At 49.0% G+C, this 288,358-nt stretch overlaps 1 pseudogene; it reads right to left on the bottom strand.

The window, feature by feature from the left end:
- Positions 1-57,216: 57,216 nt before the first annotated feature.
- On the bottom strand, positions 57,217-251,997 carry LOC130883553 (arf-GAP with GTPase, ANK repeat and PH domain-containing protein 2-like; annotated as a pseudogene).
- Positions 251,998-288,358: the final 36,361 nt, after the last annotated feature.

The following is a 288,358-nucleotide window of genomic DNA, read 5'->3' as shown; positions in this document are numbered from 1 at the left end:
GTAAAAAGCCCTTTCTTTAATAGCACCATGGAGGCTTAAATACCTAGCAGTCAAGTGGGTCAACAGGTAAGAACCCCATCCTCTGATCCTCAAGGCGCAGCTTTTAGTAACTCCAATCAGAAGGCTCTAGCAGGGAAGAGCAGCTGAAGGCAGGACTCCTATTGGTCCCAACAAGAAGGCAGCATTTTAAACACAACCTCTCACTGCCTCGCTCTGCCAGGTCGATTATTTCTGGGAAGCATTGTCAGGCACTAACCAATCTCTGGTTGTGAGGTTTACTTCCTGTTGACCAGTAGAAAAGTCTTTATCTCTTGCCAGGAAATGCTCAGGATGCATCTCTGAGGGTGTGGCTGGGGACCCAGCTGAGGACTGGAAGAGGGGATGAGGACAGATTGATGACAGGCAAGGATGGGGTGAGGACTGGAAGGGGGAGGGGTGAGGACTGGAAGGAGGAGGGGTGAGGACTGGAAGGGGGAGGGGTGAGGACTGGAAGGGGGTGAGGACCGGGCTGAAAACGGGGGGGGGGGGGTAAAGATGGGAGTGAGGACAGGGGTGAGGATGGAGTGAGGATGAGGGTGAAGATGGGGTGAGGACAGGGGGGATGGGGGTGAGGACAGGGGTGAGGACTGGAATGGGAGGCAGTGAGGATGGGGTAAGGATGGGGGTGAGGACAGGGGGAAGATGGAACTGAGGATAGGGTGGGGACCGGAATGGGTAGGAGAGATCAGGATGAAGATGAGGGTGAGGACGGTCTCTCCACTCAGTCACGTAATTCTTGTTTCCACTCAGGGAAAGGGAAGGGATGGTGGATTTTGAGTGTTGCTGTGCCAGACGGGCTGCATTTTCTGATTCAATTTTCCTAACAACTTGACAAGAAGCAGCTTATGTGTCTAGTTCATCTCGGAACTCGATTTAGTGTAGTTAAGTAACTTTCCCTAAACTGTACAACTGGTGGTATTTGACACCATTCTGTCTGATTCTAAAACCTACACTTGGTATTTTTTTCCCTCCCAGCTTCACTTCTGCGGGCTTTAGAGGGAAGGAGCCTTCATGTCTGGGCCTGGCCTGAGGCCACTGTGATGGTCAGGGGGGATCTAAAGGGAAATCCATGGAGTCTGAGACAACCCTCGCTGGCCGCGCACATCCCTGCTCTCCTGAGGGTCTGATGTGCTCCAGCATCTGAGTTACGTTTCTGTTGCTATGACAAACAACAGGACCAGAGCAGCTTGGGGAGAGATTGTTTATTTCTTTCTACAGCTCACAGTCATCACAAAGGAAGGCAAGGTAAGAACTCAAGACAGGAATTGGGAAGCAGGAACTGAAGCAGAGGCCATGGAGGAGGGCTGCTTACTGGTTTATTCTTCATGGCTTGCTCAGCCTGCTTTCTTAAACGACCCAAGGTCGACTGACCAGGGGTTACAAGACCTCCGATGGGCCAGGCCGTTCGAAACCAATCATCAATCAAGAAAACACTCGACAGACTTCCCTACAGGCCAGTCTTACAGAGGCAACTCCTCAGTTGACATCCCCCTTCCCGGGTGACTCTCGTTTATGACAGGTTGACAGACACTAACAAGCACATCCAGGAACGTCGAACATAAATGGCCTAACTCGCAGAAGCCGTCCCCAGAGCAGTCCTTTGCATTTTGCTTTTCTAGCGAGAAAAAATGGAGCATGCTTAATTTTGTTCCAGTTTTAAGGAGCAGAGCTGCAAAGGCTTTAAGCGGGGGTAGGCTGGGAATATTGGGTTCTGGTCCTCCCTACTCCATGGAGAACAGGCCTATGACGTCTGTAGCCTTATAATCCTTACACACCCTGACTGGTCTACTGTAGCAAGGGAAGTGAGTATAGGGTATCTGAGTGCTGGAAAGGGGTCATTGAGGCTCTCCCTGATAACATCTGGTAAAGTCAAGACCACCAGGGAACTGACCGCAGGACAATGTCACCTGTCTTCCCTGACCCCCCTGGGATGAACTGAGGAGGCAGTGAGGGACATAAGGATATTTTCCACATATAGTGGCAGGTGACAGACAACAGTGCACCCCCTCTGGGGATGGGACAAAGGACCTGAGCTGGGTTTGTGTCAGGACAGCACCTGCTGGTTTCTTTCCAGATATACCTACTTGCTGGGCCTTTATCCTTGATCCTGCACAGAGCTACCAGATGCCTTCCCTTCCAACCCAGAGTCTTATCCTTCCATATTGAGAATATTCACACAGAAAGCAGAAAAGCCACCTCAAATGTCATGCTGCTCGTGCGGACAGTTCTGACCAGCCTGTCAGAGAGGCGGGACTCTTCCCAAGGCCGCGTTGTAAACAGGGCTTGTTTAAGAGCCTTGCATCACAGAGTGCTTCAAAAATAGATCATGTGTGTAGTGGACCCCTGAGCATCTGAACGGCACCTTCTCCATCACAAGATGGGGCTGAGATAAGGATCTGGACAAGATGGCATCTGTAGCTGGCTGGGGTGTCTCGAGAGGCTTGTGTCTGAAGATTCAGTGCCAACTTGTGGTACTTTTGGGAGAGAGGGTCTAGAATCTTCTGTTCTTGTGAGAAGAAATTAGGTCATCCTTGAAAGAGGTACTAGATTCTCCCTTCCCTCCTCCCTCCCTCCTCCCTCCCTCCTCTCTCCCTCCTCCCTCTCTCCCTCTGCTTCCTGGCCACCATGTAGTAGATGACTTTCCTCCTCTGTCCACTCCACACCAGGAACACATCTCACCACAGCTCCAACATCCAGCCACACAAGGAACCTCTGAACTCTGAAATCTTGAGCTAAAACAAAATTTTCCTCATACACTGATCTGTCTCAAAGATTTTTTTTTTTTGTAGTGACACAAGGACCTAACCTTGGGCTGCCACCCCAATGCCACCGGGTGTGTCTTGAGAAGAACGGTACCGTGGTTGGAGGTGTTGGTGCACACCCACGCAGAGGAGATGAAGATGTGGAGCCAGAAGCAGAGGCTGCTGGAGGATTCAGGATGTTGATCTGTGAGCCGAGCAAGCAGAGGGCAGTGAGAGAAGCTGAGTGATGGCCTGGATGAGGGGGAAGGAAGGGAGAGTGACTGACTTGGGAGTCTGAGGTCAGAGTCCCTGAGCTGCAGAAGGCTGGCACGCACAGCTACAGGGCTGGGAAGAGCACTGGGCCTCGTTTCGGTGGTCACGTTTGGTTTTCATGTAGAGTCAAGTGAGGACATATGTCTATGAGATCAGAGCCCTAAGATGGGGAGCGGACATCGTGAGTGGGCATTGTGAGCCAGTGGTTCCTGGGAATTGGTAACCCAGTTGGAGAAAGATTCAAGAGGAGGTCAGAATGGAGGCTGGGAGAGCTCCACCCTCTGCAGGCTGGTCAGCAAGGAGTAGGAGCCAGCAGAAGGCCTGGAAAGCAGTGGAAGAGAGGCAAGAAGTAGCTCAGAAGGAGGTGGAGAGAGGTCAGAGTCTCGGGAGCATGGAGAAATCCCCTGAGATAAATACGCTGAAAGAATGGGAGGAAGTCAGGTGTGTCCCTCAGCTCCTGCGACACAGATGTCCTTAGCAACCTGGAGAAGGTCAGTGCTCAGTGGCAGGGATGGGTTTGACTATGTGCCAGGCAGGTTGCAGCTGCTGAGAATCCAAAACAATTCCTGGAATCTACTTAACCCGCGGCTTGGCGTGGCATCACTCATCCCCGCTGCCTTCCTTTTGTGAAGCGTTATTAGGTCATGCTTGAGATTCTGCTAGCCTTGAGGTCTGCTCTGAACGCCGGGGCACACAGTGTGCAAAGGAACATTTTCCACCAAGAACATTCATGTCCAGGCCTCCCGGCTCAGTAAATTCTCTGGCTGACAAGAGAGCTACATAATTAGCACATTATTTCTTCCTTTCCAGTGGCCTGGTCAGCCTCGGGGTCCTGGGCACAGGCCCTTCACAGACTCCCAGCCTGAGCAGGTCATTGTTTTCTCATCATGGAGAAGACGAGTTATGGCTGTGGAGGTAGCCTAAGTGTGTAAGAATGGATGGGCTTGCTCCCGTCCTGCATCTGTGCTGCATACTGAAGGCTGTGTCTGCAAGATGCAGTCCGGAAGTGCCCTCCCAGGTGCTCCTCAGATTTGGGTTTGAAGGTAGACCAGCTGTCTCAAAGTCTCCTCTACGGCTTCCATTGATTCAGCCCTTTAATACCTCGTATTCTAAATCACTGTAACTGAACATTGCTAAATCTGAGGCCCCCAATGATATCTATGTGGGGGAACAAACTTCAGGCCACAAATTCAGACCCAACGCTGCCTCATGTTCGCCTCTGACTGTCTCTGAACTTGAAAGCCTGCTCACCACCAGTCAGTCACCCAAGGGGATTCAGTGTCAAATTCTGACATTTTCCCCATTCACTGCAGGAGGTTAAGCTTTCAAAAGCAGAAATTCAGACTCTCTCATGGTTCTGGTTTAAGCTGGATTGTTCCGGATCCCTCAGGAGAAAGAGTCACTGTGGCTGGACAGCACGGCTGTTGCAAAGCAAGTGTGTCTCCCTGTTTCTTCCTTGGAGTATCTGCAGCTGGTCCTGAGTGAGGGTACCTTCCCCGTGGCTTACAGGGACTATGTGCGCTCACTCATTGGGTTGGGCCACGGCTGGTCAGGGGCAGGACAGAACTGAGAGCTCCTAGCTAAGGCCTCTGGTGGTAATGCCATTGCTGGGTAGTCCTGAGCCCTGACAGCTACTCTGAAGCCTGCAGGAAGCCACCTGCTATCTTCCAGTGTCTTTCCCAGCAGACACTGGAACCAGCAGGCTGTCAGAGAGCTGTGGCTCAGCTGAAGTCATCTCAGCTCACTATCCTGTCCATCTCTACACTCACAGGGAAAGGAGTCCGGGATCTAAGACACCATTCGTACAGCATATTCTTTATTGTATAGTTTATCTTTTTTTTTTTTTTTTTTTTTTTTTTTGGTTTTTCGAGACAGGGTTTCTCTGTGGTTTTGGAGCCTGTCCTGGAACTAGCTCTTGTAGACCAGGCTGGTCTCGAACTCACAGAGATCTGTCTGTCTCTGCCTCCCGAGTGCTGGGATTAAAGGTGTGTGCCACCACCGCCCAGCTAGTTTATCTTAATTTACTCTACTGGTTTACATAGGGCCATTTTCATGCATACTATCCTTTGAGCAAACCCTTTCAGAATCCCTTCCTCTCCCCCCTCTCACCCTTCCCATTAGTTCGTTTTGTTCCTCTTGGCAAAGGACAAATTATTTTTATTTAATAGATCTTGTTTTTAATTGTGCATACGTGTGGGGTATGTGCAAGCAACTGTAGTTGACCTCAGAGGCCAGAAGAGGGCGTCAGATCTCCCTAGGACAGCGGTCTCTGTGGCTGTGAGCCACATGACTGGGTTCTGGGGACTGAGCTCCAATACTTTACAAGATCAGCAAACATTCTCGACTGCAGAGCCATCTTTCCAGGCCCTTGCTTCTCATCTGTATACATAACTTAACATACTTATGTAAAATCCACAAATGTGTATTGTGTTTTGTGGTGTGTGTGGCTGAGGCAGGGACCAAATGCCTTGTGCATACTAGGCAAGCTCCCAGGCACTGAGTTGGATGCCCAGGCTGCTTTTCATTTTGTCACAGATTCATTAAGCCCAGGCAGACATTGGACTCACCATAGGGACAAGGCAGACCTTAAACGTGGATGCCTCCTGCCTTGGCTTCTAAGGTAGCTATATTTACAGACCTGTGCCACTGGCCTAGTTCAAGTCCTCTTGCATCTTGACTCCCCATGTGCAGAGTTCCCTGACTCTGCCTCCTTTCTCCCAGCATGCCATTTAGTTTTCCCCGCCTACCAAAGTTCTGCCCTATCAACAGGCCAAGGCAGCAGCACATAGACAGAAGGACCTCCCACACCAGGGGCACAGGCTGTGACCTTGCTGTGTCTCCCCAGGATTCCCATGGTACATGTGAAGAGACTGAAGCTCTGAAAGGTCAAGTGTTGATCCAGGGTCCGAAGCACTGGGTGTTACCTGCAGCTCCTGCCTGCCCATCCCAAGTCTCCCTGTTACCCCATGCCCCTGTACTTTAAGTCAAAGTTGGAATTAGGCAACTCTTTGTTTGAGACCCCAGTGATGGGCCTAGCATTTCCCTGGTTTCCAAGTCCACCATGTAGCTCGAAACACATCACTCTCCCAATTCTCTCCCCTATGGCCAGGCCATCCAGCATCTCCCTGTCAGGATGTTCCCTGTACTCTTTGAAACATTAGTCTGTTTGCAACCCAGCACTCTTTCACCCCAGAAAGTCCCGACACCAGGACTATCTACAGCATCCCCACGCCTGGCACAATAGACCACAGCAGACACACACAAGCAATTCCAACAGTGACTGACAATTTGCTGGGGCTTGGATGGAAGCTTCAGGGGAAAAAGCTGAAGGGATGGGCATGAAGCTCTTCCCTTCTCTTGGGGCTGTTGTGATGTCAACTCGATGCAGGCTAGAGTCTTCTCAGAGGAAAGAGCCCCAGTTGAGAAAATGCCTCCCTGAGGCTGGACTATAGGCAAGCCTGTAGAGCATTTAATTTTCTTCCTTCCTTCCTTCCTTCCTTCCTTCCTTCCTTCCTTCCTTCCTTCCTTCCTTCCTTCCTTCCTCCCTTCCTTCCTTTTTTTCATTCCTCCTTTCTTTCTATATTTTTGTTCATTTTCTTACTGATTGATGTGAGAGGGCCCAGCCCATGTGGTGATCCCATCCCTAGGCTGGTGGTCCTGCATTCTATAAGAAAGCAGGCCAACAAACCATGGGGTACAAGCCAGAAGCACCCCTCCATGCCATTTGCATCAGCTCCTGCCTCCAGGTTCCTGCCCTGTTTGAGTTTCTTCCCTGGCTCCCTTCAGTGATGGACTGTAGATATGGAAGCATAAGCCAAATAAACCCCTTCCTTCCCAGGTCACTTTTGATCCTGGTGTCTCATGATAGCAATAGAAGCCCCAGTTACAACAGGTGCATGTGATCACTGGGTAGTGTGAGATCTCTAGGGAACGGGCAGACACTGCTGAAGACCAGGGGTCTAGATCCATCGCTTTATGTTTAAATAGTATGCCTCAGATTCTTTATTTAATTTGCAAGTTTAAATTAAATACCTTTTATGCAATATACAAGTTTAAATTATCTCATAATTAATAAGTACATTTTAATTAAATATTTGGTAATTAATACATACTTTTAAATGAAAGGCCCAGTATGTAATAAGTTTAAGTATTTAATGAGACTCTAAGTAAGATGCACAGACCACATTGAAATTGTGGGTATGATATACCCAACTCCTGATGAACAGGTAAATGTCTAGCAGTTAACCAGGGGTCACCTGGGTAGGAGTAAACAGATTCAAAACCCAGCCTCTTTGGAAAAACAGATTCGTGAAGCCAGCTGCTGAGCTACGTGGTAGCTGTTTACAGTTCCTAGCCTTGATGATATGAATAGTGTGAAGTGGGCCCCCTCCTGCCCAAGTGTGAAAGCCTTGAGGTGGGACGCTTGGTGATCTGTGCCCTTGTGCTTTGTCCAGAATGGGGACACGTAAGTCCCTGGAACGTCCCTGACAAGTTCCTTCCAGTAACAAATGCTGGTGTCACAAGTCAGTCCCTTTGGGCTTTGCTGTGTATCCCCCTGAGTCTGAGTTGGGCTAGGCTGCGAGCACCTTGCACACCAATCAACACCGCCCTCTGGGTTTGACTGCCCTCACCCATGCCCTCAGAATGCAGTGATTCCACCTACGTGTGTGTACATGTACACACACAAAAGCACTGATACATACCACCATGCACCTTGGGGTTCTTCAAGGAGTAGGGGATGAGGAGGCCTCTGGACCTTCTGTGGAAGGCCTGCGGGGCACAGGAGTGGGAGGGCTCCTGGGAACTGCCTAGGGATGCACAGGCTCCAGCAAAGCAGGCCTCACCAACTGGGCTCTGGAGCTGTCACTTGCACTCTGATCTGAGAAGGAGGCCCTCAGGGCCAGTGACCCCACACTGAGACAGCGCCAGGGCACTGTTGGAGGCTTGTTTGTCACCAGGCAAGTCCAGCAATGGGGGAGCTTTATGACAGATTGGTCGGTGCCAGAACAGTGGTTCACCGTGAGCTTGTTGACACTGTTAACCTGGCACCAAGCACAGTCAGATGAGTTGAGTGTTTTCTTTGCCGTATCAACTTGGGATGATTCAAGGTTTCTTCATGATGGCATCTCAGAGATTGTGCCCCACCTGTGTCCTCTACAGTTGCCATGCTGGCTCTGCGGTCAGCTGGGCCTGGCCTTACAGCGGTGAATGACGACAGCACCCGTAATCGAGGGCGGCACACTGACAGTGCTTATTTGTCAGACGTGTTGAGGGGTCGGACGCTTGAGACCCCAAGTGTATTGATGACAGCCGCAGGCCCTGGTGCTGTCAGTCTGAGCAAAGCCCTCCTACCTGCCTGAAATGTGAGGTCCATCATAACCATAGAAGAACAACCAGCCTTTCCACTCTCTCCCAAACATGTTCATCCGTTGTCCCTGTCTCCCGACCAAAGTCAGTGTTGCTGATGATGGGTAACTCTGTCCAGTGGCCAGAATACAGTGCTATACCTAACCTGGTCAATGCTACATACTGGAGCTCTGGTTGGTAGTGTCGTCAGGGAGCTCCTATGTAAGGAGGAAGCCTGACCAAAAATAAGAACTAACACCCATGTCAACAACATATGGTGATGGCTGGAACAGAAGCCATGGAGAAGGGAATAAGAGGTCTGAGAGGCAGTGTTAGCAGGGAAAAGCTTGGGAGCTGCTGAGAGTGACGTCACAGGGCTCTCAGGGTGAGAGTGAGGGTGAGCAGCTGGACTCTCATCTGAGTATCCAGCCACCCCTCTGGGCACAGCAAAGAACCAGTTTAAAGGTCCTGTGTAGACACTGCGTGTTGAACACAGAGGAGGCCAGTGCAAAGGTCCCGTGCAGACGCTGTGTGTTGAATGCAGAGGAGGCCAGTGCAAAGGTCCTGTACAGACACCGTGTATTGAATATAGAGGAGGCCAGGGCAAAGGTCCCACGCAGACACCGCATGTTGAATGCAGAGGAGGCCAGTGCAATGGTCCCATGCAGACACCGCGTGTTGAATACAGGGGAGGCCAGTGCAATGGTCCCATGCAGACACTGCATGTTGAATGCAGAGGAGGCCAGTGCAATGGTCCCATGCAGACACTGCATGTTGAACACAGAGGAGGCCAGTGTGAAGGTCCCGTGCAGACACCGTGTGTTGAACACAGAGGAGGCCAGTGCAAATGTCCCGTGCAGACACCGTGTGTTGAACGCAGAGGACGCCAGTGCAATGGTCCCATGCAGACACTGCATGTTGAACACAGAGGAGACCAGTGCAAAGGTCCCGTGCAGATAACGCGTATTGAAAACAGAGGAAGTGAGGCAGCATGGACAAAGGCAAACACACACAGCTGGATAAGAATGAGGCTATTGCTTTCCTGAGAAGGAGGCACCCCCACACACACACTCAGCCTCTGCAGCCAAGGAGACTGAGAGCAGGGTGAAGAGCTTCCAGGGAGCAGGTTCTAGGGTTGCCTCATTCTCAGAACCTGAGAGATCCTGAGGACCCAGAAGCCACCAATGCTGTTGATGGTAACCTAAGCAGACTCTCACAGCGAATTGCTCTCCAGGGTGAGCCCCACGTTCACCTGCCACTGAGGCTGGTCCCTCTGAGGAGGCTTCATTCTGAGTGGCTCGGTACCATGGGAGACAGAGCCACCAGCTTCAACCGCCCAAGACAGACAAAGAGTGAGAGCTTCTAGTGCCACCACCATCCGCTGCAGTCCAGGAACAGACCATCCTCCAAGGCAGGTAGACGCCAGCTTCAGCAGTTCCACTGTGCCGTGCACCTGCAAAAGGTCCTCCCAGCTGAGCTAGTAGAGTCTTGACATTCCCTCAGAGAAGAGATTGCTGTGGGGGGGGGGGATATATCCTGTTATGGGTGGTACCATTCCTAGGTTGGTGCTCTTGGGTTTGATAAGAAAGCAACCTGAGCAATCCATGGACAACAAGCCAGTAAGCAGCATTCCTCCATGGCCTCTGTATCAGCTCCTGCCTCCAGGTTCCTGTCCTGGCTCGAGTTCCTGTCCTGACTTTCTCCAATGATGAACAGTGATGTGGAAGTGATGAGAAAAATGAACCTGGGGCTGGAGAGATGGCTCAGTGGTTAAGAGCACTGGCTGCTCTTACAGAGGTCCTGAGTTCGAGTCCCAGAAACCACATGATGGCTCACAACCATCTCTGATGAGATCTGGCGCCCTCCTCTGGCGTGCGGGCATACACGGAGGCAGGATGTTGTATACATAATAAATAAATAAATCTTAAAAAAAACAAGAAAAGTGAACCCCTCCTCCCAAGTTGCCTTGGATCATGGTGTTTCATCACAGCTATAACTGATAAATACATCATCCTAGCCATGATTGGTGAAGGGCTTTATTCAAAAGACTCAGGCACCCTGATGAGCTCCTCTGTGCACCAGGGCCATTGCTCTGCCATCCTCACTGGGCTCAAGGTCACCCTGTTTCCACCCTGGTGTTGAATTATCTCAGTGTGGCCTTCAACGGTTCCAGCTGTGCCTCTGAGTTGTTTGTATACCCAGCTGCACCCTTTTCTCCGCCATACATTGCACAGTGCCACCCTCTGCCCTCTGGACCTGACCAGGAAACTCTCCCACTCCATCCTCCCCCAGCCCTCATATACTCAACTCGGTTTCACCTTCCGTGAAGCCTTTGTAGTAACACACTCCACAGTTCCAGAAGTGTCCATCCACAAGGGGCTGTTTCCTGGTCTGAGATGAGGCAGATCATGGGGGAGTGATGTGGTTGAGCAAAGTTGCCTAGCTCACAGAAACCCTAGGACAGAGAGCAAAAGAGGAAGGGGCCAGGCAGGAAACAGCCTCCAAGGCACACCCCTGGTGATGCCTGTCCTTCAGGCAGGTCCCCCACTTTCTACAGTTCCCAACAGCCCTCAAAAGAGTCCCACCAGCTGGGAGCCAAGTCTTTAACACATGAGCCAGTGAGGGACATTTCACTTCAAACCGTGATAGCCTTCCTTGGCACCCTCCAACCAGATGACCCTCCACTCTGTCCCCCCGAACACAGTTCACCCCTCTTTGACTCTTCCAAGCAGAGCACACCTTGATTTTACTCTTTTAAGGCTTTTATTTGTATTGTAATCATCTGCATGCCTGTGTGTCCGTGTAGGGCATGTGCACTTGAATGGAGTTGCTCCAGGAAGCCAGAAGTCCCCCTGAAAATGGCACCACAGTGTTTGTAAGCGGCCTGATGTGGGTGCTGGGCACTAAACTCGGGTCCTCTGCAAGAGCAGCAAGCAGTCTTAGCCACAAATTAATTTTCCAGTCCTTAGCTTGCACCAGTAGCCACCCTCTTCATTAGCTGGCCCGCCACTCTTCTCCCTCCCAGCAGGAAGTCCCACCTTTACTGATTCAACACCCCTCGAGAGCCCACCTTCAATCTTTTATTAAAATTTTTATTCATTTATTAATTGTTGGGGGGAGTGAGGGAGACCCACGGCCGTGTCTCCTGTCTCCTTTTCTCCTGGTAGAACCCAGCATGCTATTAGATGGAAGCCATGTCTTTCCCCCAAGAGCTCAGGAAAGTTGAGCCTGGCAGGTGAGCTGAGGGAGGAGGATCATGAGTTTGGGTCTAGCTCAGGGTACAGAGCAAGACCATCTCAAAAAAGAGAAAAAGGAAAAAGACAAAGGAGAAAAGAAGGAGGAACAGGGGAAATCCAAGAGCACGGCCTCTCCTCCCTAAATGAAGAGCCGTGCCGCCGACTCCCATTTCTTCAAAACTGACAAATGACATTTTAAACCCATCTCCACTCTCCGATCTTCTCCTCTCCAAAGCTGTGTTGGGAAGGGGAGGGGGTGGGATCCAGCGGGGACATTTGTTTCAGCCCAGACTGAAGAATTGGTGAAAGTAAAATATTTATGTTCTCTGCACCCAGCTTGTTTTCTTCTGGAACCAGAGGTCATAGCCCTGATGAGGGAACAGATTGTTGACTTCTGTGTCTGAAAACACCCAAAATATCTCTGAAGGCCCCTGCTCCATCCCTTTGTTCTGCCTGGGCGAGTGAAGCTGTCTGTGTTCCAGACAGAATTCCAAATTAGATTATTTTAATGGCATTAGCAGCTGCTGGATGGGAAGACATGGAAGTTGGTGTTGTCAGAGCCGTGAGCAAGAAGAGCCCTCCAGAGAACATCTGGTCAGGACTCAGTGCAAGCTGGGGGGTGCCGGGCCAGACACACTGGGACAGATGGCTGTCCTCTAGCTCAGAGTCCCTGGTGACAAGACACCGCCATTTCCCAGTCTCCCATTTGCTGGTGGCCATATGCAGCAGTTTGTCTAAGACGGGCACCTGCTTGCAGGAAGTGATAGTGCTGAAGGAAGGTTGCTTGTGGTTGAAGAAAGGGGAAGGAGAAAGAGAGAGAGAATGAAGACACACAGAGAGAGGAGAGAGATGAGTGAGATGAGAGAGGGGATAGAAAGGGAGGAAAGAGAGGAAGAGGAAAGAGGACAGACTGAGGTGAGGATTCTTCCTCAGCTTCTAAGCCACAGCTGGAGTCCATCAGGGCAGAGCCTGGAGTCAGGGCAGCTGCAGCCCCCTCACCAAGGTATTTTCAGCTGGGACCCCCAAGGTAGTCTTGTGTTAACAGCACATGTGACTTCCATGGCCACGGTGCCAGATGTGCTATCAAACATCCTTCGGAATGTTTCCTCAACTGCATTTTGAGAACCAGCATTTGGGTGGCCAATCGTGGTGTCTCCCCTGTGATCTCAGCACTGAGGAGGCAGAGGCAGGAGGGTCTGCCTAAGTTCCAGGACAGCCGGGGCTGCATAGGAAGATGATGCCTCAAAAACAGTAACAGGAGCGTTTAAATGGATGGACTGTGTAAGAAAATGACCTTCTCTAGTGTGGTGGATCCATAGGGCAAAAAGCTATGACCTCAGAAACAGCAGATGGCCTTTGACCATCAAAGCTCTTCCTAGTTTACAAAGTCCTGGACACTCAGAACCACCTCTTCCCTGATGCCAGCCACTATTTCCTCAGATCTCAGGTCTCAGAACCCTGGCCTTTTGTCTCTCAGCCCTTGATCTCTTGAAGGTAGATTTTTGCCCAGCTTCAAGAGTAGACCTTGAAGTAACTATATGAGACCGGTTTGTGAACTCCTGTGGGACTTGTTCTGAACTGTTGGAAAACAAATTATTGAACCAAGATAGGGTTTCAATAACAGGACAAGGATACATCCAGGCGGAAGTCCAGCTTAGTAAGCCAGTGAAGGTAAGTTCACGTGAAGGGTTGCTCACAAGCAGGTAAGTTCACGTGAAGGGTTGCTCACAAGCAGGTAAGTTCATGTGAAGGGTTGCTCACAAGCGCAAGGATGACTCAAAGCCAGCGGCAGCATCTCAGTGTGAGGTCAGATCAAGCACCCTGCAACCCCAAAGCTCCCCCCTGCATTACTTGTGGGCAGGAGGTGGTCAGACTCTCAACCCTGCAGCAGCTGCCAGCCCAAGTAAGGGGCCTTGCGAACCTAGTCAGGGGTCCAGAAATGTTAAACTTTGTTTACTGTCTGAACCTTGTATGTTCATTGAAGGGGGGTGCTCATAAGGAGTCTCTCTCTAGGAAGTGTTTTGATTATGAGGTAATAGCTACAGGACTCTTGTTTGCAGAGAAAATTAGCTGCCTTTTCTAAGTCTTCTGTGCATTCGAAAAGGGAAGCACTTGGCGCTTTGGGCACTGTGGGAAATGGGCCATGTGCAGGGGTTCTGGGTTATTATGAGGAAGACCGAGGGGACTTGGTGATACCTAGGCTTCACATCACTCCCATCATCCTCTGCCTAGAGGGACCTTCAATCCTGTTTCCAAGCGCCCCTCTAACTGTGAGGACATCAACTGGGGAGTCCTATGTCATCACAGCACCCCATGCAGTGACAGCTGCCTTTACTGGAGGAGCTACAGCATGACAGGAAGAGCTCCAATGACAGATGCTTGCCCTCAAAGGGAAAAGGCCACGATGAGCTAGCAGGTGGGGGCGTGCTCCAGGGTTCCCTTGGGTGCATCTAGCACTGACAAGCTCAATGACACAAGTTAAAGAAGCCAGGCCCTGAGGAAGGAGACTGATCCTCCAAAGTGCAGAACCACACCTCCTTCCTGCCGCCAGAGCAAGCACCATCCTCCCTGCTGCCTTCAAGCCTGCTCCCGTTAAAGGCTCCCATGGCCTCCGTGGCTAATGGCAAGGCTGAATAAGGCTGAGCCAGAGATTTGGCCTTGTTTGAACTTTCTGTAGCTGTTGACTGGTTTGACACCATGCCCTGTTTGAAAGATGTCTACATCCATTCATGGTGTCGCCTGTGCCAGTGGAGATCTGAGTGAGTCTCCCCCATCAAGGGCTCAGATCAGTGTTGAGCTGGAACAGCAGAGTTCCAGAAAAGAGCATTACGGGCCTCCTCCTGGGCAGTGCCTTTGGACAGAACAGTTCCTCTGGGGCCACGCTCTGGGCTTTTTATCCCACATCAGGGATAAGATCAGGATATGTTCTTCTTCATCTCCTTCAAGGCTCTCTTTGTCGCCCACATTCTAACACTGGACAGCAAAAGGTCTGGCATTGGGGGAGCCTCTGCTCACCACATCCAATCTCTAGACAGTCAGACACAGCTTTAGGAAACACCTGCACACCTACAACTCCACAATCAGGTGCCCAGATGAACCTTCCCAGAGAGCCAGAGTGGCCACATTCAGTTTCCTGCCTAGAACCACACACCCTCTCCTTCAGCCAGACTCTAGGTCCACACACCCACTCAGTCACCACCTCTGTGTGAAACCCTAACGTCCCCAACCCATTGTGCTCCAAACTTTCTCCCTAACTTCTCTCACTTCTTTAAGGGATGGTGCCCCAAGTTCTAGTGTCCTTGGAGTCACCCTTGTCTCAATCTGTCTCATGCCTTTGAGAAGTCTTGGCCCATCTGGTAGGCATTCTGTTTATAAAGGACCCTCTTTCTGCATCTGGTAGTGACAGTCAAGCTTGATACAGAAAACATCCTTTTGTACAGCCTGGCTTGTGGATGGAAACTTTCCTATAGAAAATGTCACTGGTCTGGAAAATTCAGGAAAAATTCTTTAAGCCAAATCATTTTGAGGACATCTGAGGGCAGCTACGCTCGTAAGAGCATAAGGAGCCAAGGTCCAAGAATAAAGGGCCAGCTTGGGAAGGAGAGCCAAGGGCTTGGCATGACTTTTTTTTTTATTGGAAGAAATTGCTGATTTGCAAAATAGGCATTGACGTTTAAGCTGGGCAGAGTGCTGTATGGGCCTGGGTAGGGTGGCAGAGGTGGCCTCAGGCTGCAGAGGAGAATGGGTCACAGCCTGCATGTTGGACGTCATGCAGGGTCCAGGAAGAGCTGTGACCCAATGCTCTATGACCTCCTGGAGAGGCATGAGCAAATAACTATTCATTTCAGATCAGTCACTGGTGACAGAGCCAAGTAACAATACTGTTGTGGAAATTCATTCAACCAATAGTTTTTGGTGCACCAGTCCATTAGGGTATGGTCTGAGGTATTATAGGCACAGACAGGAAGTGTGCTGGCTCTTTTGGGTAGTGGTGGGAGTTCGGTTTGCAGCTTCCAGTGCCAATAGAGCTGAGAACCACAGCAGCTCTCTACCTTTATTGTGTGAGTGTTCCCCAAATAAATATTTGTTATTCTTTATTCTGGGCTCTCTTGGACTTCCTTAATTATGCTTATACAATAACATCAAAATGCATCTTGAAAAAATAATATGTTTTATCAGAGAAACTAATACTAGTATGGGTGAGGGGTTACTTCTGGGAGCTAACTCAAAGGTGGTGGCACCAACAAAATGTCTACCCCAGCATGGTTAATAACTCATGGAAGCTGTAATTCTGGGGCTCTCTGCATGACTTGCAGGAAGTCCCATACCCAGAGGGTGTCTTCCTTCCCCATCTGTTCTTATTGCTTCTATAACCTTGGGAAGAAAGATCCTGTGAATCAAATGAGTTTCAGGGACTTCCTGAGACTTGTGAGTTGTTTAATTCCTAAGTCTTATGAACTTCCCTCCAGAATGGAAATGTTTTAGTTTGAAGGATATCACTACACAGCACCCAGGAAAAGAACATTCTAGAAATGGGCTAGCACCATACCTTTCCCCCAACAAAGAGAAATCATAGAAAGAAAGCAGCCAAACAAAAGAATATGGTGACCAAGGGTCAACTTCAAGCAGTGCAACTCCAGGCTATCTTGGGTCACTTCCCTTGCCTTCTAGAAGAACAACAGAGGGAAGGGATCAATTCTGAACTGTGTTCTGGAACTGATTGGTGAGTACAAATCCAGGCACATTAAACCCAAGAAGGAAAGCCTGAAGTTGAGCCTGGTCAACTTTAGTCCTTTCCAACCACATGTGGTTCTGTTAAGAACCTGGGTATTCTGTGTTCTTTTGAGTTGTTCAAAAATGAAGGTTGAAAGTGGGAACCAAGAGAGAAAGACACAACACAAACAAATCCACAGTGACTCAGATGGCCAGTGTTCAGGCTTGAAGGTAGCTATGATGAATACATTCAGGAAATTTAAGAATAAGATATGGATTCTTGGCCCAGAACTGGAAACTATAAACATAAATCAAAAAAGAAATTCTCAGACATAAAAATAAACACCACAAATTAAGCACTTACACAGACCGACAAGCTCAACGAAAGATGTACAAAAGGTTTCTGCATCTGCTTCACAAATGGAGGTGCCCAAACCAGGACATTAGATATGAGAAGATACTCAACCTCATTAATCATCGAGGGAATAAAATTAAAACTGCAAGAGGACACCACTCCAGGTTGACTGGAATAGGTTAAACTCAAAAGCCTCCTCAACATAGCTGGGAGTATACACACAAAGCAGTCCCCTTTGGAAAGCATTAGGCAGTCAGTCCCTGCTGATGGCAGGAAAGTCCACATGATGGGACCATGATATCCCCACCCCAGGTATATTCGGAAGGGAGTAATATGTGTTCTCTATAGAGGACAATGAGCAAAGAAAGTGGCACACAGGAACAAGCCCAGACAGGACACAGCCCCCGGGACAAGCCCCTCGTATCTCCTCCAATGACCCTGGCTCGCCATTCTACCTCCTTCTAATAATACTATTATATCACAAATCTATCAAAAGGCCAATCCATCAGTATGTCAGAGCACTTATGATCTAATGGTCTATGAAAATGTCCTCAGAGACACACCCAGGGGAATCTCCATCTAAGCAAACTGACACTCCAGAGTAATTGTTCTAGATTACTTTTCAAATACTGTGATAAAGACAGTGTCTTAGCCACTGTTCTGCTGCTGTGAAGAGACACCTTGACCATGGCCGCTATTACAAAGGAATGCACTTAATTGAGGGCTTGCCTAGAATCTCTGAGGCTTAGTCCATTATCATCATGACAGAGAACATGGTGGCACCCAGGACAGGCAGGGCAGGCAGGGCAGGCATGGTACTGGAGAAGTAGCTGGGAGCTGTATCCTGATCCACTGGCCAAGAGAAAGGGAGAGAGAGGGAGAGAGACAGACAGACAGACAGACACACACACACACACACACAGGGAGAATTGGATCTGGCAAGGCCACACCTACTCCAGTAAGGCCACATCTCCTAATCCTATCAAAGGGTTCCACTTCCTGGTGACCAAGCATTTGGATATGTGAGCCTATGGGGACCATTCTCATTCAAACCACCACAGGGAGGAAAGGATTTACTTTTCTCTTACAGTTTACAGCCCAACACTGAGAGACTACAGGGCTGGAGTCCCACAGAACCTAGAGTCAGGAACTGAAGCAGCGGCCGTGGAAGAATATTGTTTACTGACTGTCTTTCTCTGGCTTCTTCTTACACAACTCAGGAATATGACACCACCCATGGCAGTAAGAAAATGCACCACACACTTGACCATAGGCCAATTCAGTGGAGGCAATTTCTCTGTTGGGGCTTCCTTTTCTCAAGTGGCTCCAGTTTGTACAGAGTTAACAGACTCGTCAGGGCGGTCACCACCACAGCCATCAGGGCAGTCACCACCACAGCCATAGCCATTGAGGTAGCAACTGCCATAGTCATTGGAGCAGTTACCGCCACTCCCACTCAGGCAGTAACCACCCTAACCACCACAGCCTTCAGCTTTAAACAATGTGTTGTGCTGTGCTTGAACAATGTGAGTACCTGTAGCCACAGCAACGAGTGACTTCCTGTCACAGTCAACTGCTGGTGAACCCTTTGAGACGGTGAGCAGAAGGAGCTGCAGAAAGAAAATGTTGAAATTGTCCATTGCACGGATTCTAAATCCAACAAGCCCATCCCATGGCTTTAGGATTCAAAGTAGTGTTTATCCTAGAGCAGAGTTTTTGGGAATTAATATTGGGGTGGCAGCAACAAGGGGGTAGAATGGACACACTTGTTTTGTGATAATTCATCAACCTGTGACCTTGCTGGTGGGGTAGTATCCTATGCAAGCATCATTTAGCAAAAACTATTCACTCCAAACAGCAGCCCTTGGCTGGGAAGATGGCTTAGCCTGCTAAGTGCTCCCACCTGGAGCACGAGGAGCTGAGTATGTTCCCTAGAATTCACTCAAGGGCCCGGTGTCACAACATACATTCCTGCAGTCCCTGTACTGGGTACTGGAGACAGGGGAATCCCTGGATCTCCTGGCTGCCCCGTCTGGAGACCAGGGAGATCCATGTTGAATGAGAGACCCTGCATCAAAAAATAAGGTGCATTGCAATGGAGGAAAGCAAACATCAACTCCTGGCCTTCATAAGCACATGCCCACACACCAGCACACGTGCACACTTACACACACACAGGTAGGTATGTACACACACCAGCACATGTGCATACTAACACACACAGGCATGTATGCACACATACCGGCACATGTGTACACTTACACACACTGAGGCATGTAGGCACACACTTCAGTACATGTGCACACTTACATACACCAAGGCATGCATGCACACATACCAGCACATGTGCACGCTTACACCAGGGCATGTATGCACACACTCCAGCACATGTGCACACTTACACACACGCAACCTGGCGAACCAGTGTGTTTACAGAGGTTAGTTCAGGAGTGTAGATGTGCTTGCTGATTTTGTCCACTAACTTGACCCAAACCTACACATAGTCAAAAAGAGGGACCCTTAATTGGATGGCTCGTGAAAGCTGCATCCCTGGAGCTCTCTGCATGACTTGCTGGAAGCCCAACGGGTCCGAGGGTCTTCAGGCAGCTCTGATGTTCAGCATCTCCTCTCTCTGTAGTCAAATGCTGCACTCATCACCTGGGGAATGGATGGCAGCGAATCCTGTCTGTTTTCCCAGAAATGGGAAGCTTGTTCACTTTCTGAGTCTCACAAGCCACTATTCCTTCCTGGATGGAATGTTCCAAATGAAAGTTATTGTAGAAACGTGCATGCATGCACACACACCCCCACACATGCATGCATGCACACGTGCACATGCACGTACACAAGCACACATGCATGCACGCACACACAGTAGTAATGGAATGTACCCAGCACATACTCATTTCTTGTCTCCTTTGCTTCTGACCTGTCACTTCCCACCTGCACCTCTGCAGTGGCCACCTGGCTCCCACCCTTGCCCCTTGCACCTCTGCAATGACCACCTGGCTCCCACCCCTCCCACCTGGACTTCTGCAGTAACCACCTGGCTCCCATCCCTCCCACCTGCACCTCTGCAGTAGCCACCTGGCTCCCACCCCTCCCACTTTTCACTTACAGCCTATAAGCCACTGCACAGCTGCTGGGTGGGCGATCTGATATGGCAGGGCTGAGCCCCGGGACTCTTTGACCATCTCACGTCATGCATCTATCCATATTCCTGGTGTTTAAATTCTCTGTCCAGTTGTGTCTTATCCTGGACACAGGGAATTTTACTGTCCCCACTGCCTGAAAGGCTCCTTGGTTATGACTTGATACTGTTCCGAGAGCTCAGCTCATCTTCTTAGGGCCTTGCCTTGATGTCTCAGCTGAGGAAGCCACCTCTGGCTGCTCCAGAGTTTCATTCTCTGTAGACTGGCTCTACCCGGCCGCTGTTCCTCCTTCCTCTCCCCCCTCCCTGCTCAGTAGACAGGAACCTGCGGAAGAGCAGACCTTGTATGCCTTCTGATGCACTTCCACAACACATCAGACAGTGTTTTGCATATATATGAACATAATAATTACATGTGAAATGAATAAAGCAAGCTTGGAAAATGCCCACCACTTATCTCTCCTAGAAAGTCTAATTTACATTAGCATTTTAATGATCCTCAGAAGGCTTAGGTACAAAAGAAAGCTACTTAGCTCCCACTAGGCATTGCGTGGCCTCTGCTGAACACAACACAGAATTTGAGTCATACCTGCCAACTCTGCCTGCCTGGGGATGCCCAGGCCTGGCATCCCCGGGTGTACTCAGCTTCCCTATGATGGTCACATCATGGTCATGTCCATCTCTGCAACACCCGCAGAAGCAGAGGCCTTAGCAGATACAGGTGCTAAGCCAGCGGTGGTGTTTCCAGGTTCTCTGCCTTCTATGTAAAACCTGAAATAAAGGTTCAGCAATTCACAGAAGTGTCAAGGAAACTTTCTTCAAAGAAGAAAAAAGAAAGGAGGAGGAGGAAGGGAGAGATGGAGAGAAGGAAGAAAAGAGGAAGGGAAGGAAGAAGAAAGAAAGGTTGGACTACTTTCCAGACAGCAGTAAACCAGAGAGTGAAGACAGTCACGGTTCCCATCAACTATGGCTTGGGTCTTGGATTTTTGGGTTCTGAAGCAGGAGGAGTTTGGTTACTAAGGGGTGTAATTTGGGTGGGTATGACTGACAGACAGATCGGGTCATGTCATTAGTTTTCAACTGCACATACCCCTTCCCATAATGCATCTCTTTTTAACCTCATGCAAACCCACTTACCCATAAGGGACAAGAGGATAAATAGGAGATTCTTATTCAAATTTCACATGAGGGCAGGTTTGACTGTGCACACACAACAGCCAAAGCCAGTTGAGGCTGGATTGACCTTCCTACCCTCAGACTAGCACGTACTGCAAATGCATTTAAACAGAAACTGTCTGAGTCAATTAAGAAGGAAGAAATGTGTTCCTTTGGAAGCAGGGTGTGCATGCAGCTGGAAGCAGCTGGGAGTCTTAGGTTGCCAGCAGGTGCTGGATGTGTTGCTCAGAGTTGAATCTGTGGGACACAGGTTCATGTCTCAGGCTACTAAATAATTTTCTCTAAGAGGGCTATGTGTATAGTCTAAACTCAGGGTGGCCCGGATTACCAAACAGTTCTCTGCCTGTCTCAGTGACAACCTCAGGGCATCCTCTTCCCGTTTTGGGATATGAAGAAACCAAGTCATGCCGATAAAAGCAGCAGTGCATGGTGTAGTTGGTAGGTTTCAGCTTCTACCTCTTCCACCTCCCTGCAAACCAATGTTCTCCCCTTTTCAGTTAAGGCCATGGACCAATGGCCTGTCACCATGCGCTTCTCCACTCCTCACTGAGCTCACCCCTGGCTAGCATGGGCTGTGGAGACGCACTGGGTTTTCCAGCTTCCTGGGGAACATGTTCCACTTCACAGTCATGAAACATTCTCAGGCTCAGGTCATTCATTAGCCACATACAACTCTCTCTCAGGCAGACATGTCTCTGTGGGTTCCAGACTAGCTTGGGCTACATAGTGAGCTGCAGGCCACTCAGGGCTATGTGGTGAGTTCCTGTCAAAAGCTATCAATCTCATTAAACTCTCATGCAAGCAGACCGGAAAGATGGCAAGCCATAACCAGTTCCAAACTGCAGGAGGAAGGGCAACAATTTAAGCCACTACATGGGCCACAGGTGTTTCCTTGTCACTTGTCAGGAGCCCTGGGAGCATGTCTTGTTAGGGATATAGTTAGCATCACATAGGCCCTTCCTACTGTGCTCTGCCCGGTATGTGTCTCTGCTCTCAGGTCCCATCTCCCAAAGAAATCATCTGGAGGCAGAAACAGAATTCACCTGTCACAGGCAGCTCAACCCAAGGCCCTGCCAACGAGCCCTAAAAGCAGGCACCCGTCCAGGTCAGGTGGTCTCCCTGAGCCAGGGTTTTCTGACTTGGGGCTCTGCTGTGTGTGTTTGGGCGGCAAGGGGGGGCGGGGGGCGGTGTTCCAGCACGGGGTGGAATGCCCAGCAATGTAGAACATTCTGCAGTGTCTCCTACCACCACTCTGATCCCTATCCATGAGAAACCAGTTATGCTGTCCATCACCCCATCAGAGCAAGGAACACTTTTCAAAGCAGAGCCCTCTGAAACAGCGCACTTAAGGAATCTGATGTCAGGCAGTGGTGTGCAGAATCACTGACATCAAGTGTCTGCTTCTGCTGTTTATTTGGGTAGAAATATTAATTTCTTTAACCAATAAACAGCTTTAAGCACTGCGCACTTCAAGAGTCCCAGCCTGAGGGCCCCTGTTGTACAGTCTAGTGGGAAATAGACAAGTTGGGTTGATAATTCATAAATCAATTATGGATCATGTAAGTGGTGGCACCAGTAGCTGCTGGAAGCAGGCTGCTACCTGGAGGAGGTATCCCCTTCCCAGTCTGCTTGCATCATGAGTGATCGGGAAACCGTCTCTTCACAGATCCCTCCCTGCCAAGTTAGTGTGACTTCCAGAGTCATGTGAACCAGGAATGAGTTTCTCCCAGTTTCCCAGCACAAGGTAAGACTCCTGGAGGCCTCTAGGGTCCCAGGAGCTCACTCAGCGCACACACATCTACTCAGCCTCCTGACTGGCATTTCCAGTCAGTGCTGGCGGCTCTGCGGTCTCCGTGGTTTATTAGAAAAGGCAGATGTTCTGCTTTCAAACAAGTCCAATAGAAACCCAAATAGCTTCCATGCTAGAGAGAGACACAGGAGGAGTGTTTTCACAAGGAAGTCTATTCCAGAGAGAAGAAGAGAGATTCAATTGTGTGCTGAAAACGAACGGAGGGAGGGAGGGAGGGAGGGAGGGAGGGAGGGAGGGAGGGAGGAGAACAGGAGATAGGAAGGGGGAAGAGAGGAAGAGAGGGAGGGAGAGAAAGAGGGAAGGGAGGGGAGAGAGGGAGGGAGAGAAGGGGAGAGGAAGAGAGGGAGGGAGGGGAACAGGAGATAGGAAGGGGGAAGAGAGGAAGAGAGGGAGGGAGAGAAAGAGGGGAGGGAGGGGAGAGAGGGAGGGAGACAAGGGGAGAGGAAGAGAGGGAGGGAGGGAGGGAGGGAGGGAGGAGAGCAGAGGAGAGGAAGAGGGAAGAGAGGAAGAGAGGGAGGGAGAGAAAGGGGAGGGAGGGAAGAGAGAATGGCAGAGGGAGGGGAGACAGAGAGAGACAGAGACAGCGAGAATATTTAAAGTCTCTGTGATTCATCGGTTAGGCTATGCTGGTTGGGCACTGAGCTCCTGGGAGCCTCCTATCTCTATCTCCCTAGTGCCGAGGTTACAGGCATGGCCACTGTATCTGGTCCTCAGGATCTACAGGTCCTCAGGATCAAGACTCTTGTGTCAGCAAACACTTTGCCCACCAAGCCATATCCCCAGCTCCCACTGTGTCTTCTTTTCAGACCTTGACAGTCCTCATGGGATGTCCTTGAGATGACTTTCACTGGCAGGACTTGGTATCCACACAGGGAAAATTAGCAAAAGCGGACAAAGAGAAAACTCTGGCTTTCTTGCTCACCTGCCTTTCCCAGCAGGTTCCTGTGGTGGCTTCAGTGCTTGCTAGCTTGAAGGCCTGATTCTGGGGTGCAAGTCCGTATCAAGATGCCTCGAGAATCAGAGTGGGGGAAGAAAACACCATCATTTCTGTGGGTTTTGAAGTGTGCCAAAATCCCCAAGGGCTGGTGAAAGACAAGCTGATGTTTGTTTTTAAGTTCGTTCCTATCTTCATTGCCCACCCAAGAATCAGCTGCAAGGACAGCCCTGCTCTGCTCTGGGTGTGGGCAGCTGGCCACAGGGTAAAGTCGCACCTGCTGCCAAGTTCTTGATCTCTTAAATTGCCCTGCAGGTGTATGTGTGTGCCTCTCTCTCTCTCTCTCTCTCTCTCTCTCTCTCTCTCTCTCTCTCTCTCTGTGTGTGTGTGTGTCTGTCTGTCTGTCTGTATGTCTCTCTCTATGTCTGTCTCTGTGCATGTGTGTGTACTCGTGTGTGTGTGCACACAGGCATTATATGTGGTGGTGGAGCATATGGAGGCCAGGAGACTCTGTGGAGTTGTCTCTCTTCTTTCTTCTTCAGTGGGTTCCAGGAATTGAACTCAGGTCTCTAGGATTACACAGCAAGTGCCTTTATTGCTGAGCCATCTTGCCAGTCCCAGGGGTGATTTTATTCTCTCCCGTGGGGTGACTTCTTCTTTCCAGTTGTTCATCGCATGCTCTTTCTCCATACTAGTCAGATGCAGAGAGCATAAAGCACATGGCGTCATGTACCAGCCTTACTTGCGTAGGGGAGCCTGAGTCACCGTTGCCTGTGAGCTCAGAGCACCCCGTGAGCCTTGGAGAGGTTCTAAAGGAAGCTTACTCCCCTATGTCCCTCAGACTACTGTGAAGGAACCCATGAACCAAGCAAAGCTGAATTCTCACTTGATACAGTGAAGAGAGCCGCTTCGCAGAGCTCCAGATGCCAGGGGGGACTGGTATTCTTGGGAGGCAGGTCTGGGTTGGAGTGGCTTTCCCACTCATAGATCTGACTGATATACATTCTGTGATGGTTTAGGTGACCACAACCAGGCAATGCATTTACAGTGTCTAGATAAACCCACGGCTTTGCCCAGTAGAGCTAATGACTCTCCTGGGAATGGGGTGGCTGCTTATTCAGACAGCTGCTGCTCCACCAGGTTGACACGGAGTGGGGATTCTACTGAGGTTGGCAGCTGTGGTGTCTATGCATGTGCAGGTCTGGGGGGAGTTTTGTCAGGCAGGTACACGCTTCCATGTTAACACTGCTGATGAAGTCCTGGCGGTGTGAATACCTCAACCCTCAACACTTCAGGAACCTTCCAAAGCGGACTCTATGTTGAGCTGCATATCCCTGCAGAAGAAAGTGTGGAAGAAAGAGGTTGGCACCCATGCGGCACTTGGCCCTGACCCTGCAGAAATCAGGCAGGCAGGAGGGAGCACCAGCAGGGAGGAGTCATCAAGTGGGACAGGGTGTCCCAGAACAAGGGGGGTTTCAGTGATGGGGCTGTGTAGAGGGGCACACATGATGAAGATGTTCACCAGGCTGAGCTGGCTGCAGGCCCAAGAAAGGCAGGAGCCCCACCGCTACGAACCCGGAAAGCTACATGGAGGTCTTATCCCGACATTTCGAGGAGGAGAAGGTGCCAAGTACCTGGCTGTTCAGAGAAGGAAATTTCTATTGTTAGGAGCGGGGCTAGAATCCACAGAGAGCTTGGCTTTTGGACTTGATCTAAGAGGCAATAGGGATTCACTAAAGATTCTACAAGAGAGCTGATTGTTGAGGCAGAAGGAGACCAGCAACATCCGAAGAGCTCTGAAGAAAATGAGTTCTGGAGCCGCTGATGCATCTGATTTATAAGCCATCCAAACCTTTCCCTGAGAGCCAGCACCCCGGCATATCCTTCGTAATTGATTAGGCAAATAAAATTTTAGCTCCGACCCGCTGAGGTAGTAGCATGGCATTACGCCCACTCTGCGATCCTCTCCACAAGGTGCAGCTTTGCCTCGACCACCCTGAAAGGAGGAATCTGCTGAGCAAGGAGCCTGGTTATCAAGCACTACCTCCTGCCGGTGTGGCCGAAGGGTGCTGCCTCTCCTATAGAGAAATCGATTCTCTCTGTATGCAGGCGTCTTTAAACGTGCCTGGAGTGATCTGTCTTCATTTACAGCTGTGGGAGGTCGGGGGAGAGATGACACCCTGAAATAACCTGATGGCGAGGCTGTGAAGGTCATTATCACTGGACACATGGCCCTCGGAGGCTGTCGGCAGCTGCGGCCAGGTGAGCCAAGGAGCTACCCCTCTAGCTGTGTAATGACCGCCCCCTCCCCCACTTCCCCAGACTTTGTATGTTGAGGTTCTAACCCTTCAGGATCTCAGAATGCAACTGTTTTTATTTAGAGACATGGCTGTTCCACGAGTAATTCAGTTAAAATGAGGTCAGTGGACTTGGCCCTGCTTTAGTATAAATGTGTTCTAATAGGGAAATTAAGATACAGAGACACATAGAAGAGTGACCCCTGAGGGCACAGAGAAGAAATGGTGTCTATGTCCCATGGGAGACCTCAGGAAAGACCAAGTTCTGAAGCCCCTCTTTCCAACTCCCTGCCTCCAGGACCTTCTGCTGCTCGGGTCTCTGCTGTCACAGTCTGAGCAGGTGGCACAGATGACCCCTGACTTTGTATTCTCTACACAGCTTCAGCCACTATGTGGCCACCTAATGTCTACAAGTTAGCCATTGGCCGCAGAGATTAGATGAACAGAAGTGATGTTTTCAAACTAACTGAAGAACAAGAAGATACTTGACCAGGTCGCCAGCAAACCGGATCCTTCCTGAGGCTATCCATTGGCCTTGAAGATGCCTTAGCGCCCACGGGTTCACACGAGCAGGCCAGTGGACGGAGTGCCGTCAGTCCCGGAACGATGAGAGGAAAACCTGGAGGAGGAGCAGCCGCGGCTCTGCAGCCCATGCTGTCTGCTCTGCCAGCCTCAGTCACAAGAGACCTTGTGATCCACGCCTCGTGGAAAACTGATTAACTCAGGAAGGAAATGGCCTTTCTGAGACCCTTCTCCCCATGAGACTAGGTGTTGGGTGGCCAAAATGTCTTCCCTGAGACACGAGCAATGACATGTCCAGACTGCAGATCAGAGAATCCCATCAGAAATGAACCTGGCTTTCTGCTCGGCTCGCTGAGCCTGCCTGCTCCTATGGTTCCTATTTCATATGACTTGACCCATCCGTCTTTACCTGTGCCTTCGCCCCAGGTCCTTGCCCTCTTGGATGGCTGCAGGGGCGGGCAAGAGTAGACACTGTGAGTGAGGAAGCTGGGGGCAGAGATTGAAGGGGACGCTGCCGTAGGCAGGCAGAGAGAGGGTTAACTGTCTGCTGGATGGCTGGACTTCCCAGGCAGGTCCCCATTCCTCCTGGAGGCCCCGGGCTGCAGAAATGACCTGCCATCCCAGCGGAGAGAGCAACTGCCCGTAACCCCAATTACCGGGACGGCGCCGCGGCAGTACGTCAAGGTGGCTGATGCTAGCTAGTATCTGATCAGCATTTTCTTCTAAAAGCTGGCTATTTATAACTGTCCCCACACCGAGGGCCTGGTGGGAGCTGACCGCGGTGGTGTTCTCGTTAATCGGGGTTCCTGAGCCGTTCTGTTTTTATGAGTCGGCATATTAAACCTCCAGAGAAGAAAAATTTGTTCTGTGTTTGCTGGAGTTAGCGGGAGATAGGGACATCCGCCAATTGCCTTTGAGAGCTGGTGAGACCTGTAGCCAGTCAAGACAGACCACTGGTCTGTGGGTAACTAATCCTCTTTGGGACTCCACTGCTGTCCCCTACTAGGTCCAAGTCCAGTGGCATATTCTCACATCATTACGAGGGCTCTGACTCAATTCCTGTTAATGGGACAAGTACTTGGACAAGAGCAACTTACGGAGGAAACAGTTTATCGGGCTTACGATGTTGAGGCCCTGTCCACCAAAACCTGGAAGTCAAGGCGGGCACTCCAGTGGCTGTTCACATCACACCACCAGTCAAGAACAGTCAATAAACACATCTTTGCTCGCTCTCTGCCCAGACAGCCCTTCTTCCTCTAACACAGTTCAGGGCCCAGGCCATGAAGCGGTACCAACGACATTCAGGGTGAGTCTTTCAATCTCAATAAATATTCAAGACTACCTCTACCCCCCACTCCTATCACCACCACCCCCCCACAAAGAAATACCCACAGGCCAACCTCAACTAAATAATTCTTTATTGAAGTTCTTCTCGGGAATTCTAAGATGTGGCCAGTTGATTTTTACAGCCACTGGCAACCAAGTTCTTACCTAGTCAAAGGTTGAGTGAGGCAGCCCATGACAGAAAGATAAGTTAGAACCATGTGAGGCCAGGCGGCAGCGGGGTTATGTCTCCTGCTCTGCAGTGAGGAGCTGGGGTAGCAATCAGACACCTTAACCAAGGTTCACATGATCAGGTCCCCACCAGTCAGCTGGAGGGAACAGGGGGCACCTTGGCCCTCGGAGATGTGACATCTTTTTCCAGAAACAGAAGGAAAGGGAAGCCGCTCCCTGTGCGCCTGGCATAAGGTTTGATCTAACTTCCCTTGTTGAACCTTTAGTGGGGGAGGTGTGGTCCTTGAAGGTGAGCATTGTTTTCTTGAGGAACACAGAGAGTGGCCAGAGTTCTTTGGTTCTCCTGCTGTGGGAGGTGAAGTCCCAGCCCCTGGGCTGTCATCCTTACCTTCTCACCAGTCAATCCAATGGCTGTAGCAAAGAGGACTCCTGGCCTCTGTTGGGCATGTGCCTCCGGACTCCTGCAGCCTCCCTTGGGGAAGACCCTTGCCACCTAAGAATCGGTTACTGCGATGCTGTATCAGGAGAAGCCCCAGCTGTTTTCCAGAAAAGGCCATGGGAGGGAGGGAGAGAGAGATACCACACTGACCCTGGCCTCCCAGCATGGGTGCCCAAGGTCTAGGGGAGTCTGTCGTGGTAGCTCACCAGTCCAGGCTTCCATGGCCCAGGAAGAACCACACTCAAAACACAGGCAGAAGAGAAGCAAGGTGAGCACCCTCCACAGAGTGCATTTCTCTGAAGTGCAGCAGAAGGCTGGGAAATCTCTAGGAAACCATTGTCAGGGAGCAGCTGAGCCAGCATGCTAAGGAGAATGCATCTTTGTCCTGCCTGAAGAGACTGTGAGATTCACGAGGCCCCTTCTCTCATGCCCCACAGTTAACTGAGAGTGTGAGATAGTTGCCCGACCTCAAAGACAGCTTTGACCCCCAATCTATCATCCCATGGAATGCTGAAGCCACTTTGGAGCCCACGTCTAGCGTGTCACCCATGTGTGAGAGAGCTGTAAGCACCCACCACCAGTGCTTTGGTCACATCCTAGGGCCAGTCAGGCTGCCAAGCACCCCTGTCCTTCTGTCTGTGCTAGGGCAGCTGAGCCTGAACCTGCCTGGCTGGTCCTCCCCAGGGCAGGGACTGGTTCCAGTCACCAAGGCTTGTCCTCGGTCAGCCAACCTATGATCAAGACTATGCACGAAGTGGCTGCTCCTTCTGGGCAGTCTCTGCAGCCACGGTGTGAGCTCTGCTCTGTCATACCAGATGCCTTTATCCTCTGATGAACGCTCAGCGGTGTCCACTCTGCAGTCTGCCCAGCTGCTGCCAGCCCTTTAAGGCTTCCCTGCAAAGGCAAAACTTCCCAGGTACTTCCTGAAAGTAACCTGACACCTGGCTTCCCTAACACCAGCTGAGGAGATGCTGAAGCACACTGGAACAGAACAGAGCGTCAAGGGTGTCCATGTGGTCTGATCCCTCTTCCTTCTGACCTTCAAATAAGGGGGGGGCTGCTGACCATAGTCAGGGCTCTCAGGACCCAAAAATGTACATGGCTCTGGCTGTGGGACTAACCAGGCTCTCTAACAAAGGCCCTGGCTGCATTCTCTGTTTACAGCAGCTACAGGTCCCAGGGTACAAGAAAGGTTACTGAGTTGGTGGGCTGCGTAGGAGATGGGAGGCTTGAGGAAGAGGCAGCTGCTCTCATTGAAGCCACCAGATGCCTGGTGGCTCACCAGGGTCCAGTCAATAGGTTCAGCAGGCCAAGCATTCTCTGGACATGGACGCATCCTTCCTGCCCTAATGACGATGACGCCAAAGATGACGACCATAGTCATCATAATCCACAGGAGTAGCATGGTGACAGGTGGTGCTCACTGCCCAGACACTTCATAGGAGCTGTTCCAGTTCTGCTGGCCTACCTGACCCCAGTGAGCGACCTCCAGAGAGCCACCAGCCAAGAGTGCCGGCTCCAGGGACACAGCAGCCTCCTCCTCCCTCATGGAGGTCCTGAGTCTCTCTCGTGTTCTTCCAAGCTTTCTTCAAGTTCATCTTTTGGGACACGTTGGAGTGGAGAGGGGCCTTGATCAGGCTCCAGCTTGGAAATGTGACCTCTTCAAAGCAAAGGACTTGGTTAGGGAGATGGCTCAATGGGTAAAGGGGTAAAGTGCCTACTAATTGGGCATGAGGTCCTGAATTTGAATCTCTGCAGGGTAATGTCTTATTCTTTCCGGTGTGTGAGGGGGCCATCACCCAGCTCCCAGATAAATCACACATAGTCTTATTCTTAGCTATGAATGCCTGGCCTTAGCTTGACTTGTTTCTTGCCAACTTTTCTTAACTTAAATTATCCCATCTATCTTTGGCCTTGGGGCTTTTATCTTTTTCTATTCCTGTATACCTTTTCTTTCCTTCTTACTCCAAGTCTGGCTGTGTAGCTGGGTGGCTGGGTGGCCGGATGACTGCGTAGCTGGGTGGCTGGGTAGCTGGGTGGTTGGGTGCTTGGGTGGCTAGGTGGCTTGGTGGCTGGATGGCTGGGTGCTTGGGTCGCTGGGTGGCTGGATAGCAGGCCCCTGATGTCCTCCTTTTCTCTCATTGTTCCTCCTTCCCATCTCCGTTTCTCCTATTTATATTCTCTATGCCTTCCAGCCCCGCCTATCCTTGCTCCTGCCTCACTATTGGTGGGTCAGCTCTTTATTAGACCATCAGGTGTTTTAGACAGGCAAAGAACCACAGCTTCACAGAGTTAAAAAAAAAAGCAGCATAAACAAAAGTCACACATCTGAAAATAGTATTCCCCAACAGCTTTCCAGTGACCAAGTTCAAACTGGACCCAACACAGCACATGTCTGGAAATTTAGAGCTGTGGAGGCAGAGACAAGTGGATCCCTAGTGCTTGCTGGCCAGCTTGTCTAGAGGAAATGGCAGGCATAACGATGATGATGTGGAAAACAACAGAGATACCAGACATTGACAGCTGGCCTACACACACACACACACGCACACACACATACATACATAAGCGTAAACACACATGCACACACTCTCTCTCTCACACACACACACACTGAAAGCTCAAGTCTCATTGCTGTCGTCTTTTTCCAGGCTAAAGCAACTGTGGTCACAGCAGGAGCATGCTATATGTCTTTTAAAATGTCCCCTACATCAGCCACAACTTTTCCTTGTTCCCGCTGCGGCTGAGGACCTGGGACAAAGTGACATGCCTGGACGCCCATCTATTAATTTTGCAAAGCACCTATTATGTGAACAAGACCATCAGGCTGTCTTTAGGTGTGGAAATGCAGGGTGCCCAAAGTCACCTACACATACAACTTTTAAAACCTTTCCCCACAGACGTGGCATAAAGCATAATTCACAGACTCTTAAACACACTTTGGGGACGACTGAGAAATGATTTCTGCCCACATGCGGAATTCTTTTATTATTATGGGCATGCATTAGAAGATTGAGTATTCAAATAAGCAAACATGGCAATAATAACTTGCGATGCTTTTCCCACATAATTTTGCTTATGATGTGTTGATTAAGCTCAAGTTCGTTACTCCAGACAAGATTGACCTACTTAGTCCATTTAATGACATCCAGGCATCTCATCTCTCCATATATTCTCATAACCATCAAATCCACGCCAGCCTTGATAGGTAAGTCCCTCCCTCGCATGAAGACTCAACTTTCATACCAGACAGACTGCAGGCAGAGTTCCCACCCCATCCATGTCCCACAGCTTCAGGGCTCACCAGGCTCATTTGGAGAAGGAAGAACGTATTTTGAAATGAGGATGTTGATTGAAAAAACCCATGGAGGTGGGAAGGTTTCTGGACACCCCTCCATCTTGCTCCTGCCCCCTCACACCATCTCAGGAGTTCAGACGGCTGCCACTGCAGTCACTGAGTGACCACCAGGCAAGGGTGGCAGGTGAACTATGTCCTTGAACTTGACCAAACATCATTTGTTTCTTGGCCTCACACAGCAAACCGTAGGCTCCCTCCCTCTCATGGCATGGCTTTCCTCCTAGGCAAAGACCCATTTGCTGTAGGAGATTCAGCCTGGGCCGTGTTGGCTCCTGTGTGGAGCTGCCGTCCCTCACAGTGCACTGTGACAGCACCGTCCCTGTCTGAACAGGGACACCTGCCCCACAAGTCACTGAAACTGGAGTTTGGGGGCCTCCTCTGGTCATTGCACCTGTGTCTAACACTGGATCTGATACCCTGGAAATGTTCAAAAATACCACTTAACAAAATGGGTTAAAGACGCCGTAACCTGCCACCGATTTCTTGCAAGGGCTTGCCATAGTCCCCCATGCTTCAACCAGTGAGAATATAAACCCCACAGGACAAGCTACTGTGCTCTATCAATTCCCTAAAAGCTGACGACATTGTGGGGCACAGCACCCATGGAGGGGAAGTATCCCTCCTGTCCATTAAGAGCCATTGTTGTTCATGAAGGAGGTCAAATAGGATGCGTGTTCAAGAGTGTGAAGGTACATTTAAACGGATGGGTAGATATGCAGGCGGACATGCAGAGGCCAGAGGTCAGCCTCAGACCTCATCCCTCAGGTGCCATGCACATGGTTTCTTTTGGAGATGGGACTTTTCCTGGCTTAGAGGCCATACTTAAGCTAGACTGATCATAGACCCAGTGACCCTTTCTTTGCCCCCTCCCCCACAGCTTGGACTGTAAGCCTGAAACACCACATCTGGCTTTTCAGGACCTGGGAGTTCTCCCATTCTGTGGTTTAGGGTTGTTCTCTGTGGCAAGAAGCAATGCAGGTTTTGAACCCTGTCTCTGAAGTGTGGCTTCCTTATTAGTCTCTCTTCAGAACAGGGAAGCAGCAGGTTGGGCCCCTACCTCAGTTGTCTCTCTGATTCAGGGCTCACTATGGTTCACATAACAGACAGCTCAGGAAGCGCTTACACAGGGATGTGAACAGAGGCCTGGGGACAGGGTTATTCTCATGAAAAGGGTGTTTAGATGAAACAAGAGTACCTACAGTTCTGATCTATGGTGGCCAAGGATGTGTACCATGACAGGAACAGAGCTGACGGGGTTAGAGGGAGGAAGATGACAGAAACCTTGGGGAATGTGGCTTCTATACATGGAGGCTGTTGAGAGACTAGTCTGGGGCAGACAGGGAAAGATAGAGGAGGCACAAAGCCACCAAAGCTACTGTGGTACTCCAGCGGGGAAAATAGAGAACAGAAACCAGGACTAAAGTGATTGATGGATAGAGACTGATAGGTTGGTCTCTGGTTCTGGAGGCCAGGCAGGTGGTGGCCGTGTGCCCCTGAAGAGGCTAAGTGAAATATGGGGGATTAGTCTGAGAAGCACGGGGAGATGTCTGCTCAGATGTCTCTGAGAACCACTGGGTGAGAGACACAGGCACAGGTGCCACAGACAGAGTTGATTCCTTAGGAAGTGATGGATCTCAGAGGCGACGAAGCTTGCCTGCCCAGGGAGAGAGTGGGGGGTTCTGACTGTTGGTGCTGGAGAGATGGTTCATCGGTTAAGAGCACTTGCTGTTCCTCCAGAGGACCAGGGTTCAGTTCCCAGGGCCCATTCCTGCCAGCTTCATAACCTCTTACAACTCAAGACCAAGGGGATGACACCCAATTCTTGCCTCTCTGAGCACTTATACATACATGGAAGGCACACACACACATACACACACATGCACACACTCATACACATACATAGAATACACCTGCACTCAGATGGCATACACACATGCACACACACACGCCTACACACGACATATACACACACACCTGCAAACAAACACATGAACACACACACCCGCACACGCACACACCTGCATACACACACCTGCACACACACACACACATGCACACACACACACAACTGAACATACACAAACAAATCTTTAAAATGACTGGGGCACTGGAAGCCTTACAGAGCAGTGCACTCCTGGAAGACCAACTTGCTGAGGAAAGCAGGTGTGTGCTGGATTATTAACATCTGTGTCCCAGGCCAGTCTCTCCTCCCATGCAGGGGAGCATGACCTAAGTGCTTGGGGATGGGGTGGGGCCAGGAAGACATCGGAAGGCAAGGGTTTGTACTATGTTGAGGCTTTTCTTCTCACTAGTGGGAAAGCTTCCCTTGCTATGACATCTACATTATTATAACATCAGCAGTGGGATTTTGACGCTGGAAGCTGAGCTCTGCCTCCAGGAAGGAAAATCCCTAAGCTCTCAGCCTTCCTTTCTCAATAGCTGTGCGGGTTGTCAACTCGGCACAGCTGGGGTCATCTGAGAACAGGAATCTCTGCTGAGAAATGCCTCCATCAACTTTCTTGTGGACAAATCTCTGGGATATTTTCTTGATTAATGACTTGCAGGAAGGGCAACTCCATGGTGAATGGTGCCCAGGAAGGTAGTCGTGGGTGTATAAGAAAACAGGCTGCGGGCTGAGCAAGCCACGGAGGACAGCTGGTGCACTTTGCTTCTGCAGTTCCTGCCTCGGGGCTCCAGTTTGAGCTCCTGCCTGGACTTTTATCATGGGCTGTGACCCAGGATGTGTGATTCAGACATCCTTTCTTCTCCAAGATGCTTTTGGTCATGTGTTTATCACAGCTATAGAAAGCAAATGCGGACACCGCTCACTTTTGGGCACAGCTCTGCTGCCCTGGGCATCCTCAATGAGGGATCTCAGTGCTGCGTGAACAGTAGCTTCGGAATAGAGTCTCAATTGCTGCCCTCCTGGTCCTCAGCAAGTGTGGGTGCCCACCACACACAGAACACACCTGGCACTCCACAGTATCCTCAGGGGTCCCCAGAACTCTTCACTGCTCATGATAGACCTACCGTTCCCCTGGCATGCAGTGACTGCTCTCTGGTATATTCCAGGATAACATTCCCTATTAAAACTGCAATTTCCCACAGGAAAGATTTGCTTCCTTTTAACCTATTACCAGTTGCTTACACTGAAATGTGAGGTGAGGCTGTGAGAACCACCTACAATCAGAGGGAGACCCAGGTGGAGAAGGGAAAGGATTGGTAATGGAGAAGACACAGGAGTGAGAGCATGGAGCCTCAAACCCTCACTGGCAAGATTTACCTCAGGAGTTCGGTAGAAAAAGCTAAATGTTTTTGGCAGCTAGATGCACAGAATCTCAATTGCTTGACGTCTTACCTTCAAATCTGGACTCCAAGGTCCTCATGCTAAATGCCACCGAAGAGGCCGCCTGACATAGTTTAGGATCCTGTTTGAGTTTATCTAAGCCCTAAACAATAATTGAATCCCCAGATACTTAACAGAGTCTGACCACACACAGTGAAATTATTTCTTAGTCATAAACTGAAAAGTTAATTGGCTTCATTTCTTTAAATAGATTCAATTATTTAAGCAACAATGACTCTTCCAGAGGTATTTACAAGTCAGGGACGCCTCTAGGAGATGAAGGCTGAAAGCCGGCTACCCAAAGGCCTTTGCAAACTGCCACTGAGGGGCTTGCCGATTGGGAAGGGATTTATTTGTGCTTATAAAATATAAAAATTGCCCTCAGTGGCATGATTAGATCAGATGCAAGCAGCTTATTAAAAATTAACACAGCCAAGAAATGGAGCCGTCTTGAAGAAGAACCTTAGTGTTATTGAGAACAGCGGGGGTTTCGAGTGGAGAGATTTGTGCATTTATGAGCAATCCACCACCCCCTCAGCTGCCCAGAGAGACAGCAGCACCATTGCTGGGTTCTCCTAGGACATCCCTGTTTCCACATACTAGTCTGTAACCTGCTCACTTAAGCTGGGCTCAACCTTGGGCCCTGAGGAAAAAGCCATGAGGAGCTAGTCCCCGAGTGTAAGGCGCCATCCTATACAGGGAATGTCGGAGAGTCTAGCTCACCTTCATCTTCTCTCCTCCACAGTTCTGGCCCTACTTGAATGTCCATTAATCCCCGAGTAGTGTCTGAATTAGCAGAGGATCCTATCTAACCTTTAGCCCTCTTCCTGTTGCCGTAATAAAAGTTGCTTCGAAGTGTCCCAATCCTGTCTCGGGGTGTGTGATGCCTCTTCCCCATCCTCTCCTCCTTGGGCAATACCTTCTGAAAGAACATGCTGGGAAGCATGGGCAGATCATTAACCTTTACCCCAGATTCCACCAAAGCCAAACTATTCACAGCTGCAAGGTTAGCTGGGTTAATTAGCAGCCAACGTCTATCTTTTTTAAAAACAAACGAAGACAAGACATGAGATCGAGGAGCGGATGGGTGTCGTGGACCGCACGAGACTGGAGCAGGATGGCCCAGTGATTCTTTACATGAGTCAGGGAAGAAGGACAGGAGACCATCCCTGACAAATTCCTAGGGCAGTTTTCCAAGGAGGGAAGTGTCTGCTCCTGGAGACCCTGAGCTCTGGAGCTATCCACAGACGCAGTGCTGAAAGTGGATTGTGAATAACACCCAGGCTATTGTAAAGTAACAAGTCAAGTCCTGCTAGTTTTTGGTCTGGGGTCCAAAGATCTCACTGAAGAATGGATGATTATGTTCAGTCAGTAAATTACCTTCTGTGCATGCATAAGACCTGAGTTCAGTCCCCAAAACTCATGGGAGTGAACACCAGTGTGGAAGGGAAGGACCCACAAACCCCACGGCTAGATGAGGAGCTAGTCTCAGGGTGTGTCTCCTGGTCGGTCAGCCATGTCTCGGTGGATGACCCCACACCAACAAGTATGTGATGGGCACAAACTAGACACGGTGGGCTATGAAAAAGGAGGACAAAATTAGAGGGGAATGGGGAGGCAGGGTGGTTCTGGTAGGAGCATAAATATGATTAAAACATGGTGTATGCATGCATAAAATTCTCATAGTTAATAAAAATATTACATTAAAAAACCTGGATATGACACCTGTTATCACAGCGCTGGGGGAGTAAAAGCATGGATCCCTGGGGCATGCTGGCCAGTCAGGCTGCTCTACCTGGTGATCCTCAAGCCAATAAGAGATGCGTTTTAAAAAAAAATCATGATGGATGGCACCTAATAAATGATACCTGCAATTTACCTCTGGCCTCTACATATATTTACACATGTGTGCACAAGTACACACATATGCACACATGCACACACACCTGGGTGGATGGTTAGCACACATGTTATACACTGTTCTGAGACACATGCACCTAAATGTTTTAGTTTGGGTCTTGTGGCTTACTGGGGCATAGTACTGTTTGATATGGACAGTGTGAAGGACTGGGGCATGTGGAACATGCATCCAAAGATGCCCCGTGTGTCTACTAACCGTGTGTGTGTGTGTGTGTGAACCTGGGAGTACATATGCCATGACGGTGTATATGGAGATCAGAGCACAACCTCAAGTGTCAGCCCATGACTTTGAGGTGGTATCTTTTCTGTGGCCAAGCTTCTGGGAGCTCTCCTGTCTTTGGCTCCTATCTATCCATGGGAGTTCTGGGATTATAAATGGGTATGGCCATATGTTTCTTTCCATTGTTTCTGAGGATCTGAACGCAGGTCTTCAAGTTTGCAGGGGCAGCACTTTACTCACCGAGCCGTCCTCCAGCGGCACACCTACCGATCTTTAAATGACTAGAGGTGGTAGGAGCAACGCTGACCTCCCAACCAGAGCCCCACTATGCCGGCATGAGACTGCATCACCAGGCTGTACGTAAACCACCATCTGTCCCCGGCGTCTCTCCTGCCACAGAGCTCTGTCTCAGAACAATGCCAGAAAGATAGGACCTTTTCACTGTGTGCAGAACACGTCTGTACACTGCTTGCCTTTCCGAATGTGCAAAAGCCAGTGTAAATATGGAATTAATTAAACCTGTCTGTGCTTGGGTCTTTTCAGAATTAACTTATGAAATGTTTGCCAGTTAAATTATTAACATGTAACACTAACATAATGAGTCAGTTTAAGGTAATTTAGTCATTGGAAGCATTACACTGTGTACACAGAAATCTCTCCACGCAGTCCTGTTCTCAGGCATGAGAAGCTGCCGGAGGCTTTTTCTAGTCTAGCCCCTGCAAATGGCTTGTTTCAATGACTATTTCACCCTAAGTGGTAACATGTGCTTAACAAGTGGAGTTTCTGGCTCTCACCTGCATGGATGTGTTCTGAGCTCAGCTCTAAGTTAATGGAAAAGTCACTAACAAAAAAATGGTCACTGACATGGTCTGCTGTGTACCTGGGAAGGGGTGAGGCGCATTTGGAAAACTAAGCCCCTGGCTCCCTTCCTTCTCAGGGAGAGATTTGCTAATCCAGTTATAGTTCTTCCTAGAAGAAGGGCATGCTGGGAGAGTGAACTCTTCACAGAGGGGTGCCTGACTGCCCTTAGTATTTGCAGGGTGTGTGGGAGTATCTTTCTTCCTGTCCTTCATGGAAGGTTCATCCATTTGCTTGCCATTAGTAAGGACTGAGAGAGATCCCAGGCTGCTGAGTGGGGATAGCTGTCCATTTTGTTTGTCAGTGTTAAGCAGTAAATTCTCAAATTTTGTTCCAAACAGTTCTCATTTTCTGTAGGAATCCAGCCAGGGGCTGGAGTTGCATACGAGGACATAGCCTTAGCCATAGACATAACCATAGCTATAGCCATGGACTAGACATATCCATAGCCATAACCATAGACATAGACATAACCATAGACATAGACATAACCACAGACATAGTCATAGCCATAGCCATAGAAATAGATATAGACATAGACATGGACTAGCCATAGCCATAGTCATAACCATAGACATAGACATAACCATAGACATAGACATAACCATAGACATAGTCATAGCCATAGCCATAGAAATAGATATAGACATAGACATGGACTAGCCATAGCCATAGTCATAACCATAGACATAGACATAACCATAGACATAGACATAACCATAGACATAGTCATAGCCATAGCCATAGAAATAGATATAGACATAGACATGGACTAGACACAGCCATATCCATAGTCATAGACATAGACTACACATACACTAGATATAGACATAAACATAGACATAGCAATAGTTGTATATCATACATCATCATAGACTAGACATAGGCATAGACATAGACATAGACGTCATAGGCAATGTAGATATAGATGTAGACATAGTCATAGACATAGAGAACTGATTGTATATTTGAGTCTTGGTGATTGTCCCTGAGTACAACAGTGTGTCAGCTAGAGAATCCTAAATGACATTTTATGAATGCAAGCAATACGGAGCAAGCTTGGGGCTCAGACGAAGCCTCTGGCGCCCTGCCTTCCTTCGTGGAGGCATGAAAACAACCTTTGGGAAAGGAGGGAAGATACCTGGCATGCTGGGAAGAAGATGCCATCAGAAAACACATGGTTTTCCAGGGTCTGCTTTATCGTTTAGGGCACAGGCGTCTATAGCAAATAGTCACGGCCCTTCCCCAAGCAGGAAGATCTGTCTGCCCCTGGTGTCTTCTCTCTCCACCTCCACCAGGCTCTGTATGCTCTAAGACCTGGAGGACAAGGTGAAAAAATCTGAAGAACTGAAAATTCTACTTTCATAAAGTAAAAGCCAAAGACAACTATAACTTCATCTCTGCCCCAAGAGAAAGAAGCTGGAGCTGCATCCCTGCCCCAAGAGACAGGTTCTGGAGCTGTGGATTCAAATGCAAGGTGCTGTAGGAAGTCTTACAGCTTGTGGTTACCCACCTACTGGTGCGTGGCCTCTTAGACCATATATGTGGATGCAGAGCCTGCATTTGCCCCTTCCTCCTTTTCGCCGTCTGCTCTTTCAGATTGCTGGATTGTTGGATTAGATCTCTGTCCTCCATTCAAACAGAGAATTCTGATTTTTGAGTTTACCCCTAAATAAATAGCCATCTATTTCTCAATTCTGAGCTAGTGTGGGATTTCTTTTAAAGTGTCTGTGCCACAGCAAGGCACTGAAATCTGAAATGTTGCTGGCTCTCCTCAGGTAGTTACCTTCAAATGCCAGTTTCATGCTTGTGAGAGTTAGTGGCCCATCCATGGGATCAGCAAAGACTCCTTTCAGGGGTGGCCCAATCACTTTGTGGTTGATGGACAAACAGAACATGCAAAGTTGGAGTCTGCTGGACATGGCCAGTCTGCTGTCACTGAGGTGTGGACTAAGGACGGCGGGAAAAGACATGAAAGAAACCAACTCAGAGGGAGGGGAGCAGAGGCTTCAATGCACCACCCTCCCCCTCATTTTTAATACCGATGTTTCTGTTGCAATATTAGTCCCATAATTCTCGCCGCACCCTTTCTTCCTTTGTCTTCACGTGCCTGCGCTGTAATTTTCAATTTAATTAGTGCAGTTCTGTGAGGTGGCACCGGGCCTCGCCTTATCTTTGCACCTAATACTGCTAATTGTTCATACAGCCTTCGGTAATATCTCATTAACTTTATAGGCTATCGTTTCCACATCATCTGCGGAATTAATTTTCTGAAAACCTAGAGATGTGGGTGCCTGCAAACATTTTCCTTCGGAAACAAAACAAAGCAGTTTAAGGAGAAACAAGGCACCTGGTGAAGTGGGAGAGGTGATGAGCTTGCTGCTGTGTTGTCCCTCAAGGAACGCGCATCTAAAACGGTCTTTCCTTCAATTCTTTTATAAAAAAACCCACCTAAGCAATTCATCATTTTTATAACAGCCATTATCCATGAGGCATCTATGAATGCACAGATAAAAGACGGGACTTGCATGCGGAATGTTTGGAGGCAACACAACACGGGCCCCTCAATTATTGGCTTTAATATAATGAAGTGTCACCCAGATGACTTTTATGGCATCCGTCTGATTTCTCAGAATGTTTAATAATAACCACCCCCTCCTCCTGCAAAGATGGGGGGCTTAGCCAATAACAGAACAAGGCCCAGCTATGAGCCTCCATCACCCCAACCTAACCCTTCGCACCCCAGTTTTGCTTTGTGCTCTTCCCCTGTAGTGCTGGCCTTTAGACAAGAAGCCCTGTACATGTCCTCTACTGCTTTGGCCTGGTACCCTATATTTAAGACACAAAAGGGCACTTTAGGTTCTCTCCCCACTCTCTGTCACACCCAGGGGACTGAGGATCCCCTTTGTGTGTGACAGATGACAGGAGACCCAACTCCTTCCAGTGTCACACAGACAAGCTGGATTCGCTTATGGGATGTGCCCACAGCGGGAGGGTACTCAGCACAGCTGAACCTGGAATTCCTGGCACGGCCTAGGGTGTAAGCTGGCTGAGAACTCTGCTGGAGCATCTCCAGTGGACCAGGTGGTCATTCTCTTTCTCTTGGAGAATGAGTGGCTTCCTCCACAGCTTGAAAGGTGTCTTTGGAGGGCTGTGTTGACAGCTGCTGCAGACAGGGAGCTGTGATTGGATGCCTCAGACTGCCCTGGGCAGGAGGAGTGTGATCATTAGTCAGAAGGGGCAGCTGGGCTGAGGACATCCAGCTCTGGCTGCCGGAGTTATTGACAAAGAAGTGGTCACGAAGAAAGAGGCTCCACGAATCAGTTCATGGTGACCTCACTTGGTGTTAGGAGAACCTGGTAGCAAGAGTGTCCTGACAGGACAGAGTCACAATGGATGAAGAGAAGACTCCAGCTAGAGGGCTTCGAACTTGTGTAGATTGTCCATGCCTATTCAGTTTGGGGAAGGGTGGTGTCTAGACCCCAGCAGGTATCCAGGAAGGACTTGGGTGACTGGGCACACCAGTGTGTCCTGATTCATCTCCCATGGTCCCTGGTCTCTCCCTTTGTTCTCCTCTCTCAGATCTCACACCCCAGGTGCCCTCTTCCCTATACCTTTCTGAACCCCCCCCCCAGCATCCTCTGACCAGCAATTAAATAACCTTAAACTGAGTCAATATCTTCAGTTACATATTAAGAATTTAACTAACAAACATTTTATAAGCTAATTCTGAGGAAACCCAAGCAGAGAAAGGTTTAATTAATGCCATCTTGCTGCAGGAGGAAGGCTCAGGGTGGAAGCGTCTCTCTCCCCCCAGAACATCCAGATCATGGGGGTTTCAGAGTTTCTGGATCCAGTAGCCACCTAGCATCCACGTCGGAAAATTGGTAAGTCTAAACTATGGAGGAGTCTCGGAGGACGAATGACACTTACGGTGTAGCATTCGGTGACCCAGGGTGCCCAGAAAATTGCTGGAAAAATAAGCTCTCGGCCTCGGTTTTCACTCTCCCCAGGAACAGACAGGGCAATTCAGTTCCACAAATGTTTCCGGGCTGTGATGGTGGCTAGAAAAAGCTACAGACTGAGTGCCTTTACATAACACTGGTAGAAACCAACTCAAAATAGTACACGCTGAAAATGAGATTTATGGGCTCCTGTGGCTGAGACACCCACGGAGGGGGAAGCTGGCCTCCAGGACCCTTACACTGCTGTGGCATAAGCAGGGGGGCCCCCTCCATGTGTGCCAGCACCTCCATGAGATCTATCTGTCTTCAAGACCATAGCTGCCTTGGGTCTGGGAAGAGGACTGAGAGCAGTAATCCTCAGCCTTCCTAATGCTGCGAACTTTTAAAACAATTCCCCGCGTTGTGGTGACAATCAACCATAAATTATCTTGCTGCTTCTTCATAACTAATTTTCTACTGTTGTGGATCATCCTATAAATGTCTGATATGCAGGAGAGCTGATGTGCTACCCCCAAAGGGGTTGTGATCCACAGGTTGAGAACCATTGGCTTAGCGGTTTAAGTGCTTGCTGGGGAAGGTGAGAAGATTAGAACTCAGATCCCCAGAAACTGAGCCAAACACCCAGAGGGCATACCAATTGCCTGTAGTTCCAGCCTTGGAAGGCTGGCACAAGGGAGCTCCTCCTAAGCAAGTTAGCTAGCAGGATTCCAGAAAGGTTTCCCTATCCTGTGATTAAGCTCTACACCCTTTAGCAACCACTATTCATCTCCCTTTCCCAGACTGCAGAAACCGCAGTCACTCTGGTTCCTGTCTCTGGGACTCTCCAACTCCAGGCATGTCATGTAAATGGCCTCCCACACTGCAGTCTCTCCGACCTGCTGTCTTTAAGACCCATCTTCTCCATATTTTGCATCAATATTCCATTCTTTTCATGATCATGATGCATTCCACAGTATAGGCCTATCACACTCTGATCACTCGTGTGTGAGTATATGGATATTTGAGTTGAGTCTACTTCTTAGCTAATGGGAGTCATGATGTGTGTTCACATGTGTTCCCGTGTGTTTACGTGTGCATGTTCCAGTGAGCAGGCTGGGTCACAGGAACAGAAATGGTGGGTGTATTTGTTTCTTCTGACTATTATAAAAAAAAAAAAAACTGCCTCAAATAGAGGGGTCCAGACAGCAAAGATGGTCCCATGAGTCTGTGGAATCAGAGACCAGCCCAGTTGTTCTGGGTTAAAACATGGGTGTGTGCAGGGCTGTGTCCCCTCCAGAGGCAGAACCAGGGCATGGCCTTGTCCAGCACCTTGGCACATGGAGCTGTTAGCCAACTGTGGGCATTTCTCCTCTTTGGTCACTTCTTCCTCCCTGCTGTTACAGAGACACTGATTTGACTGGACATACCAGGTAATCCAAAGCAATTGCCCATCATGGAACTTCAGGCGAACCCACCATGCCCCCCCTGTGTAGATTCCTCTGTGGTATGGGAGGTGACACACTCACATTTGGATCTGGGGTTGGGATGGGTGCCACGCACTGTGCCCCTGTGTCTGTGCTCTGTGCACTGGCACCCAGTTCGTGAGCTTCGGGCAAGGGGGCTGGAGGTTAAAATACACAGACACACACAGACAGAGAGACGGCAACACAGTCATCCTTGAATTCCCGAAGAATGCCCCCTTTATTGTGTTCAGGGGCAGATTACATAGAGATAGCCATGCCCCAGCCAAACCCACCAGAAACCACTCTCCTACCATCAGGAACTCCTGAAGGTCTCGTGCTCAGAGCAGCTGTAGGCACTCAGATCAGGGGATTACAAGAAATTCAGGATCTGGGGTCTCATTGCTCCCAACAGATGGGGACATCTTTGAGGATGTCACTGTGTTAGATATGACATATGGGGTCATGTGATCAGTACATTTTTAAGTTCCAAACTGCTTCTCAAAGATGCAGAGCCACATCTCACCATGAACCACAGGGTCTGGGCCAATGATCTGCACCCTCATGGCCTTGCCAGTGTCTGTGTTTGAATTTGATGCGATCGGTAGCCATACTAGTTGATGGGAAGTAGATTCTTGTTTCCCTAGAGACCAGTATCAAGCATCGTTCCACAGGCCTGTGGACCATCAGTAGACCTCCTGTGATGAAAGACAATGTAAGTTCTTTGCCCGTAGTCATTGGGTCATTTTTCCTTTTTTGCTTGTGTTTATGCTGCCAAGGATTAAACCCATAGTCCAGCCTGCTAGACAAGTGTACCACAGCTCAACTGTACTCCCAAACCTTCATGTGTTTGTCTGCATGTGTGGTGTGTTTGCACACAAAGTGTGTGCACCATGGATGCCAGAAGAGGGCGTCAGATCCCCTGGAACTGCAGTTACAGATGGTTGTGAACCACCATGTGGGTGCTGAGAATCAAACTCATGTTCTCTACAAGAGTAGCTGGTGCTCTCAACCACTGAGCCAATTCTCCAGCCCCATCATGTGTCTTTTTATTTTTTAACTACATAGCTTTGAATATATACATATATAAGCCATACTGGAACTTTTTTTAGATATATGGATTGAAAGGGGATTCCCCCTCTGGGTATGGTGGCTCATGTCTTCAATCCTAGAACTCAGGAGGTAGAGACAGGATTACTGTGACTTTCCAGTCAGCCTGATCTGTAAAGTACATAGTAACACTTTCTCACCTTTGAAGCCCAAATAGCTTACATTTTGAGGAAGTCCAGCTTGTTCATGTTGACTTCTGCTGCTTAGATTTAAACCGACAAGGCCACTGTCTGGAGAAGATTCACACGTGGGTGTTGTACTGGGGGTGCCACAGTCTTAGCTCTTACACTTAGATGTTTAAGTGACCTGGGGTCCTGTTCACTACATGGTGTGAAGTAGGTACCCAACTTTAATCTTTTATATATGTTTGTTTATATCAAAACCACTAGACGGCTCCGTGGTTAAGAGAGCTGGCTGCTCTTACAGAGGACCAGGTTGTTTCCACCACCCACGTGGAATCTCACAACAGCCTGTAACTTTAGCTCCAGGAGACCTGAACCCGCTTCAAGCCTCCACTGGCACCTATATGTACATGCGCGCGCGCACGCGCACACACACACACACACACACACACAGAGAGAGAGAGAGAGAGAGAGAGAGAGAGAGCTGAATGGCTGAATGTATTGTACGGGGACTCTTGTAAACTTCTGCTTATAAGCATATGGCCTTCTCTGGATTCCCTGCTGCTCTACTGTTCCATGTGACCATCCTTATGCCACAACCACGTTGTCTTAACCGAGGCTGTAACTTTACAGTTTGGAACTTGCCTACCCTGTTGTCATGCCCTTTTGCAATTTCATATGAACTTTAATATCACTTGATCTATCAGAATAAAACTGTTAGGTATTTTGCCAGGGGCTTTTCTGAAACTGCAGGTTCGTTACAGGAAGCTTCCACCTCAGTTGTAGCCACTCTTCCAGTCCACGGGCGTGGGACGGCTTTTCATGTGCATCTTTCTTTCAGCGATGTATGCAGTTTCCAATATACAAGAAACATGCTCTTCTTAAAAATGTCATTTCTCTGTCTTGTTTTTCTTTCCTTGTGCTGGTGTGAGTGGGGTTGTGCGTGGACTCCCGTCTAAGCTGCTCACTGGTGATGGTGTCAGGGCGGCTGATTCTTGTGTGTTGATCTGTTATGCGGCACGGCCGAGACGGTTTACGAGCTCTGATATTTGTTGTGCATTGTTTACAGCATCTGTCGGCCAGGTCACGCCATCTGCAAGGGGAAACGGTTGTTTTGCTTTTACAGCGTAGAAGCCTTTTATATCTCTCTCTCAACTAGTGTGGCTATCTTTGCATTTCTGAAAGAGGGTGTCCTAATTTGGGAAGGTTTTGTCTTAACTCAGCACAGTAAAATTTATCTATTGTTTTTCCTGTGGCTTTTGCTTCTTTTCTTTAAGAAACATGTATTTAAGCATCTTAAGTTTCACCTGGTATTCCAACTATTTGCCCCAGTCCCAATAGCAAGTGGCCTCATTCGAAGGGCACCGTGAGCTCCCGTGGGATGGTCGACAATGAGGAGGTGGGACTTTGTGGTCATGTATGAGTTTGGAGGTCTCCCACACTTCCATAAGTAACCCCTCACCCATACTCTGTAAGAAAGCACAGTAAACTCAATAGTCTCAACAAAATTAAATAAAAAAAGAAACACATTTCTGTTCTGAAATCTTGGAAATGGCTCCATCATTTCCCAAGCTTAGAGCATTTTGCTTTTCTCATTTAGATTTTCACATAGCTGAAGTTGGAAGTGACAGGAGGCGGGACCTGCAATTTTCACATCTGTGCATGGGGCCAATCATCCTTGCTCCTTTCATGGGTTCCCTGTGGTGTTTCTTGTGCACAGCACACATCTCCCCGCTGTAACTCCCCACACCTATGCGGACCGGATGCCAGTCAGCACACATGACATTCTGGTTCTTAATAGACTAGTCCCCACTGCTCCGCACACCTGCTCACTGTCTCAGGATGCTCTTGCCCACTTTTCCTCCTAAAGAGCCCATTGTCCGCCAGTGCTTTCCTTATAAACAGCTGGGATCTGTTTGCAGTTGTGTGATATTTCATATTACAGAGGAATTTGAGGACAGTGCTTTTGCATGATACTTTGATGACATTGCCTACAGCATTTTTAAGGTAAATGTTTAATTTTCTCCATAAAATGTTTATACATCTTCACATACATGTATTTCTGACCTTACAAAACCTTCAGGGTCCATTTGCAAAAATATACATCCCACTTTACTTTCTTTCCTGATACATGATGTTGACATTTTTTCCTCCTTTCTTTTGACTGTCCATGTGCCTGAGAAATATGTATTGTGAGTTCCCAAGTGCCATACATTGTTCCAGAGACAAAGATGGCATAGCATACTAAGCGGCCCTAGGTCTGGACCCTGGAACTGACATTCTCCTCGTGACATACATGTGTGCACACTCTCCCTCATCCTTCATACCTGTGTGTGCACACTCTCACTTATCCTCCATACAAGTGGGCACACTATCCTCATTCTCCATACATGTGTGTGCATACCTTTGTCCTCCTTACTATAAGCCAGCCCCCTCCCCAACAACAGCAGGTGTTTGCCCAGTACCTGAACCACTACTGATCACCCTGGGCTTATTAACCACACTCAAGAATGAATCTCCCAATCCAGAATAAAATCTTCCAGCCCAACACAAGCCCCCCTCATACTCCGCCAAGCCTACCATACCCCTGTGCTCCTTTGCCACCATGAAGGGCCGCCTCCTTCTCCTTGTGAGCCACTGCCTTGTCCTTCTCAGGTCCAGGACCTTAGGCATAGGACTTGGGTACATATCTCTCCATCACTGGTACCCACGCAGGGTCAGCGCACTGAGTGCCTGAGAATATTAAGGAGTGCTCACCGAGCTTCAGCATCATTGAGAGGCACCATGTGTTTATCTTAGGTTCAGAGACTGCAGGATAAGCCTCTTGCTTCAAATGGGGCTCGGGAGAATCCAATCAGCACGAGATTGGTAGATAAGTGACTTAAGCCCTCAAATCCCTTGACTATAGGAGACTTAGGTCCGTATGCAAAGCCAGAATAAAGAGAGAAATGAGCCTGTGTTCTCATCAGCCAGCAGCTCGGCTCCCCACCTCCATGGGCCACCAAGAAGCCAGAGCCAGCCACTGTGCGGGCAGAACTGGAGACCTCTGACTTCCACCTCCAGGACAAGGTCACTCTCGTTCACACAGCTCACCACGATGTTGCCACAAAGAAGTTACCGCTGACTACATGGTACTTTCAACGCTCTCTCTCTCTCTCTCTCTCTCTCTCTCTCTCTCTGCAAAGTACCATGATTGCTTCTACTCTTTCTTAGTTTTTTTTGTTTTGTTTTTTGGTTGTTTGCTTGCATCAAAATTCAAGAACGATCTGAATGCTTCGGGTGGTCAGTGTATTCCCTGCAGCTGTTTCCAATCTCCCTCCCTCCCCTTCTCTCTTTTGTACTCTCTCACTCTCTCTGTCTCTCTTCCATGTGTCTCTCTATCCCCGCTCTCCTCTTTCCTCTCTCTTCTATTTTTTTGTCTCTCCTTCTCCCTCCTCCTCTTTCTCTACCCCCCCCCCCATCCCCTACACACCCCTGAGCCATTCCATTCTGCCTGCTACCCCAAGCTAACTAAACCTAGGAGACCGACCTGACTGGCCGATTTGGGTTTGACTCTTTGGGTGTCACTGCTGGGTACCCCATTACCCGGATTCTTTTGTGTACAGTACAGAATCCTGCATACTCAGGAGAGCTCAGGTTTTCTGTCACACTGCTGTGCTGTGTGCTTCCTTCAGAGCGACACCTGCCTCCCTCCCGCCTTGAGATGTTAGAGGTCAGTGATCGTGACCTGCACTGTCACCCTCCAGAGCCTGAGAAATGTTGCTGTCCCGTTGTCCCCTTTCTCTGTCCCTTGGCTGGAATAATTCCATAGAAAAAAACTTCCGGTCTTCAAAGCAATAGCAGGAAACAGAGCCTGGTTCCACTACGCTGGTGAGAGGCTGACCTGGTAAAGGTGATGAATCTCCACGCTGGTGACAAGCTCAGCTGATAAATGTGATTGCTGCCCCAGCTGGGATGATCTGAGCCGGATCCCTGGAACCCATGTTCAGGTGGGAGGAAAGAAAATAGCTCCTGTTTGCTGTGCTGGGGCACACTCTCAATAGTAACTAAAATCATACTTATAAAAAAAATGAAATTAATTTGGGGGGTTTCTATAAAGACAACAAAGAACTTCCAAGTAACCGTGAGGAGGCTGAGGTAGAGCAGTCTACTGTTCCAGGACACAGGGCTGCATAGCATAGACCCTTCCCAGCAAAGTTTAAGAAAAACGGTCAATTTTCTTCTTAAATATAGCTTGGCTCTCTAGCTTTCCCTAGGGCGTCTGAGTTCCGCTGTGCTTGCCTCCCAGCCTGCTTTCATTTTCTTTTGTCCTTCGGGTCACTGTGCACTCATGACTGTGAACGCCTCTCATATCTTCAGTGGACTGTTGCTGCTGGTGTGGATGGCAGTGCCCAGGCCTGGTCCATGTGAGCTCTCCTGGCTGGTTCTGGGGCTTTGTCCACAGTCACAGCTACAAGTGTGACCATTACTCTCTGACCCTGGTAGCTGGGGGAGTCCTTTCCTCTGCTCCTGTCTGACAAGGACTGGGGCCCAGGATGTTTGGCCCTACCTCAAGTCTGCAGCTGGCAGCAGCTGAGGACCTGGACTCCTCCTGTGATAGGCAGAGACCACAGGCTGTGGGCTGGGAGTGTGCACTGCTTCCACAGGACGGATCATTTCCTCTTCTCTAGTAGATAGTGGGTATTCAAGGATAGTATTATTTACACTATGTGTGTGTGCGAGGGTGCACACATGTGTGTTCAGGCTTCTGCACTGGTCTGACCTTGGGTTCTAGTCCTCAGCCATAGCCACTAAGAGCACCTCCTGTGCACATTCACTATGTTCCCTTTTAAAGGGCCCTGCCCACCTCCCATCTCTCTATCTCTGTCTGTCTGTCTGTCCTTACCTCCCTTCTCTTTTCTTCTGCTGCTTCTGTCTCCAGAGACCAGTTCCCCCTCCCCTTCCTTCCTTTTACGTTCTGTTTCCCCTAATAAAACTCTTCCATGTGAGTTCTGTCTCATGGTGGCATCTTTCTCTCGCAAGTCACCTTTTCTAAATCACAGCAGGTCCCAGGGATTGAACTTAGGCCATCGGGCTTGGCAGCAGTAGACTTAACCTGACGAACCTTCTCATTGGCCCTGCTTAAGGAATTTTTAGTGAGACACATCGTAGTTTATATGGATAATTTTTATTTGTGCTAAGAGACATGCAATATTTATCAAGCTCTGTAGATACTTAGTCGCCCTACAGTGAAAGCGCTGTTGGCACCATGTGACATCAACATGCTGCCTGGGATGCACGCAGAAATCCCTTATAAAGATGGTGTCACCGCTAAAGGCACCGTGCAGGAAAATATGAACAGTCAGCTTTCCTGGGAGTTTGAGTCTGTCTGTCTATCCATCTACTTACAGACATAAATACGCACATCATTTTAGTCCTATACCACGTCCCACCATGTCTGTCTCCACACGCAGCCTTGCGGTTCACACTGACACCCTGGATGCTGCTTCAGAGATGTGGAAAGGTCCGCTTCCCCCTTTTCCAGCCAAAGAACCCCTGCTGTAGGAGGCACCAACTTGTTCATCTGCCTCCAGTGATGGATGCTGGGCTGGATGTGTCTGGGCTTTATCTGGTCCCCAGGTATGGATGTTTGATGTGGGATTCCATTCTGTATGCTGTGAGTATGTTTTGTTACCATTGGTTAATAAAGAAGTTGCTTTGACCTATGGCAGGGCAGAATAAAGCTAGGCAGGGAAAACCAAACTGAATGCAGGGAGAAAGAAGGCAGAGTCAAGGAGACGCCATGTAACCGCCAAAGGAGAAAAACTCTGGAACTTTACTGACAGGCCACAGCCTCGTGATGATACATAGATAAATAGAAATGGGTTAATTTAGGATATAAGTGCTTAGGTAGGAATACACCTAAGCCATTGGCCAAGCAGTGTTATAATTAATATAGTTTCTGTGTGATTATTTAGGTCTGGGCGGCCGGGAAACCAAAGCAGAGTCTCTGTTTACAGATGCTAATAGATTCTGCTTCTCCTTTTTACACAATACAGTGTACCTTGGGGTGCATCCATCCCCCAAGCCCACCTGTCAGGAACTTAACCCTGGAGAGCACAGAGCCGGGAGGTGGGGGCTATGGCAGACAATCAGGTGACAAGCTCATGGATGGGTTCGCTGCTGCAGTAAGAGGCCTCATGGCACAGGCTTGCTCACCCCTCCCCTCTGTCGCAGGAAGGTAGTCTCTGCTTTATCCTTTGGGCTATAAAGTGAAGAACAGAGAGAATAAAGATCTCACCAGAGTTCTGGACCTGCTGGTACCCGACCTATTCTTGCTCCTCAAGGACAAACAACACGATGTTTGGTCAAAGGTGTGGGTGGCTATTGGATATCTTGCTCCTCAAAGGCCAGACAACAGGGTGTTTGACATAGGTGTGGTTACCAGGTGTTTTGAGAATTAAAGGGGTGATCACTCTTGTTTGTTCCTTGTATCATGGGAGGGAAGGCTTTTGCCCTCCCCTTTTGATTGGGCTATATGAAGACTATGAGTGATAGACTTAAGGAAGTTACAGTCTTCACTGGAAGCCCTCCTGACTCTATTTCCTGTCTCTGGTCCCCTTTTTCTTAATCCTCACTCTCCTTTTCAGGAGAATATAGCAAAATGACAGCCTGTTGCCAATGGGGCCAGTATCAGCTCATCTGCAGGGAGCAAGCCTTCCGGTGCAATCTAAACCTTACCTGGCAGACAAAATATGAAAACTCAAGGTCTCTGGGGATTCCCACTCTCCCCTCCCCCCAATGTGGGAATGAACCTTGGGACATCCCAGAGCATGGCTCATACCACCGAACTCCTATCTGGGTCATCCACGTGTTTGGAATGAAGATGTTGGCTCTTCTAGAGAAGTCCCCACCCAAGCCTTACTAGCCACCTTGCAAGATCAGTAGCCCTAGGCATCTTTCCCCAGAGAGGCTCTCATATGCCCCACACCTCAGTGAATGTCTAGACACACAGAAGTTGATCTGAAGATTTTTCAGCTTCGGGAATGTTATTCTTGTGCTAGCAGAGGAAGCCCACGTCAAGAGAGTAGCCTCACAAGTCATGAATCTGCTCGAATGCCCTTTGAGCGGCGTGATCTGTCTCTAGATGCACTGGTTGCTGGTGTTTGCAAGGCTTTTTGGTGTTGCTTGGAGAAGCTCCTACAAGCCCATACCCTGCAGTTCCACCTGCCTCTGCTGCTGTCCGTCTTGCTTGTTCAGTCAAGTTAAAGAGAGCGGGAAGCCACCCGCCTGCCCAGTCCTGCTCCCCCACTGCTGAGGAGTTTCTGTCCACAGGTGACACTGCTCTGGCTGGTGACAGAATGAAATTTGCAGCGACATGAAGCGCTTCATGCCCCCTCTCACAAACGATTGTGACAATGGGCGGCTTGGAGCTGAGAGCTGCAGGTTAGAGTTTGGACACCTGCTGGTTTCCTTGGAGCTTTTTAAATCCTTCACACGTCACTTTTGTTTCCCCACTTGGATGCCTCTTGCATGCCAGTCAGGTCTGTCACAGACTGAACGGCAGACGAAGAAGAGGTGTGCAGTGCGCTTGCAGGGTGACCCACCTGACTGGAATCTGTTTCCAAAGTGTGCCTAGGACCCCATCCCCCGGCACACTGGCAAGCTGGCAGCCTCTTGCAGGACTGCTTCTCAGTGTTCATCTTCTGCCACACTGGGTAGAGCCCTTACCCTGGGAGGGTTCCAGAGGGCCTGTCACCCTCCTCAGGGGAGGCTTGGCATTTACCAGGTCTCTGCTAGTTTCTCTAAAAGTCACCTGGTTATCCAGGCTCCATGTCCCGTGTATGGACCCACAGTGAGAACGAGTGGAGACTGCTCGTTCGTTTTCCAGCCGCTTAAACATGAATAACCACACAGAAACTATATTAATTACAACACTGTTTGACCTATTAGCTTAGGCTTCTTATGAACTAACTCTTACATCTTAAATTAACCCATTTCTATTAATCTGTGTATCACCATGAGGCTGTGGCCTACCAGTAAAGGTTCCAGGGCATCTGTCTCCTTCGACAGCTACGTGATGTCTCCCTGAATTTCTCTAAAAGTCACTTGGCTATCCAATCTCCATTTCCCGTGAACAGATCTACAATGAGTTGTATGGGACCTGCACTCAGTGTGTGCAGTGATCCATCATGACTTCGTTGGTCAAAACGAGGATGTCCACTCTGGAGAATCTGAACAACTTCCCACTGGGTCCTGGGTTTTCACAACCTTTGCACGGAAGATCAGCTCTACTAGCCAGGAAATGTATGAGCTTGCAGGTGAATTTTAAATATAGCTTGCAGATATGTATGCTAACAAAAGCTAGCAAATGCATGCTTTGCATTGCTTGGATTTGATTTAGCGCAAGGACTCCACCTGGGAAACTCCCCATAGGCAGCTGTGTGCAACTGCCTGAACTGCCCTTAGTCTTTGGCTTGGGGCTCAGGTCCCTACCTTCTCACTTACCTATGTGGCTCTCCTTGAGCATATGAAGCTAGCAGGGTTGGCCCTTTCTGGAGAGAAAGAACAGGTACGCCTGGTTGGCTACCACATCTCCAGAGCACAGACACTGTGGGGCTCGGCACCCCTCATCTTTGTGTGGCTATCAGACCTCTTTTCAATCAATATTTGCCCAGAACGGAGGAGCTTTTAGTGTCTTCCAAACCTAACAAGATTGAAAGATAGCTAGATGTTCTATAGCTATTCTTTTTGGTCCGTTCTCAGAACTCTTGAATGCACCCTTGAGGACAACAGCCTGGGAAACCAGACTCAGTCTAAAACCTTGGGCAGAGAGGTCCTGGAAGGGGTAGAAGAGGGCCCTGAGCCTGTCTGCTGTCAATGCCTACACCACAGAGAAGGGCTTTTGTGGGTCCTGTGAGCAGTGATCCTGACTCACCCAGGGTGACTGTGTGTGACATCGCTGCCTTTAAAGAGTGTGCCAAGCATTTACTGAACCTGCTTTGCAGGAATGACAGAAGGGCCTTCAGGCCTCCTGGTCCTCCCGGGTTGTCTCTGGTACTCTAGGCTGCAATGTGCCATCCCTACCTGTGTTTCCCAGAATTCCCTTCCCTGTGTCTTCTCCCTTTGCACTTCCCAGAAGAACTGTGGTTCACCTGCCCCCAAGAATCCTTTCTGAGACTCAGATTTACCCTAAAGTTAGCAAATGGGGCCACCCATGAGTATGAACCTTGGAAGGTGACAAGAACAGGCTTAAGGTGACTGCCAGTTCTTGTCAGAAACATCCAGGATGGGGAAAACAGCATCTACTGAGACCCCACACACGCTGGGTTCTGAGTCCACCTCCACAGAGAAGCTTACTAGGACTTCAGGTCCAAGAGTTCCCAGATTGCTCCTCTGCCTCCTTGAGAAAAGTGACTCCCACCCTGTCCCTCCAGCGGTGTCCCTTGTCCCTGAACACTGTCATCCATCACCTTCACTGCTGCAGATCCCTGAACTGGGCCCTGTGCAGACATTGGCTTTATTGCTTGCCTGAAGGCTGGCCTTCGTGAGGCCTGACAAGCCAAGGTGACTTTGGTTGGCAACAATTTAATCATATCACACAGCCTCCCTCTGCCCTTGCTTCATCTGAATGAAGAAAGAGGGAGGTTACTGTTCTCAGATCTCCCATCCCCCTCTGTACCCCATTGCTAAGCCTGCTACCTTCCTGAGGTTTTAGGAAACATTTCTTTCAATCTGAGAAGCATTAAGGAGGGAAAGAAAACAAGGCTGTTGGGCTGGGACCTCAGTTAACAGAGATCCGGTCACAGCTTCCAGAATTTGGAAAGCAGAGCCTTAGAGAAGCCAGGTATAGGCTTGGAATAAAGAGTAAGAGGTGTGGCCTAGGAAGTGGGGATGGTGTGTGGGCCTCCCATAGCCAGGCTGCTACAGAGCTGGCCCCAGCCTGTTCACGGTTGTTCATGCTCATGGTGTACACAGCCCGAGCCTTGGAGCCTGAGTGTGTTACTCACGGTCGGAGCCTCTGACTGCAATTGCCGTGCTGACATGTGGGGAGGGAGGTGCCAGCACTGCTTTGGAGCAGCAGCGAACAGTCCACTTGCAGCCGAGCAGGGTGAGCACTTCCTCTCTCAGAGACCACAGGCTGGGGATGCCAAGGTCTTCTCTCCCTTTGGAGATACTCAGTCTTTGCCATCAGCAAGATCCAGACGTCCTCGACCTTGGACATCTCCACAAATCTGTCCCTAGGTAGAAGTCAGTTCAGCACCCTTAACCTAACTGTCATCCATGTTCGGCCATTCGGTACACAGCAGAATCGTGAATTCCCCGTGAGCCCATGGCTGACTGGGAGCCACAGCCTGAAGCCTGGAATTTAACAAATGCTGTATCCATTTTTAAGCTGTTATATCTTTAATTATATGAACTATAAAGTATAAACCTCTGAATAGGAAAAATATCCTACATAATATATATTTTATATACATAGCAAAGTGACTAATACTTAAAATTATATTTCAATATAAGTACTATTCTCCTATTAGCAGGTAAATTGTGTGAGATGCTATACAAAAAAGAAGATGTCACCATTTTACATATGAGGGGTAATATATGTTCTATATGCTAACATCATAAAACAGCAAGAAAGCAAAGCCTAGCCAGTCACCAATAAGACATAGGAGTTATATATGCATGTCTGTGTATATTGAACACTTGTATGCAAGAAATATCCATGACTATAAATACATATGTAGGAATAACAATAAGGGATCTAAGTAAAGAAAATACAGAGTATGTATGTGAGCGGTAAGCAGAAGCCTTCCATAGCCTTTGCACCAGCTCCCGACTCCAGGTCCAGCCCTGCCTGAGTGTCCATCTGGTCTACAGTCTGGTAGTGATGCCTTTGTCATGATTTGCCAGTTGGCTTAGGAAAGATTTAAGCACGAAATGATTAGAGCTAACATTTCTCAAAGGAAGTTATTGTCTCATAAGGAAAACAGAGACAAGGGATATGAATGAAGAGGCACTCCAACCGGAAAGGTCTCAACCACCCACTGAAAGATGCAGGTCTTGATAAAATGCCTGAGCTGTCTCCAGACTAGCTCCAGAAAAGACCAGAAGCAAACGAAGTCAGAGAAAATGGTTATGAGTGACAAACAGAAAGCCCTCCTCCAGAAATACAAGGAAGACAAAAGCTGCTTCAAGAACTGAAAGAATGAAGAGAGAAACCAAAGCAAGGCGTGTTTAAGGTGGGCTCTACAGAGCTGTTCCACCTGTCTTTCTCTTCTCAGAACTGAGCACTGTAAAACATGAGACTGAAAAGATTGATAACAGGAACGTTCTTCAGGCAACACAATCAGCTCCAAAACTAACTTCTAAAAAAAAATATTGGACAAAGAGAAAAAAAAATCTGCGCAGCTACTCACAGGACGGAGCAGATGCCCAAACAGTCTCCCCTGCACCGAGAGAGCCATTCCCAAGAGCTGCACCGAGAGAGCCATTCCCAAGAGCTGCACCGAGAGAGCCATTCCCAAGAGCTGCTGATGAGAGCGGATCCAAAAGAGTGGTGCCAAGTAGAGAAGATCTGCCAAAACACGGGGGCCGGTCCTGACAAGGATGCAGCGGCCCATGACGATGTGCATGTCAACTTCACTCGGGAACAGTGGGCTTTGCTGCATTCTTCCCAACAGAATCTCTACAGAGACCTGTGAGAACCTCACTGCTGTAAGCTACAAATGGGAAGATCATGATATTGAGAACATTGCCGAAGTTCCAGAAGCCGTGGAAGAAGGATGATCCTGATTTCTTCTTACCTCAGCCCTGATCACCCAAAAGAAATACAAGACTGACAGCTTCCAAAACTAACTTAGACATGTTTCTTAAAGAAGTCTCCAAACCCAAATAACTGCAAAATGAGAGAAGAGTGCAAAAAATGATCAGGAGAGAAACTGACAATACATTTCTTTAAAGATTGTTTGATCGCTTGACCAAAGCCATAAGATTGAGTTTATCTCCAATGTCATAAAGGAGTTGGAATACAGGCCCCCAAGGACACTTGTCATGTGTGTTTCTGCTTGAATTTATACCTACTGTAAGGAGAGAAGAACCCAGCATGGAAGACAAAAGCAAGATAGAGGAGGCGTTAGGAATGTTTTAGAGCCGTTAACTCCTGCCTAAGGAGGCTGAAATGCCCTCATCTGTGAGCATCTGACATGGACCAGTAGCAGTACCTGTAAACGGTGCTGGTTAGCACCTACCAACAGGCAAGGAGGGTTTAGGCTTTTGGGCTCTCAGAAGTAGCCTGAGAAGGAGTCAAGCCACAAGGCAATCAGGATGGTCCCTGGGCCAGATGCTCTTCCTAATGCAAAATCAGGAGGGTAGAGTAGAAGTCATGACTAGAAAGAGTAATGGGGATGGCTCGCCCACTCCCCGTTGTCTCTTCCCGACCGTCGAAGCTCCGTTTTTCGGAGTCATGGCCCCATGGTTTTCAAAAAGGCTGGTCCTTCGCTAGGCTGCTCGGAGTAGGGATCCTGGGGTGCTTAACCCAGCCACAGTGGCCGCCTCAGCTTGGAGCTCCCGGTGTCCAACATTGGGTGAGGATGGAAGTGAAGAGGAGTAGTCGCTAGTGTGGCCCCCGTTACTAGCCTGCCCGGCTACAGGAGTAGAAGGGACTGAATGGCTAGGTGAGCTTGGCAGAGACCTGCTGGCAGCCAGGAGTTGCTGCCACCTGAGCAAAGTTACCACTCTCTGGACCACCTCCCAGAAGACCAGCCCACATCAAGCCCACAGGCAGCATAGGTCTCCCAGTAGCTGCAGCCTCCCATGTCTGTGCAGAGAGCCCAAGCTCAAGCATCACCCACCATTGGAAGAGAGGAGACACTGATCCTGTCCTGGGTCCCAACCAGAGTCAGGACTAGACCTCCTCATCCTTCCCCATGAGGGGAGCTCAGCTACACATGGAGATGACTCACAGCCTGGAAGCTGCTCTCATCCTCCAAGCTGAAGACGAAGATCATAGCATCCGCCCAGTCCGAGAGCTTGGTGTCAGGCGTTCCCGCTTCCTCTCGGATGAGCACCAGGTGAGTTTGTCCGATCTCCAGCATCCTCCTCTCGCACTGCTCACCCTCAGTCCTCTCCAGCACCTGGTACAAACCCACGAGGAATCCGCGGATGAGGGATGGCCTCTCACCTCTGACATCATCCAGCACACTCAAGCGCAATTTGGGAAATGAGAGGCTCAAAGTCCATTCCTGGCCATTGACCACAGGCCTAGGGAAGGCGCGTAGCTCTGAACCCAACATCTCTCTGGACCCGCTGGAAGACAAGCCTGGGGATCCAGGAAGGAGACCGGGACCAGGAGGCTCCCCTGTGCTCCTTATGAAGATACTGCCGATAAACTTGAGTATCTTGTGTGGTCATGTGTGATGCTCAGCTGAGGACCGCCCTAGGGGTGCAGGCCCCAGGGATTGTGTGGAGGCGGTGGCAGTGTCTGGAACTGGTGTTGCTGGCATGGTGAACAGAGGAGAACCGGCAGTGGGTCCTGGGTGCAAGTAACTATTGTCCAAGGTCTTGCCTTTCTGAGGGGGATAGTTTCCCACTCGCTCCAGCCTTGACCCCAGTTCCAGAGCTGCTCTTTGATCCCTTGACCCTGGTAGAAGGGGCTAGTCACCCAGCCAGCCACAGACTTAAGAAGAAAAGTAAAAATAAAGCATACAAAATTAGAAATAGATAAAAGCCTAGAGACAAAAGATAGTTGGGATAATTAAATTTAAGAAAAACTGGCAAAAAAGCAAAACAAAACAAACAAAAAAAAAAACCTAAGGCCAGGCCAGGCATTCATAACTAAGAATAAGCCTCCATGTGTGATTTATTTGGAGGTTGGGCGATGGGTCCCCCAAAAATCCAAAAAATAAAGCATCACACAACAAGTATATCTGATATTTCTAATTGCAAACAGCCCTGTAAGAAGTGCCCATGTGTATTTATTTCTAAGACATCTTCAGGAAGAATTTCTGAAGGGGGTTCTGGCTCTCAGGCACCTGGCTGTTACCTTGTCATGAATCACCGAATCCCCACACGGAAGACTAGCGCTCAGGAACCACTTCGTGTTAGCTGGCTCCAGGGGAAGGCGTGGGGCATGGATCTGTGCAGAACATAACGGCTGAGTTACATGACAGTCGGAGTAGGAGCCAGCACCCCACATCTCGGAGCGCAGGGCTCTGGCGGGCTTCCAGGCTCTCCGAGGGACAGCAGCCTAGACCTCGCAGTGGCTGTTCACCTTCTCATTGTTCCTAATGATTCTGCCAGTGGTAGGTAAGTCAGAGAGATCAGCGGTGCTGTGTCTGCCCAATTATAGCATGAGACAGGCTTATGGTTGAAACCTCTATGCTGCCTCTGAAGTCTCAGGGCAGACTTAGGAAACCTCAACACCGGCTTACTTTTTGGTTTCTTTCTTTCCTTAGATTTCTATTTTGAGGGTGGAGCATGTCGGGGGGGGGGGGTACCTGTAGAAGCCAAAAGAGGGCGTTAGATCCCCTGGAGCTGTAGTTACAGGTGGTTGTGAGCCTCCTGACGTGGGTGCTGGGAACTGACCTCAAGTCTCTGAAAGCAGTGTTTGGGATTTCCTTTCTGTTGCTGCGATAGAATACTAGCCAAAAACAACCTGGGCAAGAAAAGGTTTGACTTACGCTACCAGGTGGCAGGCTATCATTGAAAGAAGTCAGGGCAGGAACCGGGGCCAAACACAGCTTACGGGCTTTCTCCCCAGCTCAGGTTCAGCTATCTTTCTTATACAGACCAGGGTCTGTGTAGGAAAGGTGCCACCCACAGTGGGCTTGACTCTACCACATCAGTCATCAATCAAAATAATCTCCGACAGACATGTCCGGAGGATAATCTGATCTAGGCAAGTCTTCTTTTGAGGTTCCCTCTTTCCAGGCCACTCTGGATTCTGCCAAATTGAAAGTAAATTCTAACGTATAAGCAGCAAGCATCTCAGTTACTGAACCCCACTCCAGCCCCTCTGATCCAGTTGCCTTTTGTTGATGATAATCATTGCACATATTTGTTGAAGCAGTTTAATAAAAACCCAGAGACAGATATTGGGGTTCAACCTGGAGGTCAGAAAAGCAAAACATCAGCCACTGGCTCGTACCTCCACCTCAGTCTGAAATGGCGATCCTGCCTCCAGGAATCTCAGAATGAGACTGTGTCTGAGAGCTGTCTCTTCATGTCTTACATTCCTCTCTAGGACTGGGATTAAAGGCATGCGCCACTACTGCCTGGTTTCTATGGCAAACTAGTGTGGCTACTGGGATTAAAGGTGTGTGTCACCACTGCCTGGTCTGCAAGACTGACCAGTATTGCTCTTTTACTCTCTGATCTTTAGGCAAGCTTTATTTATTTACTAAAATACAAATGAAATATAACTACAGGCTGTTGATTCGGCCTGAGAATGTTTGAATGCCCTGTTGTTTTGATGTATGCCATATGACATCTTAACCCTTCTGTGTCACAGAACACCAGGACTTACTCTCCGAGACAGCTGGGTCTTAGGACCCACTAACGAATCCCTCTCTACAAGATACCTCCCCTACTCTGCCAACCTCTGTAAACCATTCTCTCCTCTCTGCCTCTATACCTGGCAGATGTAGACTTCGTGTCTACCAGAGATGGTGCCGCGTCTGTCTTTCTGCTGTGATTCATGTGACTGTCCTTATCACACCCTCCACTCACGTTGTCCTGAATTGTGATTGACAGTGGGTGGCTTTGGCACCCTGCATTCCCATGCACTGTAAAGAGTCTCTGCCCCCCTTTTGGAGTCCCAAGACTCACCAGGAACCCTGTTCCCTTTGTTTGAGGGATGAGAGCTTTCTAGAAAGGTGGCCTTGGGAGAATGGCAGAGAACAGACTGGTGCGGAAGAATAAATACCTATCAATTTCTGTGCCCTTCATCTCCATCTCTACCTTCTGTCCAGGGCAGAAGGACTCACTGGTCAGTTTCAGAAAGCACACCAGCCCATGGAGGAGCTCTGCCATGACTGTCACCTGAGATGGGGACATATACAGAAGAGCTGACACGGGAAGTGTCAGACAAGCTGACCACCTGCACTAATTACAGCTCTCCAGGCACTGAATTTGAACAACAGGGGTCTTCAGGATGGAGTCTCAGGCCAGCAGTTTGTGTGAAGTGTGGGTTTCTGTGGGTCTCCTTCTCCCCTAGGGTTGTTGGCCACTGGCCCGCAAGGGCAAACAGAGCGGAAAAGCTAGCATGGCCATGAGTGTGACAGAAAGAACTTCCGGGAGTCTGCTTTAGAGAGACACAGCTCATTTTAGTGTTCCAGGGGTACGGTACATGAGGGTTCTTGGGGTTATGAGTGGGAAGGGCTGATTGGCCATCGCACGGCACCTAATTATCATATGGGATGAAGGAAAGAGCGAGACTTAAGTGCTGAGTCACACAGCATTTGCAGGGAGCGCTGTGCAGGGATGTCCTCCAAGTGAGGCCAGGCTTCTGAGCTTAGAGACACTCCCCAAATAAGGTTAGACAGAGAAGAGGTGACCAGACTGAGAAAGGGAGTCCTCCATTTTGCCCCAGGCTGAAGAGTTATCCAGACTGCGACCTTAATAACTACGTTCTCCATCAGGCCTCCAATGCCTCCTAGTCTGTATGCGACATGGACGCGACATGCACCGGGGGAGACAGGGGCACTACTGCCAGGGAGACTCTGCTCCCACACAAGCTTTCAAGGGAGGCCAAGGGAGAAATCCTCCCGTTCTGTGCCATGCCTTCACCCAGTTGAGCAGCCCACAGTGGGATGCCCTGGTCATCACATGCAGTAAATGCTGGCTCACCTGAATCTCTCTTCAAGGAACAAAGAGCTTGGAAGGGAAATGACTTCTGTGAACAAAATTGAGGAAGCTATTCAAAGGGGAAATTTGATTTTTTGGTACCGTATTATATTGTCTCTATGCAGATTATTTCCTCTAATTATAAACAAGTGTGCTGTTAGAGACGTGGAGGCAACAGTGAGCAGCCTCTCCTTGCTCCACTTGAATGGGATCTAAGAAGAGCGCTCTCTGGTCTGGACCTCGCAGAACTTCACAGAAAGCTGGCACCCGGGGAAAGAACTCCCCATTTTATAGACAGACAGCTGTGAGGTCCCCACACCCTCCACCCAGGCATTTGAAAACTAACTCGTGAGAAGAGCTTGAAATAAAGTAGCTCACGGCTGCTTTTCCCAACACAGCGGCAGAGTCTCTGAAAAGAGGAGACACACGCGCGAGGAGATGTTTCCCTGCCCCAAACCAACACAGGCTTCTTAAGTCCATTGTCCTTATTAGAAAATGAATCTCCACAAAAGGCCAGCTGTGTGGAAGCCAGATAAATTATTTAAGTCTTAAGTTGTTTCCCTTCTAAGTAACAGTAGAAGATTTAATAGGACTGAGCGCAGCCTAAAGACTTGGAACAAGGTCACCCTCTAGAGCAAAAATGAGACTCCAAGGAACCTGCAGCATTGAGCTGAGAAGTGGATAGGGTATCCCCAAGTCACAGATCCAGAGACAGGGACAAGGACACCGTTCCTGGCTGAGCATAAGGGCAGTTGGACCATCTACACTCTGTATGATCTTATTTGGAACCTGAAACCAAGTATTTAGGTCTGGGAATGACCTGTCCAGTTAAAGGCAGAATTAGCGAGAAGGTGGAATTCTTCTTATTCTTCTTAATCTGTGTCCCTTGTAGAAGCATATATGGCAGAGAGAGAGAGAGAGAGAGAGAGAGAGAGAGAGAGAGAGAGAGAGAGAGAGAGAGAGAGAGAGAGACTAAGAAAATGCTGGGGTTTGAGCTGGCCACCTAGCAGGAAGGCACTGATGACAGTTCACCAGCTCACGCTTGCTGGATGCTGGGAGAAGGACCTTTGAGGGAGCCCTACCTAGGCTTCTCTTACAACCTCTAAGTGGATGAGGCCCAGGCACGTGATAAAAGGTTATCTGTAGTATTCCAATGACCTGACTTCGATATTAATCTCAGTATCACCCTGAGTGTGACCTCCTGTCTGTTGTCAGATAGTCGAGCAAGAGCTTGGCCAACTTGAACAGGATTCGAAGAGATTTAACATTGAGAGTGCTATGGCAAGGGCAAGCCCGCTGGCTTTGTCTACTAGCACTCATCCCTGCCTCCCAGACTCCATCCTTGGAGCTATGTACTTAGGGCTACAGAAAAGCCTGGGTTGCAGAAACAACCACCTAATGTGGATCTGACTAGTCAGCCAGACTGTTCCCTTTATACTCCAACCTCACTCACTCCAACAAGCCATAGAGATAGGTTTCCAGGTGCCCAACTAGTGTTTTGACTTTATTGTCGGTCACTCTTGGCCACTATGGTGGACCTGAGGTTGCCTTCCTTAGGGTTGCTCCTGGAATGCTTCTGAGAGACACTGGATGGGGTACACTTTTGAAGCAGGTGTAGGAAGAAGCTAATTTCAGCATCCTTCTGGTCCACTTGAGCCCTGGCCCATTGATCTGGGTGTCAGCAGCACCAGAGCTCTGGTCTATGGGTCTGCATTCTTGTACTATGAGTTCTAGGAGGATGGAATTTGGTTCACAGGGCCATGCCTGCAGGAGACTGAGGATTAATGCTGGAAAGATGGGCTCACAGCCCAGGGCACTCCTTTCTGGGGTTAGCCAGTTGGATGACCATCACTGCAGACAAGACCAAGACTGCATGTCCCAAGCACCTTGGATCAGGGGCCTTGCTGTCCCTGACAAAGAGTCTGTATACAAGGCAGTCATGCCTTGGCCTGTAATATGTAATGAGCTCCAAGTTCAGGGTGAGATTCTGCCTCAAAAGAAAAGATGGAGAATGACCAAAAGATACCTGACATTGGCCTCTGACCTCTACATACAGGTGCACTCATACTTACACACACACATTCCCTCTAATATACACCATACCACACACACACACACACACACACACACACACACACACCCTTGGAGCTCGTCCTTCTAAATCCCTGCCTGTCCTCACACACATCGGTTGCTAGCTTCGTGGGCACCTAAACTCCCACTCTTTGTGGGATTTTCATCGATTCAGAGCCACTGATGTTTGCATTTCATGAAAAGATTCACAAATGAGTTTAAAGTTCTTGTTACAAACAGGTTTCGGGATTCTTTTGCGTAGCATTTGCACAAAGAGTTAGTTCTCTCCTTTCAGAGGAAACATGGAAATCATCAGCCGAAACTGGCAGGAGAAGCTGCAGAGTTGACTCACCAAATCTGAAGGAGGAAGGAACGAGGGCCATGCAGGCAGGGGCAGGGCTGTGTGGGATGGGGCAGGGCTGTGTGGGGCAGGTGCAGGGCTATGTGGGCAGGTACAGGGCTGTGTGGGGCAGGTGCAGGGCTGTGTGGGGCGGGGGCAGGGCTGTGTGGGGCAGGGCTGTGTGGGGCGGGGGCAGGGCTGTGTGGGGCGGGGGCAGGGCTGTGTGGGGCAGGGGCAGGGCTGTGTGGGGCGGGGGCGGGGCTGTGTGGGGCAGGGGCAGGGCTGTGTGGGGCAGGGGCAGGGCTGTGTGGTGGAAATGGGGCCTACATGGCAGAGATTGGGTGTATGTGGTGGAGATGGGGGCATGACTGGTAGAGGTGAGGTCTGTGTGTGATAGAGATGAGGTGCCATGCATGACGGAGATCAGGAGCAATAAGAATAGAGGAACAACAACAACAACAAAAAGAATAAAGGTGAGGTATCTTTAGTGGGAGTTGGGACTGTGTAGTAGAGCTAGGGGCTGTGAGCTAGAGAAATGGGGACCGTGACAGAGATGGGATCTGTGTGGCAGGAATAGGGTCTGTGTGGTGAAGTTGGGATCATGTTTGATAAAGATGTGGGTATGCAGAGGAGATGGGGCATGCATGGCAAAGAGGGCGATTGGTGGAGAAGACATGCAGTGTAGATGGGGGCCATTGTGGAGATGCAGTTGTGCATGGAGAGTTAGAGGGACCCTCCTGTGGTCAGGCCTGAGGTCTCAGGACTGAGTATGAGACAGCTCTAGGCTAGCCTAGGTGCTTAGCCAAGGGGAGCTCACACCTCCTCCATCTGCCAGGTCATTGCTCCCCATGGTTTCCGGAGTGGAGCACCAGGATGTCCTTGTTCAGATCAGCTGAGGAAAAATGTATTCATAGGGATGGACACCTTTCTAAAGATGGCTTGCCATGATCATCTGACTCAGGTCACCTCACAAGTTCACAAGGAACGGAGTCGGGGGCAGGGTGGAGCTGATATGCCTGATTTAAATTTAAGACTTGTCAATGATTTCACTTTTTAACATGACTCATTGACAAACCTGACTGGGGGCTGCTCACACCCTCCGGGAGGGGTTGTTCCAATTCCTTCTAAGGTTGACGACTCGGTCGTGTTCAAGGCTCAAGGCAGACAGAAAGTCAGGGCTCAGAATGTGTGGCTTCCCAGATTTCCTTGTCTCTCCTGTGCAGACTCACACATACCCCTGGTGCCCAGAAAGCCCTCAGCATTCATGTTACTCTCACCAGCTCCCTGAGAGCAGCAGAGACCAGCCTGGGCCAGCTGGGCAGGGACCCTGCCCTACGGCTTCATTTTAGTCTTGATCTCCCAAGAGCCCTTTTCTTCTGGTTGTCCTTAGAGATGGTGTTTCACTATGGCACTGCCCTCTTTGGAGTTGCCTGCATCTTTTCCCTGGTTTTACCATGTTCCAAGACACATCTATCTGGGGAGAGACTGACCAGCCCACCAGCCGGGTCAGTAGAAGGACCCTGGATGTTGTGACAGGACCCCAGCACCTGGGCAGCAAAAAAATGAGCTATTCCCAATGCTTGGGGACACAGTGTTCACAGGGGACCTCTGCTTTGCACTCCTGGGAGTATCCACACTTGTCACCTTTGGAATCTTTGGCTAGTGGTTGAGACCAGTTACCACAGCTGAAGGGTCACATTTTCCTGAGTCCCGTCTCCATGTTATCTGGCATCTGACTGTGTCCAAATTCTCCAGTTTATTAGATTAGCACCACCTTAGGGGCCCTATGGCTCAATTTTCACCCCCTCAAGACCTTGTTTACAAATAGTCATATTTGTTATTGGAGTGGGAGCTTCCACACATTTGGGGGTCTTGCGCATTTGCTATTGGAGTGTTTTCCACACATTTGGGGGTCTTGCACCACTCATACTTTCTTCTCCCCTCAATGCTGTAGTCTTCTCAGCAACATTCTAGTAGGAAGAAGCATCCAGAAGATCCACCAGCTGGGTGGATCCACCTTCCCACACAGAACCATCCCAAGATTGTGGAGACCCTGTCAATGTCTGTGCATATGCCCATGTGGCCCATGCCTGACCGCTTCCTCCCTAGGAAAACTTGGCTGCAAATTCTGTCTGTTTACCTAGGAAATACTTGTCCCCCAACCTAGCTTCAATCCTGAAACAATGACTTCAGTGTGGGGCCTTGAAGCAGAGGAGTGTGGCATCTGGGTCACTGGCCAGAGCAAACAGGATGAGGATGAGAAAACCGGGCCAGCAGAACCCACCAGTGTACGGGCTGGTTTTAACTGTCAACTTGACACCACCTAGAATCAGCTTGGGAAGAGAGTCCTAATGAGAAATTACCTAGATCGGGTTGGCCTGTGAACTGGTCCATGATGTACTGCCTTCATTATTAAAGCATATGAAAAGACCCAGCCCACTGTGGGCAGCACCGTTCCCTAGGCAGGGGGATCTTGAACTGTCTGAGAGAGGAGAAATCTGAACTACAAACAAGAAAGCAAGCAACATGGCCCTCTCCCATCTCTCTGATCTCGGAATGGGATGTGACTGGCTGTCAAAAGCTCCTGCCTTCTGAGACTCTAGGAATGACTGCATTAGATGCCGGTCACATGACGCTTGTGGAAGGCTGGCATGGATCCCAGAGGAATCGCTCATTGACAACCATCCTGCCAGGGACAGTAAAGTCTTGGGCAGAACTGAGCAAGGGGACATGTAGATGGAGGTTGCTTGTGCGGTAGGGTCCTCCAAAACTAGAGTGGAAGAGACGGAAGTCATAAGACAAGCCTGGGAGCCTTCTAGAGGATTCTGGCCCGAGCAGGGAGCAGTATGGCAGAGGCAGTCCAGGGCTGTGGAGGCTACAGCGGCTCTCTGACGCTGATTCTTGGGGAATTTCCTTGACTAGTTCTCCTTCCCTTGCCTCCACTGTTCCTAGAAGGAATCTCTACGTACATAACTTTCAGCCCAAAGTTCTCAGTGATGGCCGCTTCAGAAGCCAGTGTAACCCATTGGGACAGTGGTTCTCAACCTGTGGGTCGCGACCCCTGGGGTTGCATGTCAGATACTTACATTACGATTTGGAACAGTAGCAAAATTACAGTTATGGGGTAGAAACAAAATAATCTTATGGTTGTAAGTCTCCACAATATGAGGAACTGTATTAAAGGGTCACAACATTAGGAAGGTTGAGGACCACTGTGTTAAAACAACCTGGGGTGAGGGAGCTACCAGCTGGTCTCTGAAGGATGATACATCCTAGAAGTCCCCTGTGTCAAGAAGCCTTTGCAAACCCTGCTGGGAGTCATGGTAAGCCTGGCTCCTCCTAGTTGTCAGATCCTTCTGGCAAGACATTCCTGCTGTGAGCCTTAGCCATCCAGCATGAGCCCCCGCAATGGGTGCAGCCAGGGTCAGGTTGGGTTAAGTACCACACACTGGACGGTGACCCCTAGGAACCACAAGTGAGCAGCTGCATGCATCCACCATGAACACTGCACCCTGCATCCGTAAACCTTTTCTTTTCTGTGTAAGAATTGATGAAAATGTACAGAGCTGGCCACAACAGGGCTGCCCTGCCTGGGAGGCCTTGGTGAGGCTGGACTCTGATTCACAAACACATCAATGTAGACCCCTGGCTATTGATTGAAACGTGTGCTTCTCTCAGGATGAGAGGCGGTGCTTCATGGGATCAAGTGTTTTGAATGCTCCCTGCCTTTCTCACCTCTAAGATCCGGTTTATCCAGTTAGACTATCTTTTAATAAAGTATTCATTCCTTGACAGTTTTATGCTTTATCCAATGGGTATTGTCCTCATCATATCTATCCAGGTCTCCCTAGTTCACCCAGCCCATCTCCCTCCCAATCCATGTCCTCTTCTTAGTTTTACTTTTTGTTGTTGTTATTTATAACCTCTTGAAGTCGATGTGATTGCCTACATGCCCATGGTTGTGTGGTTATCACTGGTACACACACATCTTTAGATTTTATGCCTCGTGCTATGAGCCTGTTCAGAACACTAACTGGGCGATCAGGGGCCCTCGGGGCAAACCAACAGTTGTTTTGTTAAATATCCGTGCTGTCAAACTCCCTTCTAAATACGTTTATACCCTACTACTATATACTATATATATATAAATACGTTTATACCCACAGATCTACTGCTCTCTTGGTCTGAGAAGCCTCCCTTTGCAGTGGGCTGTGGTTCACGCGGAGCTGGTCAAAGTGCCGAGCAGAAATGACAGTGAGATGGGTCAGCTATCAGCCTCCCGTCATCCAAGGCTCAGAGGAGATCACAGAAGAGGGGGTGGAGAGAATGTGAGAGCCAGCGGACAGGAAAAGAGCTGAAAAGTGCCGACTGCTTGCTATGATATGGCTGTGGCACACCCAACTTTTAGACGGTCACTGCGGACACTGGCATAGAACTGAGTTCCTCGTCCACTCGACCAGAGTCTTAGGCCAGGACCGGAACCAGGATAAGATTGCAGGCTGCAAAGAGCCTGGGTGCCTCACACGGCACATTGCAGCTAATTTACTTCTGGAAGGAATTTTCTGCAGAGAAGCTGTGGCAATGGCCGGTCTTGCTGCAGAAGCAGCACCATGTGCTGAGGACTAGCCTGTTCATCTGCCCTCGACAACCGTCCTAGCCCTGGGCTCCTCCTGACACTCCACCAGCACCCATGCCTCCATGAGCAATTCATACCATGGCTTTCTATCCTGTGCCCCCACACTCCTGATAAACCCCTGTCCTCGCTGTCCCCTCAGCTGTGTGTCCTTGTGACCAACCGGTGCCCTGGCAGATGATTCCTTAGGACACCATAGAGCGGAAGTTTGTACCCAAGTCCCAGAATCAGGAGTGAGCTGAGAGGCACCTTCCACTCCAGATGGAAATATTTCACATTGTTTCCCCCTTGTACAGACATTTTAAATATTTATTTATCTTATTTTGTGTGTCTATGTATGTGTCTACATGTATATATGTGCACTATGCGTGTTTAGGAGCCCATGGAAGCCATAACAGGGCATCCATCCGATTCCCCAGAACTGGACTCACAAATGTTTTTGCACCACAATGTGGGTGCTTGAGGGCCTGAACTCAGGTCCTCTACAAGAGCAGTATGTGCTCAGAACCATTGATCCATTTCTTGGGTTCTGTACAAACATTTTTAATGTAAAACAAGCTATTAAGGATTTCAGGATACACAGAGTTCCTGTTTGTCCTTCAGTTACGGTTCCCTCGGTTGATATCTCACATAGCCATGCACGTTCAGTGCTGACAAAACATCTAACAAACCCGCACTGCTAAATATGTGCTTTATTTAGGTTTCCCAATTTTTGAGCAATTTTTTTCTGTTCCAGATTCCATCTTTAATTTTTTTTTTCAGCATTCGAATTGCCAGCCCTTTTCTAGGTAGTGTAGACTCGGTACCCACCCTCTTTCCCAGCATGGTAGTGTGTCTTATACAGAGAGCATGATTTGTTAAACCCCTCTTGACAGCATTTTATTTTTAATTTTGACATTAAGTCTACAGCTACAATGCTTCCCATTCCAAAGCAGCCAGGTTCTTGACTGCGTGGACAGAGGAAAGAGGTGGATCCCAGGAGGTAGCAATTAGCACGCCACATCTGCCCACCAGGAGCTATTTCAGCTCTGTCTCAAGCTGCTTCTTGTAATGGTAAAAACAATTCCATATTAAAGTCCAGGTATGTGGGGGCCCAGAGCAGGGGCTGGGTGATGCTCATCCAGTGGGAACAGCCGGGGACCCTTTCTGGAGGGGCACTGGGCTTCAGCCCTGGGAGTGTGGTCTCACCCAGTTGAGGTTGGGTGACATCTGAGCTGAGAGCTGGCTCCTTGTTGAGCAGGTGCTGGGACCCTGCTGTCTGCCTCCTTCACACTTCTCCTCTGGTGATGCTTCTTGCTCAGAGGTCACAAACCACAGCTGCAGCGAAGAGCAGGTCACCAATTGTGCCCCGGAGAGTCTGACAGCCAGGGACAGCTTTGACATTTTCAAATGGCCAAAAGAGGTATCCAAAGAGGAGCAGTGTTTAGTGATATAAAATATGAGAATCATATTTTAACATCCACAGACTCATGACCTTGGAATGCAGTGGTGTTCACATGCAAGCATATAGCCTGTAGTTGGCTGTCTCTATCAGAGTCAGACAGATGTGTGACAAGCCACACATCTCAGAAACACACACACACAAAGATGAACACTTATACACACAAAGATGAACACACACACACTAGTCACACACACACAAAGATGAACACACACACACACCAATCACAAACACAAAGAGGAATACACACACACCAAACACACACACATGCATACACACCAATCACATAAAGATGAACATACACACACACACACCAATCACACAAAGATGAACACACACACACACACACACACATGACTGCCCACTACAGAGAAGTCAGCTGATCGCTGCTTTTCAGAAAGTATCACCTGTGGAAGAAAAGGGCAATGATCAGAGAGTAGTCAGGGTTTCGTCAAAATAGGGGATCTGGAGATAAATGTACCCCCTCATGGCTCTGAAGCCGAGACACCTGAAATGAAGGTGTTGCAAGCTCTGGGAAGAGCCCTCTGAGATCCTTCTTGCCACTTCAGCTTCTAGAAGGGGTTCTGTAGCTCCCATGCCACTACAGGTCAGCTTGCAAGCCAGGAACTAAGCTGGAGACTTAAAAACACATGCATACAGATAGATAGAGATGTGGGGACACAATTCATCATTGATACAAGAATGCCAAAAATTCCCACTTTATTGTGCTCAGGGGCAGCTTATATAGGGCTCTGGCCACGCCCCAGCTCTCAGGATCTTTCAGCTGCAGACCCATCAGAACCCACTCCCCTGCCATCAGGGTCTCGTGCTCAGAGCAGGGGAAAGCAAGTTGTTTTACAGGAAATTCAGGGTCTGGTGGTCCGCAGTCCCCAACAGGGTTCTAGGCTCTCCTTGGCACCTATCTGCAAAAGACTAGAATTGATCTCTGTACTTAATAGACATCTTCACTGCATCCCAGAGTTTCCCTATCTTTCCCTAGTATCCTCCCAGCTCTATCACCCTACAGATACTCAGTCTGAAGAAGTTCAAGTCCCCGGCACACTGGTGCTGTTTGCATGTAGCAACGCCCATCCTCTTGTATTCTCTTCAATCAGCTAGAGACAGAGCTCTTTCGCGCTACCTGGGTAGAAGCCATATAAGCAAGCTCTTCAAAGTCTGTTCTCTGTCAGCTTTTGTCTCCCCCAGTTTTAGACAGCAGCAAATGGCAGCAACAGGCACTCAGTGACGCCAGCTAGTGGGCTCCATGCAGGCTTTGGGTATTGAGGCCATTGGTCTTGGCAGTTGCCAGCAATACAGGCCTGGAGTCTGAACCCCTTGGTCCTGAAGCTTCTCAGCTCTCAGAGATTCTAGTGACCACCATCTGCAGGTTCTCATTCCGACTTCTGGCGGCCTTCTGGCGGCCACCCCTCCCCATCTCTCGTCACTTCACTGTCTCCCTGCTTCCCTCCCTCTTCCTGCCCACTCTTGAACTAGTCAACCACATCTAAGCCTGCAGCCAGGTCATTTCAGGACACCACCTCTGTTGAGCAAGCATTCAGGTGCCAGGGTATAAGCTTGGGGGCAGAGGTCTTGTCCGGAATTTGTGTTCAAATTCACTCAGTCCTATTGTATTGTGGGCACCCTAAGCACTCCAGGGCTCAGTGTTCAACCTACAAGAATTTGTTTACAAATAGTCACATCCTGAAAAGTTGTGGGTGGGGACTGCCACGTGTTCTAGCCAGGGCAGAGCTCACACTTCCTTCTGTGGTCTGCTCAGCAGCTCTAAGAGGGAGAAGCTTCCAGAAGATCCATCAGCCAGGTGGTCCCACATTCCTGCACAGTCGTCCCGATAGTGTGACACTGTCGATGTGTGTGCATGCCCACATCTTCCATGCCTGATCCCTTCCTTCCTGTGGGGCCCTAAGAGGAGTCTGTGCCAAGATGCTATTCATCCCAAGAAGGCTATTCAGGAACTATGCACCTATGTACCTGGGGAGGACCACTTAGACTCTGGTGTCTTCTCCCACCAGCAAGGGCAGGAACTGGGCAGATGGATGAGATGGCCTTCTGGATCTTTGTCAGGCCATGCCAGCCATGCTAGCCACACCATGGTGCCTTGCCAGTCACTCCAGACCGATCTTCATGGCCCTACTGTTCAAAAGCATGGATCTACTTCTTCAACTGTCAAGCAATCTTGCCAAGATCTCTGCCTGGCATTTCTTAGACATCCACGTGGCGGTTGCCAGTGCTTTGTACTGGTAGTGAGGCCAGAGGCTCAGGACAGTAGCCTGGTTCTGAAGATCGGAAACTGGGAACTGGATGGGTGGTACCGAGTCAGTCCATGCATAGAGGTTGTGGGGGGGCATGGATAATCCGTTTTGTATAGTGACTGTGGGATCAGCAGTTGGAGCAGCGTTCCCAGTACCTGTAATGGCTTGGCCATGGGATCAAGCTGCCACTCAAGGCTGGAACTCCTTCAACTCTCCTACCACCTGTCTCTTTGCTGCCACCGTCTTTTAGGTCACTCTACATGGCAGAAAGTGAGCAAAGGGCACTGTGCTGGTTAGTTTCATGTCGACTTGACACAAGCTAGAGTCTTTTGGAAAGAGAGAACCTCAATCGAGAGAAAGCCTCCATATGATTGGCCTATAGGCAAGCCTGTAGGGTGTGTTCCTCAGAGATGGTTGACAGAGGAGGTGCTGCCCTGGGGGTATAAGGAATTAGGCTGATGAGTCTGCTAACCACCAGTCTTCTGCGGCTTCTGCTTCATTTCCTGCTCCTGGAGTCTTGCCTTGATTTCGTCCCCTGACCCTTTCCTTCATAAAGGACCATGATCAGGACATGAAACATGAAATCAATCATTTCCTACCCAAGTTGCTTTGGGTCACGGTGTTTTATCAGAGCAATAGAAACCCTAAGACGACTACTCAAGAGAAGATTCAGTTAAATCTGAGGCTTCGATCCCAGGGGAGGTCCATCTGAGTGGCCTCCTTAGATAGCCAGAGTAGGGATGTTTGGACCAATCGTACCTGTTCACTTTGGATCAATTACAGTCTCTTGCTTTGCCTCTTAGCACCCATCAGTCACAATGTCCTCCTGTAGGAGAAGTGCCAAGGTAGAAATGGTCCAAGCAGGCTTGTGTCTACAAATACATATATTTTACTGCTTCAAACAGCCCTGGTTATGGCCATGTCTTCAGGAGCCAGGACATCAGCTGCAGTATTTCACATATCTGTCTCAAGACATCCGTGGAGTGTTTGCTGAAGGCAGCTTTACTGGCACAAGGATGGCTGGCTGGCTGTTAGACTGATGGTCAGTTTGCTCAAGGCTTGAACAGCCAAAGAGAGTTCAGTATCTGTTAATTAGGAGTCAAATTGCCCCAGTGTCTTGCTTAGTTGCAGGAGTATTTACATTATAAATTTTCAGAACTTACCGTTATCACGGAAAGTGATATCAAAAGCTCAGCCCCTGCTGGGTGCCCAGTGAAACCCCTGGTCTGCCTTGCTGTCAATCATCTTGAGATTTTATGATACCTAGCTGAGTGTAAATTGATGGTAGATAATGTTGTGTGGGGACATTTGTTTGTGTCCCATGCGACTGTGACCTGCTGCAGGTGGAACTCAGAGGGCCAGCTGTTCCATCGCTGCACCTAGAACCCACTCTCTAGCCAAGATGATCTCATTTTAAGATTCTTTACTGAACTTCAAAAATTTGTTTCTAACTAACATTACCCTCACAGTCTGGGCATGGAACACAGGTATCTCTTGTGGATGCCACGTGACTGGTGGTTGGCAGCCTTGTCTCAGGTGGTCCTTGGGGCACTCTGCCCTTTAGATCTACAATCACACTCTCTCCACGGTCCTGTAGCTGGGGCAGTCAGTGACTCCTCCCTCCACTCTGCCCCTGATGGCTATTCCCTATCTTGGGCATCAGCTTCCTCTAGGCCAGGAGCCTTGGACTAAATTGAGTTGGCAGCACAACTCCCTAAGTTACTGAGCAGCGAAGAGCGTCAGCAGTCAGGTGCAGAGAGCTGTGTTCTTCAGGCAGCCGATTCGCGGTATGTCATTCAGTACTGAGATTCCTTCACCATCACCCTCTCCCACACTGTGGCCATGCAATGGGGACACATGAGCAAGAAGAAATGGCCACTTCAAAGCCAACACCTCACATCTCACTCGAGTTCTGTGTGGACCGCAGAAAGGTGCACACGGACCTGGTCACTGCCGTGGAGAAGGTTGGACGCACCTTCAAGCCATTGGCAGCTGGAGCGTGCATGTACATGCACCCATGCATACTTCCACCCTGACCACTGACTTTAGGAACGCTCTCAACCTCATCTGGAAAACTGACATACAACCTCTAACCATTCCCTGAAGCGACGGCAACCCAGGACAGACATCCATTCCTGTCTCCTCGAGATGCCAAAGAGGAGAGAGGAGAACCAAAACAGAGACCAGGCCTGCTCCAGTGAACAGAGACAGGGGGAGGTTGCCTGTCTTATCTCCTCTCCCAGGAGCTGCACTGTCTGCTGAGAGGACACTCCCGAGCCAGGCAGGGCACTGCACCAGCTGCAGAGCCCTTCTTCCTGGAGCCTCGCTGGAGCCCAGCCTGCCTTCCCTCCCCACATGGGCCGTTCATTCCCTCCAGAAAGCCATTTTGCCGGGAAAGGAGCCTGTTATTGGCTGGGTAATAGAAAATCTGTCTGCTTCGCCTCATAGCTTTATATGCAAATTGCATTTAGATCGTTAAACCTGCTTTCCCTCTCATCCTCCAGCAGGAATAGAAATCAGTTCAATTAACACACCAAACAAAGCCGGGCGCAGGAGGAGATGGGCCAGCTTTTGGTTTCTTGGGTTCTTGTTCCTGGATGTTGGGGGAGGGATTGTTTATGCTTCCCAGCAAACTGAAAGGCTGGGGGAGAACTGTTTGGAAGGAGGGTGTCCTGGGCAGATGCTAGGAAGACTCTTTCCCAGAGCACACCTGGGCTTGTCCCAACCTGGGCTGTCCATCCATGGTGACTTTTCCCCAGGCTCTCCAGGAATGTGTGTGTGCGTTCGTTCATACTCTCATGACCTGGGCCATCAGGCTCCCCTGTGAAGCAATTAGCCGAGGCCAGGACAGGTGATCTCAGGGCGGTGCCTTAGAGGGGGTCTTCTCTTTTCCCTCCCCAACTACTGCCATGACTCTGTCCCTATGTGGGAAGTCAGGAGGACTGTGCAACTTTTTTTCATCTCCATCATCAGTTTCTGGATCTTTCTCAAGGGGTTTAGCCCAGCATGGAGGACTAGGTTAAAGGATGGCAGAGACCAGAAATGGAGCTTCCAGGAGGGGATAAGACCAGGACAGGTACTCCTCAGAACTTGCTTTTCCAACTGCCAATAACGATGACTACCCAAAGGATTAGGGGAGTCCCTGGACAAAGCAGGGAGTCTCACCAACCTGAAGGACAGCATTAAGCAGCCTGACGTTCTTGCCTGAAGCCCCAGCCCTCCTAGATAGGAAGCCTCCTTTTTGTTTTTAATGTAGCCCAGGAAGCAGCTTGGACTAGCAGGGAACCGAGGGAGAGTACATCAGCAGGGTCAGGGGTGATAGGTCAGCTTGGCTTCTGGGCCTGGACAAGAGACTCGGAGAGAACTCAGTCTGTGGAGTACCAGGAGAAGAGGCTCAGTCTTTGCTTGCTCGGCCTCCGCGAGGATTCTTCCTACTTTACCTCTGTGTGCGCCGCCCCCTTCCTTCTGAGCTGCTTATGTGAGCAGAACAGCTGGCCAGTGCTAGAGGGCATGAACTCTCATCTACTCTGGCTCTCAGGCTGTCTCCAAAGCCAGCACAGTTAGATGTCAAGTCCCGGGGCACCCTCTCGATAGCCGGGTTGAAGCAGAACACCAGAGAGGGCCGCCCCCGCCCTGGCTTCCTCCACCATGATCTCAACCCTTGCCCATCTATGCAAGCTTCCCAGCTCTGTTCCCTCCACAGTTCTGTCAATGTATCAAACACTGGTGATCGCCAGTGCTGAGCAACCTCTCAACCTGGCCCCATGGAGCTTTCATGCTTCCTCCTGGCATCTGTCCTTGCTGATCATCCCAGACTAGATGTTTTCTCTGAACCTCACCTGGAAGCTAAATGCCTTCTGCAGAGAGCCAAGCAGCCAACACTTGGACTTGAGGCACACCACAGTGTTGCACTTGCTCGGCTCCGTCCCTTGGCCCAAGCACTGCCATCAACAGTGTGGGAATGGTGAGTACCATGCCTTAGTACAGCCAAAATCTGTCACAGACACCCAGGCTGAAGGTTCTCAGAAGCAACACTCTCAGCTTTTTGTGTCTGAGAGGGAGAGATTTCTTTGAGCTTGTAGGTTCTGTGACAAAAAGGTGCCCTGGCTAGGGCTTGGTGGCCCTGACTTTAAACAGCTCTCTGTGGAGGTCCATACCCCACCACCCACACCCAGATTTTACCACCTTCCTTCTGTTGCCTGCCATGTTCCTGACCCACATCTATGGATCTATGGGACATGCACCTGTGACTCAGGGCTCTGAGTTCACCTGGCTTCACTAATCCCCTCACTGCAGGGGGTTAGAACAAAGACACTAACTTCAACAATGCCTGCTGTGTTTCTCTTGCCTTTGACTGTAGACCTCTGTGTAACCCCTGGGGTTCAGGCCCCTTGAATATATGGTGCTTGGAGCTGTGTATGGAGAAAAGCTGGTGAGATGTCTGGGAGGCTGTCCTTCTCACTGCTAAAGCAAGTGTCTGAAGCCTTGATTCCTGAGAACAGCCTGGGCCGTCTAAAATACAGGTTTCTTTTCCCTAACTGGAGGTCAACCTAAAAGGTGACCTAAGTCAAGATGTCTCAGTTACCTCTAAAACACTGCAAGCCTCTTTAGGTTGGTTGAAGACACAATTTCACACATATAAATGTCTCAATGGCTGCTTGGAGACCAAGGTTTTGGGATTCAAGCCTGTTCACCCTGAGGTCCCAAAGTCACATGACACCTAGGAATGTGGACAAACAGAAAATCACAAATGTATTTAAACATGGCTTTTCTCCGTGAAACACAATCTCTAGCCTTAAACCCACGATGGAGTGAAGGATTACTTTAAACGTCTGAACTGCATGCTGATTACAGGCATGTACACTATGTCCTGTTCATGGCATGATAGGGGTCTGTGTATCCTAGGCGAGCAGTCTACCCACTGAGCTACATTCCCAGTGCACTGTGAAAATGTTTTATGATCTTGTAACACTAATTGCATAGCGAGAACTTTGTAAACGGACAGTATCCTGTTGTGATGTCCAAAGACAGAACTTGCATCTCTGGAGTAAGCTGCCCATTATGACGAAACAAAAAGTTGTCTGTGGCCCCTAGCATGTGCCTTGGGGGAGATTTGGAAGAGTCTTGATGAAGAATGGCTCTGTTCCCAGCCACCTTGGTCAGCGGCAGATGGTTTTGGTCATCCTGAGAGGACATCACACAGGGGTGATGCTGAGCATCTGACAGGCATAGGATGACCCCGCAACAAGAAGCTGCTGCAGCCAGAGAGCCTTGGCTACGCTTTCTCCAGACTTGGGAATACCTTGGAGTAGATGTCCCTCCAGGCTGGGCACTCAGAGGCCTTGTCAGGACCCTGTCCTTGGTCAAAGTCCCGCCTCGTGTACTTTAGTCTCTATCTAGGAAGAGTGAGTGTGTGGGATGCTGGAGCCGTCACCGGCTCTCTGTGGGTTCTGGGTGAAGTCCCCACAGCCTGCTGTCCCTGCTCAGGGCAGGCTGCTCCTGCACGGCCAGCCCGGAGTGTGAAAGGTCTGGCTGTTTGCTGGATAGGTTTCTCTCACACTTCTCTCAACTCAGGGTCGCTAGAGAATCAGGATGATGACATCAACGCCACACCCCCGAGCGCCCTGCCGAAGGAAGGGCAGGCTCTTAGGAGACAACCCCCGCCAACCCTGGCTGCCTTGGCATTCTTCTGGAAGCTCCATGTCCCTGTGAGGTAGTCTAGCTTCAGGTTGGATATGCTGAGCCCCAGCTCTCTGGGATGAAGAAACAGTGGCAGGCAGCTGGGGTTGGTCTGCAATCACCTTTCCTGAATTGTGGTTTCATCAGTGTGAGAATTGGTGAAGAGAGATGGGGAGGCCCTCCTCCCACTCAGAGGCTGTACTCATCTTCTAGAACCTTCTCTACTAAAATTTCGCCCAACTCTGAGTATTCAGTAGAGGTGGCCACACAATCCCACAGGCCTGCCTTGCCCCCTCTAAGCTCAAGAGCCGAAGGAAGTCACCAGGCCTTGCGCTGTCTGTCCCCCCTCTGGCTGGCAGCCGAAAGGATTGCTTTACCCAGTGGAGTGGAGCAGCAGCTGCTTAGCCATATGAAACCAGAATACGATATTGTTTGACTTCCTTTCTCATGAGCTACAGGTTAGGTGTGCAAGAAGAGTCTGGAGAGGCGGCCCAGAGGAGACAGAGTTCTGGAGTCAGGTAGACCTCAGGCAAGCAGATGGGGTGCTGCTTGGTTTTTCTTCCTTGGTAGATAAATAGGTTCTGGATCAGGGACGCAGCCTGCGTGGCTGGAAAGGCTAGAGCTGGGCCAGCCCTGCCTGCCAGGAGCCGTGAACAACGAGGTAGTTTCTTGACCTCTCAGAGAAGCCTATGAAATGCCCTCTCCAGAACTTCGTGATGGGTGCGAATGAGCTGAGATGCTGAGCAGAGTGTCTGCCACTCTTAACGCCTCTGCCCCCAGCGAGACCGCAGCAGGAAATGATTCACACATTCCCCGGGAGTGGGCCAAAAAGATGAGGTTCCCTGAGAGAGAATGGATTCAGGCTGGAGTCTGACCTGTGCAGCAGGGGCAGCCCTTTCACATCCCAAAGTGGGCCCTGTAGGAACAGCCTGCCTGGAACAGAAGAGAGCGTGAGAGGATTGGGGAGGTCGGAGTGTGCAATGTCAAAGTCCTGACCTTGACCTCACCGAGGTGGCTCACACAGCTGCTTTGAGAATGAGAAGAGCCAGGCCGTGGACCCATAAGGAAGCTCAGGCAGGGAACTTAGGAATCCATGTGGCTGTCCTGGGCAGTAAGGGAGTGGTCCCTATTCTCACTCCAGGTGAGATCAGGAGGTTCCACAGGGAAACATCTCAGCTGACAAGCACTTCTGAAAGACAAGGGGGTTGCCCCTGCTGCGAGGCCTGTTTGTGCCACCATTGAAAATTCTCTAATTCATTCGTCTCCCCCGCTGGCTGTGTCAGCATCTCTGTGGGAGCAGGAAGCAAGGAGTTTGCTGAGGGCTGGCTTTCCTCCTTGTTTGTTAGTTTGGGGGGGGGGTGTTAAAGTCCCCAAATCGCCATTTACAGTGCCTCTCCACGTCAGAGGAGAGGCCCAACGTGCGGACATCTCCTCTGGGACACTGCTGGCCACGTGGCATGTGGATTCTTTGTTGTAGAATGTGGCCTTCTGAACAACACAGCAGCCATCTTCATCAGATCAGCCTTACTGCTTCCGAGTGTGGGTCACAGCTGGGCCTGTGGATTCTTGACATCCTCTCACAGAAGAAGGCTTGGGGAAGCTCACTAACCTGTGACTAAGACTCCAGCCATTTACATGAAATTCTGCCCTAACTGCATCTGGCCTTGGGTCTTGGGAGGTGGTAGACTGCGTGGCTGGAAGGTTAATTGAGAGGGGCTCCATCTAAGTAGTTGTCTCTGTATGCTATCTATGTAGTCACAGGAAAATATCATCCCTGCTGGGTGAAGACTAATACTGTGGCTGCTTCCTGACTGTAAGCCGTCACCCCATCTCTGTAGAGAAGACTCAAGAATCTCCTTGGTTCCCGGGTTGGACTCTGGAACAATGGTGCTTTAGTTTCTCACTAGGACAGTATCAGGAGTGAGTAGACACTGTTAATCACTTCTCCACGTCCAGTTATACATTCATTTCTAAGGGACCTTGAAAGGCACAGCCCCACAAACATCCCCTCTTCGATCTCATACATGTATTCAGATCATACTAAACCCTTCCTCCAGCTCCTTCCATATCCGCCCCCTTCCCTACCCAATTTTGTGTCATTTTTTTAAAGTACCCATCAAGTTCAGCTTATGTTGCCCATATGTTCTTTAATGTGCGGCCCTTCCACTAGAGTGTGGTTGGCCTACCAGGGCTCATACTCTTAAACAGCTGAGTCCTCTCCCAGCATCTACCAATCGCCAATAGCTCCTTAGCTAGGCGTGGGACTCTGTGATCACCTCCCTTCTCCATGCTGGGATTCGGTCTGGCTTAAGTTTACATGGGTCCTCTGTATGCTGGCATATATATCTGCCGGGAGGTCATATGGAGAGCTACCTCACAACGCCAGGAAGATGCTGTCCCCTGCAGCCATTCACCACCTCTGACTCTCCCGTCTTTCCATGCCCACTGCTGCAGTAATCCCTGAGCCTTGAGAGGGAGGGGCCCTGTAGATGTCCCAGTTAGGGCTGAGCACACTGTCGTCTTATCCACTTTGGCCAGTGACGGGTCCCTGTGTTGATCACCATTTACTGTAAATAAAAGCCTCTCTGATGAGGGCTGAGAGACACATTGATCCTCTGTCAGATATATAGTATCCCCTCTGTAAACCCATGTCTGAATTGCTTCGCCTGGTTCAACACACTGTCTGAGACATAAGCTTCCAGCTGGAGCAAATCTATTAAAGAGGTAAAAAGCTCCCCTGAGTGTCCATAGCCACTTTCTCCAGATTGGAGCGTAGTGTAGAGAGACTGAAGAGGATGTGGAGAGGTGAATGGACCTGAATCCAAGGCTCTCACATCTTGGCTCTGCTAAGGCGACACCCCCAGCTCCTCTGGCCGGTACGCTGCAGTCCAGGGCAGAGTTCCAAAGGTTCATCACCGAGTGTTAGAGACATGGGTCCTGGGATCTAGGGCAGTGCTCAGGCTGGAAGGAGGATCTTCTAAATGCTCATGGTATGAGAAGGAGGGACGGTAGCCTGACACCGTGCTCCCTCCCACGGCTCCTTCTGTGCACCGGGATCCTCTAATGGCTATGTCTTTGCCGGTGGACGGCATTTGAGGCTGTCACTCTGGACCAGGCAAGGCCACTGGAGGCTGTCTGCGGATTCCCCTGACACCCTCTGGGAAGGGAGGCAAAGGTTCACTGTAGTTCCTTGTGATGCCCTAAGGGTCCCTGGAGCAGCCTTCCTTAGGGGGCAGGCAGCTCTTTTTCTCTCCTGCCATTTGCCACGGATTTTTCTCGATCACAAATTAAGATTTTAAAGTTGTAGATGCAGGGAACTCGAGCTGCGAGACCCCCTCCTTGTCACTCCACTGTGGTGTCTTACAGGGTGAGCTCAAGTGGGTCAAGAAACTGCAGGGAGCTTGGGGGCAACGGCTCAATGTGCCTGTGACTTTTGTAGTCCTTGCCTGCACTGTGCCTCCACGCTGGAAGCTCCAGCCTTGCTCCTGCCACTACCTACTTGAAAGGCTTACAATAGCAGCGCTGACTGGAACAGGCCCTTCCCGGGAGCGTGCACGCAACCCATGATGGGGGAGGTCTGGCAGCGGTCCTGCCTGCTCCTTTTGCAGCCTTTCCCTGTGTGTGCTGGGAAGTTTTGTTGACTGACACAAATCAGAGTCACCTGTAAGAGAGAGCCCAACTGAAGAATTTTCTCCATCAGACTGGCTTGTTGGCGTGTCTGAGGCTTTTAACTAATTTCTAATTGATGTAGAAGGGCTCAGGCCACTGTGGGCAGTGTCATCCCTACGCAGTTTGGCCTGGAATGTATAAGAAAGTTAGCAGAGCAAACTAGAGGAGGCAAACCAGACAGCAGCAGCGTTCCTCCATGGCTCTGCTTCAGTTCCTGCCTTCACGAGTCGTGTAGTTCATGAGCTGAAATGAACCCTTTCCTAACGAGGTTAGGTTTTGGTGAGTGGGTTTGTCACAGCAACAGAGAAGCATGCTAGGGCAAGCATGCTAGGGCAAGATGCTGTGACAAATGTCACAAACAGAACTGCTTAAACACAGGGAGCATGTCACCCCCATCCTTGAGGCTGCAAGACCAAGGGGCTGCTGCCCTGCCATCTGCTGAATAGAAGTCATCACCACTAGCTCCTAACTGCGTCTGTGCACTGTGGATGGAAGAACAAGCCCTTGGGCCTCTTTGATAGGGAAATCAATTTGTGTGTGTGTGTGGTATATGTGTGGTGTGGTGTGATGTGTATGGTGTGTGATGTGTGTGCATGTGTGTGATGTGTACATGTGCTGTGTGTTATGACATGTGTGTCTATGTGTGTGGTATGTGATGTGTGTGCATGCATGTGTGCATGTGTGTATACATGTGTATGAGGTTTTGTGATATGTGTGCATGTTTACATGTGTGTATATGTGTGTCTCTGTGTGTGTGCACATTCATATGCAGTACATGTGGAGTTCAGAAGTCAGTGTTGAATATTTTTCTCTCTCGCTTTCCACCTTAGTCACCACCTGAGAGACAGCATCTCTCTCTGAACCTGAATTTCACTGACTTGTGACCAAGCCTCAGGGGTCCCCAGTGTAGGATTGCAGGTGAGTCATGCCGCATCCTACCTCTCTTCCCACATGGTGCTAGATAGCTGAACTCAGGTCCCATCATGGACCCTGCCCGCATGACCCAGTCATTTGCCCAAGGCTGGTCTCCAAGCACCCCACACTAGGGGTGACTCACTCAGCACATTGATTTGGGAGAGGCAGCCCTATGACATCCCTGCAAGTTGAGGCGCTGGTTTCAAAGGAAGAGGCCTGGATTGTACCCACTCAGTTTTAGGAGACATATTCCTATGTTTCAGAAAGAAGCAGAGGGCTCACTCCTGCAGGCCAGGGATGAGCCAAGGCACTTCGATGGGATGCCTTCTGGGGTGGAGGGAGGGGCACTGGGTGGGAGAGAAGATGCTGTCTCAGAGGCTGTCATTCTGGCAGGGGCATCTGATGCCTACTGTATCCACAAGCCTGAACCTGCAGAAAATCAGTAGCATTTCGCACCCCTGCAGGAATGGGTTGTAGAAGCCTAAATTAAACAGTGAAGTCATTCACACATATGCAAATGCTGCCTGCCTGCAGAGAAGAGGGTGGCTCTGAGGGAGAGGACCCAGTTCACCTAGGACGGTGCTGCTTCCTCAGGGCTCTGTCCTTTCACACTGACGTCATGGTGCTGAGCTGGAAGTCTGACTTTACATTTCCAGTCTGCCCCCCCTCCGCGCACCCCCACCGTGTCCTTTGGAGCTGACCTTTGAAGCCCATCTGATCAAAGATGCTGCCCCTGCCCAGCAGAGTGGTCCTTCCAGCTTGCTCGCTTCAGATTGCTGCTCCCGATTGGCGCTTTGACACATCCTGCCCAGTTGCCTGTGGAACTGAGTCTCTGCTCACACTGACACACAGAGGCAGGGTCCGTATCCAGTCGCTGAATCCTTGGTATGCATGGTGTGAGCATGGCGTGTGCATGGAGTGCGTATGGCATGCACATGGCGTGACTCTGCCTCCTGGCTGTCATGATGCTCCACCTCGCTGTGAGGAGGCTGTCAGGGTCCTAGGTCGGGATTGCCCTGTGAGCAGGCCGGTTCCTCATGGGCCCTTCTGGGGCTCACAGTTCTTCTTGCACTGCTTTCCTGGGTCTCCATCCTAACCTCCTCTTTTGTCACTTTGTCCTTGGGATTGAAAGTGGCCCTCTGCTCCTGAGCCACACCCCTCAGCCTCTAATCTCTCTTTTTAAGGGCACCAGGTAGCTTCGTTTTAACACTGTGGGTGCCCCATTTACGGTGTATATGTTACTTAGTTTTAATACTGTGTGTGCTCCTTTTACCATGTGTGTTACTTGTTTCATTGTTATCATAGTACACCTAGCAAAAGCAGTTTACAGAAGGAAGAGTTTATGTCAATCGCCCTCCAAGACTGTAGCCCATCGTGGTGGGGAAGTCAGGGCAACAGAAGCGTGATGGGAAGCTGCTCACTTTGTGCCCGCAGTGGGGAAGCAGAGAAAGACAGAGGCTGTGTTCAGCTGGCTTTCCGCTTCTTATCAGTCTGGGATCCCAGCTGATAGCACAATGCCATCTATGTTCTAGGTGGATATCCCCTCCTTAATTAACCCAATCAAATTTTGTTGGTTTCCATGGTGACTTTAAACCCCATCGGTTGACAACTGAGATTTCCCATCATGCCAAGTTGCATCTCCAAAGACTCTTCCTCCAAATGTAACCCCGTTGTGAGGTGTGGAAACTTAGACTCCACATATGCGGCTGTGAGACACAACTCGGCTGATGGCAGCCTGCAAGTTTTCCTTGAAGGGTCAGCATCCGTTGATAGGTGAGTCACACCACAGTGGTAAGAACAGCTAAGTTGTGTTCTGAGCACATACCCGGAATCAGCGTGTGGAGAAGAAGACCCTCCGCACCATGGGCAGACCCCAGTGTTCCCACCATCCTCGTAACAGTGAGGATCCTTCTAGACTGGTCTCTGTCCTTCCAGCCTGTCCATATTGCCCCAATCCCAAGGGGAGCAGGACACCCCTCTGCTGTGATTGTCCCCCACCTGGACTCAACCTCTTCTCCTCAGAGCTGTGTCTGCTAGAGAGATCCTGCTTGGAAACCAACACCTGTCTCTTGTTTTTCCTTTTTTCTTCCTTCCAGGGCTTCTCAGGATCATACACATTCGAAAGAATCAATGAAGAGAATTTAGATTCTCTGAGTTCTTTCAACAAGGTTTTATTACAAGGCTGTTACAAAGGGATTAAAATGTCCTTGAGGCAACATTTGTCGCATAGACTCACATTAAAGGCAACAGTAGCATAGTATCTGTATGGAGAGTGGCAGTGACCTCTTCCCGCCGGGCTCCCTCCAGCCTGGGGGAAGTCACTGCAGAGACTAAACACACCTGAACATCCGAAAGTCCTGAACTGACCTCCTCGTGTTTGGGAATCACACACCACTCGAAATGCCAGTATGGGTATGAGAGTGTCAAGTAGGTGAGCCTGGAAACAATTCAGACATAACAGAAAGACGGGCGTGTGAGTTTTTGAAGTGACAAGCGCATAGAAACACATTTAAGGAGAAACAACCCACCCCGATCTTGCGAATGAGCTTTTATCATTGCTATCAAATTTTTTTCAATAAAGGTAATTTAAGGAAGGAGAATTTAATGTGGTTCACAGTTCAAAGATGCAGCCCGTCAAGGCAGGAAGACAGGGAGGCAGGAGCGTGAGGCAGCTGGTCACATTGCATCTACAGCCAGGAGCCGCAGAGAGAGGGATGCTGGTACTCAGCTCACTTTCTCCTCTTTATCCGGTCCAGCCCCCCAACCCATGGGATGATGCCACCTGTATTTGGAGAGGGTCTTAGTACCTCAGCTAACCCAATATGGATACTCCCTCACAGACCCACCCACGTGTCTGTCTATGTCCTGTCAAGTTGACTGACAGCCTATATTAGCTGTCATGAGTCTTCATGAAGAGATAGAATATGAATTCCTGATGATGGCCCCCAGCAAGAAGTCACCATCAGTAAGATGGCAGGCAAGTCATCCTCTAAGATTCTCCATCCTGTCTTCAAAGTGGAGCTCACCCCACCTTTCTCTATACCCCATCCCTAAAACACAAAGAATTGCACCAGTAGCAGTGTGCACATCAGAGTGCCCACAGGGCTAGGAGTCTCTGAGGCCTGCCTAGGCACTGAGCTTCACTCTGTGGCAGGCCTCGGGTGCAATGAAGTCATTGTGGGGCAAACCAGGAGGACTCAGTACGGTCCTGTCTCCAGAGTCGGGAGCCCGGTGGAAGAGGTGGATGGCAGACAGTGCCCAATACAAGCTACAGAGAGTCTACAGGTAAGGCACAAAAACAAAGAAAAGGCAGGTGAGGAGGGAAAGGGCAGAGCACAGCCCAGGCAGTGTGACTGGCATGGGTCAAGTCCTCAAGTCAAGGGCTAAGTGGGGCATAAGGAACAAAAGCTGCTCGGGGAACAGACTGTGAACAGAGGCACTGTGGATGGAAGTGGGGTACTGGGGTAGGAAGACCCCTACTCCCTTCTTCTCATACCTACTTTTGAAACACCCTGGCCTCCTGCTATGAAATAGAATGCCCCCATAAATATGTATGTTGAAGGTGGAGATAGATTCTAAGGGGGTGGTAGATGTGGTTATATACGAGAGACTCATGGTTGTGTTGGGCACCAGTCTCTCTCTGCCCTGTGAGGGACCCTGAGTTAGAGTGGCATGTACAAACAATCTCTCAGCAAACCTGGATCTGCCCAGACCTTGAGTTTGGACTCCCAATCTCCAGAGACAGCTCTTGGAGCTCCCAGGCCTTAGTGTTCTGTTATAAATTCTGAGTGCGTGAAATACCTGCTGGCCCTCAGCACACACAGTTCTGGAATCTGCTTCTGCTGACCGTGTGTCTGGACAGGAAAGACTGACCGCCTGTGGCAGGATAAAGACACTAATCTACTAGGGTGCACCTGTTGGATCTCACTGTTTCCCATGTGTGTGAGACAATCTGATGTGTTGTCTACCTGCCTGACCCTTGTTGGTCTCAGAGTGTTCCATGAGTTTGCTTGGGAATTAGTGTGACCTATGATCCCTCTGGTGTTCAAAAGGGGCCTAAGCCTAGGTTAGTCTGTCTCGTGGGACACGGAGGGGAGCAGAGGGGGTTCCAGACAGAGCCAGGAACCTCAGACTGAGGGTGGGTGCAGCAGCCTGTGGATGACCAGAAGCATGGCAGGAGACTGGCGGGGTAGATTTTGACGGGATAGGTTTTCCAGTTCCCCACTTTACGTGCTATTCATCAACCCAATGGCCAGCATAGCCTAGAGCTAGAGTGACAAGCCCAAATGTTGACATTCTCCTGGGGCAGGCAGACAATAAGCAAAGCTCAGACTGACCACTGTTTGCTAGAATAGTGAAAGCCTGAAGCATGGGCTGTGCTTGCCTGTGGGATGCCTGAAGGAGAGGCTGGGAGGCAGCATTTCCTGTTTAGTGGTTGCTAAGTTTACCTGTGTCTGTTGAGTGCCACAGAGGGAGGGAGGCTACTGTTTGCTCAGAAGGTGAACAAAGGCTCCCTTCAAATCTTCCTGCATGAGGGGAAACAGCTAGAGCAGTCTAGACTCAAGTGACAGGTGAGAAAGACAAAGGGGGCACTTTGTTATCTTCCAGGGGTACCTCTGCCATGGCTGCTGAGCTGTGTCTCCTCCATTGTTCATCCCTGGTGATGGTCCCCAAACCTGATGCTTTTATCTTAGGGGTAGAAGTGTTGTACGTGTGGATAAGAGTCCAGAGGGCACTCACTGGGGTTTCCAGGCTCTTGAGTCTGGAACAAAGTCTAAGAACAAAGAATTGGATCAGGGATATATGAATAGTAATTGAGATAATTTATTAATAAAAATAGGAGGCCCTCCTGAGAATGGGTATGGGCCAGAGAGCTGGTTCAAGTAACCCAAGGAGAGGAGGTTTTCAGTCTTTCTCTTTCCTTAGTGTTTTTCACATGTCGATCTTTCTATCTGGAACTTTTTTCCCTTCTATCCTCCTACCTCAGAGACTACCATGAATGGAGTCTCGCTGTCATCCAACCAATGTGGCAGGGCTCAAAATTGAGTCCCAGAGGTTTGTTTTTACTTTTCATTAATTCCTTTGTATTGTATGTGTGCATGTGTGTGTATGCATGCAGGCAGGCCACAGTGTGTGTGTGTGTGTGTACGTGTGTGCATGCACACACACGCTTGTGCACAGGCATGTGTGCGTATCACATGTATGTATAAGTAGAACTGGTTTCTGTGATCACTTCTTTGCTTCCGTCCTGGCTCCAGAGATTGAACTCAGGTAGTCAAGCTCACACTGTAAAATACACCATGACCTCTGAGGCAGCTCCATTCCCAAGAAGGTGCTTTGATTAGTGAGTGGCATCTGGGATCCTTCCACTGATGCGGGGACCCTGGAGTCCCCTTAGGGTGGACTTGGTGGGCGCAGTCAGTCCTCTGGCCCTCACCCAGGAAGTGTAGCATCGTTTCCACTCCGATGGGGGGGGGGGTTCCTGCTAGTGCTACTTTCTGTTTTCAATAATTGTGTCCTTCGGTTGTTTTCTTAACAAGATGTTTACAGTAAAGGATTTGACTGGCCTTTGTCCCTACTTTGTAAGAGGAACTCAATCTTCGGAATGTCCTCAGTAATTGGAGCAGTTTTTCGTTATTCATGAGCCTCTCGGAGGCACTGGATCATATGCTAATGAGTTGATTCAGGAGGGGCTGGTCACCAGAAAGGTAGGCAGCAGGACTTTGAGTCCAGTCCCAGCCTGGCCTTCAGGGAGGAAAGAGACTGGAAGCTGACTCTAATCATGTGACCCTGCTTTGACTCTTTGTGTCTCTACAGTGAAGCCCAGGGTGTGCCTGCTCCCCTCAGTTCTGTCACACAAGGGTTTGCCAAGAGGGTGGCCCAGGAGGGTGGCCCACATTGGCTCTCCTCCCTCTCACAGTCTCTGCTGGCAGACAGCAAAACCTGGGGTAGATGGAAACCCCATTCAGGAAACCATGGCTTGCTCATGCGTCAAAGTGTGTTTTCAAGTGCTCAGAGTTTTCCAGACTTCTCAAGCGGCTGCCAGCCCTAGACCTGGTGAGTGACAGGCACCAGAAATTTATCATGAGTTCCGTGACCTTGGGAGCAATCTATCAGCATCAGAGGAGGCCCACAGAGCGCTGGCAGCTTGTTGTTTACCCTCAGTATGTGTGTTATCAGCTTCCTGGCATCTGGCCTCAATATCAACATCCACTCCCGCCCATTCATCTCATTCTGGAGGTGTCTGAGTCTTGAGCTTCGGAACACGACCACTTCACACATTCATGATGATGAATATCTCTGCCCGCTTTCAGATTTCCCAGCTTATTGTATATGTATATTAAAGTATAGCTTGTCGCACGCTTCTATCAATAACGGATGCTGCACTTGTGTGTATATACAATACCATGGGATGTACACCTGCCTGTCCAAGTTATGTATGTACACTCTGGTCTAGGGACATCTTAGATAGGAACCTCCATGCATACTCAAGTCCTTTCCATGCACCCCTAGATTAGCTACTATGCCTGATGCTGTGTAAGTTCTAAGAGCTGTCAGGCTGGACTGGCAGAAACTTTGTACCCATTCCACACAAACGTGATTGTCTTTTCTGTCCCTCTTGGTCTGTGGCTTGTAGAACCCCGGATGCAGAGCCCGCAGGCAAGCTGATGCAGAGCATACGCCCTGTGAGCACACGGGTGTGTATATGTAACGCACAGCCCTGTGTTGATCAGCCCTCTGCATCTCGATCAACCCCACCTCATTTCTCCTGCATCTCCAGTCTCCACCCATCATATTCACATCCATCAGCTAATGGCAATAACAGAAGAACTGCCCCAGGCTCAGCCTGCCTTCCCCACCAGGAAGGAGCTCCTGGGTCATAGGGAAGCAGGGACGAGATCAGCTGGGCTTTATACAGTGTGGCTTACTCTCGAAAGTCAGGAGGAGACTGTCACAGGACCAGAAGGGTCTGGATGGACACAGATATCAGCAGAACAAGGTACTCAGATGGAAGATAGGTCGTGTACTGCATGGCCACCCTGGCTCCCATCTTCCATGGCAGAGGCAATGAAGAGGAAAGGGAAATGGAGTCATCCATCTTGCTGTAGCATCCAGGTCTGGTCAGAAAGAGATGGGAAGCCAGGCAGGAGTGCAGACGTACATCCGGGGCTCTGTGGCCACCAACATTGCCCTTTGTTCTGGCCAACTCATTGCCCAGCCCCTGGCTCCCACAGCCTGATGTCCATCAAATTCTGCCTTCTCTGGGCAAGGGGCAGAGAACCCCTGAATTTCGGATCCTACACTCAGAGAAGATGCGGAGGCTGTCACGGATCCTCGAGCTGCAGGATGTACGTACATCTTCCCTGCATGGAAGCAGCACACTCTGGTGCTGCTGCAACCCTGACTATGAACGCCAGTGGTTAACAGTTCCCTGGATCCCCAGACACATGTTGCGTTCTGCAGATGACCTGCACCGGGGAATGTCCTGTGACGGTTCCCTGGATTCCCAGACACATGTCGGGGTTCTGCAGATGACCTGCACCGGGGAATGTCCTGTGACGGTTCCCTGGATTCCCAGACACATGTCGGGGTTCTGCAGATGACCTGCACTGGAAGATGTCCTGTGATGGTTCCCTGGATCCCCAGACACATGCCGGGGTTCTGCAGATGACCTGCACTGGAAGATGTCCTGTGATGGTTCCCTGGATCCCCAGACATATTCCAGGGTTCTGCAGATGACCTGCAGCGGGGAATGTCCTGTGACGGTTCCCTGGATTCCCAGACACATGTCGGGGTTCTACAGATGACCTGCACCAGGGAATGTCCTGAGTCCCCTACGACAGTCCCCTGGATTATGTGCTGAGGACACATCTAGCATAAAATGTCACCAACTGACATACAACAAGCTAATGGAGGTTGTATGCACCAGGTCCTCTGGTCAGCCAGGTGGGATCCTTCCACACTGGGCACCGATGTCTAAGGCTTGATGGATGAGCATCAGTCAGCTGATGTCTGAGTGACTCAGGAGACATTTCTAGACTCCAGGCAATTTTCACCTCAGGGCCTGTGAGCTTGAGGCTCCTGACACTCTTATCCTTTTTTTTTTTTTTTTTTTTTTGTGGACTATTACTTTAACTCTGTAAAGATATGTTACATTTGTTTATGTTGTGAAATATCACTTTAACTATGTAAAAATATGTTACATTTGTTTATGTTGTGGAATATTATTTTAACTGTGTAACGATGTTACATTTGTTTATGCTGCATTTGTTTAACGACGTAAAAATGTGTTGTTTTGCCTGCCTAAAGCATCTGGTTGGTCTAATAAAAAGCTGAACAGCCAATAGCTAGGCAGAAGAGAGATAGATGGGGCTGACTGCCAGAAAAAAAATATGTAGAATGAGGAATCTACATTTGGGATGAAAACAGAAGAAGAGAAGGAGAGAGGAAGAGAGGGAGACTCCCAGGGCCATCCAGCCAGGCAGACAGAGTAGGACATACAGAATTAAAGAAAGGTTAAAAAGCCGTGAGGCAAAGTGTAAATAAAGAGAAACAGGTTGAAATAAGTCTTAAGAGCTATTGGGGTAAGCATAAGATAAGGCCGAGCATTCATAACTAATAATAAATCTCCATGTCATGATTTGGGAGTTGGCTGGTGGCCCAGAGAAAGCCTGCTACATTTCTTATGATGGTGAATCTTCATTGTCAAATTGTGTGTGTGTGTGTGTGTGTGTGTGTGTGTGTGAGAGAGAGAGAGAGAGAGAGAGAGAGAGAGAGTGTGTGTGTGTGTGTGTGTGAGTGAGTGTTTTCCAGAAAAGTTTACCTGAGCAGAGAAGACCCACCCTAGTGGTGGACAGCACCATTCTAGGCTGTGGGTTCTAAACTGAATAAAAATAACACAGGTTGGGCACCAGCAATCATCTCTCTCTCTGCTCCTGACCGTGGATGCAGCGTGACCAGCTGCCTCAGGACCCTGCCAATATGATTGATAGGATGGACTTGACCTTCAGATGTGACCCGAGACGAACCCTTCCTTCCTTGAGCTATTTTTTGTTAGACGTTTTGTCATGGTGCTGAGAACAAAGTGACTGGCATCCCTGCCTGCTTCTTGCATTCATCCCCAGCAGGCCATCTGCACAGCTTTTGATTTGAGTTCATCAAACCTGGGTTTATGTGGGGGAAGGACTTAAACAACACTATTGCAACAGAGTCTGAACACGCACAGTGTCTGAATGGAGAGAGTATGAGAAGAATCAGCAGACACCTTAGAAGGCAATGTACCCCAGTTGTCAGCCAGTCCCTGGAAAAGTTGGTGTGAAGACAATAGTGACCCCCAGAAAGGGGCCATCAACTGATGTGCAGCTGACGTCTTCACAAAGAGGGCAACACAGAGACTATACAGTGACAGAGGGAAGAGGTCCTGAGGGCTTGTTCTCAGGAGGGAGAGCTTCATTATCCAGGGAGGTAGGTCCAGTTAGCACTTGAGAAGAACAACAAGATATCTTTGGTGTAAACCTATCCAGTGCTATATTTGGGACACTGGTTAAAGTGTCCTTCATTGTTGGTCTCAATTGTGAATGGTTTTGTATGTGAATGCTCCTTTCTGGAGAGAAACTCCTTAAGACACAGGAAGTAAATTTACAAGTCTGAGGGAGTTCCTGAAACTTACAGGACTCACAAGCTACTTCCCCAAGGTTATAGAAACAGCAATAAATGTTAAGGAGAGACCCGTCAACCTCTCCATTTGCCTCTAAATTCTCCAGGTAGCTTTAGTGAATCATTCCCAATGCTGGGGATGGTTTTGTTTTTTTAGAGGTGCAGCCATCTTTGTCGTTCATCCTCCTCTAAGTAGCTCCTCATTTATACCCCTGTAAGCAACCTCAATAAACTCACTGGTTCACTAAGCTAGACTTGAGTGGAGAGATTTGGTCTATGGTCAGTGCCTATCTGGGATAAACACCCTCACCAGGAACATAGGGTGTTCACAACCTAGGGTGTAGTGTACCAGCCTTGTCATACTCATTGTTCACTGAGCAGGGTCTATGGTATTCTTTCATGAGATCTCCACGTGTCCTCTCCCTTTGAAACTGCCATGAGGTCATAAGCATGATACATGACCCAGGGAAAGGCAATCATCATCCTGCCTCAGATGACCTATTCTACATAGAGGTCATTGGCCATCTTACACTCAGGACCTTTCAGCTGTCTTCTCAGAATTATGCTGGTCTTGGCCAGATCTCTGTCCCCATGTCAAGAAGATGAGCACTGGTAGGTTGGGTTGGATGAACATTCAACACACACACACATACATACCACATTCCAGCTGTCCTCTAGCCCCTTCTTACTGACTCTTCACCATGTCTCAGGCTCTGTTCCAGGGTTAGGCACCACATTTGTCTGACATCTGTCTGTCCCCAGGCCAGGAGACAGACAGCTAAGAATGTGATCATACCTCCAGGTCAGGGATGGGGGCGGCAGAGTTCCCCAAACTGCAGCCACTGAGCCCACCCACACTTGGCTCCTCTGAGAACACAGGATTTTAGGAGACTGTGTCTCACACCACACCCAGCAGCCTCTTTCCGTCAGGTCCCCATCTGAGGACTTGTTCCCGGAGAAAAGCTTCATTACCCTGCTGGTGCCTGAGAAGGGAAGTGGACAGAACTCATTTGCAGCTTGCTATGCTCTGGTTATTGGATTTTTCTGGCTTGTTGCTGTGTTTCTTTTGATGGATGAGCACAAAAGCATCTTTGTGGGGAGATCAAGGGAATAGGTCTTCGGATAGTGTGGCCACTGGGGTCCGTCCTCCTGGACGCTGTGAAGGTACAGTGGTGGCAGCTGAACCTGGACCAATGAGGGTGTCTATTGCAGTCCAGTGCCCATGCTGGGTGAGGTCTCTGTCATTATGATCTCTGACACTCTGGGTACTGGGTGGGGAGGAGCTCACATATCAGCTACAAATCGACAACCCAGGCCACTGTTGATTGAACTGGAGCTAAGGGAATGGACCTTAATCAACCAGCTATCAGGAACACCCGTGGGAGTTAGGGGAGCCCCAGAGCTGGTGCATCCATGCTCAGAAACTTCATCTTGGATGAAGGAGACAACCCCTGTGTCCACCCTGCACTTACTGGGAGAATCCTGGAAATTGGACCCCTCATCCACATCACACGTGATCTGGCCTCCAGAGACCACAGCCAGTTGTCTCAATCTAAGACTGGTGTCTTCGTTGGCATATGTTTCCCCTCTCAGTCCACAAGGAGTCACGTGGAGGACCCTTGAGGTCTCAAGCCTGCCAGTCCCGTGTGCTCTCTGCAAGGGTCCGACCCCTCATCAGCATCCCTCCTACAGCAGAGCCTGTCTTTACTCCAGTGTGCTGTCTGTCTGTGGGTGTGACCCTTTCAAGGACAACCACCTATTCATCCTCCCTGCCTGTCTGTGGGTGTGACCCTTTCAAAGATGACCATCTATCCATCCATCTCCAGCACCTCACCTCCTTGTGCCCGGTCCTCCTCTTGTTGCCACACACCTCCTCTTCCCTCCACATTCCAGCCCTCGGTGATGGCACAGCGGAGTGAATTTGTCCTGTTCATTCTTCTCTACCCGATCTTGGCAAGTGGCTCTATGCCCTACTTCCTCTGCAGTTAGGGGGAGTGCACTCCTAGCAACCAGAAGATAGAAGACACTGAAACCACTCTTCCAAATGAGGCCGCCCTCCACTCCTCCTGCTCTTTAGGCTAGCACAGGAATGCTGTATAGGAGCAGGTGGTCTAGGCAAGCCTGTCCTGACAGCATAGCAGCAGGTCAGGGGTGGTGGGTGGGTCACAAGACAGAGGACACTGGACCTGATGGTTAATCTTGTCGATTCAACAGGATTTAGAATAACCTAAGGGACACATCTTTGGGCATGCCCATGAGGCTGATCCCTGAGAGCACACAATGTGACCGGCTGCCTCATTCCTCTGTTGCTGGGACTCCCACTCCAGTGAACTGTACCCTTGAACTCTGAGGCCAAGTAAGCCCTTACTCCCTTGATGTTGATTTCATTAGGGTTTTGTCGTGGCAGTGAGAAAAGTAAGCAATATGGAAAGTTGGTACCAAAGAGTGGGCAGTTTCTGTGATAAATCTGACCATAGGGTCTGCTGGGTCAGGAGGCCAATTTACAGGAAGAAGGTGGAAGAGTTTGGAGTTGTCAAGAGGCTTTGGTGGGAGCTGGAGGACCAGGAGAACTATGAACAGCAGGAGTAGAGTCCATGAGGATTCAGAGAGGAGTAAGGACTCCTCTACTGGGAACTGGATTAAAAGCCACTGATGCTACATCGTGGCAAATAACCTGGCTTCCTTTCATCTGTGTCCTGAGAACCAGAGAGAGACTGAATTCAAAAGTAATGTATGTATTTGTAGTGGCATTTCATTTGTATTTTAACAAATAAAGCTTGCCTGAAGATCAGAGAGAAAAACAGCCTCACTGGTCAGCCTTACAGATCAGGCAGTGGTGACACACACCTTTAATCCCAGTAGCCACACTAGTTGCCATAGAAACCAGGTGGTAGGGATGCACACCTTTAATCTCAGCCATAGAGAAGATTATAAAACAGGAGGAGACAGCTTTCACACAGTCTCACTCTGAGATTCCTGGAGGCAGGATCACCATTTCGGATGGAGATCGAGGTAAGAGCCAGCGGCTGGCTGTTTTGTTTTTCGGATCTTTAGGTTAAAGCCCATTTCTGTCTTTGAGCTTTCATTAATCATGCTTCATGTATTTATTTGTTAGGTGAAAGAAATTTTAAGACACCTTAGCTCTCAGGATTGCTATAATTTCCGCTCACTGCTTTTATCTGAGTTTCTACTCTGAGAGCAGCAGAGGAGAAGCGTCCAAAAGACGGGGAGTGTGGGAGGAAAGGCTAGCGAGTGTGATGCAGTGGAGGGGGGTACAGAAAGGACATTGTAACTGTTGAATCTTTTATCACCATTAAAGATAAACTCCTGATGTGGATTAAGATTGTCTTGGAAGAGGTTCCCCGCTGTAAAGGCTGCCTACAGTGCAGTCACCAAGTGGTATAGAGTCCCCTCTAGCCTGGGAGAAGTTGGTCAGATCCCATCCTGAGCCAACAGTATAACTCGTCAGCGATAGCCACATGGCAGGAATACAAAATCAAAGAGTCACAGGGTGAGAGGCTTACACCAACTTTCCCGGAAGCCCCTGGACTGGCTCTTGCTTTGTTTGTTTGACACAAGCTAGGGTCATCTGGGAAGTGAAAACCTCAACTGGGAAAATGCCTCCATCAGATGCACCTGCAGGCAAGCCTGTGGGCGTTTTCTTGATGAACAATGGAGGTGGGAGGATCCAGCCCATTGTGGATGGTGCCACCCCTGGACAGGTGGTCCTGGGCTATATAAAAAGGTTTAGCAATGAAAGTCACTAACACAGCCAGTAAGCAGTGTTTCCCACGCCTCTGCTTCAATTGTTTCCTACTATGACTTCCCTTCATGGTAAACTGAGATATGTAAGCCAAATAAACCCTTTCCTACTGTGGCAGTTTGAGTGTGATTCCCCCCCCCCCCATAACCTCAAAGACAGTGGCACTGTTAGGAGGTGTGGCTTTGTTGGAGCAGGTATGGCCTTGTTGGAGTCAGAGGAAGTGTGTCACTGTGGGTGGCTCTGAGGTCTCATATTTGTTCTAGGTACCACTCAATAAGTCACACCACTTCCTGTTGCCTACGAGATGTTGGACTCTCAGCTGCTTCTCCAGCCCCATGTCTGCCTGCACGCTGTCATTGTTCCCCCATGATGATAATGGGTTGAACCTCTGAGCTGTAAGTGAGCCCCTCAGTTCAATGTTTTCCTTTATAAAGGTCATGGGGTCTCCTCACAGCAGTTGAAACCCTAAGACACCTATTAAGTTCCTTTAGTCCTGATGTTTCCCACAGCAATAGACAGCAAACTAGAGCAGCTCCTGTGACCCGGAGTTACAGGGTCGCAGCTGCTCCAAGGGTAGAGAAAGCTGTGGTCAGGCGTTGAGTGTCGGGGCTCTACTCCTTTGAGGAAGCCTTGAGAGGACATTGTGCAAAGCCAAAAGAGCGAAACTGATGTTTCAACAAAGAGCTCAGGATGTGAGAAACCCCAGGATCACGGAGCATACTCTGAGGGAGTCTGAAGGTACAGTGTAGAATCTGCCCAAGACAGGCCAGACGCTCTCTAGATGAAAGAGCTGAGTCTACACGGAGGATGGTACCAGATGAGGCAGATTCTCTCTCAGATCTACACAGGAAAAGAGACCCTGCGGGTGACATGGTTTGGACTGGGGCCCCTGACTCTGTGACAGAGTAACAATTTCTGTTTAAAACCCCTCATTTTGTATCAGTTTTTTACAAACGCCACAGGAAATGGCACAGCCTGTCTGAGTCTGAGCACTGGTTCAATGCAGGCAGGGACAAAGCCCTTGCTGATGCCATGTCTGTCCCCCTGCCTGGGACTGTGGGACAACACCTGCAGCCCTGCGCTGAGATCTTTCAGGGTTGACCCGGAGCTTGTGAGAAGGCTGAGTCTCAAGGCTGAAGCCTGGCCAATGGCCTGAGACTGGTAGGGTTCCTGTTGGCATCCCAGCCCCCAACAAATATGAGCCACCACCGGGGTAGAGGCATTGATGTCACATTCTGGGAGTTGCTGGGGCTTAGTGAGCCTTCAGCGCAGCAAGGCCAGGTCTCTGTAGTGCACTTCAAGGTCCTGAGACTGATGCTTTTATCATAGAAAGCATGATGAGGGGTGGGGCCTGTGAGAAGGGCCCCAGAGAGGAGTTGAGTAGAGGGTGACCAGGCCCTGGACCACCCCAGTCTGGGTTCTTGGTCGTAATGATTATTACAAGCCGTTCTCAGGTATTCAATCAAATCAATATCGGTTAGTAAATTCACAGGAGTGTGAATCTCCACCCCCATTCCTGAGCTTCAAAGAACTCTGCCATCCAAGTAGAAAACCGTGCCCTGGTGTATGAACTATTCTGCGGTGCTCAGTTCTTTGGTGTCCCCTGGCAGCGCTGTGAGAGGAGGGGCGTGTGGAGGAGGCATCAGCCTCTCCCGCTCTCTTCTTACCTCTAGGAAAGCTCTTCTGCCTGCCTGCATCCCACACCTCGCTCCACAGCCCAGCAGGAGGGAGGGCAGAGTAGAACACAGACCAGGAGGGCTGAGCAACATGGGGGTGGACAGGATGGGGGTGGGCAGGGCAGTAGTAGGTTTGCTGCATAAATCTCCAGCCAAGAGCCCCCCACTGCGGCCTTCAAGGTATTGCTATAAATAGCCCCTTCTCAGTCTTCACCCCCAGACGTTCCAGCCAAGCGTGCACGTGAGTTTGTGTCTGTGCCAGCTCTTTCTGAAGTGTTACTCTCTGTGTCCCCTGAACCTCCCTTGTTCAGTTGGGGCTGAGCCTCTTCTGAGCCTCAGAGCAATCTGTTGCCATAACAACCCCTCTCCCACTCCCGAACATTCCTGGACCTGCTTTCTTCAGCTGATATTCCTCAGGGGACTTTGCAAAGTGGTTTCTCAGAAGGAGAAAAGCAGTAAAGCCTCTTGTCCTTGGGACAGTGAGGGCCATGCCAGTTGCCTGCCCTACCTGAGGACAGCTCTCAGGACAATGCCACCTCTCTCTCTCTCTCTCTCTCTCTCTCTCTCTCTCTCTCTCACTTTCTCTCTCTCTCTCCCTCTTTCTCTCTCTCTCTCCCTCTGGTGCTTGGTTGCTCTGTTTCCAGACCCCCCCACCCTCCTTAGCTGTTGTTGCATTATGTGGAGATTCTGGAAGATCAGATTCTAGCTAGCTTTATTGTCTGCTAGGAGACCAAGGCCCTGAGAGACTGAGGTATCTCAGGTCATGCAAAAGCCACGAAACAACCTGAGTATAAATCAGAACTCAGATCTTGAGCCATTCTCCCATTTGGGCAGATGTCCCTGCTTGTCCCCAAAGATTCAGTGTTAGGAGATCAATATGTCAGTGTTAGGAGGTGACTTCTTGAAGAAACATGGCTATGACAAACTTTACATCAACTGAGGGTTCTGTCAGCAGGTTTGGGTGACATCGAGCACCACTCAGAAGACTCCCTGGCATCCTGGGATCGGTATGAATTATTGTGGCCTCCTGCCTAGGGTGATTCTCTTCTTCCCTCACGTTCCTGGCCTCCTCCTTAGGTAGAGTCTCCAGTTCCCCCTATGTTCTTACTATTATGACACTGTATTGGGTCTTCAGCAGGCAGAAGTGTGGGCTTGGATTTGAATCTCCAAATAAATTCTTTGCCTGTCTCAGGAATTTCATTGTAGTTACTAACAGAACTTTCATAGGGGCTTGTGGGAGACCCAAGCCATTTCCACACCAGCAGGCGACTCTGGTTTCCACGATCGGGACCAACCAATGAAGACTTCCCTTCTGAGGGAAGGAGACTCAGAAACTAGGAGAGTTTGGACTGTTCTACGAGCAGGGAAATCTCATGAGCCTCTCTGCTGTAAAGCTCAGGGAACAGTGGCAATCATGTGTCCCTTTCTGGACTCTCAGGAATAAGATGGCTTGTTCTGGAAGATTCCAGGAGCATCAATTACGTTGCCCAGCTTCCACTAAGTGTATCATCTGTAACCCTTTCTTTCACCTGTGGGTAAGCCGGAACAAGGGTGATGTTTATTTTGGAATATCCAGGTGCCCACGCCTGTGTTTTACTCATGCTCAATCCCGCCTGTAAAGCAGAAACTGTTAACTGCCAATAGTTGGGATTTTACAGCAAAGTCAAGTTGAAAGCTCTCCAGACTCCTCAGAGGAAGTCGAGACCGAGGATCCGCTCTGTAGCTGGCTCCTGCGTCAATGCCTTTGAAGCCGTAACTGCCACTTCAGAGCAATCAATGCCGTCCCTGGCCTCTCCTGCACAGTCCTTGTTGTGCTAACAGAAAAATTAAACACGAGGTCTGAGTCTGCTAAACTGGTTTCACACATGCAGATCAAATGGTGGCAGCCAGACTTGAGGAAAAGGCGCCAGCTGGAGCTGGGGGACAGGTTTCTTCCAGGTTCTGGAGAAGGAGAATGGTCTGAGCTGAGATGGGCCAACATCCTGCGTCCACACAGCTACTGGAGCCACAGCAGTGCATTCTGGGTAGTGAGAAAAGGGGCTGACAAGGTCAAAAGCAAATGAGGATGGAGCCTGGGAGATGGCTCCATGGGCAAATTGCTGGTCTCGTCAGCATGAGCTTCTGAGTTCAATCCCCAGAACCCATAGTTTGTGCTGGGGGGAGGAGAGAGCAGGAGAGGCTTGGGGATCCCCAGCCATGCCATGCAGTTGGACAGACATGGGTGCTCTCCCTTTTCAGTCCCTAGGATAGCACCTTTGCAGGCACGCCTCCTCTGACTCACCCCAGGTACTGCAGGTGCCAGGGAGGTGACTTGTCTATCTCTGCTGCTGCTGGGCCAGCTCCCAGGCTCTCTGTGCTCAGAAACTTCTTCACAGGGAGAGTATGAAATTCAAGCCCCTTGGCTATTGCTCGTGGACAGGGCTCAGACCCAAGTGTCCAATCCCTGACCACTATGGTTGTAGCAGGATTTTCTTTGGAGTGTGTCCTCTCCCTTTAAGAGTGCTGCAGTGAATCCCTTCCACACCCACCCTGGCAGAGTAGGGCAGGCATTCCCTCCATGTGGCCCTCCTCATGCTAAAGATCAGAACATGTTCCCGCCTGCCGTTTGGATAAGCTAGCCTCGCTCTAAAGAGTGAGCTCTGGGAGCACAGAGGAACCCCGAGTCGGAGACCAAGGGACTAGGGAAAGGGGTCTGAAGTAAGCCCCAAAGACTCCATACAAGGAAGGGAGGGTCGAGTCTGAGGGCACTCTCATTCTGTTAAATGGCTCAAGGAGGGAGGGGCCTGTGGTGGGAAGCAGTTCCCATTGGTTCCCTGTGATGTCCTATGACTGAAAGGACAGCTCCCATTGGTTCACTGGAGTGGTATACTTGCTCTTGATAGAAGTAAGGAGATCAAAGAGGCTTTCTCCTTACAAGGGGATTTTTTTTTCTTGTAATTTTACAGTGGTTCCAGAGCCTTGACGGGGCATGTTGGAAAGCCGAGGTGCCCCAGCCACCAAGAGTGAGATGCATCAGCCAGGGAGAGCAGAGGGGTACCAGCTATGTAGAGAAGAATACCCCAGCCATGCTGTGAAATCTGAGGAGCTCCATACCAGCCGTCCTCAGGAGAGACAACTCTTCCACCACAAGGCCCCTGGGACTGCCTGACGCTGCATGGCAGAATGGCATGGGCAGATGGGATGTCCAGTGCAACCCCAGGTCAGCTGCACACTGCCCTGCCCAGTCTGTGCTCCTCATCTTTGGGGAAGTGGCAACATGTTGGCTCTCTTGGGCTTATGCACAATGAGGTCAGTAATGGCTCAGGAGCACCTGGGGCTCTGACAAAGCCTGTCATGGTGCCCCAGGGGCTATGCAGGAGCTGATCTACTGTAGCACTCTCAAAATGGGTGGGCACACTCCAAAGCAAAGTCCCGCAGCAAACCCGAGTGCTGGGAACCGTGATGAAACTGCATGACACGGCTGGGAACCGTCAGGAAAGTGCTTGCTGCATAGACATCAGAGCCTGAGCTTCAGTCCCTAACCCAGGCAGCTACTCCCAGGCAGGCAACATACACATGCCATTCCAGCACTGGAGGTGGGGGCAGGGGGCAGGATCAGATGGACCCCTCAGAGTCACTGGCCAGCCCACTGCGCCTACTTGGTGATCTCCTGGTTCAGTGAGAGTCCCTGTCTCCAAAACAAACAAAACGCCAGAAGGTAGACAGCTTCCTGAGAAAGGACCCTTGAGTTGATCTCTGGCCTCTGCACGCACACATCCAATTGTACCTGAATGTGTGCGCACACACATGCATGCACACACACACACATGCAGACACACATGCACATACACACATTCAGACAAGCTACACACATGGGGCTGGAGGACAGTTCCCTGATACCTGGGGACCCCGTGTGACTCAACAGGTAGAAGAGTCTCTGAAAGTCACAGTCTGAAGATAGTCAGGTACTTTGCTCTTTCCCATGGAGGGCTGCAGCCTGGTTTCCTGTCTTTGAACCACTGCAGGCCCTAAGGGTCCCCTGGCTGCTTGGAATGCAGAAGTGACATTGCGGGCTCTCCAAGCAGTGTTATCCTCAGCCTCAGCAACTGCCGAGGTCTCTGGAAAACTCACTTTGGGGAGTCCTAGCCTGTAGGGAAGCCAGGCATCATGTCATGTGGGCACCACGTCCTGGGTTCAGCGAGAAACAAGCTGTCTGAGAGGCCCTGAGAACAGACACGGCTGAAACAGCAATAACAATGGTGTAAAGCCAGGGCCCTAATGATTCGTAAGGGACCTTGGTGGGTGAGAACCAGAGGGAGACCTGCTTGCCTTTCTTCGAAGAACATGAATGGTGAGAAGAGAGCGGAAATGGGCGGAGCTTGTCTCTTAAAGGGACCTTTTGCACCTGCTTACAGACTACATAGCAGCCACAGGACCTGGGCTGGCCAGGGTACTGCCTGAGTGCATTCTGCCAGATGACAGGCCAGGATAATGCCTGAATCCTAACAATGGCCATGTGACCAGGAGACCCTGCCAACTCTGTCCACAAGAGACAGACCTGCTTGGAAGCTCTCTCTGGAGTCACGTGCAATCCGTCCACAAGAGACAGACCTGCTTGGAAGCTCTCTCTGGAGTCATGTGCAAAGCCATCAAAGCTGAGACCATGGCCACTTATCCATCTGGAACACTGACATAGCTGGCTCTGAAGCAGAAGAACCAGTTGTAGCCTAGACTCCAGTAGTGCCAGGTGGGTACGAGAATTAAAGCTTGTGTGTTGGAAATTAATGGTATGCCAGCGCCCCAACCCCCAGTCCTGTGTCTTTCCCCAGTAAATGTCACACTTCCAGGGATGGCAACCAAGGAAAGTTCAGAGTAATAATATCAGAACTTGCTCACTCTCTTTCTTTTGACATTTTATTGTGAAGTGAAATTGGATGGGTATATTTAGTTCCTTTTGTTGGCGACTGTTTCAAAGGTGCTTCTGCGGGCCTCTCATTAGCATCAGGTGTGCAAATGTGGAAACTGCTCCTTCTCCTGGCTGAGTCATCCCCTGACTGACAGGTGACATATCCCCCTCCGGGGTCCAGCATCTCCTTAATGGGGCTCCTATCTTGAATTCTGGAGTTTAGCAGAAACATAACCCTCTGGTATGCTGGGGTTCATAAGAGGTAGCCCCACTTCTACTCTTTGGATTTCCACAACACAATGGATTCTGTGTTCTCAATCACCCAGCACTTATGGGAACCAATAATGTCTGCATTCTTAGTCATGTGACGCTTCTGGGAGCCAATGGAAATGTCTTGCACAGTCAACGTGACTCCTCTGGTAGCCTATGGAAACCTCAGTCATGTGACACTGAAAAATATTGGGAATTATTGTCTTGGCCATGTCTTCCATGACATGGTGGGTGTCCTCTCACTCACATGCCCTTCTAGGGACCACCCGCAAACTTGGTTCTAGCTCAGGCGGCTTTTCCGAGGAGCGCAAGCTAGCGAGGATGTCCTGGCTGCATCTTCAGCTCCACCGGACTCCCCCAGACCATGTCATTTACTGTCTACAGTGCTAGGCAGCCATTGCTCCCAGCAGTGTGGCTCCCTGCAAACTGGGTCATGCTGGCTCCCAACAGGCAGGTGGCACATGCTGCAGGCCCCTGAGGACCCTCCGTCTTCCTGCTGTTTCTGTGCCTTTGTTGTCAATTCTTTGCCTTGGAGAATTAACTTGCTCTGCTTCGTGCTGAGCTCCTGAGTCCCCGCAGAGGCAGAAGGGACACAGATGCTCCAGTCATCCTGTCACCTCCCTGCCAATCAGAGCCATAGGAAGTAAGTCACAGGGTTCAGCTTCCATCAGCACACGCCACCTGTCCTGTGCTGGGCGGGCTGCAGGGTGGAGCCAAATGAGACCTGCTGAGCATCCCCAGAGTAGGGCATAGTGCCATGGGCCCTGGTAACTGGAGAGATAGGGTCACCGCCTGCCCAGCATGAACTCTTAGGGGTCATACACCCAGAAAACAGGTCAGCCCACAATTGCAGACAGTGCAGTGTACACTAGAAGAGGGGACAGGTACTCACGATGTATGCATCTTGTCAACTCGATGGAAACAACTCTCTGGGCATGTCTGTGAGGGGTTAATTAATTAATTAATTAAGGTGGGAAGATCCATCCTAAAGGTTCTGTATAAACACAAAGTGAGCCGAGAGCCAGCCTTCATCTCTCTCTGCTCCCTGACTATGGACTATGTAGGTAGAAATGAGAAGATAAGAATTTCCAGAGAGCCAGTCAATGCTGTGCTTCTCAGGGGACTGGGCTGTGAAGAATACAGTAGCAAGCAGGCCTGAGCAGCTTTCTCAGTGACAGCTGGAGCCTCGCAGCCACCACCCACAACTGCCGACACACATGACCCCACGTGTGTTGTTCATTTTCATCATGTTGAGTTAGACCCTAGCTCCCAGGCACAGTCTACGGAAATCCAGCCACCAGTGAAAGAGCTCAGCCTGGAAGAGAACTTCCCAGGTAGAGGCATGTCCCAACATCCCCTTCACAAGGTTCTGAGCACACCCCACAATGACCCCTCAGGAAGCCACCTGCCTTCACCACATCACTGGAGTTTCTTGTACCTTAGCCATGTGTCCTATCCTGTGGCGATCTCCCTCAGTGTGAAGGGGGAGCATAGGAACAACCAGCAGCGATGAGGGACAGCTTCAGGAGAGAACAGTGGATATTCCATGATGTTTGCCTTGTTTCCTTTACATCCGCTCAGTCTGACATTCTCCAAGTTCCTTTAAAGGGTTTGCAAAGCTCGATGCACCCCACCTCCATGCCATTCCCTTGGTGAAGCCATCTGAGGTCAGTCTCATTGTCAATTTGTTGCACTCAAAGGCAACATGGAAGCCTGTTTCCTGACAACAAGGGACCTAGTTATGACTGCACCTCACAGGCACCACGAGAGAGGGGTCTCCTGATCACCTCCACACTCCTGACCTCTGGGGCCTGAGAATGCAGCTTTTGCTGTGTAAGCCACCAGTGCTTGGCCACCAAAGCCAAGCAAGTGGATGCCCAAGCCCCTCATGGGTGTCCCCAGGATTTCAGAAATGGAGCTGTCCCTTAGGGAACTCCAACAGCATCAGGAAAAGAGGCATGGTGGAGAGCTGCATCCATCCATTCTATGCAGAGAGGACTATACTTTTCTCACATTAAATTTTGTGACAAATCTCATGATGACTTCTGAGGAACTCCTTGTGACATACAACCACAAGGAAAGCTGGCTGACATGCAACAACAAGGAAAGATGGCTGACATACAACCACAAGAGTTTCTCTCTAAAGTGTTCTTGTCAAAGAAAAATGCCAGTCAGAATCTGACAAAATCTGGGCTTCCTTATATACTTCTTTCGAACTAATGTACAAATGCTGTCCAGTGACATGGTTCAGAGACACGGGCCCTGAAGCGCTGGCTTAAAATAGTTTGTAATGTTATATTAATCACATGCAAACGATGCTTCCAAAATGCTAAGAAACAATTGATTCTTTTAATAATTTAAGCAATGCCCCTAAAACTCTTTTTGACATGATTTGCTTAGCAAAATATCCTCTCCAGGGTCATTTCACAGGAAACTTTGAGCCCCTTTTATCTCCTCGTGAATCCCACACAGCAGCTTTCCTCCTCACGGTCCTCCTTGCTTCATTTCCTCAGCCTCTGTGGGGCCCCAGAGTTCCCACACTGCATGGTTCCCACCAAACTCCTGATTTGGTCAGAGTGCATAAGCCAGAGAGTATGGTGGCACTGCCTGGAGAGCCTCTAGGCACCGTATCCCACCATGTGTGCATACATGCTGTACAAGTCTCTGGTTTATGGTATATACATATACATACGGATTGCCCGTATATATGTATGTATGTATGTATGTATGCTCCTTACGATGTTCTGGGCTCCATCAGTTGAGAAGGTGACTCAGACCCGTGTGGGGTAGCAGGGCTCAGGGGTGGCCCTGATAGATCTACAGCCTGTGCCATTCACAGTGAGGTGGAGGAGCTGGATCACAAAAGCAAGTCCCTGGGGGTTGGGGATGGTTCAGGGGGTAAAGTGTTTGTTGTATAAGCGTGAAGAGAGTTTGGGTCTCCACACAGCTTGGTATGGTGATATATATATCTATCACCCCAGTGCTGTGGAGACAGGGACAGGCCAGTTCCTGGAGTTTGCTGGTTATCAAGTCTAGCTGAAGCGATGAGCTCCAGATTTAGTGAGATACCCTGTCTCAAAAACTGAAACAGAGGGTGAGGAAGAACACACACACATGTACACGCATGCATACCCATATGTGTACCTACACACATGTCACATACACATACCACATGCATACATATACACACACATCAGCCATGTGTACACACATGTACACACATACATTTGTACACACACATACACACCAGCTTGATGCTAGACCACCACTATCTAGTCCATAAACAAGAACACTTGTCATATGTCAGTTGAAATATTTGTGAAATTTGGAAAGGAAAACCACCCCTTTCCCAGACCTTGGAAAATAAGGACCAAAGTTGTCCGGCCTTTCACCCATCGACAGCCTCAGCTGGCTTTGAGGAACTGCACCCAGTCTGGAGCCCTGAGAGGAAGAACAAACAGTGTTTGACCTGTGAGCCTTGAAAAGGAAAAATGGCCCCAAACCAAACCAAACAGAATAACAACAAAACCGACAGAGAAGGCTCTCGGTCTTCCTCTCAGGAGCAGTGCACTTGGCACCTGGGGGGTTGGTGTGGGCCGTCAGGAGGCCCACATCGCCTCTCACCCTGTCCAGCCCACCTCCCCAGATATCTGTGATTGAGTAGAGGCGGCCTCCTCCCCCTGCCCCCTCAGATCTGGGAAGAGCGATCAAAGAGGAATTTAATTAAACTTTCATATTTAATTTCCATCTTCACTTTTACTGGGTCTTTTTGCTCAAAACATGCTATTCTTGGGGAGCTTCGAAGTTACTCAGGAGAGCAGAACTCAGTGGGATCGGAGAGAGACTCAGCCTTCATGGGTTTTCTTGAAAGAGCCCAGCCCGCCCATCTTCATGAAGGCTGAACAGGCTTATTATTTAGGGCAGCAGCATCTGAATTATGAATCACCAGTGGCAAATTAAGAATGCAAAGAGCGATCTCCATTCCCATCCGGCCTGGCACAGAGCTGTATTTAGGGTATGGAGGTATGGCAAGTCAGGGCTGGTCTCCACACCCACTGCCTCACCTTGGGCTCCAGAAGGCAATGGCACCCCCAAGGCAGATTGCTCGTTCCATGTACCCACTGCTGTTGGAGATAAGGACACAGGCAAAGGCCACACAAAAATCTCTGGGTGCATTTATTTGAAGACACCTTTAGGGTTCTCCTACCCTTTGCTCCGATGATGGTGACTTTGCACTCTAGTCACACACTTGGGGCCCCATCTGAGGCCACCCTGCATAACCTCCAGGGCAGGTCCTCCCAAACCAGGGGGTGCCAGGAATAAAGTCTGCAAGGCTTCACTTGAAGAAAATAAGTCTTATTCCCAAAGTTTCAAAGCTGCCTGTGCACACTCATAATTCATGCACTTGGTACACATATTTCTGATCTACTCATTAAAGCCCTATCCTTAAGGAGGTATCCTACTTGCCACTCCCCTTAGCAGGACGGAAAAGCAGCCATTCTCGCCATTGTACCCACAATGCCCGTTAGCAGAAATTCAAACCCAGGAAGAGCCGCCTCCCCTCGACTCCTGTGTCCTCTGCCACCACTAACATCCAGTGGAAGACCTGACTGAGGCTGACACACCTGTCCAGACAGGCACACCTGCTCTGGTGGGAGGGAGCTGGTGAGGTTATCTGGCTGCTGCTGAAGGGCGGGCAGTATCCACTGAAAGACACAGACTCAGCCCTAATACCTAGAACTTGTTCCTGTGTCTCCATTCAGAAGTAGAGTCTTTGTGGATGCTGTTAGGTGACAATGAGGTCCTCCTGGCCTGGAGTCAGTCCTAGAACAATGTCCCCAAGAAGAGAAGAGATGAGCATTGAAGTAGGAAGCCAATGAAGATGGAGGTTCATGTGGTTTGGATCTTAAATGCTCCCTAATGCTCACATTTGAAACCTTGGTCCCCAGCTGATGGTCCTACCCAGTATGTGGGGTGAAATCTTGGTGATCTGGGCTCTATCTGGAGGAAGTAGATGTTGGAGGGATGCCTTGGTAAAATATAATAGGACCCTGTACCATCCACCTACCCCAGTCCTTATCGCTCCTTCCTGGTTCCATAAAGTGATTAGCTTCCTGTCAGGGTCTTCAGTCTCACCAAAACAATGGGGTTTAGCATCAAAGGCTGAATCCTCGGAGACTCTGAGCCCTATCCTATGGCTTAGCCAATGTTCTGTTGTTGTGAAGAGACACCATGGATAAGGCAGGTCTTCTAAGAGAAAACATTTAGTAGGGGTTTTACCCACAGTTTTAGGGGACTCATTATTTTCATGGTGGAAATCAGACAAGCACAGCATTGGGGCAGTAGCAGAGAGAGAGAGAGAGAGAGAGAGAGAGAGAGAGAGAGAGAGAGAGAGAGAGAGAGAGAGAGAGAGGTGACAGACAGGCAGACACTGGTACTGGTGGAGGCTTTTGAAATCTCAAAGCCCACATCCAAAGACACACCTCCTCCAACAAGGCCACACCTCCTAATCCTTCTCAAAAAGTTCCACCCCTGATGACTAAAGCATTCAAATATATTGCAAGTGGAGACTGCACTTTGGTTTCCCAAGTAATAGCACAGAAACTATATTCATTACAACACTGTTTGACCAATAGCTTAGGCATATTTCTTGCTACTCTTACATCTTAAATTAACCCATTTCTATTAATCTGTGTATCACCATGAGGCTATGGCTTGTTGGAAAGGTTCTGGGCATCTTTCTCCTTTGGTAGCTACTTGGTGTCTCTCTGACTCTGCCTACCGTCTCTCTATATCTCTGTTCAGATTTCCCACCTGGCTTTACTCTACTAAGCCATTGGCCCAAACAGCTTTGTTCATCAACCAACAAAGGGCAACACATATAGAGAAGGACTTCCCACATCAATACATGAGCCTATGGGAGCCACTGTCATACAAACGACCACACCTTATAAGATGGATATCTCAGGTATTTTTTTCATAGAGAAGAAAAGCCGACCAGCACAAAGAAAGACACAAGATCAATATTATGACATGCTGAGAACTGATGGGGACAGCCAGAGTTGCCTGGAGCCAGAAGATAGAAGGAAGTGCAGTACATTCCAGGTATCTTTAAAGGGAAGTGGCCCAGCAGACACCTGCAGGAGCCTGGGATTCTGGTCTTCAGGTGGGAAGAGAACGGTGACCTGTTGCTTAAGCCACATAGCTCATGATACACTAGTTATGCCCTCCCCGGGAGACTAACAGAACCATTTGCCAGAAGTCAGGAGCCGCTCCTATTTCCTCTCCAAGTGAGATGCTTGCTATGTGACTTCCAAAGTCAAACAAAACAGACATGGATCTCCCGCAGAGGATATTTTATTGGGGGAACAAGCAGGATAAGACTGCAAGCTGGGACATAAATTCCCAGCGTGGTGACCTCTGATATTGTGACCAGGATGTTTCACTGAAGGCTAGCAGGAACGAGGCTGTTCCGTATGAATGCTGACCCTGTGCTGACAGTAGACACAGCAGGATATCCTTTACTAACATAGATAGTCTATGTATCTATGCTGACAGCTGGTGGGGAGGAATAGCCTCTGCTAACACAGATATTCTATGTATCTATGCTGAAAGCTTGTGTGGATGGAATACTCTAGAGGAAGACTCATGTCCCTCCATGTGGCTCTCAAACAAACACCGGTTTGCCCTGTGAAATGAGTGTGTCTGACAGGCATTCGGAGGTCAGTGCTGAAGCTGCTATCGGCTTTCACCTAACCGAGGAATGGATGGATCTGTGACACAGAACACTCTCGGGTCTGGAATGGGTGAGGATCTCAAATCTGAAAGCTTGAGGGCTCCATATTGTCAGTCAGGATTTGTATCAAACCTGTCTCTGTAACAGAACGTGGATGAAGGACGCCTGAGCCCAGATGGCCTTGGTCCCAGTTAGCCCATCTCACAGTTACACTGATAATGCTCACCAGATTTCTGTGCACTTTAAGAAAGTGCACAGCTGGGGACAAAAGACTAGGCTTCTGTCCACGCCCCCTTGCCCCAGATTGACAAAACTAGAAGTAAGTCTATTTTCCATTATGAATCTGTGTCCTAATTTCTTTGGAACACAGGGAACTGAGGTGGCGGGTAAGGGGTATAAGTGGCCAGGAGCTGGCAACATCTGACCCAGGTGTGGAGTAACTGGATCTTCCATTGGCTCTGGAGCAGAGGAAAACTCCTCTACAGCGTGCTGTGCGGGAGGTTGGTTCTCCTAAGGTCTATCCTTGGCTAGCAGATGGAGACTTCTCTCTGACCCTCACATGGTCATCTTTCAATGTCCCACTGTCTTGCTGCTCTGAGGACATAGTCCCATTGTATTAGGGTCCATCCTCATGACTCCATTCTGTATTAACAACCCCCCCCCCCGGAAGCCATTGTCTGTAAAGAGAAGCCACAGTGAGGTTCTAGGAGTCAGGGTTTCAAGTCCTGACAACTAGACCCTTTCTGGGGAGAAACCACCATTGCAAATCTAAGCACAGCCCTGGATTCTGGAGTTGGGCCTCATTCCTCCTGGCTGAGTCTTGGCCACTGTCCAGAGCAATCAATGTCCAAAGAGATGCAGACATTGAAACAGAAAGCCAGCTGCAGGTGCACCAGCCAGTCAGCTCAGGGTCAGGAGGGCAAACGTTGCCATGGCTTCAGTCCTTTACACCTGTCTCAGAAGATGCCAAATGACCCCTGCTTGGGCCATCCAGCCTCCACAAGGCTGAACCAAGCCTGCCCTGTGTATCCTCTCAAAGGGATAAGCACACAGCTGGGGGCTCTCAGGAAGGAACTGGTACAAAGAACCCCCTCGAGGCTGCCGGGTGCATGGGGAGAGCTGCACATACCTGGGGCTGTCTTCCATTGATCCCTCCTACTGAGCTTGGAACGCGAAGATGATGTGTCCCTCTCCTTACTGTCCCTGGCCAGCTGAGGCAGGGCACCTGGCCATGCTACCTCCTTGCCTCTCTTGAACCCACAAGGTGGTTATTCCTAGCCACCAGTTCTGCTCAGACACAGACAGAGCAACCCAGGCAATGTCCACAGAGGGAGGGGGCGAGAGAACTCAGGTCAGAACACGGCAGCTGCAGTGTGATGATTTAACCAATGGCTTCATTTCTCCTCCTTCTTCCATCCCCCTGAACTCAGTCAGACCCGTACAAAGTGGTTTCCGTACCATCACTCAGCTGTCACCCTAGCCACTAGTCTAGCCCCAAGGGCCACCAGTCCACTTCTACTCATGTAGACTCGCCAGCCTAAGACATTTCATTGGGTAGCAACTGTGCACTGTGCAGCTCTAGGTCTGACCGCTCTCATTGAACGCGATGTTTTCCCGAGGGTTACATCCTTTGGAGGGCAACTCGGTCTGTCATTTCCTTTGACATTTTGGTTGTGAGCCTAGCCTTTAATGGCTGAGGCATCTCCCCAGCCCGACTTCATTCTCTTTAAGGAAAATAGTAGCCAGAGCATGGCACGGTCACCCCTCTTCGATGAGACATCTGGTGGCTTCCACCTTGAAGGACATTCCAGTCCCGCCTATCCCTCTCCTGCCTAGCTATTGGTTGTTCAACTTTTGAGTAGACCAACCAGGTGCTTTAGTCAGGCAAGGTAAATCAGCAAGACAGCTTTACATTGTTAAACAAATACAGTATAAACAAAAGCAGCACACCTTTATATAGTTAAACAAATGTAGCATAAACAAATCAACACACTTTACATAATTAAACAATTATTCTGCAACACAAACTAAAGCACTGTATCTTCACATAGTTACTAACTTACAAAGTTAAACAAACATTCTCTCTCACAACACCATATTTAAGATCAAGCACCAGAATTGTCCACATTGCTAGTAGTACCTCCTTAGTAGCTAAGAGAGAGAGATGATGCAGGCTCCATAGTGGCTTTTGATGCGAGTGAATGGCCCCCATGTCTTCCATTTGGCCCAAACAGGAGAGCTGGACCCCAGGTATCTCTTCATGCTCCCCCATTGGGTCATAGAGAGGGAGATGAGAAGACCAGGACTCCTCTGAGCTATGACCCAAGATGGAAGAGCATTGCCATTCTCTTCCTTTGCTGTTCTGCCCGCTCACCCTGCATCTGTCTTCTCAACCACGGGCTCCATCCATCTGAATCCAAGAGGGAGTCCAGCTTTCTTCCCACTCCTCAGCTCACCCCACCCTGCCACAACTCAGCTGAAAGGTCATCTCAGGCTCCAGGGGCAACCCCTCTTCACCATCTCCTCCCTCAGTCCAGGTGCTGGACTCAGAACCTAGCAAATATATTCAGTTAGTGAGTCTATAAAACCCAGCAGTGAGTTGGAGTGCACCCCTCTGGCCTTTCCAAGTCTTAATTTCTTTTCTGCAGTAACTCCCCTATTGCCCTGGAGACCAGTGTGGGAGGTAAAACTGGATTGAGGCCAGATGACTCCTTCCCCACAAATCATTGGCTCCCTAATTCTTTCAACAAACAGTCCTTTGCCAGACCCAGCGGCAGGAAATAAGAACACAAAATGCTGGGCCACAAGACAAGCAGTTTCTGAGTCACACAGATTGACTCGTGGCCACGCATGGGTGCACTTGGGTGCAGAGTGAATGGCAGGCCATTAGAGGCAAGCCTGTCGGGTACTGGAGAAGAGGGGACCTGGTCCTGTGGGTGATGTGACTGGCTCACTGGGGGACCTGCTGGGCTGATGAGAGGACTCCCCCTTGACTGACAAGGTGGGTGTGAAGGGTGGGCTGAGAGGATACAATGAAGACCTATGTGGGTCAGGAACTTGCTTTGGAGTGCTCCAAGTGAGGCCTAAGGTCCTTGAACATATCTTAGTTCATAGCAGAGCATTGTGGGCTATCTAGAACTGAGCGTTTCCCCTGCCTAGCCCAGCAGGTGGGTGAGCAAAGACAGCCGTGGCCGATGCAGGTGAAGCATAGGGTGAGCCAAGTATGGAAGCCCTTGCTCCTCCTTAGCCCCACCAAGCCTTCCTGGTCACCCCTGTATACTCTCTCCTGATCCTCTTTTGAACTTTTGACTTTCCTGCTCTAACCCGTTTTAGACTTGTCACAGACTTTGCCCCAGAAGGTGCCTTGGAGAGCCTACATCTCTGGGATGTCTGTCTCCCACAGCCTTTTCTCACCCTGCAACCAACCAACCTCCAGTCCCAGTTCAGAGTTTCCACATCTGCAGGATAGCCCTGCCCCTCTGGTCACTCTCAAAGAAGACTTTAATAACTCCTGGCTATGGTTATGAAGTGGTGGCCCCAGAGTCACCACAGGGCACAGGCCAAAGGGGCAGGATGGGCCAAAGACAGGGACTACCTCACACCTAAGTCAGGGTGCTGTCCCCACTCCTCACACTACAGACTTGGAAAAAGGACACCTAGGATTCCCATGACTGGTGACACTGGCAGGGGCTCAGGTGTGTCCCCAGGAGTCCCTTCCTTAAACCTGACTGACTCTAGCTTTCTCACAATCCCAGTGTGCCACAGGATGGTGTTATTGGTGAAAGCGTGTGGGCCCTGGAGAGGGCAGAGGCCTCGTCACTTCCGCCATCCTGCTAAATGCTGAAGGACTTCGCCCTGGCATGGGGAGAAGAAAGAGTTTGTGCGGGAGACACAAGTCCTGGGTGTCCATCTTTCCCCAGGCAGTTTTTTTAACTTACATTTTTTCTTACAATATATTCTGATCATGTTTTCCCAGAGCCTCCATACCTCCTTGTCTTTATGATTTTATGTTCTCTCTCTCTCTCTCTCTCTCTCTCTCTCTCTCTCTCAAGAAAAAACAAATAAACAAGCAATCCCCTACAAAAACCACATAAGCAAAAGACCAAAAAGAAAAAAAAAAGCCAAAATAAAACAGAAAGAAACCAAGGTCCACAAAACTACCAATGAGTTTATTTTGTGTTGGTCAACTACCCTAAGCGTGGGTTATGCTTTGGAGTGTGGTTGATAAATCAGGTGTATCTGCATAGTTTTGTGCCAGTTTGGGAAAATGCCACCATAAGATCGGATTGTACGAAAGCCTGTAGAGCATTTTCTTAATTAGTGCTACATAATTTTATAATTTCTTGTGTAGCATGAATAAGAAAAACCCAGAGACAGATATTGGAGTTCAATCTGAAGGCCAGAAAAGCAAAACAGTCAGCCACTGGCTCTTACCTCTACCTCAGTCCAAAATGGCGATCCTGCCTCCAGGAATCTCAGAATGAGACTGTGTGTGAGAACTGTCCCCTCCCATCTTATATTCCTCTCTAGGGCTGTGATTAAAGGCGTGCACCACTACTGCCTAGTTTCTATGGCAACTAGTGTGGCTACTGTGATTAAAGGTGTGTGTCACCACTGCCTAGTCTGTAAGGGGTTGTTTACTCTCTAATCTTTAAGAAAGCTTTATTTATTAAAATACAAATGAAAATCACTGCAATTGAGGGCCTAGTCTATTGTGGGTGGGGCTAGAGATTGGTTCCGTAAAAAAGCAGGCTGAGCAAGCCAGTAAGCAGCACTCCTCTGTGGCCTCTGCCTCAGCTCCTGCCTCCTGGTTCCTGCTCTGTGTGAGCTCCTGTCGCGACTTCCTTCAGTGATGGACTATAGCAGTGTAACCCAAATAAACTCTTCCCTTCCAGCTTGCTTTTGGTCACAATGTTTTATTGCAGCAATAAAAACCCAAACTAAGACACCCAGTGACACTCCTAGGCAATATTCTAAGCACTTTGGATGTGATGCACATTTTCCTAAGTCCTAAGCAGGGGGTGAGGGCGGGAGATTGAAGTCCTTGGCTACAGTAGAGCTGATGTCTTATCACAAAGATAAACAGTAGGAGGAGGGATAAGTAGACTCTGTACCGGTGCTTAAAATGTTCCAGGAAGGAAGAGAAAGTGGACCGTGGGAATTAGGGATTGCTGAGGATGGGCAGCTGGGGCAGACATTCTGGGAAAGGTGCTTCTGAGCCAAGGCCTGGAGTTGAGGGAGCTATTCCTCATGGAAGGAACTGTGTTGAGAGCCAAGAAGGTGGGCCATCTGAATTTTGTGCTTAAGAGAAGGAAGGGGTAGCCCAGTCACCAAAGGACATCTTATATGGAAGACTCTAGGAGCAGAGGGAATGTGGGTGAAATGTCCCCACTGCAGGACCCCCAGAGTGCCCAGGGCAGAAAGACCACCACTCACGATCGATAGGTAGATGTAGTCATGGATGGAGGATAGTACCACTTATCCCTAAAGCAGCTCTGTGGGTTTTATTATCACACTGTTCAGATGAGGATACCGGGAAAGGATGGAAGTTAAATGCACAGGTATCCTGCCTCCACGTGGCCACCTCCCCTCTAGCCCAGGGCTCCTTCCCTCTCTGGCCACCCTCTCATCCAGCTCCTGGCTGCATTCATGGTCAAGCCCTTGACACCCAGGCTCCTCACTCCTCAGATTGTGTTTGCCCCTCTTGCTTCTCAGGGGAAGGACAGCTTTTGAAAGCCCGCTTGCGTCACACATGACAATCTTCCCCACCTCTTGAGCAGCATTCCCTTTTCTCCAGAAGTCAGGAGACTTTTCAGCAAAGCCTGAACCTGACCTCTGTCCCTGGCCAAGCTGTTCTCCAGCCTCCGCCCACCCCTCTCTTCCTTCCTCCTAAGGCTCTGGACCCACTAGACTGGCGCACAGCACAAGATGCCCTGGCATCTGCTCCCTGCCCTCTGGAACATTCTGTCTTCCTAGGCGCAAGCCTTGCACCTGTTGTGTCTGATTCTCCTCCTACATGTCCTGGGAGGCTCTGCCGGTCTGTCCCCTGCCCCCTGTCCCCAAGCTCACAGCACCCTGCTCTATCCTGCTGAGAGCAGGAGTGACAGCTCTCCTGCCCAGAGGCAGTGACCCTCATTGTTCAGCCACCTCCACAGCAATTGGCCTGCTGCCCTGTCCCTGTCCCTACTTGCGCTATTTGGAAGCATTTATCACTGTTAGCAGCACACACACTGGAACCTTTCTGCTTTATATTTAGCTGTAAAAGTGACCAAGTTAAGAGAATGCCCCCCGCCCCCACTCTGTGTGCCTTTCCTTACCACTTCTCTGTTTCTTGTTCCCCCAAATATCCTTAGTGCCTCAGACCTTGAGTATGATTCCGGCATGACAGGCTGTAAGGGCTTTGGCTATGTCCCCGACCAACAGGCTGGTTCTATCCCCAGGTCTTTAGGTACGTAGACGCTATGGGTAACAAGTCAAAGACAGATGAATCTCTGGGGTGAAGCTGTGGGCAGCTAGATGCTTACAGCTCTTTGAATCCTGAGCGCTACACACCCACAGCTAGCAGTGGCTGTAGTGTGGAAGGGGCAGTAGCTGCCCCCTCCCAGACAGTTTGTGTTGCAACTCCAGCAAGGCCTCCTCTGCAGCCAGCTCAGGCCCTCATACAGGGGCACAGCGCAAGCTCCCTACTGATGCTGGCCAGCCTGGGCTTGGGCACAGCAGCTTCCACAGTTTCACTTCCCTAAATGGAAGAGCAGGCGGCTCAGTCTGAAGGGCACATCTAGGTGGGCATCTGGTTAGAAAAAAATGGTGTGTTTATCCCTCTGAATCCGCAGTTTCTGCCCTGAGGGATTTGGCCGACCTCAGGACAAAAGTGTATTTAAAAAGCTGCTGTAGTGGCATTTTATTTGTATTTTACTAAATAAAGTTTGCCTGAAGATCAGAGAGTAAAACAGCCACCCTAGCCAGTCTTATAGACCAGGCAGTAGTGACACACACCTGTAATTCCAATAACTATAGTAGTTTACCATAGAAACTGGACGGTAATGGGTCAACCCAGCACAAGAAAGGAATAGCAGACAAGAGGAGACAGCTCTCAGTCTCATTCTGAGATTCCTGGAGCCGGGATCACCATTTCAGACTGAGGTAGAGGTAAGAGCCAGTGGCTGGCTGCTTTGCTTTTCTGACCTTCAGGTTGAACATCTGTCTTCTGTTTTTTATTAATCATGCTACAAGCTACACGTGGGAACTGGAGGAACAGAGCAAGGATGAAGGCTTGGATTTGATCCCCAGAATTCACATCAAAGGATGAACATGGTGACACGTGCCTGTGACCCCAGCACGGGTGAGATGGAGACAAGGGGATCTGAGGGCTCAGTTGCTGGCCGGTCTAGCCAAAGACGGAGGCAGGGGGACTGTGGCAAGTCTGAGAGCAACCTGGGCTACACAGTGAGATCGTCTGCAAACCTAAACAAGGGAGCTGGAGAGATTAACTCAGCAGTGCAGAGCACTGGTTGCTCTTGGAGAGGCTCAAGTTGAGTTCCCAGCACCCATGTGAAAGTTCACAACTGTCTGTTACCCCATTTCCAGGGAATCTGCCTCTGCTGGCCTCCATGGGCACCGGGCATGCAAGTGGTACACAGACATACATGCAGGCAAAAACACTCTGATGCATTAAATGAAAACAAGCAAATCTTTACAAATCAAACTAAACAAACCAAAAGTTGCATGTGAGCATGTCCGGACTTTCCTTGTCCGTCTCTGAGCAGTGCGGCAAAGCCGCTTCTCACTCCGTGTTTCCCTGGTATTTGGGTCATCAGTAACCTAGGGGTGAATTAAAGCCTTTGGAAAGTGACTTGTATCTGCTCTATACAAATCCTGTATCCCTTACCTAAGAGACTTGAGCAACCACAGGCTTTGGAATTTGCTGGTGGTACCCTGAAACCAAATTCGGTTACAGAGGGACGGCTGTACTCGCAGCAACAAAGTTGCCTGTGCTAAAGCACTTCTGAGTCGGATTTTGCCGCAAATCCTTCAACTGCATCATCTCATTCAGAGTTCCAAAGCTCAGGCGCCATTTTTGCTTGTTAAAGAATCAGAAAGCAGAGGCTGGACAGATGGCTTCAGTGGTTAAGGATGTGCACCACTCTTGCAGAGGACCTGGATTTGGTTCCTGGTACCCACACTGGGTGGCTGACAACACTTGAGACCCCAACTCCAGAAGATCCTGACGTGTCTCCATTCTGAGGAAATCTGTGTTCATGCTGCGCACCGACACGGTAATTAAAAGTAAAATAAATCTTTTTAAAAAGAAGAGAATGGGGGGGGGGGTTGCTCCGAGGGACCAGACAGTGTCCCCAAGTGGGTGGTGGAAACAGAACTTAAGCACAGGCTTCAAGTCTGTGCCCTTTCTGGTTCCTGTCATCCCATCTGTCTTTGCCTCCTGCCCCACAGAGGAGCCATCCGTGTTCCGGAATAACTTCTAAGTGGGTAGAAGTACCTAGCCTTTCACACTTTCTTTCTGAGGTAACCCAAGGTTTCCTGGGCTTGGGTCATCCAGAAGTCACCTAAAGCATCTGGGCTTAGTCTTACCCTAGCGTCTTGGTGCTGGGGTGTCCTCCAAGTCTGTTGCATCATCTCTAAAGTGGGCTCATTTTTTTTCTGACACGGGTGCCCCAACTACAATGGTGAGTGTGTGTTTTGTTCTTACCTCACCACCTACAGGCAGGCAGCCTCACTTCCGGACCTCGCCCAGGCTAGTTTATACTGGTCCCTGCACGGTAGAAGGCAGTCGGCCAGGCTTCTATCGTAACCCACATAGTGGAAGGGAGGAAAATGAACAGAGATGCCAGAGAAGATGCTTGCCTCAGTTTACATCCCTTTCTGGGGGTGGGGAGGGCTACTTAGTACAGAATTCTATCTAGCAGCAAAGGAAGCTGGGAATGGAGTCTCCAACCAGACAGTTAAGCACCCAGTGGAAGCAGAATTCTGGAAAAACTGACCCAGGAGGGATAGGCAGTCAGCTCTGACACGGGCGGTGGTCCTGGACCCATGTGCCCTCTCAGGGACCAGATGGGAAGTGCACACAGAGCTGGCACAGTGTAAGGCTAGCACTGCCCAAAGCCACAAAAGGTGGATTCATTTCTGCCACCTTCATGACAGCCCAGTGCTCTGATAATCTTTGCCACCACCATCCCCTCAGCTTGGGTCTTGTACATCATCACCACCTTCTCAGCTGGTCCTGCAGCTCAGCAAACCATCAGCAGGAACAGTCGTTGGTCTTTTGTTGACAGTCCCGGTCCAGAGCTTCTGGCGCATTTTCCTGGGGGATGCTGTCTCTCCGCTTGCATGCCAACAGAAATCTCTCTCACAGTGCATCAGGCCTAATAGTTCTATTTTGGTACACTAATTCTCCTAGGTTTTATAAACAGTTTGGATCACAAGAAATTACAGTAAGACTTGCAACTACATGCGTGGTTTTAAAATAGTGCTTTTTTACCCAGAAAATTCACTCTTGAGATTTTTTTTTCTCCCCACTGAGGAAATAACGGTGGAGAAACAAAAAAGATTTATCCACTGGATGATTATCACAGTGATATTTATAACCATTAAAAAATTGGAAACCACCTCAGCATTGAAGGCTGGAGGCTCAGAAAAGCAGACTGTACTGTATCCACACAACAGAACACTGCGTGGCTCTAAAAATTATGTTGTCGAAGAATATTCAAATATATGGAAAAATATTCACAAGAGGTGTGCTAAACCAAAATGCAGACTTCAAAACAGTGTGTGAAACTATAATCTCTGTCTTCATGGGGAATAACAACTGTCAGGTAAGGATGCTGGTTCTGAAACAGAGAGATCTGGGCCTCCTCTTGGTCATATTTGGGGGGGGTGCAGTTGGGGAGAAGCATGGGATGGGACCATGGAGATGGGGCATAGGACCTTGGGGAAGCATCTTCTGCTTGCTGTTTGGTCCCTAATGGTTTCTAACATCACCCTCTTCATGTGGTTGAGACAGAGAGAGCCCCATCATTGCTCCAACAAGGCACACTTGCAAGCCCGCACCACGACAGTAAAGTCCCGCCCCACCTCCTGGAACACTCCAGAGCAGTAGTGACTCAGTGGCAAACTGTAAGTTAAGTTAATGAAACCCCCTTTGAAACTTGCATCCCAGGACATGTGCGTAATCCACGGGCTGGTGGATGGGTAGGCACAGTTGTGACAAGGGCTGAGTTTCTCTGTCTGAATCCCTAGAAATCCTGTACACATTCGCCCAGAGGGGGACACTGGAGATGATTAAGCATCCTTTCTTTTGTTGCCAACGATTGAAGGCAGGCTTCAAGATATCTCAGTCATGGGAAGGGTGCCGATATAAAGCCTTTAGAGCAGGTTCCAAAGGCCGTGTCCGACCAGCCAAGATCAGAATCAGACCTGCCTGTCACCATCCAGTCATGTGACTGTGTATAAGTACTGTGTCCAGGGGTCTTAGCTGGGAATGAAGACCCAAAGGTTCCAAAGGCCGTGTCCGACCAGCCAAGATCAGAATCAGACCTGCCTGTCACCATCCAGTCATGTGACTGTGTACAAGTACTGTGTCCAGGGGTCTTAGCTGGGAATGAAGACCCAAGAAGAAGTCAATGGTCTCAAGCAACTTTTGAGGCAGATGGGCTTTTATTTAAATGTCATCTGATTAGACAACCAACAGGACAGACCAACAGAAGATGCCCAGGCTGTGGAGAAAGAAGGGGATCCAGGACATCCCTGTTTCCTCCCATGTACAGCCGGAGGACACAGGACCTTGAGGGACCTCCTATATGCACGACTTAGTCTTTATCATACCACTGTGCCTCACACTTTTAATCCCAGTACTCAGGAGGCAGGGACATCTGGGTAGTCATGAAAGCTGTTGGTGACATAGGAAGCCACCTTTCAGAAGCCAGGCTCGCCATTGACAGCTATGCCACAGGTATCCGACAGTCCTCCCCAGTCCTGGATGAGACACCAGTAAAGGAAGTGTTGGTCCTTGCATATGGAGAAAACAGGCTTCATTTTCCCACCAAGACATTAATAAAGCTTCTCTGCAAAAATACTTCACAATGGGGCCATGAGCCATGACCTCCTGGGGAAAACAGGCTTCATTTTCCCACCAAGACATTACTAAAGCTTCTCTACAAGAAAACTTCACAATGGCGCCATGAGCCATGACCTCCTGGGAAGCTTTGAGCAAAGCCTGGGCTACAGGACACTGGAGACACTAGCAGGGTCTCCCAGGGGTGACCCTTCTGAGTTGCTGCCTGAGGGAGGAGAAGAGTTGTTCTTATTCAACTTATGTTATGTCACCTTCTCTGGAAGAGGTGGAAAGGGTACCCCCAGGCAACCCTTGTCTCTCCAACTCTGCACCCCTGAGGTGAGGTTAAGAGCCAAAAGAATATGTCCAGCATGAGAACTGAGGACCAGAGAGAAGCAGGTTGGTGATGCAGACCAGAAGACAGGCCTAAGGGGGAGCTGGGTTGGGAGTGAGGCAGCCTGTATAAATTGTGGACACCTGAGCAATGGTGAGGCAATGAGCAGGCAAGAGAGCTTGGCTGAGGTGATGTTTGAGAAAAGATCAGTGAGGCTTACTGTTGAGTGACCTGACCACATGGGATGAGTGGAAAGGAGGACTATACCTTGCCTGGGCAGCGGATGAGAGATGAGGCCTCTTTCTGAGATGTGTGTTGAAGGCCTCAGCATCTAGTCTACAGGTGGTAGAGATTTGTGAAAGACTATGGGACCAAGCAATGCATCTTTCTGCTATGTTCTGACAAGTAGAAAAAGAGGAGGCAAATCTCTGATGCCTCTGTGGTAGAGCAGTGTTCTCAGAGGCCACCAGTTCATTTCCTGACCACCCTGCCTCAAAATAATCACTCAGAAACTATATTATTTGCAATACTGTTTGGCCAATAGCTTAGGCATATTGCTAACTAGCTCTTATATCCTAAACTAACCCATCTCCATTAATCTGTGCATCACCACAAGGTCATGGCATACCAGTAATGTTTGTGGGGTTCCAGTGGAGGCTTCTGTCCCTGGCGGTGGCTCCATGGCTTCTCCCTGACTCCACCTACTCTATATATCTTTTCCAGCTTGACTTTATTCTGTTAAGCCATTGACTGAAAGGAGCTTCTTTATTCATTAACCAATAAAAGCAACACATATAGAGAAGGACTTCCCACACAATTTCCCCTTTTCTGTTTAAGTAAAAAGAAAGGTTTTAACTTTAACATAGTAAAATTACATACAACAAAACAGTTATCAAGCAAGAATTATAGTTACAATATTTATACCTATTTTATCTTTTATCATGACTAAGAAAAACTATAACTATATCTATTCTTCAACTCTATCAAAGACTCCAGAAGGATATAATATTACTTAAGTAAACAGGAAGTACATTCCACAACTCTAGAATTGACAGAGACATCTTGTTGCCTGGACAGGCACCCAAAGTTCTTTTGTAACTTTGGGTCATCCAATCTTCAGCCTACAGCATCTGACAGACTTTTTCATGAAGCATGAAATTTCAAAGAGAGTTCCATCTATATTGGCAGTCACTTTCTTCTGTGTCCTGCAGAATGTCTGGCATATTCTTTCATGAAGCAGAAATCCTGAAGGACCATCTTATCTTTAGGCAAGTTCAGCAGTCATTTTTCTGTGGTCCTGCATGTACAGCTCATAAAACACTCCAGGCAAGAGCAGTTTCTTGCCCAAATGGCTAGCAAACTCCATAAGGAGCCTCTTCGATGCCCATCATCCACTTGAAATAGATTGGTACTATCAGGAGCAGATGTGTCTCATTGTCATAAAAAGTCTTACATATATATGTGTGTGTATGTTTCAGATATATATATATATATATATATATGCATATGTATCTAGAAAACCTAACAAGATTACATACTTGGCTATTATAGATGACTATATATTAAGCTGTATTTCTTAATTATACACTACATTTTAAATGAGCTACACAAGCATAATACCTTAATCAAGAGCAGAAAAATACATATAACAAAATTGACCTAAATTTTGTATCAATAAACCAAGATCCATACCAATGCAAAGCATTCATATCTATAGCATATGCCTTTAAAACATAAAAAGAAATTATAAACAATCATTTAGGGAATCTGGACATGGTTGTCTAGACTACTTCCTGCTGATTGGGGGTGATGTTAATCAGATCTTTGAAAGGGGTATCCTGTGTGAAAGGTCCATCTCAGCCTCCTGAGAGAGCCAGAGTTTGTGTTAGCAGCACAAACAAGGAAGCCTCTAGTTTGAAACCACATAAGTTTTTATTTCTGTTACCGCTGAATCAGGAAGACCTTTCTTAAAGGAGCTGTGGCATGCAACCAGCAAACAGAGCCTATCTGAAAGAAAAGATGTGGCTAAACTTTGTTTTTTTTTTTTTTTTGGTGTGTGTTTAGAATTCCCTTCCAAGCTCTCTCAGGTTTTATGTAGATTTGGCTGTAGTCAGAGGCTGTTAAAATGTTGGAGGAAGTCCTTCTGTGTATGTGTTGCTTTTATTGGTTAATGAATAAAGAAGATGTTTTCGGCCAATGGCTTAACAGAATATAGTCAGGCTGGAAAAGATATAGAGAGTAGGTGAAGTCAGGGAGAAGCCATGTAGCTACCACCAGAGATAGACATCTCCACTGGAGCCCATCAAAACTTTGCTCGTAGGCCACAACCTCGTGGTGACGCACAAATTAATGGAGATGGGTTAGTTTAGGATATAAGAGCTAGCTAGCAAAACATTTAAGCTATTGGCCAAACAGTATTGCAAATAATATAGTTTCTGAGTGATTATTTTGAGTTCGGATGGTTGGGAAATGGATTAGCAGCCTCTGACAACAGGGCAGTTACTTTCCTGCTTGCTGTGATAAGCACCTTAAGACTAGAATGAGTTAATCTGGGCTTGTGACCATATAGCAGCAGCAGGAGCCAAGGATGCTGGTCACATAGCATCTGCACTCAGGAAACAACAAGTAATGGATGCTGGTGCCCAGCTCGCTTTCTCTCTTGTGTTCAGTCCAGGAACTCAGACCATGAGACGGTGCCACTCACATTCAGAGTAGAGCACCTTCAATTAAACCTTCCCATAAATACCATCAGAGACATGCCCCGAAGGATGCTTCTGTGGTCACTGAAGAGCTGGTTAGGTTGACAGGGATGAGAGGCTCATTTTGGTGTGCAGGTTGTAGTCTGTGTTCTGATTGCCTCCTTTCATAGCTGTTCCCTCAGGGATGGGAATCTCAACCTGTTAATTTAGGGGACACACACGTTCGCACAGTAGCAGTTGGGTCAGGAAAGGTAGCACAAGATGTTGGCCTTAGGGCACTAAAGGGGTGGGGAGAGAGGCATCCATGATGGGTGACTGTATGAGAGAAGATGGTGCAAAGCCTATGAAGTCAGCAGTGCACACTTCTAAATCATGTTGATGCTGAGGAGAACCTGGTTAAAAATATGGCCTCCAGGCAAAAGCTGGGGGAGACTATGGGGAGTTAACCTCCACGTGTTAGCTATGCTCGCTCTCTCTCTCCCTCTCTCTCTCACACACACACATTTAATTTTTGAAGGCTTGCTGTGTGGTAGGCTTTGGGGCTACTGGAGACAATATTTCATAACCCCTTCCTCCATCATGGATCTGGGAACAATTCAATACGACGAAAGTTAGGGTGTAGGGCTATGGTGATGGCTCAGTCAATGAAGTGCTTTCTGCTCAAGTGTAAGGACCTGAGTCTGGATCCCTGGCAGAGAGAAAGAGAGAGAGAGAGAGAGAGAGAGAGAGAGAGAGAGAGAGAGAGAGAGAGAGAGAGAGAGAGAGAAATGTTAAGCCTAAAGACACAATCCCATAACTCCAAAACCGGGGTATCAGAGGCAGGAGAATTACTCGGGCTCACTGGCCAGCCAATATAGCCAAATTGGTCACCTACTAGTTCAGCGAGAGGCACTCCCTAAAAATATAAGGCGTAGGGAAACCGAGGAAGACATCTTATAGCGACCTCCGGTCTCCACACAGGTGTGCTGGGACACTGTAGATGCCCTTGTTGGTACCGGATACAGCCCTTTGCGTTCATTCACTGAGGCAACTTGTGTGCTACGTTTGTTTTACCCAATTGTACAAAGGGGGAAACTGAGGCAAAGACTTGTTCCCAGAAAGAGGAATGAGAGTCAGGCCTACCAATCTGTGTCTGGCACACAGCCAGGTCATCGCTCTCAGTCAGGGGGGCGAAGGTAGTGATGCAGTCTGGAATACCTTCATATTCCTATTCCACATGTCCTCTCGCTGACACAGGCAGCCTCACCAGAGGACACAATGTCCCCACCAACTGCTATTTCATTCCAGTGCCCAGATCTGATCACCTTGACAATATTTTGTGAAGGGGAAAAAAATCAATAAATTAAAAACTATATTGACTAAGGTTTAATCAAAGGATTCATTTAGGTGTCTCAGGAAAGGGAAGGCGCAAAATATGCAAATCCCACACTAATCTGCATTTTTCCTAACGCATTATTGTGAGCTTGCTTTCTATGCAAATAGGCACGGAGCGTGAATGGAGCCAGCAACTTTTTGTGGTTGGACTTCTTTCTCTATAAATTGATTTTTTTTTTTTTTTTTACCTCAAAAGGCTTGGCATCCTTCACAAATGGTTCACATGGGTATCACAACGCAGTTTAATTTTGGTCTTTCTTTCCTTCTTTTTTTTTTCTTTTTTCTTCTCTCTTTTCTATTTCTGAATCGAGAATTCTCTTTAGGCCAGCCAGTGAGTGAGGGTTTCTGGAGATGGTCTCTCCCCCCCACCCCCGCCCAACCCAGGCATGACAAGATTGCCAGGGCTGGAAAATTACCGGAGAAGCTTCTAAGCTGCAAGGCTTAAAGCCAGCCCCTCCATGCACTCAGCCATGGTGGCCCCTGCATTTTAAATGCAGATCTTGTCTCCTCTTTGAGAATAACCGAACATTTAACTCCAAAGCCACTTCACAATTAGCCTTGTCTCCCACAGGGAAATCCAGCCATTAGTAAACCCAAACCCTCTACCCGAACAAAGCATTTCAGAAAACTTGCTTTTTAGCGGAGGGCTTAGGAGCGCTAAAAGACATCAGTGCTAACTGTGGGTTTCCATTTGGACTGAACCCTTCAAAGCCTGCAAGCATCTTCCCAGGGACCCATGCGGTGCAGTGTTCATAGTTCTAGGACAGCGGCTTCACACATGCAACTTGTGACTCTTACCAGAAATTCCGAGGGCTCCTGGCGGCAGAGTGACCACGTGTCACTGGGAAAATTGAGGTCTGGTCTTGGGGTGCTTGGTCTCATCCATAAAAGAATTTAAGGATGGGCTTGAAGGGAATCTTGAGGACAGTTTTATTCTGGTTTCAAAGAAAAGCCCCAAGGCGGCTGCCTGGAGGAGGAAGATGAAGACAGTGAAGGAGAGGGAAAAGGATGCTGTGTCTGTTGGGCTGTCATGGAGGTCAGCCATGTCAACGCAGGCAGCCTTGCAGAAGGAATGAGAACTAAGTGTTAGGAAAGCAATGGAGGTAGACTTTTCCTGAGTGACTCAGAAGAGCGCACAGAGGACACCAGGGGGTGGGGGCTGGGTAACATGATCATTACGCAAGGTGCTTAAGGTGTTATCTCGTGTGACTCCCATAGCAGGGAACCGCTGGGAACCGCTGTCGCCTATAGCTGCTGACACTGATCTACCAATTTGACAGCATCTAGAATCATCTGAAGAGACTGGCCTCTGGGGGTGTCTGCATTTCTAGATTGGGTTGTCTGCGGTGGGAAGGACCCTCGCTGGATTGAGCAGCATACCCCTCCCCCTTGGGCTGGGTCTGGTACAGGAATAAAGGTGGAGACAGTGAGCTGAGTTCCAGCACGTATCTGCCTCTGCTCCTTGGTGTGGATGCGCTGAGCTGCTTCAAGCTCCTGCCTCCGTGCCTTCCCAGCCACGATGGACTGCACAGAGCCAGAACAAAACCTTCTTTAGCTTTTCTTCAGTTCCTTCCTCATAGTAGCGAGAAAAGTAACCAACGCACAGTCAACGCTAACTGCCTGTTGACTTTCCCTCCCTTTGCTCCAGATTCTGCAGAGGAGCTAGACACGGCTTTCTTTGGATTTACTCCTTTCCCCAGGATCAGGTGACTTCCAGATGACATCACGATTTGCTGCCATCCATCATAAAAAGAAAAGCATACATGGTTTTGTAAAGGTTTGCATTAGTTGTCACCTGACAGCATCTGAAATCACCTTCTACACAGGCCCTGTGGGGATTGGCCAGCATCCCCGCATGCCTGTAAGGGATGGGTTGTATTGATTGTGTTGGGGTAGAAAGCACCATGCCATGAACCTAAGGTCCTAGACCAGGGAGAAGGAGAAAACAAGGCATTCCTGGCTCTCTGATTTCTGACTGCATAGGCAATGGGAGAAGTTGTGGCTCCTGCTGCAGTGAATTCCCACCACGACAGATTCCACCCTTCATCTGTGAACCAAAATGTCAGGGCATATTTTACCACAACAAGGAAAGAAACAAAGGCAGGTCTCAATCAAACTACGGCCAATAACGAATGGATTTCATCCATGGACAGGTAGCTTGCCAGCCCCTGATCCAGAGACAGACAGTAATGTGAGCCTCCAGTGGATCACAGCAAGTCCTGAGCAAACTTTGTGATAAAACTGTTCCTTTCCCTGTAAGCATGAAAAGCTTCTCTAATTTCACACAGGGCGTGTCATCATCAGTTCACATCCTGTTGCTGCATCAAGAGAGCTGGCCCTAAAGGGACCCCTGAAAGCATCATTTTAGTGGCACCAGGCTGGAGCTCTCTTTCCTAGAGTCTTCTGACATTATACAGGATAGCCATGCATCTCAGTTTGTCCAGCACAGCCTTGGAAAAGGTCCGTGTTCCCAAGGGTCCTAGCAGGTCTGAGGGGTGAACCGTGACATCTCCACTCCACCTCCATGCCTGTCATTTTCACTGTGTGGTATCCTCTGCTTCCAGTGACAGGACACACACACACACATGCACACACACACACACACGAGGGAAAGAGAGAGCGAGCACATAAAGGCACATCATGTACATGGAATTGCCGCTGCCTGGGCCCTGTACCTCACTTGACAGCACAATAGAGCCAATCCTATTTGCAGAGATGTAGGTGAGCCAGCCCCGTAGTTGTGAACATGGGCGAGCTGTACCCATTACTCATCTGTCCTGTGGCAGCATGTGCCCCCCCAAACACAACAATGCCTGAGGCAGGTGGGAGAGCTGATCCTGGGTCATAAGAGTGGGAGAGCTGGTTCTTCTCCTCATACTGAGGAGAGTGGCCCTACACCACACCTGGGCAACACAGTGGAGCTGACCCTGAAGGTATAGGTGTGGGAGATCAGACCTTGAGAACAGGAAAGCAGGAGAACTGGCCCTGTCCCTTACTCATCACTGCAAGGGATGAACTCTCTAGGACAACACAGGAGAGCTCATCCTGGTGTTGAGGACAAGGGCAAGCTGGCGGACTGACCCTCCCTGCGACTACCCAAACCCAGGACCAGGGTTATAGGTTGGTCGACCCCAACATCCACCCCATCTGTGATCTCCTGGAGCACGAGAAGGGACCGGTCCAGCAGAGCCAAAGCTGCAGGAGCTCCACAACCCAGGGCAACATCAGGATAACCAAGAGGAGTTCCAGTGAGGGTCCAGCATTGATAGCGTAGCAGAAACCAGAGGCCTGGACCAGACAATGACTCTGCAATGAACACGCGCAAGGAAAGATACCTGGATGAAAGGGCTGACTGCATGACTCACTGTGACTGCGTGACTACAGCCTCCATGGCAAGATGGAAGTGCTCCTTCTTCTTCCCTTAAGTTTTATTTTTATTTTATTTGAGGGGGGCAGAGGTTGCAAGGGCAGAGGGTGGATATGAAGAGATGGGGAAATGAATGGGATGGAGATACTTGATGTGAAAGACACAAAGGATAAATAAAAAGAAGAAAAAAGGAGAACTGCCTTTGTCTGGCCTGGCTCAGTGGGGAGGAAGAAAACAGAGTACATAGGCAGGGTATGGGACCATGGGAACAAAAAACTCAGGCTCCTAGAGGAAGGGACAGCAGCTTTGAGGCTGCAAAGGATATGCCCAAGGACAACCAGAACTTCTCTCAGCACCAGGGACAGCCTTGTCACAGCTGCAGGATAGAAGAAGCTCATTTATGGAGGGTATGAGAAGGCTATGTTTCCTGGAGAGCACAGATCTTTGTGTGTGTGTGGGGGGGGGGCATGTTTATCATATAAATGCTTTCTCTGGATTCCTCTTTATTTATAAGAAATCTCATTATTTATACTTAATTTGCTGGTGGTTTAATATCTAATTGCAAGCCCCTAATTAACTCTTTGTCTTGTAGTGAGCAAGGCTCTTTCTCTAGTACAGAGCAGGCAAAGGACACCGGTCATGTGATTTCCACATGTGCCAATGGCAGCCTTGCAAAACACAACTGGAGAGAACGCCTGCACATCCATCACCTTCTCCCTGCCATCTACTGATTGCTGTTATTTTAGGCTTGTGAGGAGGTCATCTTACCCACCGCAGAGATGTCTAGTCTGCAACCCACTGCATTAACCACCTCCCCCCACTCAGAGCCATGACAACTAAAAGGAGATGGAAGGGCCTCAGACGGCAGACGAGACAGTTGTCAGTCATAGCTGTGCACACACACACACACACATATGGAGTCACATAGTTCTCAGTCCATGCTGCATCTCAACTGTGCAGGTTTTATTTGAAGTGTGGCCACACACTGTGTCTGCTTTCAGGGAACATGCACAGAGCGATCTCGTATTGACTTGGTGACAACACCCACTCATTGTGTCAGTTACTCTCTGTTGTGATTAAGACACATGGCCAAGGCAGCTTACAGGAGGAGGATTTTATTGGCTGTTACCATTCCAGGGGATAAGAGTCCATCATAGGGGTAGGGTGGAGGGGGGGAGGCATGGTGATAGAAACCGGAAGCTGAGAGCTCACAACTTCAAAAGCAAACAATCAACTTAACTGTAAAGCCTGTCTCCAGTAATGTCCTTTCTCCAACAAGGCTGCACCCTCTAAACCTCCCCAAACAGCGCCACCAACTGGGGACCAGGTGTTTAGATGCCTGAGATCATGGTAGACATTTCTCACTGAAGCCAACACCCTCACTGACCGTGGTTCCGAGGGTCAGAAATCCAGAATGTGGTTCAGGGTCCTCCACTGAGACAGGTGTTGACTGGGCTCAGGAGCTCAGAGTAAGTGGTTCTTAGTCCTGGGTCCCTCGGGTTGTTAATTAAATTTAGTTCTCTTTCTGGCCACCAACAGGGGCTACTCAGGAATCTTCCATGACTTTCATGAAGCTTCCTCCCACACACCCAGCAATGGAAGTCAAATTATGGCCACATTTCAGATCTCGCTGGCTTTAGCGACATCAGGTGTCACATGAGACCTAATTCCATAGCCTCCATGTGTTCTAGTCAGCTGAGGAATGTCACTGTGTCTGTCAAGTCCCCCACAGCAGAGTTCACATCAGTGGTCCACTTAGAATTCTGCCAGCTGGCCGGGCGGTGGTGGCGCACGCCTTTAATCCCAGCACTTGGGAGGCAGAGGCAAGCGGATCTCTGTGAGTTCGAGGCCAGCCTGGTCTAGAAGAGCTAGTTCCAGGACAGGAACCAAAAAGCTATGGAGAAACCCTGTCTCGAAAATCAAAAAAACAAAAAGAATTCTGCCAGCTGCTAGCCAGACCCACGTACACATTATCTGCTGACATCCCATGACCTCCACCCTGGAGCAGCTAAGATGTATTCTAATTTCAATTCAAGCAAAAAGATGCCTGGATTTAAGGAAACACTTAACAAAAAACGTGACCCCATGGACAATTCAGTGGGAAGGGTTGTTTTTTTTTTTTTTTTTTTTTTTTTGTTATGTACACGTAAGTATTTATTATTCAACTGAGCATTAACTTTGTGAATTTATGTTTTCTTGTGCCCCTGACTGACATAGGATCTGCAGCACAACGCTAATCCGACAGCAGAGAACTATCTTATGGGGTTCTGTGTTAATTTTTTTGCAAATATAACTTAGCAGTCAGGGGAGCTGGAGACACAGAGAGCAGTGGATCAATCCACGCTCAAAGCTCCCCAGAGTTGGTGTCACACTGTGCTCTTCATCTACAGCTGAACCAAGCCAACCGATGGCCCAGCAGCTCACTGTCCAGCAAGCAACACACAGGAGAAATGCAGTTGCTTAGGACTTGGACATAAAAGGGGGTCAAATACCAGGACAACGTGGAGTTTGCTACATAGAAAACAATCCAGATATAGAAATCCAAGCACGGTTCTTCCTACCCGTGTGGAATATGCAGAAGCGGCCACAGCACCAGCTGCCAGGGAATGAGGCAGGAAGGTAGGTGCACAGCTCCTTCAGGGGACATACAAAAATATTCCAGAGTTAAATAGTGATGGCAGTTGTATGGTTTTGTGAGTGTACTGAATACCATTGGTGAGAAACATCAACCCTCACTTCATAATAAGAGTTCTGGGGACTCGGTAATGCATGAAGAGCCAGTTTTAGAACTGAAGAGATGAGTCTCAGCCTAGAGTGGAGGCACGCTGACCTAATGCAGAAAAACGGTTCTCAACCTTCCCTCTTCGGCTGAGTGAACAGGAAGATATAATTCTGCACATTATTTGAATCTTATCATTACATTTGTTTTCTGGGTTTACATTTGTCTATTTCTCTAAAGATGTGAATGTTTTCTCTAGGCTATATCTCTGTTTATCGTGAACACACCAGGTACTGTCACAGGTCTGCAAGTCCTTAGGCGACACTGGCTATTAGTAGTTATCTACTCTGAACTTTTGGTTTGGTGAGGGCTGTAGCCAGACTAGCTGACATTTTCACAAGGTTAGCAAACTTAGCAGTCTGCCAGCCCCTAGAGGCCAGTATTTTTTGTCCACCTGAATTTGGACCCAAGGAGATATATGGCTATTATTATTTTGAAGATAAACTATCATATTTTATTTATTATATCAATGAATATATGAAAACCTGCCTTAAGATGAAGTGCTTTATAGAATGTGACTATATTAAAATAAAATTGCATTTCACATGGAGTAGCTGGGCTGGATGCTGCGGACACAAGCCAGGTGGATGCTATTGATGTTGACCCAGGGGGATGCTGTGGATGGTGATCTGGGGGGGATGCTGTGGATGGTGATCCAGAGGGGGATGCTGTGGATGGTGACCCAGGGGGGATGCTGTGGATGGTGATCCGGGGGGGGGGATGCTGGGGATGGTGATCCAGGGTGGGGATGCTGGGGATGGTGATCGGGGTGGGGGGAATGCTGTGGATGGTGATCCAGAGGGGATGCTGGGGATGGTGATCTGGGGGGGGGGATGCTGTGAATGGTGATCCGGGGGATGCTGTGGATGGTGATCCAGGAGGGGGATGCTGGGGATGGTGATCCAGGAGGGGGATGCTGGGGATGGTGATCCAGAGGGGGATGCTGGGGATGGTGACCCAGTGTGTATGCTGTTTATGACTGGGGTCAGATGATTGGGTTGTGATGTAATGGATGGTTAAGTAAGATGTTGTACATAGCTGGCATGAAATACAGAGTGTGGTCCAGGAAAACCTTTTCCATAAGAAAACGAGATTCCACTTTGCATTTTATTCTGTTTGTTGCTTTTCTCACTAACACATTAGTTTCCGATATAGCTCACAGCTCTGGGCCTGAGAGCACTGAGCCAGGCAACCCTCTCTTTTTGATAAAACAGATTCAAATCCACTAATTTTCAAATTCAGAAACAACTTCTAACACTAGCCAACTGCCTCCCTAAATTACTGGTGACAATAATGTCTGTGTTGTCTCTGAGGAATGAAAAGGATTCATTGTGGGGCCAATGTCTATACAATTGGAAAGGGGGACCAATCTATGCCAAGGGGCAGGCGTGGTTTTTTAGGACATGATCCTACCTCTAAGATTGAAGGTATGAGAAAGATTGCCAGGTAAAGAATAGGTGAGCAGAAAGAGAGAAAGGGAAGAATAGTGAGAGAGAACAAGGAGAAGGCCTCTGCCGGGGAGAGAAGAGAGAGGACAAGCCAGATGCACTAAGTATCCATGACCTTATGTCCTGGGATGGAGGAGCATAGAGAACAATGAAGTGACGCTGTTGGTCACTGGGGACAAAGTGGAGATACAGGGTTTGCTCCTGGGGGCAAAGGGAAACTGGAAAGGTTTTAAGCAGAAGAATATTTGTGTCTAGAAAGATCACTGCAGAGGACTCGTGATTCAGGCAAGCTGGAGGACCAGATAACCCTAAGATGCCCAGATAGGCTGAATAAAATGAACAAAACCTATTTGGGCGCACACCTGAGCCCCAACAAAAGAAGAAGGGGTGGCCTAATGGAGAAAAAATTGGAAGGCAGTGGAACAAGCCTGAGCCAAGAGGCTGCCTACTAGAGGAGACTGAGAAGGAGGGGCGCTGTGAGGGGAGGGGAGGAGGCTGCAAGGGGAGGCTGAAGTGGAGGGGGAGGCTGCATGGGGAGGGGGAGGATGCAAGGGGAGGCCCTAGGGGAGGGGGCGGCTCCGCCCAGACAATGCTGATATAGTTTTGCCCTAGTTGCGTGTAAGTCTCTGGAGGTGTTGGCGTCTATAGGTTAACTAAAGAGGGGCTCCCCCTGTGTGCTATGGAAAAGCCATCTGCCAGGAAAGTGAAGACCTTCCAGTGTAGCTGCTTTGGGGTCTCCCACACTTCAGCCAGTCACCCCTCATTCATGCTCTGTAAGGAAACCCAATGCACTCATTGGTCCCCCGGGGTTAACTTTGTGTAATGGAACATTGGTTTGTGGTTGGGACATTCATTATAAGGAGCAGGTAGCTGTTTATTCTGCCTTCCAGCAAAGGAGCCTTTATCACATCCAATAAGACAAAGTTGTTGCTGTTCTCTTCAAATGGTGTGTGTGTGTGTGTGTGTGTGTGTGTGTTTTAAAGTTGAGGGGGAAAAAACACCCTAGAGTTTAGTATATTTCCTGAAAGAACAGGATGGGGCAGGATGAGGCAGGCTATACAAGAACTAGTCACCTGTCATGAGGTTGAAGGAAATCTGGATAATTGTTTACTCTCTCGTTGGTCTCTTTTACACGGATACAGGCACCAATCCCAGAACCAAATGGCTGTTTGTCTTCTCCCGTGGGTCACGAAAGCCACAGTGATTGTGTACATTTGTCAAGACACAGGTGCTCAACATCTTATTCTCAGGAGACCTGCAGGGAACAGTCACTTCAAAATCAGGAACAAGACAAGTACCTGTATTTGCATTCATCATCCTGCTGGAGGTCCTGACCAGCACACTAGGACAACATAAATAAACATGAGACCGACAGAAAGGAAGAAACAAGGACTGCCGTTACTCACGATTGTTCTGACCAGCAACACAGAAGCCCCAGGAACACAGGGGTCAATTCAGAGCATAAATAACAGAGAATTTCTCCTCTGTGCAAGGTCTAACCTCTTAGAAGCAGGCCTGTAGCCCAGCAACAACAACATAAAAATACAGCCCTTTAAAAATACATGGGCAATAGGGAGAAACGGCACAAAGTACTGAGAGTAAGTCCCACAAGAGACACCGGAAGAGGTCTACAAGACAGGGAGGAGGGGGGAAGCAAGCCTAAAGAAGAGAAAAAGGAACAGTTGACCATACAAAGACCACCCACCCTCCCCAAATCCGTCTGTAAGGATGTAATTTCAATACGAACCCGAGGACCTTTCCATAACACATGACAGACCTATCATGACACTTATACAAGTGAAAAACAAGCTGGATGCAGAGAGGAAGGCTTGGTCCTACATGTGAGAGCCCGAGTCTGAACCCCAGCACCCCGTAACTATCAGGAGTGGCTGTGTGTGTTTGTAGTCCCAGCACTGGAAACGTGGGGATCACTGGCCAGCCAGCATCGTGTGTTTGCTCATTTCCAGGCCAGTGAGAGACTCTGCCTCAAAAACAAGATGAAGGACATCTGAGGAAGGACACCTAAGATTGGCCTCTCGTCTGCCTATGCAGCCCAGGGTAGCTGGATGTCAACAGAGAGAATGACGATGAATTAGAGTAGCAGGCAGAAATTTGGCTCTTCAGACTACACCTGTTGGTCTCCTAGGCTGTGAAATAACTCCAGAATATAGGTAGGGGGAAAAACTAAACTGAATACTGGGAGAAAGACGGCAGAGTCAGGAGAAGCCATGTAGCCCCACCAGAGACAGATGCCAGAACTTTACCCAGTAAGCCACAGCCCCATGATAATACACAGATTAATGGAGCTGAGTTAAAGATATGAGTTAGCCAGAAATACTCTTATGCTATTGGCCAAACAGTATTGCAAATAATATGGTTTCTGTGTGATTATTTTGGTGCTGAGCAGCTGGGAACAAACAAGCAGCTCCTACAACGAAAGAACATGCATGCTTCACCTGAGGGACCAAATACCCACTCACCTCAGATATGGTACCTGAGGCTGAGCTACAAAATGACTCCACCTAAGACTTGCCGAGTGAACCAACATTTAATTAGGATTACTTACAGGAGTGTGAGCAAGGGGTTATTTCAAGGGCCACTCCACTGAGGGAAACACTTTTTCCTCAAGGATCATCAACACCTTGTCTATCCTCAGGGAGAGACAGGTGTGGTGAGTCACTCTCCCGAATCCACTATGGGCATCACCAGCCCAATCTCACATAGGTAACCAGAGGTGCTGAGGTTCCAGAGCAGCACTGGTCATGTTATGCCCACAAGAGAGTTGTTTGCGGCCACTAGCTGTCTCCCCACTGTGCCAACACAAGAAGTGGAGTGGAACTTTCATGAGAGAGCTTTCAAGAAGGGCTTTAGTGCTCTGTGAACCCTGCTGCTGGGAGAGATGAACATATTACTCACAGGACCCCAGGTAGTGTTCTTAAAAGTAAGTTCACATGAAAGAGCAAGTTGGCTCTCACAGAAAGACTGATTGGCCTACCAGGTTGGTAACCTTGAGAAATAGCTTTGGACCAGGGCATTCTTGGTTCTTATGAGTTGTTCAACATCCAATAGTCTTACTGGCTGGGCACCTGTCTTTGCAGAGGGAAAGCCTGCCCTTTCTGGATCTTATGACCTGGGCAAGGGACCTGCTGTCCCTGGGTTGTCATCAGGTGAGCAGTTCATTCCTATGCTGTATTCATCTGCATGTTGATGCTGGAACAAAACACTCCAGGCTGGGTACTTCTTCAAGAATAAAAGACATTTAAGTTGGTTCACACTTTTGGACCTAGAGAAAGTCCACACAGAATATTCTCCCCAGCGTTGAGAAATGCCAGGCTTAGGAGAAAACCACTTTTTTTTTTTTTTGTATGTACACAAATGTGCTTAAAGTGGATTAGCATCTAAATATTTAAAAAAAAAAAAACAGTAAAAGACCACATGGTACCCAAGACGTGGAGATCCTGAATAACAGACAGGTCACTCAAACAGGAACAGACACTGACTTCATTAGAACAAGGGACTTCTCCTAAGAGAGCCTTACAGAATAAGAGACACAGAGAAATGGGACGGGAGGTGCTTGCCACTCATTCTCAGCCTGCTTCAGCTAATGTGACAAAACAACACGAGGAAGTGGCCAGAGGCACAGGATGCATCATCTCACAGTTCTAGAGGCTGAGTGGCCAAGTCCAGGACTCCAGCAAGACTGGTTTTGGTGAGGGCTCCTTCCTAGCTTGTGCACAGCCATCTCACTGAGCCCCGTGTGCCCTCCACTCTAAGCATGAGCATGGGGAAGAGAAAAGGTTGTGACAGAGAACTCGCAGGTGTGTCTGTCTGTGTGTGTGCTCCTGTGTATGTGTGTATGTGTCTGTGTGTGTACATGTGAATATGTGTATGCGTGTGTGTATATGTGTATGCGTGTGTGTATATGTGTGTATGTGTGTACACGTGTATGTGTGTATGTGCACCTGTGTATGTGTGTATGCATGTGTGTATATATGTGTGTATACATGTATATGTGTGTGTGTGGCTGTGTGTGCGTGTGAACCCTCATATGTCTGCATATGCAGACGAATGCTGGAGGTTGGTATCAGGGAGTTTCTTCAGTTGTTCCATACCTTACTTTTCTGAGACAGGGTCTTTCGCTAACCCTGGTGCTTTGGAGCCTGGCAATTGGCCGGATTGTCTAGCCACCAAGCCCTGGTGATCCTCCTGTCTCCACCTTTTGAGTGCTGAGATCAGAGATGTGCCACCCACCTGGGTGCTGGGGACCTGAACTCAGGCCCTCGAGCCCTTACAGTAAGTCTATTGCCAGCTGGGCCATCTCGCCAGCCTCCGGTGTCTCTTACTATAAAGGCACAAACCCTGTTGCTCATGGCCTCACCCCTGTGACTAGGTTCCACTTCACTGCTTCTTTCTGTGGCTCATTTCTAAGCACATCCCACAGAGAAGTTGCTGAGTTTGGAAGCATAGTGGGTTTCCTCTGCTCAGGGATGGGTACTGGAAAGGAACTGGATGGTGCCAGCCACAAGTGACGGATGAAGCGTGCGCACAGCAAGGACAGATCTCAGTGCGGACGACATAAAAAAGAGCAGAATGAAAGGAAGTTTCTGAGGCGTATTTGAATAATAACGCGAGAGAGGACTGATATGGATTTTGTGAGGCTGCTGAACTCATGATGGTGGGAGCTGCGAAGACAGAGACAGGAAAACATCAGACACAGCTGGGGGTGAAAGTCAGCAAGATGTGCATGTGGGTCGGGCGTGTGGTACTGGAGCATCCCCGCATCCTGGCAAGATTGAGTGATGAGCTGTCACCATTGAACCTACCGGAAAGGAAGTGGGTTTGGGGAACTTAGCTTCAGTTTTGTGTGTGGTAAGACGCTGGGAAGTCTGGTGCCTGAGAATCCTCCCATCAAGGACACTGGTGTCCGCAGAAGCTCAGCACAGTGCTGTGGGAGGGAGACCTGGATTACAGGGGACTGCCAAGGACTGTGTGGAGTGGGCTGTGTCTCTCGGCAGCTGGTGTGAGGTCCTCAGTCTGAAATCTGTTTGACAGCTTGTCACCATAATCCAGGTGTGTCCTCCCTAGGACTCAGCCCCAGGACCACTACAGCTCAATTCTGTGTGACATTTACCCTGCTTTCCCCCTCTGTTTACCTGCCCATGGCCCCACTGAGCTTACTGCGAGAGTTGGTGAAAGAGATTGGTAGGAAAACGCCAGTGTGTGGACTCTAGTGGGGTCTTTCTGGGAGCTTCCTGTTAGCTGCAGCTTTCTGATCTCTGAGCCCAAGATGTGGAGTGCACATAAATAGGATATTAGGAAAGCTCCACCCCTACCCTCGGGAGCTCCGTGCGCTCCAGCTGAGTTTTTGAAATCTGTTTACACCCTTGGCCCTTGAAAGTACTTTGTAGCATGCAAATATATAAATAGTTTTTATTACAATTTTTATTGCAGTGTTCTCAGATTTTTGACCTCTTTCTTGACACTATGTAAAAATCAGGACTGGAGAGGTTTAGAGCACTGGCTGCTCTTGCAGAGAACTCAGATTTGTTCCCAGCACCCACATGATGGTTCACAGCCATGTGTGACTTCAGTTCCAGGGGAAATGATGCTCTCTTCTGACCTCTGAGAGCACTGCACACACAGGGTGCACAGATGTCCATGCAGTGGGCAGCCTCTCCTCTCTCCCCACTCTCACCGTGGAAACCGCTCTGGGTGTGTCTATCAGGGTATTCTCTGAGAGGCTTAACTGAGGCTGAGATCCCAAACTGACCCCAGCATCCTCGCTCTGCAATGTGACCAGCTTGGCTGGTGTCCCTCCACTGTGACGTCCCCACCATGGTGGACTGTAGCTCTGGACGGAGAGGAACAGTCTTCCTTCCGTGTGGTGCTCTTGTCAGGTGTTTGGCCATACCAGCAGACACGTGACTCATACAAAGCCTTCATTTACATACGTAATGATACGAGGTCTTCACAATACAATGGAGTGATATTTCATTTGTATTTTAATAAATAAAGCTTGCCTGAAGATCAGAGCATAAAATAGCATCACTGGTCAGCCTTACTATCAGGCAATGGTAACACACACCTTTAATCCCATCAGCCACAATAGTTGCCATAGAAACTGGGCAATGCATGCCTTTAATCCCAGTCCTAGAGAGAACTATAAAGCAAGATGAGACAGCTCTCAGACACAGTCTTATTCTGAGATTCCTGGAGGCGGGATCGCCATTTCAGTTTGAAGTAGAGGTAAGAGCCAGTGGCTGGCTGCTTTGCTTCTCTGACCTTCAGGTTGAACCCCAAGTTCTGTCTCTAGGTTTTTTATTAATTGTGCTACACTCTCTTCTTGTAAAAACATGGATTCTGCTGACCCCCGGACCCCTGTAGTGACCTCCTTTCACTCCTCTGGGTCTCTAAGAGCTGTCTAAAGAGTCTCATTCTGAGGTCCTGGGGTATAAAGAGAAATGGGCACAGATACCGGCTGCGCCACATTACAGATCCAATTTCAGAACCAGAGAAGTGAGTCCCATCATCTCCTAATGTCCGTGCGGCCACACAACGTATAACAGAAGACAGATGTCCCCATGGTGGGTCAGTACCACGGCTTCTTTCCGGGCCAGGGTGAGAGACGGCACAGTCATTTCTCTTCCTCCCCAGCCTTCTAATCCTGGAGCCTGCAGACACGGGAGTCTGATGGGGCTTGGAATGGTTGAAAAACGATTTCCTTCAGAGCCAGGAGGAAAGAAAATGCCAGGGGGGTGTCGGGGGTGAAGGATTACAAATTTCAAGAAGGTCACACTTCACCTGCTGTGAGTTATTGGGCTGCCTCTTCTGAGATTTCTCACCACGGCAAAGCCAAGAGCATCTTTCTCTGGAGTGAAGACTTCATCATAAATTCTGATGTTCAGTCTCATGATACCAGGACCAACAGGAACTGCCCGGTGACCTGCTCCCATCTAGTCCACCTGGTGTCCTGATGTCTCATCCTACAGGGGACATTCAGAGGACAAGCCTGAGGAGGAAGGCGGGTGGTGTACCCCTCAAAGTTTCCAAGGTCTTCGGGAGAAGGGGAGAAGCTCAGGGAAGGGGAGAACCCACTAAAATGTTCCACTCCTGCCAGCAGGGAGCTTCTGCAAAAGCTGGCTGCCTCTCTAATATGGAACTCGACTCCAGATCACACCAGGATGGAAAGTGAGGGATCTCTCTGAAGATCTGGGTCGAGGGCTGGATGGAGAACAGCTCGTGTTTGACAGCTCATAGGGGTCCTGTGTTAAAAAAGAAGGACTCAGGACTAGATGCAATTGGGTCTTGAGTGGGAGTCTCCGTCACTTCTGTGTCACCTCTGTGCACTTCTGAATCTTAGTGGAGATGGAACCTGTGATCCGGGCCAAGGTACAGCACAAAATGCTTCCTGGGCACAGGCGAAGGCCGTATGTCACAGCTTAAAGGGGCTGTGGCCTGGGGCTTCCTCTCAACGGATAGGCAATACTGAGTTTGTCCACCGGACCACACACTTACCCCAGAGGAATCTCAGCCCCAAAGATAACAATGCACCCATGGCCCTCAAGCACTGGCCACACTCGTGAGAACCCCAGGACTGGATAAACGGCTCTGCCCTTGCAGAGGAACCAAGTTTGGTTCCCAGCACCCATTCTGTGGAACTTACAGCTTCCTGTAACTTCATCTCCCGGAAGTCTAATGCCCTTTTCTGGAATCCGCAGTCATCAGCACTCGTGAGCACAGAAGTAGATACACATCGTCTTCAAAATCAAAATAAGCTGGGGCTGTAGATATGGCTGGGCCATTAGGAGTATTTGCTACTCATGTCCAGCACCATGTCATAGGGCTCACAGTTATCTGTAAGGCCATCTCCAAGGGGTAACATGCACAGGGCACCTAAGTACTGAATCTGGTCCTCCCCAGTGACTAGTGCAGGGATCACTGACACATGGGTCCTGTTCTTCCTCTGTGAAGATTTCCATGCGGATCCCAAGCTCTTCTCTAGGAGGGTCAAATGCGGATTAGGATAAACTGTGTCTCCCAGGAGCTTTTCCCTGGGAATTACTGTCATAACAACCAGCACCTGACCAATGAAAATGTACTTTTCCCCTGGAGCCAGCAGGGCTGTTCCACGCGTCATAGTCCCATCCCTGATAAGCCAGGCTGAGTCTGGCCTTTCCAAAAGGAACAAGATGGCACAGGAAGCCACCTTGGAAAAAGGGAAGGACAATTTCCCAGTCAGTTCCTGTGCCTTTGGCCATTATGCAGAAGTTTCTCCAAGCTGAGACAGGAGGTAAACAGCTCACAAGTCTCAGGAAGTCCATGAAGCTGACTGGTTCACAAGAGTCTGCCTTTCCCAGGTGACATACGCAGTGAGCCGTGCTGAAGAGAGGACTCGCCACCCTCTTGATCTACAGACTGTGCGGAAAGCCCCTGGCCTCTAGTTTTCCTGGGTGTCACTCATGCTGTGGTGGAATTTGGTGGAGACGCTGCTGCTGAGGAGACTGTTCTGCTGTAAGGACCCCAGCAAAGTCACTGCTTCACCAAGTTGGGCTTTGCTGGTATCAATACTTGGCGAGCAGACATTTGTCCCCGAGGGCAGTGCCACATAACAGTCAGCTCAGATGCACCCGTCTCTCTCACAGTTTGACTCACAAGTGTACGAATGCCCATTTAGACTGACGCTCACCCAGCACCCCACCTACCCCACACTACCTTCCGTCCTGCACATCATACAGAGCCACCCCACACTCAAGAATGCTCACGCAAAGCCTCTCAGTCTTTCTCTCATGCAGACACACCTAGGAGTCTCTTCAGTTCCCACACACCATACTACATGGACTCCAGTCACCCCCCCCACACACACACACACACCACAGATGCTCCAAGGCCCTCTCTAGTTTCTCACACTCATACCCACAGATAGCCGCAGGCACTTCACACACTCAACCACACCCTGCCTTCGCACAGCTCTTTTTGCTTGTGTTCTCTCTCTCTTTCTCTCTCTCATATACACACATCACATATACACATACACACGTATACAAACACACATACATACACAAACACACACACAAAGAGCTCTGGAAGGGTATGAGAGTTCTGGGCTTAAGTCTGCGACTCCTCCAAGCAAGGGAAGGATTCCATAGGCTAGAAAAGGGAACACACGGAACCTTTGTGGGGTCCTGGGTGTGACACAGTGGAAATGGGGTGGGAGGCAAATGTTGAAATATTCTTGCATGTTAGGACACTTTCTGGGAAGATAATACTGTGGACAAAGCAGAGCTAAGGACCACTGTTTTCTGGGTACCACCTATCCATGTCCCCCACCTCTCTCTCTTCTCCTCTCCCAGTACTGATATCTGGGCACCACCTATCCGTGTCCCCACCTCTCTCTCTTCTCCTCTCCCAGTACTGATATCTGGGCACCACCTATCCGTGTCCCCACCTCTCTCTCTTCTCCTCTCCCAGTACTGATATCTGGGCACCACCTATCCGTGTCCCCACCTCTCTCTCTTCTCCTCTCCCAGTACTGATATCTGGGCACCACCTATCCGTGTCCCCACCTCTCTCTCTTCTCCTCTCCCAGTACTGATATCTGGGCACCACCTATCCGTGTCCCCACCTCTCTCTCTTCTCCTCTCCCAGTACTGATATCTGGGCACCACCTATCCGTGTCTCCACCTCTCTCTCTACTCCTCTTCTAATACCACAGCTGTTCCCTTTGCTGCTGCCCAGGTGGAGACAAGAGCCCCTTGAGCTGGCAAGATGCAACACTGAGCAGTAGGAGGATGAGCACCCTGCTTACTGCTCCCTGCCCTGCCAATCACAGATCGGCAGCATGAAAACAATTCCCCGCACATAGATCAAATACTCAAAAGCAAAGAGAAAGGAAAGTCAGGACTTATTAAAATGACACTGCTATTCCAAACAGATGCATTCAGAATCTGTTTTGTAACCCATACCCACAGATAGAAGTCAATAGAGGAGAAATATTAATAAAGCTGACCTCTCCCTATCAGTCCACATAATTCACAGTGTAACACTTCCTCCAGCTAATTATGCTGATGACTGACATCCGATTGAACATCATTGTCTTGGGGAAAAGTGCACTTTGAAAGCCTCACCATCATCCACTTCCCAGAGGCAGGGGAGTGGTGAATTATCTGGTGGACCAGGCTAGCAGGACATCCCTACCCATTCCCTGGCTACCCTGACAGACTCAGGCTGCTGCAGACAGTCCCACTGTGGTGAAAGCAACCAGTCCCATGTGGCAGTTCCCCACAGAAGCACAAGCAGAGAGAACTCCAGGTTCATGGGGTGCCACTCATGAGCAGGTACCACTATGGGTAGCCAGTGTTCCCTCTGCCCAGCCAGCCCTGTCCAACCAGCCATCCCTTTACTTCCCGATCCTCATGTTGACTCCCTGCTCTTACCTGCCAGGGACTAAGTTCCTGGGATGAGATATCCTGAAACTGTGTAGGGTTTACCAGCACAGCTGGAGGAGTTCAAGAGACAACCCCAGGATGCAAAGGCACAATCTAAACACAGATGTTTCTAGACTGCCAAGGAAAGGCAGACTGAGCCACAGGTGGCAATGTCCCAGCTGTTTTTAGAGTGCCATAAAATAACCTGTGACTCTGGAACCCTCCAAGTCTGCAAACCTGAGGAATAAGAACAGGCTTATGGGGAACCATACAGAGGGGTCATTTGGAAAGTGTTCTAGACTTGGGAGCTCAGCCAGTAGTCACAGTGCCAAGGCAGGCATCCAGGGTCAAGATATGGGCACAACTGGCTCGCTCTGAGGTGGTGGCAAAGCGTGAATCTGTCTCAGTTTCACCATAGGGTTTTGGGGGGTTACTTAGCTCATAGGAGTGTTGTAGGATGGCCCACCATGGCTTCCATCTGCACACAACCTCTCCCTGTGTGTGCCAATGTCTCTCTTCTCTGTAAATATTTGTATGTGTGTCCAAGTATCTACTTTTTACAAGATATTAGAGAAAACATTCTGAGCATCATTAAAGCATCAAGGAAGTGTTTAGAAATGCTGCATGATGGGGGAGACACAGAGAGAGACAGAGACCCAGAGAGACAGAGACCCAGAGAGACAGACACCGAGACAGGCAGAGTCCAATGACAACGATGTTTTCATCACAGATTTTAACCACATAGAGGGAGGGTGCTGGATGGAGACCAGCTAAGAGGAAACACCAGGATAGGGCTTCTCCTTGCACAGATACAGTAGGGTTCTCTCTACAGCTGAGCTGAGATGAGCAAACTGGATATGGCTAGGCCGTGGTTGAAGCCTGTGGATGATTCAGAGGTACTGGAGGAAGCTAGTGAAGGCCTGGCCAATACGATACTGATCAGCTACAGTCTCTTTGCTCTAGCAGGACAGCAATCATGAATAGGTTAAAAAGTCCTGTAAGTGGCAGTTTGAGGAAGCTTTTGTACCCCTTGGGATTTGACAGCAGTGAGTGGTGGCACCAGGGATGTGGGAACCCCAACAGCTGGCACTCTCTGGTGTCACAGCTTTCGCGCAGGCTTAGATGCAGAACCTCAGCTCTCTAAGTGTTATAGATCTGGTGCAGACTGACAAAGCTGGGATTCCCTTGGCAGCAGCCAGTGTTACAGTCCTGGGCCTGGAGTATTAGGTACCATAGGTCCTTAAACCTTGACAGCTCTCTGGGATGATTCTGGTAATGAGCCTAAAACTCTTCTTCCCTGGATGCTACAGCCTTCTGTCTGTCCTTCTCTGCCTCGGCTCTCTTGGCGCTCAGCCCTCTTTCCTTCTCTCTGCCCCACCCCCTTCTTTCTACCCTGGCCTGCCTCTCACATGACTCAGCTGCCTGTCCTTACCTGTCATTTTCGTAGGCCCTCTGCCTACTCAGTTGTAGCCGTCCTAGCTACTCCTCTGCTTCTGCTATCACTGTTACGTATCTGTCTCTGTCGCTAATTTCTTTGTGTTAGCAACTCAGCCTTCACGGCTTGACTTAGGCAAGGAAGTACCACACACACACACAAAAAAAAAAAAAAAAAAAAAAAAAAGAAAGAAAAGAAAAAAAAAAGAAAAACAAGTTTTTATTTTTTTTCTTTATATTAAAATACCAAGTCATCAAGAACCAGAGAGTGTAGCCAGCTCCCTGAATGAGCCTAAGAGCCTGCTAATACAGATGGGGAAGGGTGTTTAGACCAATCTTTGCACACCTTACATGGAAGTAAAAGTTTGTATTTGCACCAATCACAGCATATTTTATATGCAAATGGAGGTATGCATTTGCACCAATCACAGCAGTCCCTTTGCTAGGTTTCCAGGGGAAGCATTCCTCCTCTGGTTCATGTCCAAAAAACGTTGCCAATCGTCTGGAGCTCACCAGGGCTTGTGGTAGCAAAACATCAGATGAGGCTGTTTTAATAGAGCTCTGGCAGAGGCTAGGCCTTAGGAGCCAAAGCAATCAGTGGCCATTGTGTGGTCTTCTCCAGGTATGTGCAGAGCGCTCAGAACGGCCAGAGCTGGTTAGGGTGCTGCAGTTGGCTGTGTGACTGATGTCCTTTTGTTCAAGGCAACCAAGGCAGCACAAAGACTCCAACAGTTGTTGATTGGAGATTAGAACCAACCCTGCTGATGTCTTTGGGTGTACAGAAAGAGGACCATCAGAAAGGATGCTGGCAGTAAAGTCCTCGAGAACTCACCCTTAACACTAAGGAGGACTTTAGGAGATTTTGTTTGTGCCTGACATCTGCCCAGTGACCTTCACTGCCTCAGAAGGACACAGTCGCGAGGTAGGATATCCTCTGTGGTCCCATCTTAATTTCACATTCCTATTTAGAACCATACACAGGTACTGGGGGTCACTAACACTTCAACATCTGTGAAAGTAATTGTTCACCCTGTAACAGTGAGCATCTTTACAAAATCCAACTTTCTATGGCTGTGCTCAAGTCAGGTGGCTGAGGAACAGACAGGACTGACCTCAGGGAGGACTGGCATCTTCTAAGAGAGGACTGGCATCTTGTGAGAGAGGAAGGCAAGCAGCTGGTCACCGGAGAAGGCAAGGGGTAGGGGACACTTGGGTGAAGAAGGGCAGAGCCTGGAGACATGAGTCTCCAAGGCAGCCCTCTGTGCTGCATCTGTAGCCATCCATTCTATGGCCACACTTGGCCCCGTTCCCATCAGGGAGCTCCCAGAAGTGGGGCTGAAGCGGCCATAGCTACAAGCGGTACTGGGACTGGTCCTTGGGGGGAGGCGGGACACTGATATCCGATGTTGTGAGCATGGCTGAGGGAGGTTCTGCTGCCTGGCAGCTCCAGCCCTCCCACCTGCCTGAGTCACCCCTGCCCACTGCCCACGACAGATGCCCTTTGATGGAAACAGGCGGCAGTGATGAAGCCCTAATTCTATGTCTTCTTGATTGTCCAGCTGCAGCGCTGCCCTTAAGAGTTTTCCACTGCCCGAGGGCAATTTATCCGAACTAGAAAAGGCCTCAGCACTCGCAGGCTGTGTGTGCAGAGGTTCCGAGTGTTTGTCTTCCGCTGTCCCTAGGGAATGTCATTGCTGTGGCTGAGGGTAGTGACCAAACTTGTTTCTTTGGTGGACAATTTCCCCATAATCTAACCCTGGGAGCGACTCCAAATTGCTTTAAATTGAAGGAAAGAAATATCTCTCTGCTTCTGCCTCTGAGTCAGGGGAGGAAGAAGTTTGATTCTAAAGGACTTTCCTGTAAAAGCCCTTGGGGGATTGTGTTGGAAAGGCCACTACAGCAACCTTTTGTTAACACTTTAAAAAAACAAACAAACAAAAAAACATTTAAACAGTCTGTGAACGTGGCCAGTGAGAGTGGTGGGGGATAGCTAATACACTGTGAATTCCCTTTCTAAAGTGTAATTCCAGTCGGGCTTGGTGGCACACAGCTACAGCCCCTGCTCTCAGGGAGCTGGAGGCAAGGGGATCAGAAGTATGAGGCCAGCCTGGGCTACCACAGTGAGTTTGAGGCCAGCCTGGGCTATGTGAGACCCTGTCTCAAAACATAACAGCAGTGAAACCAAAATGTCTTTTTTCCAAACCGTGAGGCAGAATGATTCTACTCCGTGGTCATCTTGGGAGGGTAAAATTTGGGGCTACCTTAAAAATACACTTCACATGTTTGCCAGGCCTGGTTTCCATGGGAACCTGAGGAGAAGCTCCATGACGCCTTGGGAGTGTGTATTTTTATATTAACTGTGCATATCACAAACAAAGAAAAACAGGGAAGTGGGTGGGGAGTGGGTAGCTTGACAGCCCTTGCCTGTGGCTTCAGGACGGCACACGCATGCTCTGATTGGAGGAGAAGGTGCCAAGATGTGCCCACAGAGAGACAAGGCCTGCGGAGTCCTTTCGTTTAGAACAGGGCTCCGTGTGAAGGACACAAATGTCTTTGGGGCCGCTGAGTTCGTACAGCCAGCAGGACCCCACTCCACCACTGTGCTTTCCTACTGGGATCTGCCAAGGGACAGCAGATGTTAGTCCCGCAAGCAGAGACGGCCATGGGCAAGCTCTCCTACCCCTCGATGCCATTGTCACCTCTGGTCCTTCCTGGATTAAATGTCCCAGGTCTGATTCCTGCTGAGCCCTGGGAGAAGGGCCTTCATTTCCTCCTCAGTCCCAGCCTTGACTTCCCCACAGTGATAGATTGTAATTTGGAATTAATTGTGAGACAGTCACACCCTCTCTGCCCTCAGACAGGTTAACAGTCACCTAGTGGGACATCTCAGCTCGTGTCGCCGATGGTGCCTCACCTGGTCCAGACACTCCTCGTAAGTTTAAATATGGGCCGGTTTCTGGCGAGAAAGCTGGTGAGAAGAGAGGTGGGTGTGAGCAACGTAGATTCATTTACGTTTTAAATCTTCCCGGTGTTGGGGGAGGAGAAACATCACTGCCATTACAACAAAAACAGCAACACCAGGGAGTAAATACAAGCGGGATTTTCTCGGGTCACATTTCCCCCCAAAATAGACCTATTTTAAAAATAATATGTGAACCAAACAGCGACAGGAAGCTGATGAGGCTCAGTGTGAACACCTGTTTTTTCCCACACAAGGAACTAAAATAAACTCCCTGTAACGAAAATCAAGCACATGCGCGCGCACACACACACACAAACACACACACACACACGATTGCTTCATTAATTGAATCCCTACCTGATTAGCTGTGCCTGGGAAATGTCTCTGGTGCCTTTACTATTGGGTGATGGATGGTGAGAGAGGGCAGGTGGAGAGGCCCTGCTGACCTGCTGGCCTCAGTACAGCCAGAAGTATAAGGTCAAAGATGCCTAGTGGAGCACTTTGCGCTGAGCAAACAGGCCCTTGGCTCTGCTCCCAGCTCCCTAGGAACCGGGTGGCTTCAGCCCCCAGAACCCGCCCCACCTCACTCTGACTCCAGGAGGAGGGAATGGCTGGGTGTGGACCAGCAATTGGACAGGGCCCAGTTGTTGGTATAGCAAAAGCCATGTGCACGGCCCTGCTTTCTCACCTTACCTTGTCCTGAGAGCACACTATGGGAAGGGCTCTGTCTCCCAAGGGGACTGTGAGTGACAGCAGTGGCCGGGTCCCTCTGCATCTGTTTCCCTTCTCCATCCTTCCATTTCTAGTTCATATTCAGTGGCTGATACAAAGTAAGCATTTAACAAGCATTTGCTAAATAAATGTTGAGAAAGGAAAGGCGCAGCTAAACATGCATTGGTTTCTATTGCTGCAGAACAGTGGTGTAAAAGTCAATGCATGGTTCTTTCACAGCTGTGGGAGCCATGAGCCCAAAACAGAGCTGGTACCTTCTGTGGACTCCAGGGACGATTTCAGACCCTCGCCTCTCCCAGAGGCTTCTCATAGTTTGATGAATCTCCTCCATCTCCAAGAGCAGTACCAACGAGCCTGTCATGCCGAACTCTCTGCTTCTTCATTCTGACCTTCTCTTCCACTTACTTTGACTAAGATTACCCTGGACACACCTGAGGATGCAGGGGCAACTTCCCCTTGGAAGGTTGCTAGTCACCAACCTTAATTCTCCTGTAACTGTAATTCTTTTTTGCATAATGCAGAGCATCCACATATTCCAACCACAAAGAACTGAGTATCTTTGGGGGACCGTTATTCTGCAAAACAAGTAAAAATGAGACAAAATATCATGGGTGGTTGTTGTTGTTGTTGTTGTTGTTGGAAGAAGAGGGAGAGGACTTCATAGAGAGGGGGTTTTATTTTTGTGTTGTCCATGGAGCAGAGAGGAGAGACAGGCATCATGGCTGATTAAATGTCTGTGAAATAGATTTGTAGTCTATGCTTTTCTGCAGAAGTGACCACTTGTCTTCCTAACAGTATAAAGGATCTCTAGAAAGAAAGGATGGAAAAATAGAATCACTTCTCTGTGCTTATGCCGAAAATAGTGACCAGCACAGAGACGCCACTGGGGAGTATCAGGGACCATCTTCTGCTCTGCAGGGTCTCTCGCAAGCCCCTGTAGAGGTTAATTGCCATCTCGCCTTGAAGAGAGGAAACTGGGAACTGCATGCTCAAAGGGACTGAGAAAGGTGGTTAAGATTCCTCAAGGAAAATGACAACAAATTCCAGTAAGGACTTGGGGCGTGGTGGCCTGTACACTGCTGGCAGGGATAGAGTAGGCATAGAGACTCTTCCAAAACCTAAAGCTAGAACTTCCATACCCAACGGGATCAAAGCCAACCTACTATAAAGAGACCTGAATGCTCATATTTCCCCAGCACTATTCAGAGTAGACATGTAACAGAAGCAGCCAAAGTGCCCATCAGTGAGTGAATGGATGAAAGAAACAAAGGTGGTCACAGAGGCTTCCACTAGCACAGGAGCCTGTATGTCAGGAATGTGAACCACCATAGGTAGGTTTGCAGGTAGATGAACACACTAACAAGATCAGTGAAGTCCTCATCTTCTTCAACACGAGGGAACAAAAGTGCCATCAAGCTGGTGTTCCATAGGTAGAGTTCATGAGGCCCTGGGTCAGCCCCCAGGTGTGTATGCCTGTCATTTTAGCACTCAGGAGGGAAATACATGAGGGTCAGAAGTTCAAGGTCATCCATAGCTGTAGCACGAGTCTAAAGCCAGCCTGGTTTACATGCTGCCCTGTATCTATGTAAGCAACTAAATAATAAATAAATTTTAAAATAATTAATTTTGAAAAGCACAAAATGTTTTAATGGTAAAGAGGAGGGGTACAAAGGAGCCCCCCCCACATATTCCATTGCCAGCCCTTCAATTGTCCTCAACATTTCCTGACAGTCACCACATCAAATAATCTTTTTTGGCTGACTTGTTTAAAGTCACCAACCCTTAAAAGACTGTAAATTAAATGAGAGTCAATAGCCTTTCTAGAATTTTCTAGAAATTTCTAGAAATACAAAATTCTTACTTCCAACAGAGTTCAGAACACCTTACCCAGGTTCCAAACTCATTGCCAAGTGGATGGAGGTGTGAATTCTGAATTGTGCTTCCCATCAGACCCTACCGTCTCCTCCTATGTGGTGTGGACATTCTCCAGTGACTGCACACTGCATGGCTGTATGTCTCGTCAATGTGATGCACTCCTGCTTCCTTCCAAACTCATGGGAGGTGTGCACGGAAAGAAAACATCTTTTATTGCCTCTTGTTCTAAAAGCACCATGGGGAGCATTTTCCAGGGGGCTTTAAACCACAAACAGTTTTACAGATTTTGTGTGGTTGAAATCTAGACTGTTTGGATTTGAGTAGATGGGCCGAGTGATGTTTAAACGACACGCTTCAGTAATTGCCTGCATCTTCCAGGCTGTGGGGATTTCAGCTCTCTTTCCCTGGTATGATGTGGCACCCTTAACAATTCAATCTCTACTTGACAATGTGCTGGCCATATGCCAGGAAAGTCAGAACAGCTCCAAATTGGACTGAGCCCCACAACCTTATGGGGGGGACCGAACAGGTGGAACAGTCGCCAATAACAGCAGCTGAGGTGCACGGCACTGTGGCCTGTCTGTCTGTGAAGTAAAAACATTTTGGTTCTGGGAGATACACACATATGCCCTCACATGTGCATGTGTTCACACACACACTCACTCCACCTCCTGACACCCATGCTCGTTGGGTCATAAGAAGCCAGAATCACCACCACTGTCGCCAAGTTTTCCCATGTTTCTCACATCAGCAGCAACTGACGCTCAGACTTATAGATTGGAAGCCACACGTCATGGAGCCTGTGTCTGGTCTGGTTTCTCATTATGCACTGCTAAAAAAGACAGCACCACCAACCCAACCAGAGTCAACCTCATCACCTTCATTTGAAGCATTTACTCTTGCTCTGCTGAGTTGGGGCCTCCGCTTTCCTTCTGCTGCTGCACACATCCCAACGCCAGTTCTCTGGACCCAGACCCTGAGTCCAGGCATGGGCTTCTAAGGTGTGGGGATCAGATATGCACTGTGCCTGGTCCCTCAGCACCGGAAGGCTCTCTTTATGCACCTTTAGAGGGAAGACACTCACCCTCCAGAGCACATGAGATGGAGAAACCAATTCTGCTTCCTCAGGAGAACACTTTCAGTGGGGCAGGTCTGGAGGGACGATGGATTGAACTTCTAGACAGCTTTGTATCTCATTTTTGAAGGCTCTAATACAGAAAATATCAATTCATTGTATGTACTTGAGTCACTCATCAATGCTTAGTAAGATAAGAAACCTAACCTCTCTGTGAGTCTTGAAAAGAAGAATGGGGGGGGCAGGATAGAGAGACTAAGCTATAGTCACTATAGGATGATAGTCTACCTGAAGATGAGAAGGACTCAGGTACCCCCCCACACACCCACACACACCCACACACACATACACACACAGTAGGAGACTCCAAACAGGTTCATGGATGAAATTGGGAGCAAGAGAAAATGCTTGAGCAAGAAAAAGCAGAGAGACCTCCAGATTTGCCTCACCAGATCACTTCAGAGAAAGCGCCTATAGGACGCAGTTCAGCAGAAAGAAGAGAGAGCCAAGAGGGAAGAAGCTGCTTGTCTGGGCCGACACTGTGCAATTAAAATAATAAACATTTTAGTGGAGCTGCTTCACCAATAAGACATTTTTATTTAAGAATATTGAATTAAAAAGCCAGACAACAGTATGAGGTTCTATAGAGAGAAGAAATAAAATGCCAGAGAAGTCTAGAAGCATCAAGCATCAATCGGGACAATGCCCCACAGACATGCCCACAAACCAGCCTTAGAAAGGCAAGTCTTCTATTTAGGTTCCTCTTCCCAGGTGACTCTAGGCTGTGCCAAATTGACAATCTAATGAAGAATCGGGCCAAGTTTGTGAGGAGGTGTCTAGATTAGGTTAACTAAAGGACAATCTACCCTAATGTGAGGGGTACCAATTCATGGGCTGGAATCTGGGGCTTATGAAAAAGGAAAAAGGAAGCTGAGTACCAATGCTGACCCTCCTGACTGGGGATACAAAGTGGCCAGCCTCCTCACTCAGCACCAATGTCCATCTTCCTTCTGACCCAGGATACAATGTGGCCAGCCTCCTCACTGAGCGTCCATGTTCTCCCTCCTGTCTGAGGATCCGATGCCGCCAGCTGCCTCATGCTCCCACTGCCATGCCCTTCCTAACAAGATCTAGAATAAGACTATGAATCAAACAACTGGCTCCTTCCTTCCTGTGTTGCTTTTGTTAGGTATTTTGTCATAGTAACTACAAAATAACTCAAACAATAAACAAAGCAAAACTGTGTAACTACACAGAAGAGTAAAGAGGAAAGGAGGGGAAATGTAGGCCTTCAGGTATTAAAGGGAATTCATAACCACAGATACAAACAGAATGGTTTAAAAAAATAGTTTGTAATACAAACAGTGGCTTTTCCAGTAAATTTGAAAACCTGGAAGAAATAGCATTTTGGACAAAACAAAATTTAAAAAATATTCACACCCCAGGTTTGGGTGGATCATTTTAAAGGAGAATTTTACAAAGGCTTCAAGCAACAGAAAATTACTTTCTCACACAAATTGTTCCAGAGAATAGATGAAGCAAATAAAATAGCTAACTCATTTTTGATGCCTGCATCATTTGATATCAAAACTGGACAAGGAAATTATGAGAAAAGAAAATTGCAGGCCAACCTCACACAGAACACAGATGTAAAACTGATGGGCAAAATATTTGAAAATCGCACCTCACAACGTTATGTAGCAATAAGGGCACTGCAGTCAAAGGGGCTTATTTATCCTGGAACTGGAGCCGAAGCTCAGCGGTCGTCATGGTGAGGCAGATCTGCCTCCATATGGGACAGGGCAGGGGGAGTAGCATCGCCCCTGAAAAAAGGAGCATCGGGTATGGATGATACAGAACAAAGAAGAGCAACAAGCAGAAGCTTCCATACCAAAGCCAGAACGGAAGAACAAAACAGTTCTTTAACTCATAAAGGGGAGAATGAAAGGGAGAGGATAAGAAATGGGGAGAGACAGAGGAAGAGGGGGAGGGGAGAGAGAGAAAGGGGAAGAGAAAGAAGTGGATGAGGGGGAGAGGAAAGGGGTTGGGGAAAGAAAGGACAAGAAAGAAAGGGGAAGGAGAGAGGATGAGGGAGAGAGAGGAGCAGAGGAGAAAGGAAGAGGATGGGGGAAGATAAGGAAAAAGAGGGGGAGTGGGGGAGGATGGAAAGAAAGATGAAGAGGAGGGGGGAGGAGATGAAGAGGGGAGGGGAGAGAAAGAGGAGAGGACAGAGGAAGGGAGAAGGAAAGGAAGAAGGGGAAGGGGAGGGACTGTCAAGTAACAAGGGTAAGGCAGTGGGAGCAAGAGCACAATTCTCTGGTACTGGGCTCCCCTGGAGGCCCCTTCACCCCTCCCCTGCTCTCTGGAAGTGCTGGGTAGGAGGACTGAGCATGGACCTATGAGGATCAAGAAGATAAAAGTGGCATGTGTTTGCAGACACATGGATGCTCCGCAGAGAAACTCCAAGAGGTTCCACCAACTGCATATTAAAACTGAAAAATCAGCATGGGGCTGGGAAGTGGCTCACTTGATGAAGTGTTTGCTTGCCTTGTAAGCAGGGAGACATGAGTTCAATCCCCCAAACCCGTGTCAAAAAAGCTGGATTTAGCGATGTGTGTGTGTGTGTGCACTCCCAGCACAGCAAAGCTGAGACCTACAGAGAGTTCTAAGTCAGTGAGAGACTCCCCAAACAAGGTGGATGGAATGCTACAACGGAGCTGTCCTCTGGCATCCACACATCCACACGTGCCTCTGTACACACAGCCAAAATACAGAAAACCAGAAGTGGTTCTCTACGTTAGAAAAATTCTCCTATAAATATTATATGGAAAGAAAAGATTCACCCAAATCATGAAAACTAATAGCTACTCCAGGATAAATCTGAGGGGTGATGAGCTAGGAAAGCTGGTTATAAAACCTTACTGCCGCTCATAAAGGAAGGATCGGTACACAGTGATGTGCAGTGCTCACGAGTGGAGGGCAAGCCAACAGAGCAGACTGACTCTCATTTCAGTAAAGTTTAGTCGGGTTGCCCTGCTTGATACACAGGCTCTTACTAAAATTTATACAGGAGAATAAATGTCAGGGAACAGCCAAGCTGTTGCCAGGAGAAGGAAATAGCACATGCCTAGTGTTAAGATATATCCATAGGGCTGGGAGTGGGTGGCAGGGCATAGGGAGGGGGAGCTTAGCTTGCTGTGCAAGTATGTGGACCCGTGTTTGATTCCCAGGACCCACAGAAAAAGGCAGGCGTGGTGGTGCATGCTTGTAATCCCAGCTCTGGGGAGGTGGAGACAAAAGGATTCCTGAGGTACACTGACCAGCTAACCTCTCTAGCCTAGTTGGGGGATTCCAAGGCCAGTGGAGCTCAAAAAAGAAAGTGAACAGTTTCTGAGGAGCAACACCCGAGGTGGTCCTTTGACCTCCAGAGACAGGTACACACACCTGAGTGTATGCACATGTGTGCAACTAAACACACACATACACACACAAATAACCCCAGCAATAAAGCATTTATGCATTTGTGTAGAACAAAATGAAAATTCCAGAAGCACATACGCCTGGTGCCTGACTCCAACACAACTTATGGAAAGAGTAACAAAGGCTACTGGGTGTGACTTCAACATCTCGTCACCCTGCCTTAGAGAACCTAGGTTTTGTATAAGTGCCTGACTGTGCAGAATTCCTAACACTCTCGAGATAAGGTCTAGCCAAAGGATAAATTACACCAGCCACTCAGAAGGCATGTGACTTGTCTCCATCTCCATCTCGACTTCCAGTCTTTCCATCATGCTATGGAGACTCTCAGTGGATGGTGGAGCTTCATTCTGAACGTTGATGGTTAGGGTTGTACCCTAGGGATTGTGGGGGCATGGTTGGTCTAGGAAAACACTATCCAGACTCTCTACATCCCAGGCTTTTCTCCTGGGGTTTGGGGCTACTCACCACAGATCTTCATCCTGACTGATTCAGGGCCATTGGGAATCAGTGAGACCAATCACTAAACTGAGGATCAAGTGATGTGGGATATCCTTCTGTACACTGCGAACATGTATGTTTTTTAATCGTTGATAAATAAAACTGTTTTGGCCTAGGGCAAGACAGGATAGAGTCAGGTGGGAAATCCAAGCAGAGATACAGGAGAAATGGTGTGGAGATGAGAGAGATACCAGCAGCAGCCTAAAGAGCAGGATGCCAGAACACCTATGGTAAGCCACAGGGCATGTAGTAATATACAGATTAATAAAAATGGGTTAATTTAAATGTAAGAGCTAGCTAATAATAAGCCTGAGCCATTGGCCAAACAATTATTGTTAATATTAAGCCTCAGGATAGTTATTTGGAAGTGCCTACAGGACAGGGTAGGACACAGAGAAAAGTATCGGGCTACAAGCAAGTGCACAGACATCTGAAAGGAGAATACAGCCAGAACCTGACAATCAACAACAGAGTCCTGGGGCAGGAGCTAAGCTTTGTCAGAGCTTTGTTAGTATTGTTAAATCTCTGTTAATGTTCTTAATTAATCTTTATCATAGGCATTCATATCAATGTTTAATTTTTCTTTAAATAAGCTAAGATGGGTGGTGTCTTAGGGTTTCTATTAATGTGGTAAAACATCACGGCTAAAGAGCAACTTGACAGCTTGAGGAGAAAAGGGTTTATTTCTTATGCATCTGCACCATGGTCAGGACAGGAGCTTTGAGACGGAAACTGATGCAGAGATGGTGGAGGGATGCTTCTTACTGGCTTGCTCCTCGTGGCTTGCTTAGCCTGCTGTCTTTTAGCACCCAGGACCACCTGCTAGACGTCTTCTGACCACAGCTATGGATACATGAGATGTAGCCATGGGTACAGAGCAGTTGTAAAGCCATGGACTCCAGATGGCACCATCTCTGAAGGTGTCGACCTAATGACCACTGTGCCTATGCACAACCAATGGCACTGGCAGCTCCTAAGGTCCAAGATTAGTCACAGCCCCAGGAGACAAGAAACTCACCTTTCCTCTACCATTTTGTTCCAGCTAGGTCCCAAGCCAACTGGATGGGATTGGAGGGTGCCCAGCTTTGTCCTCCAACTCACACCAGGACAAACCCAGATGATGTCACTGACTTTCAAGGTGAATCCAATTCAATAATGATCCATCCAATAATACCCAACCAGTCAGTCAGTATTATACTGCCTGTTTGGATATTGTCTATGCGTTCTCCCAAGACTCACATATTCTAGTTCTTGCCTCTGTCACAAGCTCGAGAGCCTTCAGGTCCCACCTGTGTGCTTTCTTGTCTGCAGTGTTGCTGCTCTGTGAACTCTTCACTTCTTCTTATGCTCTAAGGTCTCCGTACATCACCCACTCAGGAGACTCATGAGCGCCAGCCTGGAAAGATGTTATCCACAGTGCTGGGGAGAGACCTGAGTCTGTGCTGCCATATAAGCTCTTGTCTGTGTTGAGCAGCTAGTAGGGTTACCCAGAACTGAGGAGGGTGGGTAGAGAAGGGACCTGGCACAGGGAGCAGATAGAGGCTATCCCTACAAGCCTCGGGCAGAATTCACTGAGCTCTCCCCCTTGCCTTGCCAGGGCCATTATTTCCCATGACAAGGGATAATGGAGAGGGAGACCACAGTGGAGAGAAGCAGTTGCTGCAGCACCTTCAAAGCAGGAATCTTGAACCGGAGATGGTACACTGCAATGCTACTCTAGGGCTCTTCAGCTGTCTGTCTGTCTGTCTGTCTGTCTGTCTGTACAGCAGAAGCCCCTGCTCTGAGCTGCAGACACTGGCCCTGGTGCCCCAAGCCACCAAGTTGGAACCACTGAGCCCAAGATACTGGCATCAGCTCTCACTCTTATCCTTGAGACCCCTGCCCACCTCCAAGAGTCACAGGGGCACACAAACTGGGGACTGACGCCTCTCAGGATGTCTAGACATGCTTCAGAAATGCCATCTTCATCTGCCTCAACCCAGAGCAAAACCACTGCTGCTGCAGTGAGGCACTTGTCCTGTGCCACATCATAGGAGCATGGCCTGGCCTAGGGCTGCTCCTGCAGGCATGTCAGGTGAGCTTCCTGTCTTTGTCCTCAGCTTGTCCTGCCCTACCTCCTCCATGGTCCAGAACTCTGCTTTGTTAACGAGGGTTATTTGTTTAAAGGCAAAGACTCTCATCTGATTGTTGCATGTGGCAGCATCTAAGGTCTTTACAGCTCTTTGGGGATACAATTTGTGTGTCATTTCACTTTTTTATTGCTTTTTATTGGCTGGGGGACTGCTGGAAACAAAATGAGGACTGTTTATCATGCAGAGAGGAAGTCTGCCACAGAACATGCTGGAAAACTGTCACCGGAGGGGAAGGAGGCTAGAGGGAATCGTTGGGCAGGAAAGTCACAGTGGAAGAGCAAGAATGGTAGATGATAGGAAGACAACAGTGCACAGCCTCCACACCGGGCCTCCTCATTCAGCACATGGTCATACCTGCCCTGTGTCAATCCACTGCATGTTGTAATAGGAGCAGCGGGGCTGCGTCCCCGGCACCCGGCCGCCCGCATGGCTTATGCCCCAAAATAATTACACGGAAACTGTATTCTTTTAATCACTGCCTGGCCCATTAGTTCCGGCCTCTTATTGGCTAGCTCTTACATATTGATCTAGCCCATTTCTAATATTCTGTGTAGTACCACGAGCTGGCTTACCAGGAAAGATCTTAACCTGCGTCTGTCTGGAGTGGGAGAATCATGGCGACTCCCTGACTCGGCTTCTTTCTCCCAGCCTTCTGTTCTGTTTACTCCACCCACCTAAGGTTTGGCCTATCAAATGGGCTAAGGCAGTTTCTTTATTAAATGAAAGTAACTCCTCCATCAACTGCATGATTGAGGAGGAACCAGAAACACAAATGCTGCAGACTGACTGTGCTCTGTTGCATTAAGTAGAGAGATGTCTGGCACACAGCTGCCCGTGGGGTGCTCTATAGCAGCCAAGATACAGCCGAGAGCAGTTCAGTGTCAGGCTCAACCCCTGGAGAAGGTGGAATGCAGGGGTCTGGTCAGCACAATGCAACGGGGTGACTTGCTCCTGAGCTGGGACCCTCCAACGTACTCCAGAGGAGGCAGGATTCCCAGACACAGATCCCCCATCACACATTGTGGGCAAGAAGAGAATGAAACCGGCAGATGAAAGACAGCCATGAAGGTCTAGCATGCTTCAGAAATGCCATATTCATAACTGATGGGCACACAACGTGGAACCCAACAGACCCACGTCAGTGGCAGGGAGCACTCACCTCGTCCTGTGGCGTAACCATATTTCTGACCCCACTACAAATGTGCAGCTGGGTGGACCTACGACAGCCAGTGAATTCTACTTCCTGGGTGTCTGCATCCTCAGCTTTAGCATCTTGCAAAACTGAAACTCCAGGAATGAGGAGATGTTCCATTGGTCAACGCTTCCCTAACAAACACAAGAAGCTGAATTCTATCCCCAGAGCCCTAGGGGAAAAGTCAGTTATTGTGGCACATGCCTCTGATCTGAGGAGATGGGGACAGGGAGATCCCTGGGGCTTACTTATCAGCCAGCCTAGCCTATGTGCTCCAAATCCAGGAGAGACTCTGCCTCAAAGAAGGTGGTCTGAGTGGGACACCTGAGGATGACAAGACATGGTTCCCTATGGCTTCCACATGCACGTGTATCCATGTGCACCTGCATAACCACAAGCATGCATGTGTACGTGCACACATACACACTCACGCACACTCATACACACAGCCACACACATACACCTGTGCACACATATACACACACACTCACACACACATACACACACAATCACAACATTCACACACACACACACACATTTAAAAGCTCTCATCACTTCTCCCCCAGTCCCTGGCAACCACCCTTCTGCTCCATCTCTTTTACCCTGGCTCCCTAGGCATAAGGCATTTTTAGCATACACATATTTTACATTAGAACAGGCCTAGGGGTTCAGGACTGTCACCTAGACAGATGCTAGTGTGCACATCACCCTGTCCCTGGGCTCTTACAGTAGGGGCTGCATGTATCCTCCAGAGTAGACACACCACTGTTAACTCAAACTTGTGCTCATGGCTCTCATTAGCTTTGCGTCATTGTCCCTCTCCTGTACCAGAAGGCTACAGGATATTTAACCATCTTGTCACCTTGGGCTGTTCTTCGCTGTGCAGCATCTGGGCCTTCCCTTTGTTCTCCCGACCTTGGTGGTTCTGAAGCTGTGGGAGGTACTCTCCTCAGCAGGCTGAGTTTTCACAGGAGTTGACTGGGGGTTGAGGGTTTGGGAAGGAACACCAGTGACAGGAAGTGCTGCTTCCACACCTGCCAGGGTCCTGCCCTTCTCAGGGCTCCTGGCTGCCTCTCTGACCTTGACCACACGCTGAGGCGGTCAGTCAGGTGTCTCCGGTCTATCTTTGGAAAGAATCACAATCCACACCCAGCGCTGTGGGGATTCTGATAGAGCCTTAATTTGTGTCTTTCACGCAGTGCAAATGCTGAAGTGTCAAAAGACAAAAATGGTCCAGGATCCAGGATCATAGACCGCACACAGCATCCCAAGGGGCCGCCTCACTGAATGGGGTCCTGGTGTGGGGACCATGGCTGAGCAATTACTAGGATCATCTTCCCAAGGGGTGCATTTCCTGGACCATGCAGACTGCTTTACTCTGGTTATGCCCCAGCCAGCCCGATGTCTCAGTGGTAGGGTGTGCACCAATCTCGGGGAGGGAGACTGCTCTCTGGTCCCCGGCTGGCACAGTTCTGTACTCGTTTGCTTCCCTGTCCTTGGCTGCTGGCCAAACTACACTGTCTTAGCAAGCCGAAGGAGGAGGGGAGCTGCCACCCCCATGTCCACAGGAGCGGTACAATGTGTCCAGCATCTCAATGCTTTGGTGGAGTGCTGGCCACAGCAGCAGAAGTCAGCACACACCTGCTGGCAGGGGCCTGACTCGCTTTTGCCAGTCTGAGAATGATTCCAGCAGAAATCTCCAGAACTCAAACTGAAGTTTGATTAAATTACACATATTTTTGTGATTTTTGTCTATTCCATTTCCCTAGAGGAGGCCAGCTGAGGCTTGTGTTCCCCACAATGAGAGGGGCTAGGGCGAAGGAGTCTCTCTGTGCTGGGAGAGTGAGCCTCATTCTCAGTGGTGGGTGGATGTTTGTTTGTGAGGTGTGATCCAGAAATAGAAGATGAAGAAGGCAGCATGGACCTACTGCCTTTCCCACACACAGCCAGGAGGCAGCTTTGACAGATTAGCCCCTCATCCCTTCCACAGAGGGCCTCTTCTAGTGTGAGGGGACAGGCTTGCTCACAGACCCAGAACACTTCTGAACTCGGCCTCCCAGGTCTCTCTAGGCCCTTCTTACTAACCTTCCTAACCCCTCACCTAAAGCCATCCTTACTCAGTGGCTGTAAATACCCCTGTCTCTAGTAATCCTACAGATTGAAAGACTCATCCAGAGACAGAACAAGACAGAATAGAAGCAATTGTAGATTTTTTTTTTTTTTTAACAACAGGGATGAGCCTCGAGTAGCCTCAGGTGAGTGATACCAGAAGACAGATCAGTTTGTACAAAAGCACTCTCGCCACATTAAGAGACCCAAGCATCTTGGCAACACCAGATTCAGGTCCAGGAACAGAGGGCAGAGGCAAAAGTCCTTGAACCAATTGTCCTCATTTGCTTTCTGTTGCTATGATAAACATCAGGACCAAAAGTAACTTGGGGGAGAAAGGGTTTATTTGGCTTACACATCCCTTTCACGGTCTATCACTGAGGGGCACCAAGGCAGGATAAAATCTGAAGGGAAGATCTGAAGCAGCGGCCACAGATGAATGTTGCTTGCTGGCTCATCCCCAATGGCTCCACCAGCCTTTATAGCACCTAGAACCCTCTGCTCAGGAGCAGCCCATCCACAGTAAGCTGGGTCCTCCCACATCAATCACTAATTAATAAAATGCCTCACAGGCTTGCCTGCCGGCCAATCTGAAGGGAATAGTTCCTTAGTTGAGGTTCCCTCAGCTGACTCTAGTTTGTGCCAAGTTGACAAAAACTAGCAAGCACACTATTAAAGATTTGGGGCTGCTCTGGGCAGGAAGGCTGCAGGCAGCAGGCCCTGCCTGGGGATGGTCACAGCAGAATATGCATCTAAGTGGCTCTCATCCCTGTCCCCAAGAGTGGGGACCCTGAGTCTGCCGGAGGGAAACTCATGGAATGTCTGTCTGCCTAGAAGTTCCATTTTCTAGGAATAGGTGTACAGCAAGGAGATGGGCTCCACCGGGAGACAGCCACGGCCAGTTCTATCCTACGGCCACCCTCCATTCCAGAGACTAGCATGTCCATTTATAGCCAAATACATCTTCCCTTCTCGATGCCTACACAGGACAGCCCCAGGAAAGCCTTTACTGTAAAATGTACCCTTTTCTCCAAAGATGCTCATTTTACCAGGGAAAACTCACAAGAGGTATTCCTCCCTTCCTCCGGAGTCCTAGGAAGGACATTTTTTGGGGGGGAAGTTGGGACAGCTAAAGGTCAGCAATGAAGCAAGGCACAGTGTGTTGTCAATCACCACCATCATCATCATCAGAGAAGGAAGGTTGCCTAGGTTTGCCCTGAAGAATATCTGCTGGTTTTCTTGTTTGGTAACCACCTTTAATGCAGAGGTCTATAGATAAAGCTATGCACCTCTGCCTTGTTACTGGCCTGATGACAGAACTTAAGGCCCCATCCATGACCAGCTGCAGGTGTTACAGATCCTGGACAACGCTGAACTCTGCTTGACCCCCCCCCTTCCCCGGGTCCCCTGCACAGCCCACCTGTTCCCAGACTCTTGGTTGAACAGGATGCCAGTGTGTAAGTCACCACAGACCCCAGGACCCACTGAATCCAGAGTCCCTTTCCCCAGAGCTGTCCTCACCGAGGTGTCAGCCACTAGCCATCTGTGCAGGTTAAATATTTTAGTTAAAACTGAATAAGAGTCAGGACAAGGCTTCCCAGAAGTACCAACTGTGTACACAATGTTCATAATGGAGAATTGATTCTGATGTTAGTCCATGGCCACATGGGGGGCTACTGTCATCACAGAAAATCCATGCCTCAGACCATCTAAGCATTCCTTGGCCTTGGCTGCAGAATGTTGCATGTGAGATTTTGTGGGTCACCCTCAAGGGAGTCAGAGATGTCTCCAGCTCCTCTCAGAATCCTCAGACCAGAAATCAAAGCTACCGAGCAGGTGACACACATGCCCACCCCTGATTTAAGCCTTGCTGACTTTAAACAGCAGGGAAAGACAACATTTAGAGAGAGAACATAATCTTGACCCAACCAAAAATACCCATATCTTATCGTTATGCCTACCTCCATCAATGTGAAAAGAATATGGCCTTGTTGTCATAGCCCAGTCATGTGAGCTCCAGAAATTAAAATAGGAGCTTTCACAACTGATCAAACAACACAGAGATCCAATAGAGCACCCTGTGATGTGGGACAATGGTCTTGTACCCTGTAAAGATTTGTCATTTGTATTGTTTTAATAAAACACTGATTGGACAGTAGCCAGGCAGGAAGTAGAGGCAGGGTAATAAGAACAGGAAACTTCTGGGAAGAGGAAAGGCTCAGTCGGTAGTTGTTACCCAGACACAGAAGAAGCAAGATGAGAATGCCTCGCTGATAAAAGATACCAAGCCACATGACTAACACAGATAAGAATAATGGGTTAATGTATGATGTAAGAGTTAGTTAATAAGAAAGTCTGAGCTAATAGGCCAACCAGTTTATAATTAATGTAGCAAGGCTACAGAGGGAGCCTCAGACACATCCTGAGCTGCCCCGTCCACCTGTCCCCATGCCTTTCTGCTACATCTCCACTAGGGAGCATCTTTGGCCCACCCCGTCCATAGATGACCCCATGCCCTTGCTTCTCCCCGGCTCTCTGTGGGGTGGCTCACAACTCTGGTGGCAGGAGCTCACTCACATTCTAGAGGATCAGGAAACAGAGTGGGGAAGATGCTGCCCATCCGCTGGCTTCCTCCTCTGTGCTGGTTTTTTTTTTTTTTTTTTGTTTGTTTGTTTTTTTTTTGATTTTTCGAGACAAGGTTTCTCCGTAGTTTTTGGTTCCTGTCCTGGAACTAGCTCTTGTAGACCAGGCTGGCCTCGAACTCACAGAGATCCACCTGCCTCTGCCTCCCGAGTGCTGGGATTAAAGACATGCGCCACCACCGCCCGGTTCTCTGTGCTGTTTTTATTAACTCCATCGGATGGTGCCGCCCATATTTTGGGTGGGTGTTCTCTCCTCCCTTGAACCTCTCTGGAAACATCCTCATAGAAGCTTCCAGAGGTGTGTCTTTGAGGTGATTCCAAATGCAGTCAAGTTGACAGTGGAGATGAAGGCCACAGTCTGTTAGCATATTTAGACTGCTGTATAATTTATCAACACTTCAGTGGATCATAACAAAAAACACAAGACTATGTTTCTCACTGTGCTAGACCCTAGAAATCCAAGACCAATGTCTCTGAGAAGCAAGCATAATAGAACACCCTTGTAATTCTTAGATTCAGGAGATTGAGACAGGAGGACAATGAGTTGGAGGCCATCTTAGGCTATACAGGGAGTTCTGGTCTCAATAATTTTAATTAAAAATATAACCAACCAAACAATTGTAGATTCATCTCCCGGTTGGGGCCCATTTCCTGGCTCATAAGTGTCATCTTTTCATAATGTCCTTAGTTACTGGAAAGGGTGAAGTGCTTCCCTGGTCTTGTCTACAAGGGTAATGACCCTATAAATGAATCTCTGTTCTCATGACGTCATCACATTCCTCCCCAATGCCATCACATTGGAGGCTAGGATCTGAACATATGGACCAAGGGGAGGAGAGACTTGCACAGTCAGGTCATTCATAGGTTTGACTCCTTCGGGCAAATAAAAACTAGTGCCTGTTGGCCCTTTGCTGTGTCCCCTAGAACGCAGGTAGCATCATTGGCACACATCCACAGAGGAGACACCCTAGCGGAAGCCAGGTAGCATCGTTGGCACACATCCACAGAGGAAACACTCTAGCAGAAGCCAGGTAGCATCGTTGGCACACACCCACAGAGGAGACACCCTAGCAGAAGCCAGGTAGCATCGTTGGCACACACCCACAGAGGAGACACCCTAGCAGAAGCCAGGTAGCATCGTTGGCACACACCCACAGAGGAGACACCCTAGCAGAAGCCAGGTAGCATCGTTGGCACATACCCACAGAGGAGACACCCTAGCAGAAGCCATGAGACTTTGGCAGATCCACTAAACATCAGGGGTCCCAGAGTGGCTGTGAGGATGGCATTGGTTTCATCCATCTGCAAAATAAACTGGGACCAGATCTTGTTTATAAAGGGACAATTCCATTTATTAGCCAACTTTTTGAGATACAATTCATATTAAACAAAAATCCATTCGGATGAGCTTTGACAAATGTATTCACCATCATAACCAAGACACGCAATAATTCATCACTTCCAAAAACCTGAAATTTTAGTAAAGAAACCATTTTTTCAGAGCAGTTACAGGCTCACTACGAAATCGAGGCTTTGTCTATATCTGCGTCCCTTCCATACCCAGCCTCCCCCAGAGTGAACGTGAGCCCTGGATGCAATCAATGGCCTACGATGACATATCAGGAGCACTTAGCGTCCACGGTCACCCTGGAGTCCACTTGGGGTGCATCCCAAGGGTATAAACAATGCCTGAGAACATGTAGTGGGTTTTAGTACCACACAAATAGCTTCCTTCCCTAAGCATCCTCTGGGCTCCATCTGTCCATCTTTCCATCTTCCACAGCCCCGGGCAACCTCAGATTTTTGTGCCTCTGTGGAGACACAGCTTTTTCAGAATGCTGTACAGTTGACATCTCAGAGAAGACCAACATGCCCCGTGATTTCTTTATTCTTGTAACCCAGGCTCACACTTCTTCATCTTTGCATGTCTTGAAAATCGGTTCCATCTGCAGCACTGGATAATGGTTCATCACCTGGATGCACCACCATGTATCATATGTTCATTCTCCTGCCTCGGTGGCTTCTACACTGTGGAAACATGACTGACATAGGGTTTTGTGAGGATGCAAGTTTTTGACTCCTTCTCAAGACTTGATGGCTGTATAGAACTGCAAAGCATATGTTTAGTTTTGTGAGAAAACATCAAACTCCCTTCCAAAGAGGAGGAGCTTGTGGGGGTTTGAGTGGCACGTCCCTCATAGGATCATGACATTGGAACACTTGGTTCCCACTTGGTGGCGATGTTTGGAGATGCTATGGACTGAAGGAAGTGTGTTGCTGGGGAAAGGCTTGAAGAGCTCGAAGGCTTGCCCTCTTCTTCCCTGTGTTTGTGGTTGAGGGTGTAGGCTCTCAGCTTCCAGATCCTGCCTCCATGTCTGCCGATTGCTGACATACCTTCCTGCCATGATGGACTTTTATCTCTCTGGAACCATAAGCCAAAATAAACTGCTTCCCTGCGCTTCTTTGGGTAATGGTGTTTTATCAGGGCAAGAGAAAAGGAACTAGCATAGAGCTATCCAGCCTCCTCCGCAGCAGTGAGCAAAGGTCCCAGCGTTCTGCCTGCTCCCAGTGTTTGGTGGCACCCGTGTGCTGGTTTGTCTGCTCTGCTGCGTCAGCAGGACCCACTGTTTTATTCTACAGCTCCTTATGGACTCGCAACGGTGAGGGTTCTTTCCACATGTTGATTTGCTTGCTTTCTGAACATCCTCTGTGTCTTGGGTGCAGTCTTTCTGTGTCTTAGCTCATTTTTAAAATTGAATTTCTATTGGTGGAGGCTGTTCATTCGTTTCCCGGCTGCCTTGACTCGAAATAATAGCACAGAAACTATGTCATTTGCAATACTGTTTGGCCAATAGCTTAAACGTATTGCTAGCTACCTCTTATATCCTAAACTAACCCATCTCTATCACCTATGCATCACCACGAGGTCGTGGCCTACTGGCAAAGTTTTGGTGGGCTCCAGCAGAAGCATTTGTCTCCTGCGGTGCCTCCATGGCTTCTCTGGCTTCACCTTCTCTCCTTCTCTGTCTGCTTGGAATCCTGCCTTACTCTATTCTGCTAAGTCACCGACCAAAACAGATTTATTCATTAACCAATAAAAGCAACACATATACAGAAGGACTTCCCACACCAAATTTCCGTCATAATTTTCTCTTATTGATTAAATTTGCTCTTTCACAATTTTGTACATATTTTAAAATATGTAAATATATTTATATATAAATATAAATACACACACATGTATATTTCTGGTTACTCTCACTTCCCACCCTCTCTATATCTCCCTCCCACCCTGTCAATCTCCTTCTCTTTCCTGCTGGTCCCTCCCCCATGTTCCTGTCTTTGTGGGGGGATGTTGTTTTTAGTTTTGTTTTTATGTAACCCACTAAGTTTAACTGGGGCTTCCTCTCATGAGTTTCTCCCTGCTTGGAGCTGCAAAGGCCACCAGACCTGTGCTGACACTGCCACCCCGTGCACCACATGGCCAGCTAGCCAGCTCGCCTTGCCAGTCATCCCTAGGTCAAATCTGTGGGAGACACATGGCTCACCCCATCCAGAACAATGACTGGCTGGTGTGGAGGAGTACAAAGGCTTCATGTGGCCCGCTGGTGACCAGCAGGACAGGGTGCCAGCTGGGGAACGAGGAAACACGTGCCACCCTGGTCTTCTCAGAGACAGGACCTTCTCAGAAGGGACACGGTAAGGAAGCATTTCCTGGGTGGTGTAACAATGACCACAGTGAATGGGCACCTGTGTGCACATGCCTCCTCCAGGGTCTGTGGGGTCATCATAGCTGCTCCATTCACAGAGCAGCGCACAGAGCCCCAGACAGTTTGGGGGAACATGAGCTGTAACAGCCAAGCTCTGAAGGCAAAGGAATCAGGCACTAACAGCCAAGCTCTGAAGGCAAAGGAATCAGGCACTAACAGCCCACGCTGAGTGCCCAGGGCAAGTGGCCTAAGACAGCAGCTTCAAACTGTTTCCAGACTCCACTTCTGTTAGCCCTCCCTCACTGTCACTGGAGGACTTCTTCCCCATTGGCACATATCCCTGTCCCCTGTCTCTCACAGGTCACAGGTGGACCTCACCCCATTGGCACATATCCCTGTCCCTGTGTGACAGAGAAAACAAACACCCCTTCAGCACTTGTGTTTGAGACCCTTGGAAAAAAAAAAAACCGAAAGTAAAAACCTCGTGTGATCACCCAGAGACCAAGAGCCTAAGATAGTGGACTATGCTCCCTGTGGAAGTCGCTAGAGGCCATCCCTGGCTGGGTTCTGTGTGATTGTCAGTGGATCAACTGTTGTTTGGGGTCAGAAGTGCCATTTTCACACGTTCAGGTTAGAGAAGATGCAAACCCCAAGGCAATGGCCTGCGTGGCTGCTGTACATGGCGTTAGCTTCATTGGTACCTGGGGCGGGGGAGTTCAGCAGAAAACCCTAGAGAATGGGGTGAGGAAAAGCCACTGCCTTCCCTCTGAGGTGCTATTTTGCAAAGTCTGCTTCCAAGACTGATCCATATGGACTCTTGTACAGTAAGCCCAGACCTGGAGACAAACAAGTCCAGAGTGAGAACTCATCTCAGAGTGGGTAGAACCCACCACAGAGGAACCTGTCTACACAGTGTCCTCTCTTTCTCAAGCACATCAAGACTAGCCTGGGAGCCATGGGGCTCCTCCATGACCAGGTGGACATAGGCTGCATGGTGCACCAGACAGCCTACCTGCTCTGAGGAGACACAGCGGGGTGAAGGAAGGAGACACAGCCTCTGCCCAGCACTGTGCTGTGGAAACTCAGCTCTTGGCTGATGCAGACCCGGCAGTTAGGCACAGAGATCATGGAGAGAAACATGAGAATCAATGAATAATGACCTCAGAGAAGTTTAGGCACGGACTTGGGTGATCGGGCTTGGAGGCAAGCACCTCCACCTGCTGAGATCAATTACCTAAGGAGTCAGACAGTTTCATAAAGAAGCAGAACACCAACAGCTCTGTGGGGGGTTGAATGGGACCCTCCCCCACAGCCCAATTGTTCTGTTGAAGTCTTGACCTGCAGTGGCTCGGAATGTGACCTTATGTGGTCCAGCGTCCTTTAGACGTAGGCATGGTGGAGAAGATGAGCCCTGATCCCAAATGATCAGAGTCTGTATAACCACATCTCTAGATAGAGACGTCCAAAGGGACCTGCACGTGAGGTCACAGAAAGTGATGACATCAGCAACCAAGGAGGGAAGCCTCTGGAGGAGGGATCCTGTCCACACCTTGTCCTCAGCCTCCAGCCATGTTGTTATGACAGCCCAGAAAACCCATGCCGGGGCATTGGGAGCAGGGAGCATCAAGGGAGAGAGTCACTGAGAAGGGGCAGGAGCACCAAGGGAGAGAGCCACTGAGAAGGGGCAGGAGCACCAAGGGAGAGAGCCACTGAGAAGGGGTGGGAGGACCAAGGGAGAGAGCCACTGAGAAGCGGTGGGAGCACCAAGGGAGAGAGCCACTGAGAAGCGGTGGGAGGACCAAGGGAGAGAGCCACTGAGAAGGGGTGGGAGGACCAAGGGAGGAGAGACACTGAGAAGGGGTGGGAGGACCAAAGGAGGAGGGCCACTGAGAAGGGGTAGGAGGACCAAAGGAGGAGGGCTACTGAGAGGGGTATGCCAGTCAGAATTATGAAGAGGTTGAAGGGTGTGGTTCCAGCAGAGAACAGGGTGCACAAGGAAGGATTCTCTTGTGCACAGGGTGCCTATCCGCATGGCCTTCTCCTCTACCCTTGGTTTAGGGAACAAAGCACTTTTCAAGCACCTAAGCTTAGCATTTCAATGACTGTGAGGTGAACATGGGCAGCCCACACCATTCACGGTCCAGAAGAATGCCAAAAGCTTCTGTGTCCCAAACCCAGTGTAGTCAGAAGACGGGAGGAGAGAAAGGAAAGAGAGATGGACCATTCGCTGTTTGGAGAATTGAGGTGGAAGATTCGGACAGAGATTTCAGTACACAGCCATCCCAACCATCCAGTTTCCAACCCCATTAAACAGGAAGGGAAAAAACCCAGCAGCGTAAGAAAATAATCAAGAAGGAAAACTGGGTAGCACAGACCTAATCTGTTTCACACCTTGTGCTTCTGATAATAAAAAATAGAACAATTATTACAGGGAACTTAGGAACCACTGTGAAGATCTGCAGTGAAGACTCCAGCCAGCCAGCATGGAGTCAAGCACAACACTTGGTAGACCATTTTCTTACTGAGTTCTTACCAAGTACCTTGTGGAAACATTTCCCTATTATGATTTTAAAATGTCATTCAAACGGTCACCCCTACAGTCACACACCCAGAAGGAGCTAGGGTGTCTGTATCCTGTATTTGGAGGAGAACCGGTGTCTCTGGTGACTTATTTTAAATGATGCCCCATTAGCGTGTTTGCTCACAGGGCCAGGCTCACCTCTGACTCTCTCACAGAGCTGCTCTCCTGGCAGGGACACCAAGCAGCATTCACCACAGGACCTAGCAAAGAAACACCAGATCAGTAGGTGACAGAGATGCAGGATCCACACTGCAACCAGAGCACAGAAGCATTGGCTCTGGGAAGACCTGGGTCATCTATAAAATGGGACACACTCTGCCCCAAGAACACCATAACAGCTAATGAAGCAATGGTTGACACCCAGGACTGTTAGGATGAGTCACTGTCAGGATCTCCCAGCCTGGCCAGGGGCCTGGAATGTCCTGTGCAGAGATCTGTGTCGCGTGTGTCCCACCCCCTCACCCTACCAGTCTTCACAGAACCTCGGCCATCTATGCCTGCCCAGCCCCATCCCAGGGTTCCCTGGGTAATGAGAACATTTGTTTTCTCTTCGAGTTTGCTCGTATCTCTCCTTTACCAGAAACCAGGTTTATTTCTGCTGTCTGTAGGCAAATGCATTTGGCTCCTGAGTGAATTCAGGTGTTTGTAGACATGCTGGCGTCTCAGACGACAGTGTCCGTTGCCAGTGCAGCAGCTGGTCTGGCAGAACATTCTGGAGATGCTCATTTGTTTCTCCAGGTGTTGGGGACAGGCATCCTCTCTCCTGCCTGCTCCCCAGAAAGCCGCCCACTTGCTTGGGTGAGTAGACAGTGATTGCTGGATCCCAAAGATACTGGGCACACAGAAGGTCAATCTGGCCAGAGCTCTGGCACTTTCCAGAGAAGGCATGATTTCCACGGGGGCATGTTGTCTCCAAGTGGCTATTTGTCACTCAGAGAGAAAACAGACAAGCAGATGGACTTCAGGGCTGGTCCCTAGAAGTCTTGCCAAGGGCTCCCAGGATTCTGCCAGTCCGCACAGCTCCTCACATCCACGTTTGAGAGCAGGTTGAAATTGGGGTCTAAGCATACCTAGGAACTGGATCCACATCCTGGCCTGCAGCTCACTGCAGTGTGACCTCAGCAGTAGCTCATCTTGTGACTCCACTGATTCTCATCGGGTGACCAGTCAGCTCTGTCCCATCATGCACTGTGTCAGCTCCACTCCCAATGAGACACAGAACATTCCAGAATCCCAAGAAAGGCCCCTTCCAGGAAACACTGCCCTGCTCTCTGACACCACAGATCCCCTCTTCTAGAACTCCATACATGTGTACAAAACCACAGGAAACCACTTCTGCACTCCCATGCCTGCTGTGTGAGCCTAGGTTGAACCTTTGTTGCCTAGAAACCACCCTCTGTGGGGCTTGGCTCTCCTGTCTCCCTTCCACTGGGGATCAGACATTTATATGTTTGTGGCTCCATTAGAGACACCTGTAAGGGAGAGAGAGCACTAGGAAGTTCATGTTGAGTTTCTGGATGGATGATTTATCATTCTCTTGGGCAAATTCCTGGGACCCAGGTTGGGTGGATGGAGAGGCAGACACAACTCTGCGAACCTAAAGTGAGTTTTCCTGGGTGGTGTTGCCTTTCTGTTCTGTGTCTACATGTCTGGGTTTTTCCTATTAGCCAGTCTAAGTCCCAGAGAGTCCTTGACCAGTACTGACAAACCCCAGGAAGCCATCTTTCTGAAATGGATGGGTTTTCTGAAAGGAAGATGCCAAGCAGCACCCTGTTGTTTTTGAATGCTGAAACAGTGGGCAATAGACACACAGGTGAGTGATAGACCAATGTGTTTCCAGATGCCCACTAACAGGACAAGGACAGTAAGTCCCTGTTCCTCTGACTTCCATTAAGACTTAGCCATTTTCAGTCAAGACAAATGAAATTCTGGGCCTCAGGAACAAATTTCCAACTCAGGACCCGAGTTCTCAGATGTGGCCTTCTCCTAACTCCTCTGCTATTCCCTCCAATGCCCATGCCAGTTAAGATAATGTAAACTCCAATGACAATTGAAGTCCCACATATCCACTAAGCCTCAGGTCTAGCCAGATAGCAAGAACTGAGTCCCTCGCTTCCTCATGACCTCTGGACTCAGCCCGTACACTGTGGTCTGTTTTGCTGTGTATCAGCCTGCCTGAACACTATACTCTCTTCAAGGTTAAATCTCCCTCAGGAGACCCTTCCTTGTTTCCCAGGTATAGGAGTTCTCTCTCGGTAACAACAACACACTCTGTGCTCTAGTCTGCTCTTGAGTTTCACTGGGATATTCTGAGTGGACATGATGGCATCCTGAGAAGAAATGTGGTTTGGTTAATCTGTATCTTTATAACTTGCAGAATCGGTTCAGCACACCACCAAGTGGATAACTAGACAAGTATGTGGGTGCATGACATGGATGGATGGATGGATGGATGGATGGATGGATGGATGGATGGAGTATGTATGGGTGGATGGATGAGTGGATGGATGGATGGATGGATGATGTATGTATGGGTGGATGGATGGATGGATGGATGGATGGATGGGTGGATGGATGGACGGATGGATGATGGGGTGAGTTGGTGGGTAGATAAATGGATGAATAGGTGCAAGGAGGGGTGAGGCGTGGATGCATGGATGGGCGAATGGGCCAGTGAGAATAGTACAGGTATCTTATCTCACATCCATCACTGTCACCATCCTCTCAGCGGTGGGACTGCCCAATCAGAGAGCAATGTCTCAGGCAAACATTAGTTGACTCCGAATCCCAGGAAGTGATGGGTAGGAACTGAGGCCACTGGCACAGAGAGCAGGAAACCACACTGACAAATCACCTATCTTGTACACCGGTGTCGGGTGATAAACGTACAACAACAACAAAAACAAAAATAGCAGCAGCGGTAAATGCGTTGTAATGCTGTTTGCATCAAACACATCTCTGAGGGTCACGCTTACCCTGGACGCAGCCTCCCAGACACACACTCTAACGGAAGCTTTGCCAAGGGCACAACTCAACCTCTGGCTTAATTCAGTCTGTGACCATTGACTCTGCAAGTGTCAGGCTGACTGGAAGCAAAGTCACCCTAACCATTTTCTCTCAAGTTGAGAGAGTAGAAGAACATCTGCAGGCTGGGACCGCTGACCACCTTAGAGAAGCTGCCACACTTGAAGTGGGATGGAAGGTGTGAGGTGAGAGTCTCACCAAGGGACTGGACCCTGTTTCCCTGTGTGTGTTCAGTACCAGGCTCAGTGGTCATAAACACACAGCAGTCTAGCTAGAGACTCTGGAATCTGAAGCTCCACGGTGTGGAATTAGTGCAGTTTGTCCTCAAAGTCATGTTGATTAGAAGATTACCAGAGAGCGAGGCCCATCTGCTGCTTCCCTTGTGGGTGGTTGAGAAACTGGCAGCCTCAGAAACAGCCAGTACAACCCTCCAAACTCTGGCCCGTGGAGATCGGCTATGCTGCCCATGCTCACCAAGAACCAGCCCTGTGCAAGTCTCTCTCTCTCTCTCTCTCTCTCTCTCTCTCTCTCTCTCTCTCTCTCTCTCTCTCTCTCTCTCTCTCTCTCCTCTCTCTCTCTCTCTCTCTCTCTCTCTCTCTCTCTCTCTCTCTCTCTCTCTCCTTCTCTTCCTCTCTCTCCCCCTTCCCCACATGGCCCATTCCTCATCATCTCCATTTTGTAAAATCTGTCCTTAGTTCTGACAAGGGTTCACACCCCTTACCAAACCATCATTAATTTCTTCTGAGCCTGGTTCTCCCCAAGGGTTGACCTTGGCCTGCTTTTAGTGAGACTCTTGCTAGGTCAATTTAGCAGGAACCTCCTACATCAGTAACATATCAAAGTCCTCATTCCCACATTGACTTTCCCTCTGAGAGAACAGCAGCAGCCCCTTCCTCCTTTCCCTGGGAGCGTCCTCTTTATCTCCCATTTGCGACCTCCTCCCACCCACCTGTTGGCAAGCATCCCTGATTCATCCAGGTTGTGAACAACCTCTCTCCCCCATGGCAGCAGTCTTGAGTAAAGTCCCTCCCCCCATTTTAACAAGAGTCAAGATAACTGCATCCATCCCTTCCTTCCTCGCGGTTCCCCACTGTTTTTTAGCCTCTAGTGCCTTGTTCCCTGTTATCTCTCAAAGGCACCCTAGCGGCCCTCATCGTCACTGTCTTCCTAAATCAAGTTCTGTATGAGTCTCGCAGGCTGCCTGACTGCCTCCAACCCCAATGGCCATTTCGTTGACCACAGCGGGGACAGTTCCTCTGTTCAGCACCACTCTCAGCTGACGTGGCATCTCTTTTCCTACCCCCTTCTCTGCATCACTTCCATCATGTGACCCAGTCTCTCTGAGTCCTAAGAATCATTGTTCTAGAATGTCTTCTTAGTCTCTCTGTTCAAATACACACTTGTCCCAGGACACTTGAAGTAGCTTCCTGGCTCTAAATTCCAAAACCTGCTTACGGGTTCCCAGAGTTACCTCCTGTCTCTCCCAGAACTCAGGCATATAGACAACTCAGTGAATGCATTGATATGTCCACTTGTCTATCTAGACTAAAACAAAGACACTGGTTCCTTTCTCATATTTATTGCAACATTCTTTCCATTCGCTGGAGAACTCCCTCCCCACTTAGTCAACTGTGTCTACTGAGTACTTGCCATGGGCTGGGCACTTTTGTAACCGCTAAGTCCACTCCAGCGTTGGAGTACAACAGACCTGTTTACTTAGGCCAGCAGCATAAGAAACATTCTCACCATCTTTCCTTACACAACAGTGGTTCTCAGTTGGGGTGATTTTGTACCCCCCAAAAAGCAAGACACAGAGTCCACAGACTAGGCTGTTGCCTTTGTAGAGAGGTTGCTACAGTCAGCTAATGGGTGGAGGCCAGAGATTTTGTTCAACACCATACAGTGTGCAGGGCAGCCCACATCATAAGGAAGGACCCAGCCTCAAATCTTGAAAGCGTTGAGGTTGAAAAGTCTTTCTACTGCCATATCTGGGCTTCACATCTGATGGGTACCTGATCCCACAACTTGATCCTAATCCACAAGCCCAATCTAGAGCACAGATTCATCCCTTCCCATGTGACCACTGCAGCAGGTCATGTGGATATTGAGTCTTTTTCTTTGAACTAGGTTTGTCAATGTCACTGTTGGATATTGTGTTGTTCAGTTCTATGTCCTGAACAGTAGCAATAGCAAGTATATTGTCATTTTTCTATTAAAATAACAATAGTCATCATCATTACTGTCTGGTCATGATCATCAACATTGCCAATATCACCATCACCATTATTATAATCACTACCATCACATCACTACCATCATCACCACCACTATATCATAAAATCATTATCAATATATCACCATCATCATCATAACCACCACCACCATCATCACCACCATTTTCATCATTATCATCACCACCACCACCATTATCATCACCAATATTATTATTACTACCACCATCATCACCACCATTATCATCATCACCATCATCACCTCCATTATCATCATCACCATCATCACCTCCATTATCATCACCACCATCATTACCACCATTATCATCACCATCATCACAGTCACCGTCATCACTATCATCAACACTATCATCATTATCTCCATGTCCATCCTTGTTGTCACCATTACCATGTGGTAGCTTGAAGTACTGTAGGAAGAGATCAGTCTGTCTCACAGTCACACAGGTTGCTGCTCATAAGCTCCAGGAGCTACCTCCCCAGAGATGGCTTAATAAGTGACATGGCTCCAACACTTGCCACCCAACACCTTATTTCCCAGAGACTTCAAGAGGCAGGAGACTTTCATTCTGGTTTCCATATATGTACCAGAAGCACACGAGCCCAGAATTAGCCTCTAATTGGCTCTCATCTTTGGCTTTTCTTGTGTCTTCTGCCTCCTTCTCGGAGCTGCCTTCAAGGGAAAGTGAGCTTCCTCTCAATACAGCAGAATACCCCTCCTCCCCTGGTTCTCCCAGACACGTTCCTATTCACCTCTTCTACTACCCGTTGACCTCCACACACCTGCTCTTGACCTCTCTGTCTGTACAGTGTGTATGACATTTGCTTGTCTGTAAATTGGCTCGTCGGCAAGGCTGGTGAAATACCATGAAAAAAAGTTGCTTAAAGTTCATATTTGATTACAGTGTAGAAACAGATATGGTTAGAGGCCCTCAGCAGCTGAGGGAGAAGAAAAGAGAGTGATTATCTCAGGCAGTGAGCATCTAACACCCCACAGAGGACTGGACCAAGCCATGTGAATTCCAGCCCAGCCACACTGATAGCCCCAAACGCATGCTCAGAAGCCTTTCCACTGTGGAATCTCCAAGAGCAATGAGCAGGGTCAGCCCCCAACCCCCACAAAAATACATAGGCTGCTGGCTCACTGTGTTCAAACTACAAAGACTGCCCCTTCAATTTTGACCCTAAACACCTAGGGACACTGAATTGGGGTATCCCCTCACCCAGAAACCTTTTCCAGACCACAGGGCCACCCCAGTCTGCTGCTGTGTGTGTGTCTTTGTATCCATTGCCCTTCTAAGGGCTTACACTGGGCTCCACGAGGTGCACCTGCCTCCTTCAGGTAATAGCTTTCAGCCACCGCATTCCCACAATGCCTCTGAACAGTGCTCAGCAGGGCAGGAAAGTGTCTGATGGTGCCCTCATGCTTCCCCGACAACACTGCACAGGGGAGACTCAGACACCTCCTAGCTCTTTGAGAGGCCAAGTGAAGGTCTCATCCATCTTTAGCAGATCCAAGGTGGAATAAGGAATTTGACAATCAGAACCTTCAAAGGCCAACAGGGTCAGCACTGCTTTCTGGGCTCTGCTGGAGAACGAGCCATGGACCTCACCATCTGCTAGACTCTTGCTTCCGTCTCTAGGATCTGCGGGATTTGTTTAGCATTCGATCTACCTCCCTCCTGTCTCTGTGTCCCTCTTGCCTCTGTAGTATGATATACCCTCCTCCTAGACCCCTGTAATGGCTCCACTCAGACTTAGGTTTCAGTCTTCTTAAATTCTAAGAGTGAGGTTTTTACTGCTGGGCCCTGCCAAACCACACAGTCCTCAGTGAGAAGAACTGTTTGGTTTGCAGTGGCGACAACCTCTGAGCTTCTGAAGGGCCATGCACTTGAAGCCAGGCCACCCACTACCACCTGACGCTGAATCAGCCTGTGTGGTCAGCAACCAGGAGCCATTTGCTCATTGAAAGCTCACCTGAAAAGCCAAGCCTCCCCCCTGAACACAAGTCCCATCTATAAGCTCAGACATCCTCAGAGATCTCACATCTTACCTGAGAACTTGAACTCTGCAATCAGTGGCCTCCCTAATCTAAGGAAACACCCGTGATGGAGGGACCTGTGATGTCCTAATGCCTCCTAACAAGATGCTATGCACAGGAAGAAAGGAAGGCATACATCCATCAGTACCTGCCCAGACTCTGTCCCATTTCCCTCTTTTGTTGGGACACCACTTGTGTGAGATTAGGGTTTGTCTTAGAGGGTCCGTCATGGAGTCATCGAAAGAGGTCAGGCCCTGGGTGTCAGGACTTCAAATATGGATTTGGGAGGTGAGGAAAAGAACACTATGTGTAAGGTTTTGTGTCATTGTTTGCTTATTTGTTTGTTTGAATTCATTTTTTGAGACAGGGCCTCTCTATATAGATCTGACTGTAACTCACTACACAGATAATGCTAGCCTGGAACTCACAGAGTGATCTAGGCTTGAACTTACAGATATCTGCCTGACTTTGCCTCCTGGTGGAGTTAAAGGCACCAACATGTCCAGGAAGAGCTTGGATCTTGACTGTTCCCCAAAGTTCACATACTAAAGGACTGCTCCCCGATTGTGAAGCTATTGGAAGGCAGAGGAGGCTTAGGAGGTGTGGCTTAAGGGGAGGAAGTTGAGTCATTGGGCATGGCCTTGAAGTGGGAGTGGCTGCCTCACCATTTCCTCACTCTGGCCTCCTGGCTGCCCTGTAGTGAGCCATTGTTCTCCACCACGTTTCCTGCCAGAAATGAGGGAACCCAGTGACTGTGGACTGGAGCCTCAGAAACCGTGAGCCAAAGACAACATGAAATGCTTCCTCATTTTAGTTAACTCCTTAAGTTGTTGCAGAGACAGGAAACCAGCTCTCACACAGCTGAAACTGTAAGAAAGCACAGTGCGGCTATGAAGAGCCATTCCCAGCTCCCACGGTTCTGCGAGAAATTCTTCTCTACAGATAGCACAGGCACCTGTGTGCTCTTCCTATGCCCCATTGCATCCCATCATCCACCCCTTCATGGCTTCTCTTCACCAGGCCCTCCTTGCCTGAGAGCCTCCACACTGATCGTGGAGTCTGTCTAGGATCCTCTTCCTAGGTGTGTACCCTTGGTTCTTGGTCTGCAGAGTTTCTGCAACAAAGTGCCACAGCCTGGAGCTTACATGACAGATAGGCAGAGGCTAGAAGGCCACAGTTCAGATGTTGGGGGATTTGACTGGGCGGGGGGGCTGCTCCTGAACATCAGATGGCAGATGCCTTTCCTTCTCTGGGTTCATGTGGAGAAAGAAAGCTTGGGTGTTACCTTCTAAGGACATTGATTCTGTTATTTGATCCAGATCCAGGGACCAAAGTCCCCACTGTGCATGGTCAGGATTGATTCCCCACAAGGACCCCACCCCCACCCCGCCGCCATGTCTGGTCAGTTAACATCACGGCTAGTGTTTAGATCAATTTCAGGTATGCAATATAGAAAACCCTGGGTAGCAGAGACTCGGGCAAGCACTGCAATGCCCCTCCCACCTTTCTCAGATCTGTCCTGTGTCCCTCTTGTGTGAGGCTGGAGAACTTGGCTCCCTTCTCTTCATTGCTGTGGTCACCAATGATTCTTCTCACACATAGGCCTTAGGGGGATCCTACTCCTTAGTGTCCAACCTCATTCTAAATGCTTGTGTTTACATGCATAGATTCATGCTGTTCTCAACTGGGCTCTGGGGAGCTTCTTTTTGAGGTGGGAGTGGTTAACACAGAAGACACAGATCTGGTCAAAGTGACATATTTAAGCGGCCATGAGTGTTCAGCCATGGATGAGTCTTCTATATTAACCTCCCTTATCCAAGGCTCATGCGATGTCACTGAAGAGTGGGTGGGGAAAATGTAAGCACTGATGGAGGATGAGAAGAACTGAGGAGTGGCTTCAGGACATGTCATGGTCATTACACGCACCAACTCACTGCCACTGCAGTCACTTACACAATATTAAGCTACTCAAAATCCCAGCAAGGATGGGGAAGAGACCCATGAAGCCCCACCTCTGGATGAGAGATGATTGGCAATCAGTAGCTGGCACGTGAGTAAGAGTCATTCTCATTCAGGAACAAGTCAGTGGATGGCCCTCATACCCATGTGCATACGGACCGTGAATTAGAGCTGTTATTATTGCTATTAATAAAATAAGAACATGAACTGGGGGAGGAGGTGGGCTAGGAGAACTAGGGAGAGTTAGAAGGGGTAGTAACAAATGCATTTGATCAATAGACATTGTATAAGTAAGAAATTTTAAAAGAATAAGTGTAAAATGTTGTTTTTTAAAAACCCAACCTCATGGCTCAAAACTGCTGTGCCAATGAGTGCCCTGTAATCAGACCAACACAAGGAGGCACTGGAGAAAAGTGCCCACCTCTCCATTCGTGATGGTTGCTTTTCTGTCCGCTTGAACAACTAGGGTCCCCTGGGCAGAAGGAACCTCAATTGAGAAAACGCTTGCTTCAGACTGACCTGTAGGCAAGCCTGTGGGGTAACATCCGAGCCTGCTGCTGGGCAGGTGTCCCTGGGGTGTTTAGGAGAGCAGGCTGAAGAAGCCATGGATAAAATGTGGTTTCTGCTTTAGTTCCTGCCTCGACTTTCCTCCATGAGAGGCTATAAGCTGTAAACTGAAATAAACCCTTTCTTCCTAGGTTACTTTTTGTAATGATGTTTATCATAGAACTAGAAAACAAAATAGGGCAGCCTTTAATGTCACCTCCAGGAAGTCCCACCTCCTATAGTCACTTACAGTCCACAGGCTTTAGCCCAGCCCATCACCCTTAACTAGCTGCAAGAGAAGCCGGGCAACACAGTTGCTCTGGGCAATAATGCGATGTCCAACTCAAATTTGGAAGGACCTATCATTAAGGAAGAAAGGAGGGGGACAGCAACTGCACAGCTCAGTGTCGGAGCCACAAAGCGGTCATTAGATCAATATACTACCTGCTTTAAAGATTTAATCATGTACGAAATATGGGCTCATGGGGCATATACCCCAGCTGAGATGCTTATACTAGCAAAGATGTGGATCAACAGTACAACTAAAAGATTGTTTTGAAAGTGCCTGAAAGCGTAAGGAGAAGATGCTGTTAGGCTCATGTGGCAGGCGAGGACAGTAGTAAGCTTCTCAGGACATCCCAGTTCCCTGAAGCCAGACTGGGAGAGTAGGGCAGACCCAGCTCAGACAACCTCTTTTTCCCTGTCCACTCCCGTGCACTGAAGAAGAAATGGATACACAGTGATTGACGGAGCCACAGATGCCAGGGTGCAGTTCTGAACTGGGAAAGGGAGAACAGCATGTGGCATCTAGATCTCCTCCCCACTGGCATCTCCTACCCACGAATGCACAGAGAGTTTGCCAGTTGTGGGACCAGGCTGGCTGGTCCCCTGAGTAACACAGGGAGCTGGTAGGGACACGTTACGGGAAACACTTCACAGAGCACACCCCAGCACCGCATTAGGGGCTTAACTGCATTAGCTCCTCATCACCCCGTTATGACCCTTGGATTGATTAAGTCCTGTGATATCACCCTCGAAAATAAATTCCCAGAGAGCAACACCCTCCACAGCCTCCACCTGCCTGGTTCTGCAAGAGGAGAATGGTTTTGCAGAGAGAGCCTGGGTTAAGCCCGCGGAACAAGGACTTAAAAGGCTTCCGAGAGCTTCCAGCCAACAGCCCAAGGATGTCACCCAGCACGGCCCTGGACCAGAAGCCTGAGCAAAATCAATACTGACTCAAAGGGCAGGCTGAGCCGGGATTAGCCCAATTGCCAGCTCCGTTGAGCAGAGTCCAGACTCTCATGTTTTCTCGAAATTAGGGAAGAGATGACAAGCCTTGGCATTATTACCAGGGCATTCGAGCCACCTTGAACCAAATTCATGTCCCACGGGTGCAGGCAGCTCTTGTGGGAAACAGTGGCTGCTCTCTGTGATGGGAAGGGGGTCTGCATTGCACACGCTGTGGTCCAGGGACTCAATTCTTCTTTCTTAGAATGTTACTATGTCTGAGACAAGATTAAAAGAGTCACTAGAGAATGGAAATGTTTTAGATTTATCTGTTCTCTGTTTAGGTCTCTGTTTTAGAGTTCTCTGTTTAGGTCTGTACCCCGGTTTTTATTGGATGATTTGTTCTTTTGATGATCAGTTTCTTGAGTTCTTTGTATATTTTGGATATCAACCTGATCTGATGTGGGGTTAGCAAAGTTCTTTTCCCATTCTGTAGGATGTTGTTTTGTCTTGTTGACCATGTCCTTTGCTTTATAGAAGCTTCTCAGTTTCAGGAGGTCCTACTAATTATCTGTTGCTCTCCATGTCTGTGTTACTGAGGTTAAGAAGTGGTCTCCTGTCCTAATGTGCTCAAATGCACTTCCCACTTTCTCTCTTCAAAGCACTCAACACCTTTACTCAAGTCTTTTTTCCGGGTGTTGTAGAGGCCTTCTGTCCTGTCCTGTCCTGTGGTGTGAGGAGTGACTCATGGTGAGCAGCCTTGCTTTCTCGTGGCCTCTCTTCCCTCTTCCATCTATTCCTGGAGTTATCCACCCAGATGTCACTTCTATGACTGATGACCGCAATCCTGTCACCTTACACCAGAGCAGTGTGGAGTCCAGGGTTTCGGTAGCCCCAGTTGTCTTCCAGGGCATCCTGTAAAATGCTGTGAAGTGAGATGGGTTCCACGGCCTCATGGTGTGGAAGTTGAAACCTGAGCTCAAGATATCTGGGGCCACACCCTTCCCACCCTAGGAACCTGCTCCTGCCTCTTCCAGCTCCCAGTGGCCCCCTCACAGCTTGGCTGGTTTCTAGGTCAGTCCACCCTCCACCTCCATCTCCACAGAACCTTTATTCTGGTGTCTTGCTGGATCCTCCCCCATTTTTCTCTTGTCAGGACACTAGGCAAAGGGTTAGAACCATCTGAGTTATGTAGGCTGGCCTCATCTCAAGAGACAGGGTTTCGCTCACCAGTTTGGCTGGGATCATTCTTGAGGTGATGTAAAAGGCAGAAGAGGTTTTTAAAAAGTGTGAAGTAAGAGCTGGACTCTCAGGACTCGTTCTGGAACATTCTGACACTAACTGAAGCAGCATGGAGCACAGTGAAAATCTGTGTTTGTTTAATATTTAGTGTGCTTCATTGTGGGACCTTGAATCCAATAGGGAAATCCCATAGGACAAAAATCCCACAGGAAACACAGCTTGAGAAGAAAATTATTTACAATTGATGATGAACCCCACCCTACAATGCAAGAGTGTTTAACCTGGGCTATAGCTCTGAGATTCTTCTTTTTACACTAAGGGAATAAGTAACTGACTTGAGGTTGGACAGGAAGGAGGCTGGCCAGTGTTTACAGCACTCAACTGTAGCCCCATAGCTGTGGGGCAACCAACCTTAGCTTCCTACCCAAGTAGCCTAAGGTTAATGATGCCACTTTGGCAATGTTTTCCAGTGACCTTGTGGTGGAAAGGGGACTGGACTCACTATACTCTTTGCTTTGAGTGATTGTTCAGTGACAATGCCATTCTGCCATTCCATCACAGTTTATGAATCTTTCTCATCCAGACTCCCAAACCTTCTGGCTTGGTGAGGCAGGTGTGTGTAGACCACAGTGGAAGGAGCAATCAGGCAGTGTTGTGTTCTCAGCCAATGTGCAAAGATCTGGAACACACAGGTTCTGCTTTAACAACTTCATTAGATGCTTTTCTGTTGCTGTGCTAGACACCATGACCAAGGCAACTTACAGAAGAAAGAGTTTATTTGAACTTAAGGTCCCAGAGGATTAATGTCCATGTTGTTGGAGTGGAAGCAGAAGGCAGCAGCCATGGTGGCTGGAGCAGCAACTGAGAATTCACATTTGATCCACAAACATGAAACAGAGAGAAAAAACTAGAAAAAACATTAGTCTTTAAATAAAAAAAAAAAAAAACAAGCACAATCTGCTCCCAGTGACACACTTCCTCCAACAAGGGCCACTTTCCTAAACCTCCCAAACTATGTCGCCAACTGGGGACCAGGAATTCAAATGCCTAAGCATATGGGGGACATTCTCCTGAGGATCACAGGCGTGAGTTTGGGAACCTACATTCACTGGGGAACAATACCACTTGTAATGAGTCTTTTTCTATCCTGCCAGCCAGCTCCCAAATAACAACACAGAGACTTCTTATTAATCATGAAAGTTCGGCCTTTGCTTAGGCTTGTCCCACTAACTCTTACAACTTAAAGCAACCCATTTTTATTAATCTGCATCCTATCACAGGCATTACCTCTTCCATCTTGCACCCGTTTTCCTCCCCATGTCTCTTGGCATCTCCCATGCACCTAGATGACCTCCTACTTCCTCTCTCTGCCCAGAAGTCCCTCCTATATCTCCTGCCTCGCTATTGGCCATTCAGCTCTTTACTAAACCAATCACAGAAATGTATCTTCACCCAGTGTACAGATACCCCATAACAGCCACTGGTCCTCAGCACTAGGGCCAGATGATGGGGTCTGTGGTCAGTGGTCAGGACCTGGGAGTTACAGGAAGTGCCTTAAGCTCCCACTGAGCTGCTTTGGGGGAAGACAGGTGAGTGACAGTTGAGTAAGAGCAATGCGGTCAGCTGAGCAATTTCCTACGCTTTCTGACCAGGACAAAGGGAAGGGTTCAAAACCAGCTGGAGGTACAATTGGATGTAGGTGGAAGGGATGAAACCAAAAACTATTTGGATACTCTCGGCCACCTTTCACATCTTTCTGTCACCCAACCTTGCAGGGGTACACAGCAAAATCTTTGGTTTGGGGTCATAAGCCCAGCTCTGAGATGGCAGCCAAGGCATGACCAGTCCCTCAGGCTCTCTCTCCCCCATCTAGACACATTCTTTAGCTCACATCACAGAACAGCCTTGGTTCTGAGAATCCTGTTCCCTGTGCACCAAAGCATTCCATCCGAGCCCAGGAGGACACACTGGCTCTGAGAACAGACACTGGACACCCCCAGACCTTTGTGTTCCCCATTCTATCAACACAAATGTCCTAAGCTGCACCTCCTGGTTCTCCAGGTGGGAAGCCCCCTGTCCACTTAGCCACACCAACTCGGCTTTCCTTCACAGCAACCCTGTGAGAGCAGGGGCTTGTCTAATCACAGGCACAAAGCATCCTAATGATAATTACAGGCTTCCTGCAATGAAGCGACCCTCATTTCATGGGTGGGTACCCTTTAAACACTGCAGGGAGGAGAGGGGAGGGAACTGCCGCCCCCATCCCCCTTGGCAAACCTTGGGGTGACCGGAACCACCACGCAATGCAGAGGAAGCTGGGACTTATGAGGCTTTTGACCACTATGCAGAATTTTATTTTAAATACAGTTATGCTTGATGAGTCCTGCCCCATCTGTATACCTGGAAAAAGAAAACTCACACGCCATGGGGCCTCCGTGATGTTGGAAGGGTAAGTACCTGATGTGGTGAGGCCAGCCACCCGCCATGGGGCCTCCGTGATGTTGGAAGGGTAAGTACCTGATGTGGTGAGGCCAGCCACCCGCCATGGGGCCTCCGTGATGTTGGAAGGGTAAGTACCTGATGTGGTGAGGCCAGCCACCCGCCATGGGGCCTCCGTGATGTTGGAAGGGTAAGTACCTTGATGTGGTGAGGCCAGCCACCCGCCATGGGGCCTCCGTGATGTTGGAAGGGTAAGTACCTTGATGTGGTGAGGCCAGCCATGCAAGCCCTCGAGTCTCACTGGTCTCACCTTCAGATGCAAACCCCAGCCAGATCCTGCTCAAAGGATCCAGCAAATATCCAACAGGACCCAGAACATGGAGAGCACACAGATAAAACAGTGGATGCTCTGTCTAGGGTGGGAATATCAGAGTCTCTTGGTTAGTTTTGATGCCATAGCAAGAAAACCAGAGGAAAAAGGTTGAAGCGCAAGAGAGCTGCATTCCCCACCTTTATGAAAGCCAGAAGTCTAGATCCAGGGCTTGGCAGGCCACACCCCCGACTGTTCCTTCCTGGTATCTACCAGTGCCAGCCATCCTGGCACTCCTTGCCTATAACCAATCTCCATGGTTTTGTCCCTTTGACCTCTCCTTTGTCTTCTCTCTTCATCTTACAGGAAACCATCATGTTGTCAGGACTCCTCTGACCTGCGTGACTTCCTTTGTAGCAAATTGGCTTCCAAACGTGTCCCAGTCCCAGGCCCTGCAAGGACCAGGATCTTTTAGGCCACAGCATGAATGGGAATAGTCCCAAAGTACAATGACTGGTGCTGACAGGAAGATTCAGATAAAGCCATGCTGGCGATGAGGTTACTCCCCATTTCCAGAGCTCCAAGGGTAAGTTACATATCCAGGAGCTGGGAGAGGCAGGAGGCATCTCTCCTGCAACCGTCAGGAAATTACCACTCTACTGACTGGATGTTGGGTATCTAGCCTGGGGGTTGGGGTGGGGCTGTGAGGGAACAGCCACTTAGTGTTACGTCCAGCCACTTAGTGTGCTATAATTTGTACAATAACCACAAGAAACCATCAATGTCTGTAAGCTGACCCACCACATGCTAAGAGAAAAAAAGCACAAAATACACAAACCTTCATTTATCCCGTAATATTTTGTTTACTATAAAATACTTCATTGGTCTCCAGGGTCCAATATCGCCAGTCAAAGTGGCGATTCCAGTGCTCTTTGCTCTCACTGCTGGGCACCTTCCCACACACTCTCAGCCAGCAAACTCTAATCCCTCCTCCCCCTCCTCCTCCTCCTTCTCTTCCTCTCCCCCCTCTCTCCAATTCTTCTTCTTTCCATCTCTCCCTCCCCCTTGCAGTTTCAGTCATGAAAATCTTAAAAATCATGAAAAACTACCAATATAATATGCATTCATATACCTACCTGCATCCTGACGATAGTAGATAGATGGATAGATAGATAGATAGATAGATAGATAGATAGATAGATAGATAGATAGATAGATAGATAATATACAGACAGACAGACATAAATGATAGAGATAGATAAATTTGAGATGTGGCCTCCAGCTGACCTTGAACTCACAGAGATCCACCTGCCTTTCCCTCTGTCTCCCAAGTTGAGTGCTTATTCAACTTCCCCATCAAGCACCATGTAAGTCCTGTAACTGCCCCACAGGGAGACCCTTCCACCTTGACAAACACTGGTGTACTCTATATGTATTTCACTGTGGCATGCTGGTCCATTGTGGGGTGACCATTCCAGATTTTCCCAGCACCTCCTTCCACCCCCTAACTCCAATGCCCTTCCCAGGTCACGGTAGCTCTGCTCCGTTTCCCATGTACTCCTTGGGGCACCAATACCGCTATGAAGTCCATGAATACTCTCCAGGCATCCTGGTGTTTCTCTAAGAGTCCCAGCCATGTGTGGAGACTGCAGATTATGGGTAATTTAGGTTTAATTGTGTGTCAGGTTGTTCTGTGAAAGGTTATAACAATTTATGATCCCATCAGCAACCTGTTCTTCCCTGTGTTCATGTTCCCATCTACTGGGTGCCTACTATGTGTGGCCAGCTGTTGTGGGATATTTGTATACTGTGTGGAGATGTGTTGCCATGATTAGCATCATAAAAAACCGAATGGTAATAGCTAGGCAGGAGAGTAGAGGCGGGATTTCTGGGGAGAGAAAGGAAGTGGAGACGGAATCTAGGTGCACAGGAGATGCCAGGGAGACACGCAGGAGGTCGGACATGTGGTACAAAGTGGAGGCAGCTGAGCCACATGGCAGAATGTAGATTAATAAAAGCAGGTTAATTTAAGTTATAAGAGCTAATGGGACAAGCGTAATAATGGCCAAGGTTTCACAATAAGAAGTCTCTATGTCATTATTTGCAGACTGGTGGTCCCGACAAGAAAGAGCTACTACAAGCACCTAGGAGACACCATGTGTTCTGCATAACCGTCACAGACAGACCAAACTTAGATCCAAAGTGCCTAGATCGGTTCCCAAATCAGGTGGGTTGACTTGGTCTGTGTTAAGCTAATATGTGTCTCTGTTTCCCCACCTGAAATAACTGATAAACTTTAAAACACATATATTGATATAGATAGTCAGATACACATGAGCACAGCCAGGTATACATGTAGGCAGTCATCTATGTAAATATATACATGCAACATCCAGTGTAGACAAAGGAATGCACACAGGTACAGATATAGGCATAGCTACATGTACAAGTATAGACCACGACCAAGTGCCTGACAGAGATATGTACTCCGATATAGACATGCATGGGCCAGGATAGACAGAGAGGTGGGCTAGGGGTGGCCTAGGTGGAGCCTTGCACGATCCAATGCAGAAAAGTTGTGCTTCTGGAAAGTTCCCACTATGGGAGGTGTTCTAGCACAACTGCTAGACGCAGTTTCTAACGCTTGTTCCAATAATTCAGGATTTCAGTCGGCCAGCTACCAGCTTCTCAGAACGCCACCAGGGTCTGAGAGCGTACATCTGCCTTTCTTAAACGCTTTGGGGAGATTCCTGCAGTCAAGCAAGAAGGCAGGGTACTGGCCAGGTTTCAGTGTTGTGCCGGAAGCACCGTGAACCCTTTGGCTCATCTGGCTACCGCGATGCCCAAGTGGAAAGTGAACATCTGGGAAGCAGGGTGATCTCCTATGGATATAGGAGGTTGAGAGTCCCGGCACCTGTGCTAAATCAGACTCCACGATGGCAGTGGGCAGGGCAGTTCCCCTCCCCGCCATTCATGTTCACCCAGATCCTGTGATGGGACCTTATTTGGAAATAGAGTCCACGTGGGAACCATCCAGTTAAGCTGAGGTCACATAGAGATTGCCATTTATGTATGAGGAAAGGACACAGAAACATAGAAAGGCACCAACAAGAGGATGTGAGGATGGAGGTGGGGCTGGACTAACACAGCTATACACGGGCAAATGCCAAGGACATCAGCAGCTCCTAGAGAACAGGAGGATGGCTCAGAAGAGGAGGAGAGACATCCCAGTCCATGACTCCTGCTCAGATTTCCTTTGTCAAGCCACAGGACCAGACACTTCTCCTCAATCGTGTGACATGTGACACTATGACCCCAGGATCTCACACGGGGACCCTTGGTAGCCATTCCAGTACCTGAGCCTAGGTCTAGCCTCCCAGGGCGGAGAAGCAGAGCTCTCTGTCGCGGCCCGCCCTCCTCACACCCTGGAGGCTGGTGCTCAGGTGTCCCTTCCATCACTCTGTATGGCAGGTCTGATGTTCAACCACCACACTGCCACTAGGTAATGACTGTCATTATGTGATCGCTCTGTCGCTGGGCTGGCAATTTGTCATTGTTAACATTTATGAAGTACCCAGTCCATCTGCAGAAAATGATGATAATAAAAAAAATAAGAAAAGATGTTCTCTGATGGCCACAGCTCCTCGCAGAGCAAAGGGCCCAAGAAGGAAGATGGGCACTTGGGAGAGCATGTGGGATGGAACTGGGATTGGCAGGCTATTAAAGACTTGAGTTTCATGCGCTCAGCTCCTGGAAACATTGCATCTGCTCACCGATGTTGACTGACCACTGCGCCAGGGAGGTGACGGAAGTCTGCCATCCGGAAGGTTACTCTCCATCAATGCTCAAGACAGACAACATTCCCTGAGAACAGCATCCTGAAGGCATAGTAGGTAGAAGAATTGGTACGCTGAGGAAACAGCCCATTTCAGTGTCTGCTCAAAAGAGTCCAGGTCAGGCTGTGCTCAGGGGCCACACTGGTCTTAGTGGTTCCTCAGCACTGGAAGAGAATATGCCTGTGGGGGAGACACCAACCAGGGAGTTAGGAGGCTGCAAATTTCATGAAGCACTCAGATGGACAGGGAGACAAGCAGGGTTGCAGTTTCTTCTTCCGAGAGGCTTGCCTTGCACCCCCAAAGTCCAAAGGATAGAGTCCAGCTGGACATCTCGTGCACACTGTTAGGCAGCAGAGGACCATACTGCTCTAGCATCCAGCTGGCGATGAGTTTAAAAATACCCAAGGCTCCATGAAGTTTTAGGGGTGGCACATAAAAACTACCTACAGATAAACAGCAAAAAGGTGGTCTCAGGCAGAACCCCTGGGTTGTCCCTCTGTCCATCTCTCACCTTTCTCTTCAGAGGGCATGCCCTGTTGACCAGCGGGGACCATGTATGCAGCCAGGGACCGAGCAGTCACTCCTTATGAATTCTGAAATCCACAGACTGGATTCAACCTGAAGTCAGTGGGTCAGTGATTCAGGAGAAATCAGGGAACCTGGGGAAATGGATGCTGGGAGGACAAGCCTATGGAGAATGTGAGCTACCCTGGGCTTACAGGATGGCTGACCCGGTATAACACTGTGGTGCTCTGTGATCAGGACCTGGCACCCTAGCACACCAACTATGCATAAAGCCTTCAGGCCCATGTCAGAGCAGATCCAGAATTCAGCTGGATGTCTACAGGCCTTCCTAGGAGCCCAGACCTGTAGGATCCCTAACACAGACTTCCATGTGGGTCAGAGCCTGCCTGAGGAAGGGCATTGAGTTAATAAAATGTGACATTCCCAAATCTCAGAAAATGTTATCAGCTCACCTTAGGGTATCCTGTGGCCCGTACTTGCTATCAAAGAAAGATGCCAAGAGAGATTCATTTAGCAAGGACTGTTCTGAGAAGAGGAAGTGTTGGAGGTGATTCTGCAATTGGGGGTGTGTTGGATAGTTGTGCCAGCTTGATACAAGCTAGAGTTATCTAAAGTTGAGGGAATGTCGGTTGAGAAACACTTCCATAAGATCTGGCTTTAGGGCATTTTCTTTATTAGTGATGGATGGGGAGGGTCCAGCCCATGGTGAGTGGTGTCATCCCTGGGCTTGTGGTCCTGGGTTCTATAAGAAAGCAGGCTGAGTGATGTGGGATTCCCCTCTGTATGCTGTGATTACCATTAATGAATAAAGAAAATAGGCTTGGCCTGATAGGGTAGAACAGAGGTAGGCAGGGAAAACCAAACTGAACGGAGGAAGAAGGCAGAGTCAGAGAGAAGCCATGTAGCCCCACTGGACACAGATACCGGAACTTAACCTGGTAAGCCACAGCCTGATGGCAATACACAGAATAATAGAAATGGGTTAAATTAATATGTAAGAGGTAGCCAATAAGAAGCTAGAATTAATAGGCCAAGCAGTGTTTTAAATAATATAGTTTCTGTGTGATTATTTTGGGTCTGTGCTGTCGAGTGGCTGGGAAACAAACAAGTAGCCTCCCTACTACAGCTGAGCAAGCCGTGGGGAGCAAGCCAGTAAGCAGCACTCCTCCATGGCCTCTGCATCAGCTTCTGCTTTCAGGTCCCTGCCCTGTTTGAATTCCTGTCCTGACTTCCTTTGATGATGAACAGCAATATGGTTTCCTAGACCCACAGGGCTCTTGGCTTGTGGTGAGGGCAACTACAAGCAGGTGCAGACGAGCCTGGGCTTGTCTAGAAACCATCAGAATTAAGTGCCTAGTCAGTCAGTCACTGGCATTCCCAGACTGTAGGGTGCTGTCCCCTACACCTGTACCCCTCCTTCAGAGGTCAGAGATTCTACAGCCAATCCTTGATTTGGGGGGGGGGGTTCCTGCTTGTTCCAAATCACTGTATCTCTGAATGTTCTGCAGTAGTGGTACTGAAATTGCCTTTTTTGTTTTTTGGTTTTTTGGTTTTCGAGACAGGGTTACTCTTTGTAACAGCCCTAACTGTCCTGGAACTAGGTCTATAGACCAGGTTGACCCTGGACTCACAAAGATCCTCCTGCCTCTGCCTCCCAGGTGCTGGTATTAAAGGTGTGCACCACCAGTGCCCAGTACTGAAATTATCATGTCTGGCCTCCACCCCACCCCACCCCCAGCTCTGCCTGCCTCCCTAACACCATCAATGTGCCTGCTTCTCTTCTCCCTATGCATGTGGTCTTTTAAAAGATGCCTCAGTGGGTGGGCCCAACCCTTCCCCCATAACACCTCATTGGCATAGCCCACTCCTCTTAGACTATGAAAAGATGGAGCTTGATACAACCCTGAGGCAAGACCTTGAACATGAACTGCTTCCGGGTCCCTGTGAAGTCACACTGAGCCTGTCCCTGAGTTCTTAGGGTTTCAATCTAAAATGCCCCTGAAGAATCCTGCATTAAAGTCTTGGCCCCAGCTGACAGAGCTGTTAAGAGGTAGTTGGATCATGAAAGCTGTGACCTAATCAATGGACTAACCATTGATGAGCTCATAACTAAATTGATGGCTAAGAAGTAGGAGCTAGCTGGAGGGCACAGGCTCTCGGGGGAGTGCCATTAAAGGGTGTGTCTGACTTCTAGAACCCTCTTCCCCTCCCATGCTGTTTGGCTGCCGTGAAGCTACAAGCTCTGATCCAAAGCACCCTTGGAGCAAGATTCTCTGCTTTGCCCTCATGCGATCTGCTTTGTCGATACCAGGCATCTCTTGTCTGGCAAGCCGACGTAAGATGAACTTACCCGACAAGACAATCCTTCCCCGCTGCCTGGAAATTCAACAGTGTCGCATCAAGATGATGAGGAGCCAGGCAAAAGGCACAGGCTATGGCACAGAAATTAATAAGTAACTTAGTGATGGGGCTTGTGACCTTCCAGCATAGGGCTCTGTGGGTCCAGTCAAGAATAATGCGTCGTTGGCAAACTCCCACTAAGTGACCTAGTGGCAGATTATATGAAGGCAGTGTGCTCTTTCTGACAACCCACTTTCCTGCAGGCTGCCCCTTCAAATCACCTGAGGTAACATTTACAAGAATTTATCATGCTGACATTAATGGTGACGGTAACATTTGTTTCAATGTTTTTGAAATTCTTTGATGCATATGTTCATGCTGCTGTGTGATCCAAGCTATAACGACCCCAGTGCAGAGACTGCATGGATCTGTAATACAGAGAGAAACATGGTGGACTCTTTCCGGGGTGGACTCAGAAGTCTGCCAAGACATGTCACCTATTTGGAATAAGCTTAAAGGTTTGTTTTAAAAGGGGGAGAGGGGGACGGGACAGCAAGATGGCTCGGTGTAGGAAATCTCTAACCACCCGGTCTGATGGCTGGCATTTAAATGCTATGACTCAGGGGGCAGAAGGTGAGAATCCACTTCTGGAAGTTGTCCTCAGACCCCAACATGCATCACGGCATAAATGTACAAACACACACACACACACATACACAAATAAAACAAAACTTTTAAAAAGAAAGAAAAGTGCTCTGGACTAGAGGAAGCCTCAGTCAGTCCCAGAACCCCGGGAGTTTAAATTATGCCCTTTAGGGACTCACCTTTAGGCAAAGGGCTGGCCATTTGACCTATGTACCCTGAGTTAGTCACTGACGAAGACATGATTACATCATGGGCATGTGGGTTTCGGAGAGTGACCTGCTGTCATGTCGGGTGACTCCATCTCAGGGAATAGTTCTCCTGAGCAAGTGGGCAGCTAGGAACTGGGTACCAGGCTGATGAGCAGGGGTATCTGGAGACTGGTACCGGGCTGGTGGCCAAGACCAGGGACATCTGGAGACTGGTACAGGGCTGGTGGCCAAGACCAGGAGCATCTAGAGACTGGTGCCAGGCTGGTGGCCAAGACCAGGGGCATTTGGAGACTGCACCAGGCTGGTGGTCAAGACTAGGGGTATCTGGAGACTGGTGCCAGGCTGGTGGTGAAGACCAGGGGCATCTGGAGACTGGTGCCAGGCTGGTGGTGAAGACCAGGGGCATCTGGAGATTGGTGCCAGGCTTGTGGTCAAGAGCAGCATCTACTACAGAAACAAGTTTTCTGTGGAAGCATCATGGGACTCCTGGCGAGCTGCATTCACCCACCAGCGCGTTGCCTAGCCGTGTCTTGGTGACAGCATGGCACCGTCCATGGCCATTCCTCCTGGATGAGCACCACAGGCAAGGCAATTCCCTGATCTCTGATCTCTGGTTCTGAACTCCATCACCTTTTGTGTAGGGCTAGTGAAGACAGATTCCCAAGGGACGGCAGGGGCTGGCTGATGACTCGGGGAAGGTAACAAACAAGGATTGATATGTTTAATCTGATGCTGGCTCTCAACGGTGGAGAAGACGGCAGTCCATTTATCAGGATTAGGCAGCCCTCTGCAGACAGAACTGTCCAAATTGCACGCATCTTCTATTTGGGGGTTATGTTATTAAATACAGGCCCTGCCACCAAGAGAAAAATATGAGCTATTGTCAAAGGTCTTCATAGGTATTGGCCTTATGCTTCCCCTCTGCCCCCCCAAGTCTGTAAACGGGGTCTCTCAGGCACGGCTATTCACACCTTGAGTCTACCAAGCATTCTGAGGAATGCTGCCTCCTGAGCTGTATCCTCTGCTGGAGGCCCACGACAAGCAGTCAGGCAGAGTGCCCTTTCTGCCCTCGGCCTGGGGCAAGGGACCCTTCCAGGCAGCGCTTCGCAGGTTTGAGGCCGGGAGGCCAGGAGCCAGCAGCTTCCTGAGGACTCATACGATTGATGCATAGAAAGTTAGTGCTGACAGCAAAATGACCTTTACTAGACCCAAGGACCAGGGCTCAGCATCGCACACGGCTCGTTCTAGTTAACCCTTGAAATGGCCCAATAGGTTACAGTATCTTTCCATCTTAGAGACAAACCGAGGTAAAGAAACGCTGAGATTAAAGATTCCCTTAGCAGAGGCTTCCCAGGTAGAACACATTTCTGCTATGTGTGCCCAGCACAGTGCTTGGATCTCAAGACTTGAGCAGAATTGTTTAGTATGTCAACCCGCTCCTCCATCTGCTATCTGATATTCTGTCTACAAGTCACAGAAACTCCTTCAGTGCCAGCCTGCTCCTGCCTAGAGTCAGGTATGTACAGTGTCAGGGTACAAGAGACCCCAAGCACAGCATCAGATCTGTGGCCTTGAACACCTGCTGATTGTCTTGTAAGATGGAAGGCAAGGTCTATGTGTCTCTCTCAGGGCCACCATGAGAACTCAGCAAGTCAATGCCGTGCAGCCTTAAAAAGAGCAGACAGTGTGTAAGTGTTCGCTCACTGTGTTTAAAATAATTTAAAAGGGGTGTTTTTTATCCCGCTGATATCAGGTGATCTTTACCCATCATTACAGTGACGCTCCACCAGTTCCCCTGGGAAAACACCTGTCTCCCTCTCCACCCCATCCTCTCCCGTCAGCACCTCTGCTTCCCTTCGCATCACGATGCCTTAACTAGACACATCCTTGTCGACGGGGGCATAAGAGCTGCTGGTGGCATTTAAGAAAGGGAAATAAATTGTCCCTAGATGTCTCTCTCAGAAGTTCTCATGTCCCCGGAGGGCAAGATGCTGAAGTATTTCACAATAGCTTTTCGTGGACAGGACAGAGGAAGAGAAATACAAACAAGATTCATGTGTCTGGAGATCCACAGAGGGCTGGAAGGATGAAGGTGGCTCTGGGAGTGACGGGGGACTTCAGAGCCACTTCCAGGTGCCAAACATAGAACTACCCATGTACTGCACTGTCCTTACTTCCAGACCCTTCTGACGACGTTGTCTAGCTGGTTGCTGGCTTCTGCACTCCTGAGCCCTGCTTTCCTCATTGACTGTTCCAGTCAACAGCGCTATGGATTTGGGAAAGTACCTATGTGGGTTTCTAGAGCATGCAGTAGGACAGAGGAGTCAAGAGAATGTGAGCACTCGTGTCTAGGGGCCTCAGTTCCCGCATCTGTGCATGGAATGGGATGATACACAATGAATAATAGCAGCCCCACATCATAGGGCTGTTATAAGCATCAAACGAGTTAATATGCATAACCCTGGAAGGAATGATGGCCAGCTGTTATTCACTTCTTCATCACCATCCTCATCACTGCTACGTCACCACCATCACAATCAACATCATCACCAAAATCGCCATCACTACCACACTACTATCATGATCATCACCACCACTACTACCATTATGGCCATAATCATCACCATCATTTCCACTATCAGCATCACCATCACCAAAATCACCATCACTAACACCACCATCATCATTATCATTGCCAATGCTATCGTTACCACCAGCACATCACCTCCATCACCATCGGCATCGTTACCATGACCATGACCATGTTCATTGCCATCATCACTATTATTACCGTTATTGCCACCATCCTTGTGGTCATCATCACTACCATGATCCTCACCCATCACTACCATCAGCATCACCCGCATCATCACACCCCATCAATACCATCTTGTCATCGTCCCTATTAACCACTGTCACTACCATTATCAGTACCATATTTACCATCATCATCATTACCATCATCATCATCATGGCTATCATCATATCACCACCATCATCGCCATTACCATTATCTTCATCTGTGTAATTATCAATGATGGTGATGAGCAACATCATGACTCAAATTACCATAATTATCACCCAATCTACCATCACCATCATGATCATATCACGGCCATAATCATCACCCTAGCCATCATGACCATCAGAGTCACCATCATCATCACATCATCACTACCATCTTGCCATCATCCCTATTACCACCATCCCTGCGCATCATCAGTGTCTTGACCATCATTACCATCTTAACATCCCCATCCTCACTGTCATCTTGCCAGCAGCAGCGGCATCACCATCATCAGCATCATCACCACCACCACCATCATCCTGACCACATTTTGATCACTCCACAAGGTGAGCACAAACTGAGCACAGAGGTGAGACATCCTGGAGCAGGAGACGGGCATGGGAGAACATGCCAGGCCGACAGGAGAGACATAGGAAGTGCAGATTGGCAGAGGATTCCTGGAGGCCAACTGGGTTAAAACACTGACAGCAGGCAGACCTGGGGCTCAACACAGTCTCACGAGTAGCTCACCTGCTAGTATTCTTGGACCTCTGTTGCCTCCTCCTCCTCAGCCTCTAGATTTGCCCTTTTCACCCTCAGTTCCAACCACTGCCCTCACGCTTGTGTGATGCTGTCCTTATCTCTAGTCCTCTCTGGCCACCTGGAAATAAGGGATGGGGACACACAACAGAGACCCAAGCATCCTGTCCCCACCGCCTGAATGGCCTTTCCCTGTACAGAGCGTGCCCCTTCGCTCAGCAACTTTCTGCTACTTCCTTTCAGCTGAGGAAACAGGCATCCCAGGCCTCTTCCTAGAGGCTGATTCAAAAGTCTCTGGGGTTGGAAGTGAAACCAGGGCAGTAATTAGCTGGCAGGCAGCAGATGCCAGACTCCAGCTCTGGAACTCTGCAATCAGAGTAACGTGGGAGCTGATTTGTTCCCTCCAAAATGTGCCATTACTGTTCTATTTCCCACCGGCTAGCTTTGGCAACACCGCTGACGTCCCCTTCCCACCTGGGGGTCCCCTGAGCCCCTCTGGAGAAGGCTGAAGGTCTCTGGTGAGGGTGTAAGTACCTCATTATGACTCTCAACTGCATGCTCACTCTTTTTCCTCACTCGGGGTCACATTTCATTTTGGTTTAAATAATGAAACCAGCAGACCGGAGATTAGAGCCTGTTAGATGATTTTTGGTCCCAGGAAATGGTCGCCTGTCCAAGATGTAAGTTCACCAGCAACTCAGCGATCCTCTGTGCCAGTGGGACTCAGCTAGGAAGCGTGAGACACAAAGCCACGATATGTTAGACCTGTCGTCTGATGGGTCAAGGGGACAGGCACCAGCCTGCCTGCATGGGGACACACTCAGAGGTACGTCCAGAGAGCGCTCCGGAGTCTGACAGGAGAGAGAGCTCAGACAGAGCGAGCTTGGTCTTTATGTAGCAGCCCTGTCCCATGACACTCCAGGATGCTGTCTCTCGGTGTTCTCTATGGCTCTCTGCAGCCCCCAAGATGGAACTATGGAAATTATGGTTGTTCAAGGCTCTCACTCGGCCAAGGTTTGCTGTGCTGGCTCAGCCTGGAGTGGTTTGCTTCACACCTCAGGACCTCAGTGCCCTTTTCCTCCTCCAGCACAGACAAGCTCAGTTGTGTCAGCAGGAAGGTTTACTGCTCTGTACAAAGACAGACCTTGGCCGGGCGGTGGTGGCGCACGCCTTTAATCCCAGCACTCGGGAGGCAGAGGCAGGCGGATCTCTGTGAGTTCGAGACCAGCCTGGTCTACAAGAGCTAGTTCCAGGACAGGCTCCAAAAACACAGAGAAACTCTGTCTCAAAAAACCAAAAAAAAAAAAAAAACAAAAACAAACAAACAAAAAAAAAAAAAAAACAAAGACCTACCTCCCATCCTGGAGACACGGGAACTGCCACCATCCCAGCAGTGAACCTTGGGGTTACCCTGGGACCGCCACCGTCATAGCAGGGAATCTCGGGGTCCCCCTGGGTTCTGTGAGCCTAGGACAAATCCCCTAGGAAGCTCAAGGTGAAAGTTACAAAAGTAAGGAATGCGGCCATGAAACTCCACAGAGTTGGACGCTGCTTACCAACCTCGTGCACAGAAAATGAGCATCCAATCCCCATGGCTCAGAAGGACCAGAGGCAGGAAGAGGCAGTGTTGGCTGCCTGCCAGGGGTGCCCAGCAGGACCTCAGCCCTCTTGTACCCCAATCTCTCCAGATAAATTACTAGGTTCCAGTTCTCCCTCAAAGCTGGCTGTTGCCTGCTCCCTCCTGGTTACTCTGTTGCTCTCTTGGGTCTCTTCTCCAAGAGTGGTCCAGTTTGGCAGCCCTGGCAGCCCTGGCACCCTGAGCAGATGACCTTCTTGGCTAAAATCAGACAGCCACAGTTCCCCAGGGGTCACACCAATGAGTCATTCTTGGCTATGACACAGGTGTACTCTTGTTTGTGAGTGACAGGCAAGGCTGTTCATTCCTCATCTGCTGCTAGCAAGTGCCCCCAGCCAAGAAGCCTTGATCTTCTGAATTGTGAGGAGAATAACGAGCATCCAAGGCCCGATACATAGGGACTTATTTCTGCTCTAGCCCTCCCCACCCACCCACATGGATGCACTCTCCCCTTCTGCTAGCGTGAGCTTCCCAAAGTCACCTAACCGCCAGGCTCAATGGTCCCTTTTCAATATCCACCTAACTCCTCACTTCTGAACACTGCCCAGCACCTGCCTCTTCTGACTTCTCTCAGTTTCCTGAGCCCCACACAATCTTTCCTTTCCCTTTGTTTCTCCGGCTAGCATATTCTCAGAGTAACTTGTTGGCTGTAGGCTTTTGTAGCCTGCTGCAGCAGTCACTGCTGTGACAAACCCCAGAGGCTAAATGGTTCCAAAAGCAGACATCTGTTTCCTCAGTGTTGTGGAGAAGCCTACACGTCAGGCTCAAGGTCCCTGGAGGGAGTCCTTTCCCTGGTTGGTAGAAGTTCCAGTATTATTCAGTGGCTGTAATGAACGCCCACCCAAAAGCAATGGAGGGGAAGCAAAGGTTTGTTTCCATGTGTTACAATTCTCAGTAACAATGTGTCTCTGAGACAACTCCAGGCAGGAACACTGAGGAGAAAAGAGAAAGAAGGCTGCCTAATCAGTTGCTCACAAACTCATGTTCTAGCTTTCTGATCTCAGACTTAACTGCCTAGTGATGGTGCCACCCACAATGGGCTGGGACCTCCCACACCGACAAATCTCTCCCACACATGTCCCTCGGTCAACCTGAATTGGGCAATTGTTCAGTTGAGGTCCCCTCTTGCAGGTGACAAGGCTGTGTCAAGTTAAAAATAAAAATTAACCAGAATAATGGCCAAGTAGCCTTTCATTGGGTCCTCCCAGGGTCTTTCCTCGGTTCGTGGGCACAGAGATGCCCTCTGACGTCACTATTTACAAGAAAGCGGACTTAGGGATCGGGCTCCTCATCCTGGCTGTCACTGTTGCTGGAGTTAACTTGCAGAAGAAGAGAGTTGATTTGACCCATTCTTGCTTGGATCTTTGCTTTGAGTCTGAGGCAAGGAGGCAAGGCAAAGAAAGCTATTCACCCTGTGGAGCCTAGAGGAGAGGCGTGAGGGAGAGGTAGAAAGAGAGAGACAGAGACTGATTTCCAATATTACCTTCCAAATTACCCTAGACCTACTTCATACAAACCGGTTCTACCTTCTCAAGGCTACACCACCTTCCAGTATCACCCTGAGCTGTAGACCAAGCCCTCAGCACGTGAACCTCTCGGGGAATATTTAGGATCCAAGGTCTAAGTTTCCACCCTAACCCCCAGAAGCTCACGACTCTCTGTCTTGTGGCACAAATGAATTTGATCTGTATAAAACAGCCCCCAATCCTAACAACGCCTCATCACTAAGCGATTCTTCACCAGTCTCCACAGAGACTTAGGGCAGACACGTAGCTGTGTGCGACCCTGAACATCCCAAAGCAAGTTCTTTACTACCAAAGCACAAAGGTGCAGTGTAAATATTCCCAGTCTCAAAAACAGGACCAAAGCAGGACCAAATCCCGGAAGGGCAAGCACTGCATCCTGTAGCTCTGTCCATCATCAGATGCAAGCTGTGACTGGAGGTGAACCCAGAGGGCTCAGCCTTCCCATCCCTCTCTGGCCTTGCTGCTTGAAGTCCTTGTCACCTTTCTCCTGGGCTGGCTCTGCTCTCTGTCTGCAGCTTTTCTTGGTGGATGTTCTACATGGCTGCCCTCTCTGACTTCCTGAGCTCTCTCCATCGCAGCTCTACCAGGTGTGATCAGGAAGCCTGCAGGCTTTCTCTGCAAAGCCATCTTTGAAGTGAACTGTTACTTGTACATCTTTCAACCTGCAAGGAGTGGGTCCTTCCGATCCCTCAGTCGCTACCTCATCACTAGCTACCTCAGCAAGTGCATGTTCCTTGAACAAAACATAAACATGCTTCTTTCCTGATCAAAATTTAAGGTTTCTAAATATTTCAGCTTGCTGTTTGATTCCAGCCTTCACTGCAAACCTAGCTAAACACAGAGAGTGTTGCCCGTGCCACAGCCTAAACGCTGAAATGTCTTGAAATATGCTACCCCAGTCTACAGCTTTTTAAAAATATCTTTCATTTATTCTTTAACAATTTCATACATACAATGTATCCTGAGCCCATCATCCCAACTTCCCTTCCTCTCACCCAGTTTGTGCTGCCTGCTAGGATGTTGACAGATCTTGACTTCAACTGCACTGAGACCTCAAGTTCTGTAGCTGTGCGAGGTCCAGAGACAGCATTTCCCAGCCCGCCGCCCCCACCCCCACCACATCCTCCCGCCCTTGCCTCTTAACACAGGAACCACTGTGGGACACTTTGGACACAAGCGGCAGTGCCACACACAGCTGGTGACAGCGGAACTGGATGGTGCATGGGATGCCTTGAGAAGGTTGGAAAGACAGAAGAGAGGTCAGAAGGCAGAACCCAGCACCTCACACAGCCAGCTGAGCAGGTGTTTCTGTTTTCTTCTTAATAATGAAGACCGAGACCCAGTTCCCAATTTCCTTTAAACTTACACTATAAAGGGCATTTAAAATGAGATATTAAAGGAGTGTAGTGAAGGAGCTGTGTCCCGCCCTGTCTGCACTGTGACTTGGCTCATCTCTAGGAAGGAGGGCTAGAGCCCTGACCAGAAACCAACGCTTTGCCCAGTGCGCTCTGCTGGCCGCTGCAGAGCTGGAGGGATGAATATTTCATATGCTCTAATTTTCTCATCTAGAAGCTTGATGCTCTGCTTCTCTTTGCTTTATTATCCTACTTCATAAATGCTAAAGAGCGTCCTCCCTCCTCAGAGCCAGGCTGCCTCTGCCTGGTGTCCTTTCTTCACACCCAGGATTTTATAGGTGCCAAGGTTCCCAAGAGCTGTGCTCCTCACCCACCGCTCCACCCTCCAGAGAGCCCAGAGGGAAGCAAGTGCGCACACGGCTGCAGTTCCATAGCTGAGAATGGGCTCTGGGTGCCACGGGGAAGCATGTGAGCACATGACCACTCTCTGGTATACATAGTGGGCTCTGAAAGCTGCAGGGAAGGTGTGTGTGTGCACAGCCACCCTTCAGTGTATGAAGATGGGCTGTGGAACCCACAGACTCTGCAGCTCATGATGCCTGATTCCCTTCTATAAATAGGGGTCAACTCTTGTGACATTTGTGTCTTTGCATACATACCAACTCATCTCTGGGTGGCTCTCATATCTCATGCGAAGCCAATCCCAGGATGGTGGCTGCCACTCTGTGTTAAAGGAAGACAAGTAAAGAATTCTACTTATTCAGTGTAGATGTGTTTTATGTAAGGGTGTTATTTGTGTGTGTGTGTGTGTGTGTGTGTACACATATGTATTCAGTTGCTTGTGTATGAAAGGAAGCCCAGACTGACGTTGGACCAAATTCCTATCATGTATGGCCCCCCTTCCCCCATATCTGTGCCGTTTTCCTCATAATATCCACCTCCCTGCCATGCTTGCTCAGATTGAAGTTCAGTGCTCTTATGCTTCCCCCTCCCTGTGCCCTGCAGATCCCTTTATCGTGTTCATTCATTGTTGTTTGAGGGCCGCTTGTTGGTTGCCAGTTGCTCAGACCCAAAATAATCACACAGAAACTATATTATTTTAAACACTGTTTGGCCCATTAGTTCTAGCTTCTTATTGGCTAACTCTTACATATTAATTTAACCCATTTCTAGTAATCTGTGTATTGCCATGTGGCTGTGGCTTAGCAACTAAAATTCCAGTGTTTGTCTCCAGTGGTGCTACATGGCTTCTCCCTGACTCCACCTCCTTTCTCCCAGCATTCAGTTTAGTCCCGCCCCCACCTAAGTTCTGCCCTATCAACAGGCCAAGGCAATTTTCTTTATTAATTAATCAATTGTATTCACAGCATACAGAGGGGAATCCCACATCAATTCATTCCCCTGAATGCTGTGTCTCTGTTTTCCCCCCTTGTCACTATTCCCTCTTCCTCCTGGGCTTCAAGTTCTTTCTTCAGACTGGGTTCTTCCCCTTCAATATATCCTACAATGAGAGTGATGCACGCCCCCTCCACAATTTAAAGTAGCAATCCACTGTAGAGACAGCCTCTACCCACTGGGGAGGGCTCTTCTTCAATTCTCAGAAGGGAGCTACTGTGAGGCTGGTCTGCAGCCTCACAGAGACTCATAAGTGCTATATCTCACCAAAACTGCATTATGAATGTGTGTCCCACCCAGCCCTGAATTCTGGTAGGGAAGCCACAAGGTCATAATGCTATCTTTTACTGTTGAACATTTCAAAAATAGTAATTGAAAAAGCAATATGACAGAGCTATTAAAGGAAGTTTTAAAATATTGCAAATGTCCATTGATCCTGCCATTCTGCCACAGATAAGGTTTGTACTTAGAGAAATAAAATTACCATTTAAAATCTGCCTGTTAGTGGAACACACGTGTTCTAAAGGAAAATGAAACCTATGTGAAACCAGGCAGAGTATACTTGGCTACCATCTACCAATCAGCAAGATGGTCCTCTCTCCTGCCTCAGAGAGCAGGGTCCTGTGCCCAGACAGGGGAACCAAGGAGGCCTCGGGGTCCCTCGCACTGAAAGATAATTCAGCTGTAGTCCATGCTTTTTTGCCGAGGTTGGAAGCAAGATTGGGTCTTCTGGGGAAAAAATGTTTTCTGTTAACCTGGGAATAGAAAGGGTTGCTGAGAAGCCAGCACCCCATCTGCACCCCATCCCTTCCGTGGTTGGAGGCTGCAGGACCCTGACTCTCAGGATCAGACTCAGACAACTCCTCAGGCCCAGCTTCCAGGCTTTCCTGCCTGCCTATGAGCCATGCCTCCTGTCTCAAACTCTGAGACCTGTCTTTCCCAAGTCCTTACCTTTCCTCAATGCCTAAGTCTGACCTGACGTTCTGTGTAGCCAGCCCACTTCTTAAACATCTGAGTGAGGGGGCAGGCTGAAGCAGGGCTGTGACCCTCCACCTCATCCTTCTGTCAGGGTCTGCAAGCTCCACTCCCTCCCTGACTTTCCCCAGAAGACCTAAATCCTTATAGTCTATGTGGGTTGGGGGCGTGTACCCAGACAGAATGGCTCTCTTGTGGGGGTTTACCATCACAGAGCAATTGCATGTGTTGCTCACACTGGGTTCTAGTAGACCTGAGAATTCAGCAATCCACATCCCAATACATTTTATAGATGCAAAAACTGAGTCCCTGACAGATGCTGGGATTCGGTCAAGACCTTACACCAACAGATCCCAACTGCAACAAATGAAAGCAATGGCTGTGTACTGTGTAGGTTTATGGGTCCCCCTGTCTCAATGGCTGTGTATGTACTGTGTAGGTTTGTGTGGGTCCCCCTGTCTCAATGGCTGTGTACTGTGTAGGTTTGTGTGGGTCCCCAGTCTCAATGGCTGTGTACTGTGTAGGTTTGTGTGGGTCCCCAGTCTCAATGGCTGTGTATGTACTGTGTAGGTTTGTGTGGGTCCCCCGTCTCAATGGCTGTGTATGTACTGTGTAGGTTTTGTAGGTCCCCCTGTCTCAGAGGTTGAGTCAGAGAATCTGTGCTTCTGCTTCTGCCTTCCACTGGCACCCTGGGGCCTTCTTTACAGCTCCTCCCAGGTGAAGGGTTTTACACATCATCCTGTCTTTGTTTCTGTGACAATTATCACACTATTTTCCTCCCAATTTCTTTCTGCTCATCTCCTCTGCAAGGCCACATGCTCTGTAAGGGTCAGGACTATCCCTGACTCATTCCAGAACACGGCTGAGTCACTGAGGGGGTGCCATGAGAACATGTTGAGTAATGGAAGCCAGAGCCGAGCTGATAATAGCCTCGCTCGACCGCCTAGCTGACCTGCTGCCTTCCCCAGGTCCACCATCCAATGGTAGGGTGCACAGATCCCAGAGAGCAGAGAAACATCCCATGGGATAATCACCAGCCCACACCCGGCCACGTCAGCCAGTTCTTCCCAGGAGGCTGACACCTGTGGGCGCCGGCAAGGTGGAAGGAAGATGTCCTTCAGCTCTGTTGATTTGGAGGTGGGGGTATGGGAAGGAGGTGAACAAACGTGAATGGGGTGCTCACAGTCACATGAGCAAAGGGCCACCACTCCATGGATGACAAAGACAGTCGCACCTCCCCCATATTGTCAGCCCCCTTCCAGGGAGAGCGAAGGTGGGGAGAACACGGTCCAGGAAGCATGGAATAATGAAAAGGAGGTGGTAGTATATACCTGTATCAAAAATGTTCATTTTAAATGGGACAAATTAACACAGCGTTATCGCCCAGGTTACCCATCTGCTCACTTGCAGAATGATGGATCACCCCTCATTGACACTCATATGTCTTCTGGTTGAGTCCTAGGGACTTGGCCTCAGCTGCTCTTGATAATTGGTCCTCACCATGCCCCCTCCCTTCGCCCACAGAGTGCCCATTCAATTCATCTTCACCCTTTTGCTGGCAAACACCTGAGTAAACACTTTTAAAAATAAGAAACTGGCCTTTCTCTAATTAGTTGATTGAAAGCGGGCCAAATGGAGACGGAACTGGTTTTATGTCCTTTCTCGTCTTTTTTCTTTGCTTGAAGAGTTATTAACAGGACTGGTATTTCGTGCGGGGAAGGGTAATATTTCTTCTTCTATTAAACTAAAGCAATTCTACCTCGCTGGAGATTGCAAAGAAATCCCATGTTCCTGTCAGACAACTAACATTCGCAGGGAGTGTAGGCGGCTGGGACTCTGGAGTCTGCTGGTCACCTTGGAACCCTCCAGGTCCCAACTGAGCTCATGCCTCCCCCAGCTCACTTTTGGGTTGATTTCTGAGCTCCTCCCTGATTCCTTCCCACAGCATACATTTCCCTAAGGCATTTTACCCTCCTCTATTGAATTAACTATCTTTTCAGGGCCAGTTAATGTTAGGGCACTGATGCCTGAGCCCTGTCCTGGAATAGGCCCACCGTGATGACCCAAGATGGGAAGCCTTAGTCCATCTCTGAAAAGTGGATAGACTAGAAGGCAGGGCTGTCATCCCTAAACACAGACAGTGCAAGCAGAGCTAAGAGTGGGCCCTGAATCTTTGGGTGCTCCTGAAAGGGAGCCTCAGTAGGAAGCCCCAGGCAGCAGGCTCTAAAAGATTTTTCCTTATACAAAACACAGAATGAATGAGCTTGAGGTCTGCAAGAAAGCCAAACAGGCAAGCATGTGGGTGTTGGGGGGCTTGAATGTCAGAAACTCCACCGTGGAGCTTCACCCCACAAAAGCACCATGGCTGAGCACCAGTAAGAGAGCAAGCGCTCATATCACTGTGGCCACCATTTCCCTGCCCATGGCTTCCAGAAAAAGCTGAACCCAATTTGCCTGCTGCTCAGCTTTCTTTCTGGGAGACCACCTTATACCTTAGATCAGCACTGGGCACAGAGGTTGACACTGAGTGAAGCCAGCTGCCATCTGGTACACAAAGTCACTTCTTCAGGGATTGGCCCAGGTGTTCATTCATTTGCTCAATGAGTCCTAGCATTACAGGTTTCCATGGAGTCATTCAGTGTCCCAAATTCCCTGCTCATTTCTCTCAAGTCACCTTCTTGGGTTCCCCCCTCCACCTGGTGTAGCAGTGCCCCCACCCTGCCATGTCCATCCCTTTACCTCGCCCCACAAAACCCCCACAGTTGCACCCCCACTTTCGGTCACCTGGCTCTGAATGTCAGCTATTCTCCACAGGCTTTTCATGCTGAGTCTATCTCTGTGCGTTTGCTGACTGCCTGGCAAGTTAATCTTGACAGGGCTGAGAGCTTCAGGGAAAGAAAGTTGGTCTGTTTTGCTTAACTCATTCCCAATTCCAAGAATAAGAATAGGAGATTATTAGTCCTCAGTAAAGATCTGCAGATCGGATAAATGAATGGATGAATGTAGCACAATTAATAAACCCGAGAAACAGAAACTGGGGTCAGAAGGTCAGCAAAGCAAAACAACCGCCACTGGCTCTTACCTCTACCTCAGTCTGAAATGGTGATCCTTAGGAATCTCGGAATGAGACTGTGTGAAGCTGTCTCCTCCCATCTTATATTCCTCTCTAGTTCTGGGATTAAAGGCATGCACCACTACTGCCTGGTTTCTATGGCAAACTAGCGTGGTTACTGGGATTAAAGGCATGTGTCACCACTGCCTGCCTGGTCTATGTGGCTGTTTTACTCTCTGAACTTCAGGCAGACTTTATTTATTAAAACACAAATGAAATATCGCTACAGATGAATGGGTGTGTGGATGGATGGATGTGTGGATGGATGGATGGATGGATGGATGGATGGATGGATGGATGGATGGATGGATGTGTGGATGGATGGATGGGTGTGTGGATGGATGGATGTGTGGATGGATGGATGGATGGATGGATGGATGGATGGATGGATGTGTGGATGGATGGATGGGTGTGTGGATGGATGGATGGATGGATGGATGGATGGATGGATGTGTGGGTGGATGGATGGATGGATGGATGGATGGATGGATGGATGGATGGGTGGATGGATGGATGGATGTGTGGGTGGATGGATGGATGGGTGGGTGGATGGCTGGATGGATGTGTGGGTGGATGGATGGATGGATGGGTGGATAAATTGATGAACAGAGGTGGGTGGGTGGATGAATAATTCCTAAAGATGCCAGAGAACTAGGAACATATCATGAATAAGTGCTAAGCCATGTTATGAAGTGAGAAAAACTCTAGGTTATGAAAGTCTTGCCTTGCTTGGAACTCACACATACGGTACTCTGAGGGCTGGGAAAATGGACTTCTGGTAACTTTTGGTGAGAGAGAGCAGTGAAGGCTGCCCAGGGAAAATAGCAAGGGAAAGGTCTAGAAGGACCCATTACTATGTCATAGGACTGATGTATCTCTTCTCCTGTGTCTGTATAGGGGTTCTGTGCCTTCTATCATTTGTCCCCAGTCTCCAGAAACCTCCTTCTCAGAGAAAAGGTGATTCAGGGAAATGATGGATGGATGGAAGGATGGTTGGTTGGATGGGGGATGAAGGGATAGATGAATGGAAAGATAAATGAGTTGATGAATGGATGGGAGGATAGATGGATGGATGGAAAGATGGATGAGATGAGAGACAGAGGCATGATGGACCAGTCCTAATATAACATTACAAATTTTTAAATGTTACCATCTTTTGTCTTCTGTCTTCTCTTTCTGTCCTTTAGTTTTTTGACTCTGAAATCTACTTTCCTGGCTTTGTGGTGGGAACCAGGACAGGATGGAGAACTATTCTATACCATTAGTCTGTCTCTGTGGAATTTTTATCACAGTTCATGAGAATGGCTCTCCATTATGTTTCAAGCAGTTGATGTGTGTTTTCAGGAGGCTGGCAGGCAGCACCTTGTTAAAACCAGACAAACCTTCATAGTGGGTATGTATGTGCATCCACAGGTGCCCTTGGATCACTAGGCATGGCAGGGCCAGAGGAAGTCCTGGCCAGTATCTACCCACAGGGAGCTCGCTGATTCTACAGAAAAGAATCCCCTGTTACAGGAAGACAGGAGAGAGTCTGCCTGAGTTTTTTTTTTCCTCCTAAAAGAAATGAATTTAGTTGAGAGACACAGAGAGTAAAGAGTTTACGCAGTTTATTTTGCAAAGTTAAGCAAGTTCTCCAAAGGGAGACTGGCATGGTCTTCCCCCTTCCAAAGGAGAAACATCCCAGGGGGTTCTATGCTGTAGATTCTAAATATGCTTCTGTGAATATTTACAAGATGGTGGGCATATTTATTTTCTATCAAAATTATGGCGAACCTTATCTCTCATTTAAATTATTACTTCCCATGATCCTCTAAAAGCAAACAAATAAGATGTAAAGAGAAAGTTCAAACCCACAACACAAAGATATTGTATTTTTAGTGTTCTTTAAGAATGCAGACCCTTTGTTTGTTTGTGTGTGTGTGTGTGTGTGTGTGTGTGTGTGTGATGAATAGAAAAATACCCTGGTTCTTTTGCCTCTGCTACCGTGGGAAGCACATAACCATTGCTTCAAAGATGCTTAATCACTAAGGCACATCCTGGCTATGAGAAAACACACCTACCAAGATGTATCTGCTGTTCCCTTGGTTACCTCATATCTGTCTCCTTTGTCTACCTGGCATCACTATCAAACAAGGTGGAAACAGAGATAACCCAGGAAAGGGTGGGTGCTGATGTGTGTGGGTGTTCTTCTGTAAGAAGTGGGTCGTGCCGGAGAAATGTGTGCAAAGATCCCAGATGGAGAAGCAGCTGTGCTGGCTGGCAGCGAATGCCAGGAGTTAGCTCATCTTGCCTCCCCAGCACCAGGATTAAAAGCACAGGTCATGTTCTGCTCTTTTATACAAGCTGTGGGACTTGAACTCACGGTGTCATACTTGTGCAACAAGCACTTTGCCAACTGAGCCATCTTCCTAGTGCCCAGATTCTTATATAGTCCAATAGGCGTGTACCCAGAGAGCTCAACAGTAACCTGAATTGATGGTACACCCAAGACTATTGAACGCCTACATTCACCAAACTGAGCACACATCAAAGTTCACAGCAAAACACTGGAAGCTGCCTAGATAGTAGTTGACCATTGTTGGTAGTATTTGATGATGGGCATTTGGGTTTCCTGAATACTCTGGCAGGGACATCAGCCCCCACAGTGGCTCATGGGATAGAGAAAAAAGGAAATCCCGATCAGGGAGCAAAAGGGGAGGAGGGTGAGAGACCCGTGCCAAGTGCACCCCTCTACCCACCCCTCGATGAATTTTTAGATGAGTTTGCCACCATGGACTTGTATGAGGATGAAGGACTAGAGGGAGATGAGGAACTAACTGAGTGGGAGGAGGAGGAGCTGGAGGAAGAGGCAGCTAGATATGAGGAGGGCCGATATGAACCACAGCCTAGCTATGCTCCACCGCCATACCCAGGTCGGAACAAGCGTGGTACGGCAGGGGGAGCTCATAGACTCTCTCGAAATACTCTTCGATATCTAGCCGAACTTACCCCAATCCCGTCTATGGTGTTTCCTGTTTTTGAGGATCAGGACCAGCGAAGGTATCATGAACCAATTCCATATAAACAGCTGAAAGATTTAGTCGAGGCCTCCCGGACTCGGGGCCCCCTACTTCCACCAGTCAACTGTAACCGAGTGCACTTCAATAAAGCGTGATAGAGAAGGATCCTGTGTCGGTGGTCTTCATTTCATCGCTGGTCGAGTCTTGGCGGGCCACAAGTGGCTGCCCATTGATCCTTCCCAAATGTCACCCCTAGCTCCCTAATTTCATATAGACCACTAACCCTGAATCTCCTTAGAGCAGGCAGCCTTCTTGTAAAGTGGGCAGCCTATGAAGGAACTGCCTAGGAGTGGAAGCCCCTGGATGTTGGGAAGCTGGCAGCCAGCAGGGGAGAATCAGGACTGCAGTGCAGCAAGAGGGGCCACAGCAGAAGAGATGCTGTGATGCTCTCTGCTCTTACAGGGACAGGTCACCCGAGAAGCTGGCTACTAACTCTGCCTGGGTCCAATCCAGCACTGCTCTGAGCCTGGGCACCTTCCTCTGGATGTCACAGTGGAGGCTGAGACCTTGGTCTGAGCCCTCCCCATCCTACCATGCACCTGCCAAGCCCCTGAAAAGACCTGGACTGACCTTGAGATACCCAAGGGAGTTTCTTGTCCCACAACCTGGATGTATTTGACATATAGGCTCCCTGGGACATTTGGGGACAAGTCATTACAAACCTACGAAGGTTCTCAGCTGGGCCATGGCCTGGGGTACCAGCACCTGTGAAGTTGGAGGTGGGGAGGGGACTTAAGGAGAAAATATATGAGAGAGAGAGAGAGAGAGAGAGAGAGAGAGAGAGAGAGAGAGAGAGAGAGAGAGAGAGGCTGCTGCATTGTCAGGTTATGAGAAATGTATGACAATAAGGCTTGTTGAGTACTTGGAATGGGACAAGTGCTCAAAATGATTTTGTGATTTAATGGCATTCACCTGAATTTTACCACCCCAATGTAACCAATCGCCACCAAAATGGAATATTGGCCTCTGCCCATCTGCCAGCTCTGGTGTCCAGTGGTCTTGGTGGCACTGCTCAGACAAGAGAGGGAAGATCCAGACATCCTATTGGCAGGCAGGGACCCCAGATCTAGTAACAGGGATGTTTTAGAGAGCTCCTCCCACCTGCCTGGCTCCCACCCACAGCCCCCTGCTGGGGGGACTGGCTATAAGGTTTCCCTAGTTTCTACTCGGTAGACTAAGGATAAAAATGCTAGAAATTATCCCCAGTCCCCTTGTATTGGAGCCTGCCTCTGGGTTCAACACAGACCTACTTAAGAAGTGGCAGCCTCAGAGGAGGGCCTGAATCTTCCTATCGTCTCTGTCATCGCCTCAAGGACAGGCTGCTCCAGGAATCTTTCTCTGTCCCCAAACCAGAGACTTACAGTTAGTGACGGCAGAGCAGGCCTGTCTGTGGGGACTTCTTGAACCCAGACAGTCAGTGGCTGTTAACTGGCTTCTGTGTCTTCTCTGGCATCTACACCTTTAAGCTCAGAACAAAAGCCATGCTGCCTCCCCCAGGCACTCACTCAGCACTGTCCCCTTGCCATCAGGGAAGACAGGACAGTTTACAAGCCAAGGAAAGTCACAGAGAGCTAAGCTGTTCCCACGCCAAAGCGCAGCCTGCGTCTCCTCCAGGTTCACCCGAGGTTGGGAAAGCTTGTGACACACTGGTCAGAGGAGAGATGGGGATCGGGGTGGAGGAACAACTGGACCCACTTTCTAATCCTTGTTCGTACAGTTGGAAGCAGGAGACTGGAGTTCCCCTCTACCTCCCAGGAACTGAGACAACGGAAGGGCCGGCCACTCAGCTGTCTGGGCAGGGGTTCACAGGACATGCTGCCTCACTAGGGGGAAGGACATGTTGGTGCTGAGAGCCCGGCACGGGGAGGCAGGTGACAACCCTGGTGATAGCCAAGGGACAGCCGGAATTTTCTCTCAGCTTGGAAACGTGCACATTATGGCCAACCCTGCAGGCAAGTTCTCAGCCTGCACCCCCCAGCCAGGCTCTTGACCCCAAACCACGAGCGGTGGCACTAGCCTGCACTCCCAACACTTGAGAGATAGAGACAAGAGGATCAGAAGTTCGAGGCCATCCTCAGCTACAAACCGTGTTGGACGTCAGCTACGTTTGCCAGAAGAGAGGCAGGACACTTCACTCAGGCTCTGCAGGGTAGAGCCAGGGAAGGATGAAGTAACTCCACCCATGCCTACAATTTCCCGGGAAAAATAACATTCTCATCAGACCCCTCCCAGGCCCTGGCAGCAGTTTTGGTCCTAGTTAGATCGACAGCACAGTGGGCAGGTAAAGAGCATGAATGGATGCTCAGTGGAGTCTGGCAAGTGCCAGAAGCCTGGAGGAGGCCACATTTCCACAGGCGCCATTGTGTAGCCCGGGGAGTTGTTTCCTAATCCCCATGTCCTGCTGACCCAAAGACAAACAGAACCAGTTTGTACAAGGACTTTGTGGAGCAAATGGGGTCAGTGCAGGTTAGCAGGTTAGAGCATTATTCAAGAAGGCTTTCTTATGGTTTTTTGTTTTGTGTTTTTTGTTTGTTTGTTTGTTTGGTTTTTTGCAGGCAAAGTTTTTCTGTCCCAGAAGCTACTTTCAAATTACCACAGAGAATTATATTAATTGTAAATGTTTGGCCAATGGCTCAGGCTTATTACTAACTAGCTCTTACATTTCACATTAACCCATAGTCTTTATTTACATTCTGCCACATGGCAGTACCTTCTTTAGCATGGCATATTCATCTCCTGCTCCCTCTGTGCCTGGCTGGTGACTCCTCTGACTCTGCCCTTCTCCTTTCCAACATTTTCAATTTGGCTCTCCCGCCTAACTTTATCCTGTTCAGCTATTGGCCAGTCAGCTTCTTGGTCAAACCAATCACAGTGACATAGCTTTGCAATGGACAAGAAGATTATCCACAGCATTTTTCATTTTGTTTTCTGAAAAGACACCCCGCTGTTACAGGAGAGTAAGAGCTGGAAGATTGACAGGTGTCAATCATGGAAGAGAGACGCAGTGAAGAATAGACAACCCTGCTTTGGCCGTGACTCTCAGAAGGTGATTGGAGAAACCTTTAGGAGTAAGACATTGATTGGGGGCTGGAGAGTTGGCTCAGCAGTTAAGAGCACCTGTCGCTCTTTGCAGAGGACCTGATTCAGTTCCAAAATCCCATATGGAGATTAAAAAAATCCGTCAGTAACTCCTGTGATAAGGGATTCAGTAGCTGCTGACCTACCCAGGCACCAAGCATACACACAGAGCCTAGACTCACATTCATGCAGAACACTCATACAAATTAAATAAACTAAGTACATCTTTACGAAACAAGAAACCTGATTGGACATCTTGGAAAAGGCTTGGCTATCCAGTTATGGCTTTTATTTTTCCCCAGACAGCCACTTAAAACTTTGCCTTTGGTTCACTTCCTTGTAACAGTCTCTATAGGGCAAATTTGCTGCCTTGGTTTGGAAAGATTTTGCTCAGTGATGTAATTATTTCCTCATAGAGGCAGACCCCTAATGAGAAGTAGCTAAGAGTTTTGATGGATGAGTTGATGGCACCCTTCCTCCCTTGGAGTTGGGATGGGAGGTGGATGGTCCCCAAAACAGTGTGCATCCCTTTTGCTCTCTTGCTCCTTGGCTAAATAGTCTTTAACTCTGCTGCCTCAGCTAACTGGTTCAGCACATGTACAGGTCCCTGAGCATCAGGACTGAACACTTATATTATCATGGCCAGCTAGCACACTGTTAAGAACTCAGAGCACACCCACGTGGAAACAGCGCCTTCCTGGCCCCTTCAGGCTCAAGCCCTCTTTACTAGGGCCAGTCAGGACCCCAACTGCAGCTCTGTTTCCAATGGAGTTGTCTGCGTGCCACGTTTAACAGTGAAAAGGGAGGGTGCCCATGCTCAGAAACACCCCCCTTCTCAGGAGATCAATTTTGGGGAGCTCTGTTTGCCACGTCTCAGAAAAATCCAGTCAATGTGTGAGAGAAACGTCTTCAAGGAACCCAAGAGTAAAGAGGCCCACAGACCCAGGATGGCACAGAGTGTAGCATCCCGGACCTGGACAGGCAGAAGTCTGTCTTGAGTGACAAGACAGAGAGATCCTCACACACCAAGGCAGGAGGAAGGAGTTCACACCCAAAGCTAGAGAAAGGTCAAGTTCATACACAAAGCTTGACCAACTGTAGTGCCTGGCCTGTCTCAGACATGATTTGTATTAGTTACTGCTGCTCTGTCAGAATACCCAACAAAAAACTTAAGGAATGAAGGATTTATCTTGGCTCCTGCTTTAAGAAGGAATGCACACAATCCATCATGGCAGGAAAGGCAAGGTGCCAGGGGTATGAGGTGCTGGTCATACTGTCTAAAGTGCCTGCAGTCAGGAAGCAGAGAGCCGTGAATGCTGGTGTTCAGACTAGACTTGTTGTTGTGATGGTTAACATTACATTTAAGGTTTTAATTACTATGCATAATACACACACACACACACACACACACACACATTTCCTCTAGCATGTAAACCTCTAGCTTGTACAGGCTAAAGCCTGTCAGGCCTGTCAGTTCACCTCCCTGTTTTGGAAATCATTGGCCTATTCTTAAAAACTGCTCTGTCTTGTAGAAATTTATTATGCCTTAGCTGTTCTTGCAAGATAATAGGCCATAGCAGCTAACCACTATGTTTTGCTTTTATAAAAACTGCTCTCTTACTCAAGATAACCAAGGGTGTCTGCAAATACCTGTTACAAAAATCAAGTCCTACTGATAAAAAAGACAGGATATGAGATACACCATGCCAAAATTGGAATTTTGTGGTTATTGCATGTATAAGCCCTGGGCTAAGGTGGCTTCATGTTGAATCTTAGGGCTGCTCTCAGGTGTGGTCCTGGTGCCAGTATCTAAATAAAAGCCTCTAATTAAAATGCTTCCTGGTCATGATGAATCCCTGAATGATTCCACACCCATAACAGTGCCCCTCACGTTCAAGCGGGTCAAGCTAAGAGCCCTGGAAACACCCTCACAGACAGACACAGAGGTCTACCTTCTAGATGGTTCTATGACAATGGCCAATCATGAAATTACTAACCTATGCAGTATCTGTTAGAAGCCATCATAGGCCTTGGCTGATACCACACCCAGATGAAGCTCTTGATGACTTCATTGCATAGGACTTATGGTGTTCTGGGCTACTAGCTGGCAAATTGATGACAGCTTTTCATTGCTGTGACAAGCATTTGAAAGAAACTACGAAAAGGATGAAGGCTTTATTTCTCATCCAGTTTCGGATGTTCATGATCAACTGCATCCACCATCATCACCATCATCATCATCACTACCACCGTCATTGCCATTATATCATTATCAACGATACCACTATCATCTTCACCTCCTTCATTGTCACCATCAGCATCACTTGGCACCATCTTAATCACTATCATCATCACCACCACTGTTATCAGATCTCCATCATTATCCATCATCACCATCACCATTGCCATCATCTTCATTTTTGTCATCAGCATTATTGTTTGCTGCCGTTATTCCTGTCATCACCATCATCATCACCATCATCCTCAAATAACCACCGCTTCCTACACCATGATCAAAGCAGGAGCATCAGTAACACCACCACCATCACCATTACCACCAACACCACCTCTATAATCATCATGAGTATCATCCCTTCCCCTTCTTCTTCCTGTCCATTCTTTGCCATCCAATAAGCTACCTAGTAGAGCACTTAATAACATTTCTCAGAGGATCCTGTGGGATTAAGCTGAAGATACTGTAGTGGAAATGGCTTGCTGGGTCTCCTCTATAGCATCCTCTTGTGTGTGTGTGGTGGGGGCATTTTCTAGCAGAGAGAAACTCCTGGGTTCCAGCCCCAGTGCCTCCTGGACAAAAATTCTGTGTCAAACCTTCCTTTTCCTGTATCACTCCCAAATAAACAGCTTACACTTGAACAGTCATCTTGGGATGTGCTTCTGGGGAGAAGCAAAACACAGAGTCCTCCTGAGACTGCTATGGGACCGAGTTAGTCAGAGGAAAGCGAGGCATATGGAGAGCGGGGAGCTAATCTTGAGTGTCCTTGGCCTCAGAAAGTCAGAGTTCTTTTCTTTGGGGAATGGATCGTCCAGATATTACTGAGATTGATGGGGCCATAATCACAGGCTTGGGGATCTCTCCTTATGCAATCTCTGGCCTGTTTCCCTGATGAATTTGTCATGTCCTGGTCTTGGCTCTCCTGTGAAGGAGATCTGATATACTGAGTCTGTATCCAGGGCATCTCCCAAGGTGCTTGTTAAAGGCTAAGTGGAAACGTTTGCCTCCTGTAGCATCTCTGGCCTCACCTTGGTGCCCAGCAACATGAGGAGGACTGGTCCATTTTGTCCTGCAGTTTGAGCTGCTCATTTGGCCTTGCTGGCCTTCCTTTCACTCCTCAACTCTCAAGTGGTCAGTGCCATGACAAATTCATGCTACTGTCATAGGATGAAAGGAGATAACATACTCCGAGGTCTTCACACCAAGTGACAGCTATCAGGTATTACCAAACTCTTGCCTAAGCTCGGGATATCATGTCCCAACATCATAACAGCCATCATCAAAATGAACACAAGGTGCCTACGTTAGAGCTTTGCCCACTATATCCTCCTCATCGTCACTATTAAACCGTCATGGGGAGTAGGATGGTAAGGATGATGACAGTGATAATGGTGTTGATAACAATAATGATGGTAGGATGGTACTTGTTATCATGATGGTGATGGCAGTGATGTGATGGTGAGAATGCCCATGGTGACAGTGGTCATAATAATGGTCACGATGATGGTAATGATGACGCTGGTGCTGATGGTGATGGTAGCAACTGAGCAAGGCAAAATGTAGTGGGTGGGAGACTTCAGTGCAGCCGATACCCTAGAGGGAGCTGTCTTTCCTGATCGGCTGGATCTCCGTCACCTCCCTGGCAACGGTACCAAATGATACCCATCCCCATTTCTCCTCTCCTCTGAAAGTCTCAGGTTGCATTTGTCTGTTGGAAGATCTGTCCCCAGCTCAGTCCACAGCACCAGAACAAAACCCTCAGTGGTCACTGCTTCTCTCAGCTCCAACCTCAGGAGACAGCAGCTCGCCTAGGCCAATGAAAGCCCATGACACAGAGTGGGTCTGGAAACTGATGTGTGATGGGCACCTCTCTCTACAGAAAAGAAACTGCACACCAGCAGAGAGCATTCTGGGAGGTAGGAGGGAGCTCTCTAGACTGGCAGCCCTCCGAGGCAACACTGCCCAAAACAATGTTATCATAGTCAAAGCTGGATATGTGTGGCCTGGTGAAAGAGTCTCCAGGGAGCTCCTGCTACAAACCTGTCTGATAAACCCAAAAAGAAAATAAAACCAGTAGAGGTGCTGAGCTAAGACATGCATGCTGAAGCTCACCACTCGCTTCTCTGAGCTGTGAATTTCATATTTACAAAAGATGATTAATAACGCCCAGCCATGGGGAGAAGAGAAGAGTTACTGCTGCAGGTAGGCGATGTGGGAAACGGGAAGCCTCCAGCAGGGACTAAGGCGGTGGGAGGGGCACGTTTAACACACGCAGTGAAGTGGGCAGCCTGAGCTGCTGGGACGGCCAATGGTGATTCTTCATGCCTCTTCGGCTCCAATTATTACTATGGTTTTCCTGCTCAGTACCCCTAGATGGATGCCATTCCTTCAGCCATCACCTCCCATTTTGGGGAGAAAGGAAGAAAACACAGAAGAGCGGAAGGCTCTCCCCTCGGAGTCTGTATGGGGGTGGGGAGAAGTCATCTCTCTAGTCACTCTCAACTGGATTTCATTGGGTTGAACCCAGTCTGCTACGGGTCTCGGGTGACTCTGGCAGGCTGCCGTCTCAATGTAGCATGTCAGTCTAGACAATCCAATTTGGTGTCTGGGAAACACCAGGTGGATCGAGGATCAGCTGCATATCTTTATGGTAGATACAAGATAGCAATGCTTACGCAACATTAGGACCACCCCATCCCCTCCCAGATCTCTGATCCACTCACACGGTGTGGCATGTCACCCTTCCAGTCACGGAAGCGTCCCCAGGCAATGCTCAGACGGCTTCAACTGCTCACCCGTATTAAAGAGTTGAAATATTATGCTATTTTATCCAACAGCTCTTCCCTTTGAATGTCGATTTCACCGGAATCAGATTTAAATCAAACAACATATTTCTGCCACCCTCTGTGTGTCACACATTATTCCTGAGAACAGATAATGCCCAGGAGGGAGAAGAGGGAAATCGCAGGCGCCAAAGGCTCTGCGGGTCGCGGGCAGTGGCTGCAGGGAGCTGAATCCATAAGGGTTAGTCATTGAAGAGGCATCCTTCTCATGCAGAAATCGAGAAAGGGGGATGACTTCATTTTCCTCCGTATTTGCCTCTTTCTCAAACACGCGAAATGTATGCGGGGGGGAGTCAAGACAACAGCAGCAGAGACACAGGCAGCTGTGCCCTGCGTAAAGTATGCACAATTCACCTGCAGACGGTGACCTTGGCTCCTATAAAAACAATGTTCAGTAGCTCAGTATTGGGTAGATCCAAGAGGGCAGGTGTTGGAAGCAGAATCAGCCATCAGAACCCTTTGGACAGACTGTGACTCACAGAGTTCTGAGTGGACCTCATGCATGTTTCAGGCACCTTTCCTGGGGGGGGGGCAGTGCTCTGCCTAGGAACATGTGCACATATGTGTAGAAACCAGACGTGGGCACCAAGTGTCTTCCTCAATTGCCCTGCACCTGATCTTTCAGACAGGGACTCTTGATGAATGTAGAATTAGGTGATTTAGCTAAACTGTCTGGCTAGTGAGCTCCCAGGATCCACCTGCCTCTGCTGTCTCCAGTGCAGGGGTTACAGGTATGCACCATGTCCATTTTTGTGGGAGTGATGGGCACCTGAACTTCGTGCTTGCCCAGTGAGCACTTTACCCACCAAGTCATGTCCCCACACGCCCAGGCATCTTCCTACGCATGGTGGCTCACTTGGGAACCATATCATCATGGGCTCTCGGCTTCCTCTCTAAAGACGCTCCACCCCACTTCCTTCATGCTTCCTCCCAGAGCCCTCTGTGAGCCCTCCCCAACCCTTCAAAGGCTCACCGCAAGATCTGGGAGCTAGATGGAAGAGCCTGATTTTCATGTTATTTATGGTCCCAATTTCTTTCAAATGAGGAAGGAAAATGTCAAGTCCTCGCCTGAGAGAATGGCTTGAAAGCTGAGACTCTGAGCTTCCAAATTGGTTTTAGTGTCCACTGTGGGGATCCAGAAGCTACATCCAGCCAGCTAAAAGCAAACCAGACCTATGCTAGCTGTGAACTCAAGGGATGCACAGGTGATCCAGACTGGCCCATATCAGAAGGTGAACCAGCACTGACTTCACAAACCTGCTCCCTGCCTGTAATCCCAACCTCCAGACTGTGGCAGCTGGAGAGGAGACACTGAATGTTGTGGAAACTCTTTCAGCCTATAGCCTTTTGGATACTGGATCATCAGGGCATGGTCTGGGGTACTATTATTGCAGATAGGAAGCTCACTCTCTCTCTCTTAGCTGCTGGTCGGAGATCTGTCCACAGCTCCCAGCACACACAGAGCAGAGGATCATGACAGTTCTCTCCTTGTTGTCCGTGAGTGTTCCACATTAAATAGCTGATACCTCTTTTAGCTTAGGCTCTCATGGATTCACATACATATGCCAATACCTCGCACCCAATGTGGGGCTTGAACCCATGACCCTGAGATTAAGAGTCTCATGCTCTATCAGCCTGGAATGAAGTTCCACAGTGAGCACATGTCTGGTCCCACAGCTTCATCATCACCTTCTGGGGTCTGCTCGCAGGTCACAGTGTCCAGGGAGCTGCTGACCACAGGGAGTGGGGGTGTGGGAGGTTTCTGGGACCAGTTGCTCATCAGCTCTAAGCCCCATTCCAGGAAGACCTCTACTCTTCAATCTGGATGCAGAGGAGTCTTTTGTTAGACCAAGTTCAGGCCTTTCCCCCACAACTGGGACTGAGAGGTACACACATCCAAAGCCTCATGTCCATGAAGGTCATTCCCACCCCACGCTCAGAACACACCCAGGAATGAACCTGACGCTGGACAGCAGTAATCTGATAGGCCACACCAGCACACATCTGTCATTTCTCTCCAAAATGTGTCTCTCTGCAATCTCCTGGCTCAACCCAGAAAGCCCCTCTAACCCAGGGATGGCTGCAAATCCGTGCAGCTTGGAGTTCAGCACATAGTACTGTGCTGTCTGATGACTCTCCACGTTCTCTTGATGGCGACGGTGGTTTGAGCAAGACATCTCCCTCCATAGGTTCACACGTATGGACGCTTGTTTCCCACCTGGTGGCATTGTTTGAGGATGTTATGGAACCTTTAGGAGGTGGGGGCTTGCTGTAGGAAGTACATCATTGGAGGGTGGGCCTTGAGGTTTTATAACCTGGCCCACTTCCTCTTCTATCTATCTATCTATCTATCTATCTATCTATCTATCTATCTATCATCTATCTATCATCTATCTATCTCGTTCTCTTGCTCTTTCTCTCTCCTCTCTCCTATATTTTTCTCTATGTCTCTTTTCTTTATTTTTCTCTATAAATTTCCTCTCTTTCTTTCTTTGTCTCCCCTCTCTCTCTCTCTCCCTCCCTCCTTTCTTCTCTCTCTCTCTCTCTCTCTCTTTCTCTCTCTCCCCCCCTCCTCCCTGTGTATGGATGAGATGTGATCTCTCTGCTACATGACTGCCAGGTCAGCCCACATGCCAGGTTCTAAGTCTTCCCCACTATGTCCCCTCTGGAACTGAGAGTCAAAGAAAATCCTTTCTTCTCTAACTAGCTTTTTTTTATCATGTCTTTTATCACAGCAACAGAAAGTTATCTAGTGCAGCAACCATCTCCATTATGCACAGAAAAGCCAGGCTGCAGATCTGAATAACCAGGGTGCAGCTCCTCAGGATGGCTGCCTCCACAAATGCACAGCAAGCCCACCCTGGACCTGGATTCAAATCTTACTTCTGCCATCTTCTAACTGACCTTGCAAATGTCACTGAACCTCAGTGACCCATCCCTTCTGGTTTCTACTATGGAATGGTAGTGGCACACAGAGGAGGCCTATCGTGATGTGCTGTGGGAAGCAGGTGGGGGAAGTCATCAGTGGAGTGCAGATGTGGTCTGAGATAGTCGTGACTCCCTACAAACCTGCCCCCATCCTGGCTCTGCTGCACTGTGGATTTCCACCAGTCAAGGAGCACTAGAGCACTGTGGTCCCTGGGGCTAGACTGGTGCTCCTGCCATCTTCTGATGTACTGTAGATAGAGACTGCTCATTTGTTTCCCGAGCGCCCAGATCAGAAATAATAACACAGAAACTATATTAATTACAACACTGGCCAATAGCTTATGCATATTTCTAGCTAACTCTTACATATTGAATTAGCCAATATCTATTAATCTGTGAATCACCCTGAGGCTGTGACTTACCAATAAGGTTCTGGCTGGTGGCTGGCATCCTTTTCCTTCGGCAGCTACATGGCGTCTCCTTGACTCTGCGTACTTTCTCTATATCTCTGTTTGGATTTCCTGCCTGGCTATATTCTGCCCTGCCAAAGGCCCAAAGTAGCTTCTTTATTAACCAGAGGTGATAAAACATATTCACAGTGTCCAGAGGGGCATCCCACACCAGTGTCCTCTTGTCAATGTCCCCTGACTTCCCATGACTTCTTCCCACTAGGCAGCACTCCTTACAGGTTTCACTGGCTCCCAACCGTGCCCCAGCTGGGGTCCATGCCTCCAACACATGGATGTCTTTAGGGAACATTTTAGATCCAGGTACCACAGACACCAAGTGGCAGAGCATCTCTTTCTGACTGTGAAAAAAGCCATCATGGGTTCTGCAACTGTGAGAAAATGCATCCCAAAATGGCCTACAGAGGCTGAGAAGCAAGTCCTCCCTGGTCAAAGACAAAGACAGGTTAGTTGATACCTAGGCTGCAGCCTTGGAGATCCTAAGTCAGATCCAGTCATACCATCATGGGGTCCTGACCTTTGGGGGCTGTAGAGTGATGAGCATTGTTGTTTTAAGCCACTGGACTCATGGTCACTTGTCAGGCAGAAACAGAAAGCAAATGTCATGATGGCAAAGTCCAGCTTTAGCGGTTAACCTGACAGAAGCCTGGAGTTACCCAGAAAGGGAGAACCTCAGCTGAAGAATTGCCCGGACCAGATTGCTAATTGATATAAGAGGACCCAGCTGCCCACGGTGGGCACAGCCTTTCCTAGGCAGGTGTGCCTGGGCCATGAAAAGATGGCTGAGCCGTCCAGAGGAAGCAAGCCAGTCAGTAGTATTCCTCTACCATCTCTGATTCAGTTCTGGCTTTGGCTTCTCTCCATAGCAGACGGTAAGATGAAATAAACCCTTTCCTCCCTCCCCAGGTTGATGTTGGCTGTAGAAATCATCACAGCAACAGAAAGAAACTAGGGCAATGAGTCATACAGGAGACCACATGCAATGCAGGTTCACAAGAGGACCTAATTCCCAAATGCAATCACTACATTCCTGCATCCTGTTCACGTGACTTAGACTGAGATTCACCTGTTTAGGGTCACTTTTCCCCAGTCTCTGTGAGAGGTAGCTCACCACAACCCCAGGAGGGGAGACAGCCAGTTTCCTCGGACAGAGGCGGCCTCCAGGGCATCACCCTGAGGTCTGACCTCTCTCACGTGGCTCCTGTACCATGGCTACCTGGTTACATCTGAGTGCTTATGGCTTTGCACCCGAAGATGACTGGTGTCTTTTGGACTCCCCGTAGTCTGAGAAGCAGTGTCAAGTGTGTGGTTTCCTTGGTTCTGGCTGTGGGTACAGATGTACCAAAATTCAGTGTGTAAACTCAAGCTCCCAGGGCAAAAGGCCACACCTATGTCAAACATGTTCTACAAGGCTGATTGACAGGTGGACAGCTGACCATGGACAACTGGAAAGTCGCAACTCTGGAGCCTAATGACCTGAAGGGATTATTAACCCTCTGACGAGCCATTTATTGCCCATCTCAGTGTTCGACTTACCAGCCCTGCATCTGTCAGTACGTCCTTTCAGAAAGTACATACAGACTCCCAGCTGCCGCCAACTCAAGAGCTGAGAATGCCATCAAAAAGTGACTGAGACCTACACAGGCATCCCCTGCTCTGCTGTGCCACCAACGTAGTTTCAAAGTTCCTTGATTTGTGATTGCCTTTGTTCTATTAGCATAAAAACTTCGTGAATCTGTTCCGACATTGGCATGTGGTATTTGTGGGAACCTGAATCCAAGTTCCAGGGCCATGACCGCTCACTGGACACTCACAGAACACATCTCTTACTCCCTTTGAGGTGAGGGCTGTGGGTTTTGTTTTTTTTACTGACAAATCCAGTCCAACTCCACAGCAGACCCACGTCCATCACCGGCATCAGAACCCACTTATATATGTGTGCCACCCAAATCTGTGTGCACCCTAGTCTGAACTCAGGCTGTTAAAACACGCAGCTCCATGAGGCACCCAATAAAAGAACCCAGTCCTTCCCCCCACAAAAAATCACGGCTGTGCTTAGACAAAAGATACATGTTTACCAACTTTTAAATCGCTTGCTCATTAAAATGTCTTCAATGCCTGTTAAGATGTGTGTTAGGAATGCATGTTCTTCATGGCAATTGAAGGAATCCATGCCACGTTCTCTTCTAAGAGACATTTAGCATCTCTTCGGAAATTATTTTCATCCCTTTGGGATTCCGCAGCTGCTTTTCTCATTATCTGACACATAAAACCCTGTTGTGATGAAGTTGCCTGGAGGAAAATCAGCTCAGGTGGAGCCTCCTCCCCACAAGTCCCACTGTGAAGCCCAACCTCAGAAGTGAAGGCCGACAAGCCCCGCATGCTTGTCTGGAAACATTGCAGGTGCCGGCGCGGTGCTTGCCTGGCGGGAGTGGTCCTCCTCAAGCGCCACTCCGTCCGCGGTATGACTTCATGGCCTCCCAGCTTGCTCTGAACCCTCTCCCTACCCCGAGACCTCCCCTAAAGATTTTTAAATATCCCCAGACTTTAGGAGAGCAACAGCCATGTTTTATCACCAAGAATCACCTTCTTCTGCACTTTGGCATCAGCTTGGTCTCCATCGCCCAGCAGGGCCTGGAAGAATGAGTGGGTGTTCACACAAGAACCTATAATGAGAATTGCGTATCCCTACATCACCTTGGACAGGATCCTTCTGCCAGTTCTGCAGCTCCCCAGAGCATATGGGGAAATGTCAAGCCCACTTCCTTCAGAAAAACCAAAGCCACTGCTTCAGCAACATCAGAGATCGCAGATATCCAAATGTTCCTAGGCACTAAAGCAACCCCTGTAGTTGACTCGATGGTTACCACAAAACTTGTGTGCCCAGCCCCGAGCCAGGGCTAAGGGGGCATGCAAGCAACTGCAGCTGAGCCCCATGTCTCATCTGTTGATTCAGTGATAAACAGTCAGTGTATCCTGGGACCTACTAACCCCGTGGGCCAGCAGAAATCCTGTGTCTTTTCTGCCAGGCTAGCCAGGTGGAAGGCGATTACCACGTAACTGGTGCCTCCAGCTGGAGCCTTTCCTGGCATCTCACTGTGGCTAATGAAACTCTGAAAGTCCCAAGACCACGGAAGCAGAACCACCTCTCGGTGAAGAAAGACAATCTTCAGGGATGTGGTTGCCTGCAGGTTCCACAGGTCCTCGCAGCTCAGGTCATTGTGGTGATACAGCTGCCTGAGTCCCCATGCACCATGAGCAACCTCAACCAACTCATATTCACCACAGTGAACTTGAACTGACCTGCCTGTCAGTCATAGCCCTACCTGGATGCCCAGAAACAGAGTTCCCCGGGGTGTAACACAACAAACCCTCCCAGCCCACACTTGCTGGTTGGTTTCCTAAAGCTGAGTTTCCCCAGTGTGAGTAGACAGCTCTGGGTGTTTCCTGTTCCTGAATCTGGCTCTAATATCAGCCCCACCCCTCAATCTAGCAGGTAAGCACACCAGTTGCTGTGAACAAAGCAACTTTAACAAGAAGTTTTCAGTAGATATGCATGAGCACTCACATGCATACATACATATGCACACATATATGTAGTAATGAGTGAGCAGGCCTGCTTTTCATCCCGCCGGGCTCCTGCATAGCTAGCTTAGCCCCAGAAGTAACAACACACAAACTGTATTCATTTAAACACTGCCTAGCCCATTATATCTAACCTCTTCTTGGCTAACTCTCACATCTTGGTTAACCCATTTCTAATAATCTGTGTAGCACCACGAGGTGGTGGCTTACCGGGAAAGATTTAGCATGTCTGACCTGGCGGCTGACTCCATCGCGTCTGCCCTGGAGAGGAGAGACATGGCATCTGCCTAACTTCCCTTCTTCCCAGCATTCTGTTCTGTTTACTCCACCTACCTAATTTTCTGTCCTATCAAAAGCCAAGGCAGTTTCTTTATTAACCAATGAAATCAACACAAAACAGAAGACCCTCCCACATCACATATAAACTATGCACATGAACACAAACAACATATATGAACACATGCATGCACACAGGAACACACCCATACTTGTGAACATGTGCACACACATGTACAAATGAAAGCACACACTCGAATATATACACATGCACACACAAACATGCACTGTCATGGTAATATTAGTTAAAGATGTATTACATTCTTTTATGTTGCATTTGTTTAACTCTGTGAAGCTGCGTTACTTGATTTGTCTGAAACAAAGAGCTGAATGGCCAATAGCTAGGTAGGAGGAAGGACAGGCAGAGCTGGCAGGCAGAGAGAATATACAGGAGGAGAAGTATGGGAAGAGAAGATCGGGGAGTGAGAAAAGGAGGAGAAGAGGATGTCAGGGGCCAGCCACACAGCCACACAGCAGACACAGAATAAGAAGGAAAGAAAAGACATACAGAAATGGAGGAAAGTAAAAGCCCAGAGGCAAAAGAGAGATGGGAAAACTTAAAAAGAATTTGACTAGAAATAAGTCAAGCTAAGGCCAGGCTTTTATAAGAAAGAACAAGTCTCGGTGTGATTATTTGAGAGCTGGGTGGTGGGCCCCCCAAAGAATAAAGAGTAAAAAAACAGCTACAACACACACATGCACACATATGCATGTGTGTACACACACACACACATATATACATACTTACACACATAGACATGTGTGCATGCACATATACACACAAACACACATATACACATGCACTCACATGCATACACACATGCATACACACACACACACAAGTATGCAGGCATGGGTTTCTGGGAGAGCAACAGAGGACTCTCACTGTGCTGAGAGTGTCTCCCACCACTTGGTTCCCAGCATTGTGGCCTGGTCCCAGGGAAAAGCAAAAACTTTCTTAAGGGACACTTTTCTGGTGCAGGAAACTCTCATCTCTGTCAGCAGGCAAAAGATCCTGCGTACTGGCAGTTGTCTCAGGCCTGAAATTAAGCAGGTTGCCCCTTATCACTAGGGGGTAAGATGGGAAGTTCGCATAAGGACAGCTTAGGTGGTTGGTGACATTGGTGATCAGCTGCGGGGTTGCAGTTGGGGCTGTCTGAGCCGAGCCTAGCTGTCTACCCCATACATATCCTCACTTATCTCCACCCACATGAAGGTTAAACTGTCCACCCAAATGAAGCCAAGTCCCCAAGCTACAAAAGATAGAACAGCTTGAACAGAAATTAAACATTTTTCCTGTGCTCCGCCAGGTTCTTCCTCCTCCTTTGCTCTGGGAGCAACAAGCAAAGCCCTGACATGGAGCACAACTTTCACATTGATTTCCAATAATCTCGAGTCCTGTAATGCCCGTAGCTACGAGGTGGCGCTGGGAAAATCACAGTCAATGATGACCTTGCCAAGAGCTGGACCTGACAAGCCAGCAACGTGCTCTTTCTGCTCCTTAGCCTTCCTGTTCTCTCCACCTCTTTTCCTGTAATTCCCACCAGCTTTCCTAGGAGGGTCAAGGCAGGACACTTTCAACGCCCAGATACACCCACTCCCACACAACAGGGGCACTGTGGGCTTAGAGCCTCCCTGATATGGATGCTCTCTGAACTGGACCTGTGTGGTGGCTAATTTTAATTATCAACATTTGGCAGGATCTAGAATGATCTTGGAGATGAAATCCTAGGCATATCTGTGAGGGTTTATCTAGAGTTCACCTGTTGAGATGGGAAGATTCCCTCTGAATGTGAGCAAGTCCCGTCCACCAGCTATGGTCCCAAACTGCAGAAAAACAAGAACACGGCCAGAGCACCAGCATCTGTCCACCTCCCTCTGCTTCCTTTCTGTGGACACATGTGACCAGCTGCACACGACACTGAGCCTTCCCCACCATGATGGACTTGATCTCTTCCACCTATGAGCTGAAATAAGCTCTTCTTCATGCCAGACAATGGAGTAAGAACAGGGCTTCTGTCGCCTGAGCTTCTGGTGGAAGCTTCATCATTACCATGTCATGTGGTGCTGCCACCCGTGGGATCCATGGAAAAGGGCATCTCTGCTCTCTCCAGAGCTTACTGTGTTCTGCCACATCTGGGCTCATGCTTGCAGGTGCAGCTCGTAAACTGTGCCACTGACTAGTCACCCGGAGTCACCGTGACAGAATGATACAGACCAGGAACTTACTTTGTTTATCATGGTCTGGGAAGCTGGGTGTTCAAAATTAAGATGCCCTCATGGGTGGGTTGGTGAGAGAAAAGAAAGGAAAGAGGGGGAGGGGAAAAAGAGAAGGAATTGGGTAAAGGAGGGGAGGAATAGGGTTGACTTGATAAGAAAGGGAGGAGAGGAGAAGGGAAGGGGAAAGAAGAGAGGAACTGGGGAAGGATGAACTGAGGAGGGGATGAGGAGAGGAAAGGGGAAGGGAGGGAAGAGGAGGAGATGAGAAGAGAGGGAAGGAGAGGAGAGGGGAGGGGAGAAGAGAGGAAAAGGAAGGAGAGAATAGGAAAGTGGAAGAGAAGGAAGAGGAGGAGAGGAAAGGGGCGTGGAGGGGAGGAGAAGAGAGAGAAGAGAAGAGAAGAGAAGAGAAGAGAAGAGAAGAGAAGAGAAGAGAAGAGAAGAGAAGAGAGGCTTGAGTCTTCTTACAGAGCCTCTCAGCTTGTCAATCAATCAGCTGGCTGAAAGGCTTGTTGTGCTACCTAGATAGAAGTTGCATAGGCAAGAGTCTCTTCAAAGGCTAGTCTCTGGCAGCCTTCATGTCACTGTTAGATAGCAGTAGGGAGGGGGGCTCTCCATAGCCTGCCTGCTCTAGTAGGAGCCAGCATCAGGTCCTCATTGGAGGTGTGATTGACAGGCAACCATCCTTTGCAAGAGCATCTTAACTGCATCCCTGCAGCCTCTGAAAACCATCAACTGCAGTCATGTGAGATGATAGAGGAAGGTGTGCAAAGTCTGGGCTGCATGAAGAAACGAGAAAGTTCTTGTGGGCTTTTAGACAATCGCTCAGAAAGTTCTCACCTCAGGCATTTCCGTGGCAGCTCCCTCCATCACGATACCCCAGCTCCAGTCTGTGCTGTGTAAACCACCTCCTGAAAGAAGGGAGGGGACTCAAGAAACTCATAAGGAGTTCACAAGCCTCCCAAGGGCCCTCCTAGGAGTGATGGAAGCAGTGATTCTTTGGGACGGGGGTCTTCAGTGGGAGGAAATGCAGGGATCCCCAGGGGTGTAGTTTTTCCACTAGTCACTGTCCACGCTGACATGGGCTTTGCAGAGATGCTGGCTTGACCACCTTTGCGGTGGTTTGAATGAGAAATGTGCTCTACAGGCTTTGATATTTGAACACTTGGCTCCCAGGTGGTGCTATCTGGGGAGTCTTCATGCAGCATTGCTGGGGTAGTATGTCATACAGGTGCAGTCTTTGAGATTGTGTAGCCCCGCCCTCCTCCCAGCTTGCTCTCTCTGCTCTGTACTTGTGGTTGAGAATGTAATCTCTCAGCTTCCTGTTTCTTCCATCAAACTTGCATCTTGCAGCCAAGAGCGACACTTATCCGCTTGGAACCTAAGCCCAGATCAACACTTCCTTCCACAACTTGATCTTTGGTCATGACATTTTAGCATGGCAGCAAAATGGGTAATTTATATCCCCATGATCCTGTATGTAACCCAAACAGACTCTGGTTTGCACGTGGAATCTTCACTTTGGTCTGTCATTGTTTATCTGAGGGTGAATGGAAGCAGACTCCTCTGAAACATAAACCACAAGGGTCTAGACCTAGCCTGTGAGACTTCATCTTGGCAACAGTGACATCTTTCATACTCTGCCGTGCGTGATAGCTCTGCTGAAGGGCGACAAGGTGGAACCAGATCCTCATGTTATCACAGTCAGCTCTTTTCCAGCTGAGCCATCTTCCTGCCCCTCATTTCACACCTGTATTAGGCGATGGCAAGGCCACAGTAAAACCTTACTGGAAGTATGAAACAACTTCGGATGCTTTGTTTGAAGCAGGTACTTGCTAGTAAGTATTTTCTCCACATTGCACTCCACAGCCCTACCCCTTTCTGGTCCTCTTCCAATTCTGGCAGAATCAGAGGCGCATGCCCCCAGTTCCCAGGGGCTAAAAAGAGAAGGCTAACAAATTAATTACACAAGAAAATTAAACATTTATTGGGGTCACACAGCAGAGTCAGTTCTCAACAGACCGACCCCACCACCCAGCTGTTTGCTTTAAGTTCTGGCTAAGGACAAACAAACCAACCACCCAGGACTCCAAGGAGTGAAGAGCACAGGCGGATTTGGAAGCCTCCCCTTGGAGGATGGAGACAGCACACAATTCGTGGCTTTGGGTGAGGTCAGACCTTGATCCCAGCACAGGGCAGGGCAGTGGGGGGGGGGCTTGGATGAAAAGAAAACTACATCGTCCCGCTGGCCACAGCCGCTAATAAGCTCTAGGAAGCGTGCAGGAAGCAACCAGCCAGTTAAAAAAAAAAAAAAAGCATGGGAGAGTCAGGGTGCAAAACATCCCCCACAGGCTCACGTATGGGGAGTGAACAAAGTCCCAAGTGAGTGTGTATTATTCTTGTGAGCATTGCCGTTGCAGCGACCCCAATGCCTCGGATCCACGGGAATGGAAAAATAAATCCTTTCCCTGGTCCAGGTTTTAATGCTGACAAATGGCGGTCCTTGATCTAAAACCAGTGGGTACCAAAATATCAACTGCAGCTTTCTCCTCCTGGGTGACTGCAACCTGAGACCGCCCCTTAAGAGACCTCCTGCTTAGATCCCTAACCTGCCTCCTTCTCCTGCTGTATATGATAAACACTGAGTTCCTGGGTTGTTGGTGAGATTCCATCAGGGCACCCATCCCACCTAATCCCAGGTTTGCCGTATGTGTGTCTGTCAGTTCTGCATCCCGTCACCCCAGTTAGGTCAATGCCTCTGCCTCAGGCTGTAGCATCCCTCAGCTGGTGTAACTCTTTCAGGCTCTGTAACCTTTAGGATGTGGGCCCCAGCAAGAAAAACTAGGTCACTGGTGGCAGGTCTTTGTCCATACATTGTTTCTGGCCGCTTCCCATCCAGCACGCTGCTTCCTCCCTGCCACAATGTAGCCAGTTGTCTCATTCACTCCCGGACACAGACTGAGCTGCACCGCCCGTCACCTACCGACATTCCACCTTTACTGCCATGAATGACTGACATCTCTCCAAAACTGTGAGCCAAAATATCCCCACTCCCTTATTTTGTCAGAGATTTGATCACAGTAGTGAGAAAAACAAACACATTAATATGGGGGATCAAAGAACGAATTGAGACCCTGAACTGCCATAGTCTGTAGTGAGTTTGAGGTTCAACTTAATAAATATACTGGTTACTGAAACAAAGCAGCCAATACGCTTTAGAGGGCTATAGCAGAAGCCAGAGTCTCCAAGCCTCCTAGTCACAGTGTCCAATGTTAGCCAAATTTGCAACGCAAACCAGAAAAGAGAGATGAAGTCTCAAAGAAAATGGGTACCAACTGAGACCAACTCCATTACTATCCAGGCATCAGGGTTAACAGGTCAGTGCTTTAAAGCTGGTGCTCACCATGGCCATGTTAGTCAGACAAAGGATGCTTCCTGAACATTTTTGGTAAAAAGACCTCAGAGCAGGACTAGGAAATATAAAAAAAGAGGCCGAACAAAGCCTCTGGAGACAAACTTTAGACTCCCTGAAATGAACACTTACCTGATGGGTTTTACAGAAACATCGACTTGGGCTGTAAAAAGTCACTGAGATGTGTTGTTTGAGATTGGGAGAGTGTTTGTCTTAGTAGCTGCATTAATCTGCCCATGTGATGTTTTTATTTGTTGAGTTCATTACAATAATGTGATTTTTACTTTTTAAGAAGTCAGTGAAGTTGAGACAAGATCAATTGAAATCAGCCATTTTATTCTTTAGAAGAATAAAATGTTGAAAATGAAATGGTTTGCGCTTCAGGGCCTGGCTCTGAATTATAAGTAACTGGAGACCAGAGAGAGAACGGGTGGAAAAGTATTTGAAGACTTTGCAGTCAATAGCTTCTCAAATCTGGTGACAGATACACGTTGACAATTTTGAGAAGTTAGGGAAATTATAAAGAATACAATCTCCCTGAAATCTTAAAGAAATTCAAGTACCATTGAGGGGGGAATGAGGAAGTAAGAAGAGAGGGGTGCAGAGCTTAAGACCAACAGAAAATAATGAATCGATTGGAAAACTTAGTTCAAATGTATCAGTAGTTAGTGATTAAACCAGAGAATTTAAGAATAGGAGTTTAAAAGCAAGATTCAAGGGTTGGAGAGATGGCCCAGCGATTAAGGGCATGTGCTGCTCTTGCCGAGGACCTGGATTTGGTTCCCAGCACCCATATCAGGGACCTCACAACTGCCTCTAACTCCAGCTCCAATGGATCCAGCACCCTCTTCTGAGCTGCACAGGTACCTGCACATGCACAAGTACAGAGAGAGAGATAATTAAAAATAAAACGAACCTTTAAGAGAGACATACATGGATCTACCAAGGAAGGTGAAAAAGACAAGATCTCCTGAGTGAATTGGGAGTCATGGTGGAGGGTAAAAGGGGAGAGGGGAGGAAGTGGAGAAAAATGTACAGCTCAATAAAAACAATAGAAAAAGAAAAAAGAAAATTCAAGCATGATTCAATGTTCTAGCTGAAGATAAGTACTTTGTATAGAAACAAATTCAAAATAATTAATAGAAAAGAGTCATATCCCACATTTTTTCTGCCTGAAGAGTGGCTGTGTCAGCTCTGTAGAGCATGGAGTTCAAGACAGTGTGCTACCACGGGCCAGTTCACTTCAAAGCCATACTAATCACAATGAATTCATCTAATTGCCAGAACCTGAAAACCCACAATGTATAAGGTAAGGTGGCAGACAATTCTCCAGGCACCACAGAACATGATAAAACCCTCCCCCTAATAACTATGAAAACAATTAAATTTAAAAAGTTTCAATTGTACCACAAGGACATGTGTTCAACTATGGTCATAGCAGCATTATTTGTCATAGCCAGAACCTGGAAACAACCTAAATGTTCCTCGACTGAAGAATGGATGAGGAAAATGAGGTACATTCACACAATAGAGTACTACATAGCAGAAAAATTGACCTCTTGAAATTTGCAGACAAATGGATGGATCTAGAAAAAAACATATTGAGTGAAGTAACCCAGACCCAGAAAGACAAATATAATATGTATTCACTCATAAGTGGTTTTTAGAAAAACCAGTCTACATTCAGAGAACCTAGACAACAAAGAGGACCCTAAGAGAGATATACATAGATCTAATCTACATGGGAAGTAGAAAAAGACAAGCTCTCCTGAGTAAATTGGGAGCATGGGAATCATGGGAAAAGGTAGACGAGGAGGGGAGAGAAGAAAAATGTATAGCTCAATAAAAACAATTTAAAAATAACTAAATAAAACCACTCAGCCTGGGGCTGAGTACTTACCTTCTTGAAGATCTTGGTTCGAGTCCCAGCACCACGCACGTGGTGACTCACAGCTGCTGTCACTCCAGTTCCAGGGGACCTGATGTCGTCTTCTGATTTCTATGAGCTTGGCAGGCAAGAAGTGGCGCATGTGCCCACATGCAGGCAAAACACACGTTTTTCACACACAATAGCATTTTAAAAACTCTAATGTATGACCAGGTGTAAAAGTGGCTTCTCTTGCTACTGTAACAAGTTCCCTGTCAAGGGAAAGCTTTAAGAAGGAAGCATCTGATGTGGTCAGAGTTTGAGGGTGCAGTCCATCCTGGCAGGGAAGGGATGTGGGAGGAGCCTGAGGAGACTGGTCATGTGGCTCCCACAGTCAGAGAGCATAGAAGTGAATGTTGTCACTCAGCTGCCCTCACTCTCTAGTCAGTCCCCTCCAGCACCCTGACCCATGGAATGGTGACACCCACACTGAGGGTGTGCGGTGAGATTTTGTTTGTGCTTTAACAAATGAAGCCTGCCTGAAGATCAGAGAAGCAGAGCAGCCAGCCACTAGTTCTTACCTCTACCGAATCCCCAGACCGGATGGGCAACCCTGTCTTTAGGACTCCTCAGAAAGAATGTTTGAGCTCCTGTCTACTCTCGCCTTATATTCCTCTCTCTGTCCAACCATATCCCTTCCTGTCTCCACCTCCCTAGTGCTAGGGTTAAAAGCGTGTGACTTCCTAGTATTGGATTAATTAAAGCCACCACCTCCTGGCTCTGATTCTCTTTTAAGCTGGATCGATCTTGTGTAGCCCAGATGGCCTTGAACTCACAGAGCTGTGTTTGCCTCTCTCTCCCAATTAAAGGCATGCACCACCACTGCCTGGCCTCTGCGGCTAACTAGTGACTAGCTCCACACTCTGATCACCAGGCAAGCTTTATTTGTTAAAACACAAACAGAATATCACCACAGGTATGTGTTCCCTCTTCAGTGTTATCTAGAAAGGCCTTCACAGACACACCTGGATGTATCTCTTCAGTTTCCAAATCCAGGTGAGTTGACAGTGAACATGGACCACCACACCTGTAAAGACTACAAAAGCCTAGAACAACAGCATCGGCCATCGCCACGGTTACAGAACACCATGCCTAGAAACGGCAGATTGTATAATCTTTTTCTAAAGTTTATCTACATAGACCTCATGCTAGGCTAGCACCAAGTCTACTTGAATTTGTAGAAAGAGTCAAATCAGAAACTCTCTGAGTACAACATGTTTGAATTGGATGCAAATTTGGGTTAAGCTTAAACATTTGAAAATGAGGCAAGACAATTTCTAAAAATTATGGGCCAAATTGAGAAGCTACAGGAACCTCTAAAAGGTAATAGAAATTGGAATTTTAATAGCATTAAAAATACAACATAAAATTTGAATTACCCAGCTAAGCAGTGCTTGAGAAGAAGTTCATCACTTCAAAGTCTTACATTGCCTTGAAGAAGGATCTGGAATGGGTCATATTAGGTACTCTCCTGATTGCAATGAAAAACTGCTTGACAAAGGCAACTTAAGGTTAGAGAGGAATTTCTTCTTTTTGCTAACAAGCTTGAGAGTGCGCCCATTATGGTGGGAAAGGCACAGCAGCATCCGTGTGAGGAGGTTGTCTTACGAAACTAGAAAAACCCAGAGGAAACAACAGGAAAAATCAGAGTTGATAGACACAGGAGCCAAGGAGAGACCTCATCCCCCACCCCCTGGGAGGCTGGGCATGGTTTGCAAAGGGACACAGCCCTACAGTACAGGCAAGGGGAGCCATCTGAGCTGTTCCTGTGAGCCTGAGATAGGCTCTTGTCTCCCATATCTTCCAGCCTCAGTGAGAAGTGAATTCTGAAGCACCAGATAGCAGCATCAGTGCCCCCATTCCTCACAAACCTTGTCTCCAGCTGCATGCCCCTCCCCCATGGCTTCTGGAAGGATCTTATCAATGGATCTCACTGTATGCTTTCTGTCAGCATCAACCGTGCTGTCTCGACAGCTCTGCGGTTCCACAGGGTGACACACACCTGCTTTCTCCCAGCTCCCTGCTCCTGTGTGTTTCTGGGCAGAGAGGTGGGTGACATCTTCCAGGGGAGATGCTATCTAACCACAGGGCAAGGTACAGCTCCACCTGGAAGAGGGGCCTTACAGGTTGTGGGGATGGCAGTTTGTAACCACTTACTGAGCAGAGACAATAGCTGTGTGAATTTCAGCACTCACACACCCACACTCTGTCCAGCCTGGCTCTGGCTTCCTGGAGTATTTAAGAGTATTTTCCCAACCCCAGTTCTACAGCCAGTGTCATAGTTTGAGCTAGAACAGCTCCCATACATTCATGTTTGAATACTTGGTCTCCAGTTGGTAGAACTGTTTGGGAAGGATTAGGGGGTGTGGCTTTGTTGGAGGAGGTGCGTCACTGGGGGTGGGCCTTGAGACTCCAAAGGATACATGCCATTCCCAGCATGCTCTTTTCTGACCCCCAGTTTCAGATCATAACACAAGCTCTCAGCCGCTCTCGCCGCCCATATCCTAGCTCCACCATCATGGACTCCAGTCCTCTGGAATCTTAAGCCAAACTAAATTCTGTTATAAGTTTCCTTGGTCAGGATATGCTACCACAGGAATGCAATCAGTGTGGTCAACATCCCATCTGCATAGCTACAGTGATTGATTCAAAATCCATCATAGAATATACTGATGAAGGACTATTTCAGACTCTCAGTGGTGTCTGTGTCTGTGGAAGCTACTGGAAAAAACTGCTCATGTTCATCCTTGTGGGAGTGAGGAAGACAGTGCAGGTCACAGTCACCGGCAACCACCTTAGGCTGAGGGCGATGCCTCAGGGGAGAAACCAAAGGACAGCAAAGCAGTGCCGGTGGCTGTGACCTGTCCCAGCCACTCCCAAGGTTGGTCTCTGGGCAACGGGGTAAAGGACCGCCTTTGACTCTTAGACCAGCAATGCTGGGAGTTAAGTTGGCATGATCTCTACAACTTTCCCTGCAAAAAGGAGAAAAAAATAATGTCCAGATGAGACACACATAAAAGAGCAAAGACACTAGAGACACTCGGTGAGGTCACAGAGAGTCATATTTATCTGCCCCGTGACACAGCCTCTTTAAACCACCTCTTTCTCAGCCTCCAGGATGCTGAGCCAGGGTCTCTGAAAGACCCCAGCCCCTCATCGCTTGGACTTCCCTCTGAGGGCCACCATTCTCATTTACCATGTTGTGTTTTCATGGAAAATAAAACCCTTGATGGATTTCCGAGCGCTGGCTCCCAGCTGCCCACTAAAGGAAACATTTACGATTCACTTAATTTGGGTTGTGTCTCAATAATGGGAGTAACTGGATCATGCTCACGCCCCAGAGACTCCACGACCGCAACAGCCTGACACACAAGCTGCTTGATTGAAAATAACGAACCAGCCTCCAAATGGCTGGACCCACGGCCAGTTTCCATACAGCCAGTGTGGAGCTATAGAAGACAATGCTGCTGCAGCTCTCCCTTCCCAAAGAGGAACATTTTTAATCAAAGGAAATGTCGGGCAGGTCCCGGACCGGCCAAGATAGAGCACACAGGGCTGATCCAGGATGAGTTTCTGGGCAAGGAAACCAGTCTGGGGCTCATCTGCACTCTGCTTTTAGTGTGGCCAGTGCCTTTCTTTCTATTTCCCTGGGAGAGCCAGAGGAAAAGAACTGGAAAGGAAGAGCCAAGGCTCCCTGACATCAACTGGCACTTTGTAAATTGAGCTTCAAAGAGAGACGTGACAGACTGCTCTATCCCCAAAGGCACAAGAAACCCGGACTCACTTAGTGAAGGACAACAGAGTCGGGCCATGCTGGGTCTGTGCGCCCTCCTCAGTGTGGAATCTAGGAGGATTATTGCTTCAAAGCCCCTGGGATGGAGTTTCACTACATTAATTCTGCGTTTGGACTTGTTCTGGGAGAGAGGAGAGCATCTAAGATCAGGGCAGGCCTGAGATGAGGAAGCTTAGAGTTCAGAGGAGGAGGCGCTGACCCAGGGTGTGAAGCAGCAGAAGATGGCCCACATGGCCGGATCTGTGTCCTCACAGGGACGTCCGCAGGGCTGCAGTGTAGACCACTCTGTGAATAAGCTGCTAGAATGTTCCCTCCACCTCGGAGAAAGGCTCAGGTTGTTTGCACTCTCTGTCCTTAGACACCTCCTCGCCCCTCCGGGTGGCTCTTCCTGCAGCAGCCATGACAACCTGGGCTCTAACTGGCTGGCTCTGCTGTGCTTTGAATGCCTTGTCTCTAAAGATGGGGCCCTTCTCAGCCGCTCCCCTCACATACTCCCTCAGTGTCGCAAGGGTACCAGATACAACTCTGTGCATTGGGATGTTTACTCCCAACTGGTGACCTGACATTCTCTCTCTCGCTCTTGTGGGCATCCAGCAAGGCTCCTGATAGAGATTTCCAAGGATACATCTAGTCTCCCCACTTGTTTAATGAACCTGAGCCTAGGCCCCCCAGAGGCCGGATGATACTCTCCCTTCTCAGAAGCTGTCCCTCACACACACACATCACACTCACAAGTCATTTTGCAGTAGCCATACAGAGGCACCAGAGCCAAACCACACTACATGAGGACAGCAATGGGGCAAATCCTGTCTAAGTCAGCTATCCAGTGACATCTGCAAGCATTGTCTTAACTTTTCATTTAAAGAGAGTGGTGTATACCTTTATGGGTGGGGTGGAGGAAAGAGAGCTTGGTGGTAACGCTTTCTAAGTATGAGCACAAAGTGTTCCAAGAACCCTGCTTCCAAGAAGCCCTGCTCCCCAGAAGCCCTGCTCCCCAGAAGCCCTGCTCTCCCAGAAGCCCTGCTCTCCCAGAAGCCCTGCTCTCCCAGAAGCCCTGCCCCATGATCTCTCCCACCCTGCCCACCAGACTTCCAACTCTGAGTCTCTGCCACACAGTGTCATTTGATCCTTACTTCCTTGACCTGCTAAATCAAAAAACCTGTCAGGAGGCCTCTGGCCACTCTTATAGTCGATGGAGACAGGAGACACCATCACTGAATTTCGTACACACACACACTGTGGAAGATGGCTGTCTCACTGTGGTAGTTTGAGTGTGAAATGACCCTCATAGGTTTATGTGATTGAACATTTGGTCCCCAGTGCAGCCTTGCTAGAGGAAGTATGTTGCTGGCGGTGTCACCGGGGGCAGCTTTTATAAAACGTTTATAAGTTTGCTCCAGTTCCTGTGTTCTCTCTCTCTCTCTCTCTCTCTCTCTCTCTCTCTCTCTCTCTCTCTCTCTCGTCTTCATCCCTCTCCCTTTCCATCTCCACATCCCTTCTCTCTCCTTCCTTTATGCAGTTGAAATGTGGCCAGGAAGCACCCTGCTCTAACTGTCTTGCTGCCTTCGATGCCTGCTGCCTTGCCCACTGTGATGAACTTTATCCCTCTGGAACCATAAACCAAAACAAATCCTTCTCCCCTTGGGTTGCGTTTGGTCATGGTGTTTTGTCATAGAAACAAGCTGGTAGCTAATACACTCTGGCATCACATCCATGAGGCCCCAAGGTCATCCTGCTTAGGAAGAAGTTGGTGACTCACCAAGAGTCTACAGATTTGTCCCTTTCTTTATCTAGGTACCACAGGCTGTCGCAGAAGGACATATCACTCAGACTCTGTCTCCAGCTGGGCTTGGCTTAGTGAAAGGGGCAAGAGGCCATGGGAGGCAGGGGAGGGAGAGCCAAACAGTCCCATCTTCCTTCGGCGTGCCCTTTTGTTTGTTTCCCTCCAGCGGGCCCCTGTCCAGGACAACAGAAAATCTGTTGTCCTATTCATTCTTCAGCCTGACCTGTATCTACTGCTCTGACTTCGTGTTTGTTCTGCATCAGAGCGGTTCCTCAGAACTATGTCTGGTCTACACAGAGGAGGGAATAGCTAAGAGAGGTCAAGCTGGAAGCTCACCCTGCAATCCCAGCTAGCTACTTCCTCATTTCTCTGAGACATCCATGTGATTCAGCAGCTCCTGCCTAGCTACCAGGTCAGTGGGGAGCCCTTCTGAGACTCAGCGTTGTGTATTTTTTGAAAACCACAACAAAAAGAAGGAGATAAGTAACTCCCTCTAAGAAGAAACAACTAGAGAAGGTGGGCAGAAATCAAAGTCCTGGGAAACAGGTGTCCCTCTGTTCCAGGGCCCTGACCTGGCCAGTAGCTTGAGTCCCGCAACTAACCCTCTGTCCCTCTCCTCTTCAGGTCCCTTAAGCAAAAGGCCCACAGGGAACAGAAGTTACCAGAAGCACCCTGCTGCACCCATGCACCCTGGAAGGTGCTGTGAGGTCTGCTCAAGTCTCAAGGGACCCGAGCCCTCTGCAGCTGGGCTGGATGCTGACGGTACAGAAAGGGGCCGTGTAATTGTCCCCAGGCTCAGACGTCAGCTGGACAGTTTCGTTGCTAATTGCCTGACAGCCCACTCTGCCCTCAGCTGTCTAAGATGAGTGTTTCCGACGTCTTATTTCAAAGCACGTCCCCTTGACTGCTTAATTATGCGGAGACGTCGGCTTTCAAGCCCTCACAGCCTGATGGCTTGGGCTGGGTGAGCTCCTCAAGCAGCTCCAAATAATTCATAGTGAGATACGGCTGCCATTGATTTCGTACTGGCTCTAAACATGGCTGGGTTCCCACCAGGACTTGTCAATTTCGCCCGGATGGCACAGTCTTCATTGCTGGGAGCCAACTGTTATAATTCCTATCAAACCACAACTGCCCCATTTGATTTTCCAACGGAGATGACCTATGTGATAGGCAGTGCTGACAAGATGCGGGGTCTCCAGTGTTAGGGTCTGTGGAGACTTTCTGCCCTGAGTCTGTGCTCTCGGCCTCTTGTCACACTAAGGCCAGAGACCTGAGGTTGGATGACGTATAAAAGACAAGAATTATGTGATACCTGAGATTGTTTTCTGACCTCAACACACATCTGCTAATAGCTAGCATGCATGTGCACGCACGTGCACACACACAAAAACTATACATACATACACATTTTAAAATGTCTCTAAAAATACAACACCTCAGAGATCCACTCTCTCCAGTCAGGTACTCCCAACTCCTAAAGATCCATTCAGCTGTGAATTCAACTGTGGACGAATTCATGGAAGGATCAGAGCCTTTGAGATGGAACAGCTTCCTTAAGGCCTGTCTGACTATACATTGGGGATGGAGCCTTAACATACAAGCCCTTGGAGAACACGTCATCCTCCAAACACACGGTTGGCATTGTGTATCCTCTGTCCATCACCTACCTGCCCATCCATCCATCACCATCTCTGCACCTATTGGTGTATTTATATGTAGCTATGTGTATTTATATGTCTAGCTGGTTGGCTAGCCACCTGTGCATCTCTCTAACTAGCACACACACACATGCATGCACACACATGAGCACACACGTGCACACACACACGTACGCACACATGCACACACAAGCACACACACATGCACACACATACACATGCACTACTGCAGTCTCTTGGCAAATCCTGTGATCTTAGTGGCAGATCCACAGCACCATCATTTCCCGTGGCGTCCACACATCCCGCCCCACCCCGTGTGTTTCCTCACCCGCACCCACATCCCCTAGCAGTTTGCGTTCAGCTCCAAGGCCAGAACGACTCCTCTCATTCTGAAGTCAGTGTTCTCCCACTCTTCCTCGTCCTAACAGCTTTCCCCCTCGGCCGGGCACACCAGCATCAACGCGGGAGCCCTCCGAGGCTGCTCATCTGCTCCCACCTCTGCTCAACCCATCCTTCTGGAAGTCTCTCTGCTCTGGCCACCCTACCCACAAACCCAGCTGCTTTCCTCCAGCCCTTCTCTTATTTTGTCTCCTGTGATGCCTCTCTCTCTGCATGAGCCCCTCCCTTGTCCTCTCAGATGTCCCCAACCATCCATTCCAGAATACAATCCTTCCTCTGTCCCCTTACCAACCTCCATTTCTCTGCCATTATCTCCATAAACTAAAAACCTAAGCTTCCCAAGGTCTAGTGCAGCCAATCCCTCTAAAACTCAGGCGTGAGTCTGTGAACCCGTACTACTGTTTGAAGTAAATGTTGACAATGCCTCTCTTCTTCTTCTTCTTTTTTTTTTCTGATGCAGTGAAATAATTACTTTTTAATTTATTTTTTTAATTTCATTTCACATTCCACCCACAGTTCTCCCCCTACCCTCTCTCCCGCCACCCTCCTCTTGCCTAGCTCCCCTCCCCCCATCTATTCATCCCAACTAGTAAGGGCTCCCTTGGGAAGCCAACAAAGCCTGGCATATTAAGCTGGGGCAGGATCAAGCCCTTCCCCTGCATTAAGGCTGAGTATGCCATCCCACCATAGGGAATGGGCTCCAGCAAGCCAGCTCATGCACCGCACCAGGGATAGGTCCTGGTCCTACTGCCAGGCGCCTCACAGAAAGAGCAAGCTTCACCACTGCCTCCCACATACGGAGGGCCTAGTTCAGTCCCATGGCAGCTCCGCGGCTGTCGGTCTAGAGTGCCTGAGTTTCCAGGAGTTTGGTTCAGCTGTCTCCACAGACGGTACCTTTCACAGTCCAGTGTGGATGCACCTTTAGCTCACAAAGCCACCTCTGCATCCTGCCACGGAGAGACTGGACGTGTGAAAGTGGACACACAGTGTGACAGCTCATGGTCTTAGTCTGTGAAACGGCTCCTGCTCAAAGGGAGGGAAGGGGCAAGAGTGTGGAGGAGGGGAAGGCAGCTTTCTCTCAGACTCTCACAAGCAAAAAATTTCCTGAGCCATCGTCTGGCAGAGTGTGAACAGCTCTGAGTCACCTGAACTTTCACCTCAGGGAATGTGAGAGACTGAGTCCCCTGAGGTCCTTCTCAGTGACACCCTTGCAGTGTGGGTAAAATATGCACTCCTTGATAAACTACCCCCCGGGGCTCCGGAGAGAGCTGAAGAAGAGACTCTGCTACCAAGCTCCTAGCAGACAGCCCAGCAAATGGTTCTTCCAGCCAACGTCCATATATGTGTCTGCAGACCGTGTGTGTGTTTGTGCTTCTGTGTGTGCACATCTGCCTAGATCCCTGTGTGTGGGTCTGTGGTGTGTATGTGTATATGTGTGTTTCTGTACAAACGTGAGATATCACACCATATTCATCCCAACACAACAACCATTCGCTCAGTCAGTCCTGCGAGGAAATGGTGCCAGGCTGTCACCAGCAAGGAGCTTTACAAAAGCTGTCCGTGTGTAAAACACAGCAAGGAGCTTTACAAAAGCTGTCCGTGTGTAAAACACAGACTGCTGCCGTGTGCATGCTGGGTGTGTTGGGCTCACTTCATTCTTAGCGTGATGACTAAGAATGCTAAGGTTGCCCAGAGGAGAGATGGCCGGGGAGGCATCTTGGGGCGCTGAGGACACGAGGTGGGCCTTGAGGAGGGATCAGCCTTGGAAGAACAGCTAGAGACAATTCAAACAGCAGTGACACCAAGGATGCTGCCCTGAGTGTGTGCCTCCTGCCCTCCAGAACAGGCTTTCCAAACTGTTAGTGATGATGCTGCCATCATATGAGATGTGGCCTCTCTGCACTCTTCGGCTTCTTGGAGTCGGTGGGATTTGCCTGTGCAGCTCTGAGCGAGCCTGCAGTAGGGGCTGATTTCACTGCCGTGCCCATCGCTGCTTCAAACACACTTCATCCACGCATCTGGTGCTGGTTGAATACATACGGCATATCAGACAATGACCTATGCCGGACCAGGATAATGGTGGTCATAAAGACTTTCCATCTTGTTGTTTCCTGGCTCCAAGGAGGAAGGAGACTTAGGTTTGACCTGCACACTGACAAAAAAAACAAGCCCCTTCTCTCTTAAGTTCCTTCTTATTGGGCATTTACAGTAAATACGGGGCGGGGGGAGAGGCAGGGGGAATGAGACGTGCATAGCTGTGCTTTGGAGAGACTACCTTGGCTGGACTCAGGTTACTGGAGCCAAGGACACACTGACATGGAGGTCCACCAAGCCTTAAAGGGTCGACCTTTCATTTTCCGTAGTGCATGATTCCACAGAGCAACCGACACATTCACCTCTAACTGCTCTCTCACTTCCAGTGAGCCATGAGCCATCCATATGTGGTCTACCTCATGTGAACGTGAACTGTGCTCACCCATCTTTGTGAGGTACAAAGGCTACACGCAATGGGTACTGCATGCAGTGGGTACTGCAGCCATCTGGGCGGGGCTATCACAGATGCAGGGAGTCTGGAAGGGAGATGCTGAAGTTCCCGGGATCTGTGTCTCTCGATAATGGATTGTGCAGAGGCATGCCAATCGCTGCAGGAAGGCAGAGAGTTTATTAAGTGAGGGATAGAGGGTCCTGGAGGTGTGCCGTGCCTCCCCAGTGGCCTGGCTGCAAGAGGGTATGGGAGAGAAAAGGTTGAGTCCCCAGTGACCTTTTATGGGTTGTTAACATAGGTAGCACCTGCCTCTCCTGAATTCTCAGGCTTGGAGAGGGCGTTTCTGAGCCTGCTCCCTTGGCTGGATGGAGCTCAAGGGCACTAAAGGCTTCCAATCTTCCTCTGTGGGTGGTTTTTTTGTATTTTAATCTCTGGAATTTTCTCCTTCTCTGTTTTCCAGTCTGGCCTGCCCTGGCTGGCACCAGCAGCCCGTGTAGCAGCAAGAAGCCCACTCCTGGGTCAAGCTGAAACTTGTGCAGCCACAGTATCCAGGATCCATCTATTTTCTGTACCAGCTTGAGAGTCATTCGGTGGAGGTTTGAGGAGACTGTCCCCATGTCCCTTCTGCTCTTAGTCAAGGCTTCCAAGCCTCTGGATGTGGCTCTGTCTCTGATTAGTTACCAGGACCAGAGGGGGCTTCCCTCACCAAAGTAACTCCCACCCCTGGGGCTGTGGCAGGTGGGGGCTTGACTAGCCCAGGGAAGGCTACCCTGGGTCTAAGGTGGGGATCAGATGTGCGGCCAAGTGAAGGACAATGGGAGGGTTCTGAGAACAGCTCTGCACCAGGCTGAGCAGCCGCCATCCAGCTGTGCACTGCAGCACAACCCGTCTCCGCCTGACAGAAACAGCGTGTCACTTTATCAGCTCGGGTGACATTCTAGCCTGCTAGCCTGGAGCCTTCCTGTCATTCAGGCAGCTAAAGATCTGAGTGTCTCTGCCACCGCCACCCAGGAATTGGAGATAGGTGGCTGTCTCCACAGATGGGGGGGTCACCTTGCCAGGACCTCTAGCTTGCTGACACCAACAAAGAGCAGGAGGAAGGACACAATCTCCTCCTTAACTGCAGCTGGGTGGTGGTGAGGAGCATCTCTGGGGCTCAGAGACTGGATTCCTTAGCTTCCTTGCCAGTGGCTGTGAGATCAAACCCTAGCCTTCCTTTGGAGAACTCTGTGTTGTCCATCTGCTCGCGCTCTGACGCTCCCTAGCTGCTGGGACTGCCTCAGCCAAGTCAAAATCAAAGCCATTAGCTGGATAATTGCTCTAATGAGAGCAGCGATGAATCACCAGGACGGCTCTCATCCTGGAAAAGCTAAACAGACACACGGCGGCGTGGCTGCTACTCCCTGAGATCCTGGTTCTTCCTCTGTGTCCTGTGTGAGTCTTAAAGAAGTTGATCACAATGACCTGAGAACGGAGGAAAATATACAGGAGCGGGGTTTTACTACATGGTTATGAGCCTGGGGAATGGTGATAAGCAGAACGACGCAGAAATAAACCAGAGCGGCAGCACCACGAGCAGAGAAAGACTTTTGAGTCAAGCTGCCTGTAAAAGGATCCCAGACTGCCTCTGAGAGCATCGGAGTCATGTGATCTTTCAGTCAAGTCAAAGTGTTGGTCTCATTAGGAGGTCTGGGTGGTTAACTGAGATGATGGGGAAATAACTGAACAGTCCCTAGCAGGCAGCTATGCCCAGCAGATGCTAGCAAGCATAGCCATACATGTATTGTTTTAATTAATGGGCCAATTCACCAGCAAGGTAACCACTGGGCACGCTCTAACAGTGAGGAACAAGCTAGGGTGGAGGCTGCCAGCTGCACTCCGTACTGGAGGCGGTTCAGTCTGTGATGACCAGCCAGCAAGAAAGATGATGACAAGTTGGGTGACAGATGCAGGGGGATGTTTGGGTACCCAGGGGAGATCAAGATGGGGGGACAACATGTGCCAGGAGGGGGAGTCCTCTCTTTGTATTTGGTGGTCAGTGCTGAGGTTCTGAAGTGTTCACGGAAGGGGAAATGCACGCTTGAATCTTGTCTTAGAGATGTCGGGCACGGAGGGGCTGGCAGTGAAGTAACAAAAAGCAGAACATCCAGGAGCAGCCTCGTCTTTCCCTTGGGAAAGCAGGGCACCCAGGAAAAAAATGTGTGTGAAGATACTGAGGTGATCAGAAGAGGGGCAGGCCAGGGGACACCAGCACTGGCTCTGACTGACAAGCTCCCCAGGCCTTCTGTTAGGAGGAGACTGATGGCACTGTGTGGGTTCCTATGTAAGGGGGCTGAGGGCAGAGTGTGGGGTCCTGTGTAAGGAGGGGGCTGAGGGCAGAGTATGGGGTCCTATGTAAGGAGGGGGCTGAGGGCAGAGTGTGGGGTCCTCTGCAAGGAAGGAGCTGAAGGTGGAGGGTGGGGTCCTATATAAGGAGGGGGCTGAGGGCAGAGTGTGGGGTCCTATGTGCCGTCCCTGGGCAGGTGGTCCTAGGTGCTGTAAGAAAGCAGGCGGAGAAAGTCATGAGTGGCAAGCAGTAAGCGGTGTTCCTCCATAGCCTCTGCTTCAGTTCCTGCCTCCAGGTTCTTGCCCTGCTTGAGTTTCTGCCATGACTTTCCCTGTGATGGACTGTGACCTGGTAGTGTAATAGGAAATAAGCCTTTTGCCCTGCGTTTCCTTTGGTCATTGTGCAGGGCACTTACAAAAGTATGTTTCTTTAGGTGGAAGCAACAAAAGTATCCTGAATCAAGCATCGGAAATAATCCTGATACACACACACACACACACGTTGGTAATAATAGTAATGCTTAAATTAAAAGAATATGTATGCTTAATTACAGAAACCAAGCGATCATCTCAATAGATAGTGACAGAATTTATCTTCAAAGAAACCAAGACCCATAAGGCACATTCCTCACCATAGGAAAGACTGCCTGTGGCAGAATTATCCCCAAGATTGTCCTGCAACACTAAAAGCACTTCCTGTAAAATCAGAAACGAGACAAGGGGCCACACTCTACCCTCAGTCAGTGTAGAACTTGAACTTGATGTGGGATTCCCCTCTGCATGCTATGAATATGTTTCATTACCATTGGTTAATAAAGAAGCTCCTTTGGCCTATGGCAGGGCAGGATAGAGCTAGGCGGGAAAACTAAACTGAATACAGGGAGAAAGAAGGCGGAGCCAGACAGACACCATGCAGCTGCCAAAGAAGCAAGATGTGAGGTAACAAGCCACAGCCTCGTGGCAAAATATAAAATAATAGAAATGGGTTGATTTAAGACACAAGAGCTAGCTAGAAATATGCCTGAGCCATTGGCCAGTGTTGCAATTAATGAAGTTTTGTGTGATTATTTAGGTCTGGATGACCAGGAAATGCAAGCACAGTATCCATTTACATGAACACTTAGACAGAGTAATAAGGTAAGAGAAAGAAATTCAATGACAGAGATAGAAAGGAAGATGTCAAACTATCTTTGTTTGGGGAGAACTCAATTCTACACTTAAGAGACACTAAAGACTCTACCCCCAAACTTCTAAGTATGATAAATGCTTTGAGGAATGCAGCAAGAGACAAAGTCAAGGCACAGACCTCAGCTTGCTTCTATCTGCCAGTAACCAGCACACCAAGAAAGAAATCCGCAAACAATCCCAGCCACAATGGGCTTCAAAAGTAGGAATAAACCTAACAAGGAGATCAAAGTCTCCTCCAGTGAGAACTTTAAACACCAGAGACGATGAGAGGAGGATGAAGAGACTTCCTGTGTGCATGCTTTGGAGAAATTAGTATTATGAAAATGGCTACGTTTTCATAATACAAAGGCCGTTTGCAGATTCAATACATCCCCCATCAAAATTCCAAAGACGCTCTTCACAGAAATAGAAAAAGAAAAGCCTAAATTTCATGCGGAAGCACAAAAGACTCTGGGATAACAAAGCAAGACAGAGCAAAAAGAGCAATGCTGGGGGTGTCTCGGTACCTGACATCAAATTACACCATGCGGCCACAGTCACAAAAGGGGAGCAGCGTGGCTCCTGCATAAAACCAGACGCGCAGACGGATGCAGCAGAACAGAAGACCCAGAAATACATTCACGCTGCTACGGCCACCTGAGTTTTGACAAAGGTGCCAAAAACAGCTGCTCCGGGGGGGAGAGGGGGCTGAATATCCACGCGTAGAAAAATAAAAATCTCCCTCATTGCTCTAGTCTGATTTCTGTTGCTGCAATAAAACACAGACCGAAGACCAACTTGTGAGGGTAAATGTTTATTTCGTCTTTACAACTCCAAGGTCACAGTTCACCACGGGGAGAAGCCACGAACTCAATACAGGAACTCCAGCAGAGGCCGTGAAGGAGCACTGCCTACTGGCTTCTTCTTCACGGCTTGCTCATCTACTTTTCTTACACAGCTCAGGCCCACCTGCTTAGGGGTGGCACGGCTAACAGTGAGTTGGTCACCTCCTGTGTCAATTAGGAAGCTAGAAATCACCCGACCTGATGGAGGCAATTTCCCAGCTGATGGTCCCTCTACCCAGGTCATGAGTTTGCATCCTGCTGACAGCTGAATCTAACTATGGCCCTCATCGTGTATGAAAATCAATTCAAAATGGATCAAAGATATTGATGCAAGACCTGAAACTTTCTGATTGCTGGGGGAAAGCAAGATATAGGCATTGGCAAGGGACTCAAGAAACAAAACTAATAATTGATGGAGGAGATTGTATAAAATTGAAAAGATTCTACACAGCAAAGGAAATAATGAACAGAGCAAAGAGACAGGGTACAGAATAGGAGGAAATCATTGCTGTTACACATCCAACGCCAGAGTAATTTCTACAATCTATAAAACAGTCTAAAAAAGCATCCAAACACTGCAAAATCAAATCATTTGATCAATAAATGGGCAAATGAATCCAACAGAAAGTCTACTGCATCTTCAGCCATCAACAAAATGCAAATCAAAACCACAGAGCGATTCTACCTCACCCCAGTCAGGATGCTGTCATGAAGTGATATCGAATGTCGGTGAAGACATAAGGCAAATGTGTTGTGGTTCAGGCATTTGGATACCTGGGCCGTAGCTTGTAGCACTGTTTGGGAAGGTTTAGGGGGTGTGGCCTTCCTGGAAGAAGCATGTTACTGCAGGCAGAGCTTTGAGATTAAAGGCTGCACCCACTCTGGTTCCCTCTTTCTGCCTCAAGCTTGTGACTAGGGTTTGAGCACTCAGCTTCCAGTCACCTTCCCCATGCTTCCCTGGCATGATGGACTCTCACCCTCCAGAATCATAAATCCAAACAAAATTTCTCTTCTATAAATTTGGTCGGGCGGGGGGGGATTATCAGAACAACTGAAAAGTAGCCAATAGAGAAACTTTAAACACTTCTGGTTGTCATGAAATTAGATAAACCACCATGGGAGTCCCTGTGGCTAGTGCTCAAAACTCTAAAAACAGAACCACTGGCCAATATACATGCCCACACCTGAGAGGACACCCTAAGACATTTGTCAGAGTGCCACAGAGTTGCCTACACAGCCGCATTCATGACAGCGCCGTTCACAACAGCCAAGTGACAGAAGCACCTAGGTGCTCACCAGAAAGCCAGTGAAGAAGGAAGCATGGTGTGTATTCAGACCACAGCTCAGCTTCATCACATGGAAAACAATGAAATTGCATCATTGGCAGGAGCATAGCTGGAGGTCACGGGATTAAGCAAAGTCAACCAGACTTAAAAAGATGCTACCATACTATCTGTCATGTGTAACAGCCAGGTTTTTAAAAGGCGCGCGTGTGCGTGCGTGTGTGATAAAACACTGACCAGAAACAACTTGGGGAGGAAAGGGTTTATTTAGTTTACTGTTACAGTCCATCATCAGAGAAGTCAGAGCAGGAACCTGGAGGCGAGAGCTGACGCAGAGACCATGGAGGAGTGGCACTTAGTGGCTTGTTCCCCATAGTTTGCCCAGCCTACTTCCTTATAGAAGCCAGGACCACTTACCTAGGAGTAGCAGCACACACAGTGGGCTGGACCACCACACACATAAATGACCCAGAGACCAATCTGACTGAGACAGTTTGTCAGCTGAGGCCCCCTCTTTCCAGACACAAAAGAAAGTGCGGGGCAGATGAGCAAGCACACCTAAGCCTGCCGATCGCAAACTCCGTAATTTTGTAAGCCAATTGCAAGGCTTTTAGGCAAAACACTTTCAGGAGGACAAGGAGCACTGTGGCCTTCAGTCTCACTCCAACCAGAAAAGAGCGATCGCCTACAAATGAGGGTAAACAATTGGCTCACTTTTTGTTTATACTGTGGACTGAGCTCAGGAGATGCTAAACACAGGCTCTGCCACTGAGCCATACCCCAAGCTGCATAACCAAACATCCATCCCTATTTGGGCCAGCAAGATGGCCCACTGTGTAAAAGCTCTTGCCATGCAAACCTGATGACCTGAGTTCAGTTCCCAGGTCCCAGACTGACTCCAGGAAGCTGTCCTCTGACATGCATACACTGTGGTGTGTACACACACACACACACACACACACACACATCCACATACATGCCCATACACACATACAGCAGTACTTAAAAGAAATGTTAATCTCATTTTACATATTTTTTGCTTTTGGATTTAAAATGTGCAGAAGCAGCAGGGGAGCAGCCTTGCACGTATAAGAACCTCAACCCCCAGAGCTCACATAAAAATACCAGGCACAGTGCAAGGACTCCTTATCCTAGTGCTGAGGAGACAGAGGCAGGAGGATCCCTGGGACTCACTCCGGGCCAGTACAGGACTCTGCCTTTAGAAGAAACTAAGCCTCCAGAAGCTAGCCTCTCGCTTCCACATTCTTGTACACACAAAACATACCTGTGCATGCAAGTGTGCGCACACGCACACAGACACACACACACACACATGCATCAAAAACTAAAAGAAAATGAACCATATAATATTGTAATAAATAAATGAAAAGTACTTATGATTCTCTCGGGATTAAATTAAAGCCATGGTACAAAGTGTCGACATAAAGCACCCATTAAACTTAAATGGCACTTATTTTCAAAAGTATATGGAGACAAAATTAAACACAACAAGGTAAAAGGAACCTACGCCCCACCACTCATCATCCTCTCGATTCCGGTTTAAGAAGGCAGGAAGTCTGGGCTTCAGATGTTTATTGACTGTGTACAACACTCCTATTTTCCTTTTAAAAATAGCTTACTATGTAAGAAATTTTTTTTCTATCAAAGGTACTTAGGAAGCCACAGACCCATATTCCATGAACCACACACCTCCTTTTGCACCAATTAGCCAACTGTGTCAGATTGTACTTGCACCAGGGGTAACAAACAGGGGTCATCTGGGCTGAGCATGCTCACCAGCCCTCTCTAGGTTCTGATGTACCCCTTTTGCAAAAAGAAATTGCCTTGCTGAGTTCCTTTGACCCTGTGCGCCTCTTTGTGTGACGCCAAGATCCTTCTTTTCCCAGCAACTGTAACGGAAAAGTCTACACAGTGCTGAGGAGTCCGGTGGGCAGATTTAGAGATGTCACCTAAAGCTCAGCTCACAGGGAACAGATGCAAGCATTTGGGTGTGAGGACGCATCCGCCTGTGACTGTTGTCTTTCTGAAGCTCTGTGATTTGCTGGACAGCAAAGGAGGCAGAAACAGGAGCAACAGCAATATCAACATCTTTGTTGGGAGTCGGGAGTTTGGATATGGGGAAGTGGTAGACACCTAGATGTACTTTGTTCTGCCAGCAACATAGAATAGACGGAGAATCAGAAGTCCTTGCTCCTCCACGCAGTGTGGCAGGGGCTGGAAACTCAGTTCCATCTGTGACTCCATCACATGGGAGCCCTGGACTCTAAGAATATCCCTGACCGGCCTGTTTCTAGATGTTTCTATGATGGCCAAAAATGTCAAGATTTATTCGAAGGGTGTGTTTTTTCAGTATGAATGGTTGCTATTAACAGCAACCAGAAGGAAGTTTGGAACATGAGGACCCTGTGGAAGGAGAAGGCCTGTGTCAACAAAAAGGACAGAGAAGCTTAATTCCTAACAGAGATACAGAAATCAGCCACATTTTAATAACAGAATGAAGCAGAAATCAAATACGCAACAAGGAAGATACAGAAGTAGACACGCCTAGCCAGGTGCAGTAAACTGATCAGGTTACCCAGAGTCATCAACACATGATGTGGCAGCAGCTGCACATGTCACATGCATGAACCAGGATGCCCACACCCTCTGCTTTTCACAACACCAACCCAAAATGGTGACACACTTGTGTTTTTTCACCTTGACACAAACTTCAGTCATCTGGGAGGAAGGGATCTCAAATGAGAAAATGCATTAGATTGCCTGTATACAAGTCTGTGGGGTGGGATCTTTTCTTGATTGATAACTGGTGTGGGAGGGTCCAGCCCACTGAGTATGGTGCCAGCCCCTGGGCAGGTGGTCTTTGGTTGTGTAAAAAAGCAGGCTGAGCAAGCACTGGGGAGCAAGTCAGTACAAAGCACTCCTCTGTGGTCTCTGTTTCAGTTTCGGCCTCTGGGTTCCTGCCTCGAGTTCCTGCCCTGGCTTCCTTCACAGAGGACCTGTGACCTGGCATCTTTCCTCGCCCAGGTTCTTCTGCTCATCCTGTTTACCACAGAAATAGAGAGCAACCAAACATTCACTCCAGATCTAAAGTGATGTGAACTTGTAGAGTTTTTGGATACAATGTAAAGCCTGGAGGGGGCGCTCAAGAGGCTTCACGCCCCCCAGCAGCTGTGGACAGTTCGTGTTTGCTGGGGAAGTGAATGGGAAGTCAGTCAGAAACACAGGTGAAAACAACACCCAGGATGGGGCCATGTGGGAGACCAGGCTGTCACTGTGGGATCCGATGCCACCTCCATGTATTAGTGTAGGAACTGGACTGGATAAGAGGACCTGCCTAGTGTCACTGTGCAGAATGTCCTGTTTGCTATTGAGAAGTCCCCGAATCTTCAGGGTCTCAGACTCACTGTGATGCTGTGATATAAGAGCAGAGGAGAAATGGCTGAGCCATTCCCATCCGGAATGGATGTGCCCCTGCACGGAAGGATAAAATAACTAGAAAGAAAAAGAGAAACTGTCATACCTGGTGACATAACTGTCTAAGCTGACACTGGAAGAACAAACTGAAGTCTCTGTGTATGAAACCAACATTAAAAAAGAATCTAAGTTGTGAATTTAAGAGCTATCAAGGAGAAAAGTCGCGTCTCCACTACAGTGGACTCAGAAAAACAAAGATGTGAATGTCTTCCAAACTTAGAACAAAAGAGCTCATTGTCCCCACAACCCTCGAACACAAAAGACTTTAGGAAGTGCATTATCCTGCCTAGAGAATGTAAAAGTGAAAATTTGCTTATGTAAAACCAGCAAATTGCTGATGGACACAGAAAGCAAATGTCAAGGAATAGATGAAATGTTTTTAACACAATAGGAGGGAGGAGAATGGAAGACAGGGGGGGAGATGAGAGGAAGAGATGGGGAGGAAGGAGACAGGAAGTAGGAAGGGGAAGAGATAGGAGGGTAGGAGAGGGGGAAGGAAGAGAGAAGAGAAAGGGAGATGAGAGGGAGAAGGAAGGGAAGGAGGGAGGGGAGAGGAAGAGGAATTGGAGGGGGGAGGGAGGGTGGGGCAGATGTTACACATAAGAGCTCTTGCCTTTCATGAACTGAGAAACTAAGTTATCAATTAACTTTCCTGAGAATCAGGCAAAACTAGGGAATAGTGGCTCACAGGAGCAGCTGTGGACACAGGAGCGGCCGTGGACACAGGAGCAGCTGTGGACACAGGAGCGGCCGTGGACACAGGAGCAGCAGTGGACACGGGAGCAGCTGTGGACACAGGAGCAGCAGTGGACACGGGAGCAGCAGTGGACACGGGAGCATCAGTGGGCACAGGAGCGGCCGTGGACACAGGAGCGGCCGTGGACACAGGAGCGGCAGCAGGCATAGGCATGGCTTTTTAATGCCTGAACACTCTCAACCTTATTCCTAGCTGGGGAAGTTCAGACTGGACCCCCAGCAGGAAGCACTTCCCCTTTTCAGATGGGGCATAGTTAAAAACTTGTCCCCTGGGGGACCCCACATGCAGCATGAACCCAGCCATCCTTCATAGAAGTCACTGGCCAAGGAGCAGGTACACTAACTAAACCAGAGACCAACTCTTGGGTATTTATCCTCACAGAGGAAAGGGTTTCAATGCAGAGACTCAAGTTGTTCCGAGTCCTGCATTAACACGTGAACCACACTGAAGCCTTCACCTCTGTGATGGCACAGTGGGTTCCCCTGGGAAGGGTCACCTTATGGGGCAGAAAGAGCCCATGATCTGCTTAAGGAAATGAGAAGCTGTGGAGCCTGCCTGGCAGAGAAATGGATGGGCCGAGTCCCAGCTCAGGGGAAGGTGTGTGCAGTCAACCCAACCACCCCTGAGGTCGATGCCTGAGAGCCCAGGAAGAGCTGCAGGGTACCCAGAAGACAGCAGGGCCACCGAGGAGGTAGAACCCATCTATACAAATGGCACCTTTGTAGGGTCCAATGGTCTTGTGCATACAATCACCTTCAAAATTGACTTTAAAGGGATATAAATGAAACTACAGTATTGCTTTAAAAGAAGATGCGCTCTATGGGGGTCGGGCTGCCGTAACCATGAGCCATCATCTTGTGCCCAGCGGTTGTTCGTGTCTCATATTTCTGGAGCTGGTGTATCATGGCCAAGGTGCAGGCAAGTTCAGTGTGTGGTAGGGCCCATTTCAGGATCACAGCTGCTGCTTCCGGGCTTCATCTTCATGTGGTGGGAGAGCCAAGGGTCTCTCTGGATCCCCTGTCCATCAGTGATCCCATTCTGAGGGTGAACCCTCCAAACCTAGACACTTCTCAAAAGCCTGCCTCCTAGCACCATTCCTTCTTTGGAATGGGGAGACACAACCTTTGTACCATAGCACCCACCAGCCTGAAAGTCACTGAGTCCATTGGCCATGCTAGCCCAACTCTTGGCCTTGTCTCGGGGTCCCCTTCAGGAGGCACGTGGTAACCTGTGTGAGCTTCCATGTTTATTAGATTTCTGTCTTCTCTTTCCTCCACAGAGCCAAAGGCATTGCTCCAGTCACCCCAGGGCTTAATATAACAGCTGGAGAGACGCCTTTAGTGTTAGTATCTAGGCGACAGTCCCAAGGGCGCATCGTGATTGGGGGCAGGCAAGGAAGGCTGAGCTCTGCCCTGTGTTTTCCTGACCTCCCCATTAGGGGTTATTTTTTTCTCTCTTGCTGCCAGCGACCGCAGCTGAGCAGAGAAGCATCATCTTCTCTCCCTGCAGCTGTTTTCAAACAAGCAAACAAAGTCTACGAAACACTTGAAATCAGCACTGAATCTGAACAGCCGGGGACGCAGTCTGATACCACAACACCACACTTGATGGTAAACTTACCGGAATGGTAGAGTTTCCTCAGCTGGAGACAGTTTGAAAGAGGGGAAGGGAGTTGAGTTCTGCCAAGTTGCTCAATCCAGCGAGGATTAGCTTTTGATGAGAAAGGTGCTCTGACTTGATTCCCAGCCGCCTTCTGAAATGACATTAAAATCCCACGAGCTCTGGGGACTCTCCCAGGATGGACTATAATGCGTTATTCTCGGGCGTGAAGTTTCCATAATGATATATTTGCATGTTAAAATTCCCGGAAGCTTGGAGGAAATTCATGCAATTACGGTGGAAACAGTCTCATGATTTCTACAGAAAGCGCAGCTGTCAGGGACAAGAGAACGTTTCAAAACATCCCCTTCAACACCTGTGTTTATTTCTTAACGCATATATGTTTTCACTAGGGAATGAGGGCGCGAATGGAAACACGTCAGACGGAGGGAACTCGGAGGGAATCCAAATCAGCTCCTGACAGTTGCCCACCGCCCCAAACACCGACGCAAACACCAATTAGAAACTAATTATTTATTAGGCCAAAAACCAACAGTGAGCTGAGAAAAGCCACAAAACCAAGACTCAAGAGACAAACACAGGAAGTCTTTCTGCTGACCCACACTGGGGCAAGGACGAGAGGACACGGGGGCAGATGTGGACCCATCTGGTTCCACAGGGCAGCAACAATTATCCCCGCTCTCCGGGTGCACACAGAGCTCCTTATCAGCTATTTTTGGCATCGGCAGACCCACGAGTTGGGTGAGTTGCCAGTTGGAGAGTCCGGCTCTCCTTGCATCGAGCGCTCCATCCCGACTGTTCACCTTCATCAGGTGCTCATTTCTAATTGGAATTAATTGGAGGAAATCTGTCCTCAGAGCCCTCCAGCCAACTGGAAAGGTGGTGGAGGACTGGGCTGAGCCTCCCTTCCCTCTGCCTCTGGCCCATCAGAAGGAGAGCCCCAAACCCTGGTGGGCAATGCCTCCAGGGAACCCCAAACCCTGGTGGACTATGGTTGCACCAATGCCTCCAAGGAGGGGATGGGAGGCCATGGGAACAGAGCTGCAAACAGCTGCTGAGGTTGCTGCCTTCCTTTTTCCTGTCTGAACACAGACTCCTTACAAAGATAGAGGAGGAACATGGGCCATGGAGCCCAGGCTTTGGGCTCAAATTCTGACCTTGCCAAATCCCTAAATTTATGTCTCTCCATCTATTAAAAAATAGAATTAAAAAATTGTCGTGTGAAGGAGATGAGTGCATTCATTCTCGGGCTTTATATTTTATCTCTACAGCAAAACCTTGCTTCCATCCCAGCACCACGTCCATTGGGCACAGAGGTTCATGCCTGTAGGCCAGCATTACAGATGTGGAGGCTGACGGACCAGAATTCAAGGCCATCCTTAGCTACGTAGCAGTTAAAAGCTAGCCTGAGGGACCTGGAATCTTGGCTAAATAAATATCAATAAATAAAACATATTTTCAAGTACAACTTATTCACAAGAGTACATGTAACATATATATGCTCATGAAAGTTGCATGGGCGTGTTTGTGTTGTTCCCATGTCTGTGCCAGAGCCTAAGGCTGACACCGAGTATCCTGACCTGTCCCCCCTCCATCATCTTATCTGAGACTTGGTCTCTACCTGAATCTGAAATTCCCTGTTTTGGTTAGTGTGGCTGTCCTGCAAGACCCTAGGGTCTTCTGGGATCCAGACCTCAGTGCTGGAGTCATCTGTATGCGTCACCACACCTAGAATTGTGTGGAGGTCCTGGGGATTCAAACTCAGACCCTCATGTAGTGACATTTTAGTTATGTTTTAATAAATAATGCTCAACCCAAAAACCAGAAAAGCAAAGCAGTCAAGTCACTAACGAAGTCTCACCTCTACCAAGACTGGGCAACCGTAAACTAACCAGACTAAGCCTCTCTCTCTCCTCCCATTTCATATTCCCTCTAGTGCTAGGATTAAAGGCATGTGACTCCCTAGGACTGGGATTTAAGGTGTGAACCATCAACACCTGGATTTGTTTCTGCTTTGATCTTGTGTAGCCCAGGGTGGCCGTGAACTCACAGAGATCCATATGACCCTGTCTCTCAGATCCTGGGATTAAAGGTGTGTGTCACCACTGCCTGGCCTCTAGTGGCTTAGCTTTACCCTTCTGATCCTTAGGCGAGCTTTATTTATTAACACGCAAATAAAATGTCACTGTACCCTCAAACTTGCAATCACTTCAGCCAGGGTGCCATCTCCCCAGTCCCTTGCACAAGTTTTGAAACTAGGTTGCACTTTGTTATAACTTGTTTTTGTTTCCGAACACCCTGTATCCTCTTGTTGCTTTTTTTTTTCTTAAAGTCTAACTTTGAAATGGTTATAAATGTCCAGGACTGTTGCAAGATTGACACAGAACTCTCCTGGCTTTTTCTGCATTCACCAAGGTTTACTATGTCCACCCACGTGCATCTGTTTTCTTGTATGCTGATTGTTTCAGCACAAGCTGCACCCCTCGGCCCAGTAGCCTTTTCCATATGTCACTCTGCCTTGCTTTTCCTCAGCAAGACAGCACACAGCTCCACACAGCGGTGGTTTCTCCTGGAGATGATCTGGTAGCCATGTGATACTCCCCAGCTCACTCAGTTGCCCTGACGACAGCCTTGGTGGCAGGTTCCCCTAAGGACCCCATCCAGTTTGGGGGTTGCATGTCTCCTTTGTCTCCATTGATGGAACACCTCCTGGGTCTCTGTTTCCTAGGAGAAGGTGGAACAATGGCTTTCTGCTGTGTCCTGGTGTAGATGTCTTGGGGCAGCCCCATGCTTAGAGCCTCCAGGGAGGTCTCCCACTCTCCCAGCTAGTTCTCTCCTCATGAGTCCAACTCTGATCACCTGACAATCCGCCTGCGTGACTTCCATGTGGGAGGACATACTTCACGTCCCTCCCTCCCTCACTAGCCCAGATTAGTACCACCAATGAATTCCCGGCCAGTTTTCCCACGACTGTCACAAAACATTGATTTTTTTTTCTCCCAACTCTGCACATACGTATTGGTTAGAATTTTATTGTAGATGAAATGTCCCTAATCCCAAGTTCAAAACCCTGAAATATTGAAAACTGCCAAATTGCTTTACGACCAACACAAAATCACAAGCAGAAATTTTCGCACCCGACCTTCAGTGACAGAATATAGTCAAAATACAAACACACTAAAAATACTGTCTACAGGGCTGGAGAGATGGCTCAGAGGTTAAGAGCATTGCCTGCTCTTCCAAAGGTCCTGAGTTCAATTCCCAGCAACCACATGGTGGCTCACAACCATCTGTAATGAGGTCTGGTGCCCTCTTCTGGCCAGCAGGCATACACACAGACAGAATATTGTATACATAATAAATAAATAAATATTTAAAAAAAATAAAAAAATAAAAATACTGTCTACAATTACCATCAGCATATATACAAAAGGTGTACATGAAATGCAGCTACCTGTTTAGACTGGTCTCATGCCTAAGATCCTGCTGTATCTGTATGTGAATATACTGTCCCAAAATCTGGAACACTTCTGGTCCTGAGTATTTCAAAGACAAGCCATCCCTCGGCCTATGTATGGAAGAGACACCCCTATGGCCCCACAGGCCATTCCTGTTCTTTCTTTTTTAAGATTTTATTTATTTTTATTTCATGCGCATAAGTGTTTGCCTGTATGTATGTCTATCCACCATGTGCATACAGTGCCTTTGGAGGTCAGAAGACGGTGTCAGATCCCTCTGAGACTAGAATTACAGATGGGATGAGCCACACTACATGGGTGCTGGGACTCAAGCCCAGGTCCTCTGCAGGAGCAGCCGGTGCTCTTAACCCCTGAGCCACCTACCTCTTCAGCCCCGGCTCTTTCTTTCCTAAGGTTCTCTGGGGAGCAGAGGTTGATCAAAGCACCTATGTGCTGATGTCACACATGGACCGGATCCTTCTCTGGCCACCACCAGCATTCTCTACTAGGAGGGAGGGACAAAATCAAAGCCCCCATAAAAGGTTACTCCCTGCTCTCCCAGTGAGGGGACTGCAAGGGATCCTGGAGACTCAAGGTCCCTCTGACCCAGAGGAAGCTGGCCCTTAGAATCTGATGACTACCATCTGGTCACCCAGAAAAGGGGTCTACATCCTCTCTGGTCTGCAGACCTGTGTTGTTGGAGCGACAGCCCAGGTTGCTGGGTGGCAGTAATGTTAGCTTCATTACCTATTCTTTGCATAGCTGCAGGCAAGTGCCCTACCTTCACTTTAAAGATAAATATATCTCTAAGTTTTCATGTAAGTATATATTAAAGGTTGGCTGCGTGCCCTCTGTGATTGCCTCCCCTCCCTCTGCTCACCCGTCCCTCCCCAATCAGGATTTTTTTTACCCTCCCAGATGGTTGCACTACTGCATCGCTGTCCTTGCCCACTTTGGTGTTCTTTTCGGCCCAGATGTGGCCAGCAGGTGCCCTTCCATCATTCCCTGACCGCACGGCGATGCACATTAGTCTAGTTTCACTTCTGTTGCTGGGACGAAACACACGATGACAAGCCGCTTAAGGGAGACAAGGCTGTCTTCGGAATTCACTTCCGAGAGGAGGAACGCTGCTGGCTGATTTCCATATTGAAGTGGTTCTCCACCTTCCTGATTCTGGAATCCTTTAATAATATAGTTCTGCATGTTGTGGTGACCCCCAACCATAAAATTATCTATGTTGCTACTTCATAACTGTAATTTTGCTACTGTTAGGAATTGTAATGTAAATATCTGTGTTTTCCAATGGTCTTAAGTAATCCCTGTGGAAGGGTTATTTAACCTCTTAAAGGGGTTGCAACCCACAGACTGAGAATCACTGCTGCCTTGCTAGCTCACGATTAGCTAACGTTCCTATGCAACCCAGGGCCACCTGCCTAGAAATAGTGTCACCCATGGTGGGCTTGGCCCTCTGATTAATAATTAAGACAATCATCCCAGATGTGTCACAGCCCAATCTGATCTAGTCAATTCCACTCAGATGAACAGTTAAGGCTACAGACGTGATTTACTTGACTCACAATTCCAGGTTATAGGCCATTGTTTGGGGAAGTCAAGACAAAAACTCCAAGCGCCTAGTCACATGAAATCCACAGTCAAGAAGAGAGAGACACAAATGTGTCCGTGCTGTCTGCCTGCCCAAGACCCCATCTAAGGAATGGTGCCACCTATGTTCAGAGTGGGTCTTCCCAACTCTATTGACAGAGTAAGCCCCCACCCTCACCCCACCCCCGCAGACATGTTTAGGCCAACCGGAGGAAGTAATTCCATGAATTGACACTCGCTTCCCAGGCAATTCTAGATTGGGTCAAATTGACGGGTACAAGCTGGGTACTGATGACATCCCATTATTACAATGTCCGTGTCAGTTTTCTGGAGCCCTGTGAGGAAGTCTCTCAGTCGCTCAGAGCAGCCCTTACCCTGGCCCACCAACCAGCTGGCTCTCCAGTGCGCTCGGCTGCTGGATGTTTCGTCTGGGGGATGAACATGTCACCAGGTAGGAGCCCACACTTCCCTGGCCCAGCCTGTGGAGCTGCCTGTGCTCTGAGGCGTGGGAGTCCCTTCTGGGACCACTGTTCTGCGGACTTAGAGGAGCTTTTTCTTTTCCTTTTTCTCCTTCTTTTTTCTTTTACCATTACAGCCCTCTTTTCCCAAACACAGCTTTTTCTCTGTTCTGTTTTGATTTTTTTTTCAGTCTATAGAATCTCTGGGTTTGCTTTCTATTGCTGTAATAAAGGGGGAAAAAACACAATGTGGGAAGGAAAGGATTTATTTCAGCTCTGTGTCCAGCACAGAGGGAAGTCAGGACAGGATTCAGGGTGGGGACTGGAGGCAGGAGCTGAAGCAGAGACCAGGAAGGAACAGGACTCACTGATTCGCTGCCCATGGTTTGCTCAGCCTGCTTTCTTATACACCCAGGACCACCGGGGGGGGGGTGGGGTGGCGCTGCCCACGGTGGGATGGACCCTCCCACATCCATTACTGAGAAAAGGCCTCCCAGGCTTACCTACAGGCCAACCTGGTGGAAGCATTCTCTCAGTACAAGTTCCCAGACGACCTGGCAGGCGTCAAGTTGACAAAAAGCTAACCAACAAAACAGGAATCTACAATTTTAATGTAGCTAAATCCATCAATAGTTTCCTTTATAGCAGCCATTAATTTTTACATATTGTTTAAGTCGGTCTACCTTCTCTTAGGGCAACAGGATGTTTTTATTTCGCTGCCTTCTAAAGTTTCATTGGTTTTCTGATACATTTGGAAAAAAATAAATAATTTCCAATGAAAACATTAACTGACGTGACAGAAAAACCTGGGTGAGCCAAGGCACATTGGAAAACTAAATCAATCCTCCGGAGCCGCCTCCTCCACCCTCCGAAGGCACCAAGGAGAATGGCGTACAGCAATTTTAAACAAACCAAGCCGAGCTTTTTAAAAGTAATAACAAAACTGCTTAAGGGACTATAAACTAAAAGGAAATTGCCCCACAAAGGAGAGGGGAGATTCTGACACAATGGGGTGGGTAAAAACCTTAGATCAGCGTGAGTATGAACGAAGATGTAGAAGCCATTTCCACACACTGGCTAATGAAGTGCTGTGTGTGGTTTCGAAAGGGAGTGTATTTGATGACACAGAAAACCCCATCCCTGCAGTGTGCGCGTGTTTCAACAGTCAAAACCCCTTTAATACCTTTGAAGAAGGGACAGACAATGTCCATAGGTCTCAGGACACAGGAATATTTAACCTCCCAACAGCCAGGCAAATGTATGATAGAGCGAAAATAGACTCAGCCCATCCAATCAGGAAAGAACGTAAACAAATCACGGCCCATTTTTGCAGGTTTTATTAGTTCATTTTAACTTTGTCAAATGTATTTTGGTCATATTCACCCCCCCACTCCTCCCAGATCTGTCCCACCCTAACTGACCACCTAACTTTGTGTCTTCTACTCTTTTTAACACATTAAGTCCAGGTTGTACACCTGAATCTGTATCCTTCCATTGGAGTGCGGTTGACCTACCAGGGCTTGCACTCATAAAGAAAGCTGACTCTCCCTCTCCGACAGCTGTCAATTGCCAATATCTCCTCAGCTGGGGGTGGGACTTCCTGTCTACCTTCCCTCGCCACGCCACGATTTGGTTTGGCTTGGGTCTGCACTAGTCTCCATGTAATGTCACAACCTCTATGAGTTCACGGATGCAGCTTCTCTGCTGTGTCCAGAAGACACGCCCCCCTTGTGTCACCCACTGTCTCTAGCTCATACACTTCCACGTTCTCTTCCTCGACAGCTCCTGAGCCTTGGAAGAGGGGAATCCAATGTTGATGCGCCATTTAGGGTTGAACATTCCAGTCTCTTAGTCTCTGCACCTTGGAGAGTTGCAGGACTCTGTGTTAGTCACCATCTACTGGAGAAAGAAGTTTGTCTGATGAAGGTTAAAATACTCAGTGATCTACAATTACAATGATAGTCATTAGGAGTTGGTTTAATGCTATGTCTGTTCAGTAGAATAAAGGCAGTATTCTCCCTTAGGTCCCATGGTGTGTCTAGCTATGGTTCTCGGCCCAGTAATGGTACCAGTATGGATTTTAACTGTAGAGTGGGCCTTAAATCCATCCACTAAGTGGTTGGTTGCTCCTATGCCATTTGTGCGACTATTGCTTTATTAAATGGTGTATTATAGAGGAAATAAATGAAAACATCAATGTAGCTGCAGTCCTTCAAATTTTCCCCGAATATCAGACAAAACATAATTTTCCAAGTGATATGGAACACCATTTTATCAAACATGAAGTATCTCAAAACACTGTGGATTTCAAAGATACGATATTAGAAGTCCTGAGAGTTAGTAGATAAATCAGATGTAGGTGCAGCAGGCAGAGACAAGAGCCTGAAACCTGCTCTCTGCACCCACAGCTGTGTTGGAAAAGTTTTGGATGAAGACCAAATCAGGCAGGCAGGTACTGGTGATGTCCGCACAGCCATGGACTTGTACTTAAGACCACAGAATGGGGCACTGAAGATGCTAGAAGAGGGGTCCAGTGAGATGGATCAGTGAGAAAATTGGAGAGGGCTGAGCTAGGATCCCACACTAGAAGCCTGTGTAGGCAGAGAGCATTGCAACCCAGCAGGGTGCAGAGACAGCGAATTCCTGAAGCTCATTGGCCAGTCATCCGGTCTAGCCAATCAGTGAACTCCAGGCTGAGCGAGCTATCTGTCTCAAAAAAAGAAGCCAGAGGTTAGTAGAAGGCACCCAATTTCAAACTCTGGCCTCCACACACAAAAATACAGAATAAAATAGTTGAAAAGGGTCATTTCTGTGCTGTGTGCATTTTGTCACATTGTCATTATTACACAATGAAAGACCACGATCAGTCACCACAGCCAGGGTAAATGAGAGGCTTCAAGCACAACTTCTGATGGAGGAAGGTCATTGGTTAAATAATAAAGAAACTGCCTAGGCCCATTTGATAGGCAACCCTTAGGTGGGTGGAGTAAACAGAAGAGAATGCTGGGAGAAAGAAACCGAGTCAGGAGTCGCCATGATTCTCCCACTCCAGACAGACGCAGGTTAAGATTCTCCCTGGTAAGCCAGCTCGTGGTACTTCACAGAATATTAGAAATGGGTTAGATCAATATGTAAGAGCTAGCCAATAAGAGGCCGGAACTAATGGGCCAGGCAGTGATTAAAAGAATACAGTTTCCGTGTAATTATTTCGGGGCATAAGCTAAACCATGTGGGCGGCTGGGTGCCGGAGACGCAGCCCCGCTGCTCTTATTACAACAGAGTGGCACCCAACGTGCTAATGAACTCCATGTAAAACCTGAGAGGGCTTAAAAAGGACAGAAAGAGAATTTAAGACAGCTTTTTGCTGTTTCTGGGTTGTGTGCCGCAAAGAAATTGTCCTGACTCAGCAACAGGAAAAAACTGGCTGTTTTAAAATGCCAGCTTTCTGGGCTGTGCCGCCATTGCGATCTCTGTCTGGCTCCTGCGGGAGAAAGAGTCTTTGAATGGAGCATTTGGAATAAAGTGTTATGATTTGTTTGATGGCAACTAGACTCACTGTGTGCCTAAAAGGAAGTCATTTTGTGCTGCGGCTCAGAGGCACAAACAGCTCCACCATGCTACTGGTGCAATGTGCAAGGATCAGAGGCACGAGCGGCTCCGCCATGTTGGACTGGGCGGGGCAAGCAGGCGGTACCTGTTTTTGACCTAGGAATGTCACAGCTTAGATCAAGTGCTTAGCGATTTAAAAGCACAAAACAAAGTGCTCCTGGATAGTAAAAAAATTACAGATTCACAATAGAACTGATTCAGACACTGTTGGATGAATGTACGTAGGCTTGAGAGAGAGAAAAATATATATATAAAGAATAAACTTAATGTCTTAAAAAAAAGGGTAAAGTCTTTAAAGAGAAAGAGTACAGATAGTTATAGATTAAAAGAAATAAAGAAAAATAAGCCTCGTAAAAATGGAAAATTCACAGAGAGTCTGGATTCTTTGTATTATTGTGTTTTCTTTAAAATTTTTGACTGTGAAGGAGCTAAGTACAGAGAGACATTTCATTATATGGGCTGCCAAGCTAAACCAGAATGGACATAAGGGTATTATGATTTCAGAATATGGGTCTAAGGATATGATGCTTTGGAGAGGGTCTTCTTTTGTTTTCACAGAGGATGAGACTCTGTGGATTGCGTCTATCCCGATATGGTATGATAGACCACGCCCTCCTGAAAGGTTGCTGTGAACACCTTCAGAAAATTACTTCACTCAACTGCCGACTGAGATGACCCTGACACACAGGTTACACCATGAAATAGATCTGAATACAGCGCCCCCATTCAGCAGGAAGCAGTTTGGAGAGAAAAACTGCGCTCATGTTCCTAAATATGGTTTATAAATGTTCTTTTACATTTAAAGGGGGATATGATATAGATATGAATAATTTGCATTGGTGTGGATTTTAAGGTCAATTTTGTTATATGTATATGCATATTTCTAATCTTGATTAAGGTATTGTGATTGTATAGTTAATTTAAAAATGTAATGTATATAGGTTGTTAATGGATAATCATCAATAATTGTCAAGCTTTTAGTCATGTTAGTTAGATTTTCTAGATGTGCATAGATATATTTCAGCTAGATAGGCATTCTTCATATCTTTCAAAGACTGCAGAATATGGCATTTTAAATGTTTTAATAATTTAGGGCTTTTCATGACAATGAGACACGTCTGCTTCTGGCAGCACCAGCTACTTCAAGAGGAAGATGGGCATTGAAGAGGCTCCTTATGGAGTTTGATAGCCACTTGGGCAAGAAACTGTTCTTGCCTGGACTATTGCATAAACTGGACACAGAGAACCCGCAGAAAGAGGACTGCTGAACTTGCCTAAAGGTGAGATGGTTTTTCGGGATTCCTGACTCATGAAAGAGTCTGTGAGATATTCTGCAGGACACAGCAGATAGTGACTAAACTGTCTTTGGAATTTTCCTGCTTCATGGAAATGTCTGCTGGATACTATGGGCCTGAAGGTTGAAGATGGATGCCCCAACAGTACAAAAGAACTTTGGGTGACTGTCCAGGCAGTGAGATGTCTCTGTCATTTCTAGAGTTTGGAATCTCTTGTTTGCTTAGGTAATATTATATCCTTCTGGAGTCTTTGATGGAGTTGAAGAATGGTTAGTTATAGTTATAGTTTTCCTTAGTTATAAGATAAAATAGATAAGTATTGTAACTGTAATTCTTGCTTTATAACTGTTTTGTTATATGTAATTTTACTATGTTAAAGTGAAAGCCTTTTTTGTTTAAACAGAAAAAGGGGAAATGATGGAGGAAGGTCATTGGTTAAATAATAAAGAAACTGCCTAGGCCCATTTGATAGGCAACCCTTAGGTGGGTGGAGTAAACAGAAGAGAATGCTGGGAGAAAGAAACCGAGTCAGGAGTCGCCATGATTCTCCCACTCCAGACAGACGCAGGTTAAGATTCTCCCTGGTAAGCCAGCTCGTGGTACTTCACAGAATATTAGAAATGGGTTAGATCAATATGTAAGAGCTAGCCAATAAGAGGCCGGAACTAATGGGCCAGGCAGTGATTAAAAGAATACAGTTTCCGTGTAATTATTTCGGGGCATAAGCTAAACCATGTGGGCGGCTGGGTGCCGGAGACGCAGCCCCGCCGCTCTTATTACAACAACTTCCAACCCTGACTTCTATGGCTACCCAAATTAGGTGGGCAGCCCAAAGAGTCACACCCCTCATTTCTAGATTTGCTTTCTAGGAAGACACTTTCCCATTAGGAACTGACAATCAACAGCTGTGCCTGACTTGAAGCCCTCTGCTGGGGTTTCCTTCTTGCTGGAGACCCAGACAGTGCTCTGTGCTCACAGAAGATCTCAGTTCCACCTCGTATCTCTCCAGGGGGGTTCAGGTTTGTCTAGAATGACAGCAACCACGGGGTATAACCAGTGGGAGTTTGGTGGGTAAGGATAACAGGTCGCCACGGCGGTCCAAAGGAAGCCAACGGTGACGAAGCGGGACTCCGTGGAGAGATCCGGGCCAGGCTGACCTCTGCAGACGTTTCACAGACAATTAAAGGAAATGAGGAGAAAGCTTCACATTAGTGCAGGGGACACAGTAGAGTGCCGTGCAAGGCTTGAGGACTGGAGCTCGGGTCCACAGAATCCACCTAAAAAGCCGGGCATGGTGGTGTGAACCTGCAGTCCCAATGGCAGGGAGGGAGAGATGGGTAGACTGATCCCTGGGGCTCCCTGGGCAGACTGTTTGTCTTAACTAACAACGTCAGGACAACGGGAGACCTTGTCTCCAGAAACAAAGTTGTCTCAACAAAGGAATGACATGCTAGTTGGCCTCTGGCTTCCACATGACTTTGCATGCATGTGCTCACCACACACACACACATACACGTGAAACAAGGAAATGTCCTACTGGGAGCAGATGCTCAGCAAACCTTCACAGTCATGGTTGTCTGTGGGAGTAGGACCATAGGATAGCATGGAAGTGCAGCATCCCTGGCTGCTACTGCGGCTCACACTGCTACACGCATCCCCTGGCTGGAGACTTGACTTCTGCCATGAGCCAAGGTTCCGTGTTGATAACTCTTCGGGTCCTCACCCACAGGGCCTGTGTGCCAAGCTTCATCCACTGAAATGCACTGAGCACTTAATACAGCCGTCCACAGCTGGGCCTCCAAGATGGACATAGATCCACCACTCTGCAGAGCTGACTGACAGCTCTAGCCATTAGAATCTCAAACAGACTTTCCCCCACCTCGTGAGGAGAGCCAGATGTCCCAGATACACCCTCTACCCACCAAGGTCACCATCCACATCCCATCTTAGACTAGAGAGGCTATTACCAGACAAGCCCCTCACTACTGTCATCCCTGGTGATGTCACTCTGCCCCTGGGGACCTGTGCCTGCCACCATCTTTCCTACCATTAGTGCTGTGTGCTCCCTGTACCGAGAGCTGGAGGTTGGGGAGGGGCTCCTGTCTTTAATTAAAAGATGCTGACCTTGCAAGTTGGAGTTAATAAACACAGCGATCCCAGGGTGTGTGTCATGAAAGTGCCCCACATTTCCAACTTGGCATGTCCTTATGACATACGCTTGCAACCCTGAACCAGAGGAGCCTCTGAAGGAATGCCAAGATCTGCGGCAGAGCTCCCGGCCTTCCGTGATCACCTGCGGGACACTGGCAGCTGCTACAGCTCCGCAAAAGCTCTGATGGGGAGACCCGTGGTTCCCTGGCATCAGCCTGGGGTCCTCCAGGGCTCCCTGCTCATTGTCATTCATTAACTTCTAACCTGAAGGCCATGCCTGCTCTCTTTCTCAATGGTCGTCCTTCTCGTGTCTCTCTGCGGGGCACGGGACACAAAAATGTCACAGCAACAGAAGCCTGGATGGGGCGCTTGGAAGATGGATGGCAGAAGGAAATTAACCAGACCCTCCGGTGAGTTATCTTACAGGAAGCTTGGGTAGTGAGGATTAAAGCCTCCACCATTGGAGGCTTCTTGCAGCATTCATTCCTAGAGGGAAGAGTTCGAATCACTCTCCTTCCAGGTTCGAATTTGACCCTGGGCCCAAGGAGTAGTGCAAGTTTGGATGATTTTATAAATCAATATTAAACATAGCTCTCCTCAACCAAAGTAACGATGGTGAGTGAGTTCAAGTGTGTCCTTAGTAATGGGCTCAATGTCTGAGCAAAACTGTGTAAGTACACCAGTGCCTTATCACAGAGAGACAGTGACATCACGGGGGACATGGTAGAGAGCCAGCCTGGAGCGTCATTCTGCTGGAATGCCTGTGTACGAGGGCGCACATACTGACTGGCCTGCAAGGGACCATGGACTTAAGGAATCACTTCAACTATATCCTGTGTCCTATTTAGCTTCCGTGTACCAGCAAACTGAGAGGCCACCTCGTGCAAGGTACCACGGCACAAGTTTATCTCTGAACCCTGTCAGGGTGGGTCTTACCTTACCCATTGGTAAGGCAGACCTACAGCTGGGGCAGGCCTAGAACAGGCTATGTCAGACTTCACTGGGAGACATGTGTTTTCTTAGGTGCATCCAAGTGAGAAGGGAAGATGCACGGACGTCCTGTGGGCAGAACACTGGTGGTCGTGGTTCCGAGCCATGGCTGAACCACAGTTTACTGCCCCCTTCTTCACCTCAGTCCATAGCCCCTGAGAACTCCATACTTAGGTCTAGAAGGGCGATGACCAGGAAAATGCGAGCCATGGGAGGCTCAAAGTCCCCACAATGACCACTAGGGTGAGTGCTTCTCAAGGGAGGGGAGAAGGGTTCCCACGGGGTCAGACTACCCAACCCCTGATGATCCGGCCTCTCCGAGAGTGCCTGCAGTATAGGCTTCCTCGGACAATGAGGCAGACTGGGGGCATACTGGGAAGGTATGGCCCTAATCCAAGGAAACTAGCATCCTTACAAGAAGATACGAATCGAGCTTGCCAAGTGACACCAGAGACAGATTGGAACTGTCCGGCTGTGAGCCAAGGTAAACAGTTTCCCAGTAAAGCCCTAGAAGCTGGAAGAGGCAAGACAAGCTAAGCCTGTTCTGAGAGAGCCGGCCTTGACCCCAGACTGTGAGGATTGAGTGTCTGGTCTTCTAAAGGCCAAAGAGTGGGCATTTGACCCAGTAGTCCCAGGGACACTACAGCCCTGAGGAGAGAAGGAGAGCCACAGCAAGGCTGTCCTATCCTGAAAGCGGCCAGTGCCTGGCCTGCCTCCCACATCTACCTGCATCCAGACAGTGGATGGCTCAGAGAAGCAGCCTGCCCCTGAATTGGAGTCTGGACTCAAGCCCACATCACCTCAAGATGTCTGGGAACCAGCAATATTCTCTGAGGCCAACACGGGCAGTAGGAAGACTCTGGGCCCACACAGACCCCTAGGCAACTCACGTCCACACACTTCCACGGATCCTGGACTAGACCCCACAGCACTCTGAGTTCCTACCCTGCATGTACAAGGGGGAACGCACCACAACCAAATTGAGAGCAATGTCCCCCACATGATGGGCATGGCAGTCGAGCAGAGCAGACTGCCCGACTGATCAAAAGCACAGGGAAGCCATTGTTCTTGATTCTTCGGAATGGACTCTGCCCTTCTGTGGTCTGGGATCTCCCTCTCCCTGTTTAAAAGAGAAATAACAGGTAAAAGCTGTTTTTCAGCTGCACATGGAGTGAGCAGGCCAAGCTCACACCTGACAATCCGTGGAATTAGCTGTGCTTGCCTCGGCTCCTCCGATCTGGACCCAAGCACAGTGGAGTCAGGTCAGATCTCTTCCTCTGTCCATTACTGTGACTTTCCCCAAGGACTGGAGCAAGGTCACATCCATGATGAGACGTTGAGAGGACAGCATTGCCCCGGAGGTCCTGGCTTCACCACGTGGGAATGCCAGTGTGATTTACCTAGGTCCAGAGAAGCATGACACCTGCTTTTGCTGTGGGAATCTGGTGTGAGGAGACAGGAGCCCGAGGTGCTGCGTTCTGAGCAACAGCACAGTGGCCTCGTGCAAAAAGGCCGTCTCCATGGAGTTCCTGAGCCCCGCAAATGGCCGTTGTCCCAACACAAAGGTCAGTCTGCTGAAGCTGAGCCCTACCACCCAGTCTCTCATCCATCCTTCTCCATTTCTAGTGTGGCCGGCAGAGAGACGAAAGCAGAAACCTTCTCTCTCCCCCTCTCTCCCTCTCTCTCTCTCCTCTCTCTCTCCTCTCTCTTCTCTCCTCTCTCTCTCTCTCTCTCTCTCTCTCTCTCTCTCTCTCTCTCACACATAATTGATAGACAGATAAGTGGCCAGTTGGATTAGGGCTCACCCAACAGTCCATGACTTCATCACCACTGGCCCAAAGGAGATCGTGTCTGAGATTTGAAGGATTCATACTTCAACATAAGACTTGAGCCAGGAAGCCACAATGTGAGGGGCAGCCTTTTATTTTGAACTTGCAACACACCCTACACACGGCATGAACAGTCTCAGAATGGGGCCAGCTCAGTTCTTCCAAAGAACTTCACGGTCCCAGACTGGAACCTCAGTCAGGAGCAAACGAAACCAAAGCCTGCAATGCAGAGCTGGAAGTTGGGAAATAAAAACAGTCCTGCGATATAAGAAGTCGAGAAGCATAATTGCTGATGTGGGAGGCCCCAGTATTGCCGGAATATTTCATTTCTTTCTAATTTGTTGTGAGCTATTCTCAGCCAAGAAAACATAAAGCTTTTTCTCTCCATATATGCAGGCTCTGAGCTAAGCCCATCCCTGAAAAGACCCGAGGCAAAGGAGAAAACTACGCAGTGAACAAAAGTTACTTTCCATGTGTAATTGGAGGAAATTGAATGCGTCTCGTTCTGCAAGGCCTTTATTAAAAAGTTTTCCCCACAGAAACTTCTTGCAAACAAGTTTTGGAGAGGGCTGACTTCTGAGAGCCAAGATGCACGCATCCCTGGAGGTCAACTTAACTTGGCAGGAAAAATGTTTGTAGACCTGTTATCCTCACCCCCACCTTGGCTTTGTCTGAGGCGGCAGCATTGATTTGAGTCAAGAACAATAAAGCTCCGTTTAGTTCCCAGAAACTCACCCTTTTAATCACGGGGGGGGGGGGGGGGCTAAGGAGGGAAAGCCCTGCACTGTCGTGGTGCGCGAGAACAATCGATAGGAGATTTGTGGGGTGGATGCGTTGTCCACGGCCAGCCCTAACAGCGGCTTAACTGCATTGAAGGCTCTCAGACCCTTGCCAGCTACCAGAAGACTCCTGCAAAGCCACCTCCTTTGAGAAAGGCACCTGTAGGAGTCAGGGTGAGGAGTGGAAGCACACAGTCAGGCAGGAGCTGCCCCTTGACACACCCAGATGTGGGAGTTCCCGCTGCTACTCTGTAAGATAGCCAAGGACACAGGAAGTTAGTTCCCCAGGAGTGTCCCAGAAAACCCAAGTGTAGCAAGGGATGCACGTGGCATCCTACATCCAGAAGGGGCCATGTTGTAGGAAGGCAGTGAGGCTCAGAGGACAGAGAGTGGCCCAGACACATTTTTGTCCCCCCCTCCTCTCTCTCTCTCTCTCTCTCTCTCTCTCTCTCTCTCTTTCTCTCTCTCTCTCTCACACACACACTTCCATCTCCTTCACATATTTGAAGAGTTAAACGGCCTCCGTGTCAAAACCTAAATGCTATTCCTTCTTGAAATTATTTCCTCCACCAAACCAATCAATCCCCTGCTTTAGAATTTGGCCTCACCCAAGCTCTCAGGACACCAGCAGAGGAAAGTCAGATTATTTGAAAGAATATAAACCCAAATGGCCTCTAGCCTAGCTTCTGATTCAGCCTTTGATCCCCTCTGAAACCTCATTATCCAAGCTTCTGCCTTCCACAATTCTCTCAGCATTCTGGTCTTCCACACTCCCACAGAGACGGCCCGTTACACTCTGGTCACAGATGTCTTGGGCCCCGCTAGACCACAGGTGCAGCAGACCCACCCACCGTCCTCTGACACACCAATGAAGACTAAGCTACAGTGAGGGCTATCACAGAAGGATCCATTCCTCATCCCAATTCCTCTTTTGGTTACTTTTTACACTGCGGTGACAAAATCGCTGAGAAGAAGCAATTAGGGAAGGGGGGTGTGTTCCGGCTCACAGTCTGAGGGCACAGTCCCTCGTCACATGGATGTCACACCAACAGGAACAAGAGGCAGCTGGGTCACAGGCAGGAAGCAGAGAGAACTGGCCGCAGTGTTCAGTGCGCTTCCCAGCCCATGGATGCTGTTGTTCACCGTCTTCCCTTCTCACATAAACCGCCCTAGAAATGCCCTCTGAGACACACCAAGAAGTGCATCTCCTAGGTGATTCCAAACCAAGTTCGGTGGGGAAGGAAAATCAATGCTACTGTAATCACACATATTTACCAAAACGCCGTGTGCCAATAAAAGAGAATAAAAACAAGTATGATGGATAAGCCCTGCTGATGTGACCCAAGAGCTTGGCTAGGACAATACAGGTTCAGCACCTGTGGCAGATGGACAGATGGACGGCTCTGGGGAGGATGCGGACACTGGCAAGGGCTGTGCCATGTGTAGAAAGGGATTATGGGAACTCTTCCTTTTCTTGTGAACCTAAATTGCTATGAAAAAATAAAGCCTGTTTTCTCAGTTTTAAAAAAAAAATGTGGTTAAAGGTTTTACTACACATCTCTCCAAAGAAATTGAGAAGTTCCAACACTTGTGACAAGATGTTCGGCATCACAGGTCATTAGGAAAATGCTAACTAAAATGAAGATGGCAGCTCAGACCCTCATGGGAACCTCAGAAATGTGTCTGGGCCCAGGGCATCAATCTCTAAATTCTAGTTAGCCAGCTGGCATTCCTGGTTGTGGTGGTGATGTGTTATGGTAGGTATGCGTGTGTGCATGTGTGTGTGTGTGTGTGAGCATGTGTGCATGAGTGTGCATGCTTGTGTGTGCATGCATGTGTGTGAGCATGTGTGCGAGTGTGTGTGAGAGAGTGTGTGTGCATGTGTGCGTGTGTGTGTGTGTTCCTCTGTCCCTGAGGATGGCAGCTCGCTTTGCAGAATGCAAAGCCTAAGGCAGTGGACGGAGCTCCATCAGGTCCGAGAGCCAGATCTAGTCGGTCTTTTGCAGTTTGTGACTTCAACCAGGGCTGCTATCCCTGGGCTCTGCAGATTATCACTGACCGAGGTGACCCAGGCCTCCCTCCCAGCTCTCACTTCCCTCTCACTTCTGGTGACTCAAGACACCATTTGCAGCTCGCGGAGTGGCAGTTGCAGCATCCCTGACAGCAAAGCACAGCTAATTAAAGGCTGGCAGTGTCAAGACATTTTGCAAGTCGGAGCCACGCACGCACGGGTTATTTTTGAGAGATTCCATCTCTCATGACAAACGAAAGCTCAGTGCTGGGATACTGGGCAGGCAGCACCACCATGTGCCTTGGAAGCCTTAGAGCCACAAAAGCCTCCCTGCCAGGCTCACAATGGCCTCCCTCCCTCTCACTGGCTCTGGAACCAGCAAGGTGCAAGCCCAGACAGCATCAGTCCGTCAACCTGGTCCTGGAAGACAAGCCATCATCTGACATTTTCCACAGGAGACCCATCAGCACACCTATTACCCTGCAACCAAGGACCTTCCCACCAAAGACATTTCTATTGATTTACTGCCTTTTAGAGTGCTGTGAGAGATGAGAGCTGTAGAAGAGAGCAGGGAGACTGAGGCAGGGCGTGCCTGACCCCAGAGTTCAGAAGGATGCTCCCCCTCCAGGGCTTTGATCATTGCGTGGGCGACCCCACAGCCATTTTCACACCACCCGGCACCCAGGAAAGGGACCTGTCGCTGGTCACACCTGCCTATTTGGGTTAATTTGAATTCTGCAGGTGTCACCCACAGGAAAATTACGCCACTTGGGACAGCTAAATTCTGAGGGGCTCAGAATTGATCTCACATTCAGTTTGTCAGCAAGATACATTCTCCAGCGGGGGCTGCAATGTGTTCTCAGTGACATAGCTTATTGATCCGATTGCCTCTGCACCACCTCTGGCTTCAGTTCCTCCTGCTCCACATCGTGGACTCGTGAAGGCTTCAGGCTCCCCGAGAGGTGAAACACAGGAGCAGAAGGAATGGAGAATGAGTATCTGGTAGTGTCAGGGATTCCTGAGGCCTAGGTAGGTGACAGGAAAGGAGTGTCACTCTCTGTAGCCTGGCTGCCCTCCTCCCTGTCAAAGCATTGCTGCTGTACACAACGTGTCCTGGCCTTGCTCACTCAGCTCTGAGGAGAGCCCAACTTGGCAGGGAGTGTCTGTGTTAATGACCAAAGGAAGGAAGAGATGGTTCTGGAAGAGAGTGCCTGATCACACCTATGGTCTGAGGACCACAGCCAGGCAGCTCGGTGAGTACCAGACACTAGTCTTCCCCCAAGGCAAGGGGTGCCTCCTTGTACCAGCTGAAGGAAGACAAAACACTCATTTAAAGCTTACTGAAATCCCAAGTGCTCTTAGGAGACATAATCTCCTGCAGTCTAAGCTGACCTCCTACTGACTAAGTAGTTGAAGGTGACCTTGAACTTCTGACCCTCCTGCCCCTGTCTCTCAGATGCCTGTATCACAGCATTAAACACCATGCTTGGTTTTTCTATACATTGCCGGGAATCCAACGCAGGCCTTCGTGCGTGCTGTGCAAGCAATCTACCGACTGAGCCACAGCCCAATCCAATCAGGGTCTTAAGTGCCTGCTTTAATGAGCCTCTGGCGCACTACAGCCTAGATGAAGAGGCACAGAAAGATCAGATAATTTCCTCAGCTCACACAGCTGGCAAGACTGCCTGAGATGGGGAGCCAGGCTATTTTAACCTTCATTGTGGCCGGTACTTCTGATAGCAATGCCCACAGTGACTCCCCAGTTCTAGGATGGATACTGCTGTTGCTGTATGATGGGTTTGACAGGGTGAGGGGGTCAGCAGAGAATGGGGGGCTCCTTTACCCCTCAGCTCCCTTGGCTCTATTCCCCAGTGACTGGGTACCTCCTTGTCCAGCGCTGCCCTGTGATCACAGACCGCACTCGGCTCAGTACCTCTTGGTCTGTCGTCAGTTAACCTAAGAGTGAGCATCCTCAGTTGCAATCTGCCTGTGCCTGTCCCATGATCCTTTGTGGAGACTTTCCACCTGCCAGGTGCAAACTGGGTGATAGTGGAGAGCAGAGGAGACAGAGAAACTGGACGGTCAGTTCCACTCTAATAATCCGGGTTCCCAGCACTGAAAGACCCCTGCTTCGGGGTTTCCACGCAACCTCTAAAAGCCTTGTGGAAAAGGAGAGCTGGTTAGGAAGAAGAAGAGATGATGTGTCTGAGAGCAGCGATGTTTCCAGCTAACACCGCAAAACGTTCCAGTGGCCCAGCCCAGGGGCTACAGGGCTTGTTACGGAGAAAGTCTCTCTGATATACCCTCAGGGTGACGCTGAGTCTGCAAGCCTGCTCCTGAGGACTGCACCAATACTGTGAGTCGTGTAACACGGGTAACTCATGTAGTTTCCCCAGGGTCCTAGTCACCCAGATCCACCGTCCTCCAGACACGGCATGGCCATTGTCCTCTTTAATTCTCAGAGGCTGGAACCATCTGTGGGAGACCTGTACAAGATTGGCCCATAAATTCTCCACCATAGAGAATGGAAGGCCTCATGAGGCCCAGACCCTCCCTGCAGATATGTAACAGTCGTGGGGAGGGCGGGGGGGGTGGCATTTCCTTCCAAGGTTCAGCTGCTCACTCGCTGGTTGCTCGTACACCTGTAGGAGACCCTTCACCCAGACGTGTGTAAGCCCACTGGTTCGCCAAGATGGACTAGAGTGAAATCCTGAATACACATTTGTTCATCTTCCCAGGACAAGTTCACACCATGTTCAGGAGCAACCTCCCACCATGCAGGAAGACTCTGGAAGGGAGAAGAACTCAGGGTGGTCTCCCAGACTCTGCTATGGTTTCTTGGAAGCATACAGAAAAATAAAGAAAGTTGAGAAAAAGGAAAAGGGACCAAGGTGGGGGATGTTGAGAGCAAGGAGACACATGCTGGGACCTCCTCCAAGTCTGTAACCCCCAGGGCTCCTGAACCCCAGTCCAAGTGGCTGCCAGACACTACCGTAGATATTTGGGACTGGCACCAACACCCCTGCCCCACATTGTGTCCCAGAGTCACTCAGTGGGTCTCTCCCAGGTGCTGCTGCTGTGACCCCTCCCCACTTCAGCTCCCCTTGCCAAATGACTGAAAATTGGGCCGAATTATCATGGATAGGATGTGCCTGGAGAAAACGAATTAAGTGTAACATTTGTGTGCTGACAAGTTGACCTTTTCATGATTAAAATGAACGGCTGTGAAATGAGCAGATGAGAGGCGTGAGACCTTAATGGCAGAACCGGGGAAGCCTGCCAGCCATGGGGAGACACCGTTCACCCTGAGAGGAACTAAAGAGGGGTCCCCAGACCTTTTATTCCCACTGGAGGTATGAAGAGGAGCTGCAAACCAAGGAAAGGGACCAGGGACATGGAGATTGTGCCAAACACATCACAAGCTGCGTTGAGCCTCCCTCTGCTCACAGTGATGGTGGGGCCACAGGACCACGTCCTCACTCCCAGGCTCAGCATCCCCTGCTCACCCTGATGGTAAGGCCACAGACCACTTCAGCACTCCCAGGCTCAGCCTCCCTCTGCTCACACTGATGGTGGGACCACAGAACCACTTTCTCACTCCCCAAGATGACCTGTACTGTTAGCCTAGGCCTGTTTGACTTGAAGTCACCCATGTGGGCAACTACTCTATAGCAATGGCCCAACAGTGATGCAGTCTCAGAAACGCTGGACCTGCCAGCCCCTCCATGAGAGCTACCAGGACTACCCTCTGCCCCTCTCATTGGCAGACTAGAGCATCCCTCAGAGGCACCGAGAAACACAAGTTTATTATCAGTTGAACTGTAACCCTCTAAAAATCATGTTAAAGCCCCCCCCCCCCCGTACCTGCTCATGTGACCTTATGGAGCTGGGTCCTAGCAGATGAAGCCTCATGACGATGGGTTCCCTGGAACTCTCCATGCACTAAGATGGATCCTCATTAGGTAAGGAGGTAGAAACATCTGGGAAGGAAGATGAGGATATAATGGGGATTGGATTGATGTGGCCACAAGCCAAGGGACTGGAGCTACAAGACTCTGAGAGGGGCAGAGTGAGACTCCCCTGAGAACTCTGAAGGGCACATACCGGGCTCTCTGCCCTACAGGGATGTCAGACTCTGCCTCCAGAGTTTGGAGAGAACAAATTCTTGTCATCTGAAGCTATTTGGTCTTAATTCTTAAGACATCTTCCCAGCACTAACTGAGAGATGGTGTGGTCTCAACTTCCTGTTGAAATAAGTTCAGAGGGCAGAGGAGCTGCCCCAGTGGCGGAAGAGAAAACACAAGGATGGGATTAGAAGGGCCATGTCACAGGGAAAACCAAGCTGAAGTCACAAGCTCTGTGTTCTGGACCAAGTAAAGCCATTCTGCAGTGGGCTTACCCATTCCCTTACATCCCAGTCTGAGGAAGTTCTGAGTTAGAGAGTCCAGTGTGGATCTGGAGAGAAGGCTCAGCAGCTAAAAGCACTGGCTGCCCTTCCACAGGACCATGATGTGATTCCCAGCACCCACACAGTGGCTCGTGATCGTGATCGTCCATTGCTCTGGTTCAGAGGATCTGTTGCTCTCTTCTGACTTCTGCGCACACACAGTGCACAGACATGAATGCAGGCCAAATACTCATGCACATGAAATTAAAATAAAGGAATCTTTAAACAAACAGAACAGTCTGGTGTGATTCTGTCCACACGTGCCTGCTGTGGTCACCCAGCGGCTCACAGGTATGCTAGACACTGTGGAGCCAGGGTGTCTGTCACCCTGGCTCTGGTGACTCACCTCAGATCACAGCGTTTAGAGATTGTGAAAGAAAACTCGTGACAATAAGAGTGCTCCTGCCTCAGCACCTCCCGCAAAGCCTGAGCAAGCAGGGCTCAACGTCCATCCTTCGAGGTCGAGGAGACCAAAGGGTTCTAGAAAGTGCATCTGTCCACACTCATAGCCAGTAAGCTGCAAGGCTAGAACCCAAGACTATGGCCCTCAACTTTCTTAACCAACAGGGAAAAACAGGTGGCCAACACCCCGCAATCCCAAGAGATCTATGGGGACAGGAAAATGATGGCATAGTGAGACAAGAGAGTAGGGGGGGCCCAAGAGTGAGCGGAGGTGTCGGTGTGCTGGGGAGAACATGGGTGAACTTGCTAGACAGGACAGGAAGGCAGTGGCTCCCAGTGCCCACCACAGCTGCCAGCCGTCCTGGTGCTGCCTTCTCTGGCTTCAGGCTCATCTTTCTAGCCCACATCCTGCCCCTTGCCCCTCCTCGTCGAATCACGCCTGCAGAGCCTGCAGGGTGTGCCCTTGACACCAGTGCTCCTTGAATCACACCAAGTTTAACACACAGGCTGTGGTGTTATTATTCTTGGGCTCACTGATTGAAGGCAGTAAATTAAAGGCAACGATTTGTATGTAGGAAGCAGTGAGTCCTACAGAACAAGAGGATAGGACAGAAGTGTGGCCTCCCACCGGGAACCAAAGGAAGAGGCTGGGAATGCTGAGACCCCAGAGGGGACCCATCTGGCTGGGACAGCGAAGAGAAAGGCCTGGAGAGAAAGGGAGACCCTCATGTGAGAGGTGGGAATTTTAGTCAGGGACAGACAGAGGGACCCATGGAAGACAACCACCAGAAAACAGCAAAGACAGGCAGAAAAGGAACAGCACTTGCCTGGGGTCGTGATGGTGTTCATCATCCACTAGGCACACCTTGGGAGTGTGAGTGGACAATCTGCCTTATGCTCCTTAAAGATAAGTGTCCCCATCCCTGGGACAAACAACCCCTGGCAGAGCTCAGAGGCAAGTGAGCGTCGTAAGAGCTAGAAGCATCCCCGGGACTAAGGTCTCTCACCACACACAGGAGATCGTTAACGGGCTAGACTGAGAGAGGATGACTGCACTGGCCCTGAGGTCCAGGAAATCTCAGGAGGGATACAGAGCCTGACAGAGACCACAGTGCAGAGAGGCAGCTATGACACCTTCCCATGCCACCTCTGTGTGCACTCAGAAGGCACTGGCAGCTGGATATCCAATGGAGAACTTCAGGATCAGAAGGATGACCTCTAGGGGCCTCTTCCCCTGGCCTGGTGCTAAACTGTCCTGAAATGTACTAAAGACAACAGGTTGTCCCCTTTGGGTACATGGCAGGACAGATCTGTGATGTTGCAGCAGAAGAGGCCGCTCCAGAGTCCCTGAACGTGATGGGAAATGGGAGCTTGCCAGGCCTCTGAATAATCTTCTCAGCCACGAGGGTTCACCTGAGATGCCTATCCGGGGAATCTCACCACCAGATGAGCAACAAGGAGGGTCCGGGAGTTCCAGGGTGCCCTTGTTGATGAGAAAATATGACAACAGGCTAGATCTGGATATCTTCTATGTTCAAAGAGAAGCTTCTAGATTCAAGGGAGGTCTGCAAACCCAGTAGACACTTAAGAGTGTCATGCATGACTCCAGAGTGGAGGCCTGGCCTTGCAGTCTGAGGATGTGAATTGTCTCAAGGCAGAATCAGGGAAGGGTCTCAATGTGTATGCACATAGTTGGGTGAAGAGGAGAAAGGAGGTGCAAAGGACAACACGAGAGAAATCCTGGGAGAACAGGGCTCTGGGTGATGGAAGTGCAGAGGCCAATGGCTCAGAGCTGGGACTCAGAGCTGGGGCCAGGCCTGGGGTGGTCAGAGGACAGAACCTTTGGAGGTAGAACTTGGAGGTAGGCCTTGAGGATAAATCCTGATAGGCCTGTGGGTTCGTATGGGGACTTGGGGTGAGCCCACGGGCATAGGTTCTGGGTAAGGCCAAACCAAGCGGAGGAGGGCCTGCCTGTGCTCAAGGCCAGTGCGAGGACTTGGAGGGTTGAGTCTACGTCTGCGTTCAGTGTGAGACCCTGGAAAGGTGTTTAGCTGGGTGTAACATGGTGAAATGGGCAGTCTTGAGAGACCACTGTGACCTCGGTGCGGAGTGACTCAGAGAGGCCGTTGGAACTGCGAGAAGATTTAACCACAGTGAGGAGGCCCGAGGGGGTCAAGGTGGGAAGGGCACGCTCATGCTTGGAGTGTGTATTGGTGCAGAATCTCTAGTACCAGGGCACCCCCATGTGAGCCTGAGCCCCTAGGAGCCTGTGCCTGAGCAGGGAACCCTAAGAAGACACTGACACAGGTTAGGCTGAGGTGGTTGAAGCTCCGGAAAGTTGAGGTAAAAATATGGCTTCCAAACAGTCAAAGCTGAGAAAGAAGACATCAGACATGGGCATCTTTGGCTGAACTTCTGCAGCAGGGGCTCTTCTTTCTGGAGACTGCCTAAAAGGAAAGAGCAACAGATGGGCAGGGCTCAAACCCTCCATGCTGGCTTGAGCCTCAGAAGTCAGGGGTGGAAAGTGTGAAGTAGCCTGCCACAGAGAGCCAGAAACTCCAGACAGGAGGTGGGGAGCCAGAGACCACCAGGACACTGGAATCTACACTTCCCCACAGGCCCGGAGCAGCTGGTCCTGGCTTTGCCTTCCCTTTGCCACACAGCTACACACCCACTCCAGACTGCACACACCTACACACCCACTCTCTGACTGCACACACCTATACACCCACTCCAGACTGCACACACCTACACACCCACTCCAGACTGCAGATTCCAAGGGGAACACAGGGAAACCAGAATGAACAGTTACTGTCGCTGCTCTTCTGCTTCAAGACCAGTGACAGAAGACAGGGCACCTGGTCACGTGGTTCCTGAATCCCCTGTCGTTCTTCCCAACATCACCCTGCTGTGAAGGGGCACCTGCCCTCTGAGCTCACCTGTTTCACAAGTAACGACTTTCCCTCATTGGACTGTGTCCGCCTCCACCAAGCAGGACCACAAAGAGAATTCCCCTCCTCTGGAAGGAAACGTGAGAGCCCTGAAAATGGGTGTTGCCCAGAGTCTGCCACAGCACCCGAGGGTCCTGTCTTTGGGGATGCTGGCCATGAGGGGAGGGGCAGTGAACCTAGCTGGTCTCAGTTTTCAGAGGCAAGAACCTCAGATGATAATGATCTAGGAAGTGGGCAAGACTTGGTCTCCTCGGGGATGACAAAGACTTTGAAACTAAAGAGAGATTAACATCATGGAAACATCCATTAGGGCCAGTGACACACGTACTAATTAGCTTCTCCAGCCGCTACACAAGGCCCCATCGCTCTTGCTCTGTAAGTGTATGCGTGCACTTTCCGTCAGCCATAATGAAGTAAGTTTGACATTTCTAATCTATTGAAATGACTAAGCCATGAGATTTCCACTTCCTTTCAAAGTGAAACAAAAGAGAAAATAGTTAAAGCCTGAAGCCCAGGGTGGTGGTGCACACCTTTAATCCCCGCACTCAAGAGGCTGAGCCAGGCGCATCTCTGTGACCTCGAGACCTTCCTGGTGCACACAGTGAGTTCCAGGCCAACCAAGACTACAAAAACAAACAAAAAGAGTTAAAGACCTGCTCAAATCCCTGGGGATTATTGTGTGTGTGACCTCCAAAGAGAGGGCCTTGTGTCCTGATCAGATGTCCAAGATGGAAAACACACCTGGACTACCTCTTCCTGCCTCTTCTAGGCTGCTGGGAGCTCCCATTCCTAAGTCTGCAGGACAGAGGCTGCTGTGGGGGAGGTAATGGGAGGCGGGAGGGGAGGTGAGAGTGGACTCCTCTCTGCCTGCTGAAGCCTCAGTGACAGACACCAGAGAGAGTCTGAGGAGTAGAGGGGCCATCTACTGGGAAGATTATCCCTCTTAGCCTGCCAGGATGTGGTCAGCTCCTTGTAGGGAAGGCAGTGGGAGTGTCCGGGGTTCCCAGAGCAGCCGCACCCCCATCTGAAGACTAACTCAGTTGTCACATCCTCATGTCGCCCTTCCAAGTTAGAGCCCTCACCCATCTCTCTCCAGAAGAAAGGAGGTGACTCATAGCAAAGGCGGCTCTTCTGTCCAGTCAGCATTTATGTGCAGTCATCGTCCAGAAGCAAATCTGCTCCCACCTCTGTCCCATAGTCTCTGAGTTAGTGTGAGACCAGCCTCTGTGAAACACATCTGTGAAGGCCTGTGCATTTAGTTCCCTCTCTACGCTAGGCTTTCTCAGGGTATGGGCTAGATGAAACCACCTAGACAAATCCCCATCTCTCTCTCTCTCTCTCACTCTCTCTCTCTCTCACACACATACACACACAGAGACTCATACACATGCACAAACATATGCACACACAAATATATATGCTCACATATATGTTCTCAACCCTCCTAGCCACCTCGTGCCTCTGCTGTCACTACCATCCCATAATATTTCACGAAAAGCAGACAAATCCTATCTCCTTGATTACATTTCCTGGTTTCTTAGAAAGCAAAATTGTAGTAATTGGTTTACATTAAGCATCATGATATTTGAGAGAGGGAAATTAAATAGAATATCGTTGGGTTTGATTCGTAGGCAAACACAGATAAATCAACGCATGGCAGGCGTTTGGAAAGCAAGGCAAATAGCCGCACGAGGGGCCGGCTACAGCAAACTTTCCAGCCTTTGCTGACAAGGGCAATGCTGGTGGCTGGAGGTCCCAGTACGTTTGAGGACTCTCTCAGCCATCCCCCGGCTGATGCCCAGAGGGACACTAAGGTCATGAGTCTGAAGGAGACTGAGTGCTGCCTCTTCCAACAGGCTGCAGGCTTACCTCGGTTGCTGTTACTACCATCGGCCGCCAGTGGCCAGACCCCAGACCCACAAGTTCTCTTGGTTCATGCCTCCTTCCCTGCAAGCCTCCTTCATTAGCCAAGAGGCAGCTGTTGGGACTTCACCAGATGAGCCAGCCAGCTCTCCTAGTTCTCCCCAACGCAAGGAAGGGGCTCAGAGTAATCGCCTGTAATAAGGTCACTCTGTCCTCTCAACTCCATGGCCCAAGATGAAATGCCAATTAGAAGACTAATGGGGTTTGTGGAGCAAGGTCCTTTCAGGTTTGGAGCACAGGTGTGAGCTGGTGCTGGTCCTCACGACCTAGGGAAGGTCTTGCCCCTCTTCAAACATTTCTCCAGAGATAGGCAGAGGGCAGTGTGCTCCCAGGAGGAAGAGCCCACCCCACCTGTCCAGGCCTTCCCAGGTCATCCAGCCTCATTCATTAGTCTATCATCCACCTGGGCTGCCACCTGATGAGGTGGTGACCCTGCTATGCAGGAGCTCCAAGACTTCAGGAGGCCCCCAGACCTCTCTTTGAATTTATGCAGTGGCTCTGACTCCACACTCGCCTTTCCAAATTCAAGTTCATGATGATACTGGGAGTTTTACTGAGCCAGGATGTGCTGCCTTGGGAGGGGAGGGGAGTAGGAAGAAATGCCGTTCTGAATGTCTTCCACGCACGTGGAGAGCAAGAGTGAGGAGTGGCTCACAATGCTGTGACATTTGAGCACAAGGTCAGCTTAAAGGTGACCCATGCCTTGGTTATGTGAGCTCAAACATCCATAAACTCTGCTGCCCTCAGTCTGGCTCCTGGTCTTCTATCTTCCATCAGGCTTTCCAGAACCTACTCCTGGCCCCATGGGAGTAAGGCAGAGTTCTGTAGCTTGCCCTGTGCCCTCCTCACCAAACAGGTTGTTCTCCATACAGACTCAACTGTCTACCTGGACGCAGAATGGCTGGGGCTTGGAAGCGAAGACACCCTGGCCCATGGCTAAGCAGAACTTGTCTTAATGTATCTTTCCAGAACGCCCCAGGCTTCATTCTGATTTGTGGCTGGCTACCCCTACCTTAGACATAGAAAATAAAGAAAAAGAAGAAAATTCCGGGTAGATTTAAAAGCCCTGCAGGCAATGACCGCCCCTGAACACCATTCCATCCTGCCACATGTCTGCTGTGAGTATTGGGGCAGGTTGCTAGGCTTCTCTGGGGTCCTGAGTTTTCCCCTTTTCCTTCTACTTCTTCTGGTGGCTTCCTTGTAGACACAGGGAGACTGAGCAAACTGCTCTCTAGGAATGTGGGTGCAGGGGAGCAACTCCATCAGTTCCTCCCACCCGATCCTCTCCAGCAGCAGGTGCAGCAAGGCAGACAGGTGAGGGTCCTCAGCTTTTGTCTCCCATTCAGGCCTGGTGACATTGGGGCCAGCCCTCTCCACTCCCAGCCGTCACCCTCTTGCCTCCTTCCTGTTGGTGTCCCCATCCATTGTCTCCTCACAGCTCTAATTATCTTTTCGTGTCTCCGGTGAAAGCGCTTCCCAAGCCCTGCACCACCCCCTCCGCTGCACACAAGGGCCTGACAGTTGGAACAGAGGCAGAGGGTGATGAATCTCCATTATTAAAAGCCCTTTGTTTAAGAGCATCACCTTCCATGTCAGGACTCCACAGATGCACAGAGGCGGAATCTTGGCACGCAGGGAAGGGAAACAGCTATTGATTTCAAAACTTGACCCAATAAAAGGTGTTCTCTCTGCCTTTATTTCCTGTGAATTCGTGAGAAACGAGTTCCTGAAACTGGGCACGGAGGGAAGTGCACACCTATAATCCTAGCACTCATGAGGTGAAGCAGGAGGAACAGCTCAAGGGGACGCTCGGCTGTGGGGGCATCTCAAAAGCAAGTGGCAAGTCCTGTGTAAAGCTTGGCCAAGGGTTCTGCAAACAGGATCGAGGGATGCACACAGAAGCCTAGAAAGTTCCTAGGGCACCAGATGAGGGACAGCGGAAGCCCCACCCTTCTGGAAGACTTCATGCGTGCAGGCAGAGAAATGGCCTTTAAGGAGTCAAATGTCTCAAGATGATGCCCCCAAGTGGGTGATGTCCCTCTGGTGACAGCAGAAACAGGGACGCTGAAGCAACCTAAATCAAAGACAGAAATCCCTCTAGAGGGAAACTTCCAGAATGTAAGGCTCATGAGATTCCCCTGATATGTACATTTCCTGCATTACGTGGTTTCCACACGGATAACCATATGGGTGGTGAAAGTTTGGGGTCCAAATGCATGGAGGGGTTCCCACTAGCTGTCTCCTAGGTGCCCCCTCTGTGTCTCTGCCTCTCTGTGTGTCATTGTCTCTCTCTCTGTGTGTCTCTATCTCTGTCTCTTTCTGTGTCTCTCTCCCTCCCTCTTTCCTCGTTCCCTTTCTTCCTGTCCTCATATCTCTTCCTCTTTCTTTCTCTCTTCTTTCCTCTCTTTCCCTTTCTCTGTCTTCTCCCTAATCCCACACTCTACCTCTCTCTCTATCTCTCCCTCCCTCATTTCCTCTTCTCTCTCTCTTTCTTTTCTACTTCTTTCCCTCTTCATCTCTCCCTCCTCCTTTTTCCTCTCCTCTCTCCCTTTTTCTTTCTCTCCTTCCTCCCTCCCTCTCTCTTTCTCCTCAATCTTCCTAACTGTCCCTCTCCTCCCAAAAGGCCTGTATTTTATCCGAGATTCTCTGCATCTTAGATGCTCCTCCACCATCTGTGTCCATGGTCTTCCTGGAACTGATGTCAGTTATGCCACTCCAAATATTTTTACAGACCTGTTGCGATTCCTGGTTATAGAACAATGTGTTCCATCTTGTTTGGAGGCTGCAAACCCTTGATACGGATAACAGAATGGAGCTTTAGAATGAGTCTTCCCTGTGTCTGAGGGAGGGGGGCCCTCCTGCAGTCAGATGCTAGTGTGGAACCCTAGAACTTGGCCACATGGGCCAAGGAGAGGCCAGGCTTTGCCAGACCCCGCCCAGCCTGTAACACACCAAGTGAGTATTTTGAACCAGCAGAAAAGAAAATTTAATATATCAAAAAATATCTCCCGGAGCATCAGCCAAACAACAGCTTCAACACCTGCCTCTGTGCTTCTCCCTGAAAAGGACGTCTGGGTGTCAGTGAGAGCTGCTTACACGGATGACATCCCCAACTGCGATGAGCCTCCGAGGTGAAGGGAAGCAGGGCTTTGATGATCTGTGGTTCTGAGTTGCAAAATGATTAGCAGGCTGGTTAGCCACCACCGAAATGGGAGTTTTTCGTTTTAATGTATATCGTAACGACAGCTTCGAACAGTGCTGCACCATCCACACAAACAGCATGCTCTTATAAAAATTTCATCTTTATCTATTTTGGGGAGAAATGGCCCTGTCTGCTAATTGAAGCATCTGTCATCCTGACACTAAATGAGCATCTTGGTCCTTTTGCGTTACTGGAGCGCATTTCCTTTGCACCACCACACTGAAATCCTGCGACTAGCTGGGAGACAAAGGAGATAATGGGGATGCTCTAGTGAGGGAAAGGGCGGTCCCGCTTGCTTCTCTCCAGGAGTTTGCTGGCTCCTCACATCCCTCCCCTCCAGCAAGAGGAGGGTTGTTTAGATAAGCATCAGCAAGGCAATTGCCCATAGCTGGCCCTCCCTGGGCCTGGGAAAAACTAGTATCCACTGATGCAGATTTGGCCCCATCGGTATCTGGCCCAGGCCCTATCTCTCCCCCTGGTCTTTGTTTATTAATCTGGGAGCATGTTTTAAAGTATCTCACCCAGATAGCTCTCTGTTTCAGAGTTTGTCCCCCAAAACACAGTGTCCATAAATTCCCATTTCACTGGCGCTTGAACCTGCTGTAGCTACCCTACAAGGTGAGCCTCCCTCAAGAATTAAACAGCTCAGGTACAAGCATTTCATCAGGGTTTCCCAGCTTGGCATGCTGGCCCCTTTGTGTGCCCATGAGCAAAGTACAGAGCCTCTGTGCTTCAGCTTTGCGTCTGTGGAGTAGAGGTGGGTACTGGCAGATAATAATGAAAATATTTTCATTTTATTTCCCAGGGTAAGCAGTGCGCCTTTTGGTTCTGATACTGAGTTGATTAAATCTCTCCACAGCAACCACAGAGCCAAGCAATGCATTGTGGTAACCAAGATGATGATGGTGATGCCAATGGTGGTGTTATTGATGGTGATGATGCCGGTGGTGGTGATGCTGATGGTGGTGGTGCTGAAGGTGGCGGTGCTGGTGGTGATGATGTTGATGGTGGTAATGTTGATGGTGGTGGTGATGATGCTGATGGTGGTGGTGGTGATGATGGTGATGATGATGTGATGATGCTGATGGTGGTGATGCTGAGGTGATGATGGTGGTGGTGATGATGCTGCTGCTGCTGTCAATGGTAGTGATATTGATGGTGGTGGTGATGATGGTGGTGGTGCTGATGGTGGTGGTGATGATGGTGGTGATGTTGATGGTGGTGGTGATGATGGTGGTGGTGCTAATGGTGGTGGTGATGATGGTGGTAATGTCAATGGTGATGATGTTGATGATGGTGACGCTGGTGGTGATGATGTTGATGGTGGTGATGTTGATGGTGGTGATGATGGTAGTGGTGATGTTGATGGTGGTGGTAGTGATGGTCGTGGTGCTGATGATGGTAATACAGACAGCAATGAGGAGAATGGTGGGATAATGATAATGATGATGACAGTGAGGGTGGTGATGATGACAATAATGATGATATGAAGATGGCGAAGGTAACAATGATAGCGGTGATAATGGCTGTGGGAGTAATGGATATGACAGTGGTGGTGACAGTGGTGATGGCCATGGTGACAGTGCCTCTAATGTGACAGCCAGGCACTTCACCAGGTATCTGCACTGTTTAAAAGTGCATTCGTTTATTCCCACTGAAGTCTTGATGTGGGAACATTTGCCACCAATGAGGAAACCGAGGCTTTCATTAAGTGACACTGGTCCCAGGTCACACAACTGGCAAGTGACAAAAGGGCAGCTGATCCATAGGCAGTTGCTCCAGGGATGAGCTGTGCTACTGTCTTCTTGTAATGGTGGGGCCCATGGCCCTTCCTCCTACGGCCCAGGCAGATCCCGTGTGCTAAGCAGGAGCCTCCCAGCATCACCAGGAGGCTTAACTAGGTGACCTCAGGCCCAACGACAGTCCAGTCACACTTCTCCATCAGCTCCTCAGGTTACTCAGAAGTACAAGGCCCATAACCGTTGAGTGTTTGGGTCTGCGCAGTGGCAAGAGGTTTGTTTTGGGAAGGGGATGACGATGTAGAAGGGGGTTTGAAAATGTGGTTGGCACCAGGCCTGGAGTGGGTGCGGACTCATCACATGAACTCACAGACGCTAGGGAGAAGTCTGTTTGTGCAGCCATTCATCCATGGGGCATTAAGTAATGGGATTTCTGCTGACCCATTTTACCATATGGTTCCTGATGATTCTGGCTAACCCTCCACTGACCTGTGAGTCAGTGGTCAGATGTTGGAGACCCAGAATATTTAGTTTAAGCCTTTAAATTACAGTTTTAAGTATTTAAATTATGCAAACACTTCTTGGCTCTGTACAGCCTGTGATGAAGCAGCCACTCTTTTATTCGCTAAAAGGAATCGAATGTAAATTTCCCTGAACTGTGAACTGTTAAAACGGCATCCATGTATCTTGGATCCAGTGGGGAGTGGAAGATGGATAAGGCTTGTTGTCAGGGAAACCTGTGGCCAGCAGAGGTTTCCCTAAGGTGTGCCATCCTCTCCAAAGTTCTGAGTGATCACTCAAGCTATAACCCTAAAGATCATAGCTGGGATAGGACACCATGGAATGCAGGAACAGTGACAGTTCACACCCAGTGGCAGCTAAGACAAGTCACACCCAAGAAGTCTCAATACAGCAGGCAGAATTGGACCCTTCCCTCCAGGACTGTCTGGGTCGCAGCTTTAAAAGCCAGGATCCAGGAAGAGGGATGGTCCCAGCTTCCCCAGCAGCACCAGGTATTTACATACATATGCACATATTCACACACGTGGATATTTTGCTACATGCATGTGCACATGGATATTGCCGTGCATGAGAACGGACCACAAGATACACAACAGAGCCCACTTTAAGAGTTTTATTGATAAAGAAAAGGGAAGAGAAAGAGGGGGGTGCACAGGCCCGCCTGAAGGCAACGTAGTGAGAAAGTGGGGGAGCGGGCCTGTCCACTATTTAAGGCCGTTTAGCCAGTGGACACAGGGGCTGCGTAGCCACGTCACTGTGCATAGATTACGTGACCATGGTGTGCATAGATTACGTGGGGCATAAGGCCCTAGGGTGACTAAGCATTCTCTGCCTGAATGCTGATGGCTGTGGGACTCCGGATGTGATGGAAAAAACAGCACACATGTGTGTGCATGTGCCATTCCAGCACACATAGATGCACACATGCATGTACATATGCTCGCTCACAGACGTACACATGTTTACACATGCGACCCTCCTTTTTTTAACTTTCTTTTTTATCTTTTGTCTCTTTCACATCAGGCATCTCGATCCCCATTCATTTTCCACCCCTTCCTGTCTGCCCTCTGCCCTTGCAACCTCCCCCATAAAAATAAAATAAAATTTAAGAAGAAAACAAAAGAAAAAAAAGAAGGGGGAAAATCTTGTCATGGAAGCTGTCGTGTGACACAGCAAGTCACGTAGTCAGCCCTTTTATCCCTGAATGTTTACTTGCAAGTGCTCACTGTAAGAGTCACTGGTCTGGTTAGGGGCCAGTTCTGGTTTCCGCTATACTATCGATGCTGGGTCCTCACCGGGACTCCTCTTGGAGATTCTGTTGCTGCTCTGTGTCTTGGAGATGCTGCAACTTTGGGTCTGTAGGATGAGCCCTTCACATGTTTCAGTAGACCATAGATGGGATGGACGTTGGGGTGAGCCATCTGATAACCCTGGTTCTGGGCCTGGGCAGTTGCAAGGTTGCAGGGTTGGTCAATCCACCTGACCACTGGCACACACACACACACACGCGCGCGCACACACACAAT

The sequence above is a fragment of the Chionomys nivalis genome, chromosome 11 (genome assembly GCF_950005125.1).
Source record: "Chionomys nivalis chromosome 11, mChiNiv1.1, whole genome shotgun sequence".
NCBI lineage: Eukaryota > Metazoa > Chordata > Mammalia > Rodentia > Cricetidae > Chionomys > Chionomys nivalis.
Note: the sequence above shows the minus strand (reverse complement) of the source record. Positions and strands in the feature narration are given on the sequence as shown.